We start from the raw sequence: 288,358 nt of genomic DNA on the forward strand, positions 1-288,358 counted from the left end.
ATCTAGAGGGCAGTATAGAGATCACTGTGCAGTGGTCTCTAAACGGCAGACCTCCAGCTGTTGCAAAACTACAAATTCCAGCATGCCCACACAGCAAACAGCTGTCTGGGCATGCTGGGAGTTGTAGTTTTGCAACATCTGGAGGGCTACAGTCTAGAGACCACTATAGTGGTCTCAGACTGTAGCCCTCTAGATGTTGCTAGGCAACTACTCACCGGCTTCCGTCGCATCCGAGAGCCGTCCACTTCTGCCGCACGCCGCCGCAGATCTCCGTCGCCGACCGCCGATCCCCGTCGCTCCGCTGCCTCCGGAGGGGTAAGTGGACTCCGGCGCCGCTCCTCTTCGTTTTCCCCGTTCTGCCCCGCCTATTGTGGGAGGGCAGGACGGGGAAAACGAAAGTAAACCCCTCCGCCCCAGATCTGCTATTGGTGGTCGCGTCTAGACCACCAATAGCAGAGATAGGAGGGGTGGCAACTCTGCCACCTCACTCCTATCGCTTTAGGGGGATCATGGGTGTCTTAGACACCCGCGATCCCCCTTCTATTCCGGGTCACCGGGTCACCATAGACCCGTAATGACCCGGAATCGGTGCAAATCGCAAGTGACCCCCCTGGGCATTTGCATGGGGTGCCTGCTGATAGATATCAGCAGTCACCCCGGCCCGGTCCCCGCCCGGCGCGCGGCGGGGGCCGAAATTCCCACGGGCGTATGGATACGCCCTTCGTCCTTAAGTACCAGGACGCAAGGGTGTATGCATACGCCCTTCGTCCCCAACAGGTTAAGCAGACATTTCAGTACAAAATCTGTCCAGAGGAAAAGATGCTAAGTTGCCCATAGCAACCAATCAGATCGCTTCTTTCATTTTTCAGAGGCTTTAAAAAAAAAAAAAAATGAAGCGATCTGATTGGTTGCTGTGGGCAACTCAGCAGCTTTTCCTCTGGACAGATTTTGATAAATCTTCCCAAGTGTGCCTCCAGCTGTTGCAAAACTGTAACTCCCAGCATGCCCGGACAGTGTGTCTTCAGCTGTTGCAAAACTACAACTCCCAGCATGCCCGAACAGTGTGTCTTCAGCTGTTGCAAAACTACAACTCCCAGCATGCCCGGACAGTGGGGGAGATTTATCAAATCCTGTCCAGAGGAAAAGTTGCTGAGTTGCCCATAGCAACCAATCCGATCGCTTCTTTTATTTTTGAAAAGGCGTCTGATAAATGATTGGTTGCTATGGGTAACTCAGCAACTTTTCCTCTGGACAGGATTTGATAAATCTCCCCCAAAGGTTGTCTGCGCATGCAGGGAGTTGTAGTTATGCAACAGCTGGAGACACACTGTTCGGAAAAACCGATGTGGCCAAATGTTAGCTCTAAGGCAATAGGGAATTGCAAAATGCAATACCCACTTGGCATTTTCTCCCATAGATGTATATGGAAAAAGAAAAAACACCATAAAAAATGCATCCACTGCATAGGTGATCACATGGGGCGCGGAGCGTGTGTTGTCTACAGGGGTCAAGTTCAGGGGAAAAAAAGTACAGGAACTCACCCAAGATTTCCACTGAAGGGCCGGTCCTGCAGAACTACTGCTAATGGGAATGGTGTTCATGCTGTGGAAAAAGTGCAGGAACTTAGTTCCCACGCGTTCCTGCAGGACTTGAGCCCTGTAGACGGAACGCGCTCTATTCATTTCTATGGGAGCGCTGATGTTGCCTGAGAGCTGTACTCTGGTCCTTCCGGCGCTCCCATAGGAATGAAAAGAGCGCGATCCGGGTGCAGCACGCTCCTCACTGAGCGCCGGGTCCTTTCCCCAGTGATCACGGAGGGCCCCAGTGATCGGACCCCCCATGATCAGCTACTTATCCCCTATCCTGCGGATAGGAAAGAACTTATTTTTCACCAGAGATCTCCTTTAATATTTTTATTTTTTTATTTAAGAATTTAAAAAAGGGGGTAGACACAGGAATAAGAAAAACTGCCAAAAAGGAGAAAAAAAGCCGCGACGCTCACACAAATGCGGAAACACCAGAAAAACAGGAAAAACGCAGGAAAATACAGAGGCAGTTTTTCTGACATTTTTATTGTCCCAAGAAAACAGACCAAAAAAACAAAACAAAAAAAAGCAGAAACCTGACACTACGGACTTAAAATAAAAAATGCGCCCCTTAATTTTTTTCTCCTCCATGGTAAATTTTTTTTTCCACAAAAATAATGCTCTATAAGTTTCCACTCGGTTACTGGCTTTTTTTTTTTTTTTTTATTACCTGAAATAAAAACGCCACAAAAAACTGCCCTGTTATTTTGCACTTCCGAAATGCAGTTTTTGTGAATGTTTTTTCTTTACAAAAATACTTTTTACATGCGGCAAATTTGGAAGATTACCTCTGAGTGTAGAAACTGCACAAAAAGGTTAAAATAAAATGAAAACCAAACAAAAATAAATGAATAAAAGCACAATGTAGCTCTGGCAGTTTCACATTTCTCTATTGACTCCCAGCCTTACACCTGTCCACAGTGTTTTTTACCTAAAAATAACTCCATGTGGTGACAATGTTATTTTTGGGAGGAGTTTTTTTTTTTTTTTACAAAAACTCCCTGTGCGTTTGCAGTCTGATGCCGTTTTTTCTGGCAGTTTTTCTTCCTGAAAAATTATATGTATGAGGTTGGGTTTTCACATAACTTTTGTCCAATGTTCTTATGACTTAAAAATATCATCACAAAAACCTGTTTCCTAATTTTTAAAATACTGGAGTTAAAAAAAAAAAAAAAAAAAGGGGGGGGGGCAGTTAGCTTTTCTTTGGTTGTTATATCCCTCGTGTTTTTTTTTTCTTATCATGTGATTTTATAACAAAATTTTAATTCCTTTTTTAAACAGGGATCAATTTATGTGTGCGGGCAGGGCGCTAAAAATGTAGCCGACAATAATAAAAATGTAGTGTGTGTGTGTGTGTTTTTCACTTTAAAAAAGATATATTTTTTTAGGTAGTACTACTACTCCCAGCATGGAACACACTGTTCCATGATGGGAGTAGTAGTACCTGTACTAATTGACAGATCGCCTCTGTCACTCCTGACACCCGCTGTGATCCTCCTGTATAATGTATAGATGCGGCGGCCGCTCTCTTATGGTCCCCTGCACTGACGTATACATACACATATTCCTATTTCCCACAGAGAGCTGTGATTGGCTGGAACCATCTGGCCAATCACAGCTCTCTGTGGGAAATATGAATAGGTGTATATATACGTGAGTGCAGGGGACCATAGAAGAGCGGCCGCATCTATACATTATACAGGAGGATCGCAACGGGTATCAGAAGTGACACCCGCTGCGATCTGTCTATTAGTACAGGTAGTACTACTCCCATCATGGAACAGTGTGTTCCATGCTGGGAGTAGTAGTACTACCTAAAAAAAAAAGTGATAAACATACACACACTACATTTTTATTATTGTCGGTTACATTTTTAGGTCCCCGCCCGCCCACATAAATTGATCGCTGTTTTAAAATTAATTAAAATTTTGTTACAATATAGTTACATTTCGTTAAACACAATTTTTTCCATCACTACTGTATCTTTTTTAATATTTTTATTTTAATGGTACCCTACGAAATGTCATTAAAAATGGTATCTCCATCACTTTTTTGGATCGATAAAGTCCAAAAAAGAATAAAAACCATCTGCAAAAACGCCAAAGTTAAAACTCACATGTCTTTTTCTTGGCTTTTTTTTTTTTTTACTCCCATAGACTTCTATGGGAGAAAAACACCACGATTTCAGGGGAAAAAACGCCATAGGCTCAACATACTGCGACTTTGCAAAACCGCCAAGGTGCTGTAAAACGCAAAAAAAGAGTGAAAAAACGCCAAAAGGATTAAAAAAAAATAAAGAAACCAGCCAAACTGAAAAACGCAAAGTGGAAAAAGAATTTAGCGATTTCTCATTGATTTACAGCTAACATCTGGCCGCAGCGTTTTTTGGGCAAAAAATCGCCATGCCACAGAATTGGTCCCCCCCCCCCCAAAAAAAAAGGCCCTGGTTGAGCGAGCTTTACCTCTGTAAACCAGCCAAAGTCCCAAGGTCAGATTTAACTGCCTCACAGTCAGAAAGTTCTGCCTGGAATTCTGGGGCAGGAGTCTGCGCCTTTTGTAGGGCAATTCATAATTTTGGCTCAACTACGCTCCATTTGATGCAAAAAACACAGCATGGCACATGCGGCTCTCCATCGGCTACCGGTGGGGAATACTGTATACACAGTACCTGTCACATTTCATAATACCCGGGACGGTAACTCTGATTGTAAAAAGCTATTCACCAATCAGAGCTCCTGTCTCCCGGCTGCGGGGATTATGAATGATGACAGCTGTATACAGGAGCCGGTGGGGAGCGCAGTGGAGCCACATGTGTTGCCCGCTTGTTAACTTAATAAATGCGTATCGCAGCGGGTGTCTGGAGAATGACCCGGTGCGAGCTGCCCCTCAGCCCCTGGATTATAACTCCCATCATGGACAGAGTCTGTCATTGATCGGAGTAGTAATCCTAAAAGTCCCACAAGAGTCCTGCAGCCAGGGGATGTGCAAGTGCAGTCCCTCAGCGCTGCGGTACTACAGCTACTCCCATCATGGGAAAGACTCTGTCCTGAGATGGGAGCAGTAGTCCAGGGGCAGAGGGACAGATCAAAAGGGGTCTCACTCCTGAGACCCCTGTGACCTTTACTGCTCCACCCCTAGTGATGATGTCATTAGGGGGCGGAGCTACACAGTCCAGGTCTGACTCTGTTCTCATTAAGCATTTGCATAATGGGAACAGATCCTTTCTGGCAGTGTGTTCCCAAACAGAGAGACTCCAGCTGTGGCTTAACTACAGCCCCCCATGATGGGAATTGTAGTTTAGCAACAATTGGAGGCTCCCTGTTTAGGAACACACTGCATTATGTGCCCTCTCCCCATAAATAAAAAACGTGTTTGCTTCCTCCTATTTTCAGTATCGGCCAGATACCAACCAAGCAGCAGCAGCCTGACGCTACCAGGGTGGGCGAGGACCATTGTTACTGTCCCTCCCCAGCCTAAATAACACCAGCCTGTTACCGCCTAGGCCCAGGAGCGCCATTTTTGATGCTCCAGGCATGTTGGTACTGGCTCTTCCTGGCACCCCTGTGGCTGTGGGTTCCGGGGTAATAGTTGGGGGTTAGCGCTAGCTGATTTTGGGCCTAACCCTAAGCCTTGGCTTAGTAATGGATTTCATCTACAAGACGGCTTCCACTACTAAGCTTGAAAATTCAATTATAAAAACACGACACATTGAAAAAATGTTTTTATTTAAAAATACACTCCCCCACAGCCCTCGTTAACCCTTTTATTGACATTAAAAACCGCTAGTCATCGTCGCAATCTACTGAATATGATGTAGTCCTCCGCATTCACGTATCTGAAATGAGAAGAAAAGTAAAAAAAAAAAAGGTTAGTGCGGTTATGGTGCTCTCCCCTGGGGTGTTCCTAAACAGGAAGCCTCCAATTGTTGACGTGTGTCTACTGTATCCTGTATATACAGTCGTCTATAGACAGCTGTATATACAGGATAGCGCCCAGAACTGCTCAGCAGCAGCGTTGGTTAACTCTTTCCTTGCTGGGCTCCTGTATACTATACATGGGTACACTATGCACCCCTGTATACTATACAGCCCACGGAGGTAAGTAGTGATGCTCTGCACCCTGTATATGCTATACATCACTCCTCACCTCCTTACACTCCGTGGCCCGGGCGCTCTGCATCCGACCCATGGAGTGGTACCTGAAGGCAGTGAAAAAAATGCCACAGGGTACAAAAATGACTGTTTCCAGACACCAGCAAAAATGCAAGAAAAACTGCCAAAACGCAGGAAAAAGCTGTGACAGTTTGGAATCCGAGCCTCAAAGCAATAGAACAAAATCCCTATATCCACTTTTCCTGTGAGGTATGGTAAACTTTATGGTAAAATTTAGACTAACCAAAACAATCTACAAAAAACTTCTCTACCTACAGCCACAGTTACAGATTTTGTTGCAGATGTGCCGCATTTCCCCATCAAAATCTGCAATGCTTTGGATTTGTTGCAGATTTAGGCTATATTTCCAAGCAGAATTTTGTGGGAATATTCTGCTCGTAAATTCAGCTGTATCAGAGTCCCATTGATTTCAATGGAATTCTGCTGCATTATGCACAAGGTGAAAATCCTGATCCCAGCGTCTGAGGAAACATTGAACCTGTTCAATGTTTGTGCGGATTCCGCTCGGAAATACATTGTCGTCTATGAGCGGTCCTAGTGCTGCTGATTCAAGTAAATTTGCAAAATATATATGCTGATATTTTCCCGCGGACATTGTGCATTTTCGGCTGTGTGAACATGGCTTTAACTTCCCCATTGAAGTCAGTGGCGTATATGCCACATGTGAACATACCCTTAACCCCTTAAGGACGCAGGACGTAAATGTACGTCCTGGTGAGGTGGTACTTAACGCACCAGGACGTACATTTACGTCCTGTGCATAACCGCGGGCATCGGAGCGATGCCCGTGTCATGCGCGGCTGATCCCGGCTGCTGATCGCAGCCAGGGACCCGCCTGCAATGGCCGACGCCCGCGATCTCGCGGGCGTCCGCCATTAACCCCTCAGGTGCCGGGATCAATACAGATCCCAGCATCTGCGGCAGTGCGCGGTTTGAATGAATGATCGGATCGCCCGCAGCGCTGCTGCGGGGATCCGATCATTCATAACGTCGCACGGAGGTCCCCTCTCCTTCCTCCGTCCGGCTCCCGGCATCTCCTGCTCTGGTCTGTGATCGAACAGACCAGAGCAGGAGATGACCGATAATACTGATCTGTTCTATGTCCTATTCATAGAACAGATCAGTATTAGCAATCATGGTATTGCTATGAATAGTCCCAATTCAAGTACCCAAGTACCCAATACCCAGTATTCAAGTGTAAAAAAAAATGTTAAAAAAATGTAAAAGTAAAAGTAAAAAAAAAGAAAAATCCCCTCCCCCAATAAAAAAAGTAAAACGTCCGTTTTTTCCTATTTTACCCCCAAAAAGCGTAAAATTTTTTTATAGACATATTTGGTATCGCCGCGTGCGTAAATGTCCGAACTATTAAAATAAAATGTTAATGATCCCGTACGGTGAACGGCGTGAACGAAAAAAAAAAATCTAAATTCCTACTTTTTTAATACATTTTATTTAAAAAAAATTATAAAAAATTAATTCAAAGTTTTTTATATGCAAATGTGGTAAAAAAAAAAAGTACAGATCATGGCGCAAAAAATTAGCCCCCATACCTCTGCTTATACGGAAAAATAAAAAAGTTAGAGGTCATCAAAATAAAGGGATTATAAACGTACTAATTTGGTTTAAAAGTTTGTGATTTTTTTTAAGCGCAACAATAATAGAAAAGTATGTAATAATGGGTATTATTTAATCGTATTGACCCTCAGAATAAAGAACACGTCATTTTTACCATAAATTGTACGGTGTGATAACAAAACCTTCCAAAATTAGCAAAATTGCATTTTTTGTTTTAATTTCCCCACAAAAATAGTGTTTTTTGGTTGCGCCATACATTTTATGATATAATGAGTGATGTCATTACAAAGGACAACTGGTCGCGCAAAAAACAAGCCCTCATACTAGTCTGTGGATGAAAATATAAAAGTGAATTTTAGAAGGCGAGGAGGAAAAAATGAAAACGTAAAAATTTAATTGTCTGAGTCCTTAAGGCCAAAATGGGCTGAGTTCTGAAGGGGTTAATAGAACCATACTCAGTGAACCCCTTAGTGTCTGGCATAGTTTGCAATGCTCACAGAAAGTGTAGTATTGTTCGTACTGCAGCAGCATTAAAGGGGTACTCCGTGAAAAAACATCTTATCCCCTATCCACAGGATAGCAGCGGGACCCCCGGGATCTCCGAGTCGGCAGCAACGGCGTCCAGAAAACGGAAGCTTGAAGCTTCCACGTTCGTGACGTCATGCCACGCCCCCTCCATTCATGTGTATGGGAGGGGTTGTGACGAATAGTACGTAGCCGTCACGCCTCCTCCAATAGACATGAATGGAGGGGGCGTGGTGGCTGTAGTTGCCAGTCATCCTCTACGGAGCGGAGTTCACGGATGACTGGGGTGCCGCGACGGAGATCACAGGGGACCCCCGTGATCAGAAATCTTATCCCCCTATTCTTTTAAAGGGGTACTCCGGTGGAAAACTTTTTTTTAATCAACTGGTGCCAGAAAGTTAAACAGATTTGTAAATTACTTCTATTAAAAAAATCTTAATCCTTCCAGTACTTATTAGCTGCTGAATACTACAGAGGAAATTCTTTTTGGAACACAGAGCTCTCTGCTGACATCATGACCACAGTGCTCTCTGCTGACATCACTGTCCATTTTAAGAACTGTCCAGAGTAGGAGAAAATCCCCATAGCAAACATATGCTGCTCTGGACAGTTCCTAAAATGGACAGAGATGTCAGCAGAGAGCAGTGTGCTCATTATGTCAGCAGAAAGCTCTGTGTTCCAAAAAGAAAAGAATTTCCTCTGTAGTATTCAGCAGCTAATAAATACTGGAAGGATTAAGATTTTTTAATAGAAGTCATTTACAAATCTGTTTAACTTTCTGGCACCAGTTTATTTAAAAAAAAAGTTTTCCACCGGAGTACCCCTTTAATAGGGGATAAGATGTTTTTCGGCGGAGTACCCCTTTAAGAAACCTAGAAGCTTGTCTCCATAAAAAAGACCCCATTGTCCATCTAGTCTGCCCTTTAATTACAGTGATCCCTCAACTTACAATGGCCTCAACATACAATAGTTTCAACATACAATGGTCTTTTCTGGACCATTGTAAGTTGAAACCAGACTCAACATACAATGCTACAGACAGTCCAGATCTGTGAAACGTGTCAATGGCTGGAAGAACTGACCAATCAGAGTAGGCATTCACTGGTAAAACCCCTATATTACTGAAGCGTATGCACTGACTGATGTCTGGTAGCACCCCCTACAGTACAGGGAGGTATTACATGTTCTGTACTCTTTACCTGTACCAGGGTTAGCTGCTCCTCTGGACACCAGGTGAGGGAGACTCCATGTTACTTTTTTAGGACACTGTGTACTGTACCCAAAGAAGCTCCTGTCCTCTACATAGACCAGTGTTTCCCAAGTACGGTGCCGCCAGCTGTTGCAAAACTACAACTCCCAGCATGCCCGGACAGCCGAAGGCTGTCCGGGCATGCTGGGAGTTGTAGTTTTGCAACAGCTGGGGGCTCCATGCTTGGGAAACACTGACTTAGACAGGGATTACAGCTCCCAGCAGATCTTTCCTACTTTTATATGTAAGGATTTGTTTTATCTATATTAGTTATCTACTTATTTTTCTTTAATCCTCACTTTTTCCTATTTTTTGATGACATTTTGGTGCCTTCAGAACCAATTACCAGGTTTCCATAGAGTTCAGGTCTCAACATACAATGGTTTCAACATACAATGGTCGTCCTGGAACCGATTAATATTGTAACTTGAGGGACCACTGTATTTGTATCTCAGGATAGTGAGTGATCCATTCACAGGACACAAGCCATCTGTACTGTAATCGCAGCGTCTGCCGGATTTAATATCAGATTTATTCCCATTCGTAGAGGAAGCAATAATAAAATTCAAGCTAAGGAATTGATCCAAAATTAAATGTATTAAAAATATATTAAAATGATATTTATAGCGCTTACAAACAAGATCTTCGCTTTATTACGTTCCTTCCCCCATTTCTATGGCAATGGGCTACAACAAGCTGGAAAATATCTCTGAAGACAAAGGCCCTGGATGATACAACTAAATGAAATAATAATAAAAAAAAAAAAAAAAAATATATATATATATATATATATATATATATATATATAAAAACCCTTGAATTTCATCATTTCATTCTGTAGAAAGAGGAACAGGAAGGATTTTGGAAAGATGTTTTCAATTAAAAATGTTTTCTCTTTTTTTTCCCTAATCCAGATGACCTTACTAAGCATAGTTTATCCAAATATAGAATAACAGAACAAACCACAATTTTCTCTGCCATTTCCAGTAAAACGAAAATGATATATTTGTTATACAAACCCAGTGTTGGGATTCAATGACTAATATAGAATTGAACGAGTTTTCTCAACTCTGTCGACACTCTTAGGCTGGGTTCACACCACGTTTTGTTAAATACGGTTCCCGTATACGGCTGGGAGGAGGGGGCGGGGCTTAATTGCGGCGCCCGCACTCAGCCGTATTCGGGAACCGTATTTAATGCAAGTCTATGAGCCGACCGGAGTGAACCGCAGCCTCCGGTCGGCTTCATTTTCGGCCGTATGCAGTTTCCCGACCGCAGGCAAAAACGTGGTCGACTGCGTTTTTGCCTACGGTCGGGAAACCGCATACGGCCGAAAACGAAGCCGACCGGAGGCTGCGGTTCACTCCGGTCGGCTCATAGACATGCATTAACTACGGTTCCCGAATACGGCTGAGTGCGGGCGCCGCGATTAAGCCTCGCCCCCTCCTCCAAACCGTATAACAAAACGTGGTGTGAACCCAGCCTTATCCTGGAAGCCTCTTAGAAGTGTCTGGTACCTGGTGTCTTGTCCACGTTGTGGCGGGCTATCCTCCCACTTTTTTTTTTAGGGTCTGCACAAACATAAGTACATTTGACTACATATGGTGGTTAGAACCAGAATAAGGTTGGTGGGGGCCATAGGACAAGATTTTTGGTGTGCCAGTTCCCTGCCTGACCCCTTATTACAGTACCACATGTAGGAGAAATAGGTGCTTATGTGCATGTACCACTTCTTTTAGGTGATTATATCAGTGCTTGTTAAACCAGTGTGCCTTTAGCTGTTGCAAAACTACAACTCCCAGTATGCCCGAACAGCCTTCGGCTGTCCGGGCATACTGGGAGTTGTAGTTTTGCAACAGCTGGAGTCAAACTGCTTGGGAAACACTGCCTTAGAGAAAGTTGGTCACAGGGCTTAAAGGGGTACTCCCATGGAAAACTTTTTCTTTTTTTAATCAACTGGTGCCAGAAAGTTAAACAGATTTGTTAGTTACTTCTATTAAAAAAATTCTTAATCCTTCCAGTACTTTTTAGGGGCTGTATACTACAGAGGAAATGTTTTTCTTTTTGAATTTCTCTTATGTCACGATCACAGTGCTCTCTGCTGACTTCTGCTGTCTATTTTAGGAACTGTCCAGAGCAGCATATGTTTGCTATGGGGATTTTTGTCCTGCTCTGGACAGTTCCTAAAATGAACAGCAGAGGGGGAGCGGCCACGCGGCAACTCGCACATCACAGCAGTGTGTCTGCTCGTAGCGGCGGATTGCCGCTGCGAGCAGGCACATCTGGAGGCACACTTTTGGGGTCTATCATCGGCGGATCCGCAGCATAAAATACTGCCCGTGTGAACAAGCCCTTAACATCCATTTCTAACATTTCTGCTACCACTGACTCCTCCCCCTGATGTCCCATACCATGAGCGGCAGAAAACACAAAGGACCATTCCTCTGTAAGTAACAGGATACAGTAAAGGTGTAATGTAAGTGTATGCATGTTTTTACTGTATTGTTGTGTATGACTGTGTATATACCTGTTGACATGTGTATCCTATATGTCTGTTAGCAGTGTATTCAATATATGTGCATTGTAAATTTGCATGTGTCCAGCATGTCTATATATATGTACAGTCTGGTATACACGTGTGTGTAGTGTAGGTATAAATTGTGTTTGTGTATATATATACAGTGTCTGTGTGTATATACACAATGTTCAAGGTTTTATGCCCATGCAAAGAAAAATCGTGAAAACCTTCAACACCCTCAGACGACTTGCTGGCCTGCTAGAGAAACAACCTGATCTTCAACTTGCTGCGCTACTTTTCAGGGTAAGTGGTCCGCATGGCTAAGAGGGTCCACCCCTGCAAAGTAGCGTGGCAGGTTGAATCTTGGGTCGTTCCCCCATCTGACCGAGGATGTTACATCACATCTTGAAGGGTGAATATCTTATCTCATGTTGTTGTGATTACATCTTACAGGAAGCAAAATAAAAGAGAAATAAGAAGAATTCTTCACAAGATGGTCCGTGACTGGTTTGTACAGCACAGTACATGTATTTGTCTGGATGCATGTTTTTTTTTTTTTTTTGTGTCTATGATTTTTTTTTTATCAAACACTACAAGCACTTTTGTATAAAAATAAACTCTATTTAAAAAAATGTATTATTTACAAAATATATATGTATATGTGAATAAAAATAAATATAAATATATAAAAACAAGAAAATATAAATAATTTAAAAAACTAAAAAATATCCACTGTTCCTGATGACTGCCATTTCTTATTTACATTCCGAACAGAGGATATTGACATCTGAAAATGTTTTTCTATCTTCTTATAGCCTTCTCCAGCTTTGTGAGCGTCAACTATTTTCAGTTTCAGATTTCTAGACAACTGCTTAGAAGAACCCATGGTGCTGATTGTTGGGGCAAGGTCAGATGAGTCTGGGCATTTAAAACCTTTGAGATTGACATCACCTGGTCTTCCCAAATGATGATTGAGAACAATCCATGACACTGGCAGGTCTCAGCTGTTATGATTTGGCAGGCGGGATGTGGATCCTCTGTGTCAGCGAGGGATTGGCGTGGACCGTGTCGGTGGACCGGTTCTAGGGTTGCTACTGGTATTCACCAGAGCCCGCCGCAAAGCGGGATGGTCTTGCTGCGTCGGTAGCATCCACCGGCAACGGCTCAACCTCGCTGACTGCTGAGAAGGCGTGGGACAGAAGGACCAGGCAGAGGCAAGGTCAGACGTAGCAGAAGGTCGGGGCAGGCGGCAAGGTTCGTAGTCAATGAGGATAGCAGAAGATCTGGAACACAGGCTTTGGACAACACTAACGCTTTCACTGGCACAAGACAACAAGATCCGGCAAGGAAGTGCAGGAGAAGTGAGGTATTATAGCCAGGGAGCAGGTGGAAGCTAATTAGACTGATTGGGCCAGGCACCAATCACTGGTGCACTGGCCCTTTAAATCTTAGAGAGCTGGCGCGCGCGTGCCCTAGAGAGCGGAGCCGCGCGTGCCAGAACATGACAGCCGGGGACCGGGACGGGTAAGTGGCTTGGGATGCGATTCGCGAGTGGGCTCATCCCGCTATGCGAATCGCATCCCCATCGTGAATGACAGTGCAGCGCTCCCGGTCAGCGGGTCTGACTCGGGCGCTGCAGAAAGGAGAACGCTGCGAGCACTCCGGGGAGGAGAAGGGACCCAGAGCGCTCGGCGTAACATCAGCTTTGCAACGGGGGCAGTGCATGCTATAAATTCTGCAGGGTGCCCAAACTTTTGCAGATGCCATCTTTTTGTTTTCTGTTATTTTGAAAGTGTAAATGATGGAAATAAAATCTAACTTTTGTTAACATATTATAAGAATGTCTAATCTGTAATTTGCTGCGTTACCCTGTCCGATACTGTCCGTGTCCAACCATCCGGCGTCTAATTTGGGACGCTGGATGATTGGAAACTGTCCCATTCAAATGGGATCAGTTCTAGCATCAGTTTCCCTCCAGTGCATGCCGGAGGGAAACTGTCCTGGACGCCTGATATATGTGAACCCAGCATAAGGGATCCACCATACATATAAGAGACATGTCACTTATTCAGCTAAAATTGACAAGAAACAGCACGTTTGAATGACAAAAGGCAGAAGTGAACCCAGCAGGAATGAGAAGTATTGGCTCTTGCTGCATATTTCCCATTCCTGGCTTTGGATCAAATAATTGCATCAAAAACTACAGGGCACATAATAATATGCACAATGTATCACCAGTGTGAGCAGGAACCAGTTATTAGAAAAAGCTTAAAGTCCAATGAAAAAATCTTTTATTTCCTGTTTAAGAAATTTATATAAATACATAAATCTGTATTAAATAAAAAAGCTTTGTTCTCTTACCTAAGTGGCTGTTCAGACTGGGACTTTTATCTATAAGGCTAGGTTCAGACTACGGAATTTCCGACAGAAATTCAGTCGTAAAATTTCCGTCAGAAATTCCGCTTGCTAAAATGTCTAGTGTAGTGAATGGTTTTCCGTTCACAAATTCACACTTCGGAATTTGTGAAGCGGAAAATCCGCTTAGTAAATCCGCTTAGAAATTTACGCCTGAAGAAAGGCGGTGCTCTTTCTTCAGGCGGAATTCCTTGCAGAACACATTGCAGTCTATGGGAGACTGCAGTGTCCGCGCGGTCCTAGAACTCAGAATCTCCGGGCGGAAATTTTCTGCCCGGAGATTCCGTAGTCTGAACCTAGCCTAACAAGTAATGAAGATGTGCAGCGTACAAGTGACCGTCATCAAATGGCCCCAGCTAGGAGGAACCACCGAACCACCTCTGACATCACATGTGTGATGTCACGTCCCCTCCCATAGACTTGCATAGCGGGGGGGAGTGACGTCACACGGGGGCGGAGTTGTGACGTCACGATACTCCGGCCCCGTGGTCGCCACCCGGCTGTTTGTGAGCTGGCACCGCGGCGTGCAGCTAAAACAGGTGGGTGGCGAATACAATATTGCGGAGGTCCCCAGCAGCGGGACCCCCGCGGTGAGACATCTTATCCCCCATCCTTTGGATAGGGGATAAGATGTCTCAGGACCGGAGTACCCCATTAAGGACATTGGATATAATTGTATGTCCTTGTTTGCTGGTACTTTACGCACCACAATGTACATTTAGGTTCTGTACATAAAGAGTGTTAAAAAACAAAAATAAACATATTTGGTATCAGCGCATGCATAAGTGTCTGAACAACTAAAATATAATGTTAACGGTCCCGTACAGTTAATGGCATAAACGTAAAAAACAATATAAAATTGTTGCAAAAATTTGAAACAAAAAGTGGTCAAAAAGTCACATATACTCAAACTTGGAACCAATAAAAACTCCAGATAACGGTGCCAAAAATTAGCCCTCATGCAGCTCTATATATGAAAAAATGAGAAAGTTATTGGCGGTACAGAATGCAGTACAGAATACAGTACAGAATACAGTACAGAATACAGTACGGAATACAGCGATTTTAAACATACTAATTATGTTTAAAAAGTTTCTTTGAAAGAAATATAACAATAGTAAAGTATGTAAACATGGTATAATTTTTATCATATTGACCCACAGGATAAAGAGAACATGTCAGTTTTACTGTAAAGTGTACAGCCTAAAAACAAAACCCTTAAAAATTAGCAAAATTGCGCTTTTCTTTTTAACCCCTTAATGACGCAGGACATATATTTACGTCTTGCGCCAGCTCCCAATATGTGAAGCGTGCTCAGGGGATGAGCGCCTTCATACCCGGCAGGTCCCGGTTGCTATCAGCAACCAGGACCCGTGGCTAATACCAGACATTGCCAATCGGGCTGGTGTCCGGTATTAACCCTTTAGACCCTGCGATCAAAGTTGAGTGCAGCGTCTAAAACGGGAGAAAACCGTTGCGGGCTTCTTACCTTGCTTCCTGCCGTCCGATCATCGCTCTGCTGCTCCATGCCTGAGATCCAGGCTAGAGCAGCAGAGCACCAATAACACTGATCAATGCTATGCTATGGCATAGCATTGATCAGTGTATTCAATCAGTGTAATGCATGTTATGGTCCCCTATGGGGGCTATAATATTTGCAAAAAAAAAAAAAAAAAAGTGTAAAAAATTGTTAATAAATGGGATTTAACCCCTTCCCTAATAAAAGTTTGAATTACCCCCCTTTCCCATTTAAAAAAATATGTAAATAAAAATAAACATATGTGATATCACCACGTGCATAAATGCCCCAACTATAAAAATATACCGTAACTTTAATTAGACTGCACGGTCAATGGTGTACACGTAAAAAAAATAAAATAAATAAATCCAAAGTCCAAATTTGCTTATTTTTGGTCACTTTGTATACCCTAAAAAAATGTATAAAAAGCGATCAAAAAGTCCCATCTAAACAAAAAGGGTACCGATAAAAACAGATCAAGGTGCAAAAAATTAGCCCCATACAACCCTGTATATGGAAAAATAAAAAAGTTATAGGGGTCAGAAGATGACAATTTTACACATACTAATTTTGGTGCATGTAGTTATAATTTTTTTTTTAAGTAGTAAAATGAAATAAAACCTATATAAATTAGGTATCCTTGTAACTGTATGGACATACAGAATAAATATAAGGTGTAATTTTTACAAAACGTGCACTGCGTAGAATCTAAAGCCCCCAAAAGTTACAAAATGGCATTGTTTTTTTTTCCAAATTTGCCCCACAAATATTTTTTTTTTCTGGTTTCACCGTAAATTTTGTGATGATGTGATTGATGTCATTATAAAGTACAATTAGTGGGGCAAAAAATAAGACCTTATGTTGGTCTGTAGGTGCAAAATTGAAGGCGTTATGATTTTTTGAAGGTGATGAGGAAAAATACGAAAATGCAAAAGTCCTTAAGGGGTTAATTTCCCCACAAAATATTATTTTTTTTGGTTGTACCATACATTTTAGGTTAAAAATTAAAGGTGTCATAACAAAATAGTTATGGTTTTTAAAAGGCGTGGAGGAAAAACTAAATGCAAAGATGAAAGTCTGTATCCTTAAAGAGTACCTGTTAACTGAAGAGACAAAAAGAGAGAGAGGAGCGTGATCCTAGTGTATTACCATAATATAATAATAAATAAATAATAAATAATAATAAAATTCTTCAAACGTGGCGCTTCACCCATAAAAGATTTTCTTTTTTTCAACATCAAAGGTATAAAGGATGGTGATGGCACTTTCAACGCTTTTTTTTTTTAGCTCTTACCGAGCTCTTCATCAAGATGTACTTAAAGAGTACCTGTCATCAAACCATATTTTCTAAATTAACTCAGAGTATATTCCCTACCTTCTCCTAACACCCCTCCTGCAATTTTTTGAGCTTTAAAAAGCTGTATATCATACCTTTCCCCTTGCACACATTGTGTGAGCTCCTGGCAAGAGAAAGTGGGCGTTCCCCAGCAGGCGCGACGTCACTGAAGCCTGCGAGACCTGTGCCCCCCCCCATGCCCCGCATGCACTTCCTGAATTTGGTCTTATGCCAGGCCGGGAGGAGACCAAACTAGCTGTTTGACTTGTGGCAGGGAACTGAACAGAGCCAACTTATATAGAGTGTACCTGGACCTTGTGGGTTGCATAAGGTGCATAGAAATCTTTTAATAAAGTTACTCACAAACTCGAAGATGTACTTCAATCCATCGTTTTTATTTCTTATTTCTCTTATTTCTAAAATACGGTACAAAACTTCATTCATAAATAGTGTCCGTGAAGAAAAATGAAAAATCGGCACTCACTGGTGTGGCTGCAGGGTCTTCTTTATTGAGACACACTCACATCAGGGGTGCAGAAGAGAGGGGTGGTGCGGGGACAAGTGGTGGCGACCGAGCTCTAGTTTCGCACACTTGGTGTGCTTTGTCCGGCCATAATGCTAAATCGCTCCTAATTAATCTCTCTCCTAAAGATTTACTGTTTTTAAAAACAAACATGGGAGACTCCTTAAACAAATTCCCATATTTTTGATCAGCTGTTAGTAATCTCCCGTATTTTTTAATAGTATGTTGAACCATCGTAGATCTCTTATCATAATCAACAACATAATTAATGTACATAATACCTTATTTTTTTGTTTTCTTATAGACCTTTGTTTATTTATCCTATAAGTTTCTCTCGTGTTACATAGTAACATAGCAACATAGTTCATAAGGTTGAAAAAAGATCATCAAGTTCTACCTATATCCCTAATGAGTCCCTACTGAGTTGATCCAGGGGAAGGCAAAAAACCCTCATACTAGAGGTAAAAATTCCTTCCTGACTCCAAATATGGCAACAGAATAAATCCCTGGATAAATGTTCTGTCCCTATAAATCTAGTATACATAACCAGCAATGTTTATTATTTGCCAAAAATGCATCCAGACCCCTTTTGAACTCTTTTACAGAGTTCACCATGACCAACTCCTCAGGCAGAGAATTCCACAGTCTCACTGCTCTTACAGTAAAGAACCCCCATCTGTGCTAGTGTAGAAACAGTCTTTCCTCTAAACGTAGAGGATGCCCCCTTGTTATAGATACAGTCCTGGGTATACGTATATACTCGATTATTAGCCATTCCAAATATAAGCCGAGACCCCTAATTTCACCCCAAAAACCCAGGAAAACCTATTGACTCCAGTATAAGCCCCGGGTGGGAAATACATCATCCCCCCCATCATCATTCCCCCCCCCCCCCGGTCATCATCCCGTCCTCCTCTGTCATCATCCCGACTCCCACTGTCATCATCCAGACCCCCCCCTCATCCCTCCTGTCACCATCCAGACTCCCCTCATCCCCCAATCATACAGACCCCCTGTCATCATCCATACCCCCCTCTCTTTTTCTCTACTCACCTCCCCAGTTGCAGCTCTATCGGTCCTTCCCTAGCAGCCGTCCAACATCGCTGCAGGGACTGTCCGACTTTTAGTGGGGAGGGTGAGCCGGGTCGGGCCATCCATCTTGACCGAGAGGTGACGTGTACATCCCTGCACGGTGGCGTCAATGCAGCGTCACTAGTCCAGGGCCGGCCTGGAGCGGAAAAGAGGGCCTCCTGGTCAAGATGGACGGCCCGGACCGGCTCACCCTCCCCACTGGAAGTCGGACGGTCCCTGCAGCATAGATGGGCGACGATGGACGGCCCAGCCCATCATCTCACCACCCCCACCGGTATGCCTGCGTTTTTTTTTTCATCACTCGAGTATAAGCTGAGGGGGATGTTTTCGGCACGGAAAATGGTGCTGAAAAACTCGGCTTATACTCGAGTATATACGGTAAATAAATCATGGGAGAGATCTCTGTACTGCCCCCTGATATATTTATACATAATTATTAGGTCTCCCCTAAGCCTTCTTTTTTCTAAATAAATAACCCTAATTATGACAATTTTTCTGGGTACTGTAGTCCTCCCATTCCCTGTATTACTCTGGTTGCCCGTCTTTGAACCCTCTCCAGCTCCACTATATCTTTCTTGTACACTGGTGCCCAGTACTGTACACAGTATTCGATGTGTGGTCTGACTAGTGATTTGTACAGCGGTAGAATTATTTCCTTGTTGTGGGCATCTATGCCCCTATTGATGCACCCCATGATTGTATTTGCCTTGGGAGCAGCTGCCCGACACTGGTCACTACAGCTAAATTTAAATTTAACTAAGACTCCTAAGTCCTTCTCCATGTCAGTCGTCCCAAGTGTTCTCCCATTTAATACATACCTTGTGCATTACCTTACATTTATCAGGGCTGAACCTCATTTGCCACTTCCCAGCCCAAAGCTCCAACCAATTTAGATCCATTTGTAACAGGGCACTGTCCTCTATTGTGTTATCTACTACACACAGTGCACTGTCCTCTATGGTGTTATCTACTATACACAGTGCACTGTCCTCTATTGTGTTGACCACTTTACAGAGTTTACTATCATCTGCAAAGATTGCTACTTTACTATTCAATCCCCTACAATGTCATTAATGAATATATTAAATAGAATAGGACCCAAGACTGACCCCTGTGGTACCCCACTAGTAACAGTCACCCACTCAGAATAAGTACCATTAATAACCACCCTCTGTTTCCTATCACTGAGCCAGTTACTTACCCACTTACACAAATTCTCCCACAGCCCCATCCTTCTCATTTTATTCACCAATCTTTTATATGTCACCGTATCAAATGCTTTGGAAAAATCCAGATATACAACATCCAGCGATTGCCCCATGTCCAGTCTGGAGCTCACCTCCTCATAAAAGCTGATCAGGTTAGTATGACAGGACCAATCCCTCATGCTGATATGGAGTCATACATTTATTTTTATCAAGATATTCCAAAATAGCATCTCTTAGAAAACCCTCAAACAATTTACATACAATGGAGGTTAAACTAACAGGTCTATATTTCCCAGGGTCACCTTTTGGCCCCTTTTTAAATATTGGCACCACATTTGCTATGCGCCACTCCTGGGGAACCGTTCCTGTCACTATAGAGTCTCTGAATATTAAAAATAGGGGTCTGTCTATTAAATTACTTAATTCCTTTAGAACACGGGGGTGAATGCCATCTGGACCTGGCGATTTGTCTATTTTGATTTTTTGTAGGTGGCACTGTACTTCTTCCTGGGTTAGACAGGTGACCTGTACTGTGGAGTTTACCTTATCTTGCTGTAGTTCACCTGGCATTTCATCTTCCTCGGTGAATACAGTGGAGAAGAATCTGTTTAATGTATTTGCTTTTTCCTGATCCCTGTCTATAATTTCTTTCCTATCATTTTTTAAAATGGCCAACACTTTAATTTTTTACCTTTTTGCTATTTAAATAGTTAAAGAACATTTTGGGGTTAGTTTTACTCTCTTTGGCAATGAGTCTTTCTGTCTCTGTACCTGTGTGTGACGCTTTTCTCACAATTCTTCTGTAATTTTCACCCCACTATTTATTTTTAACAACATACAAATGACTGTTGTCTCAGATTTTTCCCAGCTTGCAATGCAGCCGAGACCTGACTCACTAGTCAGCTGCTGACAGGGAGCCTGTCTGCTTCAATGGGTGGAGGGATCGCTTGGTGGTAGAGAGATCAACTGCAACTAATGCAACAGCTGTAGGCACCCTGATTGAAAACCACAGGTCTTTTGTTTCAATGGGTGGGGTGGCTGATGTGTGGGAGGGAGGGAAATGGAATTGTGGGATTTGTAGTCAAAAAAAGAAAAGTCAACCAGGAAATACAAGTTCACAAAAAGCTAGCCACAGTGTTATGATAATCTTATGACATAGCCATTTTTATACAGTGGTCCCTCAAGTTACAATATTAATTGGTTCCAGGACGACCATTGTATGTTGAAACCATCATATGTTGAGACCATAACTCTATGGAAACCTGGTAATTGGTTCTGAAGTCACCAAAATGTCATCCAAAAATAGGATAAAGTGAGGATTAAAGAAAAATAAGGCGATAACTAATATAGATAAAACAAGTCCTTTATATATAAAAGTAAGAAAGACCTGCTGGGAGCTGTAATCACTGTTCATGTAGAGGACAGGAGCTTCTTCAGGGTCCTGTACAGTATACGCAATGTCCTAAAAAAGTTACATGGAGCCGCCCTCATCTGGTGCCCAAAGGAACAGCTAACCCTGGGACAGGTAAAGAGTCATACAGAACATATAGTACATCCCTGTACTGTAGGGGGTGCTACCAGACACCAGTCAGTGCATGCACTTCAGTGATACAGGTGTTTCACCAGTAAAATGTCCATTCTGATTGGTCGGTTCTTCCAGCCATTGACATGTTTCACAGGTCTGGACTGTCTGTAGCATTGTATGTTGAGTCTGGTTTCAAGTTACAATGGTCCAGAAAAGACCATTGTATGTTGAAACTATTGTATGTTGAGGCCATTGTAAGTTGAGGGATCACTGCATACGCAAGTTTTATATACGCAAATGTGGTATCAATAAAAAGTACAGATCACGGCACAAAAAAATGAGCCCTCATATTGTTGCTTATACGGAAAAATGAAAACGTTATAGTTTGTCAAAATAGAGGAATTTTAAACGTGCTAATTTGGTTTAAAATTTTGAGATTTTTTTTTAAGTGGTGCAATAATAGAAAAGTATGTAATCATGGGTATCATTTTAATTGTATTGACTCACAGAATAAAGAAAACATGTCATTTTAACCGTAACATTGTTGGTGTGAAAACGAGACCTTCCAATATGAGCAAAATTGTTGTTTACATTTAAATTTCCTCAATAAAAAATAATTTTTTGGGTTCGCCGTACATTGTATGGTAAATGAGGGGTGTCATTACAAAGTACAATTGGTCATGCAAAAAACAAGCCCTCATATGGGTCTGTTGATGGAAATATAAAAGAGTTATGGATTTAAGAAAGCAAGGAGGAAAAAAACGAAAATGCAAAAATAAAATTGGCCTAGTCCTTAAAGGGGTACTCCCATGGAAAACTCTCTCTCTTTTTTTTTTTTTTTTTTTTTTTTTTTAAATCAACTGGTGCCAGAAAGTTAAACAGATTTGTAAATTACTTTTATTAAAAAATCTTAATCCTTCCAGTACTTATTAGCTGCTGAATACTACAGAGGAAATTATTTTCTTTTTGGAACACAGAGCTCTCTGCTGACATCATGACCACTGTGCTCTCTGCTGACATCTCTGTCCATTTTAGGAACTGTCCAGAGCAGCATATGTTTTCTATGGGGATTTTCTCCTACTCTGGACAGTTCTTAAAATGACAGAGATGTCAGCAGAGAGCACTGTGCTTGTGATGTCAGCAGAGAGCTCTGTGTTCCAAAAAGAAAAGAATTTCCTCTGTAGTATTCAGCAGCTAATAAGTACTGGATAGGATTAAGATTTTTTAATAAAAGTAATTTACAAATCTGTTTAACTTTCTGGAGCCAGTTGATAAAAAAAAAAAAAGTTTCCCACCGGAGTACCCCTTTAAAGGTGGGTAAATTGCACCAAATTGCACCTTTTTTGTAAATTTGGTGCAGTGAGTTTAAAAGCCACCCATGAAATGATTCACTCATATTAAATGTTCAAGTATTTAACCCTTACACGGCCAGCAATTCGCTCAGAATGCCACAGCTCAGAATGACGATGGCAGTGGGGTACTGGAGCAGGACACTGCAGCAGAAGTCTTCATGGAAGTGCTGAAGGTGAGGATTATTTTTATATATAAAAGACAAAAGGAAAATTTTCCCGCAACTGATGAAACACCTCCATATGTCCACTTAAGGCTAGGTTTCCACTTGTTTTTTTTTGGACAAAAACGCCAATAAAAACGCCCATTCTGCCACATGGTGTTTTTATTGTGAAAAAACGCTGCGGCCAGATGTTAGCTGCAAGTCAATAGGGAACTGCAAAATGCCAAATCCACTTGGCATTTTTCAGTTTGGTGTTTTTTTTTTTTTTTTATCCTTTTGGCATTTTTGGGCTCCTTGGCAGCTTTTTAAAAAGTCTTCTTGTTGAGACTTTGGCGTTTTTTCAGGAAAATCTTGGTGTTATCCTCCCATAGAAGTCTATGGGAGTGAAAAAAAACTCCAAGAAAAACGCCATGTGGGTTTTAACTTTGGCGTTTTTCAGCCGGTTTTTATTCACTTTTGGACTTTAACGATCAAAAAAAGTGATGGAGATACCTTTTTTATAAAAATTTCGTAGGGTACCATTAAGAAATAATAATAAAAAAGATACAGTAGTGATACAAAAAATTGTATTTAACGAAATGTATCTTTTTTTATCACAAAATTTTTATACATTTTTAAACAGGGATCAATTTATGTGGGCGGGTAGGGCACTAAAAATGTAGCCGACAATAATAAAAATGTAGTGTGTGCGTGTTTTTTACATTTTTTTTCAAATTTTTTTTCAAATTTTTTTAGAAATTCCACATCTGCCGGTGAGTTCACCGCCATCAATTCTCCTCCATGGCTGAGACAGGCGGCAGAGGCCTCCGACCAGCTGAAATCTTCCTTCAGGAGTCTACAGCATTGCTTATTATGTGGGATCCAGTCAGACTCGCACTGTGTGGGGTAATACTTCCAGTTCTCTTCTATACAGTCCAGAAATGCAGAGGGCAAATCTTTTATTAGTTCAGGCAGCCCTATAGCAGAATAATTGGGCTTGTAACAGTCCTACTTAAAGGGGTACTCCGGTGGAAATAGTATTTTTTTTTTTTTTTTTTAAATCAACTGGTGCCAGAAAGTTAAACAGATTTGTAAATTACTTCTATTTCAACATCTTAATCCTTCCAGAACTTATCAGCTGCTGTATGCTCCACAGGAAGTTGTGTAGTTATTTCCAGTCTGATCACAGTGCTCTCTGCTGACACCTCTGTCCATGTCAGGAGCTGCCCAGAGCAGGAGCAAATCCCCATAGCAAACCTATCTTAGACAGAAAATAAATTAAAAAAGAAAATAATTTCCTGTGGAGCATACAGCGGCTGATAAGTACTGGAAGGATTAAGATTTTTAAATAGAAGTAATTTACAAATCTGTACAGCAAAGGGAATGCAGAATATATGAACAGAGTACACTTTTTGAATCCTAGTATATACAGTGCTGACCAAAAAGAACTTAAAGGGTCATTTCACTTTTGGCAAAAAATATCTCAATGATCCCTGAGATAGCATTTTTTCCCAAATAAATTAAATGGACAATTGAAATCTGCATTTTGTGTTAACTTGGGTTATGTTTATGCAATATTAAAATAGGTTTGGTGATCTGAAACATTTAAATGGCACTGTGAGGATCAAAATACTTTTTTATATGTTGTACATCTTGGCAAAACATTAACCTTTCTATTATACTTCATAAGAAAATGTATCTCCATTTTATAAAAATCATGGCCTTTAAAAATAGACCACTAGGGGTCCCCATAATATCAAGAATAGGGACGTCCCGATAACATTTATTTTAAGACCGAGCACGAGTACAGATACCTTTTTTTTTTAAGTACTCACCGATACCAATGACCAATACTTTTTTTTAATGTCATGTGACAGTTTTTTTTTTAAATTTATTTATTTTTCTTTAGGCTGGAACTCCACTGAGGTTTTTTTTGCAAAAACGCCAATTTTCCCGCACAGCGTTTTTTCAGTGAAAAAACGCCGCGTCCAGATGTTAGCTGCAAGTCAATAATAAACTGCAAAATGCCAGATTCACTTGGCGATTTTCAGTTTGGCGTTTTTTTAATCCTTTTGGTGTTTTTCAGCAATTTCGGGCTCGGAGGCTGGATTTTCAAATCGCCTGCCAAAACCTAGTTTGGCGTTTTTTGCCCTGAAATCGTGGCGCTTTCATCCCATAGAAGTCTATGGGAGAGCAAAAACGCCAAGAAAAACGCCATGTTGGTTTTAAATTTTGCATTTTTGCAGGCGTTTTTATTCTTTTTTGGACTTTAGCGATCCCAAAAAAATATGGAGATACCTTTTTTATTAAAATTTCGTAGGGTACCATAAAAAATAATAATAAAAAAGATACAGTAGTAATGGAAAAAATTATTAATTTTTAAACAGGGATCAATTTATGTGAGCGGGTAAAGCGTTAAAAATGTAGCCGACAATAATAAAAATGTAGTGTATTTTTTAGGTAGTGCTACTACTCCCAGCATGGAACACACTGTTCAATGTTCCATGATGGGAATAGTAGTTACCTGTACTTATTGACAGATCGCCAGTTGCGATCCTCTTGTATAATGTATAGATGTGGCCAGCCGCTCTTCTCTGGTCCCCTGCACTGACATATATATGTATATATATATATATATATATATATATATATATATATATATATACACCTATTCATATTTCCCACAGAGAGCTGTGATTGGCCAGATGGTTCCAGCCAATCACAGCTCTCTGTGAGAAATCAGAATGTGTATATATATGGTGTGCAGGGGACCATAGGAGAGCACCGGCCGCTGCATCCATACATTATACCGGAGGATCACAGCGGGTGTCAGGAGTGATACTCGCAGTGATCTTTCCTTAACTACAAGTACTACTACTCCCAACATGGAGCACACTCTGCTCCATGCTGGGAGCTGTAGTACCTGCTTTAATAGACAGATCGCAGCAAGTGTAATTTCTGACACTCGCTGCGATCTGTCTATTAATGCTGGTACTACAGCTCCCAGCATGGAGCAGAGTGTGCTCCATGTTGGGAGTAGTAGTGCCTGCTAAAGGACACATCACAGCGGGTGTCACTACTGACACCCGCTGTGACCGTCCTGTCTATAGCAAAGATGCAGGGTGGCTGTATACATCGCTCGCATCCCTGCTCTGCACTATACTCCGGCCGGCCACTCATTCATTCATCTTTTCCTCAGAGCTGTGATTGGCTGAAACCATCCGGCCAATCACAGCTCTGGGCGGAAAATATGAATGGCCAGTGATGTGAATAGAGCAGAGATGTGAGCGCTGTATAGAGCCGCATCACTGCTATATTATGGATGATCGCATCGGGTGTCAGACTGACTCCTGGGGCGATATGTCTATAGTACAGGTACTACTTCACAGTCTTGTTCCATGCTGGGAGTAGTAGTACTACATGAAAAATGTGTAAAAAAGAGAAAAAAAAAGTTAAACACATACACACACTTTATAAAAAAAAATGTATTCAAACTTTGTTATAAAAATTAAACATTTAGTTAAATACATTATTACATCCCTACTGCATCCTTTTTTTTTTTTTTTGGTACCCAACTATTTTGTAAAAAAAACGCAAAAGGGGCCAAAAAAGGCAAACTCCACACAAAGGTAAAAATGCCAAAACGCAGGGAAAAACTGTGGCAGTTTTTCTGGCGTTTTTTCTGGCGTTTTTTCGGGCGTTTTTATGCCACAAAAATCGCAGGGCAAAAATCTCAGTGGAGTCCTAGCCTTAATGGGAAAAAGGGGTGTTTTTTTGTTTTTATAAATTTTTTATTTTATTTAAACTTTTTGGAAACGGAGATGATTAATTTTTTTTGGAGTTAATTCCCATTTATTATTATTATTTTTTACCACTTTTTTTTCATAATTTTTTTTGGTTCCCATAGGGGACTATAACATGCAATCTGTAAATTGCATACACTGATCCCGATCAGCATCCCTAAGCTAACCGGAAGTTAATCTCAGGACTTTTAGATGCCACAATCAACTTTAATTGCGGTGTCTAAAGGGTTAATCCGGGTCCCAGCTATGACGCGTGCTCAACTGTAAATTTATGCCCTGCGTCCTCTAGGAGTTGATCTCTGCGGAGATTGCATGCAGCCTACCGCACCTCCGTAATACCTACTGACGGGAGTGGGATTAGGTATTGGGGACATTTGCACGAGTACAAGTACTCGTACAAATATCTGGTGTCAGGACATCCCTAATCAAGAACATGATCCTGTCTTGCTGCAGCATCATCTTTGTCCCGGCTGAAGCACAGGCTGGGACAAAGTCAAATAAGTTAGTAAGGGCGGGACTAGTACTCCTTTATGCTCACTCTTGTCCTATCAGACTGCAGCATGAAAACAGAGAGGAGGGGGTTACAGAGTAGCCTACAGTGATTGGATGAAGAGACCCAGCAAAGCACAGTAGACTCAGGAAGGAAGTGAATGCATGGTGAGTGAGGGCGGGCTCAGTGCTTGCCTCGGACATGCCCTTTCCTGAGCAGTGGATATCAGAATGAGTGAGCAGCAGAACGGAGGGATTTGTGAGCCAAATACAGAAGCTAGACACATAGAAAAAAGACATGTAAAGCATCTGCATGACCTACTGAGTAAAATATATATTTGGTGCTTGCCTCGGACACGTGCCTTCCTGAGCGGTGGATGTCAGAATAAGCGAGCAACAGGACAGAGGGGTTTGTGAGCCAAATACAGAAGCTCTACACATAAATAACATGTAAAGAATCTGATGGTTACCTGGCATGATTGCAGGGAGCGTTAGCGTTAATCACTTTTCTGCGGTTTGCCTTAGACAAACTGTATGATAGAAAACCGCAGGGGGCCAGGTCTATGGGTAATTGGCTTCAGGCCTTTGCCGTACTGGGGTTGCATCAAGGGGCAGCAGCACTCTGAGCGATGTTCGTAGCTGTTTGTATACATGGACTCAGTGTATAGCACCTATAAGGCTCATGGGGGTAGTGCCTGGTGGAGCTATAATGAGGAGTTTAGGCTCTGGACTGCCTTGCAGATGGAGGTTGGTTGGGGGGGGCAGTGTCACTGATGTCTTCCTGAGGCTCATGATGGCGCAAAGGGCACCCCCTATCAGACAAGGGCCACTGGTTAGCTGGGTGCTTCAGGGACAGTGGCTCGGTGTCTGTTGGTTGTTAATTGAGGGGTATTGCAAGTTTCTCAGGTTGTGCAAATACAAGCATGAATGTTCTTCCTGCGGAGGGTCCTATGCCGGAGCAGTACCCTAATTGGGAGGACATAGTGGTTCTCTTTGATTTGTTTTTGATCTTTTTTTTCATCCCCTTTTTGTTGTCGGTTTCATCGGGGGGAATTTCGGGAAAATTTGAAATCGGCCAGGGCACGGCTTGAAGTCCTGGGAAGAAGGTGGCTCTGGGGAAGTTTGCTGGTCCTTTGATTAACCACCTTTTTCTAACTGGTTTCCCCTATTGGGGTGGTGCAGAAGAAGGAGCTGGGGAAATTTTGACACATCCATCACCTATCTTTCCCGAAGGGCTCTTCGGTGAATGATGGGATTCCCAGAGAGGATGCATCAGTGTCTTATGACTCCTTTGACAGGGCGGTAGCTATGGTTAGGGGGGCTAGGGAGTTTGCCCCGATGTTGAAATCTGACATTGAATCGGGTTTTCGGTTTATGCCGGTTAATCAAGAGTGTCACACCTGTTGGGCTGTCGGGTGGATGGTCAGTTCTGCCCATGGGTTTTTCAATATCCCATGAAGTGAAGTGGGTGGTGCGATATGTGGCGGGTTATTGTTCCATTATCCACTACTTGGACGACTTTTTGTTTGTTGCTTCTGCAGGGTCTTCATGGTGTCAGTTTCTGTTGGATACTTTTTGTTTTTTGATGGGTCGTTTTGGGGTTCCCTTGTACGCAGAAAAGAAGGAGGGTCCTTCCTCGGTCATTTCCTTTTTGGGTGTTAAAATTGATTTGGGGAAGATGGTTTTTCATTTCTTAGTGGAGAGTTTTTGTGTTGTCTGGAAGGCTACTTTGCAGCAGTTGCAGGTTTTTGGTCCTTGCCTGTAGGGTGATGCCAATGGGGCAGGTTCTTTCTCGCCGCTTGTCGCTGGCCAGCAAGGGAGCATTGCTGCCTGAGCATCACATTCGTATTTCCACCCAGATGCAGGCGGACTTGTTGGTTTGGTGCAAACTTTTGCGCCGCTACAATGGTCGTTCTTGTTGGCAGTTGGATGAGGTTGGGAATGCAGAGATTCAGCTGTTCAATGGATGCTGCTGGGTCCTTTGGGATTGGGGCCTTTTTTGGGAAAGCTTGGTGTGTGGAGGTGTGGCTGCAGGAGTTGCGGGATTCGGGTTTGTGTTGAAATCTTTGGTGGAAGTTTTTCCTATTGTTGCCGTTTAGTTGTGGGGTGATCGTCTTTGGGATAGGTGGCTGTGTTTCTAAAACGACAATTACAATATGGTTCATTGTATTAACGGTCTTTCTGTTTTAGGAGTTCCAACATCTGTATCTGGGGGCAGGGCCGGAGGGACTTCCATGCCCGCCGTTGTTATTGGCAGCTGTGAGCAACACTTGATGCCACTCATCGAATCCCCGTTGGTGGCTGGCACTTGGGCCGGAGATGGTAAGGCATAGAGGGAATGGCTGACTGTCGCTGGGGAGTTGCGGGTTGATGTGGACGATGATCTTCATCTGAAGACTACTGTCTCCTATTTGTGGAGATTCAACGGATTGACTGGTGGAGATCTGCCTGTTATGTGGGGTATGTTCGTCCCGAATGGTTGCTCTAACTTGTTTTTTGTTTCAGATGTTCCAGTGATGGCAGTGTGCTTTTTTGGGGCATTCATATATTCATCGAGTGACACAGAGAGCTGATTGCCAACCCAGTGGACAGTCTCTTGATTTTGCCAATATTGCGGTCCACTGTAGAGGCATTGGGGGCCTGAGGTGGTTTCGGGTTCTTACGGAGGTTATTGACATTGCTCAGTCTGTCCACTCACTGGTGGTGTCCACTCACAAGACGGACCTGGAGAGACTTTCAGTTTTCTTTTCGGAGGTGATCGGGGAATAGTCCGAAATTATTACTAGAGTGCAGTGGCAGGGGGCCAGGGATGCCGAGGCTATCGAGCAGTCTTGCCGTCTCATGAATTCCAGAATGTCGAGGATTGTGAAAGCGAGGGCTGGAGTGGTTGTTCGTCACAGGCAACTTGAAGGTGATAATCGGAGGCTCATGATTTTGATGGGGTCCATCTCAATGACATTGGGATTGACATTTTTCTCTCGGCCCTGCAGAATGTTATGGAGGAGGTGTTATTTATCCTAGATGGCGGTCGGAGCACCGTTTAGGTGATACACAGGCTCCTCAGTGGTGATGGAGAATAAGAGCCTGAGTTGTGAGAGGCTGAAGGCATAGATGCCAGTCGAGGACCCAGCGGCCGGTATACTGCATCAGCCGGAGAAAGAAGCAAGTCAACATGTGTTCCACGTTAAGGTCTTTGCAGTTGTTGGAACTTATTGTGTTTTGTATTTGTTAATAAACAAGCAGTGACCGACCATCCAGTCCAGTCCAGTTAAAGATAAATACTGTTGTCATGTGTTTATTCAGGCAATGGGAAGGTCAGTGCTATGAGAACACTGGGGAGGAAGTTATGAATTCTGTGCAGTCTGATGGTTACCTGGCCAATTAGGTATAGGTAACCCTGACTACATGGAGTGTTAAGGTTAATCAGACAGCAGGGAGTTAATATGGCCGCCCAGTGGGAGTTATCTGGGATGGACTGGGCTATTTGGGACGCCTATAGGTTATTTATCTCTCTCCTCTCCTATTCCCTCACTCATCTCCATACCGGCATGAGAGTGAAGTGTCCCACCCGTCCGCCCACCCGCTCTCCCCCTTTTTGTTTTTCTTGTATTTGTTTGTATGATTTTTGTTTTCCTGGCATGGCATCCTGTTGTGGGATGTTTTGCTTTTGTTATTATAACTATTACCACTTTATTCCTTATAGCTCCACCTCTAGTGCCAGGTATATAAATGCACTGATAACTCTTGGAAAAATATGGAGAAGACACAGGGCAGTGGTCTCCAAACTGTGGCCCTCCAACCATCTCAAAACTACAATTCCCAGCATTCCAGCAGCTGTCCAGGCATTCTGGGAGTTTTATTTTTGCAACATCTGGTGGGCCACAGTTTGGAGACCACTGACATAGAAGTCTGATGTCTCTTCCTATCCAACAGCTCCCCGGCCACAATGCCAAATCAGGAATGTTGGGAGTTGTAGTTTTGCTGTATTCTGTGGGCTGCATATTGTGGCATTATCTTGGCACTATATGGTGGTGGTACTATGTGGGTTGCATATGGTGGTATTATCTTTGCACTATATGGTGGTATTATGTGGGCTGCATAAGGTGGTATTATGGGGGCTGCATATGGTAGTATTGTCAGCACAATATTGTGGTATTATATAGGCTGTATATTTGCCAGTACTATCTTGGCCCTATATGGTGGTATTATGTGAACTGCATATGATAGAATTATCTTGCCACTATATGGTAGTATTACGTGGGCTGCATGTGGAGGTATTGTTGGCACTTTATTTTGGTATTATGTGGATTGCATATGGTGATATTATGTGGGCTTAAAGGGGTATTCCAGGCCAAAACTTTTTTTTTATATATCAACTGGCTCCGGAAAGTTAAACAGATTTGTAAATTACTTCTATTAAAAAATCTTAATCCTTCCAATAGTTATTAGCTTCTGAAGTTGAGTTGTTGTTTTCTGTCTAACTGCTCACTGATGACTCACGTCCCGGGAGCTGTGCAGTTCCTATGGGGATATTCTCCCATCATGCACAGCTCCCGGGACGTGACATCATCATTGAGCAGTTAGACAGAAAACTTCAGAAGCTAATAACTATTGGAAGGATTAAGATTTTTTAATAGAAGCAATTTACAAATCTGTTTAACTTACCGGAGCCAGTTTATATATATATATATATATATATATATATATATATATAAAAAAAAAGGTTTTGCCTGGAATACCCCTTTAAATGATGAAACCTGTGTAAAATTGTCGGGGGGGGGGGGGGGGGGGGGGGGCGGGGGACTTTTTAAAAATGAGGGCTTTGTTTTCTATAAAAAAACTGCCCCAGCATTTATAATAATAATAATTCTTTACTATATTGTTAGGGTACGTTCACACGTGCATATTTTCTGCAGCATATTACTGACTTACTAGCAGAAAAATTAACTACATAAAATACACAGCAAAATATGCACGTGTTAACGTACCCTTAGAATAAAGTTACAATGCTCACATGCTGTCAGTAATATAAAGAAGATAGTTATTTCATATACAGTATAGAGACAAGTTCATGTAAGTTGCACTCACCGATCTACCTCGGGAGTTGCGCAAAAGTGTAAGGCACCAAGATCCCGCACAGTAATCCGGTGAAAGGTAGTAATAGGGCAGACATGACGCTGCTGCCAGGGACCGCACCCCATGTACTGCCCGTCAGTGCTGCCAACTTAGTGCAAACTTGGAAGAACAAATCCAACCAGACAGAATGTAATAGATACAGCTGTTTCTCACACACGATGGCCGAGGTGGGAAGGTATACAAGAGTGGGGGCTGAGCTATAGGAACAGGAGGAGCTGGGATGGTTTATCCTGCTGACACATTGTTTATTACTGGTCTTATGTTATATGCTATATTTGTTTCCAGGGAAGCTGAGTAACAACGAATATATGACTCAAGGGATGGTCAATAAGATGTCCCAGACTCCGGAATTCAAAGTTTATCTAGTTAAGGCAGTGTTTTCCAACCAGGGTGCCTCCAGCTGTTGCAAAACTACAACTCCCAGCATGCCCGGACAGCCAAAGGCTGTCCAGGCATGCTGGGAGTTGTAGTTTTGCAACAGCTGGAGGCACCCTGGTTGGGAAAAACTGAGTTAATGAGACATCCCCTGCTCCTGTATTGCTAGGCAGGACTGATATTCAGGAGACTGAGAAAGCTCTAAAGCACTAAAATAATAATAATAATAATAACAATAATAATATCATTATAGTAATTAATATATTATATAATAATAATAATATTATCAATAATAATAAAAATTTATTATTGGTTATTATAATAATAATAATACGGTAATTAATATTATTATAATTATTATTATTATTATCATAAATATCTCCTTTTAGATGACAGGTCTCAGTATACTGAAGTAGGAATTTTGTATTAAAGGAGATATACATTGGAAAAAAAACGTATCCTCTATCCGCAAGATAGGGGATAAGTGTCTGATCGCGGGGATCCGATTGCTGGGACCCCCTGCGATCCCCTCTACGGGCTCCGGCTCTGCTCCTGTGATGATGCATCCTACCCAGCACGGAAGATGGTCGAAACATGGCACCTCCATTCATCCTTATGGGAGAGGCGGCGACATACGAACGCGGTGTCTCCGCCTCTCCCATAGAGATGAATGAAGGGGGCGTGTTTCGACCAGCTTCCGTGTTAGGTAGGACATGCACATAGGGACCAAGCCCCATAGGGGAGATCACAGGGGGTCCCAGCAGTCGGACCCCCGCAATCATACACTTATCCCCTATCCTGTGGACAGGGGATACATTTTTTCCGATGCATATCTCCTTTAGCTGAAACCATTTCTATTGCCTTGGGTCTATATCAAAAAGGAGCTCTGGTGCCATCTAGTTGCATAAACTATAATTCCTTCAACTTTTTTCTGTAAGTAATAGGGTATATTCACAATCATTGACAGGAAATCATTTTGGTCAGGAAATTTGGCAAATCTGTCATCTTCTGCTTGACGCAGAATTTGAAGAGGAAATCAGAAGTATGATAAGGAAATGTTGTGGAAAAGTTCAGCCACTTTGGGGTTTAATCCGCTCGAAAATACGTCCTCAATTCCTCATCATTTCAACTCTAAATTCAATTCGTCAGGAAAAAAATCAAAAACAAATCTGTTTAACTTTCTAGGACCAGTTGATTTAAAAAAAAATAAAAAAAAAAAATAAAAAAAGGTTTCCAGCAGAGTACCCATTTAATTAAAATTTATTTCAACTTGGCCACCTTTGTATTTCTTATAGCATTCCATGTCTGGTGTTGCAACACAAATGCTGCGTGTATTTTATAAAATTGGTGCATTTTATGACGCTTTATTGGGTTGTCTGTGGGCATAAATATTTCTATGTATTGTGGGGGGTGGTTTAAAAATAAAAAAAAATCATACTCACCTCCCCTGATCCCCCACATCTCCCGGCCCCCTGCTTCTGAGGGGAATTGTGTCTGTAGAAACTGTCGGCTTAGCCAATGATTGGCTCCAGTGGTTTCCCGGCTTAGTCAGTGATTGGCTGAGTGGGCAGTTCCATTTTTAATAAAAGTAAGGTGTGCAGTGAGAGCAAACATCCTATCACTGATGGGACTTTGTCCATGCTACCCAGCTTTCCCAGTCTCCTGAAAAGCTCCAAAATGACTACTTTACAAAACAGATATTTACTTCAGGAGACTGGCAAAGCTGGGTGGCTGGAAGTACACAGTTCATGGCCCACAGTACTCCCCAGCTTTCCCAGTCTCCTAAAGATATTACCTGTGTGCTAAAGCAGCCATATTGGAGACATGAAGAGAAGTAGAACGTAGTCACTTAGCTGCTGTATTTCCTGTAATGGTGTTCATTTAACTACAAAGTGACCCCCCGACCTACGATGGCCCCGACATACGATCATTTCAAGATACGATGGTCTCTCAGAGGCCATATTGAAGGCAGCATCAACATACAATGCTTTTGTATGTCGGGGCCATCACATAAACGGCTATCCGGCAGCGCAGACTGCTTCAGCTGCCACCGGATAGCCGTTTACGGTGCCCCGTGTGCTCCGGTGACGATCACTTACCTGTCCTCGGGGCTCCGGAGCGTCCTCTTCGGGACCCCTGCATCGTCGGCGCTCTCCTCCAACGTCATCACGTCGCTGCGCACGCCGTCCCATCATCCAATAGGAGCGGCGTGCGTAGCGACGTGATGGTGGTGACGGAGAGTGAGGATGCCGGTGAAGCAGAGGCCTTGCCAGAGCGTCGGAAACACCCCGGGGATGCGGCAACAGCGATGGGCGGTGACGAGCGGTGACGAGCGGTGACGGTCCGTAGCGGCGGGGACAGGTGAGTACAACTTCCTCTACCAGTGGTCTTCAACCTGCGGACCTCCAGATGTTGCAAAAATACAACTCCCAGCATGCCCGGACAGCCAACGGCTGTCCGGGCATGCTGGGTGTTGTAGTTTTGCAACATCTGGAGGTCCGCAGGTTGTAGACCACTGTCCTATACTTTACATTGCACTGATCCCTCAACATACCATGGTTTCAACAAACGATGGTCCATTTGGAACGGATTACCATCGTATGTTGAGACCACTGATATTCTTTAGCTGAGTATCCAGCGTTTCCCGGTATTCCTACCTAAACCTTGTGGGAGAGGAAAAGCAGCATGAGTATATATATATATATATATATATATATATATATATATATATATAAACTCATGTTCTATCTATATACTCATGTTTCATCTATATACTCATGTTTTATCTATATCTTTGTGCTAGCAGTGTGCTGCTGTATTCTTCTGTTGCTGTATATTTAGCCCAGCAGCCTGCACCTGTAAGCCAGGTCCATACAATAGGTTGGAATCAATAGTGCTGGCCAACTTATTCTTTGTCTGTATTACACATACAGGGGAGTGGCTACCTCCATGTTGGCTCCTGCACCCCACCCACCTCTATTAGGTGTATATAAGGTGCCTCGGATGTTTACGATCCTGCAATGCCTGCTGAACTGTTCACACAGAGTCATATTCATAGTGTAGGGTCCGTCCCAAAAGGAGGTCACCTTACCGTGGTGGGACGGTCCAAGCTATTTGGCTGCCAAATTTGCAAGCTAAGTACCTCACTGTTTCATAATTTCATATTTTCATTTATTGCACTACAGCTGTATAGATTTTCATGTTTTATCTATATACTCATGTTTCATCTATATACTCATGTTTCATCTATATACTCATGTTTCATCTATATACTCATGTTTCATCTATATACTCATGTTTCATCAATATACTCATGTTTTATCTATTCTTCTACCATAAGGTTTATGTAGGAAACTGGGCATATAAACAAAAAAAACACGCAATGCAAAAAAATACATATATATATTTTGTATTATTTATTTAAGGTGGACTGATCAACAAACCAATACAGAAACATTACAAAACAAAATCAATATTTTGACTACAAATGAGGTCCAGCCTCCAGTCAAAATGTACAAAATCTCACAAAATATCAAATTGTAACGCATCTACAGTAACTGATCCACTGATCACACTATGAAGAAAACACAGTAGTCAACATTGTACAACAGTAAGAAATGTCTAGCCGGGTACTCACCCCCAAACCAGCATTCGTACAATCCCCACTGATCCCTCCACATTATACAGGGATTGTTCATCTTGCAGGCAATAAAAAAAGGTGGTAGGTACAATATAAAGAACTGTCATATAAGAACAAGTATAAAAAAGCGTTGAACGGATTTGGACTTCTTTGTTTTTGTTCCTAAGAGGAACCATTTTGGGACCTGGTCTCTGAACCTTTGCTGTTTGTGTCAGATATATATATATATATATATATATATATATATATACACAGTATATCAATACATACATACATATATATATATATATTCGTAAAAATGTAGTGTCATGAAAACATAAAGTGTAGCTCCAACTATAAATTTTTATTTACAGGGACAAACTATAGAAAAATCTGAAGTGCATAACCTGGTAGTGACTGTATCCTTGATGAATCATTGTGTTATGCTTTATTTGATTTATTTATTGATATAGCGCACACAGATTCTGCAGTGCTGTACGCCCAAATTGGTTCCCTGTCCCCTTTGGGGCTCACAATCTAAATGTACCACCCACTTAGGCCTTAAATGAGGCAAAGTCAGTGTATGTGCTCTGCCTATATACGTTCTCCCATCTTATTAGGAAATGGGTTAATAATAGTATATATATATATATATATATATATATATATATACAGTGGTCCCTCAAGTTACAATATTAATTGGTTCCAGGACAACCATTGTATGTTGAAACTAGAGATGAGTGAACTTACAGTAAATTTGATTCGTCACGAACTTCTCGGCTCGGCAGTTGATGACTTATCCTGCATAAATTAGTTCAGCTTTCAGGTGCTCCGGTGGCTGGAAAAGGTGGATACATTCCTAGGAAAGAGTCTCCAGCCACCGGAGCACCTGAAAGCTGAACTAATTTATGCAGGATAAGTCATCAACTGCCGAGCCGAGAAGTTCGTGACAAATCAAATTTACTGTAAGTTCGCTCATCTCTAGTTGAAACCATTGTATGTTGAGACCAGAACTCTATGGAAACCTGGTAATTGGTTCTGAAGCCCCCCAAATGTCATCAAAAATAGGAAAAAGTGAGGATTAAAGATAAATAAGTAGATAACTAATATAGATAAAGCAAATCCTTATATATAAAAGTAAGAAAGATCTGCTGGGAGTTGTAAATCACTGTCTATTTCAGTGTTTCCCAACCAGGGTTCCTCCAGCTGTTGCAAAACTACAACTCCCAGCATGCCCGGACAGCCTTTGGCTGTCCGGGCATGCTGGGAGTTGTAGTTTTGCAACAGCTGGAGGCAACCTCTTTGGGATACACTGGTCTATGTAGAGGACAGAAGCTTCTTCATGGTCCTGTACAGAACACGCAATGTCCTAAAAAAAAAAAAGGAAAATGGAGCCACCCTCCTCTGATGCCCAAAGGAGAAGCTAACCCTGGTACAGGTAAAGAGTACAGAACATGTAATACCTCCCTGTACTGTAGGGGGCGCTACCAGACACCAGTCAGTGCATACACTTTAGGAATACACAAGTTTTACCGGTGAAATATCCATTCTGATTGGTCGGTTCTTCCAGCCATTGACACATTTTGCAGATTCCATAGCATTGTATGTTGAGTCTGGTTTCAAGTTACAATGGTCCAGAAAAGATCATTGTATGTTGAAACTATTGTATGTTGAGGCCATTGTAAGTTGAGGGATCACTGTATATCAATAGTTATTCATATACTTTATGGTTAAGGCCAGTTTCACACAGGCGTTTAATGGACAAAATTTTTGCATCCATATTATAGGCCCAGACACAAAAATATATCCAAACTACGCATTTGTGTGAAACCGGCCTGAAACTAAGTTAAAAAGGGAATTACATCCATCATCTGCAATACCAGGCACAGCCATGGCACAAGTGGTGCTGTTTGACCCAGATTTATCAATCTGTCTGAGACACATAAGCGGAGTCGTTTATCCATAGCAACCAATCACAGCTGAGCTGTGTGTGGTTGCTATGGGAAAATTTCTCTAGTTTTATGTCTTGGACAGATTGACAAACCTGAGCCTTTATCTTTATAGCAGCATAACAGAAACGGTGGGATTTATCAAACCCTGTGTGAAGAAGCTAACCCTGGTACAGGTAAAGAGTACAGAACATGTAATACCTCCCTGTACTGTAGGGGGTGCTACCAGACACCAGACACCAGTCAGTGCATACACTTCAGTAATACAGGTAAAGAGTACAGAACATGTAATACCTCCCTGTACTGTAGGGGGCGCTACCAGACACCAGTAACTGCATACACTTCAGTAATACAGGTAAAGAGTACAGAACATGTAATACCTCACTGTACTGTAGGGGGCGCTACCAGACACCAGTCAGTGCATACACTTTAGGAATACACAGGTTTGCTTTATCTTTATAGCAGCATAACATAAACGGTGGGACTTATCAAACCCTGTGTGAAGGAAGAGCGGTGCAGTTGCCCATAGCAACCAATCAGATCGCTTCTTTCATTTTTAAAAAGCTGATTGGTTGCTATGGGCAACCGCACTACTCTTCTCCTACACAGGTTTGGATAAATCTCTCCCAAAATGCAAAATTTCAGCCTAAATGTTAGCCATCAAGCGAAAGCGTGTTAAAGGAACCTGTTGTCATTTTTCATGCTGCCCAAACCACGATCAGGGGGGACCCCGGCAGCTTCTCGCCGCCCCATTGGCCTCGATTGATAGATCTCTTCCTGTTTATGTATAGAGAGAGAGAGAGAGATCTATCAAAATGGAGGCTGGTGGGACAGGCAGAAGTCAACGGAGACCACCTCATCGACTCATGTTTCAGGCAGCATAATAGTGGTGAGATGTCCCCTTGAGTCTGCAAAAATGTGCATGCTTTTCTCCAGAAACAGCGCCACCTTTATTTACTGGCTGTGTCTAGTATTGCAGCTTTACCAAATTCAACTGAACATTGATATGATTGATGCTGTCTAGTGTTTTTTTTTTTTAACCTTGATCAACCCCTAATCATTTTCAATTTCGTAAACTCCTTTGCATAATATAATTTTGAAATAAAATCGAGCACAGTTTTTTGACCAAGAAGCCAAGGAGTGGTATGGGTCAATATGACCAATAATCATTTTTGCAGATACCATTGGATCTTCACAAATGGTTATGTTTATATCTGCATTGTGGCTTCCGTGCATAACTTAGAATGAGGTCCATAGGGGAACAATCATGAGGTCCATTGGCTTATGGCAAGAATAGCACTGTATGTATATATACACTATATATAAATATATATATATATATATATATATATATATATATTGTGTGTGTGTGTATATATATATATATATATATATATATATACAGTATATATATCATTTATATGTAAGGAAAGCCTCACCCCCCTTACTGAAGGCATAATCCAACTCTGGTGGACCTATTGGAGTATTGCACATGACCCAGCCCCAGTCAAGGTCCGCTCAGAAATTCCTCCTACTAAGTTTTTTCTGCAACCATCAAGCCTGTTGTTCCACTAGTTATTCTAGAAAGGGGTACAGAGAACCCTTATATAAGCAGAACTATTCTTGCCTTTAAATCTGATGGAGGATCTGTACCAAACTTCCAATGGCAGTATAAAGCAGATGAAGACTCTGTCAAAGTCTGTACGGTAAAGTAAATAAGAAGCAGCTCTGTAGAGGGCACTATATGAGAGAACAATTATGTTATGTCTAACACGGACATGCTAGAAACCAGTGGTCGACAGACTGTAGCTCTTCGTCACTTGCAGAATGTCCTGACACCTGCAGGGTAGAGAACTACAGGTAGGAGAGATGTCCAGAATGCCAGTGTTACACTATGGTTTTCAGTAGTCCCTCTAGCATCTAGGTCTCCAAATTGTGGACCTCCAGCTGTTGCAAAACTACAACTCCCAGCATGCCCGGACAGCCAACGGCTGTCCGGGCATGCTGGGAGTTGTAGTTTTGCAACAGCTGGAGGTCCACAGTCTGGAGACGACTGCTCTAGGATATACACAGTGCATGGAGTGGGCCAGGGAGAAGGCGTCATCAGAAGAGCGCTCCATTGTTGTTTTGTTTGTAGGTGACGTTTTTGAATGTAGTAGTAGATCCTCTAAACAATGGGTTTGTGCCCTCCTGAAAGGAAAAAAAAAAAGACAAGGTTACATCATTACGGCGTCTTTTTTAAGACATCGTCAGTCGTCAGCCATAACTCAGCATCCGGCCTCCCCTCTAGGACCACTGGTCGTCAGCCGCAACTCGGTCCCCGTCAGGCAAAACAGCGTCCCCCTCCTCCCTCCGACCAATTCAGTAATACAGGTAAAGAGTACAGAACATGTAATACCTCCCTGTACTGTAGGGGGCGCTACCAGACATCAGTCAGTGCATGCACTTCAGTAATACAGGGGTTTTACCAGTGAATGCCCACTCTGATTGGTCAGATCTTCCGGCCATTGACACGTTTCACAGATCTGGACTGTCTATACATTGTATGTTTTGTCTGGTTTCAAGTTACAGAGATGCAGAAAAGTATGTTGAAACTATTGTATGTTGAGGCCATTGTAAGTTGAGGGATCATTGTATTTTGGTTTGTTATTTTTTCTTTTATTTTGGGAATACACTTTTTTCATTGTTTTTATGGAGGATTTTATATGGATCTAATAAATGTTAAAATGTTATGGCACCTCTGATTTTTCTACAATATGTTTGTAAATTAAGCCTGAGAGGTACTGTTATCTGGCGGATGTGCAGCCTTTATTTATACACATTTACTGCATGAAAGAGGTTTGTTACCCACAATGCAATATGTTTCTCAGCTCACAGGCCCTTTCCTCAGGCAGGTCAGAATAGGTTGGGGATGTTACAAATTTAAAGGGGTTATCCAGGAAAAAACTTTTTTTTAATATATCAACTGGCTCCAGAAAGTTAAACGGAATTGTAAATTACTTCTATTAAAAAATCTTAATCCTTTCAGTACTTATGAGCTGATGAAGTTGAGTTGTTCTTTTCTGTCTAAGTGCTCTCTGATGACACATGTCTCGGGAACCGCCAAACCGCAAATCCCCATAGCAAACCTCTTCTACTCTGTGCAGTTCCCGAGACAAGCAGAGATGTCAGCAGAGAGCACTGTTGCCAGACAGAAAACAACAACTCAACTTCAGCAGCTGATAATTATTGAAAGGATTAAGAGTTTTTTATAGAAATAATTTACAAATCTGTATAACTTTCTGGAGACAGTTGATATTCAAAAAAATTAGTTTTTTCCTGGAATACCCCTTTAACATCCTCACCCCTGTCAGGATCCGGATGGGTATACTGTGAGGATACTGGTGGTGGATCCTCTGTGTCAGTGATGACGTGGGCCGTACCAGGGGTACGGAGTCTAAGGGGTTACTGGTTTTCACCAGAGCCCGCCGCAAAGCAGGATGGACTTGCAGCGGCAGGTAACCCCCAGGTCGTTCCACCCGATAGCGACTCAACCCCAACTGACGGCTGAGACAGGCGCGGTACAAGGGATTAGGCAAGAGCAAGGTCGGACGTAGCAGAAGGTCAGGGCAGGCAGCAAGGATCGTAGTCAGGGGCAACGGCAGAGGGTCTGGAACACTGGCTTGGAACATACACAAGGAAACGCTTTCACTGGCACTGAGGCAACAAGATCCGGCAATGCTAGGAAGGGGAAGTGGGTTTTTATAATGAGGGCACAGGTGTGAGTACTGATTGGGCCAGGCGCACTGGCCCTTTAAATATCAGAGAGCCGGCGCGCGTGCCCTAGGGAGCAGGGCCGCGCGCGCCGGGACTGAGCCGACGGAGGATGGGACAGGTGAGGGCATTGGGGTGCGAGCCGTGAGCGGGCGTGTCCCGCTACGTGGGTCTCATCCCCGCCGGTGAGACTAATGCAGCGCTCCCGGTCAGCAGGCCTGACCAGGGCGCTGCATGGAGGTGAACGCCGCGAGCGCTCCGGGGAGGAGCAGGGACCCGGAGCGCTCGGCGTAACAGTACCCCCCCCCTTGGTTCTCCCCCTCTTTTTGGAGCCCAGGAACCTGTGAATGAGCTCCTTGTCGAGGATATTATCCTCGGGTTCCCAAGACCTTTCTTCGGGGCCACAATTCTTCCAATCTACGAGAATTTTTTTTTACCTCTGACCACTTTAGAAGCGAGGATTTCCTTTACAGCGAAGACATCAGAGGAGCCAAAGACAGGAGCTGGAGCAACAACCTTGGGGGAGAAACGGTTAAGAACGAGAGGTTTGAGAAGTGAAACATGAAAGGAGTTAGGAATACGGAGAGAAGGGGGAAGAAGAAGTTTGTAGGAGACAGGATTGATTTGACTCATGATTTTAAATGGTCCAAGGTAACGTGGTCCCAGCTTGTAGCTGGGAATGCGGAAGCGAATATACTTGGCAGAGAGCCACACTTTGTCCCCAGGAGCGAAGACAGGAGGAGTTCTTCTCTTCTTATCGGCCTGTCTCTTCATACGAGACGAGGCCAGTAGGACCGACTTTTGAGTCTCCTTCCAGATAATAGAGAAGTCCCGGGTAACTTCATCTACAGCAGGCAATCCAGAAGAAGTGGGAATGGGGAGGGGGGGCAGAGTGTGACGGCCGTACACCACAAAGAACGGGGATTTGGCGGAGGATTCAGAATTTTTGAAATTGTACGAGAATTCAGCCCAGGGTAGAAGGTCGACCCAATCGTCTTGGAGGGAGGAGACAAAATGTCGCAAATAGTCACTAAGAATCTGGTTAACTCTTTCTACTTGCCCATTGGATTGGGGGTGATAGGAGGACGAGAAATTGAATTTGATTTTTAATTGATTACAGAGAGCTCTCCAACATTTCGATACAAATTGAACGCCTCTATCCGAGACGATATGCGTGGGTAGCCCGTGAAGGCGAAAAATATGCATAAAAAATTGCTTCGCCAATTGTGGCGCAGAAGGAAGACCTGGAAGCGGGATGAAATGTGCCATTTTGGAGAAACGATCAACGACCACCCAGATGATGGTGTTGCCGTGAGATACAAGCAGATTTGGGACTACGGCTGCTCAGGAACCGGTAAAGGATGGAGGAGTCCAGCAGGCTTCTGGCGAGGGGTCTTATCCCGGGCGCAAACTGTACAGGCCCGAATTAAATCAGTGACATCACCCTCCAGGCCACCAATATAAACGAGAAATAAGCTGGATGGACTTCTTGATGCCAGCATGGCCAGCGAGGTGAGAGGAATGTCCCCATTTGAGGATCTTGAGGCGCTGGCGTGGAGGGACAAAGGTCTTTCCAGGAGGAGTTTGACCAATAGAAGCTGGAGCAGAGGAGACCAGGCACCCAGGAGGTACAATATGCTGTAGAGGGACTTCAGATTCGGTGGCATCAGAGGAACGTGAAAGGGCGTCAGCCCTGACGTTTTTGTCAGCAGGACGAAAGTGAATCTCGAAGTTAAAGCGGGCAAAAAACAACGACCACCTAGCCTGGCGAGGGTTCAGACGCTGGGCAGACTGGAGGTACGAGAGATTTTTGTGGTCAGTGTAAATGACAATGGGGTGTTTGGAACCCTCCAATAGATGCCTCCATTCTTCCAGTGCTAACTTGATGGCTAGGAGTTCACGATCACCAATGGAGTAATTTTTTTCTGCCGGAGAGAAGGTTTTAGAAAAGAAACCACAAGTAATATTACGTCCGGTAGAGTTTTTTTTGGAGAAGTACGGCTCCGGCTCCAACTGAGGAGGCGTCCACCTCCAGCAAGAAAGGTTTCGTTGGATCAGGTCTGGACAGCACTGGAGCAGAAGCGAAGGCAGTTTTGAGGCGGTTGATGGCCTCATCCGCTGGAGGAGGCCATGATTTATGGTTGGCATTCCTCCTAGTCAGGGCCACAATAGGGGACACAATGGTGGAAAAATGGGGAATAAACTGTCGGTAGTAGTTGGCAAATCCTAGGAAGCGTTGGATAGCACGGAGCCCCGAAGGGCGTGGCCAATCTAAAACCACTGACAGTTTGTCTGGTTCCATTTGAAGTCCCTGGCCAGAGACTAGGTAACCTAGGAAAGGGAGAGATTCACATTCAAAGATACATTTCTCCATTTTGGCATACAGGTGATTTTCGCGGAGTCTCTGGAGCACTAGGCGGACATGACGACGGTGTTCCTCTAGACTAGAGGAGAAAATCAGGATGTCATCCAGGTAAACCACAACACAGGTATATAACAAGTGCCGAAATATTTCATTAACGAAGTCCTGGAAGACTGCAGGAGCGTTGCAGAGCCCAAAGGGCATAACAAGATATTCGAAATGTCCGTCTCTGGTATTGAATGCGGTCTTCCACTCATCCCCTTTCCTGATGCGAATAAGATTATATGCGCCTCTTAAATCGAATTTAGTGAAAATATTGGCGCCACGAAGACGGTCAAAGAGTTCAGAGATCAAAGGCAGGGGATAGCGGTTTTTGATGGTGATTTTATTTAAACCGCGGTAGTCAATGCATGGCTGTAGGGAACCGTCTTTTTTAGAAACGAAGAAGAACCCCGCTCCAGCAGGGGATGAGGACTTTCGAATGAATCCCCTCTTTAGATTTTCCTGGATATAGTCAGACATGGCTTGAGTCTCTGGGGTGGACAGAGGGTAGATCCTGCCCCGGGGTGGAGTAGTACCAGGAAGGAGGTCAATAGGGCAGTCATAAGGCCTATGAGGTGGCAAAGTCTCTGCTTGTTTTTTACAGAAAACATCGGCAAAGTCCTGGTAGGCCTTGGGAAGACCTGGTATAGGTGGAGCCATAGAGGTTTGACTAATGGGAGCAGACGTGAGGCATTGTTTGAGACAAGAAGAACCCCAACTCTTGATCTCCCCGGTGGTCCAGTCAAGGGTAGGAGAATGATGTTGGAGCCATGGAAGACCGAGGAGGATTTCAGAGGTGCAGTTAGGTAGGACAAGAAATAAAATTTTTGATGCAGTCCAATGCACATTAGCAGGGGTTCTGTGCGGTAACACACAGTGCAGTCCAATTTTTCTCCATTGACTGAAGAGATGTAGAGTGGTCTGACGAGACTGGTCACTGGGATGTTGAACCTATTAACAAAAGTGGCCAAAATAAAATTTCCTGCAGAACCGGAGTCCAAGAAGGCCACAGCTGAGAAGGAGGAATTAGCAGAAGGAGAAATCCACACAGGCACAGTGAGACGTGGAGAAGCAGAATTCACACCTAGAGCTGTCTCACCTTTGTGAGGAATCGGAGTGCGTTTCTCCTGACGCGGAGGGCGGATAGGACAGTCTTTTAGGAAGTGTTCAGTACTAGCACAGTACAGGCATAGATTCTCGTTACAGCGGCGAGTCCTCTCTTGTAGGGTCAGGCGGGACCGATCCACTTGCATATCCTCCTCGGCAGAAGGCACTGGAACAGATTGCAGTGGACTTGAGAAGAGAGGAGCCGGGGAGAGAAATCGCCAGGTGCGAACAAGATCCTTCTCCTTTAGACAGTTCAGACAGGTTAGCAGGAATTTCTCGTGCGGCCAGTACATCCTTGATGTTGCTGGATAAGCCTTTCTTGAAGGTCACGCAGAGGGACTAATTGTTCCAGGATAATTTAGAGGCAAGGGTACAAAACTGGATGGCGTATTCGCCTACGGAAGAACTTCCTTGGACTAGGTTCAGCAAAGCAGTCTCGGCAGAGGAGGCCCGGGCTGGTTCCTCGAAGACACTACGAACTTCAGCGAAGAAGGACTGGACAGTGGCAGTGACAGTATCATTGCGGCCCCAGAGCGGTGTGGCCCATGACAGGGCCTTTCCAGACAGGAGACTAACCACGAAAGCCACCTTAGACCGTTCTGTGGGGAATTGGTCCGACATCATCTCCAAGTGTAGGGAACATTGAGACAGGAAACCACAACATAGTTTAGAGTCCCCATCAAATTTGTCGGGCAGGGACAGGCGGAGGCTGGGAGCGGCCACTCGCTGCGGAGGAGGTGCAGGAGCTGGCAGAGGAGATGGTTGCTGAAGCTGTAGCAGAAGTTGTTGCAGCATGACAGTCAGTTGGGTCAGCTGTTGTCCTTGTTGTGCTATCTGTTGAGATTCCTGGGTGACCACCGTGGTAAGGTCAGCGACAACTGGCAGCGGGACCTCAGTGGGATCCATGACCAGATCTACTGTCAGGATCCGGATGGGAATACTGTGAGGATATTGGTGGTGGATCCTCTGTGTCAGTGGGGTGATGACGTGGGCCGTACCAGGGGAACGGAGTCTAAGGGGTTACTGGTTTTCACCAGAGCCCGCCGCAAAACGGGATGGACTTGCAGAGGCAGGTAACCCCCAGGTCGTTCCACCCGATAGCGACTCAACCCCAACTGACGGCTGAGACAGGCGCGGTACAAGGGATTAGGCAAGAGCAAGGATCGTAGTCAGGGGCAACGGCAGAGGGTCTGGAACACTGGCTTGGAACACAGAAGGAAACGCTTTAACTGGCACTGAGGCCTTGGCGTTTCTGCTATGCTTTTAACCACCCATTTGGATTTCATTTTTATTATGATTAATACATTTTTGGACTTTTAATCAATATTTTTGTTGGGAGCTGGAATTGCATTTTAGTTTTTGAGGACATCCTCACCCCTAGTCCGACATGTCTGAGCCAATGGCCTAAGAGCGGAGAAACGCATTGCAATGTGAGTAAAAAACCACTTTTAACTAACTCTGAAGTTGGAGTCTGTCCTCTGTGAATCCCATTATTCTTTGGAGGATTGCCATATTGTTTGTGATAGTATAACAGGCACATATACTGTATATATCCATTAAATATAACAATCAATAAAAATATAGCGGTTCATTTTAGGTAGATGAGCAGTCTCTAAGGTCACTCAACAGTCTCTTAAAATTTAAACAAGCAAATGCAACACGAAATCTTTTAACCAGATACAGGTGTTCACACCTTACACACAGTTGTGTGTCTATAGCTCATACCCTGGTCTATGTGTCTCCATGGTAACAGACTACAAACACACCCTGTGTAGTCTGCATGCACAGAAGAAGACTGGAGGGTGGAGCAGACAAGATTATCTGGCTATGGAGACTGTTACTGTATATGGTGGATAGAGGGCTGTCACTCTGTATGCGTGCACGTGTTTGTCTCTCTGTATACGGGGCTGACACGGTATATAAGTGGATATCACTTTTTATACAGGCGTGTGGTCTCTGTACTGTTTATAGGGAGCAGTTTCTATACTTGTGGAAATCAATATAAATTGTTGCATTTGGCTGCAGGAATTATGGGGGCACTGTAAATGGAGTTGTTGTGGGGCACTGTATAAAGGGGTGTTGTGTGGGCACTGTATATGGGGATGTTGTGGGGCATTGTATATGGGAATGTTGTGGGGGGGGCACTGTATATTGTGGTGTTCATAGTGTTGGAGGTGTGGTGGCCCAGTACGGGAGGTGTTACCCTGTACTCTTGCTGTCCTGTCAGGCAGCCTCCCTACAGTGTCCCCTGGGCCCCCTGCATCTGTCCCCCCATGTAAATATGTTTGTATACCATGTAATGTGTTCAGAAAGCGTTGTCACTTTAAGACTGTTTACCATGTGACTTGTCATGTGATTGTTACCCAGTAGGTACCAGTGACCAGGTGATCCCAGGGGTGACCTATGGGCTCCCTGCTAGTCTCCCCCATATAAGCCCTGGGTGGTGCTAGCTCTCTCTCTTTCCTTACAAGTCTTTTCTGAGGTCAAGTTGAGTCCTAGAGAGAGTTCAGAATCATAGGAGCCTCAAGTCCAGTCTGCAGCCACAAGCAGCTACAAGTAACCACAGTCTTAGTATTGTCAGAAAAAGGCAGAGAAGGAGCGCTCCATAGTGTAATATCGCCAGTAATGACAAATGCCAAATGTGAACGAGCGCTTACCATAAAATGTTGTGCAACGGCCAGCACAACATGGAGAGGAGTATATATCAATAGCCCACTGCTGCCAGTCCACAAATAACCAGAAATAACCACAATCCACCTCCAAAAATTGAATTTCAGGCGCTGAGGGACCAGATAGTAGTATAAGCAAATAGCTTTATTCCCAGCATGCAAAACGTTTCGCACATCTGCACTTCATCAGGCAACATGCCTGATGAAGCGCAGATGTGCGAAACGCATTGCATGCTGGGAATAAAGCTATTTGCTTATACTACTATCTGGTCCCTCAGTGCCTGAAGTTCAATTTTTGGAGGTGGATTGTGGTTATTTCAGTATTGTCAGTCATCAGTCAGTGACACCGAAAAATAACTTTCTTATATGTAGGCTCCAAAATAGGTATAATTAAATTAAAAAGGGGTTCACCAAAGCACAACAATAATAATGCAACCTAAAGGTGTGAGAACCACACCGGAAAAACGTGAAACCCCAAACAGAATAAATAGTGTAAAATAAAATTAATTATGTAATAAAATGAGATATAAAGTTAAAAAATATATTTTTATTACATTGTTTAAAAATTTGAATACAGAATCAATTCATATATGGGTATAAGTTAAAAAAGAATAAAAACAAAGTGGGTACTGGAGTATCAGTTGCACAGGACTTTCCACCCCAGTACCCACCTTGTTTTTTATTCTTTTTTAACTTATACCCATATATGAATTGATTCTGTATTCAAATTTTTAAACAATGTAATAAAAATATATTTTTTAACTTTATATCTCAGTTTATTACATAATTAATTTTATTTTACACTATTTATTCTGTTTGGGGTTTCACGTTTTTTCCGGTGTGTGGTTCGCACACCTTTTAGGTTGCAGTCATCAGTCAATCAGTCACAGTCACCATTTGTCAAGTCAATGTGGCCTGCATTAAATTGACCATATCTACTACAAGTCCCAGCAAGCCCTACAAGTCCCAGCTGTTGAATACTACAGAGGAAATTATTTTCTTTTTGGAACACAGTGCTCTCTGCTGACATCACAAACACAGTGCTCTCTGCTGACATCTCTGTCCATTTTAAGAACTGTCCAGAGTAGGAGAAAATCCCAAACATATGCTGCTCTGGACAGTTCCTAACATGGACAGAGATGTCAGCAGAGAGCACTGTGGTCATGATGTCAGCAGAGAGCTCTGTGTTCCAAAAAGAAAAGAATTTCCTCTGTAGTATTCAGCAGCTAATAAGTACTGGAAGGATTAAGATTTTTTTAATAGAAGTCATTTACAAATCTGTTTAACTTTCTGACACCAGTTGATAAAAAAAAAAAAATAAAGGTTTTCCACCGGAGTACCCCTTTAAAGTCTCTGAGTCACTGGTCATCTCCGAGGGCCTGGCTGAACTGTATAGATTTTACCAACTGTCTACCCTCAGTGAAGATACCGTTATCCGTATCTTGGCGTCGTAGTCATTATTGCCCTCGTGCCTAGCCCATAATCCAGCGGTATACCTTCGGGTGGTATTGAGGATAAACCAAGCCCTGGCGTCACGAATACAAGGGGTAAATGCCATCTGCCCTCATCACACCCCGCTACCACATATATCTATATCTATCTATCCATCTATATATATATATATATATATATATATATATATATATATATATATATATATAGCTCTACCCAGTATATAGTTAGGATTCTGATATATGTATACATACCGCCCAATTAGCCTTTGCCCTCTCCGCTTCAAACTTAGCAACTTCTTTCCGGTCGTGATACGACACCAACAATTTCCATATACACAGTAAAACTATACCGATCAGTGCAATAGCGATTGAGACCCCAACGAGGATCATCGGGATGTTTGGTGGGGTCGGACAATCTAAAAAAAAGAAAAAGGAGAACACAACATTAAAATGATCAAAATCTGTTGTCATTATAGAATATATAAGGTACGCTATCTTCGGTGTCAACCAATATTGCCTTGTTTCCCAAACAATGTGCCTCCAGCTGCTACAAAACTACAACTCCCAGCATGCCTGGACAGCCAACGGCTGTCCGGGCATGCTGGGAGTTGTAGTTTTGCAACAGCTGGAGGCACACTGGTTGGGAAATACTGCTATGGGGCTCTGTATTTGTCCAGTTACATTGCATAACTAGTAGGTTTGTCATGTCATGATACAATAGGTTTATTCTTTTTATTTAAAACCCCGATCCCCACCACAATTAATATTCTTCCTCTAGAATTCCCCGTCTGACTCTTGTTCCTCCATCAGCATCTTTCTCTATGAAGACCTGACTGTGACTCAACATTGATCAGCACTCACCGCACTCATTTGCAGCAAGAATGGGGTCAGCTCTGTATGTGTGAACAGGGAAATCCCAGTAATAACCTCTCTGGGGTTTCCAGCTCACCCATAAGTGTGGTTCCAGCTACATGAATATTACATTGCATTCTATCAAAGGCCATTCACCAGAGGGTTAATTGAAGAGAGTTTATTAAAAAAAAGGTCACTGGAGCCCATTGATGTCACTCGTGATGATGACATCCAGTCTCAAAGGGGGTTGTCCAGCGATATAAACAAGCTGTGTATGGTGTCAAAAAGTATAATAAAGCAACTTACTAATATAGTGTTATTAGCCATAGCGGAAAGATCTTTCCAAACAGCTGTGCTCTCTCCCTTGTAAGCTGTGACGTCACGTACCTGTCACCAAACTAAACTTTTAATATATTGTTCCAAAAGTAATTTTAAGACACCTTGCTATTTACTTGCTGTTTAAAATTCTCAACCTTTATATGTTTTTTATGTAATTGAAAATATGGCCACTAGGTGGCTCTGCTCTGTTCCCTGCCGCAAGTCAAACAGTTAGTTTGGTCTCCTCCTGGCCTGGCAGGAGACCAAACTCAGGAAGTGGATGCGGTGCATGGTGGGGCATGGTGAGGCACAGCTCTCAAAGGCTTCAGTGATATGACGCCTGCTGGGGAACGCCTACTTTCTCCTACCGGGAGCTCACACAATGTGAGCAAGGGGAAAGGTATAATACAGAGGTTTATAAAGCTCGGAAACATTTTTTAAGGGCAGGAGGGGTATTAGGAGTAGTTAGGGAGTATAATCTGAGTTAATTTAGAAAATATTGTTTGATGACAGGTACTCTTTAACCTCTACAGGACCCATGACGTAACGTTACGTCCCGACACCCTGGGTCCGCCGGGCGGGGATCGGACCGGGATGCCTGCTGAAATCATTCAGCAGGTATCCCGTGCAAATGCCCAGGGGGGTCATTAGACCCCCCCATGTCCCCCCGGAATATAAGGGGGATCGCGGTTGTCCAAGACACCCACGATCCCCCTGAAGAGATAGGAGTGAGGTGGCAGGGGTGCCACCCCTCCTATCCCTGCTATTGGTGGTCTAGACACGACCACCAATAGCAGATCGGGGGCGGTGGGGTTAACTTTCCTTTTCACCATTCTTCCCACCCACAAAAGATGGGGCAGAACGGGGAAACGAAGGGGATCGGCGCCGGAGTCCACTTACCATGCGGGCGAGGCTGCGGGCGACGATCGGCGTCGGAGATCGGCGGGCGGCGATGTCGTGCAGCTGGCTCCCGGGATCCGACGGAAGACGGTAAGTTGCCTAGCAACATCTGGAGGGCTACAGTCTTAGACCACTATACAGTGGTCTCTATACTACTCCAGATGTTGCAAAACTACAACTCCCAGCATGCCCAGACAGCTGTTTGGGCATGCTGGGATTTGTAGTTTTGCAACAGCTGGAGGGCTACAGTTTGAGACCACTATAGGGTCTCTCTGAACTATAGCCCTCCAGATCTTGCAAAACTACAACTCTTAGCATGCCCACACAACTGTTTGCTGTCTGGGCATGCTGGGATTTGTAGTTTTTCAGCATCTGGAGGGCCACAGTTTGCAGTGGTCTCTATACTGTAGCTCTCCAGATGTTACAAAACTGCAAATCCCAGCATGCTGGGAGTTGTAGTTGCGATCCCTCCAGCTGTTGCATAACTACATCTCCCAGTATGCCCTTTGGTGATCAGTACATGCTGGGAGTTGTAGTTTTGCAACAGCTGGAGGCACACTGGTTGGAAAATATTGAGTTAGATAACAGAACCTAACTGAAGGTTTTCCAACCAGTGTGCCTCCAGCTGTTGCAAAAGTACAACTCCCAGCATGCACGGTCTGTCAGTACATGCTGGGAGTTGTAGTTTTGAAACTGCTGGAGGTTTGCCCCCCCTCATGTGAATGTACAGGGTACATTCACACGGGCGGGTTTACAGTAAGTTTTCTGCTTCAAGTATGAGCTGCGGCAAATTTTTCGCTGCAGCGCAACTCCTAGCAGGGAACTCACTGTAAACCTCCGCCAGTGTGAATGTACCCTAAAAACACTACACTACACTAACACATAATAAAGGGTAAAACACAACATATACACCCCTTACACTGTCCCCCCCAATGAAAATTAAAAACGTCTTGTACGGCAGTGTTTCCAAAAAACGGAGCCTCCAGCTGTTGCAAAACAACAACTCCCAGCATTTCTGGACAGCCACTGACTGTCCAGGCATGCTGGGAGTTTAGCAACAGCTGGAGGCACCCTGTTTGGGAATCACTGGCATAGAATACCCCTATGTCCACCCCTATGCAATCCCTAATTTAGTTCTCAAATGCGCATGGCGCTCTCTCACTTCAGAGCCCTGTTGTATTTCAAGGAAACAGTTTAGGGCCACATATGGGGTATTTCTGTACTCGGGAGAAATTGCACTACAAATTTGGGGGGCTTTTTCTCCTTTTACCCCTTATGAAAAGGAAAAGTTGGGGTCTACACCAGCCTGTGTAAAAAAAAAAATTTTTTACACTAACATGCTGGTGTTGCCCTTTACTTTTTATTTTCACAAGAGGTAAAAGGAAAAAAAGACCCCCAAAATTTGTAACACAATTTCTCCTGAGTACGGAACTACCCCATATGTGGGCGTAAAATGCTCTGCGGACGCACAACAAGGCTCAGGAGTGAGAGCGCACCATGTACATTTGAAGCCTAAATTGGTGATTTGCACAGGGGTGGCTGATTTTACAGCGGTTCTGACATAAACACAAAAAAAAAAAATACCCACATGTGACCCCATTTTGGAAACTACACCCCTCATGGAATGTAACAAGGGGTATAGTGAGCCTTAACACCCCACAGGTGTTTGACAAATTTTCGTTAAAGTTGGATGGGAAAATGAAAAAAAATTATTTTTTTCACTAAAATGCTGGTGTTACCCTAAATTTTTCATTTTCACAAGGGAAAATAGAAAAAGCCCCCAAAAATTTGTAACCCCATTTCTTCTGAGTAAGAACATACCCCATATGTGGAGGTAAAGTGCTCTGCGGGCGAACTACAATGCTCAGAAGAGAAGGAGCGCCATTGGAATTTTGAAGAGAAAATGTGTCCGGAATTGAAGGCCATGTGTGTTTACAAAGCCCTCATAGTGCCAGAACAATGGACCCCTCCCAACATGTGACCCCATTTTGGAAACTACACCCCTCACGTAATGTAATAACCGGTACAGAGAGTATTTACGCCACACAGCTGTCTGACAGATTTTTGGAACAGTGGTCTGTGAAAATGAAAAATTTTATTTTTCATTTGCTCAGCCCACTGTTCCAAAGATCTGTCAAATGCCAGTGGGGTGTAAATGCTCACTGCACCCCTTATTAAATTCTGTGAGGGGTGTAGTTTCCAAAATGGGGTCACATGTGGGGGGGGGGGGTCCACTGTTCCGGCACCACGAGGGGCTTTGTGAACGCACATGGCCCCTGACTTCCATTCCAAAAAATTCACTCTTCAAAAGCTCAATGGCGCTCCTCTTCTTCTGAGCATTGTAGTTCGACCGCAGAGCACTTGACGTCCACACATGGGGTATTTCCATACTCAGAAGAAATGGGGTTACAAATTTTGGGTGTCATTTTCTCCTATTACCCCTTGTAAAAATAAAAAATTTGGGGAAAAACCAGCATTTTAGTGAAATTTTTTTTTTTTTTAATTTACACATCCAAATTTAACAAAAAGTCGTGAAATACCTGTGAGGTGTTAAGGCTCACTGTACCCCTTGTTACATTCCGTGAGGGGTGTAGTTTCCAAAATAGTATGCCATGTGGGTATTTTTGCTGTTCTGGCACCATAGGGGCTTCCTAAATGTGACATGCCCCCCAAAAACCATTTCAGCAATATTTGCTTTCCAAAAGCCAAATGTGACTCCCTCTCTTCTGAGCATTGTAGTTCGCCAGCAGATCATTTTACATCCTAACATGGGGTATTTCCATACTCAGAAGAGATGGGGTTACAAATTTTGGGGGGCATTTCTCCCATTACCCTTTATAAAAATGGTAAATTTGGGGGAAAAACTGCACTTTAGTGAAAACATTTTTTTTTTCAGTTATACATCCGACTTTAACGAAAAGTCATCAAACACCTGTGGGGTATTAAGGTTTCCAAAATGGTATGCCATGTGGGGGGGGGGGGGGGTTCTGCTGTTCTGGCACCATAGGGGCTTCCTAAATGTGACATGCCCCCCAAAAACCATTTCAGAAAAATTCCCTCTCCAAAATTCCACTGTCGCTCCTTCCCTTCTGAGCCCTCTACTGCGCCCGCCGAACACCTGACATACACATATGAGGTATTTCCTTACTCGAAAGAAATTGAGTTACAAATTTTGAGAGGATTTATCTCCTTTTACCCTTTGTAAAAATTCAAAAACTGGGTCTACAAGAACATGGGAGTGTATAAAATTAAGATTTTGAATTTTCTCCTTCACTTTGCTGCTATTCCTGTGAAACACCTAAAGGGTTAACACACTTACTCAATGTAATTTTGAATACTTTGAGGGGTGCAGTTTTTATAATGGCGTCATTTGTGGGGTATTTCTAATAAGAAAGCCCTTCAAATCCACTTCAAGACTGAACTGATCCCTGAAAAATTCTGATTTTGAAAATTTTGCGAAAAATTGGAAAATTGCTGCTGAACTTTGAAGCCCTCTGATTTCTTCCAAAAGTAAAGACATGTCAACTTTATGATGCAAAAATAGAAATATTGTATTTGTGAATCAATATATAATTTATTTGGAATGTCTATTTTCCTTACAAGCAGAGAGCTTCATAGATAGAAAAATGCTAAATTTTACATTTTTTCATCAAATTTGGGAATTTTTCACCAAGAAATGATGCAAGTATCGACAAAATTTTACCACTAACATAAAGTAGAATATGTCACAAAAAACAATCTCGGAATCAGAATGAAGGGTGAAAGCATCCCAGAGTTATTAATGCTTAAAGTGAAAGTGGTCAGATGTGCAAAAAACACTCTGGTCCCACAGTGAAAAATGGCCTAGTCCTTAACGGGTTGAAGGGGTAATCCGGTGGAAAGAAAATTTGAAATCAGCTGGTGCCAGAAAGTTATACAGATTTGTAAGTTACTATTTAAAAAAAAAAAAAATATCTTAATCCTTCCAGGATTTATCAGCTGTTGTATGCTCCAGAGGAAGTTGTGTAGTTCTTTCCAGTCTGACCACAGTGCTCTCTGCTGCCACCTCTGTCAATGTCAGGAACTGTCTGGAATAGGAGAAAATCTCCATAGCAAACCTCTCCTGCTCTGGACAGTTCCTGACACGGACAGAGGTATCAGCAGAGAGCACTATGGTAAGACTGGAAAGAACTACACAACTTCCTCTGTGCATACAGCACAGCAGCTGATAAGTACTGTAACATTTTTAAATAAAAGCAATTTACAAAAGTAAAAAAAATTTCCCCACCAGAGTAAAGCAAAGCAGTCTGTTTCCCTACTCCTTGCAGCATGGGACAAAACCAGTGATGTAAAGGGGGAGCTGGTATTACTGCTTATTACATTGATTTATGGGTTCCCAGATTAGAATGGGTTCATTCCTTGTCCTAATGCAGTGTTAACCAAACAGTGGATTTTAGAAAATCACAGCAAAATATAAAAAATGCAGTGTGTGAACACATCCTCATGGGAAGTGTATATCTACTATGTATCTTGACCCCAAAGACTTAGCAGATAGGGCTAGGAGGGATCTAGAAGCTAGCAGGAGGGATCTGTTAGGTGATGATGTCATCCTGTGGTTCACAGGAAGTCAGAAACAGAACTGACATTCTGTTCTGACACATTAAAGGGGTGGTCTGGTGAAAACCAGTCTTATTTCAGTAGTCGGACCTCCCAGCAATCTCCTAAATTGGACCAAGCTCTTTGAGAGGAACGAGTGATGCCAGACAGCGCGCACTTCATTCTTTTCTTTGGGAGCATTCAAGGAAGCTCATTTGGTGCTCCCATAGGGAGCTGGGTCCCATTCAGGAGATCACGGAGGGTCCCAGCAGTTGGCTGAGGGACAGATAACAGAGGGTTGTAGTTAATGCAGAATATTCAGAGCAAGGTCTTGTGACCAGTGGGGATCTCAGGGATCTGTACTGGGACCAATTTTGTTTAATATCTTCATCAGTGATATTGCAGAAGGTCTCGATGGTTTGGTATTGGTCTTTTTGCTGATGACACAAAGATATGTAACATGGTTGATGTTCCTGGAGGGATTAGCCAAAATAATTTATGTAAAATTGAAAAATGTGGATAAGTACAATGTAATGTACCTGGGGCGTAAAAAACCTCGGGCAGAATATAGAATATGTGAAACAGTTCTAACCTCAGTATCTGAGGAAAGGGATTTAGGGGTCATTATTTCAGGGGACTTAAAGGTAGGCAGACAATGTCATAGAGCAGCAGGAAATGCTAGCTGAATGCTTGGATGTATAGAGAGAGGTATTAGCAGTAGAGGGAAGTGCTCATGGGTGTATATGGAGAGATATTAGCAGTAGAGAGGGAAGTGCTCATGGGTGTATAAGGAGAGGTATAAGCAGTAGAGAGGGAAGTGCTCATGGGTGTAAAGGGAGAGCTATTAACAGTAGAGAGGGAAGTGCTCATGGGTGTAAAGGGAGAGGTATTAACAGAGAGGGAAGTGCTCACATCTGTATAGGGAGAGGTATTATCAGTAGAGAGGGAAGTGCTCATGTGTGTATAGGAAGAGGTACAGTGGGGATAAAAAGTTTGGGCACCCCAGGTAAAAAATTTTATTAATGTGCATAAAGAAGCCAAGGAAAGATGGAAAAATTTCCAAAAGGCATCAAATTACACATTAGACATTATTATAATATGTTAACAAAAGTTAGATTTTATTTCCATCATTTACACTTTCAAAATAACAGAAAACAAAAAATAAATGGCGTCTGCAAAAGTTTGGGCACCCTGCAGAATTTATAGCATGCACTGCCCCCTTTGCAAAGCTGAGACCTGCCAGTGTCATGGATTGTTCTCAATCATCATCTGGGAAGACCAGGTGATGTCAATCTCAAAGGTTTTAAATGCCCAGACTCATCTGACCTTGCCCCAACAATCAGCACCATGGGTTCTTCTAAGCAGTTGTCTAGAAATCTAAAACTGAAAATAGTTGACGCTCACAAAGCTGGAGAAGGCTATAAGAAGATAGCAAAACGTTTTCAGATGTCAATATCCTCTGTTCGGAATGTAATTAAGAAATGGCAGTCATCAGGAACAGTGGAAGTTAAAGCAAGATCTGGAAGACCAAGAAAAATATCAGACAGAACAGCTCGCAGGATTGTGAGAAAAACAATTCAAAACCCATGTTTGACGGGACAATCCCTCCAGAAAGATCTGGCAGACACTGGAGTTGTGGTACACTATTCCACTATAAAGAGATACTTGTACAAATATGGGGGGAGATTTATCAAAACCTGTGCAAAGGAATAGTTGACCAGTTGCCCATAGCAACCAATCAGATTGCTTCTTTTATTTTTCAGAGGCCTTTTCAAAAATGAAAGAAGCAAGCTGATTTTCTCTCTGCACATGTTTTGACAAATCTCCCCCTTGGTCTTCATCGAAGAGTCATCAGAAGAAAACCTCTTCTACGTCCTCACCACAAAAATCAGCGTTTGAACTTTGCAAATGAACATATAGACAAGCCTGATGCATTTTGGAATCAAGTTCTGCGGACCGATGAGGTTAAAATTGAACTTTTTGGCCGGAATGAGCAAAGGTACGTTTGGAAAAGAAGGAGAACAGAATTTAATGAAAAGAACCTCTGTCCAGCTGTTAAGCATGGGAGTGGATCAATCATGCTTTGGGGTTGTATTGCAGCCAGTGGCACAGGGAACATCTCACAAGTAGAAGGAAAAATGGATTCAAAAAAATGTCAGCAAATTTTGGATGCTAACTTGATGCCATCTGTGAAAAAGCTAAAGTTAACGAGGGGATGGCTTCTACAAATGGATAATGATCCTAAACACACCTCCAAATCCACGGGGGGATTACACCAAGAGGCTTAAACTGAAGGTTTTGCCATGGCCTTCACAATCTCCTGACCTCAACATAATTGAAAATCTATGGATAGACCTTAAAAGAGCAGTGAGTGACAGACAGCCCAGAAATATCAAAGAACTGGAAGACTTTTGTAAGGAAGAATGGGCAAAGATACCTCAAACAAGAATTGAAAGACTCTTGGCTGGCTACAAAAAGCATTTACAAGCTGTGATACTTGCCAAAGGGGGCAGTACAAGATATTAACTCTGCAGGGTGCCCAAACTTTTGCAGATGTCATTTTTTTGTTGTCTGTTATTTTTAAAGTGTAAATGATGGAAATAAAATCTAACTTTTGTTGACATATAATAAGAATGTCTAATCTGTAATTTGATGCCTTTTGGAGATTTTTCCATCTTTCCTTGGCTTCTTTATGCACATTAATAAATTTTTTTTACCTGGGGTGCCCAAACTTTTGATCCCCACTGTATAAGCAATAGAGAGTAAAGTGCTCATAGGTATATAAGGAGAGGTATTAGCAGTAATGAGGGAAGTGCTCATGGGTGTATAGGGAGAGGTATTTGCAGTATAGAGGGAAGTGCTCATAGGTATAAAGGGAGAAGTATTAGCAGTAGAAAGAGGGAAGTTCTCATGGGTGTATAGGGAGGGTTAGTAGCAGTAGAGAGTGAAGTGCTCATGGGTGTACAGGGAGAGGTATTAGCAGTAGAAAGGGAAGTGCTCATGGGTGTATAAGGAGAGGTAATAGCAGTAGAAAGAGTGAAGTGCACATGGGTGTATAGGGAGAGGTGTTAGCAGTAGAGAGGGAAGTGCTCATGGGTGTATAAGGAGAAGTATTAGCAGTAGAAAGAGGGGAGTGCTCATGGGTGTATAGGAAGAGGCATTAGCAGTAGAGAGGTAAGTGCTACTGGGTCTAAAGGTAGAGGGAATTGCAGTAGAGAGGGAAGTGCTGTTGCAAACACTACTCTCCAACTATACTAACTACTCTCTAAATACTACTAACTCTCATCAAGCAGTTTAGTGTTCTACAGCTGTTACACAACCACAGCTCTCACCCTGTCCTGATAGACTTAGTCTAAAAGTTGTAATTATACAACAGCTAGAGAGCCAGACACTGGGAAAAACAGTTTGAGAGTAATTTATAAAATGACCACTAGATGTCACTAGTCACTAGTTTAGCAATAACCTTCTGTAGTGCAGGCTTGGCAAAGGACACAAAATGCAATAGAACAAGTTTGTTGACATTACACTAAAATAGGCAAAACATTATTTTTTTTACTCTCTGTAAAATTGTTAAAAAATTGTTAATAAATAAACAGTTATATAGATTTAAAAAAAAGGTGAAACAAAAAAATATATTAATACAGTTAAATAATGACATTCTGCAAATCTCATACTGGATGCATGATGGGATGACATCTCCACTGTCTAGGTCAGTGTTTCCCAACCAGGGTGTCTCCAGCTGTTGCCAAACTACAAATCCCAGCATGCCCAGACAGCCGTTGGCTGTCTGGGCATGCTGGGAGTTGTAGTTTTGCACTGGTCTAGCTCAGTATAGCAGTAATTGTAACCTCAATGATATGTCGGGAACGTTTCAGGTTAACGTCCTGTTAACAATAAGACATGTTGATGTATTTCTGATCCGGCTTTGCTTTTCAACAGTAATTGAGATGAAATACTTTAGCAGGGCTCCAATGGGAAGTATAACCTGAGAATAATAAGCAACTCTAAAAAGCAACGGCGAGAAAAAAAATATCCATTTAATGGCCGCGGCATGGTTCTACAGGGATATAAGAAATGGTTGTACAACATTCCATAAGCTCAAAGGGTCTCATTTCGGAGCTGTAGGAATTGATCAATGCGCCATATGACACCTTCGCTTTAAAAGACAGCTGGGGAATGCTGACAAATGAACAGACTGATGATTTCTCCTGGGATTCGGTGTCAAACAATGCCGGGGAAAAGGACTGAGATTTAGAGAAATACATTTCCAAAGTGTTCTCCGAGACAAATGCTGCTACGGCGGGGTGACCGATTAACATCAGATGTATTAAGGGGCAGCCATAAGGATGATGACGTCATATGAGGTGTCACCTATGGGTGTATAATATGGAGTGATATGGAACTATTACCATGGGTGGTCGAGTGGATGATGATGACTGGACACATAATTATTTATAATACAAATAATGTGTATAATTATAATGAATAATAATAATACTACATTTTATTATTCATCATGATAATAATTACGGTATAATATAATAATAATATGTATTATTATAATTATTATTATTATAATTGATTTTACTGTTATTGATATAGTATTGAGATAGACAGATTTTACTGAGCTGTCCACTCAAATTGGTCCCACTCACCATTGGGAATCACAATTTAAAGGGGTACTCTGCCCCTAGACATCTTATCCCCTATCCAAAGGATAGGGGATGAGATGTCCGATCGCAGGGGTCCTGCTGCTGGGACCCCCACGATCTTTCCTGCAGCACCCCCTGTCATCTGCTGCATGGAGCGTGCCTGATGACGGGTGATACAGGGGCGGAGTATCATCCCCCAGTAATGCTCCGCCCTGCCCCCTCAATACAAGTCTATGGGAGTGGGCATGACAGCATGAGGGGGCGGGGTCGGGATGTAACGATACTCCGGCCCCTGTATTGCCCGTCATCAGGCTCAGAGCGAACTTTGCTCTCTGTAGCAGGTGACACGGGGTCCTGCAGGAGAGATTGCGGGGGTCCCCAGTGGCAGGACCCCCGGGATCAGACATCTTATCCCCTATTCTTGGGATAGGGCATAAGATGTCTAGGGGCAGAGTACCCCTTTAAGTTCACTATCAGTATCTTTTGGCATGTGAGAGGATACTGGAGTACCCATGCAAACACAGGGAGAAAATACAAACTCCAAAATATATATAGATTCAAAGAGCATACAAAAAATTCAGATATGTATTTAATAAATTGTAGTTAGCGGTAAAAGGTTTATCCAGGATTAGAAAAAAACGAAACTTTTTTGTTCCAAAAACAGAGCCACACCTGTCCACGGGTTGTGAGTAGTTTTGCAACTCAGCTACATTGGCTTTAACAGGACTAAGCTGCAATGCCACACACAAACTGAGGACAAGAGTGGCGCTGTTTCTGAAAGAAAACTGAAAATTGACAATCTACCATCTGAGCTGCTTGTTGAGCCAGGCTGCCCATAGGATGGAACTGCTACTCAGTGTTGACTGTAACAATCATTAAAAGGGTTATCCAGTTATTAAAAAGATATCCCCTTTCCTCAGGATAGGAAATAAGGATCTGATCTTGGAAGGTCTGACCGCTGGGGTCCCCCACAATCTCCAAAACAGTCACCACTCTCCCAGCTAAGAGCTCCAGCCCTCATCTTCTGAAACGGCCCACCCAGCCCATCACCAGCTGAGGGGGGACACTACTACTCTCAGTTATTGGCGCGACGGGCTGTCACTGCTGGGACCAGTTTGTGTCAGAGGACGGGGGTCAGAGCGCTAAATGGGGATAGGGGATATGTTTTTAGTTACCTGATAACCCTTTTGAAAAAGGCTTGCATTGTACAAGTCCGATAGCACCTCCATACACTCAATGTCAACGAGGCATCTATACTGGCACAGAATAACATGCCAGATGTGGAGTCTATGTTAGCCGGATGAGAAGTCTATGTTGGTCAGATGAGAAGTTTTTGTTGGCCCTCACATCATGTTTCTACACTCCAACAGACGGATCCAGCAGTAGAATTTCAATACTGCCTGCTGTACCTGTGCCGAACCCCGTTCATTTCAATCAGTCATTCAACAGTCATTTTCCGACTGTATTAAGTTTTTGGACTGGACTAAGAACTACAGTAGACCATGGTTTTCAGTCCGGTCTGAAAAACAGATACGGTTGGAAAATGATCCAACTGGAGTCACAAGTAGACTCTGGTTGGGATAAAGTAAAGTGGTACAGAACAGTTCCGGTAGGGATACAGCAGCTGACGGTTCTGACATCCTCCCGCTGGACCGGCTGGCAGAGAGTGAAATCGTCACGTTCCTGCACAGTTCCATGTGATACAGTCATCTGTATGAGCCTCAAGTGAGAAAGACTTTACTGTGTAGAATGGTATGTTCTGTATGTTTATGTTTTAGTGATAGTATTTGACTTAAATTTTTTTTATGCTGTATATCCATATAGACTTATTAATGAATAGGCCTGATAAAAACCTATTTCGGTTCTCCGTGTCAGCAACAAATGAGACAAGATCTATATCCTAAATGCTCGTATTGTGTTTGCCGACTATTTTGTTAGGCAGAAACCATTTGTCACATTTCTCCCCTCCTTACATTAAAATTCCCTGACAGACAATATTAAATGCCTACCATTTTGGCGTATGTTATAAATGACTTTCTTTCCTTCCTCATCCGTCGCCATCCTAAATGTAATAGTACATTCATTTTCACCTTGCATGGTGCAGAAAATAGATTTATCCTCTGAGAAATCTGAAGGGAAGAGAAGAGAAAAGAGACAGGACAAATAAAATGCATGACATCAAAACATCGGCCTTGATGGATTGTCATGTCACGACAAGCTCGCCAATGGTGAGACAGGAGGCTGCAGATGAAATTGCCGGAGAACATTCAATATTGTCTTCCTGGGTTAGAGGGAGAAATTTCAGGCCAGCTTAGATTATTCTTGTCTAAGTATATCCAGCATATGTCAGTCACCATTGGCCATGTAATGTACTCAACAGTGAGAAAATGGTTCCCCCATTTAAAGAACTGTGGCTGTGGGCCTGGTGAGGGGCTAGACGCACATAATGGCTTCTCTTTTGTTGAAAGGAAACAGTGTGTTCTCTATTACTTTTGAGTTACCTGGAGACACTGAAGTACAGACAGACACTCTTCTATGGAAGTGCTGTGATACCCCAAGGGCGGCCTCTTACTATGCATGGCTTGGCGTACATTGTCACAACAGTTGGAATCAGTTAAGTTAAGAAAACAAGGAATGTCGGCTCAGCGTAATATGACTCGCTTGAAGAAATAAGTTATTTGTGGTTAAGTCCTCGCTGTGTAACGTGCTAGTCCCTGTATGGTGGCAGCTGGACATCGATGGAATCCTAAATGGGATAAGGACAGAACCTCACCTACAATATCACCTCCATCTAGATACTAATATATGGAAAATACTTGGTAGCTACAGTGTTACCCATGATGCTACGTATTTAACTATGTATGCTAGTTCATATAGGCCAGTGTTTATTACCAGTGTTCCTCCAGTGGTTCTGGAGCTTTTGGACACAGCTGGAGGCACACTATGGGTCGGTACATAAAACGCACTCACCCAGTATTATGCCAAAGAAGGGTATCTTTTATTCCAGGAGTTGCATGGAATACAGAAGTCAAGGTCGGGAAGGGGGAAGAGAAAGAACTCGGCCGAGCTCGGCTAAGCTCTTTCTCTTCCCTCTTCCCGACCTTGACTTCTGTATTCCATGCAACTCCTGGAATAAAAGATACCCTTCTTTGGCATAATACTGGGTGAGTGCGTTTTATGTACCTTCTAATTGTTGAAATCAGTCATTCTATATGTTCCATGTAAGCACAACCCCGATACCCTTGCCGCACCGCCCGTCCATCTGTACCAGTCCACCTTCAGTGCTTAACAGGACCATCAGATTACACTACAGTGCCGGCTCTCTATCTATTTGCTGTCTACACTATGGGTCAAGGTCACCGGCAGATCCGCAAAATAAAAAACACCGTGGATCCGTTACGTGTGACCCTACCCTTGAGAGGTATTCCAGGATTTTTTTTTCTTTGAGCCTATGATGCCAAGTTATAATACAGTAACCCCCCGACCTACGATGGCCCCGACATATGATAAAATCGACATACGATGGCCTCTCAGAGGCCATTGCATGTCGATGTCAGCATCGACATACGATGCTTTTATATGTCGGGGCCATCGCATTAACTGCTATCCGACAGCGCAAAATGCTTAAGCTGCTGTCGGATAGCAGTTTAAGCATCCCTGGCAGGTTCGCTTACCTATTCCCGCTGCTCCGGGTCCACTTCGCGATCCTCCGGTGTCTTGCGCATCTTCTCCAGGGTCCGGGCCTCACTTTCCGGCGTCGTTATTACTTCACTACGCACGCCGCGCCGGCGCAGCAGCATAATAACTTCACCAGAAAGCGAGGCCCGGACCCTGCAGAAGATGCGGAAGAAGCCGGAGGATCGCGAAGAAGACACCGGAGCAGCGGGACAGCATCGGTAGCCCCTGGCACAGCATCGGGAGCGGTGAGGACCTGGTCCGGAGCGACGGGGACAGGTGAGTACAGCTTCCTATACTTTACATTGCATGGATCCCTCAACATACGATGGATTCGACAAACGATGGGTCGTTTGGAACGAATTACCCTCGTATGTTGAGGGACCACTGTACTGTGTAATATGGTTCTATTACCTCTGTGCGCCGCTCTGTCCCATTTTTATTCACATCCGGAAGTGCTGTAGTGCAAGTCTTTTTATTTTACTGTTGTCTCTGACCTTTCCCAGAATTCCATGCTGCCAGAAACAATGTCATAAGTCACATGGTCTCCAGGGGGCATGGCTATGCTGTAGTGGGTGGGTGGATATCATGATGGAAGAGATTTATTAATGCTCCACTCCACCCACCCACTGCAGGATAGCCATGGCCCCTGGACATCATGTGACTAATGACATATTGGCCCTCATTTACTATTGCAAACCCGACATGTTTTGTCGGGTTGTGCGCCAGATTCTGGCACATTGCGCCAGAAATTCTGTTTGCGCCATAATTTGCACCAGAATTGATAAAACCCGACTAACTCTCCATTTTGCTAAGAAAATCCGAAAAAGGGGTGTGACCGCTGGGGAAAGGGGGCATGGTCACCGAAAAGGGGAGTGTTCCCGACATATTCACAAAACCCCAACATATTTAAGGTTTCCACAGAAAATGTGGTGGATTTGAGCTGAGGAAAACCCCACAGATCAGAGCAGGTGTAAAAAAAAGCAAAATGTAGGGAAAGTTGAAAATGTCGGGAAACCTTAGTATACTGTGGAAAATAAATTTTAGGGAATTAAAACCCAAAAAGAAACCTACACAACACTCTTAGTAAATCAGGGCCATTGGGGGAGATTTATCAAAAGCTGTGCAAAGGAAAAGTTGTCCAGTTGCCCATAGCAACCAATCAGATCGCTTCTTTCATTTTGCACAGGCCTTGTTAAAAATGAAAGAAGCGATCTGATTGGTTGTCATGGGCAACTGGACAACTTTTCCTCTGGACAGGTTTTGATATATCTCCCCCATTGTCTCTGGCCACATGGAATGCTGGAAAGATCAGAGACAACAGTAAAATAAAAAGATTTGCACTATAGAGGTAGCAGTCGCTCCGGGGCCCTGGAACTAAGGGGGCCCCAAAGCACATCTGCCCCATTAGAGACCAGTAATATAATTGGCGTATGGGGCCTTGTTGCATATTTTGCAAAGGGGCCTAGAAGCTACAAGCTACGCCTCTGCTACCGGGTGCATTAAAACGGGACAAAACAGCGTACGGAATTAATAGAAGCAAATGACACTGTATTATAACAAGTGCTGACAAAAAAAAATCCTGGCGCACCCCTTTAATCATTGTATTGTGGAGTTTACTAGGAAATTGTGTGGCTCTGTTTTTTAAAGGGATATTCCAGGAAAAAACTTTTTTTTAATATCAACTGGCTCCAGAAAGTTAAACAGATTTGTAAATCACTTCTATTAAAAAATCTTAATCCTTTCAATAATTTTCAGCTGCTGAAGTTGAGTTGTTGTTTTCTGTCTGGCAACAGTGCTCTCTGCTGACATCTCTGCTTGTCTCGGGAACTGCACAGAGTAGAAGAGGTTTGCTATGGGGATTTGCTTCTGGGAGGTTCCCGAGACACGTGTCACCGGAGAACACTTAGACAGAAAAGAACAGCTCAACTTCAGCAGCTCATAAGTACTGAAAGGATTAAGATTTTTTAATAGAAGTAATTTACAAATATGTTGAACTTTCTGGAGACAGTTGATATATATTTATATATATATATATATATATATATCTCAAGTTTTTTCCTGGATAACCCTTTTAAGCACCGTATGCCTATTATTTCTGAACTGTATAGCGATGAGGGGGCACTGTATAGGAAGATTATTTTGGAAACTGTATTTAGCAAACACTTGGCACGGTTATTGGGCATTATGATTAGGCACTGTATGGTATGGTTATTTGGGGAGAGTATGGCAGCATATAGGGAGAAAATTTACCAAAACCTGTGTAGAGGAAGAGTGGTACAGTTGCCCATAGCAACCAATCAGATTGCTTCTTTCCTTTTTTGAAAAGGGCTCTGAAAAATGAAAGGAGCAATCTGATTGGTTGCTATGGGCAACTGCACCGCTCTTCCTTTACACAGGTTTTGATAAATGGTCCCATGGTCCCTACACCAGTGTTTCCTAACCAGTGTGCCTCCAGCTGTTGCAAAACTACAACTTCCAGCATGCCCGGACAGCCGTTGGCTGTCCGGGCATGCTGAAAGTTGTAGTTTTGCAACAGCTGGAGGCACACTGGTTAGGAAACACTGCCCTACACTCTTCATTCCCTTATGATAGTGACTAGTGCAGGATTGTGAATTTTATTTATACGTTTCCCGGTGGACCATCAGATAGGAAGACGTCATAAGCTTAAACATTTCAGGGAATTGTTCACACACGCCCATCGTACGCAATTATAGGCTTACTTTCTGGATTCCCAGGTCCGTCCTCCTTGCTGACTGTAGCATCCATCAGGTTACATGTCTCTGCACATACTCCCAGTTGCTGCTCTTCGGAAAACAGATGGCATTCAACACAGGGCCTGCAGAAAGTAACGCACACAGTCCATTCATCTCCGCCTGTCAACCAGCGCCATAAAACGCCAATATACACAAAAAGTCAAAAGTTCTCCTGTGCGCATATGATATTCATTGTCCTAAAAAATAGCCTGATAAACTCCCCCCCCCCCTTCCCCCACCTCTTGTCTCCCATCTCTCTCCGTCCTTCCATATGTTTTCTAGACAGTCCTGCAGGCTACATAACTCAGACGTTCCCGTATAATTAATGGCGCTTTAGTCATCGTACCTGAATCTCATGCATAGTAATTTTTTTTATTTTTCGGAGAACTAAGATGTCACGTCTTGACTTGTGACCTTGGCCTTGTCAATGCCTGAAGGCTCCGAATTCATCGGAGATGTTTTCAACTCAACACGTTCATGAAAAGATCTGGTATATTGGACAGCCCTGGGAATACGTTGAGTGCGTTCACTGACAGGACCTTCGCTTCAGGTTCTCATACACGGGGAGGGGACTATAAAACTCCACATAGCGGCAGTGTTATTTCTTCACATGCATTCCTGTGGTTATACAAAGTGCATGAACTACGTTCTACCGAGCTCCACCGCCATTGACCTAATAGGAGCCATTGGGGGATACGTCTAGAGTTTTACCAATAAAATCCTTTCTGAATGTAGGCTCAAATGATAATGTGTTGTAAGGGGTTAAAAAAAAGAAAAGCCCAATATATATGTGCACCAAAATATAACCCCCAAAAGAATAATGAAAGATAAATTTGATGAAAAATATGTATTTTTTTATTAATAAAAAAGTATGTATAAGAATAGTGCTAGAATACCCACAAAAAAAACTGAATATAAATTGTTATGAATATATATCTCCAATTAATAAAAGCTTGATAAAGCCTCTCCTGGCGAAACATGTCTGAGGTTTGGTGTGGGGCTTGGGTGAGTCCTGGGCACTGTATGAATCTGTTGCTGCTATATATTTAGGCTTCTTTCACACTACCGTTATGTTCCTGCAATCTGACACCCGTTATTTAGCAATAACGGGTCTTGAAAAAAATGGATGAAGTAACTGAATACAAAGGATGATAACTGATGGCCAATTTTGATGGAAAATCAACATTCTGTCAAAATAACGGACATGTGACATCACCCATTATAATCCATTATGTTATGCCCGTTATTTTATTTCCATGTGACTTCCTGGTTGTGATGCTGTACTGAGCATACTCAGTAGCAATAACGGATCATAATGGAACATAAAATTAACAAACATCCGTCACCCATACACTTCAATGTTAAATTTTAATGTCCGTCATTCCACCGTTATTTTTGTGTATGCACCGTCTTTTGTGCCGTAAAAAATAACGGACGATAGTCACAACGGGACCTAACTGATGCTAAAGGATGGTCAAAAAATCCCATTGACATGAGTGAGGTCTTTTGACGCCCGTTTTCAGGACTATCTGACAGTAGTTCATAATGGAGGTTTTTACAGGAGGATAACGGTAGTGTGAAAGGGGCCTTTATTGTGTTTTGTTTTCTACTATTTATACTTTTTTTCATATGTTTATACTCCCATTTATATGGCGTTTGTGCACTTTAATATTAATTATATATATATATGCACTGTACACTTTGTGATTGAGTCACATGATTTGGCATGATTTCCACTTTCTTAGATTTTTTATATGTAGCAGCTATCCTTTTCAGACATACAGAGATCTACTATGACAGGATTTTCACCCCATTATCCATTTGGGGTTTTACCCATTTTTTATTAGTTTGAGATATATATATATAGATATATATATATATATATATATATATATATATATATATATATAATGTGTGTATGCATATCAATTTATATTCTGTTTTTTGTGTGTATTCGAGATAGATGAAATCACAAAATCTCGAATCCCATTGTTAGAATACAAAATTTCCAATTTCTGGTTGTTAATATCCAAGGACAGTCCCGGATTTTACACATCTGTCTAGGCGATGATGTATTGGTCTTCGTGAGTTGCAGACAATTTGCTTTTGCATTTGCATCTTAAATTCAATTCCTATTTATCTACGTCAAATGTATCCAACAATGTAGATCACTGGTGACAGCAAAAATAAAATTACATTTTGGGGAACCTGCCAAACAAGTCTTCATAGACTACTATGGCCCAGATGTATCAAACTGTGAGAGAAAAAATTTACCATAAGGGCCTATATAAAAAATATAATATTATAGGCCCAGATTTATCAAACTGTGTGAGAGAAAAAATGGTGAAGATTTTCCCACAGCGACCAATCACAGCTCAGCTAACGAGCTCTGGTAAAGTGAAGCCTGAGCTGTGATTGGTCGCTGTGGGAAAATCTCCACCATTTTTTCTCTCACACAGTTTGATAAATCTGGGCCTATAATATTATATTTTTTCTATAGGCCCTTACAGGGGCGGACACAGACAGCAGAGGGCCCCTGTGCAAAGAATGTGCCTGGCCCCCCCCCCCCCCCCCCACAGCACTGTGCCCCCTCATGTACCTAGACCCCAGCGGAGGGCCTCCACTTGCCCTGCGCGTGTAGTGTCGCCACTTGCCTTGTCCACCACAGGTGGATGGAACGGCTCCTGAGGTGGGCTCCAGGTGGCCCCTGTCCCTCTCAGTGTGCGGCCCAGTGAGTACTCCCCCAGGTCAGCCTGACCCGTATCTAGCTGGGAGGCAGAGGGCAGTGCTCCCCTTTACATTCGCACCCCTGGACTTAGCACGACACCCCTTGGCACCCCCTTATCCTTAATGATAGAAGTGACTTACAGGCAGGGCCAGACTGGGACCAAAAATAGGCCCAGGCATTTTAAAATAAACAGACCATTTTTATGGTGGGGGTCTGACTCATGGGACCCCCACCAATCACCTTGGTTCAAGTGGCTCCCGAGATGTTGGAAAGCTGCAACTCCCATCATGTCTGAAGTGACTGCAGCTGATGGGACAGTCAGGAGACTACACAATGATATCAGTGACTACAGTTCTGATGGGACAGTTAGGAAAATACACAATATCACTGACCTGAGTGACGTCTTCTCTGTTGTCTTTACTTTTCTTCTTCATCTGGTCCAGACACCAGGATTTCTTCCATCTTCTCTGCAGAGTCTGACACCTGGACATCATTGGTTCCTTAATTTGTCAGTAGATCCTCATCCTCTGTATGATGACAATAATCATTATAACCTTGCCAAATACTGTACCCCTGAATATAATACTGCCAACCACTGTACCCCCTGAATACTGCCAACCACTGTACCCCTGAATATAATACTGCCAACCACTGTACCCCTGAATATAATACTGCCAACCACTGTACCCCTGAATACTGCCAACCACTGTACCCCTGAATATAATACTGTCAACCACTGTACCCCCTGAATACTGCCAACCACTGTACCCCTGAATATAATACTGCCAACCACTGTACCCCCTGAATACTGCCAACCACTGTACCCCTGAATATAATACTGCCAACCACTGTACCCCCTGAATACTGCCAACCACTGTACCCCTGAATATAATACAGCCAACCACTGTACCCCCTGAATACTGCCAGCCACTGTAACCCCTGAATATAATACTGCCAACCACTGTACCCCTGAATATAATACTGCCAACCACTGTAACCCCTGAATACTGCCAACCACTGTAACCCCTGAATACTGCCAACCACTGTACCCCTGAATATAATACTGCCAACCACTGTACCCCCTGAATATAATACTGCCAACCACTGTACCCCTGAATATAATACTGCCAACCACTGTACCCCTGAATACTGCCAACCACTGTACCCCCTGAATACTGCCAGCCACTGTACCCCTGAATATAATACTGCCAACCACTGTACCCCCTGAATATAATACTGCCAACCACTGTACCGCTGAATATACTACCAACCACTGTACCCCTGAATATAATACTACCAACCACTGTACCCCTGAATATAATACTGCCAACCACTGTACTCCTGAATATAATACTGCCAACCACTGTACCCCCTGAATACTGCCAACCACTGTACCCCTGAATATAATACTGATAACCACTGTACCCCTGAATATAATACTGATAACCACTGTACCCCTGAATATAATACTGATAACCACTGTACCCCTGAATATAATACTGCCAACCACTGTACCCCTGAATATAATACTGCCAACCACTGTACTCCCTAAATACTGCCAACCACTGTACCCCTGAATATAATACTGCCAACCACTGTACCCCTGAATATAATACTGCCAACCACTGTACTCTATCAATATAATACTGCCAACCACGATACACCACTGAATCACCCCATACACTCCATCCTCAGTCTCCTCATCACCCCATACACCCCACGCACCCCATCCTCAGTCTCATCCCCCCATACACCCCACACAACCCATTCTCAGTCTAATCATCACCCCACGCACCCCATCCTCAGTCTCATCACCCCATACACCCCACACAACCCATCCTCAGTCTCCTCATCACCCCATACACCCCACACAACCCATCCTCGGTCTCCTCATCACCCCATACACCCCATGCACTCCATCTTCAGTCTCCTCATCACCCCATGCACTCCATCCTCAGTCTCCTCATCACCCCATACACCCCACGCACTCCATCCTCAGTCTCCTCATCACCCCACGCACTCCATCCTCAGTCTCCTCATCACCCCACGCACTCCATCCTCAGTCTCCTCATCACCCCATGCACTCCATCCTCAGTCTCCTCATCACCCCATGCACTCCATCTTCAGTCTCCTCATCACCCCATACACCCCACGCACCCCATCCTCAGTCTCCTCATAACCCCATGCACTCCATCCTCAGTCTCCTCTTCACCCCACGCACTCCATCCTCAGTCTCCTCATCACCCCATACACCCCACGCACCCCATCCTCAGTCTCCTCATCACCCCATACACCCCACGCACTCTATCCTCAGTCTCCTCATCACCCCATACACCCCACGCACTCCATCCTCAGTCTCCTCATCACCCCATGCACTCCATCCTCAGTCTCCTCATCACCCCATGCACTCCATCCTCAGTCTCCTCATCACCCCATACACCCCACACAACCCATCCTCGGTCTCCTCATCACCCCATACACCCCATCTTCAGTCTCCTCATCACCCCATACACCCCACGCACCCCATCCTCAGTCCCCTCATCACCCCATACACCCCACGCACTCCATCCTCAGTCTCCTCATCACCCCACGCACTCCATCCTCAGTCTCCTCCTCACCCCATGCACTCCATCTTCAGTCTCCTCATCACCCCATGCACTCCATCCTCAGTCTCCTCATCACCCCATACACCCCCACGCACTCCATCCTCAGTCTCCTCATCACCCCACGCACTCCATCCTCAGTCTCCTCATCACCCCACGCACTCCATCCTCAGTCTCCTCATCACCCCATGCACTCCATCCTCAGTCTCCTCATCACCCCATGCACTCCATCTTCAGTCTCCTCATCACCCCATACACCCCACGCACCCCATCCTCAGTCTCCTCATCACCCCATGCACTCCATCCTCAGTCTCCTCATCACCCCACGCACTCCATCCTCAGTCTCCTCATCACCCCATACACCCCACGCACCCCATCCTCAGTCTCCTCATCACCCCATACACCCCACGCACTCTATCCTCAGTCTCCTCATCACCCCATACACCCCACGCACTCCATCCTCAGTCTCCTCATCACCCCATGCACTCCATCCTCAGTCTCCTCATCACCCCATGCACTCCATCCTCAGTCTCCTCATCACCCCATACACCCCACACAACCCATCCTCGGTCTCCTCATCACCCCATACACCCCATCTTCAGTCTCCTCATCACCCCATACACCCCACGCACCCCATCCTCAGTCCCCTCATCACCCCATACACCCCACGCACTCCATCCTCAGTCTCCTCATCACCCCACGCACTCCATCCTCAGTCTCCTCCTCACCCCATGCACTCCATCTTCAGTCTCCTCATCACCCCATGCACTCCATCCTCAGTCTCCTCATCACCCCATACACCCCCACGCACTCCATCCTCAGTCTCCTCATCACCCCACGCACTCCATCCTCAGTCTCCTCATCACCCCACGCACTCCATCCTCAGTCTCCTCATCACCCCATGCACTCCATCCTCAGTCTCCTCATCACCCCATGCACTCCATCTTCAGTCTCCTCATCACCCCATACACCCCACGCACCCCATCCTCAGTCTCCTCATCACCCCATGCACTCCATCCTCAGTCTCCTCATCACCCCACGCACTCCATCCTCAGTCTCCTCATCACCCCATACACCCCACGCACCCCATCCTCAGTCTCCTCATCACCCCATACACCCCACGCACTCTATCCTCAGTCTCCTCATCACCCCATACACCCCACGCACTCCATCCTCAGTCTCCTCATCACCCCATGCACTCCATCCTCAGTCTCCTCATCACCCCATACTCCCCATGCACTCCATCCTCAGTCTCCTCATCACCTCATACTCCCCATGCACTCCATCCTCAGTCTCCTCATCACCCCATACACCCCATGCACTCCATCCTCAGTCTCCTCATCACCTCATACTCCCCATGCACTCCATCCTCAGTCTCCTCATCACCCCATACTCCCCATGCACTCCATCCTCAGTCTCCTCATCACCCCATACTCCCCATGCACTCCATCCTCAGTCTCCTCATCACCTCATACACCCCACGCACTCCATCCTCAGTCTCCTCCTCACCCCATGCACTCCATCTTCAGTCTCCTCATCACCCCATGCACTCCATCCTCAGTCTCCTCATCACCTCATATACCTTAAGCACCTCATCAGTATTACACAGCTGACACCCCCCCAGTCCTTCTCATCAACATTAAACCCCCTAATCACTACACCCCTGACCCCCCCCTCTGGTCCTCCTTATCAACACTACGCTCTCCCAGACCCCCAATCCTTCTTATCATTACACCACCAACCTCTTCAACACCCCTCCTGTCCCCTTTATCATCATTACAATCCCCTCCCCCCACCGCCCTGCACCCGACCGTTGCTCTCCTCACCTTATCTGTTCAGTGATGCGGCTGTGAGGCGGGAGGGTTTGCTGCTCCTGTCGCTTCTGCCGGGGTCAGAGGCCATGACACGTGACATCAGGGGCTTGGAACAGACGTGCGTGCCTGCACGGGGCACGTCTGTTCCCATCAGCCCCTGGCCTGTCCTCTCGCCCGGCCGAGGTAAATTACTGCTGTCAGCGGCAGGTCCGGGACCTGTTGCTGCAGCATAGAGTATGAAGTACTGGCAGGGGGCCCTGCAGGGGCCCAGACTGTGAGGCCCAGGCTGTGACCTGGGCTACTAGGGGGGCCCCCTAACACGCTGGGCCCCTGTGCAGCCGAACCGGCTGAACAAGTGATATGTCCGCCCCTGGGCCCTTATGGTTAATTTCAGTGGTCTCCAAACTGCGGACCTCCTGATTTTGCAAAAAGACAACTCCGGGCATTCTGGGAGCTGTCATTTTGCAACATTTAGGGGCCTACAGTTTGGAGAGCACTGCATTAGACCATGCCCAAGGGCATGCTGGGAGTTGGCATTTGGCAACAGCTGGAGGTTTACAGTTTGGAGTCCACCTGGGCATAGGAACAGCATACAGCGGTCCTTCACGTTACAATATTAAAGGGGTACTCTTGCCAAATTTTTTATTTCTCCTATATGCCATTAAAATAATTGATTAAAATTTACCTTCTGTAGCTCCCCTGGTACCTGGCACAATGCGTCACACTGCGTTTATCTAAACACCGGCCGCAGCGATGTCCCTACTCAGCTGGTGATAGGCTGATCGGCAGTGTGGTGTAACGGGCCCAGGCTCATCTTTCTTCCTGATTTTGGGGCCCATTACATCGCACTTTGACTGGCGAAGCAGGACATCGCTGCAGCTGGTGTTTAGATGAACGCAGTGTTGCGTGTTGGCCCCAAAACCAGGAAGAAGACCGGAACCAGAGGACGGGAGACTGATATCGGCGGCACTGGGGGAATGGCGGAAAGTAAGTTAAAGTTTATTATTTTAATATTGGCAGCCAGGGCATAGTGGAAAAATAAAAGATTTGGGTGGAGAACCCCTTAAATTGGTACAGTACCGCACTATACTGTAGGGAGGTGCTACTAGGCATAAAATCAGTGCATGCAATTTAATAACATAGGATCTTTACCAGGGACTTTGATTAATCGGATTCACTGTGGTCCAGGAAAGACCATTGTATGTTAAAATATTGTAACCTGAGGCCATTATAAGTTGAGGGATCACTGTACATACAAATGCATTTTTTTTTTGCAAATATAATACATTAAAGGGGTACTCCACTGGAAAACATTTTTTTTTTAAATCAACTGGTGCCAGAAAGTTAAACAGATTTGTAGGTTACTTCTATTAAAAAATCTTAATCCTTCCAGTACTTATGAGCTGCTGTTATGATCCAAAGGAAGTTCTTTTCTTTTTGAAATTTCCTTTCTGTCTGACCACAGTGCTCTCTGCTGACACCTCTGTCCATTTTAGGAACTTTCCAGAGCAGGAGCAAATCCCCATAGCAAACCTCTCCTGCTCTGGACAGTTCCTAAAATGGACAGAGGTGTCAGCAGAGAGCACTGTGGTCAGACAGAAAAGAAAGTCAAAAAGAAAAGAACTTCCTGTGGAACATACAGCAGCTGATAAGTACTGGAAGGATTAAAATTTTTTAATGCAAGTAATTTACAAATCTGTTTACCTTTCTGGCACCAGTTGATTTAAAATAAAATGTTTTCCAGTGGAGTACCCCTTTAAGCAGTGTTTTCCAACCAGGGTGCCGCTAGCCGTTGCAAAACTACAACTCCCAGCATGCCTGGACAGCCGAAGGCTGTCCGGGCATGCTGGGAGTTGTAGTTTTGCAACAGCCGGAGGCAGCCTGGTTGGGAAACAGCCAAAGGCTGAAAGAAAAATAGTGGTTTATCTGTAGATGAAATTTACCTCTAAAATAATAAATTAAAAGATTAATCTTTTACCTTTGGGAGCTGCAGGGGTCCCCACAGGTCGGGCACTTTTCACAGGTATCTCCAGATACCCCCGGGCTGTTACAGATGCATCGGCCACATTCACATCGACCTCTCCCGCTGCATAGGGTTCCCGTTTCGGAGATGCAGGAGTCGATACTTGTTGTGCAGTTGCAGTATTGTCCGGTCCAGCCGCTTTGACAGATGCATTCTCCACAATCACAGATACCATGACCTATACCATAATAATACAATAAGAAGATTCATTGTTTTACCATTACTAGTACTAGTATTAGTTCCAGAGCCAGTGACTCCACAACTATAATGCCCAACAATCCTTCCCTGCCCATAACTGATATGTGACTCTGGATGGGAGCTGTAATGGCGGCTTCAGTCGTTGTCCTTCTTAGGGTGCGTTCACACTGAGGAATAGGAGAGGAATCCTCGCATAAAAATTCAGCCGTGGAATTTACCTTTTTTTTCCGCGCGGAATTTGCACGAAAATCATGCAGAATTAACGTGGAATTCTGCACAGATTTTCCGTGCGGAGTATAGAAGGAAACAGTTGTTTTTTTATTTATTTTTTGCTGGACTACAACCACCACTTGGAATTTCCCTTTTTATTTATTTATTTATTTTCGTGCGGAATTTCTGCGCGAATTCCATGCGGAAACTATTTCAAGCTGAATTTTTTTTTACCATTGACTTCAATGGACTTCTGCTCGCATATTCCGCAAGAAGAATGAACATGTTCTTTCTTCTAGCATAACGGAATTCCGCCGTGGAATCATGCAAGCGGAATTTACGCAGTGTGAACAGTGCAGAGTAAAATACATTGTAGTCAATGGCAAAGCAGATGTTAATTATTTCTAAGCGGAGAATTCAAGAGAAATTACTTGACTAAATCCCTCTTGAATTACTCAGTGTGAACGCACCCTTAGAATTGTAAAAATATAGCATAGCCGACCTACAAATACAAGACTTTTTTTTAGGCAAAAAAGTTTTTGAAAAGAGTTTTACCATTTAGACCTTGGGGTACCAAAACTAAAATGCAAACTGTGATGACCAGAAGAATAATCCTCTTCTTGATATTGGAAGAGAGGTGGCCATGTACAATGGGGCGGGGGGGGGGGGGGGGAGGGGGATCATTGGTTTTACATAGTTGTTTAGGTGGTAAGAAGGCGAACATTTACTCATTTAACAAACTGTATTGAATGTAGTGCGGCATGGTTAGCTTTTTGCAGTGGTCGGGGATTTACCAACTGCGACTTTTAGAAAACTGTAATGGTTAAAAAAAAATGGTTAATGGGAATTGATCAAGGTAACACCTCTTTCATCTGTACTAAAACTAGGTTTGACATAACCTTTTTGCAATTTTTTACAGGAAGGAACAGAAAGCTTTTTAAAATCAACTATACATTTATTTTTGACAGATCTGTTTATATAAATTTGTAAACATTTTTGAAGCATACCTGTCACCAAACCAAATTTTTTATTATTGTTCCTTATGTTATTATAAGCCACTTTGCTATTTTCTTGCTGTTAAAATTCTCACCTGGAATATGCTGTTCAGTTTTGGGCACCTGTCCATAAAAGGGACACTGTGGAGCTGGAGAGGGTGCAGAGACGCGCAACTAAACTAATATGGGGCATGGAACATCTTAGCTATGAGGAGCGATTAAAGGAGTTACAATTGTTTAGTCTTGAGAAGAGACGTTTAAGGGGGGATATGATAAACGTATATAAGTATATTAATGGCCCATACAAAAAATATGGAGAAAAACTGTTCCAGGTTAAACCCCCCAAAGGACGAGGGGGCACTCCCTCCGTCTGGAGAAGAAAAAGTTTAGTCTCAAGGGGCGACACGCCTTCTTTACCATGAGAACAGTGAATTTATGGAACAGTCTACCTCAGGAACTGGTCATAGCAGGAAAAATTAACAGCTTTAAAACAGTATTCGATACATTCCTGGAACAAAGTAACATTAATGCTTATGAAGAAATATAAAATCTCATCCCTTCCCCAATTTCACGCCACACCCCTACCCTTCAATTCCCTGGTTGAACTTGATGGACGTATGTCTTTTTTCGACCGTACTAACTATGTAACTATGTAACCTTTATATGTTTTTAATGTGATTGAAAAATGGTCACTGGGTGGAGACCAAACAGTTAGTTTGGTCTCCACCCAGACTTGCAGAAGTCCAAACTCAGGAAGTGGATGCGGTGCATGATGGGGCATGGCGAGGCACAGCTCTCACAGGCTTCAGTGACATCACATCTGCTGGGGAACGCCCACTTTCTCCTGCCGGGAGCTCACACAATGTGAGCAAGGGGAAAGGTATGATACAGAGGTTTATAAAGCTCGTAATTTTTTTTTAAGGGCAGGAAGGGTGTTAGGAGTAGTTAGGGAATATAATCTGAGTTAGTTTAGAAAATATGGTTTGATGACAGGTACTCTTTAATCTTTTTTTTATTTTCTGTTAAAGCGTTACTATTGTTTCGGTTGGTGGCAGGATACGGGTGAAACTAACACCGTTATCTCGTTTCTCTAGGCTAGCGAACTGCCTAATGTTCCATCTTTGAAGTCCCATAAACTTTGAATGGAACTTCCGGGATGTAACATCAGGCAGTCCGTCTGATTATGTGAGTTTCGGCGTTAGTCTTAGGCAACAGGATAGAACTTTTAGTTTCACGCATATTCTGTCGCTGGCCAAAATGATAGCAACGCTTTAAAGTCAATTACCTTGATTTAATTTTTTTTACCTTATTTGTTAGATATATTGATAGTGAACTGAAAAAATATATAGGGAAGTAAAAAGAACCAGGATAGAAATGGATAAAAAAAAAAAAAGGTTAATATAACGTAAAATTATATTTAATTTGAATTAATAATATAATTATTTATATAGACAACCCCTTCTATGCCCTATTAGGTCATCATAGACATCATAAAGCGGGGTCTCTCTGCTGGACCCAGTCCAACCATGTCTTCAGTGATCGACCATGGATATTCCTGAAACCAGAACCCCAGCAATTGCAGCTTAGGCTTCTTTCACAATACAAAATTACTCAGTTTTAAAGATCCGTACGAAATTCCGTCTGAAAATCAGCTGCTTACGGCAGTTACAAAATCCTATACGCCCGTTAGAAAATCCCATTATAGTCTATAGGATTTTTCTAATAGCCGTTTTAACCCGTTATAGCCCGTTATTAATAACGGCCGTCATTTTGTGACGGAAGATAGTAAACCCATTCTGCTCTGGACAGTTCCTGACATGGACAGAGGTGTCAGCAGAGAGCACTGTGGGCAGACAGAAAGGAAATTCAAAAAGAAAAGAACTTCCTCTGTAGCATATAGCAGATGATAACTACTGGAAGGATTAAAGGTGTTCTCCAGTGCTTAGACATCTTATCCCCTATCCATTCGGCCCCCCGTTTGTTATCAGTCCCCGGAGCGTGTTCGCTCCGGGTCTGATTACCGGCGACCACAGGGCCGGCGGCGTGTGACGTCACGCCTCCACCCCCGTGTGACGTCACGCCTCCGCCCCCGTGTAACGTCACGCTCCGCCCCCGTGTAACGTCACGCTCCGCCCCTCAATGCAAGCCTATGGGAGGGGGCGTGACAGCTCTGGGGACTGATTACAAACGGGGTGCCATGTGCAAGATCATGGGCGGGACTCCTTCGATCAGTCATCTTATCCCCTATCCTTTGGATAGGGGATAAGATGTCTAACCACCGGAGAACCCCTTTAAGATTTTTAAATGGAAGTAGTTTACACCTTTTTTTTTTTTTTTTACTGGAGTACCGCTTTAACTATTGTACTTTTTGTCATATTTTTGATCTTTTATATTTTTAACAAGACATTTCTTTTAGTGCCTAAAATTTACCTCCACAAATAAGTCCTCCGTGCCTCACACATGAAAAGTCATCACATTCACAACGAAGTCCGTAAACCCGTCCGTAGACTGAGGGATTACAAATACATTGTCCACAGAAGCACTCCCCCCGTCCAGAACAGGTATCCAGTTCTTTACACGCGCTGTTGTTCAGCGATGCTTCGTCACATTCACATTGAGTTCCTAAAAATCCCGGTTTACAAACACAGACGCCACATTCTAAAGAGCCGCTTCCCTCGCTGCACTCCGCGCTCTCCGCTTCAGCCTCAGCCTTACAGGAACAGGAACATTCAGGCTGAATTTCAATCTCCAGGCTGTCTTGCAGACCAACGGGCCGTATTGTGATATGCCTTGCTTGGGTATCACAGGAGGTTGAGCTCACATTTACATTGAAAGAAACCTGTAGGTATACACAATACAGGACAGGAGCTTGGTCTTATTCATCAAAGCACATTCTCTATAAGTGGTTCAAATAAGAAACACAAAATACAACTATTGCTATACATAGACCACTTACAGGAGCTCACTGTATAGAATATTTATACAGCTTGCAATGTACAGTGATCCCTCAACTTACAATGGCCTCAACATACAATAGTTTCAACATACAATAGTCTTTTCTGGACCATTGTAACTTGAAACCAGACTCAACATACAATGCTATGGGATCTGCGAAACATGTCAATGGCTGGAAGAACCGACCAATCAGAATGGATATTTCACTGGTAAAACCTGTGTATTCCTAAAGTGCATGCACTGACTGGTGTCTGGTAGCGCTCCCTACAGTACAGTGAGGTATTACATGTTCTGTACTACTCTTTACCTGTATTACTGAAGTGCATGCACTGACTGGTGTCTGGTAGCGCCCCCTACAGTACAGGGAGGTATTACATGTTCTGTACTCTTTACCTGTATTACTGAAGTGCATGCACTGACTGGTGCCTGGTAGTGCCCCCTACAGTACAGGGAGGTATTACATGTTCTGTACTCTTTACCTGTATTTCTGAAGTGCATGCAGTTACTGGTGTCTGGTAGCGCTCCCTACAGTACAGGGAGGTATTACATGTTCTGTACTACTCTTTATCTGTATTACTGAAGTGCATGCACTGACTGGTGTCTGGTAGTGCCCCCTACAGTACAGGGAGGTATTACATGTTCTGTTCTCTTTACCTGTATTACTGAAATGCATGCACTGATTGGTGTCTGGTAGCGCCCCCTACAGTACAGGGAGGTATTACATGTTCTGTACTCTCTTCCTGTATTACTGAAGTGCATGCACTGACTGGTGTCTGGTAGCGCCCCCTACAGTACAGGGAGGTATTACATGTTCTGTACTCTTTACCTGTGCCAGGGTTAGCTGCTCCTTTGGACACCAGGTGAGGGCGGTTCCATTTTCCTTTTTTTAGGACATTGCGGGTTCTGTACAGGACCCTGAAGAAGCTTTTGTCCTCTACATAGACCAGTGTTTCCAAAAGAGGGTGTCTCCAGCTGTTGCAAAACTACAACTCCCAGCATGCCCGGACAGCCAAAGGCTGTCCAGGCATGCTGGGAGTTGTAGTTTTGCAACATCTGGAGGCGCCCTGGTTGGGAAACACTGAAATAGACACTGTAAGAATTTGCTTTATCTATATTAGTTATCTACTTATTTGTCTTTAATTTTACTTTTTCCTATTATTGGATGACATTTTGGTAGCTTCAGAACCAATTACCGGGTTTCAATAGAGTTCTGGTCTCAACATACGATGGTTTCAACATACAATGGTCGTTCTGGAACCAATTAATATTGTAATTTGAGGGACTACTGTACTCAGTTGGGAGCTTCAAACATTTGTAGAGCTCCCCCTAGTGGCAGGTGCAGGTAGAGAAAAGCACTGTTGTCACGCCCCCTCCCATAGACTTGCATTGAGGGTGCGTGGCCCTCATGTTATCAGGGGGCGTGGCTGTGATGTCACGAGCCTCCTGCCCCGCATCGCCAGTCATCCGGCACGGAGCGAAGTTCACTCCGTGCACCAGTTGACTTGGGTGCCGCAGCCGAGATTGCGGGGGTCCCCAGCGGCGGGACCCCTGCGATCAGACATATTTTCCCCTATCCTTTTTATAGGGGATAAGATGTCTAGGGGCGGAGTACCCCTTTAAAGCTCTTTAAATGGGCAGATATTGACTTTTAGTAAAGTTACCTTCTATAGTTGGCATTAGAGCCTTTTTTTTTTCTCTTGGAGCAGAGCTTTTTTGCATATTGAATCCCTGTCCCATGCACTGCTCCTTCAGGTCCTGCACTAGTCATACATAGCAGGCTTTACCCAGCTGTATCTTCAGATCAGTGGGGGTCTCAGCAATGAGACCCCAACTGATCCAAACTTTTGACGTGTCTGCGTAACATGTGAAAAGTTTCTTTTAATGACAGTAATTTTTTAAAACTGCATGTATTTGGAAGTGGCTCTCATGATGTGTTGCCCAGAGTTATGATTGAAAACTGATAAATATCTATTACTGCATTGCAGACCCATTAATTCTATTAAACTCTCTGTTTTTATTTCTAAATTGTTGTTGCACTTACCCTGTCTCCGACCTTGATTCTCTGGCACTTTTTACTATTCGGGGTGACTGTGTTGTTGTTACAGTTTGCAGTGAAGAAAAGGTTAAGTCCATCGGTGTCTCCTGACACTTCAAGCTCAATTTCCGACCTCAGTTCCTAAGCAAAGAGATTGTGATTCAGCAATATTACAGTGAAACATTAACATTTAGCTATTATCTGCCAAAAGGTCAGCAGTTTCTTATGGCCCCTTGTGAATGTGTATGTGAGTCCCAAGGCTTAATCGTGGCTAGAAAAGTATTACGGCTATAAAAATTTACAAAAAGTAAGATGCGAGTTGATATCTGTAATCTATCTATCTATCTATCTATCTATCTATCTCCTATCTATCTATCTGTCTATCTATCTAATATCTATCTATCTATGTATCTGTCTATCTGTCTATCTCATATCTATCTATGTATCTATCTATCTGTCTATCTCATATCTATCTATGTATCTATCTCATATCTACGAATCTCATATCTATCTATCTATCTATCTATCTCCTATCTATCTATCTTTCTATCTATCTAATATCTATCTATCTATGTATCTAGATAAGCAAATACGATGCAGCACTCCACAAGTAGCAAAGAAGGTGGTTTTATTCCATCATGTGCATAGACAACGTTTCACCAGTCTCACACTGGCTTTTTCAAGTGTGAGACTGGTGAAACGTTGTCTATGCACATGATGGAATAAAACCACCTTCTTTGCTACCTGTGGAGTGCTGCATCGTATTTGCTTATCTGGATTAAGGAACCGGAGGACCCAGGTTCCAGATATGCGGGCACCCCGAATCTCTTTTTTACTCTGGATTTTGGTTGTGCCGTTTTTATTTGCATTGTATCTATGTATCTATCTATCTGTCTATCTCATATCTATCTATGTATCTATCTCATATCTACGAATCTCATATCTATCTATCTATCTTTCTATCTATCTCATATCTATCTTTCTATATCATATCTATCTGTCTATCTCATATCTATCTATCTATCTATCTATCTACTATCTATCTCATATCTATCTATCTCATATCTATCTATCTATCTCATATTTATCTATCTATCTCATATCTATTTATCTATCTATCTCATATCTATCTATCTATCTAACCAAAGAATAAGTTGGCCAGCACTATTTGATTCCAAACTATTGTATAGACCTGGCTTACAGGTGCAGGCTGCTGGGCTAAATATACAGCAACAGGAGAATACAGCAGCACACTGCTAGCACAAAGATATAGATAAAACATGAGTATATAGATAAAACATGAGTATATAGAACATGAAAAGCTATACAGCTGTAATGCAATAAATGAAAATATGAAACTATGAAATTATGAGGTACTTAGCTTGCGAATTTGGCGGCCAAATAGCGTGGACCGTCCCACCACGGTAAGGTGACCTCATTCTGGGATGGACCCTACACTATGAATATGACTCTGTGTGAACAGTTCAGCAGGCATTGCAGGATCTGAAACATCCAAGGCACCTTATATACACCTAATAGAGGTGGGTAGGGTGCAAGAGTCAACATGGAGGTAGCCACTCCCCCGTATGTGTAATACAACCAAAGAATAAGTTGGCCAGCACTATTGATTCCAAACTATTATATGGACCTGGCTTACAGGTGCAGGCTGCTGGGCTAAATATACAGCAACAAGAATACAGCAGCACACTGCTAGCACAAAGATATAGATGAAAGATGAGTATATAGATAAAACATGAGTATATAGATAGAACATGAAAAGCTATACAGCTGTAGTGCAATAAATGAAAATATGAAACTATGAAATTATTAGATACTTAGCTTGCGAATTTGGCGGCCAAATAGCGTGGACCGTCCCACCACGGTAAGGTGACCTCATTCTGTGTGCTGGCCAACTTATTCTTTGGTTGTATTACACATACGGGGGAGTGGCTACCTCCATGTTGGCTCTTGCACCCCACCCACCTCTATCAGGTGTATATAAGGTGCCTTGGATGTTTCAGATCCTGCAATGCCTGCTGAACTGTTCACACAGAGGCATTTTCACAGTGTAGGGTCCGTCCCAAAATGAGGTCACCTTACCGTGGTGGGACGGTCCACGCTATTTGGCTGCCAAATTCGCAAGCTAAGTACCTCATAATTTCATAGTTTCATATTTTCATTTATTGCATTACAGCTGTATAGCTTTTCATGTTCTATCTATATACTCATGTTTCATCTATATACTCATGTTTTATCTACCGTATATCTTTGTGCTTGCAGTGTGCTGCTGTATTCTCCTGTTGCTATCTATCTATCTATCTCATATCTATCTATCTATCTATCTCATATCTATCTATCTATCTATCTCATATCTATCTATCTCATATCTATCTATCTATCTATCGTTTGTCCCCTCTCATGCCTATGTCTGTTTTTCTGCGTCACTTTCTTGGGCACACAGGTGAATTACAGTATCTGCTTGTTTTGCAAAAAATCATAATAATTTTGCTTTCTGGGACACAAGAGTCAATTGATCAGGAAGTAATCCAAACCAAAATCTCCAAACTACAGCTAAAATGTTATCTTAATTACAAAATTGTCATAAAACTCCATCACATAAAAATATAATATTCTAAACACAATTCAAGAATCATAACAATGTATAACTGTAGGGATCTCACAATCAGAGATCCTCCTAAGGGTCAAACCCACTAACTCCCGACGCGTTTCCCCGTGTATGAAATAGTATTATGGCTCATCAGGGGATTTGACAGCGTATACAGTGGAGAAACTAGGTGTACCTACACAGATTATTCCATCTCATAGATACACATTACATAAAACAGTAACAGACAAAGACAGATTGTTAATAAACGGCAAAACATTGCTATGCAAAGCAGTGCAGATATTTTTCTGGCACTGGATAGATGCCGCTAACCTGGATCGGAGATGGTAGTGGTCACTGACGGTGTCTAATAGCAGTGGAGGTGTCACTTTTCTATCACGGTGGCTGATTGATGTTATACTGGTATGTTTGCTGACAGGGCGGCATATGTTTATTATAGATTTGGTTGTACTTAAAGGAAAAAACTTTTTTTTATATATCAACTGGCTCAAGAAAGTTAAACAGATTGGTAAATTACATCTATTAAAAAATCTTAATACTTTCAGTACTTATGAGCTTCTGAAGTTAAGGTTGTTCTTTTCTGTCTAAGTGCTCTCTGATGACACCTGTCTCGGGAACCGCCCAGTTTAGAAGAGGTTTGCTATGGGGATTTGCTTCTAAACTGGGCGGTTCCCGAGACACGTGTCATCAGAGAGCACTTAGACAGAAAAGAACAACTTTAACTTCAGAAGCTCATAAGTACTGAAAGGATTAAGATTTTTTAATAGAAGTAATTTACAAATCTGTTTAAGTTTCTGGAGCCAGTTGATATATATAAAAAAGTTTTTTTTCTTGGATAACTCCTTTAAGTACAACCAACAAGGCAACATTTGTGCTATGGTGGCATTCCCTGGCTTTATCTTTTGTCCAGGACAGCTATGGGTAAGAATGAGATATATCTGAATGGAGCACATAGGAATAGTGAGATCCAATGTACAGGGGCTATTTTTAGCATATTATTTGCTGTCTGTAGGTCCTGGAAGGATTCCTCTAGGTTATCTATCCATAATATCGGTGGATTTTATCCATAACATCGGTGGATTTTATCCAGAAAAGGCTATGAAGTTCATTAGGATCCTCTAGTACAGTGGTCTTCAACCTGCGGACCTCCAGATGTTGCAAAACTACAACTCCCAGCATGCCCTGACAGCCAACGGCTGTCCGGGCATGCTGGAAGTTGTAGTTTTGCAACATCTGTGTTACGCCGAGCGCTCCGGCTCCTCCTCCGGAGCGCTCGCGGCGTCTTCTGCCCTGCAGCGCTCCGGTCGGCGGCGCTGACCGGAGACGCTGCTCTGTTGTGCCCGCTCGCGGATTGCATCCCGTCCCACTCACCTGTTCCGATCTCCTGTTTGGTCCCGGTGCGCGCGGCCCCGCTCTCTAGGGCGCGCGCGCGCCGGGGCTCTCAGATTTAAAGGGCCAGCGCACCGCTAATTGGTGCCTGGCCCAATCACCCTAATTAGCTTCCATCTGCTCCATGTATATAAAAACCCACTTCCCCTTCCTGTCCTTGCCGGATCTTGTTGCCTTGTGCCCTGAGAAAGCGTTTAGTGTGTTCCCAAGCCTGTGTACCCAGACCCTCTGCCGTTGCCCCTGACTACGAACCATTGCTGCCTGCCCTGACCTTCTGCTACGCCTGACCTTGCTCTTGCCTTGTCCCTGTGTACCGCGCCTGTCTCAGCTGTCAGTTGGGGTTGAGTCGCTATCGGGTGGAACGACCTGGGGGTTACCTGCCGCTGCAAGTCCATCTCGCTTTGCGGCGGGCTCTGGTGAAAGCCAATAACCCCTTAGATTCCGTTCCTCTGGTACGGCCCACGTCATCACCCCACTGACATAGAGGATCCACCTCCAGTGTCCTCGCTGCATACCAGTCCGGATCCTGACAATCTGGAGGTCCACAGGTTGAAGACCACTGCTCTAGTAGGTTCTGAATAACATTTTATTACCTTCATCTCACTTATCTTTATGTCGACCTGTCTTATTATTCTAGTGAAGTGCCGCAGGTTTGCCATATACAGAGACTATGCTTTGTGTGTACTTGGTGACTGGGGAGTATAACATCTGCAGGTAAATCATTTTTCCTTTATCTGATGTATAATATTTTCTAACATAGAGATAGCTGTGAGGAGATCTATACGTTTTGTCTTTGTATATCTAGAGTATATCTACGGACATTCCCTCACTACGTCTATCTATGAGATTAATTTATGCAACAGCTATATCTGCATCTTTACTACTTTACATGATAGATCAGAAGATTGTTCCAGTCTATTTGTTTCCAATAGTATAATATTTGTTTTATTGTATTGTTTGTCTATTTCCTTTTGCTTTTGCTATAGGAATGAGGATCTCAATATGAAGATATCTATGAAGTCTTCTATATACAGTACAGACCAATAGTTTGGATACACCTTCTCATTCAGAGTTTTCTTTATTTTCATGACTATGAATATTGTAGATTCACACTGAAGGCATCAAAACTATGAATTACCACATGTGGAATTATAGACATAACAAAAAAGTGTGAAACAACTGAAAATCTGTCATATTCTAGGTTCTTCAAAGTAGCCACCTCTTGCTTTGATTACTGCTTTGCAAACTCTTTGCATTCTCTTGTTGAGCTTCAAGAGGTAGTCACCTGAAATGGTTTTCACTTCACATGTGTGCTGGTGTGGTGGAGGAGGTGTGATGGTGTGTGTGTGTGTGTGTGTGTGGGGGGGGGGGGGGGCTTTTCTGGTGACACGGTTGGGGATTTGTTCAAAATGAATGGCATACTGAACCAGCATGTCTACCACAGCATCTTGCAGCGGCTGATATTCCTTCCAGTTTGCATTTAGTTGGACCATCATTTATTTTTCAACAGGACAATGACCCCAAACACCTCCAGGCTGTGTAAGGGCTATTTGACCAAGAAGGAGAGTGATGGGGTGCTGCGCCAGATGACGTGGCCTCCACAGTCACCGGTCCTGAACCCAATTGAGATGGTTTGGGGTGAGCTGGACCACAGAGTGAAGGCAAAAAGGGCCAACAAGTGCTAAGCATCTCTGGGAACTCCTTCAAGACTGTTGGAAGACCATTTCAGGTGACTACCTCTTGAAGCTCATCAAGAGAAAAAGTGTGCAAAGCAGTAATCAAAGCAAAAGGAAGAACCTAGAATATGACATATTTTCACACTTTTTTGTTATGTATATAATTCCACATGTGTTAATTCATAGTTCTGATGCCTTCAGTGTGAATCTACAATTTTCATAGTCATGAAAATAAAGAAAACTCTGAATGAGAAGGTAGGTCCAAACTGTTGGTCTGTACTGTACCTCTGAGGAAAACTGCACCCCAAAAAATATCTGCACTGCTTTGCATAGCAATGTTTTGCCGTTTATTAACAATCTGTCTTTGCCTGTTGCTGTTTTATGTAATGTGTATCTATGAGATGGAATAATCTGTGTAGGTACACCTAGTTTCTCCACTGTATACACTGTCAAATCCCCTGATGAGCCGTAATACTATTTGATATACGGGGAAAACGCGTCGGCAGTTTGTAGGATTGACCCTTAGGAGGATCTCTGATTGTGAGATCCCCACAGTTATACATTGTTACTGATTCTTGTATTGTATTCAGAATATTATATTTGTATGTGATGGGGTTTTATGACAAGTTTGTAATAAAGATTACATTTTAGCTGTAGTTTGGAGATTTTAGTTTGGATAAATTTGCTAATCTAGACATTACGGTTCATGACCTTCAGTGATAGGGGTGATCAGGAAGTAATGAGATTATACATGCTTAATATTCCACAGGACTGCGGTGAATGTATTCATTGCATTCCCGTCATTGCCGACCCCAGGGACTCAAATGCAAACACACAGGCACTCAGTAAGTCTGCATCATCATTTTCACAGTCATCACTGGTGATGCACATCAACACACGTCTAATGGTGCAAGTAACAACCTACTAGAAGATGTAGCAGTCATTACACTGCACCTGTTTCCTTCATATTTTTGAGTGTGTAAGCTGCAGTTCACTGATGGCTGCTATAATACCATTAGACTGGAGGGAACTATGGGTGCACACAGTCCTCAGTGTGGAAACATTTGCAATTGTTCTACATTTGTGGTTTTTGCATACCACCTATATGTTACTTTACGCCAATGGATATCAGGTTTCACGAAGCGTATATGTCATTCAAGGAAAGCCGAGTGAGATGTATGAAATCCAGAAATGATTAAATCCCTGTTGAGACTTAGTTTGCTAGGGACTTTTGGTAAAACCTGTCATCGAGCCTGGATTTTATGGGTTGAGAGGCAGGTTTGGTAGTGGAGCCTTTTATCCACTTCCTGGGACACTCCAGGTTTCCAGACTAGCCGAGATCAACACAGGTGCTGAAGACAGCTCATCACTGGGTTTTAAAGTTTTAACCACTTCAGGACGCCGGGCGTATGCATACGCCCTGCATCCCGAGTCCTTAAGGACGTGGGGCGTATGCATACGCCCGTGGGAATTCTGGTCCCCGCCGCTAGCCGGTTGGGGACCGGACCGGGATGCCTACTGAAATCATTCAGCAGGCATCCCGGCACATCGCTGAGGGGGTCCTGAGACCCCGCCATGTCGGCGATCGCAGAAAATCGCATGTCAATTCAGAAATGCGATTTTATGCTATTCCGGGCTGATTGGGTCTCTGGTGACCCTATCTCCCGGAAAATAGGGATGATCGGAGCTGTCAGTGACACCCCCGATCATCCTGAGGGATAGGAGCAAGGTCGCAGTGCTGCGATCTCCTACTATCCCCTGCCATTGGTCAGAACTGATTCTGACCAATGGCAGCGCAGGACAGTGGGTTGACCTGGAGGAGAAGATGGGTGGGGATCGCAGATTGTCGCTGGAGAGAGGCACAGGTAGGGAAACAACGTGGGGGGGGGGGGTTTAAGGAAGGGGGCAGTAAGCAATATTTACTAATTCCCTTCCTAGTGGGTATCAAACTGCAACTCCCAGTCTGGACATGCTGGGAGTTGTAGTTTTGGAACATCTGGAGGGTCACAGTTTGGAGACCACTGTTACAGTGGTACCCAAACGGTAGCACTCCAGATGTTGCCAAACTACAACTCTCAGCATGCCAAGACTGCCCAGGCATGCTGGGAGTTGCAGTTCTGTAACATCTGTCCCTTCAGATTTTGCAATTTTCATGACATTTTTGAAAATTGCTGCTCTACTTTGAAGTCCTCTAATTTTTTCAAAAAGCAAAAATATGTCCATTTTATGATGCCAACACAAGGTGGATATATTGTATTTGTGAAGAAAAATAAAATGTATTTGGAATATCCATTTTCCTTACAAGTAGAGAGCTTCAAAGTTAGAAAAATGCAAAATTTTCAAAATTTTCATGACATTTTGGGATTTTTCACCAAAAAAGGATCCAAGTAACACCGAAAATTTACCACCAAAATAAAGTAGAATATGTCACGAAAAAACAATCTCAGAATCAGAATATTCGGTAAAAGAGTTTTCGAGTTATTAATTCAGAAAGCGACGGTGGTCAGAATTGCGAAAAAGGGCTCAGTCCTTAAGGTGAAAAAGGGCTGCGTCCTTAAGGGGTTAAAATTAGGTGAGTGTCAGTCTTGCAGAGGCAGTAGGAAACATGTACCACTGATGAAAATTTGGCTACTTAGGTTTGTTGTCTCAAAAGAGGACATAATAATCTGGTGAGTTACACATTTGTTGACTGTTGTGGTGAGTGGCTGGTAGTAAGCCACCTGTACAGACAGGGAAGAGACTTGTATAGTTATCACTAGGCAAACCGGATTTATTTTTTTGTTTATGCCTCAGTGTCAAGGGTGTTTTTTTTTTATTGAACAATAAAGACAGGAAAATCCCTGTTTTAATGTTAATCCTGTGTCACTCTCTGAATACTATTTTGTCACAATTTGACTAGTTCTACAGAGCTAATCTCATAATCTGAGCTACCCCAGGGCTTTTCTTCTGTGAGTGGGGAACGTATCCCTCTGGAGAGAAGTCCTCACCACTGGACAGGAGTACTTCTAATGGATGGCTTAAAACTCAGTGTGAACCTGGCCTAAATTAATACTTGATGCATATGCATGGGCACTTTCATGTCTTGAACCTTTACATACTGTAGCCACTTTTATGGCTGATTCATAGGAATAGGGTGCCGGGTATAATTATACTGGACACATATATTTGGATCTTTTTGGTGCCTGGCATATTCTTGTAGGCAATACTGTTGCACGCTATGAGTTGCATGTACTGAATATACTTGGGAGGTATGCAGATCACCCTTACCTCCCATTTAAACATTAAACAACACATCATGGGGGAGATTTATCAAAACCTGTGTAAAGGAAGAGTGGGGCAGTTGCCCATAGCAACCAATCAGATCGCTTCTTTCATTTTCCACAGGCCTCTAAGGAGGCCTGTGGAAAATGAAAGAAGCGATCTGATTGGTTGCTATGGGCAACTGCACCACTCTTCCTCTACACAGGTTTTGATAAATCTCCCTCCATGTGTAGAAGAATATTCACGCCTACTTATTTCCTTGGTTTCATCCACTTTATTTCCGATTTGTGAAGTTTCACTCATTCAAGTTAAGCCTTGTCACATTCCACAAGACAATTCGGTAGAATTATATTGAACAAAGCTTAATGTATACAACTTATTCCTCTCATATACAAGAGAAGAATGTCATGGTGGGAAATTCCTGGTACAGAGGGAAAACTTTCTACATACTAGACTACATAGAAAATAGGGTTGTTTTCTTTTGGAAACATCTGTAATGAAGGAATTCCAGTCAAGTTTCAGCATGTGACTTGGTAGATTACTCAGAATGCAGAGCCCCAAGACATAGAAACCACTAAAGTTTATAGTTATCTCCAGCACATCGACAAAATAACCAAGTCATGGCCTCTGAGCGTCATAAAATGAATTATGAGGACTTATTACCAACATGCCATATATATTTAGTGGACACTTTACTAGGTCAGCTGTGCACCTGCTCGGTCATACACGAAGCCGCTCAATGCAGGAAGGATTGAGGACATGATCAAGAGTTATTGTTTAGCCCATGCACCAAAATAGAGAAGGAATGTGATTGTGCAGTCATTGATCTGTTGTCAGTGGGTAGCGGTAGCCATGGCTGAAATAATGGGTAGATAGGTCAACCATCTTATGCACTAATGGGGGGGGGATTGGGGGATTTATATGTAAAAAACAACAAAAAAACAAAACCTGACACTCTACCATTAGATGGTGAAAAGATGAGGGATAAAGATGGCGAAGGTCTGCAAGATCCCCGATAATAACCTACATTGGCCAATACACATTGGAAAATTACTGAAACACTTGCCTTGTTTTCAGTATTTTCTTGTACAACATATTCTCTGTTTATAAAGTATTCCCATGCAACACATAAAAACTTTCAATCAGTCCTAAAATAGGTAACAATTAGGGATGAGCAAATCGAATCTGACTAATCTAAATTTGTTATGAATATCATGAAAACTTCGATTTAAAACAAATCCGAATATAACCGCGATGCGATAAAACAAAACGCCTCATTTACCTCCATTTAGTGCGGTCCAGGCTCCAGGGCATCTAAAATGGCGGATCCACGTGTGTGGACATGGGGCAGGGAACTCTGGGAAGGGCAGAAGGCTGGTAGGCAGGATGACCCTTAATCACATGCAGCATGCAGACTATCAGCAGCCAGCCAGCCCTGTGATGTCACAGCCCTATATACACGGCAGCCATCTTGCAGCCAGCCATTTCAGCATTTTAGTTCAGAGAGAACAGAGAGAGAGAGAGAGAGAGAGAGAGCAGTGTGCGTGCTGCACAGAAAAAATAGCTTTACAGCAGTGATTCACCACACAAGCACTGACATGGAAGGGAGAGAGAGAGAAAGTACACTATTGGGTGTACTACACAGCGACTCTGTACTGCTGCACTGGGGTGTACAACAACTCTAAAGCGTATAGGGGCCAGTTAGGCTGAGCACTAAAAGCCACTGTCACCTGCTATTAGTGCATAATAATAATGTACTGGGCTGTACTACACAGTGAGTCTGTACAGCTACAGTGGGATGTACAACAACTCTAAAGCTAATAGGGGCCAGTCAGAGTGAGCACTGTTAGCCATAGTCACCTGCTATCGGTGCATAATAATACTGTACTGGGCTGAACTACACAGCGACTCTGTGCTGCAGAACTAGTGTGTACTACAACTCTAAAGCTAATAGGGGCCAGTTATGGCACTGAGCACTAAAAGTCATAGTCACCTGAATTTAGTGCCTAATACAGGTTGCGTAGTGGAGCGTATTGTCCTCTCATATGGGTAACCTGTGTGTACATAGGTGGTTTACATTTGTTTTTCCTGTTAAGCTAATTTGGGCCTAGTTACTGAGGCAGGTCAGCCAAAGCTACACACTTGTTTTTGTAGCATAATACAGTTTTAAGAGGAGCATATTGTCCTCCTCTCATAAGTGTAAACTGTATGTACACCTACGTGGTGTATAATTTTGTTCCTGTTAAAGTCATAAGGGCCTGGTCACTCTGAAAGGCCAGCCAAAACCACACACCTGCTTTTGTAGCCAAATACAGTTTTAAGCGTAGTGGAGCGTATTGTCCTCCTCTCATAAGTGTAACATATACGCACTCAGCTGGCATATTTGTATGCCAGGCATAGAAGTGCCAGGACACGCACAGAGGAGTGGCAGAGGTCGCAGCAGACTAGGGGCGAGTGGCAGTAGGAGTCACAGCGAGAGGCCTGAGCTCCCGGTATCAGCTAGCAGTCATGTCTCGACCAGCAACCCATCTGCCGTCATTGATTGGTTAACTCGGTCATCCACTTCATCACAAGTGACATCTGACACCCCTCAGACACAACCCTCAGTTGGCATGGCCCGGGAGCAGTCCCTGTCCTTCAATTGCCTCTGTCCTATGCTGTTCCCTCCCCCACAGAAGTATTGTATGCTGTGGGTTCAGCTCCACTATTTAGTGAGGACAATCTACTAGTGGACAGTCAGCATCTACTGCCCAGCCAAGAAGTGGAGGAGACATCTGCCGCTTCCTCTGCTAGGCGAGCAAGTAGTGATAAGGAGAGTGGTGTGGGAGGTGGTGTTGTGAGCGTTCAGGCTCCTGAACCAGACACTGTTGGGAAACCTGAGGAGGACATCAGTGACGTGCAGACACAACTCGATGATGATGAAACCATTTGCACTTGGGAGCCAGGTGCAGAAGGGGCTTCATCATCATCAGGAGAGGAGGATTGCAGGTTGACCGTGAGGCAGCAGCTGAGCCAGCAAGGTGGTAGCATGGTTGGGAGTCAGCATGGTGGCAGAAGTGGGAAGTCTGGAGTTAAATGTGCCCCGGGTAGACCACCTGCTTTGCGGCAACCTACCTTCCCAGGAGGTAGTGGAACGGGTTCCTGGAGTCGGCAGCAGTAGCAGTAAATCAGTGAGAACTGTTGGGGGGGAAAATCAGCTACTTGGCGGTGTGGCTGTTTTTCATCAAACATCCGGAGGATGTTAACCTGGCCACATGCAAGATGTGTTGGCACCAGGTAAAGCGTGGCCAGGGTCCCAATGTTGGCACTACTCCCTGTTTTAGCCAGAAAAGGCTCCACCACCTCAGCCGAAGGGAGCTGTCTGTCATACCCATCTTCTGTCGGTCCAGATGCTCCAGCTCCTCCTACTTCGAGTCAGTCATTCCGCCAGCAATCCATTGGCGAAGCCATGTCCATGAGACAACAGTATGCGCCCACTCATCCAATGGCGCAGAAGCTGAATGTGCTCCTGTCCAAGTTGCTGGTGCTGCAGTCCCTCCACTTTAAAGTGGTGGACTCTGCACCTTTCAGAGAACTGATGTCTTGTGCCGAGCCGAGGTGGAGAGTCCCAAGCCATAATTTCTTTCCAAAAAAGGCAGTACCAGCCCTGCACAATTATGTGGAACAGAAGGTGGCCCAGTCCTTGAGCCTGTCTGTGTGCAGGAGCGCCGACGTGTGGAGCTGTAACTACGGTCAGGGACAATACATGTCCTTTACGGCCCACTGGGTGAATGTGGTTCCTGCACAGCCACAACAGCAACTTGGACAGGTCACGCCGATTCTGCCTCCACGCTCTCAGGCCATTGGTCCTTTGACATTGTGTGACTCCGCCTCCTCATCCTCCACCTTGTCCTCAGCCTCCACTGCCCAGACAAGTCTCAGTGCCCCTCCAGCATACCATGTGTGAAGGGCACGGTGGTGTTACGCTGTTCTTCAAATGGTTTGCCTTGGCGAATGGAGTCACACAGGGGAGGAACTGCAAAAAGTGATCCATCAAGAAATCAAATCATGGCTTACTGAAATGGGAACCATGGTGACCGACAAAGGGAAGAACATCTTTGCATGCACTTCATAAGTTGGATTGACTATACGAACAGAGAAAAGCCATTAACGATTTATTGATGATCCAAGTGGATAGGGGGACTCCCCTGTATAACTTCAATGTTAACCAGTGGCAGCTCATACGTGACACCTGCCGTTTGCTCAGGCCCTTTGAGGATGCCACATTATTAGTCAGTCGCCAGGATTACGGGATGAACAATGTCATTCCACTGCTTCATTTCCTACAACAGATGGTGGAAACAATGGCTGGTCAGGGCACTGGAGATGTGCCACCTACATCTCACGGACACATGAGCCCTGTGGGGGCTGAATTGGAAGAGGAGGAGGTGGGGGAGGGGGACAATAGAGCACAGGCAAGGTTTCATGAAATGGGTGGTTTTTATAGCTATCTGACAGAAGAGGAGGATCGGGAGCAGCCTGTGGAGCTACAGGGGGATGAGGAAGACGAGACAGAGGACCCAGACACACCGTGGCCATGTGGTCTCGTCATGCTGCTAGCACATTAAATAAAACTTTTTATGTTAATCTATTTGAAACCTTCAATTTAAATTTAAAAAAATATCTTTAATCTTTTCAATTGTGAGGCCCTATGGTCTTGTCAGGCTGCTGCCACCTCCAGGCTGGGTCATTCTCCCACTACATGGTCTCCTCATGCTGCTGCCACCTCCAGGCTGTGTCATTCTGCCACCATATGGTCTCCTCATGCTGTTGGCACATTAAATTAAACTTTTAAAATGTTAATCTACTTAAAATCTTCAATTACATTTTTAAAAATTAAATATTTTCAATTGTGAGCTGCTGCCATCTCTAGGCTCTGCCATTTGATCTCCTTGATATATTGGCTTTTGTGGTCATACAGTATTAGTTCAAAGTAAACGTGTTGGGCACCTGGGATATTAAACTAATCTAATCAAAATCTTCCATTTAAATAAAAAAAATCTCTTCAATCTTTTCAATTGTGAGGCCCTATGGTCGTCGTCATATATTACCTGTGGAATTACCACAAGAATCCAAACATGAAACAGGTTGGAGTGATAACAATGAACCATAACTGATTAAATAAAACACTCGAAGTTTCTGAGAGGCAGGGGCTCGAACAGGTGGTAGCTCGCCTCGCGGCGGACTGCCAGCTCAATTTTAAGATACAAGTACAATCTTTTTCACTGCAGCAACTTATACCAGTATGCACCCACTTATCCAACGACTCAGAAGCTGAATGTGCTCCTGTCCAAGTTGCTGGGGCTGCAGTCCCTCCTTTTTGAAGTGTACACTCAGTCATGAGCATGGGGTGTGCTGAGAGGGAGAGGCTGGGACAGGCGGTAGCTGGCCTCGAGGTGGACCTCCAGCTCGATATTAAGATACAAGTACGAGCTTTTTCACTGCAGAAACGTATACACTATTGGAGCTGGAATTACCGGGGTTGCTGGCACCAGACATGCCCTGCAATGGGTCCTCAATAGAGATGAATGAATCAAATCGGATGAATCGAGTTTTTAAAAAATTCCCTCCTCTAGTCGTTGTTATATATTACCTATGGAATTACCACAATAATCCAATGAAACAGGTTGGAGTGATAACAATGAACCATAACTGATTATATGAAACATTTGCAGTTTCACAGTCAGGGGGTGGGGGAGGATGCGGGGTGTTGCTGAGAGGCAGGGGCTGGAACAGGTGGTAGCTCGCCTTGTGGCTGACCGCCAGCTCGATGCTCACCAGAATGGGTCATCAAAATAATTTTGAACATTTTCTAAAAATTTAAATTTAATTAAATTAAATAAAAATTGAATTAAGAAATCTCGTTAATCACTTCAATTGTGATGCCATATGGTCTTCCAACCCATCCAGACGCTATGCGTCAGTGATTCTAGTAGCAACACCTGTTATCTACATGTCATACTGAATAACAGTATTATTTCACTGACCCAGCACACTCCTTATGCATGTTACGGCAAGGCAAAGTGTTCTACACCCCTATTGAGGCTCTCTGTAGCCCAGAAATAGCCATTTTTAATAGTGATTCGCTGAGAATGAATTCGGATGAAACCAAATTTTTTCGGAACATTCGGCGAATCGGCCAAATTGAATTTTTTTTTAAATTTGCTCATCTCTAGTAACAATGTCAGAAAAGGCTTTCACAGGAATTTATATTGATGGCCTACTCTAAGATTAGAGCAGCACAATATCCAGTGATCATCATTAGAGATGAGCGAACTTCCAGTAATTCGATTCGTCATGAACTTCTCGGCTCGGCGTTTGCTGACTTTAGCCTGCATAAATGAATTCAGCTTTCAGGTGCTCCGGCAGGCTGGAAAAGGTGGATACAGCCCTAGGAGAGAGTCTCCTAGGACTGTATCCACCTTTCCAGACCACCGGAGCACCTGAAAGCTGAACTAATTTATGCAGGTTAAAGTCAGTAATTGCCGAGCCGAGAAGTTGGTGACAAATCGAATTACTGGAAGTTCGCTCATCTCTAATCATCATAAGGACCCCTGCTACCAAAACATATTGTCCAAAAAATAGGCACATTCACATAATTCTGAAATATGAAGCATGTCTACTGTGATAACCTGTGAAGATGGGACACTGACTGTACATGCACATACTGGCATAGGCCCCATGACTTTACGGTCATGAAATAGATTAGTGTCCTTATCACACACCTTTTTACAGTTTCCTGATACTCCTTTGATCCCTGAGATATAAGAGTTTATAGTTTGTCTGACAATTCAGGGAATCAATCAGATGGGCGTGGACTAAATTTTAATGATGGGAGTGACCATCAGGGGATGGGCAGAATTATACATTCAGGCGGTGTGAAAGTTGTATATTCCAAATCAATACCCCCCCCCCCCCCCCCCCGACTGCATAATCCCTCCTATTACCTGATTGGTCACTTGACAAAAAAAAAATAAAATCAAGAGACTTTGTCAGAACCCGTGGGGTTAAACGGTTCTGACAGCTCTCTCTGTTTTGTTTTGGGCTTTGCCCAGCTGTCTGGACTGGTCAGCTGACCTTGATGTGAGCACCTGGTCTGGGCCTATATAAGCTGGCAGTCTACTCCCAATCCTTGCCTGCTATAGAGCTCTATGTACTCCTAGCTAGCATTTATATTGTATCTGTTATATCTGGCATTTTGACCTCTTGGCTCCACTCTCTAACTCTTCTCCTGGCTTTGCGAATTGGCTTATTTGTAACCTCTTGGTATCGACTCGGACTGTGGACAGTGACTTATTGTGTGTATGTTTAGTTATTTTCCTGATAATCTGAGTGATTCCATTCTGTGTCCCGACCTCCGTCTGCATTATAGTTTATTACTTTGACTGGACTGCCCTCACTTATTGTAAGTAGGGACCGTCACCGTGGTTACGGGCCCGCTACCTAGGGCAGGTACGTAATTAGGCAGGGATAGGGGGAGAGGGCGAGAATAGTGTGCACTCCTTCCCTGCCCAGATGTGACAGACAGCAACAAACTCCAGGAAGTTATGTACAGCCATTGTCCCCAGAGACTAGGTAATAATGGAGGAGCTATATACAAAGCCTCATTTGTGCATAGTGTTACTCTCTGACACAATATTGTTCTTCCGGTGCGCAGCTGAGCTATCAATAACTCATTAAGGCAGTGATAATGATATGACTTTGCTCATCTTGTCCGAGTCTGTACAGTAAAGCTGACAAGTGACCTGCAGAAAACAGGAGACAGCAAATTGTGGCTGCTCTAGTCTAAAAACTACAATATTTCAAGATTTTTTTTATGTTGTTAATCAAATAAAAAGAATAAAAATTAAAAATGTTTGCAATAAAATCTGATTTAAATAATATGTAATTTATTTGTATTTTTATAATAAAATCATACTCTTCTAAATCATAATTTTGTTGTTATTGAGTCGCATAAAATCTCTCTGTGATGTTATCAAAGTTCACGGAGAGTTCTTAGAAAGCCTTTATATTATAACATATATATCTGAGACATAAACTACTGCTGCATCACACATACAAGCTCTTCACAGCTCCCATCATCCCTATGTAGCCTTTCATCTTAATACATGGAAATGTTTTCATTACGTGCTGTGTCAATCACTGGCAAAACAAATACCATTTTTTATCTCACCAAAGAAAACACATATAGAGGAGTAATTACTATACATCAAACGTTCTGCTAACTTTGATAACATCACAGGCCACATTTATGATGGAACATCTCAGGAAAGCCAAGGAAGAATCATACCCTTCATACAAAGTCTCAACATTGCTAACCAACATTATTCTTATCCTGGGCAGATATTTTTAGACATCTTGCCAACCATATTAATTTAAGGTGTAAAGCACTTTGGGCAATTAATTTAGAGGAATCTTTCAGCTATTTATTAAGCTCACAGCTCCAGGTATGAGCAGATAGCCGATAGGGTATAAAACAAATGATAACTGTCTATTAGCTGATGGCTGCTTGCACAGTTATAAAACAATGTTTTTCTTGTGAGTTCAAGAGTTGCGGATTTAGGGATAAGCTACAACATGCATGTCTCCTCCCTTCCCCACACCTCCCTGCTTGGCTATAAGTACTGAGCCTTGTACATTAATCATGCAGAGAAGGGAGGAGTGGGGGAGGGAGGAGGCATGCATGCTGCAGCTCAGCCTGGCCGCAGCAAACAGCTAAGAGACAGGTGTCATTTGTAAACATCATCACAGTAGCAGACTACCACCTCCCACATTACCACTTGATCAGCAAGAGAAGAATGTAACAAAAGAATAGATCTTAATGGAGCTGGTCCCGATGTAGCAAAGTCCTAGTAAGCCAGCAGTAGTTTATTTGTGCTAAAATAAACTAACTTTTGCTAGATGACTAGGACTTTGGCCCTCATTTACTAAGAGTGGAGTGTCGGTTTGTGTTTATTTTTTGTGTTTTCAACCTTTTTTTCACTTGGTATTTACTAATCTGTGGCACTTTTCTTGATATTTGTAGTCGCAGGGTTTTCTGTCGCAGGCAGGTTTATTTCTGTCGCTGGGTTTCTTCTGCTAAAGTACAGATGTGGAAGGTGGGAATCCCAGCAGGGGTTTCCTTGACCTTCCAGTGAATATACGACTTTGGCACTTGAGCGCTACATCGGCGTGGTGACACAGGAGTCGGGTATAGATTCGTAATTGCTTTTTATTGAAAATCATATAAAGTGGCAATACATGGTAGGACTACGCGTTTCTGAGGGGCTCCCTCCTTCCTCAGGTCCGAGTTAGTGTGTGGATACAGTACTTTATATATACATATTTCCATGAATACATTAACCCATTAAACATTAGAAGTTTGCCGGGTCTGAATGCCATTGGAGGCTGAGTATGACATCAGCCTTCAGGGTCTATTGGTGGTGTATAGGAATGAATAGGCTAGATCTATAACATTGTGATTTTTTTGCCCCCTGAAATCAATGGGCCCATTGTGGTCTATGGAGATCTTGTGGCAACAGAGTAGAAAGCTAAACAGCAGGGTCCTGGTAGTAATGTGGATGGGAAACCCTGGTGTAGGTTCCATTCCTGGGTTGATATACAGTGTTGGGATTATTCTTTAATTAGGCTATACATGATTTTTTGAACCATGGGAACTAGGTAAATTGGATACCACACATTACTTCATGTTTCAATTAACCTAGTCGCCCATTTATGGAATCCAATTTAGGCTGGGTTCACATCACGTTTTCTCCCATACGAGAGCGCATACGGCAGGGGGGAGCTAAAACCTCACGCTCCCGTATGCCTTTCTATGCGCTCCCGTATGTAATTAATTTCAATGAGCCGGCCTGAGTGAAAAACGTTTGGTCCGGTCGGCTCATTTTTGCACCGTATGCGCTTTTACAACCGGACCTAAAACCGTGGTTGACCACAGTTTTAGGTCCGGGGAAAAAGCACATACGGCACAAAAATGAGCCGACCGGACCGAACGTTTCACTTCGGCCGGCTCATTGAAATTAATTACATACGGGAGCGCATAGAAGGGCACGCGGGAGCGTGAGGTTTTAGCTCCCCCCTGCTGTATGCGCACCCGTATGGGAGAAAATGTGATGTGAACCCAGCCTTACCTAGTTCCCACGGTTCAAACACTTTCTTAACTGTTAATTGACCCATATATGTCTATCCTAATTAAAGTATAATCCCAACACTGTATATCAACCCAGGAATTGAACCCACACCAGGGTCTCCCATCCCCATTGCTACCAGGACCCTGCTGCTCAGCTTCCTAACACATTTGTCACAAGATCTCCATAGACCACAATGGGCCCATTGATTATAACGGGCCCATTGATTATAACGGGCCCATTGATGATTATAACTGGCCCATTGATTTCAATGGGCAAAAAAATCACAATGTTATAGATCTAGCCCATTCATTCCTATACACCACCAATAGACCCTGGAGGCTGACGTCATACTCAGCCTCCAATGTCATTCATACCCGGCAAACTTCAAATGTTTAATGGGTTAATGTATTCATGGAAATATGTATATATAAATTACTGTATCCACACACTGTAACTCGGACCTGAGGAAGGAGGGAGACACATATAGATAGATGTAATTTTAAAGGGGTACTCCACTGGAAAAAAAAAAAATTAAATCAACTGGTGGCAGAAAGTTAAACAGATTTGTAAATTACTTCTATTAAAAAATCTTAATCCTTCCAGTACTTATCAGTTGCTGTTATGATCCACAGCAAGTTCTTTTCTTTTTGCATTTCCTTTCTGCCTGACCACAGGGCTCTCTGCTGACACCTCTGTCCATTTTAGGAACTGTCCAGAGCAAGATAAGTTTGCTATGGGGATTTGCTCCTACACTGGACAGTTCCTAAAATGGACAGAGGTGTCAGCAGAGAGAACTGTGGTCAAACAGAAAGGAAATTAAAAAAGAAAAGAACTTCCTGTGGATCATAACAGCAGCTGATAAGTACTGGAAGGATTAAGATTTTTTTAATAGAAGTAATTTACAAATCTGTTTAACCTTCTGTCATCAATCGATTAAAAAAAAATGTTTTCCAGTGGAGTACCCCTTTAAAAACTTATCATGGTGATACAATGAGTCCCTTATTTTCTTCAGCATCAGTCAAAAAAAAAAAAAATTCCCCGATTAGCCTTACTACATCTATGACTGCAGAAGTTCAAGAAATAGTCATTATGCTTGGATTTTACTTGGAAAATGTACTTCTTTTGTGTTATCTGCAGGTTGTTATATTCACGCTGTTTTTTGTTTCTTTTTATTATACCAAATCTGAATTTGTTTTAGCACTTAAACAATAATGCAGGAGTCGTTCAGTGCTTCAAACATCGAGCGGGAGCGTGCCGGGAGAACGCCGTGACCCACCCTCACTACATGTGTCATCATGGCTCACTACACAAATATTTTGAAAATTAAGTTGCTTGTACTTTTCCTTCTCAGGTTTATACAATTTAGAAAAAAATGTCAATATAAAAGATGGGAAAGGTTGAGATTTATCAAAACCTGTGGAGAGGCAAAGTTGCCCGGTTGCCCATAGCAACCAATCAGATTGTTTCTTTCATTTTTAACAAGGCCTCTGCAAAATGAAAGAAGCGACCTGATTGGTTGCTATGGGCAACTGGGCAACAGTTCCTCTGCACAGGTTTTGATAAATCTCCCCCTTAGTATATTACCGTATTGTTAGGCTATGTTTACATCGCCTTGACCCAGTACCTTGGACAGCGATGTATCGAAAAGGTATATAGCGCCATACTGACAGCAAGTCCATTGTGTTTAATGGATTGAACAGAGTCAACTAGTAACTTCTGTGGAAGATCAGCTTCATAGAGCCAGGAAAATAATGGCAAAAACCACAGTCATAAAACAGGGACACAATTCATGTGTAAACAAAATTCATTGTTCAGTTATGAAACAAATACAACTTTTACATTCAGGAATAAACACAAAATAAATCCTACTTGTCCAGCGCTGTACATAAATTGTCTTTCTCTATAAAGGTGGCTTACTACCAGCCACCCAACATAACACTCCACAATTGTGCTACTCACACAGGTCCCAAACCCCTTTTTAAGTCTGCAGTCTTTTGGATTACAACTCCCATCAAAGGCTCAGGTTCCACTCAGTTTGCATACTGATCCACACCATCTTTTTAGCCAGTAACAAGCTGTCTTCAGCACCTGTGCTGCTTTGGGTTGGTCTGAAAAACTTGTAGTGGCCCAGGAAGCAGGATGAAAATCCCCACTGCTAAACCTGCCTTTCGTCCCATTCTCCTGGATGAGATGTAGGCTTTCTGAAACCTGGTATACACCTACGACAGGTACCTCGGGGAAATATAGCAATCCCCGACAAGTTACATTCCGGCCATTTCTTGAATGTAAAAACTTATTTTTGTTGGACTTAAGAGTGTGGTCTGCTGTACTAGAGGATGCATCACTGAAATGCTATACACATTAGCTTTTTAGGACTATAGGAAGGACAATTTAATACCTATAATTTTTATTTACCATACCGTATCTCCATGCACCATCAAATGCCATAATATACCTGTAACCACCCCTAAACTCCATAATTTTGTATGGAGCTATGTGAATTGGAGTTGCAGGGATTCTTTGGTCACCATACATATAGCCTTCTGCTACATACACAAGGCCTTATTTCCCAGTGATTGACTCCCAGTTACGCTGGTTGCCACTAGATCCAGTTGACAACTCTATGGACAAACACATCCCTAACAGCTTAGCTCAGCTCCTTTTTTTGCAATGCTCCGGGCTGCACTGCATTTTGGTAGAGTTACTTTTTTTTATCGTACATCAAATCCCTGTACAGCACCTGGTATAAATGCTGTGCTGTACATAATACAAATCACCAGAGAAATTGCTGCAGAAACAGGGAATGCTGGGAGTTTTGACCTCAGCAGAAAGTAGAATTTTTAATGCAGTCCTGGGTGAATTTTATCAGGGACCTAATGTGTGTTCAGATGTTCAGGTTTTAATTGCAAATATTGAGTACAAATAAAGGAACATAAATTGAGATCATAAAGGAAAGACTGAGACTTACTTCTCTTTCTAACTCAATTTCTGGCTTTGTATTCAACATTTGCAAATAAAAACTTTATAATAGGATAATTCATTTGAATGGGAGCCTCCCCCGGGAGAAAGTTCCTGAAACACACGTTGGGGTTTAGCATGGCACCATATTGGAGCAGTCATGGGTTAGCCTAAGGCTGTCTGGGCATGCTGGGAATTGTATTTTTGCAACAGCTGGAGGCACCCTGGTTGGGAAACACTTCTCTGGAGGAGAGAAAAGAGCTCCCTGGATCTCTGCTTAGAAAGTGCCAGTGATTGCATATGATTTAGCATACTATGATAGTTTTATTTAGGGAACTATACTGTACCTATAGGGAAGGGGGGAGAGGGGGGGCTCTGCATATACTGTACCTATAGGGAAGGGGGGCTCTGCATATACTGTACCTATAGGGAAGGGGGGGGAGAGGGGGGGGGGCTCTGCATATACTGTACCTATAGGGAAGAGGGGGAGAGGAGGGGTACTCTGCATATGCTGTACCTATAGGGAAGGGGGGAGAGGGTGGTGCTCTGCATATACCTATAGGGAAGGGGGGGAGGGGGGGTGCTCTGCATATACCTATGGGGATGGGAGGGAGAGGTGGGGTGCTCTGAATATACCTATAGGGAAGGGGGGAGAGGGGGGTGCTCTGCATATACCTATAGGGAAGGGGGGAGAGGGGGTGCTCTGCATATACCTATAGGGAAGGGGGGTGCTCTGCATATACCTATGGGGAAGGGAGGAAGAGGGGGGGTGCTCTGCATATACCTATAGGGAAGGAAGGGAGAGGGGGTGCTCTGCATATACCTATAGGGAAGGGGGGAGAGGGGGGGTGCTCTGCATATACCTATAGGGAAGGAAGGGAGAGGGGGTGCTCTGCATATACCTATAGGGAAGGGGGGAGAGGGGGGTGCTCTGCATATACCTATAGGGAAGGGGGGAGGGGGGGTGCTCTGCATATACCTATGGGGATGGGAGGGAGAGGTGGGGTGCTCTGAATATACCTATAGGGAAGGGGGGGGAGAGGGGGGTGCTCTGCATATACCTATAGGGAAGGAAGGGAGAGGGGGGGTGCTCTGCATATACCTATAGGGAAGGGAGGGAGAGGGGGGTGCTCTACATATACCTATGGGAAAGGAAGGGAGAGGGGGGTGTAGCTCTGCATATACCTATGGGGAAGGGGGGTGTAGCTCTGCATGAACCTATAGGAAAGAAGGGGGGTGTAGCTCTGCACATACCTATGGGAAAGAGGGGGGGTGTAACTCTGCATATACCTATGGGAAAGAGGGGGGGAGTGTAACTCTGCATATACCTATGGGAAAGAGGGGGGTGTAGCTCTGCATATACCTATGGGAAAGAGGGGGTTGTAACTCTGCATATACCTATGGTAAAGAGGGGGGGTGTAACTCTGCATATACCTATGGGAAAGAGGGGGGGGTGTAGCGTAGCTCTGCATATACCTATGGGAAAGAGGGGGGGGATGTAACTCTGCATATACCTATGGGAAAGAGGGGGTTACCTGGCTACCAACCTACCTGCCCTTTTACTGTGCAGGACACCAAGGAGGGCATTATTACAGTTTGTGGGCCTATAGATGGAAAGATTGTGTAGAGGAGGGCACTGAATATATGCAGAGTCTGACATGTTTTTCCTGCAGATGTTAAGAGATCCACATGGCGGTCTTATCCGGACGGAGAAGAAAAGGAAAGAGGACGCCGCTGATCAGAAAATACGTAATTGTGAGTCCCAAAATGTAACTGTAATCACTTATATGGTGTACACATCCTGTATACAGCTGATACCGCCATATGGTCCTGTATATAATCACTTATATTGTATACAGATCCTTTATAGTATACTGGTCGCTGTATAGTGGTTTTATTCAGTACAGTATGGCGGTATTATCCAATTATTGTGTGGTGGTATATATTTACTCCTTGTATACCAGTATTATTGGTCATGGAAATTTACCTACGTTAAAGTGTTTCTTACATATATAAATTTTAATTTATTGTGTGTGGGATTTGGGTGGAATAGGAGTGTGGCAGAAGATTGACGAGCTGCAGAGCCTAGCAGGGGCCCTTGCCTTTTTTTTGGTCCGGGGCCCCCGAGTGTTGTCAGTCCGCCCCTGGGGGGAGGGAGGGGGTGTAATTAAGGTGTGTGTGTGTGTGGGGGGGGGGGGGGGGGGGTGCCAAACAAAGGGTCCGCCCTGGGTGCCAAATGCTCTAGGTATGCCCCTGGGTCTAGCAGATAAATTTGACCTAATTTGGAAGAAGTGGATAAATAGAAGTTGAGGGGGACTTTGGAGTGTGTTTTTACTTTTCCTTTTTTTTTTTTTTTTTTCCTCTCTATTTTTATTTTGTGTAAGCCTGTTACAGATAGTTAGGTGGGAATCTAACTATGAAAATTAATATGTTGGATGACTATGTCTATTGAAATGTAATCATCTAAAATTATGTATGGATATAGTAAAAGAAAATAAAAAGTATTAAAAAAAAAAGATTTATATGGTAGATTATCAGAATCCTACTACATCAAGATGTAAGAACGTAAAAGAAAAAAAACAGACTCAAAGCTTTGCGGACATAAATAAATGTATTTTACAATTCCAATGCAAATGATAAACTAATTTAAAACCCCTGCCTTAGGTTCCCCACTGCAGTCTTTTAGTAAATTGCTAAGAAATTAAGAATGTATTTCTTAATATTGTAGTTTTTTTTTCCCCCTAGTTCTATTCCAGGATCCTGGTGGTCTACAACTAAAGTAATTTAAAGAAGTCCTCTATATACAACTCCCAACTTGTTTTTTGCTTTTTCTCCATCACCCTATCTTTGAGGACTCACTTCTTGTTCTGCTACATTACAGCCAACAGCCAACTTCTGGTGGTACCTGAGGAACGGGCCATGTGTCTTACAATAACTGGTATGCACCCATGATCCCATTTGGAGGATGAGTCTTTTTAAAGGAGTAGTCCAGTGGTGACCCAGTGGTGAACAACTTATCCCCTATCCTAAGGATAGGGGATAAGTTTGAGATCGCGGGGGGTCCGACCGCTGGGGCCCCCTGCGATCTCCTGTACGGAGCCCCGACAGCCCGCGGGAAGGAGGCGTGTCGACCTCCGCACGAAGCGGCAGCCGACATGCCCCCTCAATACAACTCTATGGCAGAGCTGAAGCGATGCCTTCGGCAATCTCCGGCTCTGCCATAGAGATGTATTGAGGGGGCGTGTCGGCCGCCGCTTCGTGCAGGGGTCGGCACCCGCTATCTGGCTGGAGAGCCTGGCCCCCGTACAGAGAGATCGCAGGAGGCCCCAGCGGTCGGACACCCCGGCGATCTCAAATGTATCCCCTATCCTTGGGATAGGGGATAAGTTTTTCACCACTGGACTACCCCTTTAAGTACTCTTCTACGTGGTTAACACCGGGAGGCACTGCTACTATTGCTGAATATTCTCCCCATGCCCAACAATACTGTGAATGCACGGCTACTTGTTTGTTGGCAAAACCAAGTGACTTCTGCCATCGGGTCGAAGCATAACGGTAATGTGAACTTAGCCTTATTTGATAGATTATGGAAGTTCTACTGCATAAAGTTGAAAGAACTAAAAGAAAAAGAACTGATTCAAAGCTTTGTGCCCATTAATAAAACCTCTCTCCCAATTCCGAGGCACCCAAATGATAAACTAAGATAGAGCCCCTGCCCGAGGTTCCCCAGTGCTGAGTGCATTACAACAAACTGCAGTCCTTCAGCAAATTGCTACGAAATTAAGAATATATTTCTTAATATTGGAGTTCTTTTCCTAGTTCTATTGCAGGATCCCGGGGCTCTACAACTAAAGTAATTTAATGAACTCTTCCTAAACCAACTCCTGTGGCTCTGACGCTTGCTATTGGAGCGAGCGCTCTGCGGCCTAATGTCCTTTCTTCGTTTTTCAGAAGTGACTTTTCTTTGCATTGCTAAATTAAATTTCCCCTCTCCCCAGCTTCATACTGACTTAACAGCATTATAATAGTCTTAGTCATGGCCAGCTTTATTTTGTAAGTCTGGGCCATTAACCAGCTGCTGCAGATAAAATACTGTGTCATATTATACAGCCATTAATGTCAAATGTGATTACATAGCCAGGATAGGAAGGAGAGCGGGCTGGTGGCTAATGCAAGCCTCTAAAGCACAAGGCTTGAGTTCATTACTAACGCTGCATGATTCAACATATCTATATTGGTTTTGCCACTGTAGCACTTAAACAGAAAAGCGATTTGTATCATCAGGATCCACATGAAACCAAATAGTCCAGTAATGGAGTTTTTAACCCAGTTTGCGCCAAAGTGATGAGCATAGCAATGCCTAGGATAAGGGAAATGGCCTTCATACCTTAAGTAGAAAGAGCTACATTTGTCTTGTATTATCCCATTATATCTTGTCATCTATCCTTTTCGATAACATTTATAGCTTATGTTAGTCCTGCCGAAGCACTTATGCGACACGGAAAGCGCTGAATCCCATTATAAGTGTGTATTCACATGCTGGGCGTGATGCGAAAAAATGATATATAATCCGCTAAGCCTTTAAAAAAGGGGTTGCAATCATTTTAGGTTCAATTAAGGCATGATCAAGTGTTAGGACCCTCATCGTAAAGCAAGCATACCTATAGATTTCATTAAAGAGGCACTCTGGAGAAGTAAAAAAAAAAAGCAACTGGTGCTAGAAAGGTATACTGATTTGTAAATTACTTCTATTTAAAAATCTTTATCCTTGCAGTACTTATCCGCTGCTGTATGCTCCAGAGGAAGTTGTGTAGTTCTTTCCAGTCTGACCACAGTGCTCTCTGCTGACACCTCTGTTTTTGTCAGGAACTGTCCAGAGTAGGAGCAATTCCCCATAGAAAAGCTCTCCTGCTCTGGACAGTTCCTGACATGGACAGAGATGTCAGCAGAGAGCACTGTGGTCAGACAGAAAATAACTACACAACTTCCTCTGGAGCAAACAGCAGCTGATAAGTACTGCAAGAATTAAGATTTCTAGAGAGAAGTAATTTACAAATCTGTTTAACTTTCTGGCACCAGCTGATTTAAAATACCTTTTTTTTCTGTGGAGTACCTTTTAATGATTATAAAACAATTATTCCAGAGAAACTAAACATGCTCTGATGTGTTATCCTTGGATCTTAACGGTAACAACCCTACTGATCAAACAGCAGTCCAAAGGCCAACTGAACAAAAACGGGTGGAGACTATCTGCCATGATGTCTCCCATACACTGCACACAAAGAAGATGGGATTCTGCTCTTCTATGTATTTTTAGTACACCCTTAGATGCAGCAGCAGCATGGAGAGCATGATAGAACAGCAGTGAACAGTTTAAGCTGTGAATCAAGCCCTGGGATGTATCTGTTACTTACTTTGAACTCTTGTGTAGTCTCTCTGCAGATTCTTTCTTGTCTGCCTCTGCTCCAGGAACTCACTCTCCCTATAAACTCCCCCCTCATCCCTCTCCTCTTCATAGACTTATCTGGACATCGTGTAACCTGGCAGTCAGTGAGCTGCTAGTTTATCATGTAAACACTGTACAGAATTTAGCAAATTTTTAGAGTTAATTAAAGTTTAGCAGGGGCATAAGAAAGAAACTTTCTCTGATAAGATATAAAGTTTTCATTCACTTGTACAATCTATGCAAATATGGTGGTGATCATTTCTCACTCCTTTTAATTAACTGATGGCAGCGGGGCTTGCAACATAACAGTAGGAAAACACAGTAAACACAGAAAATGGGGTTACACATAGACCCATGGTGACCACATTGTTCAGACACCTTAAGAAAGTTCTGAAGATGAGTGCCATACTTTAGCAACCATGGATACTAAATACATTTACAAAATCACAACTTTTCATATCGGTAAAAAATAATATCCAAATATAATGTAATATAATATAAATTCTTACTTTGTATGCCGACAAAATCAACTGTAATACGTTTCCTGAATCTTTGTTCAGAAGACCTACAGTAGCTCCAGGTATGAGTTTAGCATATTTCTGCAATAAACAAGGAAAATATTATATATATTACTGTATGTCTGTTCTGAAGTGCACATTGTGAACTTTCTTTAAGTAATATTCTGTAGCTTCAGCATGGGTAGGGGAGTGTCTGACAGCTCGGTATAGAAGATGTTGTACACTACTGACATTGACTTTCAACAGGTTGATCAGCTATCCACCACACTAACGGCACTCACCCTTAATCAACTATTTATATACAATAAAAGTGAATTCACATACGCAAAGGGCCCTTTTACACTGGCTGAAGGGCGTAGGATAATGAGCGCCCTTTTTATACAGGCAGATTATGGGGAATTAGCATACCTAGGAATACACATTTACTTGATAATCAACCCATGTAAAGGGGCCTTTAAGCCCTATAAGATTAGGGAAGGGATTATGGGGACCGGCTATGAGGACGGGCTATGAGGAGGGGATATAAAGATGGGATATGAGTTTCGGGATATGAGGAGGGGATATACGGACGGGGTGAGAGGACGGGATATAAGGACAGGATATCGGGTTGTGCCATGAGGACAGGATATGGAGTTGGGATATAAGGATGGTATATGAGAACAGGATATCAGGTTGGGATATAAGGAACAGGATATGAGGACAGGATATGAGGTTGGGTTATATTAGGATGGAATATAAGGCCAGGATGTAAGGACAGGATATGGGGTCAGGATATGAGGACAGGATGTGGGGTTTGGATATGAGGATGGTATATGAGGACGGGATATGAGGACGGGATATGAGGACAGGATATGAGGACGGGATATGAGGACGGGATATGAGGACAGCATATGAGGTCGGGATATGAGGACAAGATATGAGGACAGGATATAAGGTCGGGATATGAGGACAAGATATGAGGACGGGATATGAGGACAGGAAATGAGGACAGTATATGAGGACAGGATATGAGGTCGGGATATGAGGACGAGATATGAGGACAGGATATGAGGTCGGAATATGAGGACAAGATATGAGGACGGGATATGAGGACGAGATATGAGGTCGGGATATGAGGACAGGATATGAGGTAGGGATATGAGGATGAGATATGAGGTCGGGATATGAGGATGAGATATGAGGTCGGAATATGAGGACACAATATTAGATTGGGATATGAGGACAGAATATTAGATTGGGATATGAGGCTGAGATATGAGGTCGGAATATGAGGACAGAATATTAGATTGGGATATGAGGACAGAATATTAGATTGGGATATGAGGACAGGATATTAGATTGGGATATGAGGACAGGATATGAGGTCGGAATATGAGGACAAGATATGAGGACGGGATATGAGGACGAGATATGAGGTCGGGATATGAGGACAGGATATGTGGTAGGGATATGAGGATGAGATATGAGGTCGGAATATGAGGACAGAATATTAGATTGGGATATGAGGCTGAGAGCATCATTGTTACTTCTCCCACAAGGTTTAGGCAGAAAAGCTGGTCAACGCCGAGTACTCTGCTAGTATCTGATAAAGTTCTAAACTGAAGCCAAACTAAGCTTTAGACATGTTCACACCGTAAATTACTTTGTTTTTTCATCTATTGTTTTTAGGTTGTTGTTGTTTTTTTTTTTTTTTTGCTACAAAGCAAAATAAGTTCATTTTTTATGGCTTAGTGGTCACATAACTGGACTTTCCTTTTACTACTACTGTTGTACTTTGTACTATTGTTCTGCGCTGGTGTCTGAATAAATACCTGAGAATTTCCTCTGCCAACATTCCTTGAATACTATCGCAGCTGCATTGTTACTGTTTGACTTGGAGCCCTGCCACATCCAACGTACTATGAAAATACAAATATTTCTTAATATTTAAATACATATCATCTTCCCGAGCTGTCAGCTGTAGGGATAGATGTATATACAATGTATCAGCTTTCTATTTCAGAACTCCGCTTTGATAAAGCTCCTTACAATCTGGCAAATATAATCACATGTTTGTTTCAGCGACGCTGTGGATACTGAGCGGGAGACGCTTCAACAAATCTGGACTGTAAAAATATTTCAGTATTTTATCATCCCAGTGCTACGATGTATATTAATTATTAGATATTACTGTGGCATCTTTACTAGTAAAGTTCTTAGACTAGTAAGTCATATTGCATACTGCAACAGGAGGGTAAGTGACCTCCTCCCCTATTTTAACTCATTGGACCCCCACGATCTCACTGCAGGGGTCCGATGGGCACCCTGATCCCACAGGTACCTTTCCTTAAGCCTTTAGATGCTGTCATGATGGCATCGAAGGGTCAATGGAGGACATCTGCATGATCACTGCTGATAACAAGCGGCACCGGCAGTCTACGAAGCGAGTGCAGCTTCAGCATTTGTTTCATAAACGGTAAGCGTGCCGCAGCACACATGCAGATTGCATGTCCTCTAGGGGTTAAAGTTGTTGCACATATGTGGATAAAAAATCTAAAGGAAATATTTTATGTTAAATATTTTTTTAAAAGGGGTACTCCCATTTCAGCTTGCCATTCTATCCATAGAATAGGGCATAACACACGGATTAGGGGGATCCTACCGCTAAAAAGAGTGCACCGCACCACAGAAGAATTTGGGGGCCCCATAGAGCAGTTTTTCCCAACCAGGATGCCTCCAGCTGTAGCAAAACTACAACTCCCAGCATGCCCAGACAGCCATTATATAAGAACAATTATGTCCCTGTTCTTGGGATCAGTGGTCGGACCCCACCGATCAGCTTGTTATCTGCCTATCCTACATTATTCTTGTTTTATTTTTTTATTTTTTTTTATTCTTTCTTTGTTTTCCCATCACTATGCTGGCATGCTTCTGCATGTCAGCATATTGTGCTTGTACCTAGAAATATGCACTGGCTCAGTGGGATTTCTATACAGTCAGACTGTGTGTAAGACAAAAGGAATTCCTCCCTTTTAAATGTTATGCTTGATTGCAGCACTGAAGAGGTTAAAGGGGTACTACGCCCCTAGACATCTTATTCCCTATACAAAGGATAGGGGATAAGATGTATGATCGTAAGGGTCCCGCCGCTGGATCTCGGCTGTGGCACCACAGACATCCGATGCACAGAGCGAAGTTTGCTCTGTGCCGGATCACTGGCGATGCGGGGTGGAGGCTCGTGACATCATGGTCATGGAGGGGGCGTGGGCGTGATGTCAAGCGTGTTCGGCGCTGCTCCCGACTCTCCAAACGAATGCTGGGTGCAGCAGGGAGATCGAGGGGGTCCCCAGCGACGGGACCCCCACAATCAGACATCTTATCTCCTATCCTTTTCGGAATGGAATAAGTATTCCGAAAATGACCTATTGTTTAAATCAAATTGTAATGTTAAATAACTTTTTTTATTTATTGTTTTAAAATAATCTTTTGTTTTTTCCCCCTAATTTGCCATTTTACTACTTATTTGATATAAAATAATCCTGAAATCCTGCGGTTTTGATTCAAGGCTTAATAAGCTGATTCTTCCTGTTTTGTAGAGAAAACTTTTCAGCAGTCTCCTACTTATCACAGACAGGATTACAATGAAAGGTGACACCAGTATACAGATGACACTGGATCCACCACCATTCACAATAGGTGACGGTCACAACTACCCTCTTCCCCCCCCCCCCCCCACCCTTTCACTAAGACCTCTGCATAGGTCCCAGACTATACTTTGCCTTTCTGTACAATATCAATGTACAAAAAATGTTGTGGAAAAAGAAATGTCAATCAGAAAACAGAAACAGATTTGAAAAAAAAAAACATGTTTCATTATCTGCTTCTTTTCAGTAAATAAAATACTTAGTTGAACAACTTTTAAGGCCCATTCACACAACAAAATCTCTGCCTGGAGATATTCTGGGCAGAGATTCCATCTGGAGCGGGCGCAGACAAAACAAGCAGGCGATAGGACCGCACGGAAATGCGCTGTCTCAATAGATGACAATGCATTTTAGAGCGGATCCCGCCAAAAGAATAGACGCGTTCATACTTTCGATGGAGTCTGGGGTCAGGAATTTCCCCAACGGAAACTCCATAGTGCGAATGGTGCAGCAGGATCCCATTGAAAACAATGGGAGGCTGCTTCACTGTATTCTCCAAGCGGAATTCCACTCAATAAAATACGTAGTGTCCCTTAGGATCTCAGTATTCTCTGATCTCAGCCGTGGTGGTAGAAGCAGGACATGCAATAAAATTATTGTTTGTCGATTTTCTTTTCCTAGAAATTTCTAAATAAAAGGAGGGCATGGCTCCTCGCGGAGAAAATGTTGTGGGGCAAAAAAGTATTTAGTTAGCCACAAATTGTTCTCCCACTTAAAAAGATGAGAGGCCTGTAATTTTCATCATAGGTATACCTCAACTACGAGAGACAGAATGGAAAAAAAAAATCTATAAAATCACATTGTCTGATTTTAAAAGAATTAGCAAATTATGGTGGAAAATAAGTATTTGGTCAATAAATAAATAAAAACTCACCTCGTCTTGTTTGGAGGAGAAAGAATGCTGAGTTGCATCCAAAGAACACCATATCTACTGTGAAGCATGGGGGTGGAAACAACATGCTTTGGGGCTGTTTTTCTGCTAAAAGAATAGAACGACTGATCTGTGTAAAGGAAAAAATGAATGGGGCCATGTATTGTGAGATTTTGAGTGAAAATCTCCTTCCATCAGCAAGGGCATTGAAGATGAAACGTGGCTGGGTCTTTCAGCATGACAATGATCCCAAACACACCGGGAAACGAAAAGTGAATTTGTAAGAAGCATTTCAAGGTCCTGGAGTGGCCTAGCCAGTCTCCAGATCTCAACCCCATAGAAAACCTTTGGACGAGTTGAAAGTCCGTGTTGCCCAGCAACAGCCCCAAAACATCACTGCTCTAGAGGAGATCTGAATGGAGAAATGGGCCAAAATACCAGCAACAGTGTGTGAAAACCTTGTGAAGACTTACAGAAAACGTTTGACAAAGCGTATATAACAAAGTATTGAGATGAACTTTTGTTATTGACCAAATACTTATTTTCCGCCATAATTTGAATAAATTCTTTAAAAATCAGACAATGTGATTTTATGGATTTTTTTCTCATTCTGTCTCTCATAGTTGAGGTATACCTATGATGAAAATTACAGGCCTCTCTCATCTTTTTAAGTGGGAGAACTTGCACAATTGGTGGCTGACTAAATACTTTTTTGCCCCACTGTAATTTCTCAGTTTCATATTTGCATTTAAGATATAAGCTGATTTTACTGGAGTCCCTGGGAATCAACTGTACTCTTTGCGCTCATTCACACTACATATTTGCCAAGCTCAACTCCGCTATGAAGCTTTGCTGTGGAAGATACGGTGCAGCAGCCTCCCATTGCTTCCAATGTGATTCTGCTGCACTATTCACACTACAAAGTTTCCATGGTGGACATTCTGCAGCAAAAATTCCAGAACTCAGACTCAGCGGAAAGAATGAACATATTACTTATTTAGGTGGAATGCGCTCGGAAATGCATTAGAGTATACGGAAACGGTGCTTTTTTGTGCGGTCCTAGAGCTTGTTCAGCCAGCGCCCGCTGCAGATGAAAAGTCTTCAACCCCCCTGCAGTGCCCCCACAGGGGAAATGAAGCATTACATACTTCCCATTGAAATTATTTGCCTGACTGTCTAATGCAGGAATATTTTGGTCCTCCCGAACAAAACATGATCTTTGTAGCTTATCTCTGGTCTGACTAAAAGAGTCCTGAAAGGTAGACCTCTGGTAACTCAAATTTTCCTAATACACTTTTAGAAAAATTGGATTTTTAAAGCAAAAACCCTTTTAAATTAAAGGGGTTATCAAGGATAGGAAAAAAAGAGCTTACTTATTTCAAAAACCGCGCCCCGTCTTTCTCCAGCTTGGGTGTGGTTCTGCAGTTCAGTTTCATTGAAGTGAATGGAGCCAAGTTGTAATGCCACACCCAACCTGGAGACAGGCTTGGAGCTGTTTTTTTTAAAGAAATGAGCTCTGTTTTTCTATTCCTGAATAACCCTTTTAAACTCTATCATAAGAAAGATCGGCTCCAAACCAAGATTTGTAAAGGGGTACTCTGCCCCTAGACATCTTATCCCCTATCCAAAAGATGGGGGATAAGATGTCTGATCGCACGGGGACCCCTGCGATCTTGGCTGCGGTACCCCAGACATCCGGTGCACGGAGCGAACTTCACTCCGTGCGGGATGACTGCCAATACGGGGGGCGGAGGCTCGTGACATCACGGTCGCAAGCCTCCTAATGCCCCTTCAATTTATGTCTATGGGAGGGGGTGTGACTTGCATTGAGAGGGCGTGGCCGTGACATCACGAGCCGATGGTGTACCCCTTTAAGAAAACGCTCAAGAATCTTCTAAGATTTCTCTCAATGACAGATGAAACAGCAACAGATGTAAAATACGATAAAATTTTCTTTGCCGGTTGCCAAGTATGTGACATATCAAACATTAACCATATTTTTCTGATTATTGTTTCACATACTGTAAAATAAATTGAACTTGACATCTCATACTCAGATCACATCTGCTCCATGGCTGCTCTTCCATATGTCATTCAAGGTGTGTTAGGAGAGGGGGGGACACAGAATTGTTTTTTCTGCACAAGGAAATGGAAAGTTCTTATATTTGTTATTGTTTTGATGATGAATTCTACAATGAACCATATTTTCTAATTGGAAAATGTCTGTAAAAATAATTCACATACACTTTGTATATTTGTGCTATATAGCACAATTTTTCTTATTAGGTAGACTAGACTAATTAGGTAGACTAGAAAATATTGTCTTAGTAAGCAAATTTACCATGGAAGATTTATTACCGCATATACTCGAGTATACGGTAAGTCGAGTTTTTCAGCACGATTTTTTGTGCTGAAAAAGTCCCCCTCGGCTTATACTCGAGTGAACTCTCCGCCTGTCAATCCCTTCTTAGTGGTCTTCAACCTGCGGACCTCCAGATGTTGCAAAACTATAACTCCCAGCATGCCCGGACAGCCATCGGCTGTCCGGGCATGCTGGGAGTTGTAGTTTTGAAACCTCTGGAGGTCCGCAGGTTGAAGACCACTGCGGCCTTCATCATCATTCAGACCCCCCCTTTAGTTTTCTACTCACCTCCCCTCGGTGGGAAGGAAGGGTGAGTTGGTCCGGGCCATCTATGCTGCAGGGACCATCCGGTGGGGAGGGTTAGTCATTCTGGGTTGTCCATTTTCACCCGGGGGGCCCTCTTCTCCGCGCTCCGAGCCTGGCCCCAGACTAGTGACGTTGCCTTGACGGCAATGCAGAGGGACGCGCATTAACGTCCCTGTGCGTCGCTGTCAAGACAACGTCACTAGTCCGGGGCCGGGCCCGGAGCGCCGAAAAAAGGCCCCCCCGGGCATGCTGTGAGTTGTAGTTTTGCAACATCTGGAGGTCCGCAGGTTGAAGACCACTGATGAAGAGATTGACAGGTGGTGATGATGAAGGGGGGGATGATGATGGGGGGGGGGGATGATGACGGGGGGGGGGGGTGATGTATTTTCCACCCTAGGCTTATAGTCGAGTCAATAACTTTTCGTGGGTTTTGGGTGTGAAATTAGGGGCCTCGGCTTATATTCAGGTCGGCTTATACTCGAGTATATACGGTAATACTGTATCATTGTATGAGGTGTGGGCCAGTCTCTAAACACATGTAATGGGCAGATGAATCAACCTGGTGTGGACCATTTCCTGGCAATAAAAGCTGTTTTCTTTATTATTTTCTTGTCCAGCATTTGGTTACTTACTACCATCATCAAATTTTGTGGTTTTCTTAATCCTTCCAGTACTTATGAGATGCTGTATGCTCCAGAGGAAGTTGTGTAGTTCTTTCCAGCCTGACCACAGTGTTCTCTGCTGCCACCTCTTTGCATGTCAGGAACTGTCCAGAGCAGCAGTAAATCCCTACAGCAAACCTATCCTGCTCTGGACAGTTCCTGACACGGACAGAGGTGTAAGCAGAGAGCACTGTGGTCAGACTGGTCAGGTGGAAAGACCCACACAACTCCTACTAGAGCGTACAGCAGCTGATAAGTACTGGATTAAGATTTTGAGATAGAAGTAATTTCCAAATATGTATAACTTTTTGGCAACAGTGTATGTTAACATATGTTGATTTTGGGTACCTACCCCAACTCCACACAGCTGTATTATATCTCTACTTTGTACAGAGCCATAATAGAGCACCCATAGAAGTGCATAGGACCTTACTGAATCTGTGCACCTATGGAGAAATATAAAGGTTCCACACATGCCAAGAATATCTCCAACATGGCACCATACTATGGCCCGTAGAGTACAATGTATTCCGTCTGATGCAGTACAGTCCCCCACCCTGCGTGTGCATTAGACCTGAATGTAAAATAAGACTTATGTTCGGTTGACTATGAGGCTTTAGATTGTTTGTATTTTTGCTTTTCCTTCGTTCTACACAACACGAGCGGCTTTACTGATTACCGAGCACAGGAAATATTGCTCATTATATTCTCATTTCGGTTTAGACCCAGCTTATCCCAGGGAAAAACACCATTAATCAAAGGCTAATGCAATTCTCCATATTAAATCACGGTGTAGGCTAGATGCACCAGAGCGGCACACGGAGCACAACAACCAGAGATATTCCCGCAGAATGTATAATGGACACTTTACAAAATCTGGGTTAGTTATCATTAGAATGAAAGCTCATTCTGGAATCTGGAACCTCTCTGTGTGTTATGTGACTATTTAAAAATCTGTTCCAATAAAATATTTTGTAATTTATGAAACACCAAATTTTTGCACCCTTTATAATGGTAAGATCACTTCAAAACATACTGGAAGGGACAATACATAAAGAGGAACAAATATGGGGCTGGTGCTACAGAAGACTTGTCATACATACAATGGGCCTCATTTTCTAAGCTGAAACCGACCAGTTTTTGTCTGGTTAATTTGGCGCAGAGTGTCTGAGACATGTCTGAGATAGTCTGCGACAGTGGGCGCCTGGAAAATCTGACAGAAAGGGGCATGATCTGTCGCAAAGGGGGGGGGGGTGATCGGCCTGAATTCACAGAAAATCCTGTGGATAAATGGCTGGAAATATCCACCTAAAAAGAGCTGGTCATAAAATGTTCCCCACTTTTCCCAATAGTAAATACAGAGGAATCCTGCAAGTCTGAAACATTTCCCACTAGTAAAAACCTGACACTCTAATGAGGCCCAATATGTGTCAGCCAGACCAGACAATTTTGGCAGGATCTGCTGACCATCTTATGGGGAGGGAAGGATTGGGCATGTTGTATTTCAACTGCCTGATCTGTTTGTTCTCAGGGAGATAAGTCACCACCAGAGGGGACCGTATTATACAACATACACACCCCCTGACTGTGTAATCCCGCCCAACTCCTATTATTTAAACTAAGTCCCACCCATCTGACTCATTACCTGACTTGTCAGACAAACTTTGAACCCACATATCTTGGGATCTGAAAGGTGTATCAATAAACTGTAAAATGTGTGTGATCAGGGCACTATGTGTGATCAGGGCACTATGTGTGATCGGGGCACTATGTGTGACCGGGGCACTATGTGTGATCGGGGCACTATGTGTGATCGGGGCACTATGTGTGATCGGGGCACTATGTGTGATCGCGGCACCATGTGTGATCGGGGCACTATGTGTGATCGGGGCACTATGTGTGATCGGGCACTATGTGTGATCGGGGCACTATGTGTGATCGGGGCACTATGTGTGATCGGGGCACTATGTGTGATCGGGGCACTATGTGTGATCGGGCACTATGTGTGATCGGGGCACTATGTGTGATCGGGGCACTATGTGTGATCGGGGCACTATGTGTGATCGGGGCACTATGTGTGATCAGTGTGCCCTAAGCTATAGTATGGTAAAGCATTTTCTTTTCTTTTTTTTGGGGGGGGGGGGGGGGGGGGGGTTTGACCACAGGTCCTCTTGATTGGAATTCTCCATAGAAACCTAATACTTTGTGATGCCCGAATTATCAAGGGACTTATTAAGGGAGTTAATGCCTGAAATATCAAGGGACTGTGACATACAATGTCATCAAGTCTTTTTCTCTTACCTGGTAGAGTGGGACTTGTTTTTCAGTAACAGCGAAAATGAGCAGAATATTATTCTCCACCAACTTCTCTATCAGCTGGCCAAGTGTCGGGTATTCCTGGAAGAAGCAAATAGCAAGATGTCCTCGGTCACTGTTTATATAGATAGGAAAGTCCTCAGACCACTTCTTTGAGCTTCTCTGGTTTGTTCAGTAGTTTCCCCATTCCTATTAGTTTCTCATATAAAGTACATTAGAGCTTTAGGGCCTCATACACATCACAGAAGAGTTGTTTAAACCCGCTGTGTTGTGTGGAACAGGCCGAATCTCTAATGTATATGGGGGTCTCCTGATTCTCCCATGGCAGATGAGGTAGGGGAAAAAAAAGGATCAGGAATGTTTAATTTCAACTGCCTGATCCTTTTATTCTCAGGGAGAAGTCTTACAATGAACACTAAGCCGAGTGTTCATCGTGTTTATGGGGGGGATCAGGAGAGAGCTGTTGGCAAACACACATTTGAGAGCATTATGTGGTGGCCCAGTACAGGAGATGTTTCCCCGTTCCCTTGCTGTCCTGTCAGGCAGCCTCCTTCAGTGTCCCCAGGGCCCCTGTTTCCCCCCTGTACATATGTTCTGCAGTGTATTGTATTATAAAATGTGTTGTATCCTTAAGAGTTATACCATGTGATATGTCATGTGATTGTTACCCAGGAGGTACCAGTGACCAGGTGATCCCAAGAGTGACCTATGGGCTCCCTGCTAGTCTCCCCCATATAAGCCCTGGGTGGAGCTTCTCTCTCTTCTGCTGAGGTCCAGTGCAGTCACCTAGTGTGTGTGTCCAGAGTGTTGGAGACCTCAAAGTCCAGTCCTGCAGCCACCATCAATTCAAGTAAGATAAAGTCACAGCTTTAGGAGTCAAGTCAAGGTCTTAAGGTCTCGGAGTCACTGGTCACCCCCTTGGGCCCTGGCTGAACTGTATAGACTTTACCATCTGTCTACCCTCAGTAAAGCTATCATTGTCCATAACTTGGCTTTGGAGTAATGCCCCCGTGCCTAGCCCAGGATCCAGTGGTATACCTTCGGGTGGTTATAGGGTAAACCATGCCCTGGTGTCACGAATACAAGGGGTTAATGTCATCTGCCCCTATGGTAACAACATCTGCCCTCTTCACACCCCGCTACCACAATTTAAAACATAAACAACCATGTTACTACAATGATGTAAAGTGGTCTTCAAACTCTTTTCTTATTACCCTGGGGGAGTAAATCTGTAGTTTACCTGGACAGTGGACATGTAGTATTCATTGCTGCTGTCTAGGTGGCACTGACAATCATTTGGAATCACAATCCCTGCCAATTTGCTGTCCATGCCGTAATGAGAATCTGCATCAGTCACAAATACCAGCAAATGCATTGATCCGTTCCTCCATCCGATACGTTCCTAAGATGGAATAAAGTATCCACAAGAAAAAGAAAAGAATTATGTGATGGAGCCTCCCAAACTGTCTTCAACTCAAAAAGAAGTAAAGATAAAAGGTTGGGGGTCATAGTACTTATCAAATGTAAAAGGTGTGCCCAGTAAGCAATGTATAGGTGTGCCCAGTGAGCAATGTATAGGTGTGCCCAGTGAGCAATGTATAGGTGTGCCCAGTAAGCAATGTATAGGTGTGGCCAGTAAGCAATGTATAGGTGTGCCCAGTGAGCAATGTATAGGTGTGCCCAGTAAGCAATGTATAAGTGTGCCCAGTGAGCAATGTATAGGTGTGGCCAGTAAGCAATGTATAGGTGTGCCCAGTAAGCAATATATAGGTGTGCCCAGTAAGCAATATATAGGAGTGCCCAGTAAGCAATATATAGGTGTGCCCAGTAAGCAATGTATAGGTGTGCCCAGTAAGCAATGTATAGGTGTGCCCAGTAAGCAATGTATAGGTGTGCCCAGTAAGCAATGTATAGGTGTGGCCAGTAAGCAATGTATAGGTGTGCCCAGTAAGCAATATATAGGTGTGCCCAGTAAGCAATGTATAGGTGTGCCCAGTAAGCAATGTATAGGTGTGGCCAGTAAGCAATGTATAGGTGTGCCCAGTAAGCAATATATAGGTGTGCCCAGTAAGCAATATATAGGTGTGCCCAGTAAGCAATGTATAGGTGTGCCCAGTAAGCAATGTATAGGTGTACCCAGTAAGCAATATATAGGTGTGCCCAGTAAGCAATGTATAGGTGTGCCCAGTAAGTAGTGTGTAGGTGTGCCCAGTAAGCAATGTATAGGTGTGCGCAGTAATTTTTGTGGAAACACCTTCACCCATTAAATACTTGTTTGTTTTCACCCTTTCTTTTGGGGGGCACTCCATCTCAAACACACCCCACCAACCAAAGCTCTGAAGCCAGGTTAGCATGTCTATATCCATAGAGAAAGGTAACGCAATCTCAGGTTACTGAAAGAGTGCTTCTAGTATAATACCCATAAGCTAGTGTACCAACTTAAGACCATTATAATGAGTGCTCTCCCAGCAACCCATGGTTGCATTTTTATTTTCTGATATGCCAGGAAAGGGACAGAATTTGACCTACTACCATCTATAAGTGAAACTCCGACCAAACGTTATTAGAGGTAACAGACCAAGTGTGTGCATTTAGCATATTAACCTATTAAGGCTCTGTATAGTATAGGCATGCATTGTTCATTGACTCCAATTGTATTAAAAAAAACGAAAAAAAAAGTATATTACCCTGTATAGGTTGTTTCTTTGTTTTGTTTTTGTTTTGCTGGATGCCTGTGCATTGAAAAGCCACTGACACCACTTTTCCAATACATAAAAAAAACAACAGATATTGATGTATACCAGTCTATCGAAGACCAAAAGGTCAATGGGTAAATGGAGCCCTATGGATATTGTTGACTTAAAGGCCAACAGATTTTCCTGGCATTTAGGCAAACATAGTGTTCAAGAGCAGTGTGAACAGAGCCTTAGACTACATGAACAAAGGCGTTGTGCTCCGACCTGTGGATGGATTCGATGGGCCCCATTGACTTTGAATGGGGTCGGTCGGGTTTCTGCTTGGGTTTTGTTGTTTCAAAGGAGTTGAGCGGAGAAAAAATTAGGACATGAAGAATTTTTTCTCTGCTCAACTCCCGTAATTTGAATGGAGTTTGCTAGCGGTGCCTTTATGCACTGGTCACCTCCTCTACCCCCTGATTGACAGCTAGGCTGCACTATAATCTCTGCCTCTACCCTGTAATATAGCAGCTGAGGGAAACGCCCAGTGGACTCCAAATCCTAATTTGCATAACTTTTTATAGAGAGATACTTCAGCGCTGAAGAGGTTAATGAACAAATGAGATATGTATTTATGAATTCGGGGTCAAAAGCCCTATACAGCTTTGCCCTTACTTCATAAAATCCTGCTGACAGGTCCACTTTCATCCTAAAAAAAATGCTGTTTTCTATGCAGAATTAGGTAAAAATGTCAGCAATTTTTCCTGCCATTTGTTCAATTTTTTAGATTTTTTTTTTTGCATGTATTGACATTTTTTTTGCATGTTTTGTACATATGAAATGTATTTTCAAATGATTTTTTTTAAATACAAAAACAGCCCAAAAATAAGTGAAAAAAGAAACTCTGACAAGCGGCTAAGGTGTAAGCAGCTAAAAAAAAAGCCTCAAACCTAATTTTGTAGCTGTAGAATTGTACTGAATAGGAATTACCAAATCTTTCTCCATTCAGAACAATAGAACTTCATATTAGAAAGAAACCCTGTTTTTGAAAATTTTTCATCCTTAAAATGGCCATTTTGCAGCTCGAAAAAAACAAAAAACAATATACTGTTTGTGACTGGCTTGAATTGGTATTTTTTGCAAGTTTTTTGGGCCTATTACATTCCATAAAAACAGTTGGTTTACCCTTGTAGCAAAAAAACAAACAAAAAAAAGCGTGTTAAAATATCGACTCAAAAACAGACCAAAGAGCAGAAAAAATTGCTGATATTTTCAGCCATGTTCTAAATGAAAAACGCATTATTTTTTTTTAGGTTGAAAATATAGTTCATAAACCCTGGTGATGGTAAGTGCCATGTACTATACCCCACAGAGGAGCGCTCCTACAGTATATCTACATAAGACTGCTGTTCTGTCATGAACACTGGTTCAGTAAGTAGTCAATATAATAAAAAGCGACTTACCTTGCAAACTGCTGCCTGCATAATGGCATCAAACCCTCCTTCGGGTGTATCGATATTTGCCGATATTCTTTGTTTTTGCACAATGTTGTTAAAATTGACCGTATTGTGAGTCAGCGATAAGACGTGTTTATATCCAAAGGTGGGTAGGCAGTCCACGGATTCCCTGCTGTAAAAGAGAAAAATTAATTATAAGGCCGGGTCACAAGTTTCGATTGCTTTGACAGGGATATTAAAGCGTGCATCCATATTTTCAGCGCCACGCGATGATCAGCTCAAGCCTGGGGAGACACAAGCCACCCTGGGTGGTAAAGTTGCTGAGGCAACCGTATGGCGCCCAGCAAGTTCCATAAATGAATCCTTTTCTGATGAACGGAACTCGTGCACAGAACTTGCTGGAATTTGTACGGTTGCCTTAGCAATTGTACTGCTCGCCATTGCCTGTGTCCCCCTATGCTGGCGCTGAAGATCATGCAGGCCTAAAACTATTGATGTATACTTTAAAGAGTACCTTTCATCAAAAAATGTTATGATGTTGTGATAGCCTGGGGGAGTAGGGTATATGGGGTGTAGCTGTGCCGTGACTAAAGGGTGTCTGGTTAATCCTTTCTATTCGTGACGCCAGGGTGAGGGCTCCTCTGTAATGCTTGTCCTACCGCTACCCTTCCCAAGAGCGATAGGGAGGTATAGAATAATTGAATGTCCACAATCGGAGAGTTTGCTGAAAACAGTCGGAACTTTACTGTAGATTTTATGCAAGCTTCATAACCGGAACAGTCTCTATACATGCAAAGTCTCTCAAAGATTAAAAGCGTTTTAGAGTCCGTAGACTGATATGCGCTGTTCCACTGGATTTAGGGGATTTAGTTTCGGTCCAGTAGTCCCGCTAGCTTTAGCGGGGATTAGTTTAGAACTCACGGTTTAGTTTAGGCTGAGGCCGGTAGGTTTTCTGGCGTGTCTTTGAAAGTTGCGCAGATCCGTCCTGCTAGTCCGGCAGCCATGAGAGCAGCAACCCAAGAGAGCGATAATTGGCTACAGCTCCTTATAAGGGCAGGGGCTAGACTATAGCTAATTGGTCCAATACTTCTGTCAATCAACTTTACATAGAGTTATGGGTAAACATGTGACCCAAGGACCTCCAAAGGTTCTCCAACATACCATAGAGGAATTAACATAGTCACATGACTGAAGGTCCTGAGACGCTAACAAGGTAAGCATACTATACCTTATATTAAATCTACACATTATTGAATATGTACACATAAACATTACAAAATTAGAAAAGAAGAGAGGCGACTAGGGGCTGTCCCACCTGGGGGACCCTACCTGAGCGTAGTAACTCTGACTTTGGGGACCACCATACAGGGTACGGTATGCAATACGGTACCGGGACACCACAATATGTTACAGCTCATTGTATATAGAACAACTTTCTAATAGGATTTTTTTTTTTAAATGCTTCCTTTTAGGTGTATTTTAATTTTTTAAATGTGGCCACTAGGGGTCTCCATAGGAGTCCCTGGCCGCAAGCTTTTGCATTGATTTCGGACTCACACAGGCCTGGCATTGAGTCCGAAATCGCAGAGCACTGGCTGAGCACCTGACGAGCTCAGCGCAGCTCCCCGTCTATCGATCAGATACCCCGCAGGGCTCTGTACACTGAGGACAAGCAGGGCTCTGTACACTGAGGACAGGCAGGGCTCTGTACACTGAGGACAAGCAGAGCTCTGTACACTGAGGACAAGCAGGGCTCTGTACACTGACGCCAAGCAGGGCCCTGTACAGTGAGGACAAGCAGGGCCCTGTACACTGAGGACAAGCAGGGCTCTGTACACTGAGGACAAGCAGGGCTCTGTACACTGAGGACAAGCAGGGCTCTGTACACTGAGGACAAGCAGGGCTCTGTACACTGAGGACAAGCAGGGCTCTCTACACTGAGGACAAGCAGGGCTCTGTACACTGAGGACAAGCAGGGCTCTGTACACTGAGGACAAGCAGGGCTCTGTACACTGAGGACAAGCAGGGCTCTGTACACTGAGGACAAGCAGGGCTCTGTACACTGACGCAAAGCAGGGCCCTGTACACTGAGGACAAGCAGGGCTCTGTACACGGAGGACAAGCAGGGCTCTGTACACTGAGGACAAGCAGGGCTCTGTACACTGAGGACAAGCGGGGCTCTGTACACTGAGGACAAGCAGGGCTCTCTACACTGAGGACAAGCAGGGCTCTGTGCACTGAGGACAAGCAGAGCTCTGTGCACTGAGGACAAGCAGGGCTCTGTGTGCTAAGGACAAGTAGGGCTCTGTACACTGAGGACAAGCAGGGCTCTGTGCACAGAGGACAAGCAGGGCTCTGTACACTGAGGACAAGCAGGGCTCTGTACACTGAGGACAAGCAGGGCTCTGTACACTGAGGACAAGCAGGGCTCTGTACACTGAGGACAAGCAGGGCTCTGTACACTGAGAATAAGCAGGGCTCTGTGCAGTGAGGTCAAGCAGGGCTCTGTACAGTGAGGACAAGCAGGGCTTTGTACACTGAGAACAAGCAGGGCTCTGTGCACTGAGGACAAGCAGGTCTCTGCAAAGCGGGCTCACTCGCACTCGTCTTCTAAAGCCCCAAAAAATTACAGTAAGCGAGAGCTAATGTTCACATGGGCATATAAGTTTGGACATTAGTGTTTCACAAATAGGGACAGAGGAAGGAGGGCCTCCCCCTTCCTCCCTCGCACACAGCAGAAGGACTGAGCAGCCATAGTGAGGGGGGAAGAGGTATTTATCATTTTTGAGTAGAAATAAGGACAGGGATAGTGATAGTGAGTGTCAGGGACAGATGGGGGGGGGGAGATTAGGGAGAGTTTAGTTGATGACAGGTACTCTTTAAGTCCTATTACTAGGTGCTGCTGTACAAGTGTGGTGACCCGGTACCGTATTGCATAGTTACTGTACCTAGTGTAGAGGTCCCCAAAGTCAGAGTAACTACGCTCAGGTAGGGTCCCTCAGGTGGGACAGCCCCTAGTCGCCTCTTCTTAAGTCTAATTCTTTAATGTTAATAATCTTATATATTTAATAATGTATATCTAATACAATGTATAGTACTTACCTTGTTTAGCGTCGCAGGACCTTTGGTCATGTGACCATGTTAATAACCTCTATGGTATGTTGGAGGACCTTAGGAGGTCCTTGGGTCACGTGTTACCCACAGATCTTTGTAATGGCGATTGACATCAGTAATGGACCAATTAGCACTAGTCCAGCCCCTGCCCATATAAGGGAGCTGTAGCCAATTATCGCTCTCTTGGGTTGCATCTGCTCGTGGATGCCGGACTAGCAGGACGGATCTGCGCAACTTTCAAAGACACGCTAGGCCTCAATACCTAACGGCCTCAGCAGAACTAAAACCGTGAGTTCTAAATTACCCCCGCTAATGCTAGCGTGACTACTGGACCGCAACTAATCCCCTAAATCCAGTGGAACAGCGCATGATTCTTAAAGACTCTAACTTGCTAAAGTCCCAACCTTTGTCAATCTCCAAAGGAAGCAGTTGTATGACTGTAGAGACTGTTCAGTTTATGAAGCTTACAGAAAACCTTCAGTAAAAGTTATACCTGTTTCAGAAAACTCTCCAGTTGTGGACATTCTATTATTATCTACCTCCCTATCGCTCTTGGGAAGGGTGGCGGTAGGACAAGCATTACTGAGGAGCCCTCACCCTGGCGTCACGAATAGCAAGGGTTAACAAGCACCCTTTAATTACCGCACAGCTACACTCCCCATACCCTACACCCCCGGGCTATCACACATCTTTTATCTTTATTATTTTTTGCCAATAAATGATCCTGTTGAGGATCTTTATCACCACCTGGACTTCATCATTGCTTCCTCCACTACCTGGATTACAGCATTACCACTCCTAATAGTCGCAGTGCCGGTCTCAAGGGTTCTTTTTGCCGCACTTTCTACTCACATTTCTACAGGACGACTTGGGTCGACTCCTGCAACCCACTGGCTTGACAGCGTCTCTAGGATTGATGGTACCCCATGTTGTTGGGGTTATATGCCTATTACTACCGTCTTGAGGTGAACGGCCATCTATAAGTCCCGTGGGGTCATCCCCATATTCCCCCCACCTCCTATACATATATATTGGGGTAATACACGAGGCGCAGCCCGTTGGTCTTTCTCTTTTATACAGAGGCTATCACACAAGATGACATATATCATAACGAGGTATGATAGAAAAAGGCTGTCTATACATAAAATGGACTATTTTCACTTCTGATTTAAAGTTTACCAGTCAGACCCCACAAAAAAAAAACTGTTAAAAAAAAACTGTAAAAATTACTCAGTACCTCATCCTGATCATGTTCATGTAATTTTTATGTCTCTACCACTGATATATCATATTTTTATGTCTCTACCACTGATATTGCATATGAACACTGTCTTTTCCTTCTTGTCAAAGGGAGGGTCATGTCCCTCTCTTGCCTACACTGTGATAAATCCTCCCCTTCTCTCACTCTGCTGACTCACTGCTCTGGGGGTGAGCCTGGCAGTCCTGCTCTTTAACCCTTTCTTCTCTGGATTTCGGAGTTGAAGTTTTGCAACATCTGGAGGGCCACAGTATGAGACCACTGCATTACAGTGATGAGAACATTACTGCACTTACTGCAAAATACTACAATAATGAATAAATGATTAAAATGATGATGACTACAATGTAAAGTAAACTATTATATCTGTAATTTATATTCCATATGGAAAGTACATTGAGGTCAAGATTTATCAAAACCTGCGCAGAGGAAAAGGTACCCAGTTGCCCATACCAACCAATCAGATTACGGCTTTCATTTTTAAAAGGGCCTGTGCAAAATGAAAGAAGCAATCTGATTGGTTGCTATAGGCAACTGGGCACCTTTTCCCTCTGCACAGGTTTGGATAAATCTCCTCCTAAGGGTGAGATTTGTCAAAACCTGTCCGGAGGAAAAGTTGCTGAGTTGCCCATAGCAACCAATCAGATCGCTTCTTTCATTTTTGAAAAGGAATCTGGATAATAAAAGAAGCGATCTGATTGGTTACTATGGGCAACTCTTCTTTTGGACAGGTTTTGATAAATCTCTATGGGGGAGATTTATCAAAACCTGTCCAGAGGAAAAGTTGCTGAGTTGACATTAGCTTCTTTCATTTTTAACAAGGCCTCTGCAAAATGAAAGTAGTGATCTGATTGGTTGCTATGGGCAACTGGGCAACTTTTCCTTTGCACAGGTTTTGATAAATTTCCCCCTAAGTGTCTATTTACAGGAAATAAAGTTGTGTCATTTTGGCACTGGATGTTGTCTTCATTTTGTCACGGTGCGATAAGTCACGGATTAGTAACACGTTACACGTTACTACAATTCAACACAGTCAGCAGTTATAGGAACATTATGAGTAAGGCTGAGTAAGTTCTTACTGGCAGGGGTTCTTAATATACTCAGGAACAGTTTTTATATACGGAGAGACCGGCTTTTCTACAAATGTCCCAAATCCCAGTCGGAAGTTACTAGTCAGATTGGACATTTCCTTAGAAAGCGTAGATCCGAGTTGTTGTATGGTCCTCAGATCATCACTCATGGAGGCTGAGAGGTCCATTAAGTAATATAAGTCTACTGGGTAATCTTCGCTTTGACGGATATCAACTTGAAATGTAACTGGGTTCCCTGGAGGAATTAATGGACAGAGAGTTAGAATAATAGCTTTCAATAGTATCTATACTGGTGCTGGGTTTCAATAATGATGGAATAATGCTTTTTAATACGGTATAAATGTGTCCAGATGTTTTTGCATATTTGTTCTTCATCCCTTCTCTATAAAGCTGTTCTATGCCGAATTAAGTTATTGGATGATAAATTCATTGAAATGCACTCAGAAAAGTTATTATTTCTACCTGTGAACCCTCTTAAAGGGGTACTCTGTTGCTAGACATCTTATCCCCTATACAAAGAATAGGGGATAAGATGTCTGATCGAGGGGTCAGGCCGCTGGGACACCCCGCGATCTCTGTGCAGACACCTGCCGTTCTGTCACGCCCCCTCCCATAAAAAATGAATATCAAACCCCTCCCATAGACATGAATGGAGGGGGTGTACTATGACATCTCGAGGTGGCGTGGCGTGATGTCGGGACCACAGCTTCCCGAACCTATAATGTTCAGAACGCTGGGTGTCTGCATGGAGGTCGCGGAGGTCCCAGCGGCTGGACACCCGCAAGCAGACATCTTATCTTCTATTCTTTGGATATGGGCTAAGATGTCTAGCAATGGAGTACCCCTTTAAGGACGCAGATATTACTCATTTTTGCACTTTTGTTATTCCTCCTAGCCTTCTGCCATAACGCTTTCTTTTTGTCACCTACAGACCCATATGACGGCTTGTTTTTTGCGCCACCAATTGTACTTTGTAACGACATCCCCTATCTTACCACCAAATCGTCTGACCCCTATAATACTTTTATTTTATTTTTTGTATAGGGGGCTGTTTGAGGGCAAATTTTTTTGTACTGTGGTCTGTAGTTTTTATCGGTACCCTTTTTGTTTTATGGGGCTTTTTGATCGCTTTTTATACATTTTTTGTTTGATATATGAAGTGAACAAAAATCATTATTTTATTATTGACCGCGCAGTTTAATTAATGTTATATTTTATTAGTTCAGACATTTTCGCACATGTAAATATCACACAGGTTTATGCTTCTTTTTGTTTACATTATTTCATTTGAAAAATGGGAAAGGGGAGGTGATTCAAACTTTTATTGCATTGATCACTGTTGCTCAGTGTTATCAACGCTCCATTACTACAGGCTGCTGAGGCTGCCTGCACCATTGGAGCACCGATCAGATGGGACGTCCTCTTAGCTGATCGGGACCCTGCGCTTTCGTAGTAGTGGTCCTGATTAGCTCACTTTGAATTTGAAGGGGTACTCCGGCGCTAAACATCTTATCCCCTATCAAAAGGATAAGATGTTAGATTGTGGGGATCCTGCCGCTGGGGAACCCTGCAATCTCTTCTGCAGCACCCGCGTTTTTCAGCTGCACAGAGCAAGGATCGCTCTGTGGCTGATGATGAGGGGTGCAGGGGACAGAGTATCATGAAGACACAGCTCCACTAGACGTCTCCTCTAGATGTCACGCCCCGCCCCCTCAATGCAAGTCTATGGGAGGGGCGTGGCAGCCGTCACGCACCTCTGTGCAGCTGAAAAACAGGGGTGCTGCAGGAGAGATTGCGGGGGTTCCCAGCGGCGGGATACCCGCGGTCTAACATCTTATCCCTTATCCTTTTGATAGGGGATAAGATGTTTAGTGCCGGAGCACCCCTTTAATTTCAGACATCAGCCGGATTGACAATGCTTGGTATTAGCTGTGAGTCCTGGCTGCTGATAGCAGCCGGATCCCACCAGCTATTAAGTGCACTCAGCTCCCAAGTGTACTTCAAACAGTGGGCGCAGGGTGTAAATTTATGCCCTGTGTCCTTAAGGGATTAAACTAAATCTCTTTGTAAGCGAAGAGGACAGGCACACTCACCGGTGGGGTAGCTAAGGGGGTAAGAAGGTAGCGGTGATAAAAGCCCAGCTTCTTATGTAATACAAAAGGAGAGGAGTGCTTCCTTGTGTGGAATCCAATTACAGAGCACTGTTCACATGTAGTGGTCAAAATGCACTAACCTGATGCGGTTGTGCATATGTCAGGCACAACGCTTACAAGAGTGTGTATTGATGAGAGCGATCAGCTGCAGTGGCTTCCCACGTGTATACTTGCCAACGTGAAGACAATGGAGAATGGAGGAGAAGGAAGTTGGAAGCTGACTTCGCGCTGCTGATATTCAAACCAAAAGGACTGGACGGTAATTGTTGATGGGAAGTACATTTATTAATAACACAAAACGCGTTTCTGGTTGTGATCTACCCTTTCATCAGGCGTGATATCATATGAAGAGAATTAGGATTTAAATATACACATAAGAAGACACGTCATTACCGGAAATGATGTATCGCCCCATAAGAATTCATACATTAAATTACACATAGCAGCACCAAAATACAGAAAATTAATCCAAAATAAGTATGAATAAAATGTCCAAAAAACATATTATAAGACATAAATATCTCATAGCCCCTGAAGACGTGGTTGGTACCATGAAACATGCAGGGGAGACATATTGTTGGGGTTTTATGTCAGCTTTGGTCCCTTTATAAAACGTACTGCAGACATTAAATACATCTATTGTTACTCCACATAGGAGAACCAAAATGTATGATTATAGGGACTGTGCTGGTGTTTTTAATACACTTTTTTGGACCTTTTTAACTACAATAAATAAAAGTTAAATTTTAATACTTGCACTAACAATAATAGAGGGGGAATTCTTTTAGGGTTTTATACCCCGCCACCTTTTGGTGATTGGGGTTTGGTTATTTGTTGTATATTAACTCCTCCCCACTCTGGGCGTTTTTGGTATCGAGTTTATAGACAGGCACTATCATTTTTTTTAAATAAATCTCAAGGTCAAGAAATACAATGGATGTGTTGGAAATACATGGAGTGAAAGCCAATCCCCAATCATTAATATTCAATTCTTTCACAAATTCCAAAGCATCATGCTGGGTTCCTTTCCATAGTATAAACAGATCATAGATGAATCTTCAATAACTAATATTTGGGGATGTTTAATGTGAAGGGACTCAAAATGCCCCATGTACAAATTTGCATAACTAGGGGCAAATTGAGTCCCCATCGCATAGCCTCTCATCTGACGAAATATATGACTGTTAAATGAAAAGATGTTATGACGTAAGATGAATAAAATAGAATTCATCAAAAATTCACTCTGTATTTATATCACTGTCCGATTCCAAAAAAATTCTTGTTGCAATAATCCCTTGTTCTTCCATAATATTAGAGTACAATGCACTCACATCTAAAGATAAAAATAAATATTCTTGTTTAGTAAAATCTGGCAGTCAAATCTGTAGTTTCCTTCCCTAATAAGCTGAGTAGAATCATTTAAAAAAGATGGTAAAACACATACATGGGATACAATATGGGATTCTAAAGCTGATTATATAAAATTAGTACATTCAAAAAAATAATCTCCAAAGGGATCTGTCTCCAAAATTTGATAATAATCAGGATCTGATCAAATTTGCATGGCCTCATGGATATAATCAGACCTATTTAGTATCACTGTACCGCCTCCTATGTCGTCTGCCCTAATAATTATCTCATCATTATTTTTAAGACTAAAAAGACCCTTTCTTTCTAATTTGGAAAGGTTGTCAATTTGTTCCATGATCAGGTTTTCACCTAAGTCACGAAATTATTTGCAGGCAAGAGAATGGAAAATCTCCTAAAAATTGCCTCTATGGTCAAGAGGATAAAAAAATTAGATTTCTTTCGGACATCTACATGTTTCATCACAGTGGGGGAATCAATAATCTCTGGATCGGGAGACAAGGTGCCAACATCAAGGTAGTGACACCTTTTTTCTTCTGCGCTATTGAAAAATACCTGGTGAGCGACAGTTTACGGGTATATTCATTTAGATCAAGAAATACCTGAAAAGGATCTGGGGGAGAGGAAGGACAAAATGATAGTCCTTTTGATAGGATGGATATTTCATTCTCCTAGATAAATTGAATATTTTTACTTTCTGGTTGGGTTGCTTGTCAATTTTGGTTCTTTGCTTATTTGCCCCACCCCTGCATCCCTGTGGTCTATTTTTCTTTTTACATTTTTTGTTGTTCTTGCTGTTGATTGTGAATTTTTTGTGTGAAGGTAACACTGCCATGTTCCGCAATTGTTTTTTCATGGGAAAGTAATGTGCAATTGTTTTGGACTCAGTATCGGTAATATTGAAGTTACATTGTTCAGAACTGAACAGTCTAAACAAGACACATTGACCAAAGAGTCATCAGAGGTTAAAGAACTAACAGTGTCATTCACATGGCTTAATCCTACATCAATAACCGTAGTAATGGAATTGTTCAGTTCATCAGTGTAATCTAATGCTGAATCATGTACAGTGAAAATAGAATCATCAGACACCGATGTTTCCATAGAACATGTAGTCTGTAATAATGGATCTGATTCATACTTATTTATATGTTAGCTTAATTTTCTGTATTTTGGTGCTGTTGTGTGTAATTTAATGTATGAATTCTTATGGGGCGATACCTCATTTCCGGTAATGATGTGTCTTCTTATGTGTGTATTTAAATCCTTATTCTCTTCATATGATATCACGCCTGATGAAAGGGTAGATCACGCCCAGAAACGTGTTGCGTGATATTAATAAATGTACCTTCTATCAACAATTACCGTCCAGTCCTTTTGGTCTCAATATCAGCAGCGCAAAGTCAGCTTCCAACTTCCTTCTCCTCCATTCTCCATCAGCTTCTTATGTGGACTCCAAAAGTCACTATGCTACCTAAGAGAAATGCACTGAAAAATGTGCCGAGGCTTATCCGTAGCACACCAAGTAACTCAGGGGCGTAGTCAAGGGAAAGGGGTGGAGCTGTGCATATTATTGGTGCCTCCTTGGGGGTAGGCATCAGCCATTTATTCTGTCTTGATTACAGTATTTATGTGCTGGGAAAATTATTGCCCTGGTGTAGGAAATTGTGGCTACAACTAACTAATAGCTTACCTGGCCTGAGTTTAAGAACAAGCTTCTGAGGGGAGATCTGTGTCACATGATCACTGGTTTTCTGAGCTCCTTCGGTAAGGGGATTCTTTTTCTTGGTTTCTACCGTAGATACAGGAAATTCAATATGGTTGGTTGGGCATCCTTTAGATAGCAGCACTTCAGGGGTATCACAACGGGCTGAAACTCCCAAAGGATCTGTAAAATTCTATAGAAAAGTACAAACAAACCAATATACAAATTTAAAAATCTGTGATGTACATTGCTTACAAAATATAATGTCCAAGCTGTATTAGCACCTATAGTATTATGTAATGATAACTAGAGTTATCCGTACACATGCAATAGCCGGCCGCTATCTATGAAGCCAGCAATTGGCTGAGCAGGCATTTATTATGTATTAAGACAGAGGACAGGAAGCGCTCAGCAGAAAGGAACGGCACTGATGGAGGGACTCATCAGTGAGCGCATTTTTCAAAATGCTTTTACCCTACCTTGTACATGTAGAGAGATCTGTCAATTACGGAATAGGACCCACCCGGTCCTACTCAGTAAGATTGATAGCTCTCTACATGCACACGGCTCACATGACTACTTAGCCCAGCAATACATGAATAAATAACAAATTATCCTGAAACTATATTAGCTCCTCCTATTCTATAACATTATCCCTACAGATTGGATTGCAATTTAAATGTGACCGGTTCCCTTTATGGGGGTACTCCAGTGTTGGAAAACTTATTCTCTCTACACAGGATAGGGGATAAGTGTCTGATGATAAGGGGTCTAAGACCTCCTGCGATCTCCAGAATGGCCCTTGAATCTCCCTGTGCATGGGACGTGGGGTCGACTCGCCTTCATCACAGGGGCGGATCCCGGGGGGGCAACAGGGCAATTGATCCCCCCCCCCCCCGAGGGCCCTCCCTGCCACTATTCCAAGTGCTGAGATTTTCTATGTTGACATTCCCCTATGCTAAGAAAAGCCTGATAGTGCCCCTCCCGAGATCCGCCACTGCTCACCATGTATTCTTTAAGAAAGCACCAGAGACAGCCGAGTACAACACTCGTGTATCTTTGGTGCTTCCATAGAGAATGCATTAAGGGAAGTTTTTGACCATGCACTGCATGTACAGGGAGATTGGGCCCCTATTCAGGAGATCATGGGATCCGTGATCAAACACTTATCCCCTATAAGTTTTCAAATGCTGGAGTTTCCTTTTAAACTCAATGAACTCACTTTGTCATACTTTTTGCCAGTATCCCAATGTATGCTGCAGTACATTGCTATTCCTACATGTACTGGCAGTGTACATTAAGCATTACATAAAATGGGGCTTTACTGTATATACATTCTTCAGTTGGTATAATACATCACGCATCAGTTCTATCTCCCAAAAAAGGAATGAGGGTCATTTAGCGATTTTTGACATTTGTGGTTCAATATTACTTACTTAGTATTTTCATATGGATATTAGAAGCAAGTATGATAACTGTGCTGAGCTCCCACCAACCACAACAAAACACCAATATATCTGGTTCATACCCAAAAATGCTAGTGAAAGCCTCTCCTCAATGATCATAAGCTGTAATGCTCATATCCTACATAGCCATAGGGAATCCCAACCCTTCATATCTCATTTCCCAGCAGTACGAGGAGATGGTAAGATCCTGCATAGATGAGGTCTGGACATCTCGGGGGCACTCCTCCTCGACTTCCGCCCAGACTATAATATTGATTCATTTTCCATTTATCTCTAAAGCAATCTCCACATCTAATTCTGTTGTATTAGATGAATGATGTTTTTTACCGAAGCAGGAAGTGAAGCTCAGTGAGTGCCCTTAAATGGCTCAATGAATTCCTCCCACTGTTCTGTCTGATCTGAAAATATTCACTGTAAGATGCTGTAACAAGAGACTCACGGCGTATGACTTGTGTGAATATAATAATATGACCTGTGTGAATAAAAGACAATACAGCAAAAAAAAAAAAAAAAAAACTATTTCCTATGAGTGTCAATACCTTGAAAAATCCATGTATGGAGGGAAATAAGGTACGGTGGACCCAGGTAACAATAATATCCTGAGCCTTCGATTGTATCTAGTAATCACTTCATTTATAAAGTAGAATTATAGGGATGTCCCCATTTTTTCAAGACAGAGTACACATACTTATCAATAACCAATGCTTTTGTTAAAGTCATGTAACAGCAGAATTGCCTCTAGACTTTGTAAAGTGTTAAGGGAAAGTCAGGCCCTCACTGACACTCATAATTAAGATATGCCCCCAGTTAGGGAATCCCCCCTATTAAGTAGAAGCCCCCAGAAGATAGGTAATCCCCTCTTAGGTAGGAACCCCCAGTAGGTTAAGAATGCCCATTATGAGGTAGAAGCCCCCAGGAGATAGGTAATCCCCTATTAGGTAGAAGCCCCCAGTAGGTAGAGAATCTCCCTATGAGGTAGAAGCCCCCAGTAGGTAAAGAATTCCCTGATGAGTTAGAAGCCCCCAGAAGATAGGTAATCCCCTCTTAGGTAGGAGCCCCCAGTAGGTTAAGAATCCCCATTATGAGGTAGAAGCCCCCAGAAGATAGGTAATCCCCTATTAGGTAGAAGCCCACAGTAGATAGAGAATCTCCCTATGAGGTAGAAGCCCACAGTAGGTAAAGAATCCCCCGATGAGGTAGAAGCCCCTACTATGTAGGTAGGGAATCCCCCCTATTGGGTAGTCGTACCCAGAAGATAGTTCTAACATGACCACAAGAAGGGCCCATCGACTCTGAAACTATGAGAGGAAAAAATGTTTCCTGCAGTATTTAATCTCACCCTTGGACTTTTTGCCAATTTTACTACTCTTTTAAACTGAAATTCAAATAGACTAAAAAGGGTTGTCCGGCTAAAACTAACTAACCAACTATCCACGGGATAGGGGACAAGCAGCTGATTGCGGGGGTAAAACCGCTGGGACCACCTGCGATCTTTGGAATGGGACCCAGGCTCTAAGTGAGGAGCACGTGCATTAGACAGAATGCTCTCCAGTCTTTCTATTGGAGCACTGAATAGATGCGAGTACAGCACTCTGACATCTCTGGCGCTCCGATTGAAATGAATGGAGCGCTTGCCGTCTACCATACTTGCTCCTCATTGAGAGCCCAGGTCCTGTTGCAGAGATCGTGGGGGGTCCCAGCAGTCGGACCCCCCACGATTAGCTACTTATACCCTATCCCATGTATATGGGATAAGTTAGTTTTAGCTTGACAGCCCCATTTAAATATACTTTTGCCATTTGATCAACACAACATGCATAGTACTTAGTGCCTAGTACTGAAAGTACATAATAACTTTTATTGTGACAAACAATAAAGAAAGCAAAAACGTTGAATGCATAAGTATTTACGGTACCCCCCCCCCCCATCCTCCCTGACTAATAATTGTCCTGTGAACAGATTCTCCCATCTCAGCTATTGATCTTTACAGCTCCTCCTGAGTTACCTGGGCCTCTTGGTTGTTTCTCTGATTATTTTTTTCCTTGCCTGTCTTGTCAGTTTGGATGGACGGCCTTGTTTTGGTAGACTTGCGGTTGTGCCATACTTTTTCCATTTTTTGATGTTGGATTTTATGGTGCTCTGTGAGATGTTCAAAGCTTGGGATATAACCTAACACGGCTTGGTACTTCTTCACAACTTTATCCCTGTTCTGTTTGGTTAGCTCCTTGATCTTCATGCTTCTGTTTGTTCAGTAATGCTCCCTAACAAACTCTGAGGCCTCCACAGAGCAGGTGTGTTTGTGAAAAGATTACATTGCAGACAGGTGGATCCTATTTATTAATTATGTGACTTGCAAATGGGACTTGTGAAGGTTATTTGTTGCACCAGATCCATTTAGGAGTTTAATAAAGGGAGTGAATACATATGCACTTAATCCTTTTTAGATTTTTATTTGTAAATAATTTTGAAATCCATGTAATACTCCCGCCCACTTTCAAATGATGAACTAATTAATCTGTGACAAAATGCAAGGCACTGTATTTCCAGAAACCAGGAAGGAAAAAGACCCAAAATGCGCAGATAACACACCCCATTTCTGACTCCACTCCCATCTAATACACATCTACAGCTGCCTCCGCAACCATTGTGATTTGTTTTCAAAATGATATGGACCCTTTAAGAGAACTTTGTTCACTCATGACCATATAGCGTGTTACAACACATTCGGCGGTAAACAAAGCTTATTAAAGGCTGTAGATGGCGGTTTATCCTGCTGCATATACGAAGAGTCTGCAAAAATAAAAATACCTAGGACAGCTGCAAAGAAAGCTGACGGAAACAAGAAGGCCGCGCCTGAAGCCTTTCATGGCAAAACATAATATAAAATGTACAATTCTTGTCATGCTACAACGGTTTACAGATTTACCTTCTGAGAACACCATGCACAGTGTGGTCCTAACTTCAGGCAGTCTTCACAAGTCATTGTACTTCCCAGAGAACAAGAGCCTGAATAAGAGACAAGCAAAAATAAAAGGTGTTTGTGAAATGGAAGAAGTTTGATGAGGAAACTTTTGGTTGGTTACAAAAATATAAAATAGATTTTAGGTTTAGTTTAAAGGTAAACTCCAATACTTAAAGGGGTACTCGCCTGGAAAACATTTTTTTTTTTTTTTTAATCAACCGGTGCCAGAAAGTTAAACAGATTTGTAAATTCCAGTACTTATCAGCTGCTGTATGCTACAGAGGAAGTTGTTTTCTTTTTGAATTTCTTTTCTGTCTGACCACAGTGCTCTCTGCTGACACCTCTGTCCATTTTAGGAACTGTCCAGAGTTGGAGCAAATCCCCATAGAAAACCTATCCTGCTCTGGACAGTTCCTAAAATGGACAGAGGTGTCAGCAGAGAGCACTGTGGTCGGACTGAAAGGAAATTCAAAAAGAAAAGAACATCCTGTGGAGCATACAGCAGCTGATAAGTACTGGAAGGATTAAGATCTTTAAATAGAAGTAATTTACAAATCTGTTTATCTTTCTGGCATCAGTTGATTTAAAAAAATTTTTTTCCAGGGGAGTACCCCTTTAACAACTTATCCCCTATCCCGTGGACAGGGGATAAGCTGTTATATATCAGAGTTTGTCTTTAAAGGGGTACTCCAGTGGAAAATAAGTGGAAAACAAATGTTTTCAAATCAACTGGTGACAGAAAGTTATACAGATTTGTAAATGATTTCTATTTAAAAATCTTTAGCCTTCCTGTACTTATAAGCTGCTGTATGCTCCGGATGAAGTTGTGTATAGGCTTTCCCAATCAGACCAAAGATCTCTCTGCTGCCACCTATGTCTGTGTCAGGTATTGTCCAGAGTAGAAGCAAACCCCCTTAGCAAACCTCTCCTGCTCTGGGCAGTTCCTGACACGGACAGAGGTGGCAACAGAGAGCACTATGGTCAGACTGAAAAGAACTACACAACATCCTCTGGAGCATACAGCAGCTGATAAGTACTGGAAGGATTCAGGCTTTTCAATAAAAGTAATTTACAAATCTGCATAACTTTTTGGCACTAGTTAATTTGAAAACATTTATTTCCACCGGAGTCCCCCTTTTTTTTTTTATTTAAAAAGAGAAAAAACTAGACCTACCTCCTGCCACTCCCCCAATGCCTCCAGTATTGCTGCCCTGCCTCTGCTGCAGGTCTCTTTGCTGGTGCCGGCACCTGGGGCCCAATAGACTAACATTATGAGTCTGTCTTGGTCTCTAGACGCAGAGCTGGGAGAGAATGCGCCAAGTGCACAATCACTTGAACACTCAGACCCTGACTAATCTTTGAGATATGTCTCTTGTTGCCCAAATCAGCCAATCAGAGCTCAGCTTTTATTTTTTATTTTTTTTACTATTGTGTATAAATGAAAGCTGAGCACTGATGGATATGGGCAGTAATATTTCTCAGTCCCTAGTCTTAGTTGTTCATTAGCTATGACTTCTATAGTAAACTGATACTATTCAGAGCGCACAAATGTTTATTCGTTTCCCTTGTCCTAACGTGACAGTGTGATTATTGTCATGAAAAATACACATTTACTTCCTTTACATGGACAAAAAAACAATCTACATGTAAATCCAGGTTAGTTTGGAAGTTCCCAGTATCTGTATTGTTTTTCACATGGCAGAGCTGGAAATGTATAAAGTTCTTCCTGTTTTTGGGAAAATAGTCTATTTAAAGGAGTACTCCCGTGGAAAACTTTTTTTTTTTTTTTTATCAACTGGTGCCAGAAAGTTAAACAGATTTGTAAATCACTTCTATTAAAAAATCTTAATCCTTCCAGTACTTTTTAGGGGCCGTATACTAAAGAGAAATCAAAAAAGAAATGCATTTCCTCTCATGTCATGACCACAGTGCTCTCTGCTGACCTCTGCTGTCCATTTTAGGAACTGTCCAGAGCAGGAGAAAATCCCCATAGCAAACATATGTTGCTCTGGACAGTTCCTAAAATGGACAGCAGAGGTCAGCAGAGAGCACTGTGGTCATGACATGAGAGGAAATGCATTTCTTTTTTGGATTTCCTTTTAGTATACAGCCCCTAAAAAGTACAGGAAGGATTAAGATTTTTTAATAGATTTACAGATCTGTTTAACTTTCTGGCACCAGTTGATTTAGTAAAAAAATTTTTTTCCATGGGAGTACCCCTTTGGGTAGCTCCCACCGTCCTATTTTTTTTTCTGTCCCTGCCTATTGCCAATCTATCCCTAACCCCCTCCCTGCTTTTAATTTTTCTTTTTATTATATTAAAAATAACTTTTTGTTTGCCTGGTAGTGTGCTCACTACCAGGCAGACTTCCCCAGCAGGCACCACGTCACTGATGCCTGCTGGGGACAACACTTCCGCCCTTAGTTTATCTACACATGGTGCCTCCAGCTGTTTCACCACTACAACTCCCAGCTTGCCCTGACATCTATTGGCTGTCAGGGCATGCTGGGAGTTGTAGTAGTGAAACAGCTGGAGGCACCCTGTGTAGATAAGCCATAAAAGTTAGTGCCATGCGGCGCTACGGCGCTAGCCCGTTCCCTCCGGCAAACCCCCATACCCCGTTCCCTCCATCACAACCCCCCGCGCATATCCCGCTCCCTCCATCACAACCCCCCCACCCCGCATACCCCATTCCCTCCGTTCTGATACCTGCAGAGTCCGGCAGCGGGCATGCAGGGACAGCGGCGACGACGACATGCACGGCAGGAGTGGCCTCCCAGCCAGTGGCCGGGGAGCCAATGCGCTTGCTCCCGCCTGTCTGATTGACAGGCAGGGAGCGAGAGCAGCCTAAATTAAAAAGGACTGATTGCCAGGCCAAAATCAGTCCTTTTTCAGGCGTGACGTCACGCCAGGCTGCAGCTGGCCACTAGGAGGGTGACCCCTAGTGGCCGGTTTTTATACGTAAATTTCACCCTGATAATAAAAAAAAAAAATAATGACAATATATTAGAGATATGTTGTAGTACATAAGTACTACAAGATATCAAAAAATAAAGTTGTGACAGTGCCCATTTAAGGAAAGGCATTTAAAGGAGTATTATGGTGCAGGAACATGTATCCTCTATCCATAGGATAGGGGATAAGTGTCTGATTGCTGTGACCCCCCCATGATCTCCAACACTGCACCCTGGTTGTCCCCAGGACCAGAGTGCATTAACCCCCGCCGACATGCCCCCTCCATGTATCTCTACGAGAGAGCCTGAGATACCCATATATCAAGGAGGTGTCCTCTAAGTCTAAAGGAAAGAAGGTTTCTACAACAGCAGAGATAGGGATTCTTTACTGTAAGAGCAGAGAGACTATTGAACTCTCTTCCGGAGGAGGAGGTCATGGTGAACTTAAAAGAGATCAGGAGGGGCCTGGATACATTTCTGAAGAGTAATAACATTTCAGGTTATGGATAATAGATTTATAGGGACAGAATATTGTACCAGGGATTTATTCTGATGCCATATTTGGAGACAGGAATGAAAGTATGAAGGGTTTTTTTTGCCTTTCTCTGGCAACACAGTGGGGACATAGGTTGAATGTGATGATTTTTTTTTTTTTAACCTTATGAACAATGTAACTGTGCTTGTTCCAAGAGCTATGTAGTAAGTGAATGCCTGGAATTCAAGGAGCCTCAGGAGTCCAAATGTGTTAACCCATTGGATATGCTGAGTCTCACTTAAAGGGGTACTCCAGCGAAAAACATCTTATCACCTGTCCAAAGGATAGGGCATAAGATGTCTCATTACAGGGGTTCCGTCGCTAGGGACCTCCACGATCTCTGGGCAGGCAGCAGCGGTGCCTGGAACACGGAAGCTTGGAGCTTCCATGTTCGTGACTAGAGATAAGCGAATGTAGGAAAAATTTGATTGGGCCGACTTGCAGAATTTTCCCCCCAAATTTGGTTTGGTCCTAATTTATTTGCGCCAAATCTCTATTAAAAAGTCTATTTCTGGCCTACAGAAAGCCTCAATTGAGGTGTAGAACACTTTGCCTTGCTGTAACACGCATAGGGTGTGTGCTGGGTTAGTGAAATAATACATGCAGATTAGAGGTGTTGCTATTAGAATCACTGTCGCAAAGTGGCTGGAGGTGACATCAGTATGAGGAGACCATATAGTGGCTGAATGACACAGCCTGGAGGGGACATCAGTATGAGGAGACCATATAGTGGCTGAATGACACAGCCTGGAGGTTGCGGCAGCATGATGAGACCATATAGTGCCTGAATGACACAGCGTGGAAGTGGCAGCAGCATGAGGAGACCATATAGTGGCTGAATGACACACCGTGGAGGTGGTGGAAGCAAGAGGAGACCATATAGTGCCTGAATGACACAGCGTGGAGGTGGCGGCAGCATGAGGAGACCATATAGTGGCTGAATGACCCAGCCTGGAGGTGGCAACAGCCTAACGAGACCATAGGGCCTCACAATTGAAAAGATTAAAGATATTTTTTAATATTTAAATTGAAGATTTCAAATACATGTTTTATTTAATGTGTCAGCAGCATGAAGAGACCACATGGCGGTACAGTGACACAGCCTGGAGGTGGCGGAAGCATGAGGAGACCACATAGTGGCTGAATGGCACAGCCTGGAGTTGGCGGCAATAAGAAGAGACCATATAGTGGCTGAATGACACAGCCTGGAGGTGAAGGAATCATGATGAGCCATATAGTGGCTGGATGGCACAGCCTGGAGTTGGTGGCAGCAAGAGGAGACCATATAGTGGCTGAATGACACAGCCTGTAGTTGGCATCAGCATAAGGAGACCATATAGTGGCTGAATGACACAGCCTGGATTTGGCGGCAGCAAGAGGAGACCTTATAGTGGCTGAATGACACAGCCTGAAGTTGGCTGAAGCATGAGGAGACCATATAGTGACTGAATGACACAGTCTGGAGGTGGTGGCAGCATGAGGAGACATAATATAGTGGCTGAATGACACAGCCTGGAGTTGGCAGCAGCATGAGGAGACCCTATAGTGGCATAATTACACAGCCTAGAGGTGTCGGAAGCATGAGGAGAACATATAGAGGCAGAATGAGACAGCCTGGAGGTGGCAGCAGCATGGGGAGAACATATGGTGGCAAAATTAGACAGCCTAGAGGTGGCAGCAGCATGAGGAGAACATATGGTGGCAGTATGAGACAGCCAGGAGCTGACATCAGCATGAGGAAAACATATGGTGGCAAAATGAGACAGCCTGGAGGGGGCATCAGCAGCATCAGCAGTCCTGAAAGTGACCCGGTGACAGTTGGTGGCAATACCAGTACCCGGTGATGAAATTGGGTGAAAAGAGGAGAACTTGGCATCAGATGTGTGGTATCAGGCTGGTGGCAAGTTCAAAATAGTAGCTGAGGTGGAGAAATGTCTGTAACTGGGGAGCAGCGCCTTAATTATGTTTTGCACTATCCATATTTGTAAAGTGTTGATGTGGTGGAAATCCTGGCTGATCCATGCCTGATTCATCTCGACAAAGGTCAGTCTCTCCACATTTTTGGTGTACAGACGAGTTCTCCTTGGGATGACTATGGCCCCCGTCGCACTAAACACCCACTCTGACGGCACACTACTGGCCGGGCAGGACAGCTTTTCCAGGGCAAACTAAACTAGTTGCGGCCACAAATCAAGTTTGGCTGTACAGAAGTACAGCGGATCTTCAAGGTGTGTTGGCATGGTCATGTCAAGGTATGCCACCACCTGTTGGTTCGGGTCCTGCTCCAGGTCTACCTGCTGCTGATGAGTTGCTTCACTAAGCAGGTGAAGAAAGCTACTCATCTGCCACTGTAGACTCAGGCTGCTGCTGGTGGACCTGGTACTGCTCCTGCCACCCCACCCCTTCCCAACAGCCATGGCAGTGGAAAGTGAGCGCAGAGGGCCCCCAGAGTCAGACCTGCGAGAGGATGGACAATAATGCAGATAGGCAACTAACTACGTAGGATCTCTCTGTAGTAGGTCAGTTTGTCCTCCCTCTCAGTGGGTGTAAAAAAGGCCCCCATTTTGTGCTGGTAGCAAGGGTCCAATAAGGTAGAGAGACAGAATTCATCCCACTGCCGAATGGCGACAATTCTGCAGTCACTACACAAGCAATTAAATATGCATCATGCCATTTGTGCAAGTGACGGAGGGGCTCCCTGCCTTCATCTCCACTGCATACTGCCACGGTGTGTCTGGATCCTCTGTCTCGGCTTCCTTATAAACCTCTGGCTGCTCCTCCTCTCCTGTCAGATTACAAGAAAAAATGCCCTTTTGGCGAAACCTAAACTGTGCTCCACTGTGCCCCTCCAGTTAAGCCCCCACAGGGCTCATGTGGCCGTGAGATGTGGGCACCATGTCTCCAGTGCCCTGACCAGCCATCGTTTCTAACACGTGTTGTATGAAATTAAGCAGTGGAATTCTGGTGACTGACTAATAATGTGGCTTCCTCAAAGGGCCTGAGCAAACAGCAGGTGTCAACTATGAGCTGCCACTGGTTCACATTGAAGTTACACAGGGGAGTTCCCCTATCCGCTTGGATCATCAAGAAATCGGTGATGGCTTTTCTCTGTTCATATAGTCGGTCCAACATATGGAGGGTGGAATTCCAACGCGTGGCAACGTTGCAAATCAGACTATGTTGAGGGATACCGTTCTGACGCTGCAGCTCAAGGAGGGTGTGCTTTGTGGTGTACGAGTGGCTGAAGTGCATGCAAAGTTTCCTTCCCATTGTTAGGATGTCTTGCAAATGGGTGGAACACTTCAGGAACTGCTTGAGAGCCAGATTGAACACGTGTGCCATGCAGGGCGCATGGCTCAGCCTTCCTTGTTGCAGTACAGACAAGATGTTCTTCCCATTGTCAGTCACCATGGTTACCATTTCCAGTTTTCGTGGAGTAAGCCATGCTCCAATTTCTTTATGAATCACTTTAAGCAGTTCCTCCCCTGTGTGACTCTTTTCGCCAAGGCAAACCATGTGAAGAACAGCGTGACACCGCTGTGCCCTGCACACATGGTATGCTGGAGGGGCACTGAGACTTGTCTGGGCAGTGGAGGCTGAGGATACGGTGGAGGATGATGCGGCAGAGTCGCACACTGTCACAAGACCAACGGCCTGAGAGGAGGAGGAGGAGGAAGCAGCATGACCTGTCCAAGTTGGTGTTGTGGCTGTGCAGGAACCACATTCACCAAGTGGGCCGTAAAGGACATGTATTGTCCTTGACCATAGTTACAGCTCCAGACGTCGACGCTGCCGTGCACTTTGGTACACACCGACAGGCTCAGGGACTGGCCCACCTTCTCTTCCACAAAATTGTGCAGGGTTGGTACTGCCTTCTTCGCAAAGAAATGATGGCTTGGCACTCTCCACCTCGGCTCGGCACAAGTCATCAGTTCTCTGAAAGGTGCAGAGTCCACCACTTGAAAAGGGAGGGACTGCAGCACCAGCAACTTGGACAGGAGCACATTCAGCTTCTGCGTCATTGGATGACGAGATCGTAGATCGTCCTCACTAAATAGTGGAGCTTAACCCACAGCATAAGATACTTCTGTGGGGAGGGAATAGCATAGGACAGAGGCAATTGGAGGACAGGGACTGCTCCCGGGCCATGTCAACTGAGGGTTGTGTCCGAGGAACCCACCGACTGTTGACTGGGGGTATCAGATGTCACTTGTGAGGAAGTGGATGACCGTGTTAGGCTGGGTTCTCACTACGTTTTCTACGTTTTACGCATACGGCGCAAAAATGAAATGAATGACATATGGGAGCGCATACGAAGGCATACGGGAGTGCGAGGTTTTAGCTCCCCCTGCCGTATGCGCTCCCGTATGGGAGAAAACGTAGTGTGAACCCAGCCTTAACCAATCGATGACAGCAGATGGGTTGCTTGTCGAGACAAGACCGTTAGCTGATACGGGGAGTTCAGGCCTCTTGCTGCGACTCCTGCTGCCACTCACCCCTAGTCTGCTGCGACCTCTGCCGGCACCTGATGTTTTAGGCCTCTGCCACTCCTCTGTGCACGTCCTGGCACTTCTCTGCCTGACATAATTAGTGCGTATATGAAGGGAGTACATTACGCTTCACTATGCTTAAAACAGTATTTGTCTACAACATTAGCTGGTGTTTACTTTTGGCTGGCCTTTCACAGTAACTAGGCCCTTGGGACTTTAACAGAAACAAAATGGTACACCACTTAGATGTAGGTATAGGGTATGCACTTATGAGGCGAGTACAATGCGCGCCACTACACTTAAAACAGTATTTGTCTACAACACCAGCAGGTGTGTACTTTTGGCTGTCCTTTCACAGTATCTAGGCCCTTAAGACTTTAACAGGAACAAAATAATACACCACTTAGATGTACATACGTGGTATGCACTTATGAGGGGAGTACAATGCACTTCAGTATGCTTAAAACAGTATTTGTCTAGAACAGCGGCAGGTGTGTACTTTTGCCTTGCCTTTCACAGTAACTAGGCCCTTAAGACTTTAACAGGAACAGAATGGTACACCACCTATGCACCAGGGCCGTCTTTAATATTGATTAAAGCAATTTTTTTTGCCCCCCCCCTGCCTGACCGACACACACGTTCACACTGCGGAATCTCCGTCAGGCGGCCGCTGCCGAAGGTAGGACTGCGGGGCACTGTGCCTTCACCATTGACAGCTATGCAGTACGCACGGAATTCCGCACAAAAAATTAACATGTTCTTTCTTTGCGCAGAACAATTTCAGTTGCGGAATTGTCAGCTGCAGAAATTCTGCAGTGTGAACGGGTATCACGGAAGACCCATTCACACTGATGATAATGTTTACAGCTCGGAATTCTACTCACGAAATTCCGCAGTGTGAACATACCCTAACAGACATACACTACAGACACACACTACAGACAGATACACTTACAGACACATTCACCTGGCCGTCCGTGGTTTCTTCTTTCCTGCGGCAGCCAGGACTGACGTGTGACATTGCTGACGTCCTCCTGCTCGGGTCTGCGGAGGAACATCACTTGCGCGACTTCCCCAGTCAGTCCTGGCTGCCAGGGCTGGTGCAAGGATTTCTGCCACCTTAGGCAAAACCTTGCCATACAGTGACTGAATAACAACGCCATACCAGAAAAGAACAATACCCCATATGGTGACTTAATAACACTGCCATACCAGAACAATACGGCCATACTTTGACTAACACTGCAACAACACACATCTATACACACACATACATACATATCTATGACCCCCCTCCCATGCAGGATATATTTCTCACATGCATGGTGTATATATATATATATATATATATATATATATATATATACATACTGTATATACTGTATATATCAGCGTTCCCCAACCAGGGTGCCTCCAGCTGTTGCAAAACTACAACTCCCAGCATGCCCAATTGCAGTTTCACAACAGCTGGAGGCACCCTGGGAAACACTGGTGTAATTGTGTGTATATATCAGCGTTTTCCAACCAGGGTGCCTCCAGCTGTTGCAAAACTGCAATTGGGCATGCTGGGAGTTGTAGTTTTGCAACAGATGGAGGCACCCTGGTTGGGGAACGCTGATATATATATACATTAGTGTTTCCCAGGGTGCCTCCAGCTGTTGCAACTCCCAACATCCAGAGGCAACCTGGGAAACACTGGTGTATAATATTATATATATATATATATATATATACAGAATCAATTCCCACCCAACCCCTCACATACAGGGCCGCTTACAGGCACTTACAGGGAGTGCCAGTGGCTCTGTCTTCCATGAGCACCGAAGACAGTAGCAGTAGCAGGACGGAACGGTAGGGAGGCGGCAGGACGGTGTTTCTTGTGCACTGACAAAACACAGTGCACTTTCTATCTCAATCTCTCTCCCTTCCCTATCAGTGCTTATAGGGTGAATTTGGGCTTGAGCTGAATCATTGCTGTTCTGTGCAACACACTGCCTTCTGTCTCTCTCTGTAATAGAAGAATAGAAAGGCTGTCCAGGCATGCTGGGAGTTGTAGTTTTGCAGCATCTGGAGGCACCCTGGTTGGGAAACACTGGGCTAGTATACCCCAGCGGCGGGACATAAGATATTTTTTGCCAAAGTACCCCTTTAAAATGGACAATATAGTGAAAGACAATAGAACAATAGGTTTGAGATTGTAGAAGTACAAGAAGATAATTTTATATTATTTTTTATGGCTCTATATGGGGAATGTATGGTACAATTATTTATCAACTAGGTAGCATTATTGTTAAAGGGTACCTCTCATCAAAAAATCTTTTGATATATTATAGATTAATGTATGCAGAATAACTTTACCATTGCATGTTATAAAAAAAATATGCTTCTTTCTATTTAATTTTCCACTTTGAAGAAATGACCACTAGGGGTCTCCCTACCAGTCCTGGCAGCAAGCATTTCAGACTCATGCTGGAGTCCTAAACACTACGAGCTGCCAGTCTGCTTTGTTCACAAAGGAGAACACTCAGAGCTGCCAGCCTGCTTTGTTCACAGCCTGTTTGGCTGTGAACAAAGCAGGCTGGCAGCTCTGAGTGTTTAGGACTCCAGCATGAGTCAGAAATTCTTGCTGACAGGACTGATTGGGAAAAATACAATAGAAAGAAGCATATTCTTCATTAACATGCTATTGGAAAGTTATTCAACATTCATTAATCTAAAATATATCAAAAGTTTATTTGATGAGAGGTACCCTTTAAATCACTGCAAGGCACTATTACATGATCACCTTACAGCTCTATTAGATGGGCACTATTTGGCATTGTTATTTACTCCCTGTTGTATGACCACTTGATGGTTTTATTATTTGGACACATTATGACACTATTATATGACCACTGCTCGGCACTATTATTTACTCCCTGTATGGCGCTGTTATATGATCGCTACATTGCTCTATTATGTGCGCACTGTAAGATGCCATATACTCTTAATATATGACAATATTGCTTGAGGGCTTTATGGGGATCCTATAACATAAATATTTGGGGACTGTACAGCAATACTATTTGTGCAGTAAATAGCACAAGTATGAGGGCACACATTTCTATTATCAAACATTACAAATATCCCGGGGTTTTAAGTTTCATCTTCATCCAAAAAATTGTATATGTATCCGTTACTCTAGTTTCTTTACCAATTTTGCGGCCACAAATAATCCCCTAGAACAATATACAGTCATGGTTCACTCATGTTATACAGAGGTTACAACATCGGTGGAATGCAAGTATGTAAACAATGCTTTGCCTGGGGTTACCTCCCAATTTGCTAAAACAGCAATTCTGCATATTGCACACTATTAGTTATTACTAAATTCTTCAGAAAACAAGTGACTGCAAAATTAGGGACTACACGTATCCTTATTACTTAGTTACATAGTACGGTTGATGTCCATCAGGTCCAACCAAGGATGAGAAGGGAAAGGGGTATGGGTAAATAAAGCATGAACCTTTTTTTCGGGACACTGGAGAAGTGCACAGAACAATGACAGTTACAAGTGACAGTTACAAATTTGCTACATTGTATCAATATTGATTCAAAGATGATCATGTTTGTAAACACCGGTCAAAACAGACATGTATCAGTGCTGGGACTGCATTATAGAGAATTTGCAATCCTATGCAAGACACCCTCAGCTCTGCTACCTGTGAATTCAATACCTTAAAGGGGTACTCCGGTGGAAAACTTATTTTTTTTTTCTTCTTAAATCAACTGGTGCCAGATAGTTAAACAGAGTTGTAAATTACTTCTATTAACCCCTTAAGGACCGGGGTTTTTTCCGTTTTTGCATTTTCGTTTTTTGCTCCTGGCCTTTAAAAAATCATAACTCTTTCAATTTTGCACCTAAAAATCCATATGATGTCTTATTTTTTGCGCCACCCATTCTACTTTGTAATGACGTCAGTCATTTTGCCCAAAAATCTACGGTGAAACAGGAAAAAAAATCATTGTGCGACAAAATTGAAAAAAAAAAACGCTGTTTTGTAACTTTTGGGGGCTTCCGTTTCTACATAGTACATTTTTCTGTAAAAATGACACCTGATATTTATTCTGTAGGTCCATACAATTAAAATGATACCCTACTTATATAGGTTTGATTTTGTTGGACTTCTGGAAAAAATCATAACTACATGCAGGAAAATTTATACGTTTAACCCCTTAAGGACTCAGCCCATTTTGGCCTTAAGGACTCAGACAATTAAATTTTTACGTTTTCATTTTTTCCTCCTCGCCTTCTAAAAATCATAACTCTTTTATATTTTCATCCACAGACTAGTATGAGGGCTTATTTTTTGCGCGACCAGTTGTCCTTTGTAATGACATCACTCATTATATCATAAAATGTATGGCGCAACCAAAAAACACTATTTTTGTGGGGAAATTAAAACGAAAAACGCAATTTTGCTAATTTTGGAAGGTTTTGTTTTCACGCCGTACAATTTATGGTAAAAATGACGTGTGTTCTTTATTCTTAGGGTCAATACGATTAAAATGATACCCATTATTATATACTTTTATATTATTGTTGCGCTTAAAAGAAATCACAAACTTTTTAACCAAATTAGTACGTTTATAATCCCTTTATTTTGATGACCTCTAACTTTTTTATTTTTCCGTATAAGTGGCGGTATGGGGGCTCATTTTTTGCGCCATGATCTGTACTTTTTTTTGATACCACATTTGCATATAAAAAACTTTTAATACACTTTTTATAATTTTTTTTAAATAAAATGTATTAAAAAAGTCGGAATTTTGGACTTTTTAAATTTTTTTTCGTTCACGCCGTTCACCGTACGGGATCATTAACATTTTATTTTAATAGTTCGGACATTTACGCACGCGGCGATACCAAATTTGTCTATAAAAAATGTTTTTTACGCTTTTTGGGGGTAAAATAGGAAAAAACGGACGTTTTACTTTTTTATTGGGGGAGGGGATTTTTCACTTTTTTTTTAACTTTAACTTTTACATTTTTTTACATTTTTTTTTTACACTTGAATAGTCCCCATAGAGGACTATTCATGGCAATACCATGATTGCTAATACTGATCTGTTCTATGTATAGGACATAGAACAGATCAGTATTATCGGTCATCTCCTGCTCTGGTCTGCTCGATCACAGACCAGAGCAGGAGACGCCGGGAGCCGCACGGAGGAAGGAGAGGGGACCTCCTTGCGGCGTTATGAATGATCGAATCCCCGCAGCAGCGCTGCGGGCGATCCGATCGTTCATTTAAATCGCGAACTCCCGCAGATGCCGGGATCTGTATTGATCCCGGCACCTGAGGGGTTAATGGCGGACGCCCGCGAGATCGCGGGCGTCGGCCATTGCCGGCGGGTCCCTGGCTGCGATCAGCAGCCGGGATCAGCCGCACATGACACGGGCATCGCTCCGATGCCCGCGGTTATGCTTAGGACGTAAATGTACGTCCTGGTGCGTTAAGTACCACCTCACCAGGACGTACATTTACGTCCTGCGTCCTTAAGGGGTTAAAATTGTCATCTTCTGACCCCTACAACTTTTTATTTTTCCGTGTATGGGGCGGTATGAGGACTCATTTTTTGTGCCGTGATCTGAAGTTTTTAACGGTACTATTTTTGCATTGATCGGACTTTTTGATCGCTTTTTATTCATTTTTAAATTATATAAAAAGTGACCAAAAATGCACTATTTTGGACTTTGGAATTTTTTTGCGCACACGCCATTGACCGAGCGGTTTAATTAATGATATATTTTTATAATTCGGACATTTCCGCACGCGGTGATACCATATATTTTTATTTTTATTTACACTGTGTTTTTTTTTATTGGAAAAGGGGGGTGATTCAAACTTTTAATAGGGGAGGGGTTAAATGATCTTTATTCACTTTTTTTTTTCCACTTTTTTTTTTGCAATGTTATTGGTCCCATAGGGACCTATAACACTGCACACACTGATCATTGTTATCCCATAGGGACCTATAACACTGCACACACTGATCATTGTTATCCCATAGGGACCTATAACACTGCACACACTGATCTTCATCATTGATCACTGGTTTCTCATAAGAAACCAGTGATCAACGATTCTGCCGCATGACTGCTCATGCCTGGATCTCAGACACTGAGCAGTCATTCCGCGATCGGACAGCGAGGAGGCAGGTAGGGGCCCTCCCGCTGTCCTGTCAGCTGTTCGGGATGCCGCGATTAGCCGCGGCTATCCCGAACAGCCCGACTGAGCTAGCCGGGAACTTTCACTTTTAGCCGTGCGGCTCAGCTCTGAGCGCGCGGCTAAAGGGTTAATAGCGCGCGTCGCCGCGATCGGCGCTGTGCGCTATTAGAGGCGGGTCCCGGCTTCACTATGACGCCGCGCCCGCCGTGATATGATTACTGTGTAACCCCGCGTTATATCAGAAGAGCAGGACCAAGGACGTACCGGTACGTCCTTGGTCCTTAAGGGGTTAAAAAAAATCATAATTCTTCCAGTACTTTTCAGTAGCTGTATACTACAGGCTTTTCTTTTTGGATTTCTCTTTTGTCACGACCACAGTGCTCTCCGCTGACCTCTGCTGTCTATTTTAGGAACTGTCCAGAGCAGGAGAAAATCCCCATAGCAAACATATGCTGCTCTGGACAGTTCCTGACATGGACAGCAGAAGTCAGCAGAGTGCACTGTGGTCGTGACAGAAGAGAAAACCAAAATGAAAAGCATTTTATCTGTAGTACACAGCTACTAAAAAGTACTGGAAGGATTAAGATTTTTTTAATAGAAGTCATTTACAAATCTAAGAAAATTGAAAATACAAATCATCACCTCAAGGCTAATAATACCAGGCAACCTGATACATGATATTAATGTAAAAATGGGCTAATTTTATGATGAACATTTGGTCACATTTAGAAAACTTTTTTACATTAAAGGGGTTATCCAGGCCAAAACTTTTTTTTATATATCAGCTGGCTTCGGAAAGTTAAACAGATTTGTAGATTACTTCTATTAAAAAATCTTAATCCTTCCAATAGTTATTAGCTTCTGAAGTTTTCTGTCTAACTGCTCTCTGATAACTTACGCCCCGGGATCTGTGCAGTTCCTATGGGGATATTTTCCCATCATGCACAGCTCCCGGGACGTGACATCATCAATGAGCCGTTAGACAGAAAACTTCAGAAGCTAATAACTATTGGAAGGATTAAGATTTTTTAATAAAAGTAATTTACAAATCTGTTTAACTTTCCGGAGCCAGTTGATATATATATATATATATATATATATATATATATATATATATATATATATTGCCTGTAATACCCCTTTAACATCATGTATCAGGTTGCCTGGTATTAGCCTTGAGGTGATGATTTATATTTAATATTTTCTTATATTTATGTCACACCTAGGTGTAGGTGTATAATCATTATACCTCGGCTAATAAATTGTGAGCTGCACATATTCGTTTTTTAATTTACAAATCTGTTTAGCTTAAAAAATAAAATAAAAAAGTTTTCCACGGGAATACCCCTTTAAAGGCAGTGGTCTCAAACGGTGGCCCTCCAGATGTTGCAAAACTTCAACTCCCAGCATGCCCGGACAGCCGTTGGCTGTCCGGGCATGCTGGGAGTTGGAGTTTTGCAACATCTGGAGGGCCACCGTTTGAGACCACTGCCTTTAAGCGACAGCACATCCCCTTAATAATTAACCCTCCATCTTACCTTGTACATGAGTTTTTCCATGCAGAAAGAAAGCTAAGAGCCAAATCAATTCTATCCCCATTCGTTTTTACTTCAGGCTGGGTAAATAAATAAAAAACAAACAAACAAACGTTAAAAATAATTAAAATAAATAAGATTATTGCAGTTGTTTCTTTTGTTGCCAAGAGAAAGTATCAATGGTTAGCTACATTGTATCACTTACATTCCCTGTATTGGAAAATAAGGTGTTCAAGAAAGTAGGTTGAGAGTGAGCTAAGAATGTAGGTTGACAAGGAATGAAACTTTCCGAACAGGTACAAACACCTTTCAACTTGGCCGTAACCACTTCCTTGTTTTCCTTATAAGGAATCCAGGTAAGACTAACCTAAAGAAGGTGGGGACGCTCGGCCAGGTAAAAAAAAAAAAGGACACTTCCCATGGTCCTAAAGACGACATGTGTTTCCTCAACCTGCCTCTTGGCACCGTCTTAAGGGTACAGCTCACATTTCAACCGGCAGAGTCAACACTTTCATCTGCACAAATGCAGGAATGCAGTTTTTTTTTTTTTTTTGTGCCGTGGTAACATAGTCTCTTAAAGGGGTACTCCGGTGAAAACCTTTTTTCTTTTAAATCAACTGGTGGCAGAAAGTTAAACATATTTGTAAATTACTTCTATTAAAAAAATCTTAATCCTTCCAGTACTTATTAGCTGCTGAATGCTACAGAGGAAATTCCTTTCTTTTTGGAACACTGATGACATCACGAGCACAGTGCTCTCTGCTGACATCTCTGTCCATTTTAGCAACCGTGCATAGCAGATGTATGCTAAGGGCAGCATGGTGGCTCAGTGGTTAGCACTGCTGCCTTGCAGTGCTGGGGACTTGGGTTCAAATCCCACTAAGGACAACAATAAATAAAGCATTATTATTATTATTGTAATAACGTCAGCAGAGAGAACTGTGCTCGTGATGTCATCAGAGAGCATTCCAAAAAGAAGAGAATTTCCTCTGTAGTATTCAGCAGCTAATAAGTACAGGAAGGATTGAGATTTTTTAATAGAAGTCATTTACAAATATGTTTAACTTTCTGCCACCAGTTGATTTAAAAGAAAAAAAGGTTTTCACCGGAGTACCCCTTTAAGTGCTGAACTTCATCTCCGGGCCGCAAGGATAGACGAGGACTTCAAGTGGAGACGAGGGGGTTAAAAGAGAGGAGCTCATTAAGCTCGCAGCACATGCCGAACCCTACCCCGAGCCGACGAAGGATATTATTATTTTTTATTTCCAGCCCTGAGCAGCCATGCACATGAAACTATTATCATTGCTTCCGTGCGTGCCAGATTTAATAAACCCAACATGCGATGCAGATCAATTTAATTCTGCGCCAGCCGAGGAGAATATGTTTGTAAACAGATACGCCAAAAGAAGATTATCGGAATATTTACCGTTATTCTTTATTCGGCGGAGGTGCCAGGTATAGATGCCTTTCTAAATCGTGGATGGCACCGTGCCTGGTGTTAATAGGATATACATCTCGCTCTCTCAGGACACGGCCTGAATACATAAGGATCAGCTTAATACCCCGAGCACAGGAGATTCCGAAAAAGTTACTGAAAGTCCAAGGCTCATCCTGCTGCTTGGCAAAAGACAATGTCTATCCAGCCCAATGAGTCGTACCATAATAGAAAGCTCGGTTCGCCTTCATGGGTAGACGTAAAGCGAAATAGCTGAGCAGTCAACTGTTAGGGGCGATAAATGTATATCTCTTAAAGGGTAACTCTCATTAAAATAAATTTAAATTTTTAATTTTTTTTTTTACCACGCCTTATGGTAAATAAAAAATATTTCTAATATACTTTGGCTTAAAAAAAGAAAGTTTTCTATGTTTTATTTGTACTTAAAAAAAGCTCAAGAGCACATTTTCCCCCATCTTATACACAGACTTAGGACAGAGGTCCAAACACAGGAAGTGCAGCCTGGAGTGCTGGGGGGGGGGGGGGGGAAGGGGGGGGGGACTGTCCAGCCTTTCTGGCACCAGTTGATTTAAAATTTTTTTTTTTTTTTCCAGTGGAGTACCCCTTTAATAGATGATGGTGGGCAAACCTGGTTCCCAATATGGTGCCCTTTTTTTTTCAAGCATTTCAAGCAAGTGTAAATGTTCATCAGTATTTTCCACACAGTGTCGCAAAACTACAACACCCAGCATGCTGGGAGTTGTAGTTTTGCATCAGCTGGAGTTTTCTATGTTTTTCTTTGTGCTTAAAAAAAGCTCAAGAGCACATTTTCCCCCATCTTATACACAGACTTAGGACTGAGGTCCAAACACAGGAAGTGCAGCCTGGAGTGCTGAGGGGGGTGTGTCCAGCCTCATCCAATCATAACTCCTTTCACACTTAACTGCCATATGCTGTTGGTTGGACACACCCCCCCTCAGCACTCCAGGCTGCACTTCCTGTGTTTGGGCTTCGGTCCTAAGTCTGTGTATAAGATGGGGGGAAATGTGCTCTTGAGCTTTTTTAAGCAGAAATAAAACTTCATTTTTTTTAAACAAAGTATATTACAAATATTTTTCATTTACCATAAGCAGTGTAATAGCAAAAATTTGTTTTAATGAGAGTTACCCTTTAACGTGATTTTTATTGTTTTTTTTCCCCAAAGGTTTGAACAAAAGGAACATTTCAAAAATGAACTTGGAATGTAATGTAGAACGAATAAATATGTATTCGTCCATGAAAAGACGATGTTATTAATAATGCATGTGTTGTAATAATGTTGCATTATATATAAACGTATGATCATTTATGTCATAACATCATTTAGCCTAAAGATACTAAATGTTTAACCTAAAAATTACTAACATTAATTCGTAGAAGCAAATCCCCAGAGCAAACTTCTCCTGCTCTGGACAGTTCCTAAAATGGACAGAGGTGTCAGCAGAGAGCACTGAGGTCAGACAGAAAGGAAATTCAAAAAGAAAATAGCTTCCTCTGTAGTAGACAGCAGCTGATAAGTACTGGAAGGATTAAGATTTTTTTTTTTTTTTTTTTTTAAATAGAAGTAATTTACAAATCTGTTTAACTTTCTGGCACCAGTTGATTTAAAAAAAAATTCCCAGTGGAGTACCCCTTTAATAGATGATGGTGGGCAAACCTGGTTCCCAATATGGTGCCCTTTTTTCAAGCAAGTGTAAATGTTCATCAGTATTTTCCACACAGTGTTGTAAAACTACAACACCCAGCATGCCCGGACAGCCTTCGGCTGTCCGGGCATGCTGGGAGTTGTAGTTTTGCATCAGCTGGAGTTACATGCCTTGAAGGGGTTATTCCAAGAATTAAAGTTATCACCTATCCTCAGTCCCAGAGATCAGATCCCCAACATTCACAACAATGGAAGTCCTTGTTCCCCAGAGGTAAAGATCTGAACATTGGGACCCCCACCGATCACAAGAACAGGGGTCCCTAGTTTTCAAGTACATGGAGCAGCAGTGTGTGTGTTCATCCTAGAAGATTGCTGTTCTCAGCTTTGTTCGGGAACCCTACAGAGAATGAATAGAACGGTGGTTGATCATGCACACTGCCGCTACAGTCACTTGGAGATTAGGGACCTCTGTTCTTGTGATCAGTGGGGGTCCCAGTGTTCAGACCCCCCCTCCCCCTGGATAGTTGATAACTTTAATGGAAACCTGCCAGAGTGTCCCAGTACCTTATACTAGAGATGGAGGTGTAGACGCAGCAACTTTTAGCCAGGATGGTGGTGACTAGTGATGAGCAGCATTTGAATTTGAATTTGCGATATTTCATGAATATATTGACGATTATTCGTCCTATGTTTGCGAAATTCGCATATTCCCTATGTTCATTCACTTAAAATTTGCATAAAATTTCCATAAAAATTTGCATGTGAAAAAACCCCATAAAAAACAGACCCACGTGATAGACCCATGTGATAGACCCCTATTCGCATGAAAAATTTGCATAAAAATTTGCATGTGAACCCCCCCCCCCCCCCCCAAAAAAAAAAAATAAATAAATGAACATTCGTCATTACGAATATATAGCACTATATTCTAAATATTCGCGAAATCACGAAGTGGCGATATTCGCACAAAAAATTAGCATTTCAAATATTTAGTGTGTCCCAAGAGGGTTTTTTTTTTTCTCGGAATTTCAATCAAACAAGTGAAACTTTATTCATATTGGAGTGAAAAGTTAAAAACGTATATGTTTTTCTCTTAAAAACGGATGCAACCGGACATAATTTTTCAAAACACTATACAGTTTAAAAATGCATACAGTTTACTTTTTTCCATACGGTTCCATACGTTTTTTTGCCATACTGATTGAAAATAGTCAAAAGGATGCAGCACTCTGATGAAGGAGGATGCTGCTTCCGAAACGCGTCATAGCCTTATTACTTGCTCCATTTAAATATATTAATACAGGATATGTAATAGGGCAAGGAATGAAGGTAAAAGGATATAATAAGGGGTTTAGAGGCTATGATCATTGGCCTGTATGTGACCCAGATATTGCCGATGGCAGCCCTGGATGTTATCAGAGTTAGATTGCGACACTTTCACGAAGGGAGAGGCTGCTCCCAAATTACATCAGTGCCTTATTGCTAGCTCCTAATGCAGAGTCATATGTGGTGGGAAGCAAGGAGAGCGGGTGCTCAATAAAGCTTTTCTGGAACCGAATTCTTGACTAAAGTTATTTTTTTTTTTTTTTTTTTTCATAAAAGTCAATAAAACACTTTAGGTTCATATATACTGAATAATACAAAACCCTCAAGATTTCTTTTTAAAGGGCCAGTTTACTTCCTTTGGATCATCCTTTTTGGTTATAAATGATATTCAGACTTCCTGAGGCTGTTGGAACCCTCAGTAATCAGCTGCGATCTGTAGAAGAACCAAGTACCAAATGTGCAACCCCCCTGCAGCGCCTCTACAGGAAAAATGGTGCATTGCACAGATCAATAGGAAAAATGTGATATTAGGATTGAACGCAACTTGCAATTTTTTTTTCTTTTTTTTTGTTAGACAAGATTACATTCAAATAATAAGTTATAAAGCAATTCTTTATACTTATTATTATTATTAATAATAATAACCCCAACAACATTAATAATAATAACAATAATAATATTGATAATAATATTTATAATTAGAGATGAGCGAACTTACAGTAAATTTGATTAGTAATATTATTATTATTCATAATTATTAATAATATCAATATTTGTAATAATATTATTATTTTTATTTATATTATTAATAGAAATGAGCAAACTTACAGTAAATTCAATTCGTCACGAACTTCTCGGCTCGGCAGTTGATGACTTATCCTGCATAAATTAGTTCAGCTTTCAGGTGCTCTGGTGGGCTGGAAAAGGTGGATACAGTCCTAGGAAAGAGTCTCCTAGGACTGTATCCACCTTTTCCAGCCCACGGGAACACCTGAAAGCTGAACTAATTTATGCAGGATAAGTCATCAACTGCCGAGCCGAGAAGTTTGTGACGAATCGAATTTACTGTAAGTTCGCTTATTTCTATTAATAATATCAATAATAATAATAATATTATTATTACAAATATTGATATTATTAATAATTATGAATAATAATACTAATAATAATAATATTGATAATAATACTAATAATATCAATAATAATATTACTACAAATATTGATATTATTAATAATCATGAATAATAATAATATTACTAATAATAATAATATTGATAATAATACTAATAATATTAATCATATCAATAATAATATTACTACAAATATTGATATTATTAATAATTATTAATATTACTACTACTAATAATAATAATATTATTGTTGTTCATATTATTATTTATTTATATATATATTACTTTGCGTATTACTATGAGGGCTTTCTGGACTTTTATTCTCTACTGTTCATCATTGTTTGTGAGAATGACCCCCCCCCCCCCTACCTTACTCTTTAAGACTCATTTGCATATCTGCATCCTTGTCCTTTCCCTCCTCCCATCTCAGTGTTTCCCAACCAGTGTGCCTCCAGCTGTTGCAAAACTACAACTCCAAGCATGCCCGGACAGCCGTTGGCTGTCCGGGCATGCTTGGAGTTGTAGTTTTGCAACAGCTGGAGGCACACTGGTTGGGAAACACTGTCCCAATCCCATCTCTATTATTTGCAGTGCACACGGTATTTATTTTACTTGTTTATTGCTTTTTCTGGTTTATGGCATAATATCCTTCCCCTATTCCTATTTTTTATATTATATTTTATACTGTTGTTGTATATGTTTTGATTTTCTCCATCTTTTCTCTAAGACAGATTGGAGAAATGAACGACCGTACCTATTATCTCATCGAGACAAGTTCGTTCTCACTTGAGATGACCGCTCACTTTTTTGTTGTCAGCCGATAAACCGTAAACTAGCGGAGATGAAACAGACTGTCACATTGTGAAACCTTTTAGGCTGATGGTAATGATATAAAGATGAAAGGCTAATGGTTTTCTCCAGCATGCGAGATGAGATGCGGTTACCTTTTCACTCGTTTCCCACCAGCGAGACGTTGCTAGAAAGTCACAATTTTAGAGCGAGCGTGTACAAAACACATAAGGGGAATATCCAGGAATCGAAAACCCAGAGCTAATTTATATTTCTCCAAAAAAACAGCGCCCCCCACCTGTCCTCAGGTCACGTGTGGTATTACAACATGCCTCCATTCACTTCAATTGAACTGAGATGCAATACCTCGCGCAACCTGAGGACAGGTGTGGTGGGCTAGAGATGAGCGAACTTACAGTAAATTCGATTCGTCACGAACTTCTCGGCTCGGCAGTTGATGAAATTAGTTCAGCTTTCAGGTGCTCCGGTGGGCTGGAAAAGGTGGATACATTCCTAGGAAAGAGTCTCCTAGGACTGTATCCACCTTTTCCAGTCCACGGGAGCACCTGAAAGCTGAACTAATTTATGCAGGAAAAGTCATCAACTGCCGAGCCGAGAAGTTCGTGACGAATCGAATTTTCTGTAAGTTCGCTCATCTCTAGTGGTGGCGTTTCTGGAAAAAATCAGCTTTGTTCTTGTAACCCTGGATAATTCCTTTAAATTTGGTAGATCTCCATGATTCCTCTGTAAGATGTGGATCATATGATTTAGTACACGTGTGACTTATTACCTGATTATCTTTGTTTTCTTACTGGTAGTTTAGTTGCTTTAGTTGTGGTTTATAATTACTGTAATGGAAATTGGCACGTTCTTTGTGTGAGCATATGATGGGTTTAAAGGGGTACTCCAGTGAAAAACGATTTTTTTTCATTTCATCTAGCTCCAGAAAGTTAAGCAGATTTGTGAATTACTTCTATAAAAAAAAAAATCTTAATCCTTCCAGTACTTATCAGCTGCTGAAGTTGAGTTTTTTATATTTTTATTTTTTTTGTCTGACAACAGTGCTCTCTGCTGACATCTCTGTCAATCTCGGGAACTGTCCGAAGCATTAGAGGTTTGCTATGGGGATTTGTTCCTGCTCTGGACAGTTTCTGAGACAGACAGAGGTGTCAGCAGAGAGCACTGTTGTCAGACAAAAAAAAAAGAACAACTCAACTTCAGCAGCTGATAAGTACTGGAAGGATTAATATTTTTTAATTGAAATAATTTACAAATCGGTAAAACTTTCTGGCACCAGTTAATTTAAAGTACCTCTTTGAGCTCCACTGAGAATTCAGGGAAGAATAGATTTTCCTTCAAATCTGTGGCAAAATCCTTGTCGACTGAACAACAAACTCCATGTGACTTTTGTTTTTTTTGCCTTGAAATTAAAAAGGTACTCCCGTGGAAAACTTTTTTTTTTAAATCAACTGGTGCCAGAAAGTTAAACAGATTTGTAAATCACTTCTATTAAAAAATCTTAATCCTTCCAGTACTTTTTAGGGGCTGTATACTAAAGAGAAATCCAAAAAATAAAATGCATTTCCTCTGATGTCATGACCACAGTGCTCTCTGCTGACCTCTGCTGTCCATTTCATGAACTGCCCAGAGCAGGAGAAAATCCCCATAGCAAACATATGCTGCTCTGGACAGTTCCTAAAATGGACAGCAGAGGTCAGCAGAGAGCACAGTGGTCATGACATCAGAGGAAATGCATTTCTTTTTTGGATTTCTCTTTAGTATGCAGCCTCTAAAAAGTGCTGGAAGGATTAAGATTTTTTAATAGAAGTGATTTATAAATCTGTTTAACTTTCTGGCACCAGTTGATTTAAAAAAAAAAAGCTTTCCACGGGAGTACCCCTTTAACTTTTTTGAAATTCATTCATTTTTTTTAAATTGTTTTATTTATTTTTACGTTATAACAAGGTAACATAAACCCTGCATCCTAAGATCCCACCCACCCCCAATCCCCCAGCACTGATTTTCGTAGGGATTTCCCTCTTTGCATTGCGCGCTGGGTGGTCACATACCTGCACATATACATCATGTATAGAGCTCTCCTGCTTATTACCATAATGCTTAAAATTCTTCATTGATGAGTTAAACAGACAAGAAATTCACGGTGTTAATATTTGCACTGAGTGTGTAAAGATTAACCCCCGCAGTGTCACGGTAATGTACACGGCACGTGGAGAGAGTCTCATACTGCATCTGACTAGTGGCTACATGTCAGATGACTCAATACACTGTACAACACAGATAAGGTAAGAAGTCGGAGGTTATATAGGAGACACTGATAGATGAGGAAGCTTTAGGATGGCTCTGATCACTGCCATAATACCTTGAGTCACGGTTTATCATGGGAAAAGGTTTGAAACTTCCATGAAAATAAAAATATTCTATGTGCAGAAGGGGTGAGAAGGGGTTTTTCATGCAAAAATATTACTATTTGTAGATACCTCCCAATGCATTGAAAAATCAAGCACAGCATACTTACTAGGGATTGACCGATTATGTGTATGGCCGATATTATCGGCCGATAATCACGATTTTGGGCATTATCGGTATCGGCAATTACCTTGCCGATAAGCCGATAATGCCCCGCACCGCCCCCACCACACCGTGACCGCCACCCCCCGACCCGCCATACCGCACCCCCGACCCACCGCACCGCGTCGCACCCCCCACCGTGGTGCTGGGCGGTATACCGGTATGGATTTTTGCCCATACCGCTATACCGGTCGGGCCCCTCCCCCACCCTCCGAGTCAAAAAAATGTAACTTACCCGTAATGGGGGTGGTCCGGGCCATCCATCCTTCCTTCCAGTAGTGTCCGGGGGCGTTCCGGGTGGAGGGTGAGCCGGCGGTCATCTTCTCCACTCCGGGCAGGGTCCGGCCTAGTACACTGCATAGATGCCGCTACGCCGTGACGTCAGGTGCGTCGCTGCGCACGGGCGTCACTGCGCAGCGGCGTCTATTCAGCGTACTAGGCCGGAGCCTGCCCGGAGTGGAGAAGATGACCGCCGGAGAAGAAGTACAGCCCGGACCGGTTCACTCTTCACCCGGAATGCCCCCGGACACTACTGGAAGGGAGGATGGATGGCCCGGACCACCCTGACAGGCAGGGAGAGAGAAGCGGGTGGCGGCGGCGGCGGCCTATGGCCCCGCAAAAGCCACTGCAGATCATTGATTTATAGCGCCCGCTTTAAATCAATGATCTGCAGCGGTGTCGCAGGGGGTTAAATAGCCGATAACTTATACCGAAATATCGGTAAAAGTTATCGGCTATCGGCCCTAACCTGCACCGATTATCTGTATCGGCCCTAAAAAAACGATATCGGTCGATCCCTAATACTTACCTTCCCTGCTGCTGTCAGTTCTTATGGTCCCCACTGGTCTCCACTTATTCCTCCTTATTAACCCTTGTGCCCATTCAGCCAATCATTTGGCACAAGCGAGTGGAAAGGAAACATTATCAAAAGGAGGAACAAGGGAAAAGCAGTAGAGACTAGAAGAATGAGTATGCTGTCTTTTATTTTTGAATGCACATGGAGGTATATACAGAAAGAAAAATGTAGCTGGTCCTCACCCAGTTTGCAGGAACCAATAGTTAAAATGACAGCCGGTTCCCAAACCAGTGAGAAGAGCAATCTGCAATATACAGTGATCCCTCAACTTACAATGGCCTCAACATACAATAGTTTCAACATACAATGGTCTTTTCTGGACCATTGTAACTTGAAACCGGAGTCAACATACAATGCTATGAAATCTGTCAATGGCTGGAAGAACGGACATTTCACTGATAAAACCCCTGTATTCCTAAAGTCCATGCACTGACTGGTGTCTGGTAGCGCCCCCTACAGTACAGAGAGGTACTAAATGTTCTGTACTCTTTACCTGTGCCAGGGTTACCTGATCCTTTGGACACCAGGTGAGGGCGGCTCCATGTTACTTTTTTAGGACATTGCGGGTTCTGTACAGGACCCTGAAGAAGCTTCTGTCCTCTACATAGACCAGTGTTTCCCAAAGAGGGTGCCTCCAGCTGTTGCAAAACTACAACTCCCAGCATGCCCGGACAGCCGAAGGCTGTCCGGGCATGCTAGGAGTTGTAGTTTTACAACAGCTGCAGGCACCCTCTTTTGGAAACACTGAAATAGACAGTGATTTACAGCTCCCAGCAGATCTGTATTACTTTTATATGTAAGGATTTGCTTTATCTCTATTAGTTATCTACTTATTTTTCTTTAATCCTCACTTTTTCCTATTTTTGGATGACATTTTGGTGGCTTCAGAACCAATTACCAGGTTTCCATAGAGTTCTGGTCTCAACATACGATGGTTTCAACATACAATGGTCGTCCTGGAACCAATTAATATTTTAACTTGAGGGACCACTGTAAAGGGTTGGCATACAGCAGTGCTTCCCAACCAGTGTGCCTCCAGCTGTTGCAAAACCACAACTCCCAGCATGCCCGGACAGATTCCATCTCCAGTTGGCGCCACCAAAATATGTCGACACAAGGACCGAACAGACATGCTCCATTACCATTGACAGCAATGCAGTCTGTTTATTCTTTTGGTGGAGTCCGACATTTTTACGTACCCAGTATGAACATAGCCATACTGTGCTTTTCTATACAGAATGAAGGTATACAAACATATACTAGCTCAAATGGAGTTCAAAAGAACACTTTTGGCCTCTGTCCAGTGAATGGAAATTCTGCAAGACCAACCCAGCAGGGGACCAATGAATATGTTTGTTGCATACACTGGGAACTTTCCCAACATTTACGCCATCATAGGGCTTAAAGGGGTACTCCACCCCTAGACATCTTATCCCCTATCCAAAGGATAGGGGATAAGATTTCTGATCACGGGGGTCCCACCGCTGGAGACCCCAGCGATCTTCCTGCAGCACCCCGCAATTGTTTAGTAGGGTGCAGCGCCGGAGGCTCGTGACGTCACGGTCGCACCCCGCTCGTGATGTTACGACCGTCACGCCTCCTCCCATAGACTTGCATTAAGGGGGGCATGGCTGTGACGTCACGAGCCTCTGCAATGCATTGCCAGTCATCCGGCACGGACTCCCATGATCTGTCATCTTATCCCCTATCCTTTGGATAGGGGATAAGATGTTTAGGGGCCGAGTACCCCTTTAAACACCGTGTGATCAGAGGCATACTGGTGGTTTCCGCTGTGACCAAAGGTCCCTAACCTAGAGGTACGATGAGAATGTGTCGAGACTACAGTCTCAATACAGTGTAACTAATGCTAAGTCACATGTACAATCTGTAACCACATCTGCCAGAACTTTACTAAACATTAGTTTCTTCACATTGCCAAACAAAAACATCTGAATGAGTGAGGTCAAGTTTACTTTGCTAAACACAACACCTACAAAAGGGCCTAGAATTTTTGTATTTATACGCTTTATTGTGTTTATTACACAGACAGACAGACAGACAAAAAATACGCAACATAGGTAAAAAAGGAGGTCAGAGGAAAGACAGGTAGTACCTTGGTAGCATGGATTGCATTTTATACATGGAGATTTGTCAAGGATAGTCAGGAGTGTTGGTAAAAAAGTTATGGTGACAGGGGGATGCAAGGGATTCTTGTGAATTTGTGACGCCAGGGCACCGTTAGCCTATACATGGTCCGAGGTGGAGACGGCTTCTCCTGGTCCAGGCACAAGGTGTAAGAAACACACCGACGCTGGGTTACGGATACCTGTCTTTTACTAAGGCAGGTGTAGATGGTACAACACACAGTGCGGAGCAGAGTAGAAGGGATGCAGTGTAACTGTTACGCCGAGCGCTCCGGGTTCCCGCTCCTCCCCGGAGCGCTCGCTTCACCTCCTCCGCTGCAGCGCCCCGGTCACGTCCTCTGACCCGGGGCGCTGCGATCCTGCTGCTAGCCGGGATGCGATTCGCGATGCGGGTAGCGCCCGCTCGCGATGCGCACCCCGGCTCTCCTACCTGACTCGCTCCCCGTCTGTTCTGTCCCGGCGCGCGCGGCCCCGCTCCCTAGGGCGCGCGCGCGCCGGGTCTCTGCGATTTAAAGGGCCACTGCGCCGCTGATTGGCGCAGTGGTTCCAATTAGAGTTATCACCTGTGCACTCCCTATATTACCTCACTTCCCTTGCACTCCCTTGCCGGATCTTGTTGCCTTAGTGCCAGTGAAAGCGTTCCTTGTGTGTCCCTTGCCAGTGTTTCCAGACCTTCTGCCGTTGCCCCTGACTACGATCCTTGCTGCCTGCCCCGACCTTCTGCTACGTCCGACCTTGCTTCTGCCTACTCCCTTGTACCGCGCCTATCTTCAGCAGCCAGAGAGGTGAGCCGTTGCTAGTGGATACGACCTGGTCACTACCGCCGCAGCAAGACCATCCCGCTTTGCGGCGGGCTCTGGTGAAAACCAGTAGTGGCTTAGAACCGGTCCACTAGCACGGTCCACGCCAATCCCTCTCTGGCACAGAGGGTCCACTACCTGCCAGCCGGCATCGTGACAGTAGATCCGGCCATGGATCCCGCTGAAGTTCCTCTGCCAGTTGTCGCTGACCTCACCACGGTGGTCGCCCAGCAGTCACAACAGATTGCGCAACAAGGCCAACAGCTGTCTCAACTGACCGTTATGCTACAACAGTTGCTACCACAGCTTCAGCAGTCATCTCCTCCGCCAGCTCCTGCACCTCCTCCGCAGCGAGTGGCCGCTCCTGGGATACGCTTATCCTTGCCGGATAAGTTTGATGGGGACTCTAAGTTTTGCCGTGGCTTCCTTTCCCAATGTTCCCTGCATCTGGAGATGATGTCGGACCTGTTTCCCACTGAAAGGTCTAAGGTGGCTTTCGTAGTCAGTCTTCTGTCCGGAAAAGCCCTGTCATGGGCCACACCGCTCTGGGACCGCAATGACCCCGTCACTGCCTCAGTACACTCCTTCTTCTCGGAAATCCGAAGTGTCTTTGAGGAACCTGCCCGAGCCTCTTCTGCTGAGACTGCCCTGTTGAACCTGGTCCAGGGTAATTCTTCCGTTGGCGAGTATGCCGTACAATTCCGTACACTTGCTTCAGAATTGTCCTGGAATAATGAGGCCCTCTGCGCGACCTTCAAAAAAGGCCTATCCAGCAACATTAAAGATGTTCTGGCCGCACGAGAAATTCCTGCTAATCTACATGAACTTATTCACCTAGCCACTCGCATTGACATGCGTTTTTCTGAAAGGCGTCAGGAACTCCGCCAAGATATGGACTCTGTTCGCACGAGGTGTTTCGTCTCCTCGGCTCCTCTCTCCTCTGGTCCCCTGCAATCTGTTCCTGTGCCTCCCGCCGTGGAGGCTATGCAGGTCGACCGGTCTCGCCTGACACCTCAAGAGAGGACACGACGCCGTATGGAGAACCTCTGCCTGTACTGTGCTAGTACCGAACACTTCCTGAGGGATTGTCCTATCCGTCCTCCCCGCCTGGAAAGACGTACGCTGACTCCGCACAAAGGTGAGACAGTCCTTGATGTCTACTCTGCTTCTCCACGTCTTACTGTGCCTGTGCGGATGTCTGCTTCTGCCTTCTCCTTCTCTACAGTGGCCTTCTTGGACTCTGGTTCTGCAGGAAATTTTATTTTGGCCTCTCTCGTCAACAGGTTCAACATCCCTGTGACCAGTCTCGCCAGACCCCTCTACATCAATTGTGTAAATAATGAAAGATTGGACTGTACCATACGTTTCCGCACGGAGCCCCTTCTTATGAGCATCGGATCTCATCATGAGAGGATTGAACTTTTGGTCCTCCCCAATTGCACCTCGGAGATTCTCCTTGGACTTCCCTGGCTTCAACTTCATTCCCCAACCCTGGATTGGTCCACTGGGGAGATCAAGAGTTGGGGGTCCTCTTGTTCCAAGAACTGTCTAAAACCGGTTCCCAGTAACCCTTGCCGTAACTCTGTGGTTCCTCCAGTAACCGGTCTCCCCAAGGCCTATATGGACTTCGCGGATGTTTTCTGCAAAAAACAAGCTGAGACTCTACCTCCTCACAGGCCTTATGATTGCCCTATCGACCTCCTCCCGGGTACTACTCCACCCCGGGGCAGAATTTATCCTCTCTCTGCCCCAGAGACTCTTGCCATGTCCGAATACGTCCAGGAGAATCTAAAAAGGGGCTTTATCCGTAAATCCTCCTCTCCTGCCGGAGCCGGATTTTTCTTTGTCTCCAAAAAAGATGGCTCCCTACGTCCTTGCATTGACTACCGCGGTCTTAATAAAATCACGGTTAAGAACCGCTACCCCTTACCCCTCATCTCTGAACTCTTTGATCGCCTCCAAGGTGCCCACATCTTCACTAAATTGGACTTAAGAGGCGCCTATAACCTCATCCGCATCAGAGAGGGGGACGAGTGGAAAACGGCATTTAACACCAGAGATGGACACTTTGAGTATCTGGTCATGCCCTTTGGACTGTGCAATGCCCCTGCCGTCTTCCAAGACTTTGTCAATGAAATTTTTCGTGATCTATTATACTCCTGTGTTGTGGTATATCTGGACGATATCCTAATTTTTTCTGCCAATCTAGAGGAACACCGCCGGCATGTCCGTATGGTTCTTCAGAGACTTCGTGACAACCAACTCTATGCCAAAATTGAGAAATGTCTGTTTGAATGCCAATCTCTTCCTTTTCTAGGATATTTGGTCTCTGGCCAGGGACTACAGATGGATCCAGACAAACTCTCTGCCGTCTTAAATTGGCCACGCCCCTCCGGACTCCGTGCTATCCAACGCTTTTTGGGGTTCGCCAATTATTACAGGCAATTTATTCCACATTTTTCTACCATTGTGGCTCCTATCGTGGCTTTAACCAAGAAAAATGCTGATCCCAAGTCCTGGCCTCCTCAAGCAGAAGACTCCTTTAAACAACTCAAGTCTGCCTTTTCTTCGGCTCCCGTGCTCTCCAGACCTGACCCTTCCAAACCCTTCCTATTGGAGGTTGATGCCTCCTCAGTAGGAGCTGGAGCTGTTCTTCTACAAAAAAATCCTTCCGGGCATGCTGTCACTTGTGGTTTTTTCTCTAGGACCTTCTCTCCAGCGGAGAGGAACTACTCCATCGGGGATCGAGAACTTCTAGCCATTAAATTAGCACTTGAGGAATGGAGGCATCTGCTGGAGGGATCAAGATTTCCTGTTATTATCTACACCGACCACAAGAACCTCTCCTACCTCCAGTCGGCCCAACGGCTGAATCCTCGCCAGGCCCGGTGGTCTCTGTTCTTTGCCCGATTTAATTTTGAGATTCACTTTCGTCCTGCCGATAAGAACATTAGAGCCGATGCTCTCTCTCGTTCCTCGGATGCCTCAGAAGTTGATCTCCCTCCGCAACACATCATTCCACCTGACTGCCTGATCTCCACTTCTCCTGCCTCCATCAGACAGACTCCTCCAGGAAAGACCTTTGTTTCTCCACGCCAACGCCTCGGAATCCTCAAATGGGGTCACTCCTCCCATCTCGCAGGTCATGCGGGCATCAAGAAATCTGTGCAACTCATCTCCCGCTTCTATTGGTGGCCAACTCTGGAGACGGATGTTGGGGACTTTGTGCGAGCCTGCACTATCTGTGCCCGGGATAAGACTCCTCGCCAGAAGCCCGCTGGTTTTCTTCATCCTCTGCCTGTCCCCGAACAGCCTTGGTCTCTGATTGGTATGGATTTTATTACTGATTTACCCCCTTCCCGTGGCAACACCGTTATTTGGGTGGTCGTTGATCGATTCTCCAAAATGGCACATTTCATTCCTCTTCCTGGTCTTCCTTCTGCGCCTCAGTTGGCTAAACAATTTTTTGTACACATTTTTCGTCTTCACGGGTTGCCTACGCAGATTGTCTCGGATAGAGGGGTCCAATTCGTGTCTAAATTCTGGAGAGCTCTCTGTAAACAACTCAAGATTAAATTAAATTTTTCCTCTGCATATCATCCCCAGTCCAATGGACAAGTAGAAAGAATTAACCAGATCCTGGGTGATTATTTGCGACATTTTGTTTCCTCCCGCCAGGATGACTGGGCAGATCTCCTTCCATGGGCCGAATTCTCGTATAACTTCAGGGTCTCTGAATCCTCCTCCAAATCCCCATTTTTCGTGGTGTACGGCCGTCACCCTCTTCCCCCCCTCCCTACCCCCTTGCCCTCTGGTCTGCCCGCTGTGGATGAAATTTCTCGTGACCTTTCCATTATATGGAGAGAGACCCAAAATTCTCTCTTACAGGCTTCTTCACGCATGAAGAGGTTCGCGGATAAGAAAAGAAGAGCTCCCCCCGTTTTTTCCCCTGGAGACAAGGTATGGCTCTCCGCTAAATATGTCCGCTTCCGTGTCCCTAGCTACAAGTTGGGACCACGCTATCTTGGTCCTTTCAAAATTCTGTGTCAAATTAATCCTGTCTCTTATAAACTTCTTCTTCCTCCTTCTCTTCGTATCCCTAATGCCTTTCACGTCTCTCTTCTCAAACCACTCATCCTCAACCGTTTTTCTCCCAAATCTGTTCCTCCCACTCCTGTTTCCGGCTCCTCGGACGTCTTCTCGGTCAAGGAGATTTTGGCTGCCAAAAAGGTCAGAGGAAAAAATTTTTTTTTAGTAGACTGGGAGGGTTGTGGTCCTGAAGAGAGATCCTGGGAACCTGAGGACAACATCCTTGACAAAAGTCTGCTCCTCAGGTTCTCAGGCCCCAAGAAGAGGGGGAGACCCAAGGGGGGGGGTACTGTTACGCCGAGCGCTCCGGGTTCCCGCTCCTCCCCGGAGCGCTCGCTTCACCTCCTCCGCTGCAGCGCCCCGGTCACGTCCTCTGACCCGGGGCGCTGCGATCCTGCTGCTAGCCGGGATGCGATTCGCGATGCGGGTAGCGCCCGCTCGCGATGCGCACCCCGGCTCTCCTACCTGACTCGCTCCCCGTCTGTTCTGTCCCGGCGCGCGCGGCCCCGCTCCCTAGGGCGCGCGCGCGCCGGGTCTCTGCGATTTAAAGGGCCACTGCGCCGCTGATTGGCGCAGTGGTTCCAATTAGAGTTATCACCTGTGCACTCCCTATATTACCTCACTTCCCTTGCACTCCCTTGCCGGATCTTGTTGCCTTAGTGCCAGTGAAAGCGTTCCTTGTGTGTCCCTTGCCAGTGTTTCCAGACCTTCTGCCGTTGCCCCTGACTACGATCCTTGCTGCCTGCCCCGACCTTCTGCTACGTCCGACCTTGCTTCTGCCTACTCCCTTGTACCGCGCCTATCTTCAGCAGCCAGAGAGGTGAGCCGTTGCTAGTGGATACGACCTGGTCACTACCGCCGCAGCAAGACCATCCCGCTTTGCGGCGGGCTCTGGTGAAAACCAGTAGTGGCTTAGAACCGGTCCACTAGCACGGTCCACGCCAATCCCTCTCTGGCACAGAGGGTCCACTACCTGCCAGCCGGCATCGTGACAGTAACCCTTGAGAGCCCTGTTGCCTTGCTGGGACTTATGGTGCGTTTCACCCACTTGAATTATACAGACTTGAGACTTGAAAATATCCCACGTTGACTAGAGTTCTGACAAGGTCCAATTACTAACACCATCAGGGTTTGACTCATCACCGTACAAGGAACGCTTCCAGAATGGTGGGGCTGACTTGAGAAGATATTTTCCTTGGGCTTCATTCTGGATTCACCACACACAACTTCCACCTCCTTTCCACACTGAACTCAGACTAGAACAGAACTCTGGGCTCAACTCTAATAAACAAACTATTTAGTGTATATGTAAACAAATCGCTGTTACTGATGATCTAATCCTCATAAAGTGCACAAGTATATAAACAACAAAACCCCGTTAGACTCTAATAACGTCACTTCAAGATCAAATATGGGATTATCTAAAATCACAAGTAGTCAAACATAGATCTGAACCTGAAAATATAACATAGTACTAAACATGTAGATGTATTTATGTGTAATTATATATTCTGAAGAAAGACTCTTCCTCTGGATCCTTAGACTACGATTCAGAGCGGAATCTAGCGGAAAAATTCTAGTGCAGCAGAGTCCCATTGTTTTCAATAGAATTCTGCCGCACCGCGCATTGTTGAATTTACATGGTGGAAACATCTGCCGTGGAAATTTCGATTCCAGCCTTCCCAAAAGAATTGACATGTCAATCATTTCAGGGCAATTTGCTTAAAAATGCATTGCCATCTTTGGAGACTGCAGATTTCTGAGCGGTCCTAGTGTCACCAGCTTGTCATCCCCTATTTTGTGGATAAAATATAACTTCTGAGTTGGAATTACCCCTTTAATTCATATGAATAAATTGAAGATGTTATATATGTGGTGGCCCAGTACAGGAGATGTTGCCCCGTACCCTTGCTGTCCTGTCAGGCAGCCTCCTTCAATGTCCCCAGGGCCCCTTGCACCTGTTTCCCCCCTGTACATATGTTCTGCAGTGTATTGTATTATAAAATGTTTTGTATCTTTAAAAGTCATGTCATGTGATTGTTACCCAGGAGGTATCAGTGACCAGGTGATCCCAAGAGTGACCTATGGGCTCCCTGCTAGTCTCCCCCATATAAGCCCTGGGTGGAGCTTCTCTCTCTTCTGCTGAGGTCCAGTGCAGTCTTGTCTAGTGTGTGTGTCCAGAGTGTTGGAGACCTCAAAGTCCAGTCCTGCAGCCACCATCAATTCAAGTAAGATAAAGTCACAGCTTTATGAGTCAAGTCAGTCCCTGTCATCTGTCAAGTCAGCATGGTCTGCATTCAATTGTCCAGTCCTACTACAAGTCCCAGCAAGCCCTTAAGGTATCTGCAGCATTGGTCACCTCCTTGGGCCCTGGCTGAACTGTATAGACTTTACCAACTGTCTATCCTCAGTAAAGCTACCGTTATCCGTAACTTGGCATCTGAGTCTTTATTGCCCCTGTGCCTAGCCCAGGATCCAGCAGTATACCTTCGGGTGTTTTTAGGCTAAACCATGCCCTGGCGTCACGAACACCCCTAGAGTAACAACAACTGCCCTCATCACACCCCGCTACCACATATACATATATCTACATATATACTTCAATGGGACTTGATAGATAAAAGTTGCATGTGTTGCACATATAACAAATAACTGTTTATTTTTTTTAAACTGCAACCAATTAAATTTCTTTGGCCATAAAGAGTATATTAATACAGATGATAACTAAAGAGGCCCAGCCACATCCAACTCAGTCACATGATCTACATTTCAGAGGGATCATAGCACTCCTTTTCCTAATATTTTTATTCATCTCTAGATTATGGATTTTGTGAGTTCTGCGTGATTTTTTTTTTTATATATTTGATTTTCCTTGCATATCTAGAGCAGATAGACACTTTTACCTACAGAGACTTGTAGGGAAGAGGCTACATGGGATTAAAAGGGGACTACAGAGGAAAGAAAAATGTTTTCAAATCAACTAGTGCCAGGAATCTTAATCCTTCCAGTACTTATCAGCTGCTCTATGCTCCAGAGGAAGTTGTGCAGTCTTTTCTTGTCTAACCACAGTTCTCTCTGCTGCCATCTCTGTCTTTGTCAGGAACTGTCCAGAGCAGGAGAGGTTTGCTATTGGGTTTTTCTCCTGCTTTGGACAGTTCCTTACACGGACAGAGGTGGCAGCAGAGAGCACTGTGGTCAGACTGGAATTAACAACACAACTTCCTCTGGAGCATACAGCACCTGATAAGTACTGGAAGGATTAAGATTTTTAAATAAAAGTCATTTACAAATCTGTATAAATTTCTGGCACCTGTTGATTAGGAAAAAAAAAAGTTTCCTCCAGAGTACCCCTTAAACCCATTAAGGACCAGGCCAATTTTCATTTTTGCACTTTAGTTTTTCCTCCTAAAAATCACACTAAAAAACACTTTCAATTTTGCACCTACAGACCCATATAGAGGCTTTGTTGTGCCACCAATTGTACTTTTTAATGACATTAATCATTTCATTACAAAATCTACAGCGAAACCCAAAAAATATATTTATGGGGTGAAATTGAAAATAAAAACGCCATTTTGTAACCTTTGGGGGCTTCCGTTTCTACGCACTATACTTCTCAGTAAACATGACACCTCATCTTTATTCTGTAGGTCCATACGGTTACAAGGATACCCAATTTATGGGTTTTATTTTATACATGAACCAAAATTAGTATGTTTAAAATTGTCACCTTCTGACCCCTCTAACTATTTTTTCGTATACGGGGCAATATGAGGGCTCATTTTTTGCACCATGATCTGTAGTTTTTGCTTTGATTGAACTTTTTGATCGCTTTTTATAAAAAATGTTATTGTATATGAAGTGACCAAAAAATGTTTTTTTACGTGTACGCCATCAACCGTGCAGTTTACCACATATAATTATGTTTATTTTTTATTACATTATTTAATTAAAAAAAATGGGAAAAAGGGGGTGATTTTAACTTTTATTAACTCTTTTTTTCTACACTTTTTACTATTTTTAGTCCCCATAGGCTAGCAATTGCATACACTGTTCAATGCTGGGTTTTGGCTCAGCATTGATCAGTGTTGTCAGTGTGCTCCAGCCTGCTGAGGCTTCCTGGAGTATCAGAGGACCGATCGGATGGCGAGGAGGCAGGGAAGGCCCCTTCTGCCGTCCACTCAGCTGATGGGGACTCACGATTTCGCCATGATGTCCCGATCAGCTCCGCAGAGGTAACCGGCACCGTTAACTCACGCATTTAGTCGCAGGTGGGGAGTTTGATTGGGGCGGTACACCTGTCAAACCATAACGCAGGTGTCCTAAGGCGAGCTTAGGGAGGACAGAAACCTCCCGTGGAGCAGAAGGGCAATCAACTTTGATCGCAGTGTCTAATGGGTTAATAACGGGCATCAGCCCGATTGGCGATGTCCAGCATTAACCGTGGGTCCTGGTTGCTGATACCCACTGGGTATGAAGCGTGCTCAGCTCGTTAGCATGCTTCAAACTCCGATTAGGAGACCAGGGTGTACAGGTACGCCCTAGGTCCTTAAGTACCAAGACTCAAGGGTATACTTGTACACCCTTAGTCCTTAACGGGTTAAGTGCCATTAGCACTTGATCATAGGCAGGCCTGTTTTTTGGTTGAGTGCTGAAAATTTATTTCTGTTAGTATGGAGGTTACAACAGGGGAGATTTATCAAACCTTGGGTGGAGAAAGAGTAGTTCAGTTGCCCATAGCAACCAATCAGATCGCTCCTTTGATTTTTCAGAGGCCTTTTTAAAAATCAAAGAAGCGATCTGATTGGTTGCTATGGGCAACTACACCACTTTTCCTCTACGCAGGTCTCGATTAATCTCCCCCAATGTTCCTACGTCAGTACTGAGCTTCCAGAGCAGAGGCCAGGAACTGTTGTCATGGGGACACTGGGACAGATCAATGGCCGCCTTCAAGCATATCTTGAGCAGTTTTGTGCCGTTTACAAGTTCTAAAATTCCTCCCTATTGCGGGAACTGGCTGTGCACATAACCTAGTTCCTCTATACTTGGGTACAGTGCACACTTTTAAATCCAGGACATAAATTTCTTTAACATTTTCATAAAAGAAAGTTGCAGGAAGTTACAGAGGTCAAATTTTGGGACGGCCGATGGTTCCAGCTGAGGAATTCTATGCCGCGAAATCTGTTTATCAAGCCGGAGCATCCAATATTGTCTGCATTATAAATGGTGTTTACACAGATGTTTGGTTAAAAGACCCAAAAAAAGCACATAACAGATGTGTGGTAACAGCGCTGTCACATTGAAAATACTTATTTAGTGTTTACATTTCATCCTAAAGGCCACCCTAAACTTTAATTCAGTGTCTCCCAACCGGGGTGCCTCCAGCTGTTGCAAAACTACAACTCCCAGCATGCTGGGAGTTGTAGTTTTGCAACAGCTGGAGGCACCCTGCTTTGGAAACACTGCTTTACATAGTCAAAGGCTGTAATGGTAAAATTGAATGATGTTTATGAATGAAGCGAACCAAAGCAATTGGCCAATACTAAGTATAGATCAGAAAATTATATTGGTGAATATGGGTATATAGGGATCTGTTCACATAGGCACTTTTGGTCCTTTTCGAGCTTTGGCAAATGGGGACTTCTTCTTTCCAGTCTGACCACAGTGCTCTCTGCTGCCACCTCTGTCTGTATCAGGAACTGTCCAGAGCAGGAACAAATCCCCGTACCAACCTCTCCTGCTCTGGACAGTTCCTGACATGGACAGAGGTGTCAGCAGAGAGCACTGGGGTCAGACTGGAAAGAACTATACAACTTCCTGTGGAGCATACAGCAGCTGATAAGTACTGGAAGGATTAAGCTTTTAAAATAGAAGTAATGTACAAATCTGTATACATTTCTGACACCACTGGAGTACCCCTTTAAGGTTTTTACAGTGAAGCTAACTTTAATAGGAGGCGCTAGAGAGCAAGGTTTTGTTTTGTGTCTTTTTGCTTTGTTTGCATGTTTTCATTTATTTTTATGTTTTGTTTCGTTTTTTTTGTCAACTAGCCAAGTGCTTTGTATACACTTACACTACTAACCAGTCTTTGTATGTAGTGGTTACTAATTTATAGAATAATTCTCGTTTTCTTAAAGAGTCTTGAAAAACCAGGCTGATGCTGTCAGGGCATGGCTCTGTTAAAGGGTACCTCTCATCAAATAAACTTTTGATATATTTTAGATTAATGAATGTTGAATAACTTTCCAATAGCATGTTAATGAAAAATATGCTTCTTTCTATTGTATTTTTCCCGATCAGTCCTGTCAGCAAGCATTTCTGACTCATGCTGGAGTCCTAAACACTCAGAGCTGCCAGCCTGCTTTGTTCACAGCCAAACAGGCTGTGAACAAAGCAGGCTGGCAGCTCTGAGTGTTCTCCTTTGTGAACAAAGCAGACTGGCAGCTCGTAGTGTTTAGGACTCCAGCATGAGTCTGAAATGCTTGCTGCCAGGACTGGTAGGGAGACCCCTAGTGGTCATTTCTTCAAAGTGGAAAATTAAATAGAAAGAAGCATATTTTTTAATAACATGCAATTGTAAAGTTATTCTGCATTCATTATCTATAATACATCAAAAGTTTTTTTTTTGATGAGAGGTACCCTTTAAGAATGAAAGCCGCCGGTAGTGGAGTAATAGAGGGGTAATGGTCCAAATATAAAATGACTGCACTTTTCTTGTGGAATTTTTCATTCACATAAGTCTTTTCTGTATAAAAGGACTTAATAATTCTATATGGACACAAGGTTAAGGTTCTGATACAATATTGGGTCCTTATTACTCAAAGACTCAAAGGTCCAATAGAAAACAACCCAGTTTAAAGGGGGAGATTTATCAAAACCTGTCCAGAGGAAAAGTCAACCAGTTGCCCATAGCAACCAATCAGATCGCTTCTTTCGTTTTTAACAAGGCCTCTGTAAAGTGAAAGAAGCGATCTGATTGGTTTCTATGGGCAACTCGGCAACTTTTCCTCTGCACAGGTTTTGATAAATCTCCCTCACTGTCTTCTTAGGAACTGATTACTTACTGTCAGGCTATGTTCAGACTACGGAATATCCGCACGGAGAGACATTCCGTGCACTGCGGGGCGCCAGAATAATCTGCCGGTGCTAGGACCGCAGGGGAATGCGCCGTCTGAACGTGTTCATTCTTTGTGCAGACACTGAAATCAAAATTTTTGTGCTGGAAACATCTGGCACGGAAATTCCATTGTGTGCACAGTGCACCGTTGAATTCAATGGTACTCTGCTGCAGCAGAATTCTGCTTGGAAATTCTGACGTGTAGCCTTAGGGTTTTTCTAATGGAATAATTCACATATCAGCTATTAGGCTTCATAGATCCTGATATTTCCAGTGTCCGGTACGGGATCAAGGATGAGCCCTGATGGGCCAAAGGTGCCCCAATTCCCATGTTCCATGTTGACAGGATTTATGAAAACTGTTCTTTTTAAGCAATTCCTAGTAATGTCTATTGGAGTTGCACACAACACTTGGCTGTTTTCGGGACTACATCTGCTGTAACCGGGCCCGGACCATGATTCTAGAGAGGAAGTACCTGCATATTTATGGAATAACCTGTGTATATGTCATAAATGTTTGAAATGGGAATACCTGTTTAAAAAACAATTACCTTAAGAGTAATGAATCTGAATGGATTTCATTCTGCATTTGACACAGAAGGGTTAAAGGAAAACGTTCACCCTGGTCACCACACTAAACCCAATACACCGGGTTATAATGCTGGTGAACAGGAGTCAGCGATGCGGGGTTGCTGACTAACATACGTGTCTGCAGCCTGTAACGGTGTCCCTCAGAAGGTCCGCTTCTTTCTTCAGTGAATTGCACACAGGAGGTAGTTGAATTTGCATATTCATAGGCACCAGTCACGTGAGCATTCAGTAGGTGCAAGCACTCACGTGACCAGCGCCTTTGGATACAGTGGTCCCTCAACTTACAATGGCCTCAACATACAATAGTTTCAACATACAATGGTCTTTTCTGGATCATCGTAAGTTGAAACCAGACTCAACATACAATGTACAGACAGTCCAGATCTGTGAAACGTGTCAATGGCTGGAAGAACTGACCAATCAGAATAGGCATTTTACTGGTAAAACATCTGTATTACTGAAGTGTATGCACTGACTGGTGTCTGGTAGCGCCCTCTACAGTACAGGGAGGTATTACATGTTCTGTACTCTTTACCTGTGCCAGGGTTAGCTGCTCCTTTGGACACCAGGTGGGGGCAGCTCCATTACTTTTTTAGGACACTGTGTACTGTACAGGACCCTGAAGAAGCTCCTGTCCTCTACATAGGCCAGTGTTTCTCAAGCAGGGTGCCCCCAGCTGTTGCAAAACTACAACTCCCAGCATGCCCGGACAGCCTTTGGCTGTCCGGGCATGCTGGGAGTTGTAGTTTTGCAACAGCTGGAGGCTCCCTGCTTGGGAAACACTGACATAGACAGTGATTTACAGCTCCCAGCAGATCTTATTACTTTTATATGTAAGGATTTGCTCTATCTGTATTAGTTATCTACTTATTTGTCTTTAATCCTCACTTTTTCCCATTTTTGGATGACATTTTGGTGGCTTCAGAACCAATTACCAGGTTTCCATAGAGTTATAGTCTCAACATGCAATGGTTTCAACATACAATGGTTGTCCTGGAACCGATTAATATTGTAACTTGAGGGACCACTGTATTCAAATTCACCCGGCGGACCCGCCTCCTGTCCGCAATTCACTAAAGAAAGAAGTGGACCTTCAGAGGGACATCCCTCCGGGCTGCAGGTACGTATGTTAGTCAGAGACCCTGCATCGGTCTCCTTTTCACCCACACTATAACCCAGAGTATTGGGTTTAGTGTGGTGAACGGGATAACCGTTTTCCTTTAAAAGGGTATTCCGGTGAAAAACTATATTTTTTTTTCAAATTAACTGGCTCCAGAAAGTTAAACAGATTTGTAAAAAAAACTTCTATAAAAAAAAAATCTTAATCCTTCCAGTACTTATCAGCTGCTGAAGTTGAGTTGTTCTTTTCTGTCTCACCACAGTCCTCTCTGCTGACACTTCTGTCTGTCTCAGGAACTGTCCAGAGCAGGAGAGGTTTGCTATGGGGATTTGCTCCTACTCTGGACAGTTCCTGAAACAGACAGAGGTGTCAGCAAAGAGCACTGTTGTCAGACAGAAAAGAACAATTCAACTTCAGCAGCTGATAAGTACTGGAAGGATTAAGATTTTTTAATAGAAGTAATTTACAAATCTGTTTAACTTTCTGGAGCCAGTTGATATGAAAAAAAAGGGTTTTTCACTGGAATACCCCTTTAAGCAAGGTTATTATAGGTTAATGCTATAAAAATATAATATTTTGGAATAATGAGTTTATATGTGAGGTTACTATTTGCTTCTGAGGGATCTATGGACCTACCCTAGGTGAGAACTGGCATTACAATGACCCCCCGACCTACGATGGCCCCGACATACGATAATTTCAACATGCGATGGCCTCTCAGAGGCAGCATCAACATACAATGCTTTTGTATGTCGGGGCCATCGCAAAAACGGCTATCCGGCAGCGCAGACTGCTTCAGCCACCACCAGATAGCCGTTTACGGTGCCCCGTGTGCTGCAGTGACGATCACTTACCTGTCCTCGGGGCTCCGGCGCGTCATCTTCGGGATCCCTGCATCGTCGGCGCTCTCCATCGTCGTCATCACGTCGCTGCGCACGCCGTCCCGTCATCAAATAGGAGCGACGTGCGTGCGTAGTGACGTGATGGCGGCGACAAAGAGTGAGGATGCCGGGGAAGCAGAGGCCTTGCCGGAGCGTCGGGGACACCCCGGGGACGCGGCGACAGCGATGGAGGGCGACACACAGGGCAGCGGTGATGAGCGGTGACGGTCCGGAGCGGTGGGGACAGGTTAGTGCAACTTCCTATACTAGTGGTCTTCAACCTGCGGACCTCCAGATGTTGTAAAACTACAACTCCCAGCATGCCCGGACAGCCGTTGGCTGTCCGTGCATGCTGGGTGTTGTAGTTTTGCAACATCTGGAGGTCCGCGGGTTGTAGACCACTGTCCTATACTTTATTGCACTGATCCCTCAACATACGATGGTTTCAACAAACGATAGTCCATTTGGAACGGATTACCATCGTATGTTGAGGGACCACTGTATATCTTTCTTATGGCATCTGGCACAGAATGCGGAGCGTTTATACACATTTCAGTCATATAAGTCATCATTTGGCTGGATACACGCACTGGGATGACTATGTCGAGCTGACACACGTTACCATTGTGCTGTAAGGCATCAGTGACTAAATCGCACACATCTCACTCTACATGTCGACAAGAAAGGAGTGGAATGGACATGTGTCAGCTGTTCTCAGGACCACGCTCACACACCATGTCAGATCTTACATTTTAGAGCAGACAGACTTAGGCCCCTTTCACACTATAAAAATACTTCCATTATGAACGCCCGTAATAAAAAGCCTGGAAATCGGCAGTTATACGGCCGGTACAAAATCACTAACGGCCGTTAGGAAATCCCATTATAGTCTATGGGATTTTTCTAATAGCCGTCTTAACCTGTTATTAATAACGGGCGATAACGGGTTAAAACGGCTATTAGAAAAATCCCATAGAATATAATGCGATTTTCTAACGGCCGTTAGTGATTTTGTACCGGCCGTATAACTGCCGATTTCCAGGCTTTTTATAAAAGGGAAGTATTTTTATAGTGTGAAAGGGGCCTTATTTTTTATGGTAAAACCTGGAGACACAAGACAAGTACCTATCTAAATCTAATTTACATGAGAAGTTGAGTAACTTTCTAAATACATTACTTTACTTATGTTGTACTGATCTTGAATTACAGCCTTTACGATGCTGCAGAGCTGCATTCACTACTCTGCGGACACACTCCGAACAGACTAGATAAGCTTTTATTATACAGTGAAAGTGTAAATCACCCAGGTAAGCTCTGTAGAGACTCAGTACTGGGGGAGATTTATCAAAACCTGTGCAGAGGAAACGTTGCTGAGTTGCCCATAGCAACCAATCAGATCGCTTCTTTCATTTTTAACAAGGCCTCTGAAAAATTAAAGAAGCGATCTGATTGGTTTCTATGGGCAGCTAGGCAACTTTTCCTCTGCACAGGTTTTGATAAATCTCCCCCCACTGAGCATGCAGAGTATTCTAGAAGATTCCAGCTATAGAAGCCTTTAGAATTATGAATGTAGCTCTGGACTGCAAGGGTGCATGCACACCACGTTTTCACTCTACGGCTGCCGGATCCGGCTGGGGGAGGGGAAAACGTGCGCTCCCGAACCCCAGTTGGACCAACGCCCTAATCCATTGACTTTAATGAGCCGACCGGGGTCACCGTTTTACTCCGGTTGGCTCATTTTTGACCCGTATCCGGTTTTCTAATCCGGTCCGGTCAGAAAACCGGATACGGGTAAAAAAATTAGCCAACCGGAGTAAAACGGTGACTCCGGTCGGCTCATTAATGTCAATGGATTAGGGCGTCGGTCCGGGAGGGGGTACGGGAGCGCATGGATTGCCACTCCCCCAGCCGGATCCGGCACCGTAGAGTGGAAACGTGGTATGCCTGCACCCTAATACAGGCTATATGTTATGCATGGAAGGACTGGCCCTGCCACATCGTCTACCCTGTCTGTGTTAGTTTACGGTGGAGTAATGGTCAATGGGTTTTTGTTGTGCTCGGTTTTAGGTTATGCCTTAGGGTCTATTCACACGGCGGAATTTCAGCCTCAATGTCTTGCCCAGTCTGTCTATGTGGGTTTTAGCATTTTATTTTTGGTTTTTCTAGTTATGATTTTTTTTATTGAGTTTTCTGGTCCTGTTGTTGTTAGATACTGTATTTTCTTTCATCTGTTTTGCTCTGTTGTGTTTGTTGTTTGCACTTTATTTAAGTCACCCTTGGACAACTGTTACTTCTATCAACCACTGACACAACCACCCTAATGGACGGTTAGTTGATCTTTCCTCACTTTTGACATTTCATATGAGCTTGAATTTCCTTTGCAATTGCTGAGCCCATTGTCTTAATATTCTGCCCTACCGTAACTCCCAGGGGTATCTAAATAGACAGAGCCATTGTTCGATCTGAATTTATTCGTGGCGAATCATTATTAAAAATAGCTATTTCCAGGCTACAGAGAGCCTCAATAGGGGTGTAGAACACTTTGCCATGTCGAAACACGCATATGGAGTGTGCTGTGTTAGTGAAATAATACTGTTATTCAGTATGACATGCAGATAACAGGCATTGCTATTAGAAACACTGACGCAGAGCGTCTGGATGTGGCAGCAGGGTCGGGAGACCATATGTGTTACGCCGAGCGCTCCGGGTCCCCGCTCCTCCCCGGAGCGCTCGCTACACTCTCCTCACTGCAGCGCTCCGGTCAGATCCACTGACCCGGGGCGCTGCGATACCGCCTCCAGCCGGGATGCGATTCGCGATGCGGGTAGCGCCCGCTCGCGATGCGCACCACGGCTCCCGTACCTGACTCGCTCCCCGTCGGTCCTGTCCCGGCGCGCGCGGCCCCGCTCCTTAGGGCGCGCGCGCGCCGGGTCTTTGCGATTTAAAGGGCCACTGCGCCGCTGATTGGCGCAGTGGTTCCAATTAGTCTGATCACCTGTGCACTTCCCTATATCACCTCACTTCCCCTGCACTTCCTTGCCGGATCTTGTTGCCATCGTGCCAGTGAAAGCGTTTCCTTGTGTGTTCCTAGCCTGTGTTCCAGACCTCCTGCCGTTGCCCCTGACTACGATCCTTGCTGCCTGCCCCGACCTTCTGCTACGTCCGACCTTGCTTCTGTCTACTCCCTTGTACCGCGCCTATCTTCAGCAGCCAGAGAGGTGAGCCGTTGCTAGTGGATACGACCTGGTCACTACCGCCGCAGCAAGACCATCCCGCTTTGCGGCGGGCTCTGGTGAAAACCAGTAGTGACTTAGAACCGGTCCACTAGCACGGTCCTCGCCATCCCTCTCTGGCACAGAGGATCCACCTCCTGCCAGCCGGCATCGTGACAGTAGATCCGGCCATGGATCCCGCTGAAGTTCCTCTGCCAGTTGTCGCTGACCTCACCACGGTGGTCGCCCAGCAGTCACAACAGATAGCGCAACAAGGCCAACAGCTGTCTCAACTGACCGTTATGCTACAGCAGTTACTACCACAGCTTCAGCAATCATCTCCTCCGCCAGCTCCTGCACCTCCTCCGCAGCGAGTGGCCGCTTCTGGTTTACGCCTATCCTTGCCGGATAAATTTGATGGGGACTCTAAGTTTTGCCGTGGCTTTCTTTCCCAATGCTCCCTGCACTTGGAGATGATGTCGGTCCAGTTTCCCACTGTAAGGTCTAAGGTGGCTTTCGTAGTCAGCCTTCTGTCTGGAAAAGCCCTGTCTTGGGCCACACCGCTCTGGGACCGCAATGACCCCGTCACTGCCTCTGTACACTCCTTCTTCTCGGAAATCCGAAGTGTCTTTGAGGAACCTGCCCGAGCCTCTTCTGCTGAGACTGCCCTGTTGAACCTGGTCCAGGGTAATTCTTCCGTTGGCGAGTATGCCGTACAATTCCGTACTCTTGCTTCAGAATTATCCTGGAATAATGAGGCCCTCTGCGCGACCTTTAAAAAAGGCCTATCCAGCAACATTAAAGATGTTCTGGCCGCACGAGAAATCCCTGCTAATCTACATGAACTCATTCACCTAGCCACTCGCATTGACATGCGTTTTTCCGAAAGGCGTCAGGAGCTCCGCCAGGATATGGACTCTGTTCGCACGAGGCGTTTCTTCTCCTCGGCTCCTCTCTCCTCTGGTCCCCTGCAATCCGTTCCTGTGCCTCCCGCCGTGGAGGCTATGCAGGTCGACCGGTCTCGCCTGACACCTCAAGAGAGGACACGACGCCGCATGGAGAACCTCTGCCTGTACTGTGCTAGTACCGAACACTTCCTGAAGGATTGTCCTATCCGTCCTCCCCGCCTGGAAAGACGTACGCTGACTCCGCACAAAGGTGAGACAGTCCTTGATGTCTACTCTGCTTCTCCACGTCTTACTGTGCCTGTGCGGATGTCTGCCTCTGCCTTCTCCTTCTCTACTATGGCCTTCTTGGACTCCGGATCTGCAGGAAATTTTATTTTGGCCTCTCTCGTCAACAGGTTCAACATCCCAGTGACCAGTCTCGCCAGACCCCTCTACATCAATTGTGTAAACAATGAAAGATTGGACTGTACCATACGTTTCCGCACGAAGCCCCTTCTAATGTGCATCGGATCTCACCACGAGAGGATTGAACTTTTGGTCCTCCCCAATTGCACTTCTGAAATTCTCCTTGGACTTCCCTGGCTTCAACTTCATTCCCCAACCCTGGATTGGTCCACTGGGGAGATCAAGAGTTGGGGGCCCTCTTGTTCCAAGGACTGCCTAAAACCGGTTCCCAGTAACCCTTGCCGTGACTCTGTGGTTCCTCCTGTAACCGGTCTCCCTAAGGCCTATATGGACTTTGCGGATGTTTTTTGCAAAAAACAAGCTGAGACTCTACCTCCTCACAGGCCTTATGATTGTCCTATCGACCTCCTCCCGGGCACTACTCCACCTCGGGGCAGAATTTATCCTCTATCCGCCCCAGAGACTCTTGCCATGTCTGAATACGTCCAGGAAAATTTAAAAAAGGGCTTTATCCGTAAATCCTCCTCTCCTGCCGGAGCCGGATTTTTCTTTGTGTCCAAAAAAGATGGCTCCCTACGTCCTTGCATTGACTACCGCGGTCTTAATAAAATCACGGTTAAGAACCGCTACCCCCTACCCCTCATCTCTGAACTCTTTGATCGCCTCCAAGGTGCCCACATCTTTACCAAACTGGACTTAAGAGGTGCTTATAATCTCATCCGCATCAGAGAGGGGGATGAGTGGAAAACGGCATTTAACACCAGAGATGGACACTTTGAGTATCTGGTCATGCCCTTTGGCCTGTGCAACGCCCCTGCCGTCTTCCAAGACTTTGTTAATGAAATTTTTCGTGATCTTTTATACTCCTGTGTTGTTGTATATCTGGACGATATCCTGATTTTTTCTGCCAATCTAGAAGAACACCGCCAGCATGTCCGTATGGTTCTTCAGAGACTTCATGACAATCAACTCTATGCCAAAATAGAGAAATGTCTGTTTGAATGCCAATCTCTTCCTTTCCTAGGATACTTGGTCTCTGGCCAGGGACTACAAATGGATCCAGACAAACTCTCTGCCGTCTTTGGGGTTCGCCAATTATTACAGGCAATTTATTCCACATTTTTCTACCGTTGTGGCTCCTATCGTGGCTTTAACCAAAAAAAATGCCGATCCCAAGTCTTGGCCTCCTCAAGCGGAAGACGCCTTTAAACGGCTCAAGTCTGCCTTTTCTTCGGCTCCCGTGCTCTCCAGACCTGACCCTTCCAAACCCTTCCTATTGGAGGTTGATGCCTCCTCAGTGGGAGCTGGAGCTGTCCTTCTACAAAAAAATTCTTCCGGGCATGCTGTTACTTGTGGTTTTTTTTCTAGGACCTTCTCTCCGGCGGAGAGGAACTACTCCATCGGGGATCGAGAGCTTCTAGCCATTAAATTAGCACTTGAGGAATGGAGGCATCTGCTGGAGGGATCAAGATTTCCAGTTATTATTTACACCGATCACAAGAACCTCTCCTACCTCCAGTCTGCCCAACGGCTGAATCCTCGCCAGGCCAGGTGGTCTCTGTTCTTTGCCCGATTTAATTTTGAAATTCACTTTCGGCCTGCCGATAAGAACATTAGGGCCGATGCTCTCTCTCGTTCCTCGGATGCTTCTGAAGTTGAACTCTCTCCGCAACACATCATTCCTCCTGACTGCCTGATTTCCACTTCTCCAGCCTCCATCAGGCAAACTCCTCCAGGAAAGACCTTTGTTTCTCCACGCCAACGCCTCAGAATCCTCAAATGGGGTCACTCCTCCCATCTCGCAGGTCATGCGGGCATCAAGAAATCTGTGCAACTCATCTCTCGCTTCTATTGGTGGCCGACTCTGGAGACGGATGTTGTGGACTTTGTGCGAGCCTGCACTATCTGTGCCCGGGATAAGACTCCTCGCCAGAAGCCCGCTGGTTTTCTTCATCCTCTGCCTGTCCCCGAACAGCCTTGGTCTCTGATTGGTATGGATTTTATTACTGATTTACCCCCTTCCCGTGGCAACACTGTTATTTGGGTGGTCGTTGATCGATTCTCCAAAATGGCACATTTCATCCCTCTTCCTGGTCTTCCTTCAGCGCCTCAGTTGGCTAAACAATTTTTTGTACACATTTTTCGTCTTCACGGGTTGCCTACGCAGATCGTCTCGGATAGAGGCGTCCAATTCGTGTCTAAATTCTGGAGGGCCCTCTGTAAACAACTCAAGATTAAATTAAATTTTTCTTCTGCATATCATCCTCAATACAATGGACAAGTAGAAAGAGTTAACCAGTTCTTGGGTGATTATTTACGACATTTTGTTTCCTCCCGCCAGGATGACTGGGCAGATCTTCTTCCATGGGCCGAATTCTCGTATAACTTCAGAGTCTCTGAATCTTCCTCCAAATCCCCATTTTTCGTGGTGTACGGCCGTCACCCTCTTCCCCCCCTCCCTACCCCGTTGCCCTCTGGTCTGCCCGCTGTGGATGAAATTTCTCGTGACCTTTCCATCATATGGAGAGAGACCCAAAATTCTCTCTTACAGGCTTCATCACGCATGAAGAAGTTCGCGGATAAGAAAAGAAGAGCTCCTCCCATTTTTTCCCCTGGAGACAAGGTATGGCTCTCCGCTAAATATGTCCGCTTCCGTGTCCCTAGCTACAAGTTGGGACCACGCTATCTTGGTCCTTTCAAAATTTTGTGCCAGATTAATCCTGTCTCTTACAAACTTCTTCTTCCTCCTTCTCTTCGTATTCCTAATGCCTTTCACGTTTCTCTTCTTAAACCACTTATCATCAACCGTTTCTCTCCCAAATCTGTTCCTCCCACTCCTGTTTCCGGCTCCTCGGACATCTTCTCCGTCAAAGAAATTCTGGCATCCAAAAAGGTCAGAGGGAAAACCTTTTTTTTAGTGGATTGGGAGGGTTGTGGTCCAGAAGAGAGATCCTGGGAACCTGAGGACAATATCCTAGACAAAAGTCTGCTCCTCAGGTTCTCAGGCTCTAAGAAGAGGGGGAGACCCAAGGGGGGGGGTACTGTTACGCCGAGCGCTCCGGGTCCCCGCTCCTCCCCGGAGCGCTCGCTACACTCTCCTCACTGCAGCGCTCCGGTCAGATCCACTGACCCGGGGCGCTGCGATACCGCCTCCAGCCGGGATGCGATTCGCGATGCGGGTAGCGCCCGCTCGCGATGCGCACCCCGGCTCCCGTACCTGACTCGCTCCCCGTCGGTCCTGTCCCGGCGCGCGCGGCCCCGCTCCTTAGGGCGCGCGCGCGCCGGGTCTTTGCGATTTAAAGGGCCACTGCGCCGCTGATTGGCGCAGTGGTTCCAATTAGTCTGATCACCTGTGCACTTCCCTATATCACCTCACTTCCCCTGCACTTCCTTGCCGGATCTTGTTGCCATCGTGCCAGTGAAAGCGTTTCCTTGTGTGTTCCTAGCCTGTGTTCCAGACCTCCTGCCGTTGCCCCTGACTACGATCCTTGCTGCCTGCCCCGACCTTCTGCTACGTCCGACCTTGCTTCTGTCTACTCCCTTGTACCGCGCCTATCTTCAGCAGCCAGAGAGGTGAGCCGTTGCTAGTGGATACGACCTGGTCACTACCGCCGCAGCAAGACCATCCCGCTTTGCGGCGGGCTCTGGTGAAAACCAGTAGTGACTTAGAACCGGTCCACTAGCACGGTCCTCGCCATCCCTCTCTGGCACAGAGGATCCACCTCCTGCCAGCCGGCATCGTGACAATATGGCATCCCAATTGAAGTGATTAATGAGATTTCTTAATTAAATTTTTATTTAATAAAAAAAAAATTTTTTACATTTTTTAAAATCCCTTTTTGAGGACCCAATCTGGTGAGCATTGAGCTGGCGGTCTGCCACGAGGCGAGCTACCACCTGTTCCAGCCCCTGTCTCTCAGCGCCCCCTGAGTGTCCACTTCAAAAACAGGGACTGCAGCCCCAGCAACTTCTTGTCCTTCTAAAGGACACCATATAGGTGTACGTACAGTTTACAGTTATGAGAGGTGGATAATACGCTCCCTTAAAACTGTTTTAGGCTACAAAAACAAGTGTTTAGCTTTGGCTCACCTTTCACAGTAAGTAGGCCCAAATTAGTTTAACAGGAAAATATATTAAGTACACCACGTAGGTGTACATACAGTTAACACTTATGAGAGGAGGACTATACGCTCTGCTTCAAACTGTGTAAGGCTACAAAAACAAGTGTGTGGCTTTGGCTGGCCTTTCACAGTAACCAGGCCCAAATTTGTTTAACAGGAAAAAAACGTACACCACATAGGTGTATGTACAGTTTACACTTATGAGAGGTGGAAAATACGCTCACTTAAAACTGTATTAGGCTACAAAAACAAATGTGTAGCTTTGGCTGGCCTTTCACAGTAAGTAGGCCCAAATAAGTTTGACAGGAAAGAAGAAAATAAATGTACACCACCTGTGTATGCACAGGTTACACTTATGAGAAGACAATACGTTCTGCTATGCAACCTGTATTAGGCACTAAAATCAGGTGACTGACTTTTCGTGCTCACCCTAACTGGCTCCTATTAGCTTTAGAGATGTAGTACACACTAGTGCTGAAACACAGAGTTGCTGTGTAGTAGAGCCCAGTACAGTATTATTATGCACTAATAGAAGATGACAATGGCTTTCAGTGCTCAGCCTAACTGGCCCTTATTAGCTCTAGGTGTTGTTGTACACCCCACCCACTGCAGCAGTACAGAGCCGCTGTGTAGTACAGCCCAGTACAGTATTATTATGCACTAATAGCAGGTGACAATGGCTTTTAGTACTTAGCCTAACTGGCCCCTATAAGCTTTAGAGTTGTTGTACACCCCAGTACAGCAGTACAGAGTCGCTGTGTAGTACACCCAAGAGTGTACTTTCTTTCTCTCTCTCTCTTCCCTGTCAATGCTTCTCTGCAGTGATTTGGGCTTATGGTGAATCGCTGCTGTAAAGCTGTTTTTCTGTGCAACACACACACTGCTCTCTCTCTCTAAAATAAAACACTCTCTCTGACATAAAACGCGGAAATGGCTGGCCACAAGATGGGTGCCAATAATATATAGGGCTGTGACATCACAGGGCTGGCTGCTGATGCAATTCAGGGTCATCCCGCCTACCCTGTCTTCCCAGAGTTCCTTGCCCCATGTCCTCACATGTAGATCCACCATTTTAGATGCCCTGGAGCCTGGACCACACTAAATGGAGTTTAATTAAGCGATTCATTTCATGGAATCACGGCGAAATTCGTATTTGTTACGGATCAAATTTTTTCTGAAATTCGTAACAAATTCGGATTCATCATATTCAATTCGCTCTTCCCTATCCATGGACAAATCGCATATGCATAAATTATGGGGGGGGGGGAATTTACCAAGACTATCCACTCACCATCTTTGGTAAAAAGTCCGGCTGTGTATGACATTTTTGCCAGCTCTGAGCTAGTCTAGATTTCAGCCACAACATACACCAGATCTCTAGTATGTTGTATATTTTAGTAAATGTGGCATGTGATTAGGCTATGCCCCTTTATTCTTAACCCCACACACTTGTTTAAACCTGCGTTGATGGAATTAAAAGGGCAAAAAGTTACACAATTTTGCCAAACTGAGTGCTTTTGCAAAAATGTGCCACTTTTTCTTCCAAATCACTGGCACGTGGCCTTTATAAATTCCCTCTTGTGCTTATAGTTCACATAGTAAAATTACTGATTCAGGTCACAGTGGATTGGACTTATTTTTGGACGGTTCCACGTACTCCTGTATATGATGCCCTGGACTCGGTTACTTACGGTAATTATATTCCTCACACTCTCTTATGCCGAGAATGTTGACCGTATTGATTTTCATAATGCTTGCTTTTTGCTGGGCGGCCGCCTATTGTAGCCATGTCCTCTCCATGTGGATTCGAGGAGCCTTCACTGCCTTCACCTTACTTTTTCACTGCTAAACTGCTAAAGAGACAATCAATGGATCTGACCACAACATTAGGAGTGGAGAATGTGAGAAATGGTTGCTGCAAACCATCAGTCTTCTAAAACACTTCAGGGAAATGGCGTCCCAGCTCATGAATAAATATGCTGCTAAAGAGCAGTCTACCTGTCTGAGCCTCATCTATAACTTCCCCCCCCGCTTCATTACAGTCCCATATCTCTCTGTCAGAGTCAATGACTATGGAGGTCTGGCTGCTTTTAGTGTTTTGTCGGTCTGAATTGTTGGCTTTGTGGGAATATCGGAAGGTGCAAAATTAGCAGGAGGGTTCAAAGGAGTTTGTCAAGTTTGTCTTGAAAACTGCTTTTATTTTTGCCATCAGATAAACTTGGATGTTTATTCATGTATCTATGTCAGATTTAAAGGGGAGCTCCAAAACTTTTAAAGAAGTAGATGAGATGTATGGCTGCCTAATGGCAGAATCAGCACTTCTCTTGTCTACAGTCTATGGGGGAGATTTATCAAAACCTGTGCAAAGGAAAAGTTGCACAGTTGCCCAGTTGCCCAGTTGCCCAGTTGCCCATAGCAACAAATTAGATAGCTTCTTTCACTTTGCAGAGGCCTTTTTAAAATTGAAAGAAGCGATCTGATTGGTTGCTATGGGTAACTGGGCAACTTTTCCTCTGGACAGGATTTGATAAATCTCCCCCTATGTTTGTGGGGTGAAAGCTGTTTTTTTGTTCAAATAACAGGGTTCTGTGAATCAGGAGAAGCTGGATCCCCAAACCCAGTTGTCTGTATTCAATAGTAACCGCATCCGTAGGACGCTTTTACAATTCAATTCTTAGTGGCCGGCGGTGAACCCCTGCAGGACTTAGGCAACGTAATGACGTACTCATGCTGCCTACATCCGTATCCTGGCTAACAGAGGTTAGAGCAGCACCAAGCATGGTCTGTGCAGGAGCAGGTGTGGGGTAGGTAAGTATATTATGTACAATTGGGACCCAGTATATGGATTAAAGGGGTATTCTGGCCATAGACATTTTATCCCCTATCCAAAGGATAGGGGATAAGATGTCTGAGCGCGCGGGGGGGCTCACCGCTGGGACCCCCCGCGATCTCCGCGCAGCACCTGGAACAGGAGACGTGACGTCACGCCACGCCATTCATGTCTTTGGGAGGGGGTGTGACAGCACGCAATGCCTCCTCCCATAGACATGATTGGAGGGGTGTGGCATGACATCACTAGGGGGTGGGGCGTGATGTCACAGCTTCAGTCCTGGAAACACAGAGGTTTCCAAGACTGGAGCAGCAGCCCAGCATAGAATGTGGGTGCTGCATGGTGAGCCACGCCCCCTCATGATGTCGCGCCATGTCCCCTCCATTCATGTCTATGGGGGGGCGTGACGTGCTTCAATGCCCCCTCCCCTAGACATGAATGGATGGGGCGTGGCATGACATCACTTCTCCAGTCCTGGAAACACAGAGGTTTCCGAGATTGGAGATGCAGGGGCTTCATGGCGATTGCAGGGGGGCCCCCGTGATCAGACATCTTATCACCTATCCTTTGGATAGGAGACAAGATGTACATGACCAAAATAACAGGGATGTGGGTGTGCAGTATTTGGATAGTCCAGTTGTTATTTTTTTTTTATGCTGGCATTCTGGACAGGTAAAGAATAAACAAAGTTTCCTCATGGAGCACTCCTATAGGGCCCAGAAGGCAAGTGAAAAGAAGGGGTTAATATTATTATTATTATCATCATCATCAACAACAACAACGTAAATGTGATGTTTAATAAAGATATATGATAGGTAAATTAACCCTAACCTACCCCCTTACATGAAGGATGGGGTTTTTGTCTTAAAGGGGTAGTCCAGTGGTAAAAAACGTATCCCCTATCCTAAGGATAGGGGAGAAGTTTGAGATCGCGGGGGGTCCGACCACTGGGGCCCCCTGCGATCTCTCTTTATGGGGGCCAGGCTCTCCGGCCAGATAGCGGGTGTCGACCTCCACACGAAGCGGCGGCCGACACGCCCCCTCAATACGCAGAGTCGGAGATTGCCGAAGGCAGCGCTTCGGCTCTGCCATAGAGTTGTATTGAGGGGGCGTGTCGGCCGCCGCTTCGTGCGGAGATCGACACGCCCCCTTCCCACGGGCTGTCGGGGCTCCGTACAGGAGATCGCAGGGGGCCCCAGCGGTCGGACCCCCCGCGATCTCAAACTTATCCCCTATCTTTAGGATAGGGGATAAGTTGTTCACCACTGAGTCACCACTGGACTACTCCTTTAAGTCCCATGAAAGTATGTAGGACTTCCAGTACCTTACTACTCTGCATCTCTTGGTGAGTACATCAGTCTGGCCACACCCCTCCAGCATGCCATAACCCATCTCACAAAGCCACACCCATCATTTAAGCCACACCCCTTTTATTTTCTACCCTTTTTGTGCTTTAGTCCAGCAAGTCATGCAAGTCATGCCCACTTCCACAAAACCACGCCTCCAAGTATTTTCTTCTATGTTGCTTTTCCTTCCCAACAAGGATGAAGTAGGAAAAACCGGGCAACTGCGGGTACTCAGCTAGTATATATATATAAAACTCAACGTGTGTATGTGTGTAAGCGTGTGTGTGTGTGTATGCGTGTGTGTATGTGTGTGTGTATATATATGTATGTATGTGTGTATGTATGTATGTATGTGTGTATGTATGTGTGTATGTTCCAGCATCACTTCCAAACGGCTAAAGATATTAACATGAAACTTGGCACACGTGTTACTTATATGTCAACAACAAACATAGGATAGGTAATTTAACCCTTACCCACCCCCATTTGCCAGGGGCGGGGATTTTATTTAAAGTCCCATAAAAGTCTAGGGGAAATATATGTTACTGCATTACTTCCATGGAGATATTTCGATAATACTTGGTCACATGTTACTTATATGTCCACTTAAAATATAAGATGGTTAATTTAACCCTTAACTACCCCCATTTGTGAGGGTCGGGGTTTTTGTTTAAAGTCCCATGCAAATCAATGGGGAAATGTATGTTCCCACATAACTTCCGTACGGCTGGAGATATTTCAATACCTGGTACACATATTACTTATATGTCAAATAAAAAGATTTGATAGTTAAATTAACCCTTACCTACATCCTTGTATAAAAGATGGGTTTTTGTTTCAAGTCCCATGCAAGTATATGGGACTTCCAGTACCTTACTTCACAAGCTCCGCTCTGCATCTCCTGGTGTCAATGTGTCAATCCGGCTTGCAAGCCACACCCATCTCACAAATACATGCCCACATTTTAAGCCACACCCCTTTTATTCTCTACCCTTTTTGTGCATCGGTCTGACTTGCAAATCACGCCCAGTCCCACAAAGCCATGCCCCCTTCTATTTTCAGCTTACAATATCTTCATCAAATCAGTCCCATCTGAGGACAGGATATGAGGATGGGACATAAGGACGGGATATGAGGATGGGATATAAGGACGGGAAATGAGGTCAAGATAGGAGGACGGGAAATGAGGTCAAGATGGGAGGTTGGGATATGAGGATGGCATATGAGGTTGAGATATGAGGACGGAATATGAGGACGGGATAGGAGGTCGGGATAGGAGGTCGAGATATGAGGATGGGATATGAGGTCGGGATATGAGGTCGAGATAGGAGGACAGGATAGGAGGTCAGGATAGGAGGTCGGGATAGGAGGTAGAGATATGATGACTGGATATGAGGGTGGGATATGAGGACGGGATATGAGGTTGAGATATGAGGATGAGATATGGGGTTGGGATATTACAACAATAAATGAGGACGGGATATGAAGTCAAAAGCTTCCTTCTTTGTTGATTTTCCTTCCCAACTAGGATCAGGAAGGTAAAACCGGGCAATGCCGGGTACTCAGCTAGTATAATGATACAATCAATGTAGTCAGGGTTGAAATCAGAAATATCTGGGCCCCCTAAGACAAATAGTCATTGCCCTAAAATTCTCTGTATTCTACTCCATTATGTACGATTGTTGGGGAACAATAAAACAATGTTAATTCCATACTATATGTATTGGGTCCAGGGGAAAAACAGGATAAAGTGGAAATCTATTATGTTAACTATCAATATGTAATTTATTATGTTATCTATTAAGTTAACTATTATATATGTAATCTATTATGCTATGTATCATTAAACCTTGTAGCTCTTGTGCAATGACTGGTGGGTGAGTTTTTACCCCTTATTTGCCTGGGCCCCTGACAGCTCCTGCACTGCCCTGATTGGGGCCCTTAATGTAATATGGTATGCCTATTAAACACGAGTCCATTGATGCATTTCCACCTTCTATTTCCGTGAACCTCCATTATCATAAATATCCCTGAGAATCTTCGCTTTATAACAGGGTCTTTGAAGGCTTTAGAGCCGTACATAGACATGACTGACAGGTCCGCAGAGATAAGCGAGAGCTCCGGTTAATGCATTGTGTTTCATATGACTACAGGATATGTCAGGAATATTGAAAAACCCTTCTAAAAAGTTTCCTTTGTGTTAAGGTTTGGGGATAGAAGTAGTCTCAGGCACTTGGCGACAGTACTGATGAAACAGATGAAGCAGATGAAATGTCCGTCATTGTTTTTTTAAATACATTTTAAAACCTTAAAAGAGGTTTTATGTTGGTATCAGGGGGAAAAACAGCGAATAACACAGGTATCATCCAGCCACACAATAAGTGCATAGAGCTATATACTGTAATATAGGAGGCCTCATCATCTGCTCATCACTAGTGTTGAGCGGCATAGGCCATATTCGAATTCGCGAATATTCGCGAATATATGGACGAATATTCGTCATATATTCGCGAATATTCGCATACTCGTTATATTCTCGTTTTATTTTCGCATATGCGAAAATTAGCGTATGCGAAAATTTACATATGTGAATATTAGCATATACAAAATTAGCATACGCGAAAATTCACATATGCGAAAATTAACATGTGTGAATATTAGTATACACAAAATTAGCATACGTGAAAATTCGCATATGCGAAAATTAACATATGTGAATATTAGCATACACAAAATTAGCATACGCGAAAATTCGCATATGCTAAAATTAGAATATGCGATTTTTCGCACGCCAGTCTCACACAGTAGTATTACAGCCTTCTTTACACCACACAAGCTGGAAGCAGAGAGGGGTGATCACTGTGATGTGTACTGTGAAAAAAACAAAAACAAAAAAACGAATATTCGTAATTACGAATATATAGCGCTATATTTGCGAAATTTGCAAATTCGCGAATATGCGATATTCACGAATAATATTCGAATTGCGAATATTCGTGAGCAACACTACTCATCACAGAGGTGGAGGCATGTTATGTCTATCAGGGTATTTTAACTCCTTTAAATCATAGCAATTTGTGGCAACAACATTTTAGTTCTTAGAATATTTTTTTTTAAGGGGTTCTCCAGTGGAAAACTTTTTTTTTAACCAACTGGTGCCAAAAAGTTAAACAGATTTGTAAATTACATCTATTTAAAAATCTTAATCCTTTCAGTACTTATCAGCTGCTGTATGCTCCAGAGGAAGTTGTGTAGTTCTTTTCAGTCTGATCACAGTGCTCTCTGTCCATGTCAGGAACTGTCCAGAGCAGGAGAGGTTTGATATGGGAATTTGTTCCTGGTCTGGACAGTTCCTAATATGAACCGAGGTGTCAGCAGAGAGCACTGTGGTCAGACTGGAAAGAACAGCACAACTTCCTCTGGAGCATACAGCAGCTGATAAGTACTGGAAGGCTACATTTTTTTTTATATAGAAGTCATTTACAAATCTGTTTGTCTGTCTGGCACCAGTAGATTCAAAACATTTTTTTTCCCCTCCAGAGTACCCCTTTAATCCCCACCTCCCAAGAGCCATAACAATTGTACTTTTCTGTTGCCATAGCTGTATTGAGATTTGTTTTTGTGGGATACATTTTTATAGTACCACTGTACAAAAAAATGTTAAATTTTTAGATGGAATAAAATAAAAAAATCCGACAAAACAAAATAAATCTATTTTTGGTGCAAAACAACAAAACACTATTTTGTAACTTTTTTTGTGTCATGATCTTTATTTTGTATCAGTACCATTTTATTTTCGTTGGAACTTTTTGATGTATATCTCTTAATTTTTTTCTGGCTTATGAAGTGACGTAAAATGGTGTTGAAGGAACACTAAGGGCTTGTTCACAAAGAGGAATTTCTTAAAAATTCAGCTTGGAAATTCTGTTTTCAATGAGATTCTGCTGCACATGCAGATTGTCTGTGGCAGAAACATTTCTATCTAACACAGGTCAGTGAAACATGCAAAATGTGCGGGCAGATAACCATTCGGCGTATCTAGTTTGCCCAATATTCTGAATGCTATGAATAGTCCCTATCTTATATAAAGGATAGCCTTATACCTATCCCTATCTTATATAAAGGATAGCCTTATACCTATCCCTATCTTATATGAAGGATAGCCTTATGCTTATCTCTATCTTATATGAAGGATAGCCTTATACTTATCCCTATCTTATATAAAGGATAGCCTTATGCCTATCCCTATCTTATATGAAGTATAGCCTTATGCCTATCCCTATCTTATATGAAGGATAGCCTTATACCTATCCCTATCTTATATAAAGGATAGCCTTATACCTATCCCTATCTTATATGAAGGATAGCCTTATACCTATCCCTATCTTATATAAAGGATAGCCTTATACCTATCCCTATCTTATATGAAGGATAGCCTTATACCTATCCCTATCTTATATGAAGTATAGCCTTATGCCTATCCCTATCTTATATGAAGGATAGCCTTATACCTATCCCTATCTTATATAAAGGATAGCCTTATACCTATCCCTATCTTATATAAAGGATAGCCTTATACCTATCCCTATCTTATATGAAGGATAGCCTTATGCCTATCTCTATCTTATATGAAGGATAGCCTTATACTTATCCCTATCTTATATAAAGGATAGCCTTATACCTATCCCTATCTTATATAAAGTATAGACTTATGCCTATCCCTATCTTATATGAAGGATAACCTTATGCCTATCCCTATCTTATATGAAGAATAGCCTTATACCTATCTTATATGAAGGGTAGCCTTATACCTATCCCTATCTTATATAAAGTATAGACTTATGCCTATCCCTATCTTATATGAAGGGTAGCCTTATAACTATCCCTATCTTATATGAAGGATAGCCTTATACCTATCCCTATCTTATATAAAGTATAGACTTATGCCTATCCCTATCTTATATGAAGGATAACCTTATGCCTATCCCTATCTTATATGAAGGATAGCCTTATACCTATCCCTATCTTATATGAAGAATAGCCTTATACCTATCCCTATCTTATATGAAGAATAGCCTTATACCTATCCCTATCTTATATATAGGATAGTCTTATACCTATCCCTATCTTATATGAAGGATAGCCTTATACCTATCCCTATCTTATATATAGGATAGTCTTATACCTATCCCTATCTTATATGAAGGATAGCCTTATGCCTATCCCTATCTTATATGAAGGATAGCCTTATACCTATCTCTATCTTATATGAAGGATAGCCTTATACCTATCCCTATCTTATATGAAGGATAGCCTTATACCTATCCCTATCTTATATATAGGATAGTCTTATACCTATCCCTATCTTATATGAAGGATAGCCTTATACCTATCCCTATCTTATATGAAGAATAGCCTTATACCTATCCCTATCTTATATATAGGATAGTCTTATACCTATCCCTATCTTATATGAAGGATAGCCTTATACCTATCCCTATCTTATATGAAGAATAGCCTTATACCTATCCCTATCTTATATATAGGATAGTCTTATACCTATCCCTATCTTATATGAAGGATAGCCTTATGCCTATCCCTATCTTATATGAATGATAGCCTTATGCCTATCTCTATCCTATATGAAGGATAGCCTTATGCCTATGCCTATTTTATATGAAGGATAGCCTTATGCCCATCCCTATCTTATATGAAGGATAGCCTTATGCCTATTCCTATCTTATATGAAGTATAGCCTTATGCCTATCCCTATCTTATATGAAGGATAGCCTTATGCCTATCTCTATCTTATATGAAGGATAGCCTTATGCCTATTTTATATGAAGGATAGCCTTATGCCTATCCCTATCTTATATGAAGGATAGCCTTATGCCTATCCCTATCTTATATAAAGGATAGCCTTATGCCTATTCCTATCTTATATGAAGTATAGCCTTATGCCTATCCCTATCTTATATGAAGGATAGCCTTATGCCTATCTCTATCTTATATGAAGGATAGCCTTATGCCTATGCCTATTTTATATGAAGGATAGCCTTATGCCTATCTCTATCTTATATGAAGGATAGCCTTATGCCTATGCCTATTTTATATGAAGGATAGCCTTGTCTATCCCATGTATGCTTAATCTCCATCGCTGTATATGCAGCTACCACTTCTGCAGGAAGTCTATTCCATGCATCCACTAATTTCACGGAAAAATGCGCAATATATTTAGCATAATACATTATAATCCCTAATTTTCCCAACTCAGACTCAGGGAGGAAGAAAATGCACGGAGAGTGAGGGCGGGCTCGGTGCTTACCTGGGACATGCCCCTTCCTGAGCAGTGGTTGTCAGAATAAATGAGCAGCAGAACAGAAGGATTTGAGCGCTAAACACAGAAGCTAGACACATAAAAAAAAAGACATGTAAAGCATCAGTATGACCTGGTGAGTAACATATAGAAGCATTTTTGTTTTTTTCTGTGACAAGTACACTTGAAAGGGCGAGAAAGAAAAAAGCAAAAGTGCAAAAAATGAAAAATGTCCTTATGGGGTTAAATCTTTCCTCCCAGCCAGGATTATAACTTGCACACTTGGAATAATGATACAAATAATAATAATAATTATAAATGCTAATAATAATAATTATTATTATGTGTATTATTATTATTATTATTATTATTACTAGAGATGAGCGAACTTACAGTAAATTCGATTCGTCACAAACTTCTCGGCTCGGCGGTCCCTGACTTTTCCTGCGTAAATTAGTTCAGCCTTCAGGTGCTCCGGTGGGCTGGAAAAGGTGGATACATTCCTAGGAAAGAGTCTCCTAGGACTGTATCCACCTTTTCCAGTCCATCGGAGCACCTGAAAGCTGAACTAATTTATGCAGGAAAAGTCAACTGCCGAGCCGAGAAGTTTGTGACGAATCGAATTTACTGTAAGTTCGTTCATCTCTAATTATTATCATTATTATTAATAATTATTATTATTTATAATTATTATAATTATTATTTACAATAATAATTATGATTATTATTATTATAAATAATAACAATAATAATTCTACATAATTATTATTTATAATAATAATAATACAAATAATAATAATAATCATAAAATAATAATGCAAATAATAATGATAATAAATATTCCCCCTTATTTGCATTGTTTTCTGTCATAGTCCAGGATATCCTTCTCACTGTGGACAGTTATGGGGTACCATATCCTCCAATAATTTCCCCCTTTATCTGATCGGAGGCGGGGGTCTACATTCAGGTAAACATGTAACCATCCATTCAGCCTTCAGATTAATGGGAGTGTTTAGTCTGTGAGTCACTGTCTACCTGAGGATCTAGGTGGGTGGATGCCCGGAGTTTCATGTGTACTTGTTTAATCCAAGTCTTGCTCTTGTAGACGTCTTTATTTGAATAGCGTATCTTGGCACTGATATTGTCTTTTTTACAATTTCCTCAAGAACTAGACCAGACGTCACCGTTCATGTTTGAGCCATAAGGTTGCTCATTGGTACGACAAATGCATTTGTCATATCTTCTGCAAATACAGTGTAATGTAATTGTGTTTATGATCTACTGCCCAGGTGGAAGGCAGCGCACAGTGTTTTCCAAACAGTGTGTCTCCAGCTGTTGCAAAACTACAACTCCCAGCATGCCCGGACAGCCGAAGGCTGTCCGGGCATGCTGGGAGTTGTAGTTTTGCAACAGCTGGAGACACACTGTTTGGAAAACACTGTTGTAGTGGCTCTAAATTTAAACCTGTTGACAGGTTTTGTAGGTGAAGTGTATAGATATGACAACTGACACTATACAACTATATATAGGGGTCTACACCTATATATGGGGGCACAGAGGGGGCCTACAACTATATATGGGGGCACAGTATAGGCCTACAATTTTATATATGGGGAACAGAGGAGGCCCACAACTATATATGGGGAACAGTATAGGCCCACAACCCTATATGGGGGCACAGTGTAGGCCTACAACTATATATGGGGGCACAGAGGAGGCCTACAACTATATATGGGGGCACAGTATAGGCCTACAGCTATATATGGGGGCACAGAGGAGGCCTACAACTCTATATGGGTGCACAGAGGGGGCCTACAACTCTATATGGAGACACAGAGGGGGCCTTCAACTCTATATGGGGGCACAGTGGGGCCTACAACTGTATATGGGGGCACAGAGGGGGCCTACAACTATATATGGGGCACAGAGGGGGCCTACAACTATATATGAGGGCACAGTATAGGCCTTCAACTATATATGGGGCACAGAGGGGGCGTTTTACAATAAAGGGGGTAAGGAGGGGTCATTGTTTTGGAGAAAGGAGCCTAAAATGTTTGACTGGCAGGTTCTTTGGAGAGGTTCCTGGGACAGGAGAATGCATCATGGAGGTTTAGGACAATTAGTGAAGAAAAGGAAAAATGTACGACTCCGATCAGAGAAGACGACACCTGTGAGTCACTAAATGTAACTGTAATTACTTATATGGTCTGCGGGACCTGCATACAGCTGGTATCTACCTCTAAATCGTCACTGTATGGGAGAATATTGCCAATTTTTTAGGGCGATTTTGTGTCACTAATGGGTGTCATGTTTTTTTTTTTTTTTTTAATGAAAATTCTGGTCACCCTGTGCAAGAGGCACAAAGGGGTCATTATTACTCAGTGAGGGGAGAAAAGAGGATTTTCTTTTTACATTGTAGGGGGCACAAAGGTTGGTATTATTACATTGTGAAGCATTATTACACTGTGTGAGGCATAACCTGGGGCTATTACTAATAGGCAGCACTAACAAGATCACTTTACTAGTATATGTGGGCACTATGACTGTATAAAGAGCAGAAGGTGACACCATTAGGCTAGAGCTACATGGAGACTTTGCCTGTGACATGGGTAGTTCGGCAATGATCCCCATGCCTGCCAAGTGGGCGGAGCAAAGGGGCATTGCCTCTCCTGCCCACCGAATTTACTATAATAAATGCCGGTTAGCAGGCTAGCGACAAATCCAGTGTGATAGAGTTTGCTTAAGACCAACATACAGAGGCAAACGGACCGGCCGGTCCCTTCGGAGGTGGTCTGCGGGCTCGGCTGGGTAAAGGGTCTGCCGGCGCCGCTGCTACAGGGGATTCCTGACACTTGTTCTGGATCCCCAGGCAAGTGAGCGCAGCTTTCATCTATATGCGCGGCTCTTGCTCATGCATCTACCTGCAGACTACTCACCCTCCAAGTGCGAAAATACAAAAATTATGAAGCGAGTGCAAACTACAGAATAAAAGCGCAATTTTTTAAAATAAAAATCACTTAAAACACGCCACAAAATGAAAACAATGATAAATGCCATAAAATATTCCTTTTGTTTTTTTATAAAATTTTGCCCAGTTTTTCTTATGGAGTATAAATAGCTTCCGGACTGTTGTCACTTTTGTCTCCTGATTCCACTTTGAGCATTTGCTGAGCTCGGGTAATTCCACCAAAATAAGTTTGAGCAGATCTAGTGGCTGCAGCTGTTCACTTTGTGTTATTTTAGATAATTCCGTGTGTAATTTCTGGGGGTTCGTGAGGGTATGAACTGCTGAAGGGATACAGGCGGCTCCTGGATTATTAAATACTTGTCTTACAGATAATGCGCTGAAGTGTTACAAACCAAAGTAGTATTATTATTGTACAAGTTGTTCATTTGCTAATTAAGGCTGAATTCAGGCACAGCAGATTAAGGGTCTATTCACACTTCTTAAGCCCCTTTCACACTGCTGTTATGACCCGGTGGTGCGACGGCCATCAGGACCGCCGGGGAGAATAGCGGGAGAAAACATAGTGGTCGCCCGACCCCATCGGGACCCGTTGCCCATTGCGCCCTGTCAAAATGACGGCCATCAAACTCCCAAAAAAAAAAAGAGAGTTTGAAGGCCATAATTGTGTGTATGGTAGTGTGAATGTATTGGTATTGAATTGATAATGTGACTGCAGCCTTAAAGGGGTACTCCGGTGGAAAACACATTTTTAAAATCTACTGGTGCCACAAAGTTAAACAGATTTGTAAATTACTTCTATTTAAAAATCTTAATCCTTCCAGTACTAATCAGCTGCTGTATGCTCCACAGGAAGTTGTATTTCTTTCTGGAGTTCTTTTCTGTCTGACCACAGTGCTCTCTGCTGACACCTCTGTCCGTTTCAGTAACTGTCCAGAGCAGGAGAGGTTTGCTTTGGGGATTTGCTCCTGCTCTGGACAGTTCCTGACACGGACAGAGGTGTCAGCAGAGATCACTGTGGTCAGACTGGAAAGAACAACACAACTTCCTCTGTAGTATACAGCAGCTGATAAGTACTGGAAGGATTAAGATTTTTAAATAGAAGTAATTTAAAAATCTGTTTAACTTTCTGGCACCAGTTGATAAAAAATAATAATAATTATACTCCTTTCATTTCCAATTGGGGAATTCCGCCTCGAATTAAAGCCCATAGACTTCCATAGACTTCCCATTCACAGGATAAACCTCGACCCTTGATAAAGCCAGTTGCGGCCAGCGAAATGTTGGGGGTGTGCCATTATATGGCGTTTTAACAAGCAATTTAAGGAGCAAGAGCTAATAATAACCACAATTAATGGATTGGAGGCATTAATTTGGCTCAGGAGAGGAGGAAGGAATTAGGTCCATTCAATCCCAGTACCACAATAGGAAAATATATTCCATATCACTTGCTCTCAAACTGTGTTTTTAAAACACATAATTTCTATAATTTCTCACCAATGTTAAGAGTTTTAATAAAGGAATAATAAAGATATATGTTTTAATATTAGGGGGTTCCCAAGTTTTGGGAAATTAGTCCCATGAGGGCATAAGCCTTAATGGGAAATTGTACATATTCTGGATATAAAAAGGTGAAACCACCCAGTTTTTGATGCAGAAGCTTCTTCATGGTTTCATTGCTGTACGTTGCCTGTGTGATCATTCCCTTTTGTGATATCACCATATCAAATGTATCTAAATGTATCTACTAAAGAGCAACAAATTGTGAGTTACTATTTACTAACAGTATGCGAACAGATGTTCTAGTGACAATTGATTGGAAACTTGAGGGTCATCAATCATTTATTTATGGGGAGCAAACGTCTCGGCTCTCATCCCAGAATCCTCTAGTATATGTTCCTAATGTATGCATTCATATTTATATAAGGATGATGATCAGTACAGGAGCTAATCTGACAAGTATCATGTATACGCTGGCTGTGTTACCATCAGTCATGTCTGTACACCCACCAGTTGTCTCCCACCCTGCTTCCCTGTTCTGAATTCCTATTAACATTCTCATCCTCTTAAGTCTTCATTAATAAGAGTGGGCGGCATAGCTAGAATCCCTGGCAGAAGCTGAACACATACTTGGTGACAGTGTCCTTTTTTGTTTTGTTAATACAACTTAATTATCATCTATTGCATATCATATTATCTATCGATCTATGTAATTATCTACATATCTATCTATCTATCCATATCTCTCTATCTATCTATCTCATATCTATCTATCATCTCTCTCATATCTATCTATCTATATATGCACAAGCAGGAGAATACAGCAGCACACTGTGCGCACAAAGATACAGATAAAACATGAAATGCTATATTGCTATAGTGAAAAATTTAGGTGCTTTGCTCACCATTTGGCCAAATAGTGTGTACCATCCCACCACGATAAGGTGACCTCATTGCAATGGACCCTACACTATGAACAGCCTCTGAGCTGGCCAAATGGTAAGCCAAGTACCTCTGTTCACTATAGCAATATAGCATTTCATATTTCATCTATAGCTTTGTGCTAGCAGTGTGCTGCTGTATTCTCCTGCTTGTGTATATTTAGCCTATGCCGGGTCCATGCAGTAGTGGTGTATCAGTATGTGCTGGCCAACTTATCCTTTTTTTGTATAGTACATATGGGGGGGAGTGGCTACCTCCATGTTGGCTCCTGCACCCCACCGATTTTATAAGGTGCTGGATGTTCCAGATCTTACAAGCCTGGTAACTGACTACTCAGAGGCTGTTCATAGTGTAGGGTCCATCCCAATGAGGTCACCTTATCGTGGTGAGATGGTACATGCTATTTGGCCAAATGGTAAGCTAAGTACCTCATTTTTCACTATAGCAATATAGCATTTCATGTTTCATCTATATCTTTGTGCTAACAGTGTGCTGCTGTATTTTCCTGCTTGTATATTTTTAGCCTAGCAGCGTGCACCGGTATGCCGGGTCCATGCAAAAGTGGTGTATCAGTATGTGCTGGCCAACTTATACTTTTTTTTATCTATTTATCAATCTATCTATCTATCTCTCTCATATCTATCTATCTATCTCATATATATATGTTTCCTATCTATTTATTTCATATCTATCTACCTATCTCATATCTATCTATCTATCTATCTATCTCACCAACTATGAATTATTGTAATACTATTCCTAAGAGCATCTGTCAGTATGTGGGTGGTAGTGATACATCTCTGATCAGATGAAAAAACTCTACATTTGCTCATGAAAGTATAACTAATGCCTTCTAAGTGTGCACAGTATAACGTCCCTTGTCAGAGCAGCAGTGTGTGCTCCAGAGCAGCTCTTCCTTCTCTATCTGAGAACAGAATGCTGCAACCATTGTCAGGGCTAATATAGTCATATAGTCACCTGCCTGCATAACAATCCATATAGACTATTCCATGCTTTCTCCCCCAATCCTTCTCCCAGTCCTGAGTATTATACTGTCACCTACATATACTTTTAATAGCACTAAAGGGTAAGAAACTTCCACACCAGGGGTCTCAAACTCCGGCCTGAGGGCCATTTGTGGCCCGCAGAACGAAAGTTTGTGGCCCGCACCAGGGATGTGTGATTTGTAGTGCCCGACGCCCAGGACATGCAGTTCCGGGCGCCAGGCAGATGGTCTCTTCAGACATTTAGCCCTGCTTCGGGCAAGCAGCGCTAAATGCTGGAAGGCTTTACTTACCCCGCCCTCCTCCTCCCAGTCTCCGGTTGGCCGGCCGGAGACGTCCCTCCTGTGACGTCCCTCCGCAGACCCGCACAGGAGGACGTCAGTGATGTCACTCGTCAGGCCGCCGCCGGAGAGAAGCGCAGGACAGGTAGGTGTGTCTATGTGTGTGTGCATGTGTGGGTGTCTGTGTGTGTGTGTGTGAGAGTCGGGGGGGGGGGGGGGAACAACAATGCTACTTAATGTAGGGAACTTGCTACTACCTAATGTGGGGAACCTGCTACTACCTAATGTGGGGAACCTGCTACTACCTAATGTGGGGAACCTGCTACTACCTAATGTGGGGAAACTGCTTCTACCTAATGTGGGGAACCTGCTATTATCTAATGTGGGGAACCTGCTTCTACCTAATGTGGGGAACCTGCTACTACCTAATGTGGGGAACCTGCTACTACCTAGTGTGGGGAACCTGCTACTACTTAATGTGGGGAACCTGCTACTACCTAATGTGGGGAACCTGCTACTACCTAATGTGGGGAACCTGCTTATACCTAATGTGGGGAAACTGATACTACCTAATGTGGGAAACCTGCTACTACCTAATGTGGGGAACCTACTTCTACCTAATGTGGGGAAACTGCTACTACCTAATGTGGGGAAACTGCTATTACCTAATGTGGGGAACATGCTACTACCTAATGTGGGGAACATGCTACCAACTAATGTGGGGAACCTGCTACCACCTAATGTGGGGAACCTGCTACCATCTAATGTGGGGAACCTGCTACCACCTAATGTGGGGAACCTGCTACCACCTAATGTGGGGAACCTGCTACTACCTAATGTGGGGAGCCTGCTACTACCTAATGTGGGGAACCTGCTACTACCTAATGTGGGGAAACTGCTACTACCTAATGTGGGGAAACTGCTTCTACCTAATGTGGGGAACCTGCTTCTACCTAATGTGGGGAACCTGCTTCTACCTAATGTGGGGAACCTGCTACTACCTAATGTGGGGAACCTGCTACTACCTAATGTGGGGAAACTGCTTCTACCTAATGTGGGGAACCTGCTACTACCTAATGTTGGGAACCTGCTTCTACCTAATGTGGGGAACCTGCTACTACCTAATGTGGGGAACCTGCAACTACCTAATGTGGGGAACCTGCTACTACCTAATGTGGGGAACCTGCTTCTACCTAATGTGGGGAACCTGCTACTGCCTAATGTGGGGAACCTGCTACTACCTAATGTGGGGAACCTACTACTACCTAATGTGGGGAGGCTGCTACTACCTAATGTGGGGAACCTGTTACTACCTAATGTATGGAACCTGCTACTACCTAATGTGGGGAACCTGCTTCTACCTAATGTGGGGAACCTGCTACTACCTAATGTGGGGAACCTGCTACTACCTAATGTGGGGAACCTGCTACTACCTAATGTGGGGAACCTGCTTCTACCTAATGTGGGGAGGCTGCTTCTACCTAATGTGGGGAACCCGCTACTACCTAATGTGGGGAACCCGCTACTACCTAATGTGGGGAACCTGCTACTACTTAATGTGGGGAACCTGCTACTACCTAATGTGGGGAACCTGCTACTACCTAATGTGGGGAACCTGCTACTACCTAATCTGGGGAAACTGCTTCTACCTAATGTGGGGAGGCTGCTACTACCTAATGTGGGGAAACTGCTACTACCTAATGTGGGGAAACTGCTACTACCTAATGTGGGGAGCCTGCTACTACCTAATGTGGGTAGCCTGCTTCTACCTAATGTGGGGAAACTGCTACTACCTAATGTGGGGAAACTGCTACTACCTAATGTGGGGAAACTGCTATTACCTAATGTGGGGAACATGCTACTACCTAATGTGGGGAACATGCTACCAACTAATGTGGGGAACCTGCTACCACCTAATGTGGGGAACCTGCTACCATCTAATGTGGGGAACCTGCTACCACCTAATGTGGGGAGCCTGCTACTACCTAATGTGGGGAAACCGTAATACCTAATGTGGGGAACCTGCTGTCTACCAAATGTTGGGAACCTGCTGCCTACCTAATGTGGGGAACCCCCAGAAGTAGCACCCCCATTGTGGTGTCCCGGTACCATATTGCATCCAGTACCTAGTGTAGAGGTCCCCAAAGTCAGAGTAACTACGTTCAGGTAGGGTTCCTCAGGTGGGACAGCCCCTAGTCACCTCTCCTTAAGTATAACTTTAATGTTAATAAATGTCTATAGTTAATAATTATATCTATCTTTTATAGTAAAGTATAGTACTTGCCTTGTTCAGCGTCGCAGGACCTTCGGTCATGTGACCATGCTAGTAACCTCTATGGTATGTTGCAGTACCTTAGGAGGTCCTTGGGTCACGTGTTACCCAGCATTCTCTGTAATGGTGATTGACATCCGTATGGACCAATTAGCGTTAGTCCAGCCCCTGCCCATATAAGGGAGCTGCATCCAATTATCGCTCTCTTGGGTTGCTGCTCTCGTGGATGCCGGACTAACAGGACGGTGTGCTACGCAACTTTCAAAGACACGCTAGGCCTCAAAACCTACGGCCTCAGCAGAACCAATACCGTGAGTTCGAATCTAAATTCCTGCTAATACTAGCGTGACTACTGGACCGCAACAATTCCCCTAAATCAGTGGAACAGCGCAATAAAGTTAAAGACTCTTAATGCTAAAGTTCCAACCATTGTCCATCTCCAAAAGGAAGCTGTTGTTAGGATAAGAGACTGTTATGTTAATGAAGTGTACAGAAAATCTTCAGTAAAAGTTAACGCTGTTTACAGAAGCTTTGCAGTTGTGGACAATCCATTATTATTATTTGCCTCAAACATATTATCATCTACCTCCCTATCGTTCCTGGGAAGGGCGGCGGTAGGAGAAGGTTTATTGAGGAGCCCTCACCCTGGCGTCATGAATAGCAAGGGGTAACAAACACCCTTTAATACCCGCACAGCTACACTCCCCATACCCTACACCCCTCAGGCTATCACACCATCATCCATCAGCTCATGCTATTACCACACAGGAATAGGGGGAATGGGGGGGGGGGGTTGCTGGTGGATGATGGGGGTGTTGCTGGTGGACGATGAGGGGAGCATGATGGGGGCATTATATGTGAGGGGCGCATGATGGGGTCATTGTATGTGAGGGGCGCATGATGGGGTCATTATATGTGAGGGGCGCATGACGGGGGCATTATATGTGAGGGGCGCATGACGGGGGCATTATATGTGAGGGGCGCATGATGGGGGCATTATATGAAAGGGACGCATGCAGCCCAGCCTCACCCAGCTGCTACCTCCAGTGGCCCCCGGATAATTTAATTTTGAGACCCCTGTTCTACACTGATGTAAGAACACCCACATGAGAGCCCACAGGAGCTCTGTTATATTAGTGCAATCTCTTTCTTTATAGCAGTGTCTCCAAAAATGTGGACCTCCAGCTGCAAAACTACAACTCCCAGCATGTCCGGACAGACGATTAGAGTTGTAGTTTTAGAACAGCTGGAGGCCCACAGTCTGGAGACCACTGCTTTATGGTCTCTATTTGTTTCCAGGAATAAAGTGGCTATAAAATATGCAAAGAAAAGTGTTACATAATAAATAAAGCATTCCAATACTGCAGTGTTTCCCAACCAGAGTGCCTCCAGCTTTTGCAAAACTACAACTCCCAGCATTCCCGGACAGCCAACGGCTGTCCGGGCATGCTGGGAGTTGTAGTTTTGCAACAGCTGGAGGCACTCTGGTTGGGAAACACTGTAATACTGAAAGGGATGCAAAACATTCTAAACAAATAACCGGTCACAGGTGCGTAGATAATGTAGTTGCTTATCAGCCATTATACGCCATTATTTATTGGCAATATTCATTGACTTTCATCTGGTAAAGTCATTCCACATGAGCGGCAGCAGGAACAGATCCAGGAGCGCTCTGATAACATTCCCAGTCAGGTCTCCTTCTATCTCACTAGACATCAGGGTGACTGCAGAGTCTATCAATCTACGGCTCACACAAAGACAAGTCACTCTCTGAGCTCCGATGGATCAGGTTCCTGTTCACACTGTTGATAAACAATATAGTGAAGTATCACTTGTAGCGTAGGTGCTAAGTACGATGTTCAGCAACAGGTGTGAGTGCATGAAATCCGCCTTCATCCATGGATGACCTAACCAAGGCTGTGCCGCAGCAGCTGCTACAGGGGAATCTCTATAATCTGGGGATTACATATTCTCACGTCTCATAGTTTGGGTTTAGTTAACTGTCTGCTTTCTGATATATGTGTAGATTCTATCCATCTATCTATCTATCTATCTCATATCTATCTATCTATCTATCTATCTCATCATGTCTATCTATCTCATATCTATCTATCTATCATCTATCTATCTCATATCTATCTCGTATTTATCTATCATCTATCTATCTCATATCTATCTCATATCTATCATCTATCTATCTCATATCTATCTATCTATCTCATATCTATCTATCTCATATCTATCTATCATCTATCTATCTCATATCTATCTATCTATCTATCTATCTAATATCTATTTTATAGCTATCTAAAACAATTGTCAGCAGCACACTCTAGGAGTGGAGTTCCACTGAAGTTACTAAAGTACAGGTGGAAGCAGAGAGAAAAATGATGAGATCTATACAATCCCTGTAGTATATAAAACTAGAAAAAATCATATTGATCTATCTATTTCATATTTATCTATCTATCATTCTATCTATCTATCTATCTATCTCATATCCATCTATCTCATATCTATGTATCTCATATCTATCTCATATCTATCTCATATTTATCTATCTATCTCATATCTATCTCTCATATCTATCTCATATCTATCTATCTATCTCATATATATCTATCTATCTCATATCCATCTATCTCATATCTATCTATCTCATATCAATCTATCTATCTTCTATCAATCTATCTCATATCTATCTATCTATCTATCTATCTCATATCTATCTATCTATCTCATATCTATCTCATATCTATCTATCTCATATCTATCTATCTCATATCTATCTAATTATCTATCTATCTATCCATCTTCTTATCCAACCCATAACTTTCATAGGACCCAAGTGTCGTCCATCTGTCCAGAAACTGCTAAATTTCCTGCACATGGATCCCCCTGCCAAGGTAAGGTCAAGTCATCGTCTAAGGGCACTTTGGGGACAATAGCATATGTCTGACGGGCCTGATAGCCAATTGGATTAGGGTGTGGGAATCCTCAGTGCCACATTCATCTCTGTGTCTGGGGCCCCTCTGCCTGATGCTCTCAAGTAGTGGCCATCCAGACTAACACCCGATGAAACATAGGTGAGGGACCTTCCAAGTTTCCACCCATTACCTCTATAAAGACCCTGGTGGTAAGCACAACTAAATGGAACCCCATCAGTGAGAACCCAGCTTGTGTCTGTCGTGTCCCCCTAATTGGTCCGCAACTTTTGGCATCCAGCTAGTTCCTGTCGGTCACCTTCCATCGTCTCCAATCATCCCTAGTCATCTCCTTTCATCCTATGTCTGGTGTCACACCAGTCAGTGTAAAGTCCTCGGTCAAGTCAGTCCAGATTGTCTCCACAAGTACTACAAATCCCAGCATTTGTCTGACTGCCGGGAACCCCCCCCCCCCCCCCACGCGCGATCTCCCGTATGGCACCCCACTCTCCTCATAAATGGAGGCTTGTTGACCATGGCCCAAAGTGGCGGCCGACACTCCACCTCTATTGAAGAGCTGGAGATAGAGCTTTTAGGGGGAAGTCTCAGCGGTCGGACCCCCACGATCTGACACTTATCCCCTATCTGATATTTATCCCCTATAAGTTTTAGACTCTGGACTACCTCTTTAAAAGTGGTTATCCAAAATGCCGATACCGATGACTGCTTCAACTGGAGTTGTGGTAAGTAAACCTTGTCTGCAGGACTACCACCACCAACATCCCTGTACTCCTAGCGTCACAAACTCTCCACCAGTCATTAAGCATGCTAGTAAGGCTGACATGTATGTCAGTGTTCCCAACCCGGGGGCCTCCAGCTGTTGCAAAACAACAACTCCCAGCATGCCCGGACAGCCAACGGCTGTCCGGGCATGCTGGGAGTTGTAGTTTTGCAACAGCTGGAGGATCACTGTTTAGGAATAAATGTCAGATAGGGGATAAGTGTCAGATCGTGGGGGTCCGAACGTGGGGACCATCTGGTGAGCCTGAACACTGTATCTCCGGCTCTCCTATGGAGATGCATGGAGGGAGAGTGTCGGCTGCCACTTTGTGCCATGGTTGACAAGCCTCCATTTATGAGGAGAGCAGGGTGCCAACGGCTGTCTGGGCATGCCGGGAGTTGTAGTTTTGCAACAGCTGGAGGAGCACTGGCTAGGTAACACTGAATTATACATATAACTTAATGGTCGCCATCATGGCTACCGGGAGACCTCTGTGTCATCTGGCACAGGCCGCCGTAATATCATGATGTAGTCTCTGGGGTTTTCCATAGGGCAGCAGTTCTAGCTACTAAGTAATCCTATAAAAGAACAATGAAATGACAGCTCTATCCACATGTGATGCATAAATGTGTCAGACCACAGAGTATTACACACAAACCCTCGCTGCCAAATGTTAAATCCAGAAAATACCTGGCAGGAGAGGGAGTAAAATGTTTTCCAGGATTAATCCGTGCATTGCGCCAGAGGTTTGCTAAAAAGCACCTGACCACATCAAATAGTGATCTGTGGGGGCTACAAACGTTCCCACATGAGTCTGCATGAGTCATTAAGTGCGGCACCGCATGGGGTCCCCGCCTGCACATCACCCTCACCGTACACCAGGCATTCCCACACCGACACGTTCCGCGGAGACGAAGAACAGAGCGCTCTATAAAATAAACCCCACTGACATGAAAAGGTTAAAGTCCTAAAACAAGTGCAAGGATAAAGGTACTAAAGAGGCGGCCTCAACGGGGTGTTCCCTTCTCTGTAGTTTAAGGGGTACTCCACTGGAAAACATTTCTTTTTTAAATCAACTGGTGCCAGAAAGTTAAACAGATTTGTAAATTACTTCTATTTAAAAATCGTAATCCTTCCAGTACTTATTAGCTGCTGTATAGTACAGAGGAAGTTCTTTTTTTTTTTTTCCTTTCTGTCTGACCACAGTGCTCTCTGCTGACACCTTTGTCCGTGTCAGGAACTGTCCAGAGTAGGAGCAAATGCCCATAGAAAACCTCTCCTGCTATGGACATTTTCTGACATGGACAGAGTTGTCAGCAGAGAGCACTGTGCTCAGACAGAAAAGAATTACACAACTTCCTGTGGATCATAGCAGCAGTTGATAAGTACTGGAAGGGTTAAGAATTTTAAATAGAAGTATTTTACAAATCTGTATAACTTTCTGGTACCAGTTGATTTAAAAAAAAATGTTTTCCAGTGCAGTACCCCTTTAAACAGATTTGTAAATTACTTCTATTAAAAAATCTTTATTCTTGTAGTTAAGATTTTTTTTAATAAAAGTAATTTCCAAATCTGTTTAACTTACTGGAGCCATATGATATGAAAAAAAAATTGTTTTCCACCGAAATACCCCTTTAAACTCGTTGTTCACGTCACGTTAAAGGGGTACTTTAACCTCAGGTAAATAAAAATGCTGCAGAAGCACATAGCATTGCTAACTTATTTGCCCCCAGTTCTCAAATCACCAGTTTTGGAGGTCATAGTCCTGCACTTCCTGGTTGACCAGTTGCTCAGCACTACAATTCCCAGAACGCATCATTTCCCCTCAGCTCTGCAACACAGTTTTCGCATTGCACTTCTGCCAGTTCCCTGTTGAACAACTTGTTTCACAGCAGACTATTGCACAGTCTGTGAGGTTGCAGCACCTTCTCCTCATTCCCTGTCTGCTCCTCAGTCATCACAAGACAACATACTGTAAACGGAGCTCATTCTTTCTTAATAAAGATATATAAATATATGTATAGCCATATACATAGAAGCCTGGCCACCTCTTCTAGAAGGGAATGGTGGTGTGCAACCTAGGCAATAATTGCACCGACAAAAAAGAAAAGGAAAATCTATAAGAAATCGTCATTTGATATGGATATTCTGTTCTGGATTTTGGAAGCGTAATTTGGATTTTCCACTGTGGCAGCATTTATGCTATTTATGGTAACACCCTTTAAAGGGGTACTCCACTGCCCCAGCATTCGGAACATTTTGTTTCACACACTGGGTGCAGGCTGCAGGAGCTGTGAGGTCACGACCACACCCCTAATGATGTCACGCCATGCCCCCTCAATGCAAGTCTATGGGAGGGGTGTGGCAGCAGCCTCTACGCTCCCTCCCATAGATTTGCATTGAGGGGACGTGGTGTGACATCATTAGGGGCGTGGTCGTGACCTCACAGCCCCCCGCAGCCCGCACCCGGCGTGTGGAACAAAATGTTCCAAACGCTGGAGCAGTGGAGTGCCCCTTTAAGTACAAGGCACTGTAGTTCCAACCTGACGCTCTCCATCTGCTGCAAAACTCCAATATTGGTTTCCATTATGTGTCTTTCCAGCTTATGTAAAACTACAACTCCCAGCATGCTTTATAATGCTTAGTGCAGGGACTTAGGGGGACTGAGACATGATAAGATGTAACATATATATATATATATATATATATATATATATATGGCGTCTCAAGATAATATGAGACGCCATATATATGGCTTCCAACGCAATTCCCCCCACCCCCACTCCACCCCCTTAAACAGAACGGGGGAAGTTATATTGCGAGAATATTATCTTGAGACTCCTACTCTAAATATATATATATGTGTTACATCTTATCATGTCTGTTTATGGGTGAACATACCATAAGAAAGTATCTATTTATTTGTATGGGGGTCCTGTAGACAATGGGGGCCACCACCAATGAATTACATTGCTAACATTGTACTGGTGGAATGGCAAACCCAGGGAATGTATGGGAACAAAGTTCCTGCACTTTTTGGACAGCAGGAAGACTATGCTATTAGCAGGAGTCCTGCAGGACCGGCCCTTTAGAGATGCAAGCTGTGGGGATCAGGGGCATGGAACTGTAATGTGTCAATATCAACTGTATGTGCATCATAAAAACATGAATACAGTTCAAATCAGTGATGAAGCAATGGGTCTCGTCCTGTCACTACACTTTTAGACCGTAGACCGCTGTATTCCTGCAGCCTATAAGAAGTCGGGAGCCACACAGGACATCACTCATCGATTGTGCTTCTGCCAGAATAAAAGAGGGGAAAAAAGTCTCAGCTGGAAGGTTATCTTTTGTTTTTTTGGTTGGAAATCTTCAGTGTCATGTAGGGCAGGGAATAGTGTGTCCCTGAGCTCAACCAGAACCCCTTCTTGCATATCCACCCTAAATAGCGGATTCACAACAGGTCGACCATCTCTTTGCTGAAATAAGTGCAGGAGTGTCAAAAGTCAAAACAATAAACAGATCTGTACAAAGTTCAGGGAAACCAGGTCGTAATATGAAGGGTTACAGGCAACAACTAAAAGACAGACAGGGAATATTCAAACAAATGTAAAATTGGAGTCAAAAGGCCTGGTCTTTACCAGAGAGAGCAATGCAGTACTGATACAAGAGAATGGTCAGGAGACAAAGGCCAAGGGTCAAATATACACAGTACAGGGGCAAGACAAGAGCAAGTGCTGATAAAGACAAACAAACACAAGCAATGAATAGCAGGTTCACTGGAGATTTTATGCACCTGAGGAAGGTGTGGGCACAGAGAGCTGATGTGATAGGCTCCAATTAGGTGAATTAAAGGGGTACGCCCCCTCCCATAGACTTGCATTGAGGGGGTGTGGTGTGATGTCACAAGGGGCATGGCCGTGATGTCATGACCCCCGCAGTGTAACACTCACGTTTCTGAAGACAGGAACCCCGGTGGATGTGGATCCGCTGGACCTGTGTGGCAGATGACTCGGACCATACCAGGGAGCGGAGTATAAGGTGCCACTGGTTTTCACCATAGCCCACCGCAAAGTGGGATGGACTTGCTGTGGCAGGCGGCACCCAGGTCGCTACCCCTGGCACGGCTCGACCACACAGGCGGCTGAGGAGATGTGAGGCACAGGAGGCATAAGGCAACTTGTAGTCTGGATAGCAGAAGGTCAGGGCAGGCGACACATTAGCGTAGTCAAAGCGAAGCAGGAGTTCAGTAGGCAGGCGGCTGAGGAGCAAGGTCAAGTCACAAGAGCAAGAGATCTGATACACGGCAAGGCAATACAATGGAACGCTTTCTCAAAGGCACAAGTCAACAAAGATCCCTCAGGGAACTGAGTAGGGTGAAGGAATTCATAAATGAGCCACAGGTGGATTACACTAATGAGCGTACTGGCCCTTTAAATCTTAAAGGGGTACTCCCGTGGAAAACTTTTTTTTTAAATCAACTAGTGCCAGAAAGTTAAACAGATTTGTAAATCACTTCTATTAAAAAATCTTAATCCTTTCAGTACTTTTTAGGGGCTGTATACTAAAGAGAAATCCAAAAAGAAATGCATTTCCTGTGATGTCCTGACCACAGTGCTCTCTGCTGACCTCTGCTGTCCATTTTAGGAACTGTCCAGAGAAGCATATGTTTGCTATGGGGATTTTCTTCTTCTCTGGACAGTTCATGAAATGGACAGCAGAGGTCAGCAGAGAACACTGTGGTCAGGACATCAAAGGAAATGCATTTCTTTTTGGATTTCTCTTTAGTATACAGCCCCTAAAAAGTACTGGAAGGATTAAGATTTTTTAATTTCTGGCACCAGTTGATTAAAAAAAAAAAAGTTTTCCAAGGGAGTACCTCTTTAAAGCTCCGGCGTGTGCGCACCCTAGGGGACATGCACGCCGGAGCAGAAAGGCAGAGGCAGGGGCAGGAGAAGCACCCGGAGAGTGACGGACTGGGGTTCACATGCGGTGGCGTCCCGCGATGCGAGTCCCAGCACCGTTGGCAGTAGAAGGTAAGGGGACCATGTGCTCACGGCCAGCGCATAATGTAACATGGCCAGCGCATAATGTAACATGGCCAGCGCATAATGTAACACGCAGCCTGCACCCAGCATTTGGAACAAAATGTTCCAAACGCTGGGGCAGGGGGAGTATCCCTTTAAGAGTAAGGAGCCCAGATACACAGGGGTGCACCGCAGTCTGTGTCCAACTTTCCATTTTTAGAGGAAATGGGGAAAGAGGCAGAAGAAATATTGAAATAAAGGAACACTAGGAATAATTAATGCTCCTTTCATCTACTCGTTTTCCCATGGAAATTACCTATGCCCCTGTGCATGCATGGATTAAAGTGCGAGATGTTTTTGGCAATAAGAGGCTCTTGATGAAAGCTCCGAACAGGAGTAGGAGTTATCATGAGTCAACTAGAAGAAAGTGGAACATCCGATGACTAGGTAGACATGCTGAAGCATAAAGGCTTCTCCCGGGCTCCTGGGAAGAGTAGCCACTCACTAACACCACTTGCTTATGATGAGTAACTGAACACCTGTTGTGGCTGAAGAGGTGATGAGAGAAGGACCCAATTATACACCCATGGGCACTGATTTACAACAGTCCTGACATGCTCCATAGACTGCGTACTCCCACATTATAGGAGGTTTTTGAAGTTACAGCCAGGAGATTAGAGGAAGATATAGCAAGGAAAGTATATAGGAATGAGTAATGACTACAGTCCCATGAAGAATTACATATTAGTGCATAAAAAGAAAGAAAGCTCCAAAGCAAAGAGCAGAATTCACACTTTTATAGTGCCAGATATTGTGTCACCCTGGACAGAAGAGCCTGGTGTTCAACAAGACCCCTGGGGCCATTTTCCTTGTTTGTTAAAGGTGATCTCAGCATCAAATGTTATCCCCTATGCCCAGGGATAGGGAATAACTAAGTGATCATTGAGAATCCCCATCAATCCCAAGAACAAAAGTCAATAGTTCCCAGAATAAAAAGAGTGTCAATGCTCCATTCATGATCTGAAGCCCCAAAGAGAATAAATAGAGTTCTGGCCGCCCTTGTGCGCTGCCAATCCATTCATTTACAAGATATTTCACCTATGTTCTTGAGATCTGTGGGGGATCCAGTGGTCAGACCCTATGCCGTAGATGTTTGATAACTATTCATGTTAAGGATGGCCCTATAGAGAAAGGTCCTACACAGGTTGTCACACCTGAAACCAACATGGCATGGGGTCAACCAGGGCTAGACCCTTTTTTCTGATGGGCTCCTTGGAACCAGAGGAATCACATGTATGCCTATGATTACATATTGTGAGGTCTGACCATCACCATGGCCTACTGGTGGCTATAAGCATCCGTGTTATGGAAAATATCCCATCCTTGAATTGTTCATAATGATGATTGGAACATGAATAAGAATATAGAGATGGTCAAGATTGGTTACACTAGTATTAACCTGTTAAATCATCCTATATTGACCTGTACAAGTCATGCTAAACATAAATAGGAAACACAATGGTAACGTTGCTGAAGATGAAGCCACATTCTAACTATACACTTACACCAACTACTCAAAGTGCAACCACTTTTACCGCCCATGATCAACTATAGGTTTCTCTGATCATGGAGGAGGCCAAAGTCCATGAATCCCATGTAATAATGGGAATATTCCCATAGCCTATGTATGTAAGAGAGGGGCCTCCAATAATGTATACCCAGCTATAGATTACATGGGTCCTAAATATCACAAAAAGAATTTGTATGCCTTAGAAGTTACGCATAAGCCCGACACAATGAAGGCTTCACCAACAAGGGGCTAGTGTAGCCAGATGTATAAAAATAGCTATGAATTAGCATATATAATAGGATATGGAATAATGGATTATATGGATTAATAGATTAAAAAGAATGATTAATGGCATAAGTAGGAGATTTCTCCTGTTACTGGATGACATATAACAAACAGATGACATCACAGCCAATATCATTTCTAATGTAGACAATTCCATGGAAATAGACCCGATAGGGTCTATTTCCATGGAATTGTCTACATTAGAAATAAATTATAGTACACTTGGGGCCCCTGAGACTCTTCAGAGCTGTTGACTAAGGAGCATTGTGTTCCTTGAACTCAAACTATTTGTCTTCTTTCTCATTAATTCTACATGTGTTGTTCTGTTGTTAATGCCATGATTAAGGGCTAATGCCCAAAACGCGTAGGCTGTTGTCCTGTATCCTGCATCCAGATTTTATGCCTAAATAAACCTAAAAGCATCGGACACCGTGTGCTGGACTTTCCTGTTTGAATTCACTGGGCGGGTGCGCTAACCGCCAGTTCGGGCACAGGTGGAGTTGCTGGAGATTTGGAGCTGTCTGCACCTATCCTCTACTACTGTGTTGTTCTGTAGGTAAGTTCCAACTGGTCCTATATTACACGAGAAAGAGACAAGGCCACAAAGAACAGTGTTGCCACTTAGTTCTCCTAGCTAAGTCTTCTTATAGTAAATAAATATTCATATACCACAATGACGTGTTTCGAGGTGCCTCTCCCTTCATCAGATCATCATGGTATATATGAGTTAAAGGGGTATTCTGGGTTTATATATCTTATCCCCTATCCTTCGGATAGGGGATAAGATGTATAAACCCAGAATACCCCTTTAAGATTCAATTCGTAGAACTCAGTGGCAGCACCATTCTATAGAGCCTTTTTTTTCTTTCCATACATCTCTGTTGATTGGAAGGGGCTTCCTGTTGCCGACTTCAGGTTGGTAACATCCTGGCCATAATTTCTACCCCAAATGTGGGTGGTATTCCTGTTTTTTCAGGTGAGGCTCCAATACCTAGGGTTACGGATCTAGGGGGGGACCCTGTGCATGTTAACAGTATCACATAAGGTACTGCCCTCCGGTTTTTACTCATTTCTAGTCAGCACATTAGTTGTCCTTTCTTATTAACAGGGTGTAGATGCTGCCATATGGGAAATGCAACAGGGATTATAAGATCTTGGCAAGGTGCAATGCATAATGAATAATATGGTGCAGGCTCAGGAGCTTAGCCTGCTCCATATGTATCAGGTGCCAGTTGTTTTAAACAGCTGACACCCACCTGGATGGCCAACACCAGAGATAACTCTAATCTCTGGTGTTTTAAAGGGGTACTCTGGTGGAAAACAAATCAGCTGGAGCCAGAAAGTTATAAAGATTTGTAAATTACTTCAATTAAGAAATCTTAATACTTCCAGTACTTAGTTGTACTGGTTTATGGTCTGCTGACACCTCTGTCTGTGTCAGGAACTGTCCAGAGCAGGAGCGAATCCCCATAGTAAACCTATCCTGCTCTGGACAGTGCCTGTCCTCAACACAATCGTAGGGTACCAAAGGGTAGTGAGGATTCCCCGGCCTGCCATCCTGGTATAAACATTACTTTTCTGCATGACCCCATTCACCTCATAATACCACCACATTCACAGTCTAGAACACATCAGGTGAAACTATTTGGTTGGAACCATTGACTGTATAAAACATGTTGCCTAATACAGAGCAGGAAAAAAAAAATATTTCTAAGAAAAGCCTACAAACTTGGATTTGTATCAGGTATTGGTCATCTTTGTTGAGTCATATCTGGTTAGTAACCTCATAAGGAAAACTTTGCCATAGACTAGTGTTCCCCAATCAGTGTGTCTCCAGCTGATGCAAAATATATAGTTTTGCAACAGCTAGAGGAACACTGTTTGGGAAACCCTGCCCTATGCTATACATCATACCACATGCTACACTAACATTCCTGTATACATTATAAAACAAAGTCAAACAGTAAAGCATTTGGCGGTCCGGACATCCTGCGAGTTGTAGTGCAGCAACAGCTGGTGGGCTGCAGTTTGGAAACTTAGGCTTTAGACTCTCCCTGAATTAAAAAATTGCACACTATTGATATCAGATGTTATATCAGATGTTTCAACCTTGGACATTTGTCTCCCCTTCCAGAACTTTAAAATAAAACCTTTAAAACTGAGAACTGGTATTAAACGGATTATCAAAACATATGCTTTCTTCCAGAAACAGAGCCACTCTTGCCCTCAGTTTGTGTGTGGTATTGCAACTCAAGTTTTACTGAAGCAAAAGGAAATGAGCTGTAATACCAAACACAACCTGAGGACAGGTGTGGCGCTGTTTTTGGAACTTGGCCTTTGTAGTCTTGGATGACATCATTAAGATAAATTACCTTACTGTAGCCTTGAACTGGAAGTGCTAACCATTATTATCCATTTTTGAGACTAAGGGGGTAGGTTGTCACCTGATCACCCAGGGTGACTACAAGTCCGCATAGCCTCCTCCTCACTCTTTAAATCTTGTATGTGTTACACTAGTAATGACAGACAAGGATTATTACTTAAGGGAAGACACTGGGGAACACCCATATGATGCAACAGGGTAACTAAGGATGCATACACTTCCTCAATGAAAGGAGCAGTCAGTCGCAAAATAGCTAAAACACCATGATAAGACATGCAAAATATAGCATTTTTATTGGGCTTCCTGGAGTAGAGCACATGTAATAATACCGCCAAATATGTTATATTACTCGCAGAGAAATAATAATGCGCTAATAATTCACATACAAAGGAAATTTGCTAGGAGCAAAAGATGCAAAGGTAAACAAGTTGTTGTTATTATTTATAAATACTATTGTAAAAGTTACATTGTATATGTCAAGAATAAGTTACATTGTATATGTCAAGAGAGTAAAATACACAAATGACAGTCGTATAGTATCAGTCTGCAATTAACTCTGCATCACATTCACCGCACTTGCGTTTGCGTTATGTATTTTAATAATATATTTATTTTTTTATATTTTATATAAATAAATAATAATTAATATTACTATTAATAATAATAATAAATGACAATAGTATACATTAAAAAAAGAACAGCATCAGTCTTCAGTTTACTCTGTATCACATTCATTCTGCTTGGCGGTGGTGTTTTGTATTTCAATAACATATTTTTTTATTTAATATAAATAATAATATTATTATTAATAATAATAATGATTGTGATGATAATGAAGAAAATAACAATACATATTATTATTATTAATAATAATAATAATTATTATTATTAATATTATTATAAAATAATAAATGACAATAATATAAATAAATAAAAAAGATCAGTATCAGTCTGCAGTTTACTCTGTATCGCATTCATTGTACTTGTGTTTGTGTTTTGTATTTCAATAACATATTTTTTTTATTTGATATAAATAATAATAATTATTATTAATAATAATAATAATAATAATAATAATGATGATGATGATGGTGAGGATGAAGAAATAACAATACATATTATTATTATTATTAATAATAATAATAATAATAATAATAATTATTATTATTAATATTATTATAAAATAAAATAATAAATAACAATAATATAAATAAATAAAAAAGAACAGTATCAGTCTGCAGTTTACTCTGTATCGCATTCATTGTACTTGTGTTTGTGTTTTGTATTTCAATAACATATTTTTTTTATTTGATATAAATAATAATAATTATTATTAATAATAATAATAATAATAATGATGATGATGATGGTGAGGATGAAGAAATAACAATACATATTATTATTAATAATAATAATAATAATAATAATAATTATTATTATTATTAATATTATTATAAAATAAAATAATAAATAACAATAATATAAATAAATAAAAAAAGAACAGTATCAGTCTGCAGTTTACTCTGTATCGCATTTATTGTACTTGCGTTTGTGTTTTGTATTTCAATAACATTATTTTATGTAATATAAATAATAAAATGTATTATTATTATTATTAATAAAAATAATGATGATGAAAATAACAATATATTATTATAATTATTAATAATAATAATTATTATAAAATAAAAAATAACAATAATATAAATAAAAAAAGAATCTGTATCGCATTCATCATACTTGCGTTTGTGTTATGTATTAATATATTTATTTTTATATTTTATATAAATACATAATAATAACAATAATAATAATAATAAGATAATAATAATAAAAATAATAACAAAAAATAATAATACAATAATAATAATAATAATACAATAATAATAATAATAATAATAATAATAATAAAAACAATATAAATAAAAAAAAATCAAGAAAAAGGAGATGTCTTATGAATAAGTTTACTCAAAACATCCGCCTGTGGAAAATACCCCCAACATCAGTAGTACAGTGGAATAAACCGACTTACCTTCAAGTTGTCGAATATCAGAAAAGGCGCAAATTCTGCCGAGTCTCCATCCTGGTCTTTTTTTTCCACGGCGTGTACGTAATCTATTATCCAACCTTGATGCCAGCAGATTATTCGCGCTCAGCTACTAAGAGTCGAGATAAAACCAGATTAATTTTAATTCACTTCTGAGCGATTTTGTGCTAAAACACATCATTTACAAGCCTGCGGGGATCAAGTGAATCAGGAAAGGCATTGCTCAGTACCAGGCCAAGTGCACGGTTAAAATTAGACTTAAAAAAAATGTGAGTAGAGTAGAAACCACCGACTGACAAATGGCAAAGTTATGTCAAATCCCACTTTGTATTGTGAAGTTATGTGTTCTGGACTCCTCCTGTGAGCTCCCTTATCTCCCTCCCCCCATGGTCAGGGCAGGAGATTTGGCTTCAGGAATATGGAAAAAGGTTTATTTATAACCTAGATCTCAAAACTCTGGACCCCCAGCTGTTGCCAAACTACAACTCCCAGCATGCCCGGACAGCCGTTGGCTGTCCGGGCATGCTGGGAGTTGTAGTTTTGCAACAGCAGGGGGTCTATAGTTCAGAGACCACTGATTTATAACAGAAGCATTGAGAGCAACCATTGTCAAATAACAGGCCCAGGGAGATACATTATAGCCACATACAAATGTATGGTTGATGTATTATGGTTCTAACAACTTAGAGGTCACATGGAGCCATAACGCGGCCGTGACCATGAACTTACCAAGCAGTAGTCCACTTGTGAACATCATTCATCTACGAAAAAAAACCTACAGTGCACGACCTTATAAGATAAACTAAGGCTAGAGTTACATATAGTCGGAATCCGGTCAAATTGGGCGAAACATGCCACAACTGATGCCAAAAAGCGCATCCGTTGGCATCAGTTTTGCACCATCCGGCGTCCATTGTTTGTGATCAGCGGACGGGGGGAAGCAGCAAAGGAAGCCTGACAATCACTCCTCAGGTAGCTGTCGGTGGAGGACGGCCAGAAGGGCAGAATTATATTGATAGGTACACTTTAAGTATAACTTTACTTATTCAGTGAACTTGAGATCTATCTACCTAATATCTGTCTATCTATCTCATATCTATCTACCTAATATATATATCTATCTCATATCTACCTAATATCTATCTATTTATCTCATATCTACCTAATATCTATCTATCTATCTATCTATCTCATATCTATCTATCTATCTAGTAGTCCAAAGAGAAACAGCACTCCCTTGAGCTCAATATCCGTGGGTGCACGCAGAACCAGACCTTGGTCAGGGGTCCCAATTCACAGAAAGTTCGTATAAATCCGCAGCACACAGGTCCAATATGGTGAAAAAGAAAAAACTTTATTCCATCATGTGAATGTCATACAGTGACGTTTCTGCTGGCTCTCCCAGCCTTTCTCAAGCTTGAGAAAGGCTGGGAGAGCCAGCAGAAACGTCACTGTATGACATTCACATGATGGAATAAAGTTTTTTCTTTTTCACCATAATGGACCTGTGTGCTGCAGATTTATATGAACTTTCTATCTATCTATCTATCTATAAAATGGATAAAGGCAGCACACCACGATGGTATAATCCAAAAAATCGTGAATTTATTCCATGATGTAAAAAACAACGTTTCGGCGATCTCTCACCGCCATTTTCAAGTGCATACAAGTGATTCAGAGGGGTTTAAATACACACTTCCCCAATTAATGACATCATCACACATTAGCATAATCAGTGACATCACAATCAAAACAAAATATAAACAAAGTATAAAAACCGTGATATACAGTCATATATAGTATAATAACTATACATAATATTCCTAGTGCTCTAAACATGCATTTGGCACGTTATTATATGTGTCGATCTACCAACACACTTCTATGGATCGACATAAAAAAGTGTAGCATAAGTGTCAACAGTGACAGTGTACAGGTGTATAAGGTTAAAAACATTAATTGTCATGGTGCCAACCACGCCACTGACCTCGTGTGCGCCGCCATTGTCCGCAACCCCGGAGCCCCAGCTAACATTGCCGGATGTAGACTTCCGGGTAAGGAGAATATTAACCAATAGCAGTGTGGCGTCATGGTTGCTAGGCTCCAACAGGAGGAGTCCAGCAAGAGTGTATTGTAATATAGAGCCAATCAATGGCACTCTATTGCGCATGTACGTAAGTTGTTTGAAGCTGCGGGCGCCATTTTAGAAAAGGTAAATATAGAAGTGCCGATACTGGCAAACTAATATATGGCCGGTTCAGTTGTTCTAACTTATATAGTGAACATAGGAACTAGGTTACATTAGGTAACTCCCAATAAACCCCTACATACATACAATTATCACTTGCAATGGTACAGTCACGGGGCCGGAACACAGCAGTCTCCCCATTGATTTGTGTACCTGGCTGTGTATCAAAGGATACAATTAAGTACCCCCTGTACCACAGTCCTCCTGATCCACTGGGAGTAAGTCCCTCCCCCTATGGTCCATAGAGTCTCTTACCAGGACACTATTGTTATATGGGAGACAGTGTTCCCAGGCTCCCTATCATCCACATGCCACTCATTGGGGTATCTGTAAGTGATGTGAGGGAGTACCTCTAATGTGAATGATGTTAAGATGAAAATAGAATTTTTACGAATTTATATGGAACCATGGCACCACACTATATTGACATCAATATCTCCAATCAAAAAAAGAAATAAACACTTATATACTACAGAAAAAAGATTATTTATAAAAATACATATATAGAAGACTGCGGACCCAGGCGCAATATTTGGCTATTCAGTGATCTTGTGGCACCATGACATAATCTTGAAAATCTAAAAAAGAGGAAAGAAAGAATTAATAATAAATAATAGATATTCGTATACGTTATCACTTGTACATATTTATAGCAACCTGGACACCGTCAACATAAAGTGGCTATGCCCCATGGTGCAGCAATCCCTCATCAAACCATTTTTGGGGAGACCACAAATTCGACATTTAAACCATTTGGTTTGAGTGAGTTTAATTCAAAGATCCATCGCAATTCTCTTTTTTGTAGGATGGTGACCCTATCCCCACCTCTCTTGAGTGGCGGGATGTGGTCTACCACCATACATTTTAGATCACGTTCAGAGTGGCCTGCATCCAAAAAGTGCTTGGATACCGGAAGGTCAATCCTTTTTTTTCTAATTGTATACCGGTGCTGGTTGAGTCTAGTTTTAAATTCACATTTTGTCTCCCCTATATATATAAGGTTGCAGGGGCACCACAAAATGTAAACTACAAATTCACTATCACATGTTAAGTAATGTTTAATAGGGAATGTCTTCCCCGTTTTGGGGTGTACAAACTTCTCCCCTTTCTGAATATATTTGCAATTTATGCATCTCCGACAGGGAAAGCATCCCTTGGATTGCACAGTAAGAAATTTTTGCGGACCTAATCCTGATTTCGCTACATCAGCTTTTACCAGGCGGTCCCTTAAGTTTCTAGCCCTCCGATAAGACATCAATGGAACGTTTTGTAGCTCAGGTATATTAGGGTAACCCCCGCTTATAAGATGCCAGTGTTTTTTTATTTTTTGGGCAATCATCCCCGAGACCTCGTTATACGTAGAGATGAACGGGATCCGGGATGTCTGATCCTTATTCTTCCTAGGCTGTCTCAAGCCCTGTCTCTCCTCCTGTAATTTCTGTTTTTGTTGTTCTACTATCTCTATGGGGTAACCTCTAGAGATAAACTGAGATGTCATTTTATCCAAGGCCTTGTCTAACTTTTCCTCCGTATCTACAATCCTATTTGCACGTAAGAATTGACTATAGGGTAATGATTTAATCATTGCCCTAGGGTGACATGAGTCAAATTTCAACAAGGTATTGCAGTCAGTAGGTTTGCAAAATAGGTCTGTTGATAATCTATCGTTCTCCACTAAAATTTCCGTATCCAAAAATTGTATTTTGTGTCTAGAATGAGATAAAGTAAATTGTAAATTACTATCTATACTATTCAAATACAATTGAAAATCCATAAGGTCACTTTCTGCACCCTTCCAAATCAAAAAAATATCATCTATGTAGCGCCACCACCCCAGGATCTTCCTGGAGTGGTGGGCTACATAAATGTGTGTCTCCTCAAAATCCGCCATCACTATGTTGGCATACGTGGGCGCCATGTTGCTGCCCATGGCAGTCCCACGCAGCTGCACATAGTATTTCTCATCAAAAAGGAAATAATTATTCTGTAGTACAAACATAAGCAGTGTTATAACAAAAGATACTTGCTGGGGATCAAAATTGGCATTCATCAGACATTTTCTGACCGCCTCTACACCCCGTTCATGCTGAATTGAAGTGTAGAGGCTAACAATATCAAAGCTGGCTATAATTACATCAGGTGGAAGGACTACAGAGGAAATCTTAGATAGAAAATCACTTGTATCTCTAAGATATGACTTAGTATTTATTGCAAATGATCTTAACACTTTGTCCAGAAAGATGGATACATTGCTGGACAAAGAACCCTTGCCAGATACAATAGGCCTGCCAGGTGGATTCTGCAGGCACTTATGTATCTTTGGCAGAAGATATAAAAGAGGCGTAATTGGATGCTGTACAAGTAAAAATTCACTTAATTTTCTATCAATCAGACCCTGTTCGTATGCGTTATTAATAATCACTTGTAGAGACCTTTCCATTTCCTTCCTAGGATCTCTAGGTAACATCTTGTATACATTCTGGTCATTCAATTGTCTATAAGCCTCTCTCAAATATGTGCTCCTGTCCATGACCACAACCCCACCACCCTTATCCGCTGGCTTGACGATGAGGTTGTGGTCATGGACAAGTTCTTGAATGGCAGTAAGTTCCCCATGGGTAAGATTAGGATGTTTAAGTTGTGTTTGTACTTGTCTAATTTGAGTAAGATCCCTTCTGACACAATCAGCAAATGTGGTTAATGCATGTGATTCCACCAATGGTTGGAAATCACTGGACATCTGTAATTGTAATTTTTTAAACTCAAAACCAATATTGCTGGGTGTGTCGGTTATCACTGATTCCTGTACAACCTGTTGGGAAAACCAAATTTTCAGCTTAATTTTTCGCAAAAACTGTACCAAATCCAACTCTAGTTGGAACCAATCATTGAATTGATTAGGACAAAAATTAAGGCCCTTGGATAACGGGGAAGACATTCCCTATTAAACATTACTTAACATGTGATAGTGAATTTGTAGTTTACATTTTGTGGTGCCCCTGCAACCTTATATATATAGGGGAGACAAAATGTGAATTTAAAACTAGACTCAACCAGCACCGGTATACAATTAAAAAAAAAGGATTGACCTTCCGGTATCCAAGCACTTTTTGGATGCAGGCCACTCTGAACGTGATCTAAAATGTATGGTGGTAGACCACATCCCGCCACTCAAGAGAGGTGGGGATAGGGTCACCATCCTACAAAAAAGAGAATTGCGATGGATCTTTGAATTAAACTCACTCAAACCAAATGGTTTAAATGTCGAATTTGTGGTCTCCCCAAAAATGGTTTGATGAGGGATTGCTGCACCATGGGGCATAGCCACTTTATGTTGACGGTGTCCAGGTTGCTATAAATATGTACAAGTGATAACGTATACGAATATCTATTATTTATTATTAATTCTTTCTTTCCTCTTTTTTAGATTTTCAAGATTATGTCATGGTGCCACAAGATCACTGAATAGCCAAATATTGCGCCTGGGTCCGCAGTCTTCTATATATGTATTTTTATAAATAATCTTTTTTCTGTAGTATATAAGTGTTTATTTCTTTTTTTGATTGGAGATATTGATGTCAATATAGTGTGGTGCCATGGTTCCATATAAATTCGTAAAAATTCTATTTTCATCTTAACATCATTCACATTAGAGGTACTCCCTCACATCACTTACAGATACCCCAATGAGTGGCATGTGGATGATAGGGAGCCTGGGAACACTGTCTCCCATATAACAATAGTGTCCTGGTAAGAGACTCTATGGACCATAGGGGGAGGGACTTACTCCCAGTGGATCAGGAGGACTGTGGTACAGGGGGTACTTAATTGTATCCTTTGATACACAGCCAGGTACACAAATCAATGGGGAGACTGCTGTGTTCCGGCCCCGTGACTGTACCATTGCAAGTGATAATTGTATGTATGTAGGGGTTTATTGGGAGTTACCTAATGTAACCTAGTTCCTATGTTCACTATATAAGTTAGAACAACTGAACCGGCCATATATTAGTTTGCCAGTATCGGCACTTCTATATTTACCTTTTCTAAAATGGCGCCCGCAGCTTCAAACAACTTACGTACATGCGCAATAGAGTGCCATTGATTGGCTCTATATTACAATACACTCTTGCTGGACTCCTCCTGTTGGAGCCTAGCAACCATGACGCCACACTGCTATTGGTTAATATTCTCCTTACCCGGAAGTCTACATCCGGCAATGTTAGCTGGGGCTCCGGGGTTGCGGACAATGGCGGCGCACACGAGGTCAGTGGCGTGGTTGGCACCATGACAATTAATGTTTTTAACCTTATACACCTGTACACTGTCACTGTTGACACTTATGCTACACTTTTTTATGTCGATCCATAGAAGTGTGTTGGTAGATCGACACATATAATAACGTGCCAAATGCATGTTTAGAGCACTAGGAATATTATGTATAGTTATTATACTATATATGACTGTATATCACGGTTTTTATACTTTGTTTATATTTTGTTTTGATTGTGATGTCACTGATTATGCTAATGTGTGATGATGTCATTAATTGGGGAAGTGTGTATTTAAACCCCTCTGAATCACTTGTATGCACTTGAAAATGGCGGTGAGAGATCGCCGAAACGTTGTTTTTTACATCATGGAATAAATTCACGATTTTTTGGATTATACCATCGTGGTGTGCTGCCTTTATCCATTTTATATCTAGTAAGAACCGGAGCACCGAGGTTCAACAGGCTTGCACCCATTTCACTATTCTGGATGTGCTGCTTTTTATGAATTTTCTACATAGTGGTGAACAAGCGTGCACTCTCAAGTTAACATGGAAGTTACCAATAGCAACCAACCCGGTATGTCATCTCATTACAACTCCAATGATGTTTTTTCTTATACCAACCTGGACGCTGATCGCATCTTGGGGAGTTTGCCAGTGGATGCAGCTTTCCTTCATAATCCCTCAAGCACAGACCTTCGTAGAATGTACGAAATGGAGACCAAGAGACTACTCAGCCTAGAATTGCATATTACAACAATGAGTGAGTACTATCGTAATCGTAGGATACCTAGAGGCATGAGAAGCCAACCTCGTGCCAATTCCTTCACAAATGATATGGATTATAGATCACGCTTTGAAGCTATCTCGAATAAATATGCTTTGGACTTAATCCTATTGAATATTGAATTTCTTCAGCGAGATTTGGGAGTGGCACAGAATAAAGTACTAGAACTTGAGAACTCTATAAAACAAAATTTAATTAAAGAGGATCAAGAAAAATTATTTGATAAACAAAAGACCTTTCTTTCCAATCAGCGAACCCTAATAGAGGAGACGAAACGTAGAAAGTGGTTCCGGGACAGTCAAGACTACAGTGGAGGCAGAGTATATATGTGGGATAGCATCACAGCCGCTGGGAGACGAGCATCTAAAAAAGGCAACATAGAGATTGATGGAAATGAAACGTCTGATTTTCCAAAGAAGAGTGGACATAAAATCAAGGAACAAGCTACACCATCATCTTTTTTAGGGGCACATGCCTCCCCGAGAGACGGAGAAGGGGAGGCCGGAAACACTCCCGCCAGCGCAAAAGACAGACCACAGAGGAATACAAGGTACCAAGGCCAAACACCAACTATACAGAAGAAGAAATGAACTCTTTAGATGCACGAACTGTGGTAAATATTTCCTCCTGTTCTTTATCGAATGATCAATTATTATTATTATCCAAGGGCCTTAATTTTTGTCCTAATCAATTCAATGATTGGTTCCAACTAGAGTTGGATTTGGTACAGTTTTTGCGAAAAATTAAGCTGAAAATTTGGTTTTCCCAACAGGTTGTACAGGAATCAGTGATAACCGACACACCCAGCAATATTGGTTTTGAGTTTAAAAAATTACAATTACAGATGTCCAGTGATTTCCAACCATTGGTGGAATCACATGCATTAACCACATTTGCTGATTGTGTCAGAAGGGATCTTACTCAAATTAGACAAGTACAAACACAACTTAAACATCCTAATCTTACCCATGGGGAACTTACTGCCATTCAAGAACTTGTCCATGACCACAACCTCATCGTCAAGCCAGCGGATAAGGGTGGTGGGGTTGTGGTCATGGACAGGAGCACATATTTGAGAGAGGCTTATAGACAATTGAATGACCAGAATGTATACAAGATGTTACCTAGAGATCCTAGGAAGGAAATGGAAAGGTCTCTACAAGTGATTATTAATAACGCATACGAACAGGGTCTGATTGATAGAAAATTAAGTGAATTTTTACTTGTACAGCATCCAATTACGCCTCTTTTATATCTTCTGCCAAAGATACATAAGTGCCTGCAGAATCCACCTGGCAGGCCTATTGTATCTGGCAAGGGTTCTTTGTCCAGCAATGTATCCATCTTTCTGGACAAAGTGTTAAGATCATTTGCAATAAATACTAAGTCATATCTTAGAGATACAAGTGATTTTCTATCTAAGATTTCCTCTGTAGTCCTTCCACCTGATGTAATTATAGCCAGCTTTGATATTGTTAGCCTCTACACTTCAATTCAGCATGAACGGGGTGTAGAGGCGGTCAGAAAATGTCTGATGAATGCCAATTTTGATCCCCAGCAAGTATCTTTTGTTATAACACTGCTTATGTTTGTACTACAGAATAATTATTTCCTTTTTGATGAGAAATACTATGTGCAGCTGCGTGGGACTGCCATGGGCAGCAACATGGCGCCCACGTATGCCAACATAGTGATGGCGGATTTTGAGGAGACACACATTTATGTAGCCCACCACTCCAGGAAGATCCTGGGGTGGTGGCGCTACATAGATGATATTTTTTTGATTTGGAAGGGTGCAGAAAGTGACCTTATGGATTTTCAATTGTATTTGAATAGTATAGATAGTAATTTACAATTTACTTTATCTCATTCTAGACACAAAATACAATTTTTGGATACGGAAATTTTAGTGGAGAACGATAGATTATCAACAGACCTATTTTGCAAACCTACTGACTGCAATACCTTGTTGAAATTTGACTCATGTCACCCTAGGGCAATGATTAAATCATTACCCTATAGTCAATTCTTACGTGCAAATAGGATTGTAGATACGGAGGAAAAGTTAGACAAGGCCTTGGATAAAATGACATCTCAGTTTATCTCTAGAGGTTACCCCATAGAGATAGTAGAACAACAAAAACAGAAATTACAGGAGGAGAGACAGGGCTTGAGACAGCCTAGGAAGAAAAAGGATCAGACATCCCGGATCCCGTTCATCTCTACGTATAACGAGGTCTCGGGGATGATTGCCCAAAAAATAAAAAAACACTGGCATCTTATAAGCGGGGGTTACCCTAATATACCTGAGCTACAAAACGTTCCATTGATGTCTTATCGGAGGGCTAGAAACTTAAGGGACCGCCTGGTAAAAGCTGATGTAGCGAAATCAGGATTAGGTCCGCAAAAATTTCTTACTGTGCAATCCAAGGGATGCTTTCCCTGTCGGAGATGCATAAATTGCAAATATATTCAGAAAGGGGAGAAGTTTGTACACCCCAAAACGGGGAAGACATTCCCTATTAAACATTACTTAACATGTGATAGTGAATTTGTAGTTTACATTTTGTGGTGCCCCTGCAACCTTATATATATAGGGGAGACAAAATGTGAATTTAAAACTAGACTCAACCAGCACCGGTATACAATTAGAAAAAAAAGGATTGACCTTCCGGTATCCAAGCACTTTTTGGATGCAGGCCACTCTGAACGTGATCTAAAATGTATGGTGGTAGACCACATCCCGCCACTCAAGAGAGGTGGGGATAGGGTCACCATCCTACAAAAAAGAGAATTGCGATGGATCTTTGAATTAAACTCACTCAAACCAAATGGTTTAAATGTCGAATTTGTGGTCTCCCCAAAAATGGTTTGATGAGGGATTGCTGCACCATGGGGCATAGCCACTTTATGTTGACGGTGTCCAGGTTGCTATAAATATGTACAAGTGATAACGTATACGAATATCTATTATTTATTATTAATTCTTTCTTTCCTCTTTTTTAGATTTTCAAGATTATGTCATGGTGCCACAAGATCACTGAATAGCCAAATATTGCGCCTGGGTCCGCAGTCTTCTATATATGTATTTTTATAAATAATCTTTTTTCTGTAGTATATAAGTGTTTATTTCTTTTTTTGATTGGAGATATTGATGTCAATATAGTGTGGTGCCATGGTTCCATATAAATTCGTAAAAATTCTATTTTCATCTTAACATCATTCACATTAGAGGTACTCCCTCACATCACTTACAGATACCCCAATGAGTGGCATGTGGATGATAGGGAGCCTGGGAACACTGTCTCCCATATAACAATAGTGTCCTGGTAAGAGACTCTATGGACCATAGGGGGAGGGACTTACTCCCAGTGGATCAGGAGTACTGTGGTACAGGGGGTACTTAATTGTATCCTTTGATACACAGCCAGGTACACAAATCAATGGGGAGACTGCTGTGTTCCGGCCCCGTGACTGTACCATTGCAAGTGATAATTGTATGTATGTAGGGGTTTATTGGGAGTTACCTAATGTAACCTAGTTCCTATGTTCACTATATAAGTTAGAACAACTGAACCGGCCATATATTAGTTTGCCAGTATCGGCACTTCTATATTTACCTTTTCTAAAATGGCGCCCGCAGCTTCAAACAACTTACGTACATGCGCAATAGAGTGCCATTGATTGGCTCTATATTACAATACACTCTTGCTGGACTCCTCCTGTTGGAGCCTAGCAACCATGACGCCACACTGCTATTGGTTAATATTCTCCTTACCCGGAAGTCTACATCCGGCAATGTTAGCTGGGGCTCCGGGGTTGCGGACAATGGCGGCGCACACGAGGTCAGTGGCGTGGTTGGCACCATGACAATTAATGTTTTTAACCTTATACACCTGTACACTGTCACTGTTGACACTTATGCTACACTTTTTTATGTCGATCCATAGAAGTGTGTTGGTAGATCGACACATATAATAACGTGCCAAATGCATGTTTAGAGCACTAGGAATATTATGTATAGTTATTATACTATATATGACTGTATATCACGGTTTTTATACTTTGTTTATATTTTGTTTTGATTGTGATGTCACTGATTATGCTAATGTGTGATGATGTCATTAATTGGGGAAGTGTGTATTTAAACCCCTCTGAATCACTTGTATGCACTTGAAAATGGCGGTGAGAGATCGCCGAAACGTTGTTTTTTACATCATGGAATAAATTCACGATTTTTTGGATTATACCATCGTGGTGTGCTGCCTTTATCCATTTTATATCTAGTAAGAACCGGAGCACCGAGGTTCAACAGGCTTGCACCCATTTCACTATTCTGGATGTGCTGCTTTTTATGAATTTTCTATCTATCTATCTATCTATCTCATATCTATCTACCTAATATATATCTGTCTCATATCTACCTAATATCTATCTATCTATATATCTCATATCTATCTATCTCATATCTATCTACCTAATATATCTATCTATCTCATATCTACCTAATATCCATCTATCTATCTATCTCATATCTATCTATCTATCTCATATCTATCTACCTAATATATCTATCTATCTCATATCTATCTATCTATCTATCTATCTCATATCTATCTACCAAATATATATGTATCTCCTGTCTACCTAATATCTCTCTATCCATCTATCTATCTATCTATCTATCTATCTATATCTATCTCATATCTATGTATCTATCTATCTGATATCTATCTACCTGATATCTATCTATCTAATATCTACCTATCTCATATCTACCTAATATCTATCTATCTATCTCATATCTATCTATCTATATATCTATCTCATATCTATCTACCTAATATATATCTACCTCATATCTACCTGATATCTATCTATCTCATATCTATCTATCTATCTCATATCTATCTACCAAATATATATCTATCTCATGTCTACCTAATATCTATCTATCTATCTCATATCAATCTCATGTCTATCTATATCTAGAAGCTGAAAAGATCCCTGCAGCACTCCAACGTAGTAAAAAGTGGATAGTGTTTATTGGATCAAGCAACACATGACAACGTTTCAGCTGCTACAATGCCGCCTTTCTCAGTACATAGTGCAATACAATTTATATGGTCAAGGAAGTGATGTCATCAGTTAATTAGACATAGGAGTATAATTTGCATATGGACCATAACAAAAGATTAACACAAGTTATACAGTGATCATATAGAGAACATAAGGATCAGAGTAGTCGAAATAATCATGTCCAATGTGCACAACTTCAATAATGTGCAAGTGAATGTAAAATACATTACTGTACAGTGATAAAGATATTAAAAGAATTTACAGAGGCGGGGACGAGGGCGGGCTCTGCATACCGGTGTAAACATGATATGGCAGCGGGGGCAGCATGGTGTATAGGCGCCACACGCTGACCCGAAGCAGCAGGGATGCATTGTGTGCCTGGAATGCGCGAATGGACGTGCGGTAGATGCGCACAGGCACACATCAGAGATGTGCGTCACGTGGACATTTTAAATCGGGGCAAAGAGTGAAGGACAAGGTGCGCATGTGTCTAGATTAACGCAACGCGCACGGATGTTATGAAGTAGTACCGGCCATATTTAAGAAGGTATAATGCCAGGAAGCGAATAAATGTAAGAGATGATTTTATGGGCAGCACGTATAGTGGGCAGAACTGAATAGGTAATGCCTACTCTTAAAGGTCCTCACCTATGCAACACAGTTATACATCGGACACAATAATTACATTAACCCCTCAGGTCCTCATTCCCTGTTCTGGAGACATCTCCAGAGGGATAGTAGTGGTACATCAGTATATATCTCCAGCACTGGAGAGCAAGCCAGGGACCAACTTAGGGACCAGCTCATAGGGGGAGGGGTTAAGCAGACCCCATATGCAATGTGTCCAAATCCACACGCTTCACATACACTGGACTTGTGACCAAAAGAAGGGGGGAAAAAGGGGAAGAAATATTGCAGATGTACACTGATGGCCGATATAATAATATAGCAACAGGTAGAATTTTCCAGGTAAGTTGTCATCCCGCTGGGTATAAATGGGGTATTTTTGCATGCATGGACCATCCATTCCGCTCTGTAAGAAAAAAGTGAATAATACAATTACAAAAATTAAATACTATAAATACAAGAGGGAATTATTTACAATATACAAAAAGAGGATTGGCACTAAAAGTACAATTTTTCATCATACTGACACGGGTACAGACAATCTACAAAATCCCAAGTGCGGATAATACATACATACCGGTTGTTTCACCAACATAGAAAAGTTTGCAAGGACACATTAGAATGTATGATTTTGTATGTTTTACCAGTTCTTGGGTGTGTAAAACTCGGGCCTTAAAGCATCCTAGGGCAATTAATGCAAGGGGAATGAACGGCAGCAGGGGAATGAACGCCTGCTTTTTACCGTAAGATAGCGTTGCCCTTCACCAGTTTTGATGGAAACGTCAGTTTTAACAAGCTTATCCCTAAGGTTGGTAGCGCGTTTATAGGAGAGGAGAGGTGGTTGTTGAAATTCTCGGATATGTGGATATGACTGTTGAATGATGTGCCAATGGTGATTAATAACTCGAGAGATCTGGGAGGATTGATCATTAAAGGTGGACACAAATGCAATGCGGTTGTGAGAAGCTTTTTTAGTCTTCTCATGAATTAACTTATTACGATGCTTTGTGAGTACACTTGATTTACATTTTGTAACTAGCTTTTTAGGGTATCCTCTAGCCACAAAATTATCAGCCATTTTGTTTAAGGTGGGAATGATCATAGATTCCTTACTAACAATTCACCTAGCGCGGAGCATTTGACTGTAGGGCAATGATTTAATCATAGGGCGAGGATGTCTGCCCATGTAATGTAGCGTAGAGTTACAATCAGTGGGCTTTGTAAACAAATTAGTGGTAAGTTTACCATTATCAATAGATATCAGAGTGTCAGGAAATTGGATAGACGTCGTGGATTCATTTAGCGTGAATTGGATGGAAGAACACATGTCATTAAGAAAGGTGTGGAAGTCATGTAACTCATCACTGGAGCCTCCCCAGAGGAGAAAGATGTCATCGATGTAGTGCCACCACCCCAGCACATGGCTGGAGTGGTGGGCTACATAGACATGGGACTCCTCCAGGGACGCAACAAAAATGTTCATGTATGTTGGGGCCACATTTGTCCCCATGGCGGTTCCAGAGATTTGGGAATAGAATACATTATTGAATGTAAAATAATTGTTAGGATGTACATAATCCAATAGTGAAATAATGAATGATGTTTCAGTAGGAGAAAAATCAAGAGAAATTGCATTTTGTACTGCTTGTAAACCTAGGTCGTGAGGAATGGAAGTATAGAATGAAACAATATCAAATGTTGCCAGTATGACACTACCAGAAGCATCAATGGTCTTCAATTTGGTCAAAAAAATCTGTGGTGTCAAGTAGGAAAGATTTTGTCTGGGTGGCATAAGGTTGTAATAGTTGGTCTAGGAAGATGGATGCATGGCTGGTAATAGAGTCCCGTCCGGAGACGATCGGTCTCCCAGGGGGATCTATTAATGACTTGTGGATTTTGGGTAATAAATATAAAACCGGAGTCTTAGGGTTGAGGTTGATCAGTAATTGAATCATCCAGAGCCTTCTTGAGAATGGTATCAAGGTGGCTTTCGATTTGACTTTTGGGGTCATGTGGCAACATTTGATACGTGAGTCTGTCACTAAGCTGGCGTAGGGCTTCCTGAATATATTTGCTCCTATCCATAATCACAATCCCTCCACCCTTGTCCGCGGATTTCACTATGAGATTGTGACTATGGATCAATTTGTTCCGTGCTTGTAATTGTGGTCAAGTAAGGCTGTGGTGTGAAAACTGGCGTGAAGAATTCGTTCTGAGTGTTTGTATGTCTTGGTGTACAAGCTGGCAAAGGGTGTCAATAACACAAGAATCAACATTAGGGTGAAAATGACTAATTTTAGGCGAATTAAAGTCAGTAAACCTCAATCTAGGGGAAGGTGAGGCTGACAGTGTGGGCGGTGTCGGCAAGTTAGTACGTGCCGGATCCGCGAACCACACTTTGAGCTTGAGCTTCCGAAATAAATTGTGTAAGTCAATTTCAAGATTAAACCAATTCACATGACTAGCTGGACAAAAATTGAGTCCTTTAGATAAAAGTTCCATTTGATCACTAGATAAAGTAATGGCAGAAATATTTACCACTGTTTGTTTTGTCTCCGGGTTGTGGTTTTCAGAGAGCCCGACTTGTTCTCTCATCCTCTTGTTTTTGCCGCCCCGCCGGCAGTACAAAATGCCATTTCTCTTGATTTTTCTCCTACTGAAACATCATTCCTTATTTCACTATTGGATTTCGTACTGGTAAATGTACAAAATCAAACATTATCTCACTTGTTCATCTACTTACGTGGTGTACATTCTAATGTGTTCTTGAAATCTTTTATATGTTGAAGAAACAACCGGTGAATTCCGAGTTAGATTCAACCAACACAGATACACTGTACGGAAAAAACGACTCGATCTCCCGGTTTCAAAACACTGCACAGAAGCTGGCCATAGTGAAAATGATCTTAAATGTATTCTTGTGGATCATATTCCCCCTCTAAAAAGATGAGGTGACCGCCATGCAGCCTTGATGCGTTGGGAGTTGCAGTGGATTTTTGACCTACAAACTTTGCGCCCCCAGGTCCTTAATGCTGAATTTGTGATTCCACATAATATTTAGTGCATGTATTATCCGCACTTGGGACTTTCTGTAGATTGTCTGTACCCGTGTCAGTATGGAAAATTGTACTTTTAGTGCCAATCCTCTTTTTGTATATTTTAAATAATTCCCTCTTGTATTTATAGTATTTAATTTTTGTAATTATATTGTTCACTTTTTTCTTACAGAGGGGAATGGACGGTCCATGCATGCAAAAATACCCCATTTATACCCAGCGGGATGACAACTTACCTGGAAAATTCTACCTGTTGCTATATTATTATATCGACCATCAGTGTGCATCTGCAATATTTCTTCCCCTTTTTTCCCCCTTCTTTTTGTCACAGGTCCAGTATATGGGAAGCGTGTGGATTTGGACACATTGCATATGGGGTCTGCTCAACCCCTCCCCCTATGAGCTGGTCCCTAAGTTGGTCCCTGGCTTGCTCTGCAGTGCTGGAGATATAGACCAATGTACCACTACTATCCCTCTTGAGATGTCTCCAGAACAGGGAATGAGGACCCGAGGGGTTAATGTAATTATTGTGTCCGATGTATAACTGTGTTGCATAAGTGAGGACCTTTAAGACACGTTTGTGCATTTGGACGTATGCATATTTCATAGCGATCTTCGGCACTACCGCGGATAGTGCAGGAGATCGGTGTCGGGACCCGGCTGTTAATCACAGCTGGAGTCCCACCGCAGCTGCTGGAGCCGCGATCGCGCCGTACCGGCAGCATTAACACCCTAGATGCCGTGATCAATCCTGATCACGGCATATATGGTGTTGACAAGGGGAGCGCTCCCCCCCCCTGTTCTGCAACGGCTTTGCCGCGATACGATCGTGGGTCGCCATTGGTTGCTACGGCAGCAGGAGGTCAGATCATGAACTCCTGTATGCCTGCTACGGAAGCCTGTGAGATCCAGCCAGAGGCAGGATCACACAGGCTGTAGTGTGTGCAGCTCATCAGGTCATACTGTGCTGAAGTACAAATGTATTGCAGCATAGTATGACCTGTAAAAAGTGTAAAAAATTAAATAAAAAGTTCTTCAATAAAAATATGAAGTGTAAAAATAAAAAATAAAAATGCCCCTTTCCCAATGCCCCTTTCCAAATGCCCTGTATTATCACCAAAAAAGATCAGAAACACAAATCATATACATAACAGGTATTGCCACATCCGTAATGACTTGTACTATAAAACTATAATGTAAATTATCCTGCACGGTGAACGCCATAAAAAAAAAAACATTTAAAAAAAGGGCAAAATTTGCCAATTTTGGTACAAAAAGGTAGCACGTAGCACAAAAATGATACCAATGAAAAGCACAGCTCATCCCGCAAATAATAAGCCCTTACACAATGGCGTCGGACGAAAAATAAAAAGTTACGGCTGTTGGAAAATGAATGGCAGAAAGAGAATTTTGTTCAGAAAAGGAAAAAAGAACATAGAAAGCTATATAAAATTTGGATCGCCATAATCGTACTGACCCACAGAATAAATATAACATCACTTTTACCGCACAGTGTACACCATAATTTTTTTTTTAAACACCAGAAATTTTCCCGTTTTTCACAATATTTTGAGGTTTTTCACAAAAAATGCTGCATGTGTCAACAAAAATGCACCAGTTATATAAAGTACAATATGTCACAAAAAAACAATCTCAGAATCGCTCTGCTCAGAAAAAGCCTTCTAAAGTTATTACCATTTAAAGAGATACCGTATATACTCGAGTATAAGCCGACCCGAGTATAAGCCGAGACCCCTAATTTCAACCCAAAATCCCAGGAAAAGTTATTGACTCGAGTATAAGCCTAGGGTGGGAAATACCTCATCCCCCCCTGTCATCATCCAGACCCGTCATTAACATCCTCATCATCATCCCCTTGTCATCATCCCACACATCCCCCCTTCATCATCCCCTTGTCATCATCCCACACATCCCCCCTTCATCATCCCCTTGTCATCATCCCACACATCCCCTTATCATCCCACACATCCCCCCTTCATCATCCCCTTGTCATCATCCCACACATCCCCCCTTCATCATCCCCTTGTCATCATCCCACACATCCCCTTATCCCACACATCCCCCCTTCATCATCCCCTTGTCATCATCCCACACATCCCCTTATCCCACACATCCCCCCTTCATCATCCCCTTGTCATCATCCCACACATCCCCTTGTCATCATCCCACACATCCCCTTGTCATCATCCCACACATCCCCCCTTCATCATCCCCTTGTCATCATCCCACACATCCCCTTATCATCCCACACATCCCCCCTTCATCATCCCCTTGTAATCATCCCACACCCCCCCCCCCTTCATCATCCCCACCCCCCTTCATCATCCCCACCCCCCCCCCCCCCCTTCATCATCCTCTTCTCATCATTCGCCCTCAGTGGTCTTCAACCTGCGGACCTCCAGAGGTTTCAAAACTACAACTCCCAGCAAGCCCGGGCAGCCATCGGCTGTCCGGGCTTGCTGGGAGTTGTAGTTTTGAAACCTCCGGAGGTCCGCAGGTTGAAGACCACTGCGGCCTTCAACATGCGGACCTCCAGAGGTTTCAAAACTACAACTCCCAGCAAGCCCGGGCAGCCATCGGCTGTCCGGGCTTGCTGGGAGTTGTAGTTTTGAAACCTCCGGAGGTCCGCAGGTTGAAGACCACTGCGGCCTTCAACATCATCCAGCCCCCTCTCACCCCCTTTAGTTCTGAGTACTCACCTCCGCTCGGCGCTGGTCCGGTCCTGCAGGGCTGTTCGGTAAGGAGGTGGTCCGGTGAGGAGGTGGTCCGGGCTGCTATCTTCACCGGGGGCGCCTCTTCTCCGCGCTTCCGGCCCGGAATAGAGCCGTTGCCTAGACAACGACGCATCTGCGTCGTTGTCAAGGCAACGTGACTATTCTGAGGCCGGGCCCGAAGCGCTTAGAAGAGGCCTCCCCGGTGAAGATAGCAGCCCGGACCACCTCCTCACCGGACCACCTCCTTACCGAACAGCCCTGCAGGACCGGACCAGCGCCGAGCGGAGGTGAGTACTCAGAACTAAAGGGGGTGAGAGGGGCTGGATGATGTTGAAGGCCGCAGTGGTCTTCAACCTGCGGACCTCCGGAGGTTTCAAAACTACAACTCCCAGCAAGCCCGGACAGCCGATGGCTGCCCTGGCTTGCTGGGAGTTGTAGTTTTGAAACCTCTGGAGGTCCGCATGTTGAAGACCACTGCGGGTGGGGGAGTTCACTCGAGTATAAGCCGAGGGGGGTGTTTTCAGCACGAAAAATCGTGCTGAAAAACTCGGCTTATACTCGAGTATATACGGTACATATCAAATAAAAAAAAAAAAGAGCCTGGTCATTGAGGTAAAAAATAGGTCCGTCCTTAAGGGGTTAATATGTGTGCCTGCGCGCATCTACCGCACGTCCATTCGCGCATTCCAGGCACACAATGCATCCCTGCTGCTTCGGGTCAGCGTGTGGCGCCTATACACCATGCTGCCCCCGCTGCCATATCATGTTTACACCGGTATGCAGAGCCCGCCCTCGTCCCCGCCTCTGTAAATTCTTTTAATATCTTTATCACTGTACAGTAATGTATTTTACATTCACTTGCACATTATTGAAGTTGTGCACATTGGACATGATTATTTCGGCTACTCTGATCCTTATGTTCTCTATATGATCACTGTATAACTTGTGTTAATCTTTTGTTATGGTCCATATGCAAATTATACTCCTATGTCTAATTAACTGATGACATCACTTCCTTGACCATATAAATTGTATTGCACTATGTACTGAGAAAGGCGGCATTGTAGCAGCTGAAACGTTGTCATGTGTTGCTTGATGGAATAAACACTATCCACTTTTTACTACGTTGGAGTGCTGCAGGGATCTTTTCCAGCTTCTGTCTATTTTGGAAACCTGTAACCTAGGAATTCCACTCTGATCTGCACCCACCTTCATTGGACATTTTTTGGAGTGCTGCTACCTTCTTTCTCTCTTATATCTAAATCTATATCTATCTATCTATCTCATATCTATCTATCTATCTATCTCATATCTATCTATCTATCTCATATCTATCTATCTATCTATCTCATATCTATCTATCTATCTATCTATCTCATATCTATCTATCTCATATCTATCTATCTATCTATCCATCTATCTCATATCTATCTATCTATCTATCTCATATCTATCTATCTATCTATCTCATATCTATCTATCTATCTCATATCTATCTATCTATCTATCTCATATCTATCTATCTCATATCTATATATCTCCTATCTATCTATCTCATATCCATCTATCTATCTATCTATCTATCTCATATCTATCTATCTCATATCTATCTATCTATCTATCTATCTATCTCATATCTATCTATCTCATATCTATCTATCTATCTATCTATCTATCTATCTATCTATCATCTATCCAACACAGAGGTCCAGCAGCACACCAGGGAATTGGCAAACAAGGTGTTTTTTTTTATTATCCCATGTTCAGATACAATGTTTCAGCAGTATCTCACTGCTTTTCTCATGCATGATAGTGAGATACTGCTGAAATGTTGTATCTGAACATGGGATAATAAAAAACACCTTGTTTGCCAATTCCCTGGTGTGCTGCTGGACCTCTGTGTTGGATATCCTTATACAGTCTGCGACTGGGACTGTTTTAACCAGCCTGCACCCTTTAACTGCAATTTACTTTGTCTGTGCTGCCTCAAAACCTCTTTGCTACTATCTATCCATATTATCTATCTACACAAGCAGTTGTAAGCAGCACTACCCACAGTGAATAGATGCAAGGAGGGTGCCAGCGGTGCAGACTCGGTCCCAGTCTACCCAGGCAATGCATACACAGAAAATCTGCAGCACTCCAAAGGATAAATGAAACATGATTTATTATCCCATGCAACAAAAAGGTGATACAACGTTTCATCGGTCTCTCACCGGCTTTCTCAAGCAACTTGAGAAAGCCGGTGAGAGACCGGTGAAACGTTGTATCACCTTTTTGTTGCATGGGATAATAAATCACGTTTAATTTATCCCTTGGAGTGCTGCGGATTTCCTGTGTATGTATCTATCTATCTATCTATCTATCTCATATCTATCTATCTCATATCTATCTATCTCATATCTATCTATCTATCTATCTCATATCTATCTCATATCATATCTATCTCATATCTATCTATCTACCTCATATGGCTTGATAATGATGGTGTGAGACCATCGAAATGTCGCTACACATTTGGGATGAATAAATAACTTCACTTTTTTACACCATCTTTGAGTACCACTGCATCTTCCTTGGAATACGTTTGGAGGATCCTGGACCGGGACCCTAGCAAGGAGGCACCTATTCACACTACTAGGAGTGCTGCTTTCTTCCTTGACATACCTCATATCTATCTATCTCATATCTATCTATCTCATATCTATCTCTTTCATATGTATCTCATATCTATCTATCTATCTCATATCTATCTATCTATCTCATATCTGTCTATCTCATATCTATCTATCTCATATCTATCTATCTCATATCTATCTCTTTCATATGTATCTCATATCTATCTATCTATCTCATATCTATCTATCTATCTCATATCTGTCTATCTCATATCTATCTATCTCATATCTATCTATCTCATATCTATCTCTTTCATATGTATCTCATATCTATCTATCTATCTCATATCTATCTATCTATCTCATATCTGTCTATCTCATATCTATCTATCTCATATCTATCTATTTATCTCATGTCTGTCTATCTCATATCTATATGTCTATCTATTATTTCTTTCTTTCATCATTTATTATCTATCTCTTTCCTATGTATCATCTTTCTCCAATCTATCTGTTCTATCTATCTCCTATCTATCTATCTATCTATCTATCTATCTATCTCATATCTATCTATCTACCTCACATCTACCTATCTCATATGTATATATCTCATATCTATCTATCTCATATGTATCTCATATCTATCTAATATCTATCTATCTCATATAGTGTTGCTCGCGAATATTCGCAATGTAAATTTTAATCTCGAATATCGCATATTCGCAAATTCGCGAATATTGCGAATATAACACTTACGAATATTCGTTTTGTTTTTTTCATAGTACACATCACAGTGATCACTGATCATCCCTCTCTGCTTCCAGCTTGTGTGGTCTAAAGAAGGCTCTAATACTACTGTGTGAGACCGGCACGCGAATATTCGCATTTGTGAATATTCACGAATATTGAGCTCTCCCTTCTTTAGGGAACTCATGGGCTAGTGCAGTGATCCCCAAACTGTGGCCCTCCAGATGTTACAAAACTACAATTCCCAGCATGCCTGGACAGCCGTTGGCTGTCCAGGCATGCTGGGAGTTGTAGTTTTGCAACATCTGGAGGGCCACAGTTTGAGGACCACTGGGCTAGTGCATTAACTCTGTGATATTTTGCCCATTGAAACCCATTGAAACCCATTGAAACCCATTGAAACCCATTGAAACCCATTGAAACCCATTGAAACCCATAGGCCCAATGTGGTCTATGGGGATCTCATGGTATGTAAAGCTATAAGATAAGCAGGAGGGTCTTGGCAGTACAGCGGATGGGAGACCCTGGTTGTTGGGTCAAGTCCTGGGGTGGGACAGTGTTGTGGTTAAACTTTACTTTCCTGGAAAAGCTGCTGAGTTGCCCATAGCAACCAATCAGATCGCTTCTTTAATTTTTTCACAAGGCCTCTGCAAAATGAAAGAAGTGATCTGATTGGTTGCTATGGGCAACTCAGCAGCTTTTCCAGGAAAGTAACATTTAACCACAACACTGTAACACTCCATCCCACCCCAGGACTCGAACCACCACCAGTGTCTCCCATCCACTGTACTGCCAACACCCTCCTGCTTATCTTACAGGTTTACATTCCGCAAGATCCCCATAGACCACACCAGGTAAACATTTGCATTAATGTGCATAAAGAAGCCAAGGAAAGATGGAAAAATCTCCAAAAGGCATCAAATTACAGATTAGACATTCTTATAATATGTCAACAAAAGTTAGATTTTATTTCCATCATTTACACTTTCAAAATAACAGAAAACAAAAAAAATGGTGTCTGCAAAAGTTTGGGCACCCTGCAGTGTTAATATCTTGTACTGCCCCCTTTGGCAAGTATCACAGCTTGTAAACGCTTTTTGTAGCCAGCCAAGAGTCTTTCAATTCCTGTTTGAAGTATCTTTGACCTTTCTTCCTTACAAAAGTCTTCCAGTTCTTTGAGATTTCTGAGCTGTCTGTCACGCACTGCTCTTTTAAGATCGATCCATAGATTTTCAATTATGTTGAGGTCAGGAGATTGTGAAGGTCATGGCTAAACCTTCAGTTTACGCCTCGTGATGTAATCCCACATGGATTTCGAGGTGTGTTTAGGATCATTATCCATGTATAGAAGCCATCCTCTCTTTAACTTCAGCTTTTTCACAGATGGCATCAAGTTAGCATCCAAAATTTGGTGACATTTTATTGAATCCATTTTTCCTTCTACTCATGAGATGTTCCCTTTGCCAATGGCTGCAATACAACCCCAAAGCATGATTGATCCACCCCCATGCTTAACAGTTGGACAGAGGTTCTTTTTATTAAATTCTGTTCCCCTTCTTCTCCAAAAATACCTTTGCTCATTCCGGCAAAAAGTTCAATTTTAACCTCATCGGTCCACAGAACTTGTTTCCAAAATGCATCAGGCCTGTCTATATGTTCATTTGCAAAGTTCAAATGCAGACTTTTGTGGTGAGGATGTAGAAGAGGTTTTTTTCTGATGACTCTTCCATGAAGACCATATTTGTACAAGTATCTCTTTATAGTGGAATAGTGTACCACAACTCCAGTGTCTGCCAGATCTTTCTGGAGGGATTGTGCAGTCAAATGTGGGTTTTGAATTGTTTTTCTCACAATCCTGCGAGCTGTTCTGTCTGATATTTTTCTTGGTCTTCCAGATCTTGCCTTAACTTCCACTGTTCCTGATGCCATTTCTTAATTACATTCCGAACAGAGGATATTGACATCTGAAAACATTTTGCTATCTTCTTATAGCCTTCTCCAGCTTTGTGAGTATCAACTATTTTCAGTTTCAGATTTCTAGACAACTGCTTAGAAGAACCCATGGTGCTGATTGTTGGGGCAAGGTCAGATGAGTCTGGGCATTTAAAACCTTTGAGACTGACATCACCTGGTCTTCCCAGATGATGATTGAGAACAATCCATGACACTGGCAGGTCTCAGCTTTGCAAAGGGGGCAGTGCATGCTATAAATTCTGCAGGGTGCCCAAACTTTTGCAGATGCCATTTTTTTGTTTTCTGTTATTTTGAAAGTGTAAATGATGGAAATAAAATCTCACTTTTGTTGACTTATTATAAGAATGTGTAATCTGTAATTTGATGCCTTTTGGAAATTTTTCTATTTTTCCTTGGCTTCTTTATGCACATTAAAGGAAATCTGTCATCAGAATCACCCGCACTAAACCTGTTACACAGGCTTGTAGTGCGGGTGATCCTGATTAAAACGCTTCTTACCTGGTTAAAAATGGTTCAGCGGTTCTTCAGATATCTATATCTTTAGTTTTCTGTTATTCCCTGGCTTGGGACTCAGTGGGAGGAGTTATCATCTGGGACTCGGCCACACGCCATTCTAGCTGGGCGGAGCTGCCGCCCGGCTCATGAATATTCATGAACTTATCCTCGTAATCTAACTCCTTTTTCTAGGTCTGGTGGGGAGGACCGCGCATGAGGATAAGGTCATGAATATTCATGAGGCGGGTGGCTGCTCCGCCCAGCTAGAATGACGTGTGGCCGAGTCCCAGATGATAACTCCTCCCACTGAGTCCCAAGCCAGGGAATAACAGAAAACTAAAAATATAGATATCTGAAGAACCGCTGAACCATTTTTAACCAGGTAAGAAGCGTTTTAATCAGGATCACCCGCACTACAAGCCTGTGTAACACGTTTAGTGCGGGTGATTCTGATGAAAGATTTCCTTTAATACAAATTTTTACCTGGGGTGCCCAAACTTTTGATCCCCACTGTATCTATCTCATATCTATCTATATAATATCTATCTCATATCTATCTATCTATCTCATATCTATCTACCTATCTATCTCATATCTATCTATCTATCTATCTATCTCATATCTATCTACCTATCTATCTCATATCTATCTATCTATCTCATATCTATCTACCTATCTATCTCATATCTATCTATCTCATATCTATCTATCTCATATCTATCTATCTATCTATCTATCTATCTCATATCTATCTATCTCATATCTATCTACCTATCTATCTCATATCTATCTATCTCATATCTATCTATCTCATATCTATCTATCTATCTATCTCATATCTATCTATCTATCTCATATCTATCTATCTCATATCTATCTATCTATCTCATATCTATCTATCTCATATCGATCTCATATCTATCTATATATCTACCTATCTATCTATCTATATATCTACCGCTTGACAAAGGCTGCACTGGCAGCAGAAACGTTGCTAACTTGTATTACCATGGAATAAACCACTGTTTACACTTTTGAACCTTCCGTGTGCTGCGGCATCCTTCTTAGATGTCTGAATTGCCTTGACCGGGGCTCCACTCGCTGCTTGCACCGCTATCACAACATTGTGGGACGTGCTGCTCTATTTCTCCTGTGCTGTATATATCTACCTATCTATCTCATATCTATCTATCTGTGGTAACGGGGTTTGATGAGGGCAGATGTTGTTACCCTAGGAGCAGATGGCATTAACCTCTTGTATTCGTGACGCCAGGGTGTGGTTTATCCTCGATACCACCCGACGGTATACCTCTGGATCCTGGGCTAGGCACGGGGCAATAATGACTCCGACACCAAGTTACGGATAACGGTAGCTTTACTGAGGGTAGACAGATTGTAAAGTCTATACAGTTCAGCCAGGGCCCAAGGAGGTGACCAGTGACGCAGAGACCTTAGGGGCTTGCTGGAACTTGTAGTAGATATGGTCAATTTAATGCAGGCCACGCTGACTTGACAAATGATGACTGTGACTGACTTGACTTGACTGATGACTGACAATACTGAGACTGTGGTTACTTGTAGCTGCTTATGGCTGCAGACTGGACTTGAGGCCTCCTATGACTCTGGACACTCTCTAGGACTCCATAGGTCACCCCTGGGATCACCTGGTCACTGGTACCTCCTGGGTAACAATCACATGACCAATCACATGGTAAACAGTCTTAAAGTGACAACGCTTTCTGAACACATTACATGGTATAATACATTTGAAACATATTTATATGGGGGGGGGGGGGGGGACAGATGCAAGGGGCCCAGGGGACACTGTATGGAGGCTGCCTGACAGGCCAGCAAGAGTATGGGGTAACACCTCCCATACTGGGCCACCACATATCTATCTATCTATCTCATATCTATCTTATATATATATCTATCAATCTATCTCATATCTATTTAATATCTATCTACCGTATATACTCGAGTATAAGCCGAGTTTTTCAGCATGATTTTTCGTGCTGAAAACACCCCCCTCGGCTTATACTCGAGTGAACTCCCCCACCCGCAGTGGTCTTCAACATGCGGACCTCCAGAGGTTTCAAAACTACAACTCCCAGCAAGCCAGGGCAGCCATCGGCTGTCCGGGCTTGCTGGGAGTTGTAGTTTTGAAACCTCCGGAGGTCCGCAGGTTGAAGACCACTGCGGCCTTCAACATCATCCAGCCCCTCTCACCCCCTTTAGTTCTGAGTACTCACCTCCGCTCGGCGCTGGTCCGGTCCTGCAGGGCTGTTCGGTAAGGAGGTGGTCCGGTGAGGAGGTGGTCCGGGCTGCTATCTTCACCGGGGAGGCCTCTTCTAAGCGCTTCGGGCCCGGCCTCAGAATAGTCACGTTGCCTTGACAACGACGCAGATGCGTCGTTGTCTAGGCAACGGCTCTATTCCGGGCCGGAAGCGCGGAGAAGAGGCGCCCCCGGTGAAGATAGCAGCCCGGACCACCTCCTCACCGGACCACCTCCTTACCGAACAGCCCTGCAGGACCGGACCAGCGCCGAGCGGAGGTGAGTACTCAGAACTAAAGGGGGTGAGAGGGGGCTGGATGATGTTGAAGGCCGCAGTGGTCTTCAACCTGCGGACCTCCGGAGGTTTCAAAACTACAACTCCCAGCAAGCCCGGACAGCCGATGGCTGCCCGGGCTTGCTGGGAGTTGTAGTTTTGAAACCTCTGGAGGTCCGCATGTTGAAGGCCGCAGTGGTCTTCAACCTGCGGACCTCCGGAGGTTTCAAAACTACAACTCCCAGCAAGCCCGGACAGCCGATGGCTGCCCGGGCTTGCTGGGAGTTGTAGTTTTGAAACCTCTGGAGGTCCGCAGGTTGAAGACCACTGAGGGCGAATGATGAGAAGAGGATGATGAAGGGGGGGGGGGGGGGTGTGGGGATGATGAAGGGGGGTGGGGATGATGAAGGGGGGGGGGGTGTGGGATGATTACAAGGGGATGATGAAGGGGGGATGTGTGGGATGATAAGGGGATGTGTGGGATGATGACAAGGGGATGATGAAGGGGGGATGTGTGGGATGATAAGGGGATGTGTGGGATGATGACAAGGGGATGTGTGGGATGATGACAAGGGGATGTGTGGGATGATGACAAGGGGATGATGAAGGGGGGATGTGTGGGATAAGGGGATGTGTGGGATGATGACAAGGGGATGATGAAGGGGGGATGTGTGGGATAAGGGGATGTGTGGGATGATGACAAGGGGATGATGAAGGGGGATGTGTGGGATGATGACAAGGGGATGATGAAGGGGGGATGTGTGGGATGATAAGGGGATGTGTGGGATGATGACAAGGGGATGATGAAGGGGGGATGTGTGGGATGATGACAAGGGGATGATGAAGGGGGGATGTGTGGGATGATGACAAGGGGATGATGATGAGGATGTTAATGACGGGTCTGGATGATGACAGGGGGGGATGAGGTATTTCCCACCCTAGGCTTATACTCGAGTCAATAACTTTTCCTGGGATTTTGGGTTGAAATTAGGGGTCTCGGCTTATACTCGGGTCGGCTTATACTCGAGTATATACGGTATCTCATATCTATATATCTATCTATCTTATATCTATCTCATATCTATCTATCTTATATCTATCTCATATATATCTATCAATCTATCTCCCAGTTACCTATCTATCTATCTCATATCTATCTATCTATCTCATATCTATCTATTTCATATCTATCTATATATCTATATATTTATCTATCTATCTCATATTGATCTATCTATCTAAATGAGGATAAGTTGGCCAGCACATCCTGATACCGAAACTACTGCATGGACCTGGCATACAGGTGCACGCTGCAAAGATACAGATAAAACATGAAATGCTATATTGCTACAATGCAAAAAATGCTAAAATGAGGTACTTAGCTCACAATTTGGCAGCCAAATAGTTTGGACCATCCCACCACGATAAGGTGACCTCATTGGGACAATTGGGACATTGTAGCAATATAGCATTTCATGTTTTATCTGTATCTTTGTGCTAGCAGTGTGCTGCTTTATTCTCCTGTTTATGTATATTCAGCCTAGCAGCGTGCACCTGTATGCCAGGTCCATGCAGTAGTTTCGGTATCAGTATGTGCTGGCCAACTTATCCTTATTTGTGTTATACATATGGGGGAGTAGCTACCTCCATGTTGGCTCCTGCACCCCACCCATCTCTATCACGTGCTGTATAAGGTGCTGGATGTTTCAAACCTTGCAAGCCTGTTAAACTGATTGCACAGAGACATATTCACAGTGTAGGGTCCGTCCCAATGAGGTCACCTTATCGTGGTGGGATGGTCCAAACTATTTGGCCGCCAAATTGTGAGCTAAGTACCTCATTTTTTGCATTGTAACAATATAGCATTTAATGTTTTATCTGTATCTTTGTGCTAGCAGTGTGCTGCTGTATTCTCCTGTTTATTTATTTATATCTATCTATCTCATATCTATCAATCGATCTATCTCATATCTATCTCCTATCTATCTCATATCTATCTATCTATCTATCTATCTATCTATCTCATATCTATATATCTATTTCATATTTATCTCCCTGCCATCTATTTATTCTCATTATCAGTCTAGGAGGAAATGAACCTCCGGTAACCTGGCGGGGTTATGTTGTGTAATGTTTGGCAGTATTATACAGGTAATGGATTTGTCAGGTTTTCGGATTTACCTGTGCTGGTTGTGGGAAATCCCCGTGACTTCCTGCTGGATGTATAATCTCCGATGAGCTGGCTCACATAATGGGATTTGCATTTGTCAGGGAAGAACACACTAAATCTTTTTTATTCCTGCCAGATTAGGAACGAGCAATAAACAGCAACAACAATGAGAAATTCTGAGGAACAAGTCACAGGAAACCACCAGCTACTAAATCATCTATTATCCAGGTTACATCACAGGGGCCAGCAATGAGAACACTGTGTATGTATATATATATAGATTTACATGTATGTGTACAGTATATCCAGAAAACATCAAGCATGCAAACAATGCTGACATTCTCCATGTATGTCAGTGTTCCCAACTAGGGTGCCTCCAGCTGTTGCAAAACTATAACTCCCAGCATGCCTGGACAACAAACAGCTGTCCAGGCATGCTGAGAGTTGTAGTTTTGCAACAGCTGGAGGGAGGCATCTTGGTTTGGAAACACTAATATATGGACAGCCTCAGGGGAAATGTATAACTACTATATATCCTGATTCCATGGATATAGCAGCAACAGTATACAGATAGAGCTGGAAGGGGGTGTATATGTACTATAGAAAAAATCCAAGTGTAGTCACAGCACCGGTAAAAAATCCATTTATTTAGAAATCCATTAAAATTTGGGAGATACAAAAAGTGCAACTAGCATGCTGGAGGTCGAAACCTCCCCCTCTAGAGGGGGAGGTTTCGACCTCCAGCATGCTGGTTGCACTTTTTGTATCTTCCGAATTTTAATGGATTTCTAAATAAATGGATTTTTTACTGATGCTGTGACTACACTTGGATTTTTTCTGTTCTGGAGACAGTGAAGGAGGACTGATTGCACGAGCACGGAGAAGGTGAGCACTTTCCATATTTTTGTATCCTTGTATATCTAGTATACTGTATAAACAAAAAGGAGAAAAAGCAGCACACCATAAAGATCAGCCAGAGGTGGGTGCAACTCAGTGGGAGACCCCAGTCACGGATCTCCAGACATTAAGTAAAGAGAAGAACACAGCAGCACTCCAAAGTATAATAAAAAATCTTGTGAAGATATTTATTCCATCATAGATGCAAAGGCCCCAACGTTTATGTGTCCCACCACTTCAGCCATGTGCTGGGGTGGTGGAGATACATAGATGATGTATTCCTCATTTGGAGCGGTTCCGGCGATTCTCTTCTTGATTTCCACAATTTTCTCAATTCTATCTGCACCCATATTCAGTTTACACTTAATTAACATTCTTTTGTTCAATTCCTTGACCCTCTTGTTTCGGTCAAAAACACTCAATTAACAACCAGTCTATTTAACAAACCGACAGACTGCAACTCTTTACTACACTACACTAGTAGACATCCACTTCCGATGGTTAAATCTCTGCCACGGAGCCAAATGCTCCGTACTAGGCGCATTGTTAGCAATGAGACAGATGCCTCTGGCACTTAAGATAAGATGACTCCCAATTTCACCCAAAGAGGGTATCCACGTTCATTAGTTGCATGTTGCAAAGAGGAAGCACTGGCCACCGATAGGAGATCATTGATACATAATTCCTCTACTACGGAGAAACGTGTGGCCTTAGCGTCACAATTCAATGACCAGCCCACAGCTATTGCAGGCATAATAAAACAACACTGGCAATCATTACACCAAGCATTTCCTGACATCCCTGAGTTTGGCCTACCACCGCTAATGTCTTACAAACGCGCCCCCAATTTACGTGATAAATTGGTGAAGGCTGACTGTTCTATCAAAACTCCTTCTGGTCAAAAGTACTTAAAGGGGTTGTGCGCTGCCCTGCAGTTCGGAGCTCCGCTCACAGCGTCCGGAAGTTCATTACCCCGAACGCTGTTGGCTTCCGTGTTCGCAGCCGCCGGGCGTGACGTCTTACCCACCCCCTCGTGACGTCACGCCCGCCCCCTCTACCAAAGTCTATGGGAAGGGGGCGTGACAGCGGTCGCGCCCCCTTCCCATAGACTTTCGTTGAGGGGGCGGGCAAGACGTCACGAAGGGGCCGGGCATGACGTCACGCCCGGCGGCTGCGAACACGGAAGCCCGCACACAGCGTTCGGAGTAATGAACTTCCGGACGCTGTGAGCGGAGCTCCGAACTGCAGGGCAGCGCACAACCCCTTTAACGGTTAAAAGTAGGGGTTGTTTTCCCTGTTGCCCTTGCATTAAAGGGGTACTCCCATGGAAGACTTTTTTATTTTTGTAAATCAACTGGTGCCAGAAAGTTAAACAGATTTGTAAATCACTTCTATTAAAAAAAATATATAATCCTTCCAGTACTTTTTAGGGGCTGTATACTAAAGAGAAATCCAAAAAAAAAATGCATTTCCTCCGATGTCATGACCACAGTGCTGACCTCTGCTGTCCATTTCAGGAACTGCAGAGGTATAGGAGAAAAAAGCTGCGATGGCGCTCCCAAGGAAGTAACCCAAGTCGTGGGTATTGATGCAAAATAATTTATTCTAACAGCATAAGAAATCAAAGAAAATAATAAATAAATATAAAGAAGGTCTTGCTTTATATTTATTTATTTCTTATTTTCTTTGATTTCTTATGCTGTTAGAATAAATTATTTTGCATCAATACCCACGACTTGGGTTACTTCCTTGGGAGCGCCATCACAGCTTTTTTCTCCTATACCTCTGCATTACTCTATGGACTCTCCTCTTGGCTCCGTCCTCACGCTGCTGGCCTGCATACCAAGCAACCATCACCGGCAAGGAACACGCTACCCCCACCTGGGTACCCACCTACACCGGCTAAAGACCTACACCACACCCAGCGCTACCTCCACTTTTTTCCTCCATTTATTGCATTTCCGGAACTGTCCAGAGCTGGAGAAAATCCCCATAGCAAACATATGTTGCTCTGGACAGTGCCTTAAATGGACAGCAGAGGTCAGCACTGTGGTCATGATGTCAGAGGAAATGCATTTCTTTTTTGGATTTCTCTTTAGTATACAGCCCCTAAAAAGTACTGGAAGGATTAAGAATTTTTAATAAAATTGATTTACAAATCTGTTTAACTTTCTGGCACCAGTTGATATAAAAAAAAAAAAGTTTTCCATGGTAGTACCCATTTAACTGTTCTCAAATGAATAAGGGTTCCTCTTTTACACATCCAGTTACCGGCAAGGTATATAAAATTAAACATTATTTGACATGCACTTCCAGTTATGTTGAATATATTCTTTCCTGTCCGTGCAAATTATTGTATGTGGGAGAGACCACAAGTGAGTTTCGTGTACGGTTTAACCAACACTGAATGTGGCCACTCAACTGGATTTAAAGGGGTATTCCAGGACAAAACTTTTTTTTATATATATATCAACTGGCTCCAGAAAGTTAAACAGATTTGTAAATTACTTCTATTAAAAAATCTTAATCCTTTCAGTACTTATGAGCTTCTGAAGTTAAGGTTGTTCTTTTCTGTCTAAGTGCTCTCTGATGACACCTTTCTCGGGAAACTCCCAGTTTAGAAGAGGTTTGCTATGGGGAATTGCTTCTAAACTGGGCGGTTCCCGAGACACGTGTCATCAGAGAGGATTTAGACAGAAAAGAACAACCTTAATTTCAGAAGCTCATAAGTACTGAAAGGATTAAGATTTTTTAATAGAAGTAATTTACAAATTTGTTTAACTTTCTGGAGCCAGTTGATATATGAAAAAATAAGATTTCTGGAGCCAGTTGATATTCCTCAAATAAGATTTACTATTGTGGACCATATTCCACGAGCTAAAAGAGGTGGGAATCGCGCCGCAGCATTACACCGGTGTGAACTGCAGTGGATTTTCAACCTCCAGACACTGAAACCGAATGGTCTAAATGTTGAATTTCCCATCATTAATATTGTGTAATTTTGTCCGTCCTCCACACGCCAGATACTGTAGATTATCCATCCTGTTGTGCGAGATCTTTATTTTGTTACTTATATTTATTGTATTTTGTTTGTCTTTTTCAGAGACGACAAGACGGACCCCTCATGAATTTCTACATATTTTGCTTTTCTTGTATCTATACAAGGACCGGCCGGAATGACACGTTGGACATATTTGTAGGCAGAATATTGTAGTTATTGATTCATTCCCTGTTTAAATAAATTTATATTGGTGAAATCTATCTATGCATTCTCTTAGCTGGTTGCCGTTGGTAACGGGTCTTTATGTGTGGGTGTATGAGTGGGTGACACTTCTGGCTGGGGCCAATTATGGGTGTTTCTGGTATGCTCTGGTGGGTACTACCACTTAGCCACCAGTTTGTCATACCCTGGGACGGTATCCCTAGGTTACGGCTATACTCCCCTAGGGGGTTCCACATGTTGTGTCTTGTTTGTTTGCTTTTGCCTACGATGACCCACCTGTGCCACACTGCCCCCTATGTGTAATCCAGCTTCATGCTCTGATATACTCTTTATTTGCCTTTTACATACTATTTAGCTTCATTGCCCTAATATGTTATTTAGTTATGTCAAATCTGCACCAGGTTATACTGTTTACATATAATTTTGCCCCTTTATGCTCCAATATGTTATGTTTTTAGTCTAATCATATTTGTATTTCATACCCTTACTTCAATTGCCCACAAGTGCCATTATATGCCGTATGCGCAGTCTTTTTTTCATGTGTGCCAATACTCAATATGTTTGCGCAACGCTTTTTCGCATACATGCGCATGCGTGAACATCGGTACTTCCAGCCGAGCCTCTGTTTACATCCGGACGCGCCGGCGTGTGCGCGCGTCTATTATTGTCAGGATTCGGCAGGCTGGAGGTGGATCCTCTGTGTCAGAGAGGGATTGGCGTGGACCGTACCGGTGGACCGGTTCTAAGTTGCTACTGGTATTCACCAGAGCCCGCCACAAAGCGGGATGGTCTTGCCGCGGCGGTAGCAACCAGGTCATATCCACCGGTAACGGCTCAACCTCTCTGACTGCTGAGACAGGCGCGGTACAGAAGGACAAGGCAGAGGCAAGGTCGGACATAGCAGAAGGTCAGAGCAGGCAGCAAGGGTCGTAGTCAGGGGCAACAGCAGACGGTCTGGAACACAGGCTTGGGACATACACAAACCGCTTACAATGGCAACAAGATCCGGCAATGCAGGGAAGGGGAAGTGATGTTATAAAGGCGTGGAGCAGGTGGGAGCTAATTACAGTGATTGGGCCAGGCACCAATCAGTGTTGCACTGGCCCTTTAAATATTAGAGAGCGGAGCCGCGCGTGCCAGGACGTGACAGCCGGGGACCGGGACAGGTAAGTAGCTTGGGATGCGGCAGTGTCAGTGCAGCGCTCCCGGTCAGCGGGTCTGACCGGGGCGCTGCAGAGAGGAGAACGCCGCAAGCGCTCCGGGAAGGAGCAGGGACCCGGAGCGCTCGGCATAACAATTATGATTATCCACCATATTTATACCTCCACGTGTACACTGTGTAAATTGCTTGAGAAAGGCTGCATGTTAGCAGCTGAAACGTGGCCTTCAGCATCTATGATGGAATAAATATCTTCAAAAGATTTTTTATTATATTTTGGAGTGCTGCAGTGTTCTGGTCTTTACTATACTGTATGTCCAGATCTCATAGAGATAGCAGAGATATACAGATAGAGCTAAAGAGAAGGTTATAACTACTTTATATCCTGATCCCATATAGATAGCAGCAGCAGCAGTATACAGATAGAGCTAAAGAGAAGGTTATAACTACTTTATATCCTGATCCCATATAGATAGCAGCAGCAGCAGTATACAGATAGAGCTGGAGGGGAGGTGTAAGACTACTATATATGCTGATCCCATATAGATAGCTGCAGCAGTATACAGATATAGCTGGAGGGGAGGTGTATAACTACTATATACAGGACGACCATTGTATGTTGAAACCATCGTATGTTGAGACCAGAACTCTATGGAAACCTGGTAATTGGTTCTGAAGCCACCAAAATGTCATCCAAAAATAGGTAAAAGTGAGGATTAAAGATAAATAAGTAGATAATAATATAGATAAAGCAAATCTTTACATATAAAAGTAAGAAAGATGTGCTGGGAGCTGTAATCACTGTCTATTTCAGTGCTTCCCAAAGAGGGTGCCTCCAGCTGTTGCAAAACTACAACTCCCAGCATGCCCGGACAGCCTTCGGCTGTCCGGGCATGCTGGAAGTTGTAGCTTTGCAACAGCTGGAGGCACCCTCTTTGGGAAACACTGGTCCATGTAGAGGACAGAAGCTTCTTCAGGGTCCCGTACAGAAAACGCAATGTACTAAAAATTGTAAAATGGAGCCGCCCTCACCTGATGTCCAAAGGAGCAGCTAACCCTGGCACAGGTAGAGAGAACAGAACATGTAATACCTCCCTGTACTGTAGGGGGCGCTACCAGACACCAGTCAGTGCATGCACTTTAGGTTTACAGGTGTTTTACCAGTTAAATTCCCATTCTGATTGGTCGGTTCTTCCAGCCATTGACACGTTTCGCAAATTCCATTGCATTGTATGTTGAGTCTGGTTTCAAGTTACAATGGTCCAGAAAAGACCATTGTATGTTGAAACTATTGTATGTTGAGGCCATTGTAAGTTGAGGGATCACTGTATATATATATCCTGACACCATAGAGATAGCAGCAGTATACAGAGAGCTGGGAGGGGAGGTGTATAACTACTATATATCCTGATCCCATAGAGATAGCAGCATCAGCAGTATACAGATAGAGCTGGAAACATCAGGAGTCTAGGAATTGCCAGGAGGGATCTATTTTTACAAGAAATCAGCTGATCCAGGACTGACCACTTTCTCTGACCCATTAAGCTCTGTGATTTTTATGTGGGTCAAGCTTGTAACTACATGACCCAGTTACAGTATTGAAATGCATAGATGTAGCTATGCTGGAATGAAACAAAATAGCGCTGTAGGATTAGTGACGGTAAGTGTGCTTGATGTGGGGGAAAAAAACAATTTTTTTTTTATATGCAACTTAAAAAATAAAGTTATTACACAACTCCACTCAATGGGTGGCGTACAATCCACATGACAAAAACGTGCAGCTGACAAAATTGCAACAATTTCACACAATGATTTAGTTTGCGCAATTGAAACTGACCTAAAGTAAAAAACGCAAGGGGTAAAAATGTTACAAATAATATGTCCGCCCCCCCCCCCCCCCCCCATTGTTCTTTGTATCTCTCCATCAGTGTTTCCCAACCAGGGTGCCTCCAGCTGTTGCAAAACTACAACTCCCACCATGCCCGGACAGCCAAAGGCTGTGCTGGGAGTTGTAGTTTTGCAACAGCTGGAGGCACCCTGGCTGGGAAACACTGCTCTATATAGTAAATTTTGTTCTAGATTAATTGTTTTAAATAAATATATATATATATATATATATATATATATATATATAGACAAAGGATAAGTTAGCCAGCACTATTGATTCCAAACTATTATATAGACCTGGCTTACAGGTGCAGGCTGCTGGGCTAAATATACAGCAACAAGAATACAGCAGCAGACTGCTAGCACAAAGATATAGATAAAACATGAGTATATAGATAAAACATGAGTATATAGATAAAACATGAAAAGCTATACAGCTATGGTGCAATAAATGGAAATATAAAATTATGAAGTTATGATATATATATATATATATATATATATATCCCTACTGAGGGTGTGTGGCCAATATATCTGGTTACTCTGTAATGTCCCGGTGTTATGATTAATAGCATTATATATCATGTGAACCCGTACAGGACAGGATGAATGTGCCGCGTTTCAGATGTCCGTGGACACTTCAAATGAACACGAGAACAGCTGAACAAAAGGGACCGAAATACCCGTCATGTCTGGGGAAATCCTCTCATGTGAACTGATGTATAGGTCCGATATAGGTCAAACATCAAAGTGCAATAGGACATTAGAACCTCACATACAAGTACAATAGGATTATCTGAGGTGACAAAGTGATCAACATCTGAGAATATTTGTAGCATACAATTTATATATATATATATATATATATATATATATATATATATATATATATATATATATATATATAACGGGATGAGTATTTAACTCAGGGCGAGTTCACCACTCTTGGTGTGACGGAGCTTTCAAGGACCACTAAGCACTCCGCGGGCATTCTGGGTATATATATATATATATATATATTTTTTTTTTTTTTTAATGTACCAAAAAGTTGAATCAAATAGTCTTGACCTGTAACACTGTGAATAGTGGCCCTTCCTCCAAAATGGAAATATAGGGGGAAATTTATCAAAAACCTGTCCAGAGGAAAAGTTGCTGCGTTTCCCATAGCAGCCAATCTGATTACTACTTCATTTTTGATAATGGCCTCTAAAAAATGGAAGAAGCAATCTGGTTGCTATGGGCAACTGCACCACGCTTTCTTTACACAGGTTTTGATAAATCTCCATTGTTTCCAGTTACTGACAGCAAACAGAGATGTTGAAAGTGGCAAAAAATTCAAACAAAGTGAAAGTTGTGCAATTTTTTATAATACAATTTTAAAGGGTTATTCCAAGTTAAAAGAACTTATCTCCCGGGATAGGGACTAAGGGGGAGATTTATCAAATCCTGTTCAGAGGAAAAGTTGCTGGGTTGCCCATAGCAACCAATCAGATCACTTCTTTCATTTTGCCCAGGCCCTTTTAAAAATGAAAGAAGCGATCTGATTGGTTGCTATGGGCGACTCAGCAACTTTTCCTCTGGACAGGTTTCGATAAATCTCCCCCATAGTCCCCTTGGTTGTCCTGTCCCCTTTATGTTCCTCAGGTCGCATCTGTCCAAGGATTACAAAAGGAATTTCTGAAGTTATCAGTGAAACAGGTGCCCGGGATGAACCGCGCTGTACAATTCGCATAGGGTAAGTTCATGTAGCGCACAGAAATTTCAGAAGGGCACAAATAAAAAATAAAAATTAATAAAACATATTCTTTAAATAGGCACTGTCATATGAACAAGCTATGCATAGATCAGTACGAGGGAATATAAGAAATTTCGTAATATAACTTATTAGACAAAAATGCTCCTTCTACCCCCCCCCCCACGCTTTCACTTGGCGTATACGCAGCATATTTCCCGCTGCGCAAAATCTGCAGCAGCGGGAAATACACTGTGTATCCCTCGCTCACCATACACACAAGGCTTTCCGGCAGCAGCCCTATGTGTGCAGTGAGTTTTGGAGGCGGAGCCGCACGTCACAGTCACGCCGGCGCACGGTCCCGCCTCCAAAACTCACTGCACACACAGGGCTGCCGCCGGAAAGTCTCGTGTGTATGGTGAGCGAGGGATACGCAGCGTATTGGATAGGGGATAAAATGTTTTCCGGCAGAGTACCCCTTTAAATCCCCCCACACTCACATCTTCTATCTATCTACCTGGTAATGGGCGGAGCATTATACGGCGGCGGGGGCGCGACATCACAATGCTCCGGCCCCCGTGATCGCCAGTAATCAGACCCGGAGCGAATGTGCACCGGGGACTGATTATAACAGAGTGCAGCGTGCAAGATCAAGGGGGTCCCCAGCGGCGGGACCCCCTTGATCAGGCATCTTATCCCCTATCCTTTGGATAAGGGATAAGATGTCTTAGCACCGGAGTACCCCTTTAAAGGGGTACTCCACCCCGAGACATCTTATCCCCTATCCAAAGGATAGGGGATAAGATGTCAGATCGCTGGGGACCCCGGGGATCGCTGCTGCAGCACCCCGCTATCATTACTGCGCAGAACGAGTTCGCTCTGAACGTAATGACGGGCGATACAGGGGCCGGAGCATCGTTACGTCACGGATCCGCCCCTCGTGACGTCACGGCCTGCCCCCGTCAATACAAGTCTATGGGAGGGGGCGTGACGACGCACGATGCTCCGGCCCCTGTATCGCCCGTCATTACGCACAGAGCGAACTCACTCTGTGCAGTAATGATGGCGGGGTGCCGCAGCGGCGATCCCCGGGATCCCCAGCAGCGGGGGATAAGATGCCAGGGGCGGAGTACCCCTTTAATGACTATCCAGAAATCTACGAATGGTTGATATCCCTGAGTGGGGAGCTGTGGTATTCCGTCTATGAAGTGAAATACAATAGTATCATTGTTAGGGATGAGTACATGTAACATGTTAAGTATCACAACCACGTTTTTACATAGTGTAATAAAATGTTATCATGTCTAAGGGTTAAGTCCTCTTATTGGTAAAGAGTTTTATATCTGTGCAGAGTGTTAAAGTATAACTACCATCTCAGGTGACTTTTCATGATGAGCTGCCCTGTGTATATATGAGGAGCAGCACTATTTCTGTCCATTATATAACTTGTATATGGCATATTTAGCAGATTTCTGCTCTGCAGGCTTCATCTATAATTTGCAGCTCTCCCAAATCTGTCAGGCAGAACTCCTTAAAGGGGTACTCCGGTGGAAAACATTTGGTGCCAGAAAGTTAACCAAATATGTAAATTACTTTTATTTAAAAATCTTAATCCTTCCAGTACTTATCAGCTGCTATTTACTCCACAGGATTTTTGGATTTCCTTTCTGTCTGACCACAATCTCTGCTGACACCTCTGTCCATGTCAGGAACTGTCCAGAGCAGGAGAGGTTTGCTATGGGGATTACTCTGGACAGTGCATGCACTGATTGGTGTCTGGAAGCGCCCCATACAGTACAGGGAGGTATTACATGTTCTGTACTACTCTTTACCTTTATTACTGAAGTGCATGCACTGACTGGTGCCTGGTAGTGCCCCCTACAGTACTGGGAGGTATTACATGTTCTGTACTACTCTTTACCAGTATTACTGAAGTGTATGCACTGACTGGTGTCTGGTAGCGCCTCCTGCAGTACAGGGAGGTATTACATGTTCTGTACTACTCTTTACCTGTATTACTGAAGTGCATGCACTGACTGGTGTCTGGTAGCACCCTCTACAGTACAGGGAGGTATTACATGTTCTGTACTCTTTACCTGTATTACTGAAGTGCATGCACTGACTGGTGTCTGGTAGCACCCCCTACAGTACAGGGAGGTATTACATGTTCTGTACTCTTTACCTGTATTACTGAAGTGCATGCACTGACTGGTGTCTGGTAGTGCCCCCTACAGTACAGGGAGGTATTACATGTTCTGTATTCTTTACCTGTATTACTGAAGTGCATGCACTGACTGGTGTCTGATAGCGCCCCCTACAGTACAGGGAGGTATAACATGTTCTGTACTACTCTTTACCCGTATTACTGAAGTGCATGCACTGACTGGCTGTCTGGTAGCGCCCCCCTACAGTACAGGGAGGTATTACATGTTCTATACTACTCTTTACCTATATTACTGAAGTGCATGCACTGACTGGTGTCTGTCAGCGCCCCCTACAGTACAGGGAGGTATTACATGTTCTGTTCCTGTATTACTGGAGTGCATGCACTGACTGGTGTCTGGTAGCGCCCCCTACAGTACAGGAAGGTATTACATGTTCTGTGCTACTCTTTACCTGTATTACTGAAGTACATGCACTGACTGGTGTCTGGTAGCACCCTCTACAGTACAGGGAGGTATTACATGTTCTGTGCTACTCTTTACCTGTATTACTGAAGTACATGCACTGACTGGTGTCTGGTAGCGCCCCCTACAGTACAGGGAGGTATTACATGTTCTGTTCCTGTATTACTGGAGTGCATGCACTGACTGGTGTCTGGTAGCGCCCCCTACAGTACAGGAAGGTATTACATGTTCTGTGCTACTCTTTACCTGTATTACTGAAGTACATGCACTGACTGGTGTCTGGTAGCACCCTCTACAGTACAGGGAGGTACTACATGTTCTGTGCTACTCTTTACCTGTATTACTGAAGTACATGCACTGACTGGTGTCTGGTAGCGCCCCCTACAGTACAGGGAGGTATTACATGTTCTGTACTCTTTACCTGTATTACTGAAGTTCATGCACTGACTGATGTCTGGTAGCGCCCCCTACAGTACAGGGAGGTATTACATGTTCTGTACTCTTTACCTGTATTACTGAAGTTCATGCACTGAACGGTGTCTGGTAGCGCCTCCTACAGTACAGGGAGGTATTACATATTCAGCCACTGGCTTGACACCACTGCGGCCGGTGATTGGCTGGAAAGGTAAAGGTCCTACAAGATGAATAATGAAGAGAGCAGGGACCGGCGCGCACGGAGGGGAACGGCATCTGCAGGGACCGGGAGTAGGTGAGCAGAAGATTTTTTTTATTTTCCTCCCGGTGGCCTTTTATACTTAGCTCAGTGTTTTTCTACCAGGGTGCCTCCAGCTGTTGTGAAACTACTACTCCCAGCATGCCTGGACAGCCTTTGGCTGGTCGGGCATGCTGAGAGTTGTAGTTTTGCAACAACTGGAGGCCCCCTGGTAGGGAAACACTGACTTTTAGTATTTGTCTTTACCTGCTCTGGCCGGCCCCCGCCACGGGAGCCGACCCGAGCATATAATCGCATGTTTCCCCGGGGGCGGTATCGCTATATCGCAAAAAGCAAAAATCGCAATTCGATTACTTTTGCGATATATCGTGCAGCCCGGCCGGCAATTCTACCCCGAGCGTAACTCGGGGCTACCGCTCCTGGCAGGGAAAATTAACCCCGAGTCACGCTCAGGATAACCGCTAAGAAGGTTAACGACCAGGCTCTTTTTTATTTATTTTTTTATTTGACATGTGTCTCTTTAAATGTTAATAACTTTAGAACACTTTTTCTGAGCAGAGCGATTCTGAGATTTTTGTGCATTTTTGTTGACACGTGAAGCATTTTTTGTGGAAAACTCATAAATATTGTGAAAAACTGGAACATTTCTGGCATATTTTTATTTTATAATTTTTTTATGGTGTACACTGTGCGGTAAAAGTGATGTTATATTTATTGTGTGGGTTAGTACGATTATGGCGATACCTATTTTATGTTATTTTTCCCTTTTTTTTTTTTTAGCAAAATTTTTTTTCCCTTTTTTGTGTTCTCATGTTCCTACAGCCATAACTTTTTTATTTTCCGTCTGACGCAATTGAGTCAGGGCTTATTTTTTGTGGGACAAGCTGTACTTTTTATTGGTATCATTTTTGAGGTACAGTACAGACCAAAAGTTTGGACACACCTTCTCATTCAGAGTTATCTTTATTTTCATGACTATGAATATTGTAGATTCACACTGAAGGCATCAAAACTATGAATTAAGACGTGGAATTATATACATAACAAAAACGTGTGAAACAACTGAAAATATGTCATATTCTAGGTTCTAGCCACCTTTTGCTTTGATTACTGCTTTGCACACTCTTGGCATTCTCTTGATGAGCTTCAAGTTGTAGTCACCTGAAATGGTCTTCCAACAGTCTTGAAGGAGTTCCCAGAGATGCTTAGCACTTGTTGGCCCTTTTTGCCTTCACTCTGCGGTCCAGCTCACCCCAAACCATCTCGATCGGGTTCAGGTCCTGTGACTGTGGAGGTCAGGTCATCTGGCGCAGCACCCCATCACTCTCCTTCTTGGTCAAATAGCCCTTACACAGCCTGGAGGAGTGTTTGGGGTCATTGTCCTGTTGAAAAATAAATGATGGTCCAGCTAAAGGCAAACCGGATGGAATAGCAGCCGCTGCAAGATGCTGTGGTAGCTATGCTGGTTCAGTATGCCTTCAATTTTGAATTAATCCCCAACAGTGTAACCAGCAAAGCACCCCCACACCATCACACCTCCTCCTCCACACCAACACACCTGTGAAGTGAAAACCATTTCAGGTGACTACCTCTTGAAGCTCAACAAGAGAATGCCAAGAGCGTGCAAAGCAGGAATCAAAGCAAAAGGAAGAACCTAGAATATGACATATTTTCAGTTGTTTCACACTTTTTTGTTATGTCTATAATTCCACATGTGTTAATTCATAGTTTTGATGCCTTCAGTGTGAATCTACAATTTTCATAGTCATGAAAATAAAGAAAAGAAGGTGTGTCCAAACTTTTGGTCTGTACTGTACATGCTACCTTTTGATCTTTTTTATTCTGCTATTTGTACCAAAATTGGTGAATTTTGCATTTTTTTTTTTTTACGGCATTCACCGTGTGTTATAATTTACATTATAGCTTTATAGTACATATCATTACGGACTTGGCAATACCTAGTATGTATATTATTTGTGTTTTTTTGTTTTTGTTTACGATAATAAAGGGGCTTTTGTTGGGAGAGGGGCATTTCTTTTTTTCTTTCTTTTTTTTACACTTCATACTTTTACTGAAGAACCTTTTATTATTAGTTTTTTTTTTCACTTTTTACAGGTTATACTATGCTGCAATACATTTGTACTACAGCACAGTATGACCTGAAGAGCTGCACACAGTACAGCCTGTGCGATCCAGCTTCTGGCTGGATCTCACAGGCTTCCGTAGCAGGCAGACAGGAGGCCATCAGCTGACCTCCTGCTGCCATAGCAACCAATGGCAACCTGCGATCATTTTGCAGCACTACCGTGGGTGAACGGGGTAGCACCCTCCCCCTGTCAACACCATAGATGATGTGATCAGGATTGATCACGGCATCTATGGGGTTAATGCTGCCGGGACCTGCATGATCGCGGCCCTGGCAGCTGCGGTGCGTCCCCAGCTGTGATTGACAGCCGGGTCCCACTGGCGATCTCGTGAGCTGCCCGCAGCAGAGCAGGAGATCACGTGGACATATTCATATGTCCCAGCGCGAACGTGTCGGGTGCTGGGACGTACAGTGTGGCAAAAAAGTATTTAGTCAGCCACCAAATGTGCAAGTTCTTCCACTTAAAAAGATGAGAGGCCTGTAATTTTCATCATAGGTATACCTCAACTATGAGAGACAGAATGAGAAAAATAAATCCAAAAAATCACATTGTCTGATTTTTAAAGAATGTATTTGCAAATTGTGGTGGAAAATAAGTATTTGGTCAATAACAAAAGTTCATCTCAATACTTTGTTATATACCCTTTGTTGTTGGTATTTTGGCCCATTCCTCCATGCAGATCTCCTCTAGAGCAGTGATGTTTTGGGGCTGTCGCTGGGCAACACGGACTTTCAACTCCCTCCAAAGGTTTTCTGTGGGGTTGAGATCTGGAGACTGGCTAGGCCACTCCAGAACCTTGAAATGCTTCTTACAAAGTCACTCCTTCATTGCCCGGGCGGTGAGTTTGGGATTATTTTCATGCTGAAAGACCCAGCCACGTTTCATCTTCAATGCCCTTGCTGATAGAGGGAGGTTTTCACTCAAAATCTCATGATACATGGCCCCATTCATTCTTTCCTTTACACAGATTGTCCGAGTCCCTTGGCAGAAAAACAGCCCCAAAGCATGATGTTTCCTCCCCCATGCTTCACAGTAGGTATGGTTGTCTTTGGATGGAAGTTGAGTTTTTACCAAAAGTTCTACTTTGGTTTCATCTGACCATATGACATTCTCCCAATCCTTTTCTGAATCATCCAAATGCTCTCTAGCAAACTTCAGACGGGCCCGGACATGTACTGGCTTAAGCAGGGGGACATGTCTGGCACTGCATGATTTGAGTCCCTGGCAGCGTAGTGTTTTACTGATGGTAGCCTTTGTTACTTTGGTCCCAGCACTCTGCAGGTCACTCACTAGGTCCCCCTGTGGGGTTCTGGGATTTTTGCTCACTGTTCTTGTGATCACTTTGACACCACGGGGTGAGATCTTGCGTGGAGCTCCAGATCTTGTTTCTGGTGTCCTTAGACAGCTCTTTGGTCTTGGCCATAGTGGAGTTTGGAGTGTGACTGTTTGAGGTTGTGGACAGGTGTCTTTTATACTGATAACAAGTTCAAACAGGGGCCATTAATACAGGTAACGAGTGGAGGACAGAGGAGACTCTTAAAGAAGAAGTTACAGGTCTGTGAGAGACAGAAATCTTGCTTGTTTGTAGGTGACCAAATACTTATTTTCCTCATAATTTGCAAATAAATTCTTTAAAAATCAGACAATGTGATTTTATGGATGTTTTTTCTCATTATGTCTCTCATAGCCTCTCTCATCTTTTAAGTGGGAGAACTTGCCCCAATGTGTGTACTGTACAGGACCCTGAAGAAGCTCCTGTCCTCTGCATAGACAGTGATTACAGCTCCCAGCAGATCTTTCTTACTTTTATATGGAAGGATTTGCTTTATCTGTATTAGTTATCTCCTTATTTTTCTTTAATCCTCACTTTTTCCTATTTTTGGATGACGTTTTGGGGGTCTTCAGAACCAATTACCAGGTTCCCATAGAGTTATGGTCTCAACATACAATGGTTTCACCATACAATGGTTGTCCTGGAACCGATTAATATTGTAACTTGAGGGACCTCTGTATATGTAAGTGATTGCAATATTCGATAGAGCAGGAAACTAGGTATTACCCATGATGTCTCAGCTATGACTAGAGTTATCATTGAAATTGTTTTCTTATGAAAGGGGTACTCCGCTGCTCAGTGTTTGGAACAAACTGTTCCAAGGCTGGAGCCGGGGGCTCGTGACATCTTAGCGCAGCCCCCTCATGACATCATGCCCCCTCAATGCAAGTCTATGGGAGGGGGCGTGACAGCTGTCACGCCCCCTCCCATAGACTTGCATTGAGGGGGCGTGATGTCATGATGGGGCGAGGCTATAACATCACGAGCTCCTGGCGCCGGCTCCAGCATTCGGAACAGTTTGTTCCAAACGCTGAGCAGCGGAGTACCCCTTTAAGTTGTATCAAGAACTAACAGCATTACGCTGACATATATTGTATTATCAGAAGTGTCAAGAGCTGAGGAGAAACATGAACGTGTTATTGACTTAAATGTTGATTTTTATAGAGTCAAACAATTATAAAGCCACCACCAAGGATGTATGTATAACCCTTATCTCCTTTATGGAGATTACTATGTACCATTAAAATAAAACACCATTTTGTAAATGATGGAGGCTTCCGTTTCTACGCAGAGCGCTTTTTTTTTTTTTTTTTTAAATGACACCATATCTTTATTATGTAGGTCCCTATGATTACAACTATACCCAAATTATATAGGTTTTATCTTGTTTTACTTATTTAAAAAAAAAAAAACGATAACTTTTTCTTATCTTATTAAAAATTGTCCTCTTCTGACCCCTATAGCCTTTTTATTTTTCCGTACACAGGGATGTGGGCTCATTTTTTGTGCCGTGACCTCTAGTTTTTATCGGTGCCATATTTGTTTCCTATCTGTGTCCGGAACCATCCAGAGTAGAAACAAATCCCCATAGCAAACCTCTCCTGCCTTGGACAGTTTCTCACACGGACAGAGGTGTCAGCAGAGAGCACTGTGGTCAGAGTGGAAAGAACTACACAACTTCCTCTGGAGCATATAGCAACTGATAAGTACTGGAAGGATTAAGATTTTTTTTACAGTAATTTACAAATCTGTGTAACTTTTTGGCACCAGTTGAATTGGAAAAAAAAAAAAAATAGTTTTCTATCACCAAGGGCCTTCTGGGACCATGGACTTTACATCTATGGCACAGCTCCTCTCCTTTTACATTTGTAGTGACTTTCAAGGTAGCCCTCAGGGTTCTACAGTCCAATCCAGATAGTGTGACGTCTCATCTGCTAATCAAGTGGGGCCATAGGTTCCATTTAATCCTTCCCCTACCACCATGTCTGCCCAGGGGGTCACTGCAAATTTACTGTATAGCCATGTAGTGTGATTATTAATGATACACACAAATAACTATATATATCTATCTATCTATATATATATATATATATATATATATATATATATATACACACACACACACATATACTTGCAATTTAGTGAAGTCCCCTCTATCAAATATTAAGGAATATTAAGGAATATGAAGACTGTACACGTCCAATGGCCACAATATTCAGTATGGAACGTTCCTCCTTCTTAATGTTTATTGCACTCACACTTTTATTGTGTCACATTAAACTTTATTTTCGAATCCTAAAAGTAACTGAGTAAAGTCTTTTAGTGACACCCAAATCCGCTGGTATTTTGGGCGCCGCTCATGGGAGCACCTGTCAGGTCATGTGTCCAGAGGTTAAATCAGAAAGTCTCTTGCAGCCCCCAGTGGCTGAAATGGGTCATTACTACTACACCACCTGCCCTCGATGTACTAAACGCTGGATGTGTATATTCGTTTGATCCACGATATTGTAGTGTCTGTGCTGCTCAAAGATGAAAAAGATTCTCACGGATTGCTTTATTTAAAAAAAAATGTATTTGCACATTGAGTTTTTGTTGAATATATGTTTGCGACCTTGGCAAAGAAAAAAAATGCTAACATTTTGAAAAATTAAACACAAACATGGAAGAAACAGGCAAATAAGTTTTTGTCACATTGTTATCAAGTCTATAATGAAACTAGACACTTCACAAGTGAATATTCTAAGGTATATGATCTATAGAGAAATATGGGCAATACTTTTTGGGATGATTCAATTTTTAGACGATTGCAAAACTACAACTCCTAGCATGGCCGGACAGCCGTAGGCTGTCTGGGCATGCTGGGAGTTGTAGTTTTGCCACAGCTGGAGGCACCGTGGTTGGAAAACACTGCAGCTGGGATTTCCCCCAAAACAGAATTGAATAACAAAGTATGTAAAAATAAATAAACATGAATAAAAAAAGATTTAATGATATATATATATAAAATAAATTAAATAATAATAATAATAAAACATATATCATTATCAAAAATGATATCTGTATATTTTTTTTAGTCTTTAGGTCAGTGGTTCCAAACTTAAGACTCAAAAAAACCACATGCTGCTTGTGACCTGCTGTAATGTGGCTCACCATAGGAGTATTTAGTTCTGACATATATATATATATATATATATATATATATATATATATATATACTAGCTGAGTACTCGGCGTTGCCCGTTTTTTTTTTCCTAATCCTTGTTGGGGAGGAAAATAAACAAAGGAGGAAGCTTTTGACTTCATATCCCGTCCTCCTATCCCGTCCTCCTTTCCCGTCCTCCTATCCCGTCCTCATATCACGACCTCCTATCCCATCCCCCTATCTCGACCTCCTATCTCGACCTCCTATACCGTCCTCCTATCCCGGTCCTCCTATTCCGACCATCCCGTCCTCCTATCTTGACCTCTCATCCCGTCCTCCTATCCCGACCCGTAATATGTGTACCAGGTATTAAAATATCTCCAGCCGTACGGAAGTTATGTGGGAACATACATTTCCCATTGATTTGCATGGGACTTTAAACAAAACCCCCAACCCTCACAAATGGGGGAAGTTAAGGGTTAAATTAACTATCCTATATTTTAAGTGGACATATAAGTAACATGTGACCAAGTATTATCGAAATATCTCCAGCCGTTTGGAAGTTATGCAGTAATATATATTTCCCATTGACTTGTATAGGACTTTAAACATAAACCCCGCCCCTGGAAATGGGGGTGAGTAAGGGTTAAATCACCTATCCTATGTTTGTTGTTGAGATATAAGTAACATGTGTGCCAAGTTTCATGTTAATATCTAGTGTTGCTCGCGAATATTCGCAATTCGAATATTATTCGCGAATATCGCATATTCGCGAATTCGCGAATATAGCGCTATATATTCGTAATTACGAATATTCGTTTTGTTTTTTTTCACAGTACACATCACAGTGATCATCCCTCTCTGCTTCCAGCTTGTGTGGTGTAAAGAAGGCTCTAATAATACTGTATGAGACTGGCGTGCAAACATTCGCATATGCTAATTTTTGCATATGCGAATTTTCGCGTATGTTAATTTTGTATATGCTAATTTTCACATATGTTAATTTTCGCATACGCGAATATTCGCATATGCGAAAATAAAACGAGAATATAAAGAATGTGCGAATATTCGCGAATATATGACGAATATTCGTCCATATATTCGCGAATATTCGCGAATTCGAATATGGCCTATGCCGCTCAACACTATTAATATCTTTAGCCATTTGGACGTGATGCTGGAACATACACACATACACATACATACACACACACGTTGAGTTTTATATATATATAGATAGACTAGCTGAGTACTCGGCGTTGCCCGGTTTTTCCTTCCTAATCCTTGTTGGGGAGGGAAATAAACAAAGGAGGAAGCTTTTGACTTCATATCCCGACCTCCTATCCCGTTCTCCTATCCAGTCCTCCTATCTCGACCTCCTTTCCCCGACCTCCTATCTCGACCTCCTTTCCCGTCCTCCTATCTCGACCTCCTATCCCGGTCCTCCTAACTCGACCTCCTATCCCGACCATCCCGTCCTCCTATCTTGACCTCTCATCCCGTCCTCATATTTCAATACCTGGTCACATATTACAGGTCTGAATATCTCCAGCCGTACGGAAGTTATGTGGGAACATACATTTCCCATTGATTTGCATGGGACTTTCAACAAAACCCCCAACCCTCACAAATGGGGGTAGTTAAGGGTTAAATTTACTATCCTATATTTTAAGAGGACATATAAGTAACATTTGACCAAGTATTATCGAAATATCTCCAGCCGTTTGGAAGTTATGCAGTAACATATATTTCCCATTGACTTGTATGGGACTTTAAACATAAACCCCGCCCCTGGCAAATGGGGGTGAGTTCCATGTCCAGGTGTGTGTTATTCCCTCATTATCCCAATTACAATGAGCAGATAAAAGGTCCAGAGTTCATTTCAAGTGTACTATTTGCATTTGGAATCTGTTGCTGTCAACTCTCAAGATGAGATCCAAAGAGCTGTCACTATCAGTGAAACAAGCCATCATTAGGCTGAAAAAAACAAAAACAAACCCATCAGAATGATAGCCAAAACATTAGGCGTGGCCAAAACAACAGTTTGGAACATTCTTAAAAAGAAGGAACGCATCGGGGAGCTCAGCAACACCAAAATACCCGGAAGACCAAGGAACACAACTGTGGTGGATGAGCAGAGAATTCTTTCCCTGGTGAAGAAAACCCCTTCACAACGGTTGTCCAGATGAAGAACACCCTCCAGGAGGTAGGTGTATGTGTGTGTCAGAGTCATCAAGAGAAGACGTCACCAGAGTGAATACAGAGGGTTCACCACAAGATGGAAACCATTGGGGAGCCTAAAAACAGGAAGGCCAGATTAGAGTTTGCCAAACGACATCTAAAAAATCCTTCACAGTTCTGGAACAACATCCTATGGACAGATGAGACCAAGATCAACTTGTACCAGAGGGAAGAGAAGAGTCTGGAGAAGGAAAGGAACATGATCCTAAGCATACACCTCATCAGTGAACATGGTGGTGGTAGTGTCATGGCATAGTGGGCATGTATGGTGCCAATGGAACTGCTTCTCTTCTATTTATTGATCATGTGACTGCTGACAAAAGCTGCAGGATGAATTCTGAAGTGTTTCGGGCAGTATTATCTGCTCATATTCAGCAAAATGCTTCAGAACTCATTGGACGGCGCTTCACAGAGCAGATGGACAATGACCCAAAGCAAACGGCAAAAGAACCAAAGAGTTAAGGACCTGGGGTTTTTCCACGTTAGTTTTTTCCTCCTTACCTTAAAAAATCATAACTCTTTCAATTTTGCACCTAAAAATCCATATGATTGCTTATTTTTTGCGCAACCAATTCTACTTTGTAATGAAGTCAGTCATTTTACCCAAAAATCTACGACCAAATGGAAAAAAAAAATCAGTGTGCGACAAAATTGAAGAAAAACATAATTTTGTAACTTTTGGGGGCTTCCGTTTCTACGCAGTACATTTTTCGGTAAAAATGACACCTAATATTTATTCTGTAGGTCCATACTATTAAAATGATACCCTACTTATATAGATTCGATTTGATTTGTACATCTGGAAAAAAAACCATAACTACATGCAGGAAAATTTATACGTTTAAAATTGTCATCTTCTGACCCCTATAACTTTTTTATTTTTCCACGTATGCGGCGGTATGAGGGCTCATTTTTTGCACCATGATCTGAAGTTTTTATCGGTTTTTGTATTGATTTGACTTTTTGGTCGCTTTTTATTCATTTTTTCATGATATAAAAAGTGACCAAAAATACGCTATTTTGGACTGTTGAATTTTTTTGCCCGTACGCCATTGACTGTGCGGTTTAATTAACGATATATTTTTATAATTCGGACATTTCAGCACGCGGCGATACCACATATTTATTTTTATTTACACCGTTTTTTTTTTTTTTTTTTATGGGAAAAGGGGGGTGATTAACTTTTTTTTTTTGCAATGTTATAGCCCTATAACCCTGCACAAACTGATCTTTTACATTGATCATTGTTCTCCCATAGGATCAATTATTCTGCCGCTTGACTGCTCATGCCTGGATCTCAGGCACAGAGCAGTCATTCGGTGATTGGACATGCAGGAAGTAGGTAGGGCCCAGCCGTGTGTCCTCCAGCTGTTCGGGACCGCTGCAGCAAAATCGCAGCATCCCGAACAGCCCACTGAGCTAGCCGGGGGTAGTTTACTTTCACTTTAGATGCGGCAATCAACTTTGAACACCGCGTCTAAAGGGTTAATAGCGATCAGTGCCGCGCACTATTAGCCACACGTTTAACAATGGCCAGGCCCGACCCGCTATGACGCAGGGCCACAGCGTGGCCCCCCATTATAGAAAGGGAGCGGACTCAGGGCATACAGGTACTCCCGGGGTCCTTAAGGGGTAAAAGTGGTACTCCGGTGGAAAACTTTTTTTTCTTTTTCTTACATGTACATGTACATTTCTTACATGTACATGATATGTACATTTCTTCTAGTAAAAAAAAAAAATCTTAATCCTTCCAGTACTTATTTGCAGCTGTATACTACAGATGAAATTGTTTTCTTTTTGGATTTTTTTTCAGTCTGACCCCAGTGCTCTCTGAAGACATCTCTGTCCATGTCAGAAACTGTGCAGAGCAGGAGAAAATCCCCATAGCAAACATATGCTGCTCTGGACAGTTCCTAAAATGGACAGAGGTGTCAGCAGAGAGCATGTGGTCATGACAGAAAAGAAATCCAAAAAGAAAAGAATTTCCTCTGTAGTATACAGCCACTAATAGGTACAGGAAGGATTAAGAATGTTTAATAGAAGGAATTTACAAATCTAAATTTACAAATTAACTTTCTGGCACCAGTTGATAAAAAAAAAAAAAGTTTTCTACCGGAGTACCAAGTATAGTAAGGGAAAGAAGTGGAATGTTATGCAATGGCCAAGTCATCACCGGACCTGAATCCGATTGAGCATTTCACTTGCTGAATAAAAAACTGAAGGGAAAATGCTCCAAGAACCAGAAGGAACTGAAGAGAGTTGCAGTAGAGGCGGCAGAGCATCACCAGGGATGAAACCAGCAATGTCTGCTGATGTCTATGCGTTCCAGACTTCAGGCTGTAATTGGCTGCAAAGGATTTGCAACCAAAGTATTAAAAGGTGAAAGTTTGATTATTCCGTCCCATTACTTTTGGTCCCTTAACAAGTGGGAGGCACATATGCAAACTGTTGTAATTCCTACACCGTTCACCTGATTTGGATGTAAATACCCTCCAATTAAAGCTGACAGTCTGCAGTTAATGCACATCTTGTTCATTTCATTTCAAACCCATTGTGGTGGTGTATAGAGCCAAAAATATTAGAATTGTGTCGATGTTCCAATATTTATGGACCTGACTGTATATAAATTTTTATTGCTTTGTTATTTCTCCAAAAATGTAATGTTTTGCCTTTCTTCAAACTGAATCTTGCCACCCTCCAGAATAGAACATCTCACAGGGTACGGTACCAAAAGTTGAAGATCTCCACAATAGAACCTGCATTCTAAACTATAATATATCATTGTTATTTTTATTTTTGTGTAGTATCTTTCAGACTAGTCCACTTTTGGTTTATTTTGGTGGACACTACAGCATTGGTCACCATTTCCTCCAATCCAGCAGAATGAATATGGACAACACTTTGCATATTATTTTCTTTCTTCTGTTAAGATTACCCAGATCAACAGAGGAGATGCAGGTTAGACTTGTGGAAAAAAAAAATAATAAAAAAAAAAAGGGGGAAAAGGGTAGTGTCCATTTATTGAAAAAAAAAAACAAAAAAAATAATACCCATTCAAAATATTATAACCAATTCTCTTCTGATATTTTAGCTCCTTTCTCTTATCTTCTATGTAGGTATTCCATGTCAATGTTGAAGCACATGCAGCCCCTAAATGGTCATAGCCTATGGGATTCCTTATATGTTCTATATAATATCATTTACCATAAATGACTTCTTACCCTGGAAAAAAAAGACACAAAGTCTTGGCCACCAGATGTTTCACTTCCTTTATAACTGCTGTGGACTGCCTATTAGTGGAATTCAGAAGCAGCAGAGAGAAGCCAGGGCAGGACACAGGAAAAGGGGTGGGGCTTAGCTTGTGTTATGTGCAGAGAGACCGAAAGCCCAAACTGTGTGCCTCCTCCCGGATGATGATGCATCCAGAGCACAGTGAAGAGTCGGACACTTGGTGTGTCATGCTGGGTGCAGCCTCAAGTGTCGGATGTTTGCAGCACTTTAGACTCCTTCCCTTAACGTAAGTGTAAGAATGATTACACAGTCATTATTGGGTCTGACTGTCAAACAAGGCTTTTCCAGGCTCCTGAATTGCACATCTGCTTAGCACAGCAAGCACATAGCCAGTTGGCCACCCTTACTAGCCCTGGCCCCATTACAAGGACTAATATATAAGTTCTAAAGAGTGCTTCTGAATTGCATATTTGCTTATAGTGCTCTCATTTTAAGCATAGGCTCCCTTTACAACTCAAAATAGTCCCTGTAAATTACTAGCAGAAATGTTGGTTACAGTACTAAGCAGCTGTACCATTTAGGGGCCTGGAATATCTGGGGATAGGGCTGAAGGGGTACTCCTGTGGAAAACTTTTTTTTTTTTTTAAATCAACTGGTTCCAGAAAGTTAAACAGATTTGTACATTTCTTCTGGTAAAAAATCTTAATCCTACAGACGAAATTCTTTTCTTTTTGGATTTCTTTTCAAGCTGACCACACTGCTCTCTGCTGACACCTCTGTCCATGTCAGGAACTGTCCAGAGCAGGAGAAAATCCACATACCAAACATATGCTGCTCTGGACAGTTCCTAAAATGGACAGAGGTGTCAGCAGAGAGCACTGTGGTCGTGACGTAAAAGAAATCCAAAAACAAAAGAATTTCCTCTGTAGTATACAGCCACTAAAAGTACTGGAAGGATTAAGAAATTTTAATAGAAGTAATATACAAATCTTTTTAACTGTCTGGCATCAGTACTTCCACCGGAGTAACTCTATCACTTTATAACTAGACAGAAGGCACCTTTTAGAATATTTTTGGGAACTGGCAGGATTGGACACAAATGTAATGGGAAAAAAAGGGAAGTGGAACACAGGTTGTGGGAGCAGGCAGCAATGGTCACAAATTTATTGGGAGCTGGATTAAGAAAACAGTCCCGCATAGGGCTCTACTGTGCCTGAAAAGCAAAATAAAGGCTTTTCTCTTAACCCATAAATGTTCTGTACATCTGTCCTTTGTGCAAATACTTATGTTCTTACTATGTTCACAGTGTTGACTCTCGAATGTTCCCTCTCCCTTTAGCTTGTCCTCAGTAGGAGCAGCAGTTCACTGCTTTTGAGATGCAACCCCTTCCTTGCTGTGATCTTTCTGCTGTTTAATCTGTTTGGATCCCATAGCAATTTGCAAACCCAGTGAATCAGTAACCACCTATTCCTCCCACATTCCATGTATATTAGTGTACTCTAAATCATGCTTCAGCATAGTGCTAGACTGTTCACTTTCTACAGCATTTGGTTATGGCCACAAAAGTAAAGGAAATGAAGTCCAGGTGTGAGTACTGCTGGCAAACAGCCCAGTTCTGGTTCTGCTGCCTGAAACTGAAAGGATGAGAAATAGATGTGCAATGTTTAGAATAGTCACCACCCATTTGGCCCAGGCATTTTTAATTAGCAGGAGACTGCATATGGGTTTCCTCCCAGTATTCTCCCAACCCTCTGGCAGGGAGCACATGGTAGGTGTTCACACTGGTGTGGTGCTCGGTGGCGGCCATTGTTGCTGTGATGCTTTGTCTGTTGGGTGGTGTGGCCCGGAGCCGGGGGCTTGGTCGGGTGGCAGTGGGGCTGTCTGGCCACTGGGTCATTCCCCCTGTCGGCATGGTGTCACGGAGGCAGTGGTTGCCGCCCGGCCCTGTGCCAGTGTTAGGTTAGGGACCCACTCTGACTAGGTGGTCTTGACGTGGCGAGTGGGCTTGCACTTTTGATCAAAATGTATAATAACAACCTGTTCGTTTTTGAAATTATGCTGAGAAGCAAGTAGATCAAAATACAAATAGTGGATGTGAGGCTGTGTTTCTGTTTCTTTATTTTTGTTTTATGTTCATAATAGTGCTTTGGTACTTAAAAGGATTGTCCCCAACTCTGTATAGTATTCTGGGCTAGGCCCCTTTAACATCTTGTAAGGGAAATGTGCTCTCATATATATTTCTAGATCAATAGCAGCATTGGGGCACAGCTCATGAGATCCAGTAAATATTCCCTTTAATATCCTTAGGGAATGTTTTTCTCTCTTTTCTTTTGACTTAAAGGGGTACTCCGCCCCTAGATATCTTATCCTCTATCCCAAGGATGGGGGATAAGATGTCTGATCGCGGGGGTCCCGCAGCTGGGACCCCCCGCAATCTCTGCTGCAGCACCACAGTCATCAGGTGAACGGAGAGAGCTTTGCTCCGTGCCTGATGACTAGTCATGCGGCGCTGACGTCACGCCCTCCCTCTCAATGCAAGTCTATGGGAGGGGGAGTGACTGCCACCACGCTCCCTCCTATAGACTTGCATTGATGGGGTATTGCCATGACGCCACAAGGGGCGTGGCCGTGACGTCACGAGCCTCCGATGCAGCAGCCAGGGGGTTCTAAACGAATGCCGGGTGCTGCAGGATGATCGCGGTGCAAAGCAATCAGACATCTTATCCCCTATCCTTTGGATAGGGCATAAGATGTCTAGGGGCGGAGTACCCCTTTAAGACAGTGGAGGGGACCCCCCCTTATATGATGGTTAAGTGACTCTGCCTGTAACCTTCCATACATTATAAATCGATAACCCATTTGCTTTATAATTACATACAGATTTATTTTCCATTTATATGTATTTCCGTTTCAAGGTCTATTTAAAGGATGGATGTTCAGGCACAGAGTCTGTAAAGGCGAGGAATAATTTTCGATTTCTGAAAATAAACAAAAACGGACTCCTTTTTTTCTTTTGGATCTTTTTTATTCAAAAGTTTTCAAAAGAAACAAAACCAGAAAAAAAGCTAACAATCTAATCAAATTTACAGTTCAAAAATTTTATTTTGGCGTTTAACAATAACTACAGAGTTGTCTTGAACCGGACAAATAAGTTACCACTGGCAAGTTTGTGGCACTAGTAAAACAAAAATAAAAAATTAACTCTCTTGATCATATAGATATCTCTATGAAAATCTTTTTTCAATCTGTACAAAAGGTCTTTCTTCATAAATTAATTTTTTTTATAATTTAATGGCTGTCTACTATGTGATGTTTAACTGATTTTTTATTTTTTTTTATGTACAGAGGTTATGTTTTTTTTTTTATGTTCCAAATCTTACCAAGACACAAAGTATGGCACCTTGTTCAGACACCTGCAGCACTGTTTAATTCTCCTCAAATCGGTCGTGTAGGATGGGACTACTTTATAATATTGCAAATCGTGAAAAAAATCCAAAACAAACCCCAAAATTTAGAAGACGACAGAATTTAGATTGCTGCATGTCTGAACGTTCATTCTTGACTGCTTTAGGGGCCGATTTAACAAGACCCCCCACCTAAAGCAGAAAAGGTGTTTTATTGTAGCAATTTTTTTTAACCAGGGAGCTTTGAACCAATTATACCACAACTTTATTTATTTATTTTTTTAATTCCTCTGCAAAAAATAAAATTAAGAAAAGAAAAAAGAACACAATACACCTTGTGAATATGTATTTTTTTTTTTTTTAAACTAAAATCTAAACTCAGAGCAGCAATTACTTTTGAAACTATGAAATGTCTCCACTGGCTAAACTCAAATACATGCAGTTTTAATACTAAAAAAAAAAAAAATACTTAAAAAAATAGTAAAAAGAAAAAAAAAAAAAGAAAAAAAAATCATAAAAATTAAAACGAAAAAATAAAAACAAAAGAAAAAAATGTCCTTAAAACTGCTTAAGCCCTAGCTCCAGCTAGGAGGATTTGGTCAGTGGAAACAGGCAGTGCCAGCAACCTGTCCCAATAAAAAAAAGGAAATAAAGTTTTGAGGTAGATAACTGATCACACTGCTGACCAGGCAAGTACACAGTTTTGGAAGACAACATAATTTTTTTTCCTTTACATATGCTATTAGAATAAAACCATAAAAGCCATAATATAAGCAGTGATTGATCTAACGTGTTACTAAAAATGGTGTATATAAGTATATAATAAATGTATATATACACACAAATATATATATATTTAGCATATAATTAAAATGCAGTATTTGGCCAATCGGAAATTTCATAGTTTCAAAAACTGTTTTTTGTATTTTTTTTATTACATTTTTTATCTTTACAATTAATACTTGTAGTGATGACGTGAAGTGTGGCACTGCTTGGATCCAAGTCTTCCTTCATGCTTTTAGATTTTTTTTTTTTTATATTGTGTCCATACATCTACTAAAACTATTAAAAAAAATGCAAATGTACAAAAAAAGGCACATTCTCCTAACAGCAAACTGGTCCGGCAAAAACAAAGAGTACAGAAAAAAAATTTCATGCTGAGAATAATCTGGAAGATTGGTTACTGGCTCTTTGTTCTTTGGTAAAGTTACCTTTAAAAGTGCCAAGTCTTTTTTTTATTTTTTTTTATTTTGTTTTTTTTATTTTCACCTAATAAGAGAGCGAGTACCCAATGCACTGACGATTCCGCTTATATCTCAGCCTTTTTTTTATTTTTTTTACTTTTAAAGTCCTTTAGCTTTTTGCCATGATGCTGTAACAGCACTTTTTTGTTTGCTTGGTTTGAGCACAATCAACTATCTAAAGCACTATCATTACTTGTATAAAGAAAAGAAATAAAAAAAGCGAAAAAGGAAAAACATTTTTTTTTTTTTTTTTTTTTTTAACACATTCACTGACAAATCCCATAACCCCCATTTTCCTATATTCTACTGACACTAAAACATTAAGTTATCTGGAAAAAAAAAACCACAAAAAAAAAAGCAAAAAAGTTTTTACATTGCATCTTACAGCAGATTTCCTAAAATCGCTTAGACTACCAGAGCAAATGATCGGCATAAGGCCTTACAAACAACTGATTCTATTAAAACATCCCAGTCAGAAAATGTGTTTCACACAAAACATCATCCCTCCTCCCCGCCCTCCCGCTTCTTTTCCACTAACATACATTACATGAAAAAAAATTAAAAACATCTACTACACATTAAAAAGCCAATTTTTTTCAGCAATTTTTATTGACTACCTTTTAAAAGCCCTATGCTGCTGTTTTACAAGGCATAGTTGACCAGCTTACTTGGTCAAAAGCAATCTACACTTTTTTTTATTTTGTAAACTTTTTTTTTTATAATTTTTTTTTTTTTTTTTTTTACATTTTTTTTCTATTAATTACGAGGAGGAAAAAAAAGCTACAGCATTAAAAGTTTTTAAGGCAAATTGGAATTCATTGAAAAAAGATAAGACACTTCACGCTATGAGAAAAAATTACAAGGAGTCAGAACGGACAGCAACTGCAACACGGCACTAAGAGCAACACTCACACGGCAAGCACAGAGGCGTCACCATAGACGCCTTTTTATTGTAACCAATTTCAAAATAAAAAATTTCAGAAACCAGGAATATTGAATTTTGTCATGACCTGCTTTACTGGTTTCTTGCCAGTAAAATAGTTAACCTTCGGAAAGAAATAAAAAAATAAAACTAAAAAAAAAATATATATATATCATCCTTAAAAGTTAAAAACAGAAAAATCTCATCAAAAAGTTTAAAAAAAGAGAAGAAAATAAAATAAAACAAAATTTTTCTGTCATGCACATGTATTCAAGGAAATGGCCACCTGTGCATATCCAGATATAAACTCATAGTCTGTCTTTTTTTTGTTTCTTTTTTTCTTATGTTACTCGATAAAAAATCTTATAATAAAATAAACCTGTTCAGGGGAACAGCCACTAGATGAATTGAAGGTTTTTTTTTTTTTTTTTTTTTGATGCACCTCATAGAACTTATAGCAAAAATAGTTCGAGTTGATTTCATTATAAATAACGATTTTTTTTCCCCAAGAACCTGTGCAAAACTGTCAATTCATAAAGCTTGAATGTTCAGAAAGATCTGTGATTGTTTCAGCATCTGAACCTCATTTCCCCCAATCAAGGTCATCATTCCATCTGCAAGAGAAAGAGAAGACGTCACTTAGATAATACCAAGAATTACATATTCTATATATACCCCAATAGGACAGGTCGTACAGGCAAAAGTTTAAATCTATCGGACTAAGGCCAGTTTGCATTTTACAGCTTGCAGAGAGAGGGATCCCGGAAGTGAATGTCTCCTCTTCACTGAGCAGCAGGAGCCAGCTGCTCAGTGAAGAGGAGACGTTCTCATCCTGGATTCCTCTGCATGCTTCACAATTCTATCACTGGACTTAAAGGGGTACTCCACCCCTAGACATCTTATCCCCTATCCAAAGGATAGGAGATAGGATGTCTGATGGCGGGGGTCCTGCCGCTGGGGATCCCCACATTCTACCATGCGGCATCCACCTGTAACGGCTTCCGGAATCGCTGGAGGCCCTCAGGCTAATACCATCCCGACCACAAGAACAGAAGATCGTGACGTCACGACTCCGCCCCCTCAATGCAAGTTTATGGGAGGGGGCGTGAAAGCTGTGGTCAGACCCACAACTTCCTGTTGAGCATACAGCAGCTGATAAGTACTGGAAGGATTAAGCTTTTTTTAATAGAAGTAATTTACAAAACTTTCTGGATTTTTTTCCAGTGGAATACCCCTTTAAGTAAGTTTTAAATGGAGACCATATTCCAATTCTCCTGGGATTGGTTGTTTAAGATAGTTCTATGATGAATCGTCATATCTTATATCTGGGGAGCAATTATCAAAGCGAAACTGAGGCACATACGTGGCTTGGCCATACATGGACACTTTACCGGGCTTGGCCACACCTTCAGGACCCTTGTGTGTTTGGGGTCATCCTATCACAATGACTGCTGGTTAAACTGGCTTTTATGTGACCTATTTAGCAATGGCCATAATTTTGAATAATAAAACACCATCATAAATTTATGAGAACTTTACACATTACTCTCATAGTTTCTTTGGAGGTCACGTTAACATGGTCATGACATAGTTAGGGTGGGTCCACACCGCCATTTTGCTATACGGTTTCATAAAAGAAAAAACGTATGCAACCGTACCCATAGACTTCACATTCAAAACTGTATGCTCCATAATGTATACAGTTGGCTCAGTTTTTCAAACCATACGTTTTTTTTTACTTTTTTTTTTCCGGATAGAAAACCGTGGCCTACCAAGGTATTTGGTCCGGGTGAAAAACTGTATTAAACCGTATACGTTTTTTTTTTTTTAACATGGAAGTCAATGGCAACTGTACAGAACTGTATGTGCGTACGGTTCCATCAGGTTTTCACCATACGTTTTTTGACTTTGCACAGTTTTTTTTCTTGGAATTTCAATCAAACAAGTGAAACTTTATCCATAATGGAGTGAAAAGTTAAAAACTTATACGTTTTTTTCCTTAAAAAAACGGATGCAAGCGGACATCATTTTTCAAACTGTATACGGTTTTCAACCGTATACAGATAATTTGTACGCACGTTTTGATACAGTTTAGTCAGGTTTTGAGGAATCAGTTTTTTTTCATCAAAAACCTGATACAGAAACTGTATTGCAAAAACATGGTGTGAACCCAGCCTTAAAGGGGTATTCCTGCCTTATACATCTTATCCCCTATCCAAAGCCCCCTCTCACAGACATTAATGGAGGGGGCATGGCGTGATGTCACGAGGGAGGCGTAGCAGTGACATCACATCTCGGAGGCAGCGCCCGGCACAGAATGCCAGGGGCTGTACAGAGATCGTGGGGGGACCCGCAGCGGGAGCCCCACAATCAGACATCTTATCCCCTATCCTTTAGATAGGGGATAAGATGAATAAGGCTGGAATAACCCTTTAATTTATTTCATGGCTGCAGCATCCAAGCAGAAGCTACTTTGGTCACATTAGAATCTTATGATGACATAAAGCAGTGTTTCCCAACCAGGGTGCTTCCAGCTGTTGCAAAACTACAACTCCCAGCATGCCCGGACAGCCAACGGCTGTCCGGGCATGCTGGGAGTTGCAGTTTTGCAACAGCTGGAGGCACCCTGGTTGGGAAACACTGATCTAAAGTATGGAAGTATGGTTCAGCAGTAACGCGTGGGACCCAGGTGTTGCAACCATTAAAAATGCTAAAATGCGGTATAGGTAAAATCAGTCTAAAACAGGCCATTGATGGAAAGATATCCAAAAAAAGAAAAACATTTTTCATTGGTGCCATAACAGGGTCACAAACAGATCAAATATTTTCTATGATGCAATAGCTCATGTCTGTAGAACATTTTGGGCGATCGAAGTGTGAACGATCGGCATAACAACTAACAAATGATCAGAATTGATTGTTTTTGCTTCAAAAGAGGCAATGCTTATATTTGCCAACCAAAAAGTTAGTCATATTTAGAGATGAGCAAATTTACAGTAAGTTCGATTCGTCACGAACTTCTCGGCTCGGCAGTTGATGACTTTTCCTGCATAAATTAGTTCAGCTTTCAGGTGCTCCGGTGGGCTGGAAAAGGTGGATACATTGCTAGGAAAGAGTCTCCTAGGACTGTATCCACCTTTTCCAGCCCACCGGAGCACCTGAAAGCTGAACTAATTTATGCAGGAAAAGTCATCAACTGCCGAGCCGAGAAGTTCGTGACGAATCGAATTTACTGCAAGTTCGCTCATCTCTAGTCATATTGTTAAGGATTATTGTTACGTATATATTACTTCATTAAGTGACTAGAGGACTACGTAATAGTACATAAGTGTAAAAAAAATATATATATATTAAAAATAAATAAATCTAACGTTTCCAGTTGTTAATGGGTTAATAATATTTGTTTTTTTAACTTTCTTCACTATGCTGAAAGCAAAGAATTGCATCCCCCACAGTGACAAAGCTGTCGCC

At 42.9% G+C, this 288,358-nt stretch overlaps 2 protein-coding genes and 1 long non-coding RNA gene across 16 annotated transcripts in view; 1 reads left to right on the top strand and 2 right to left on the bottom strand.

Annotated features, from left to right (window-relative positions):
• Positions 1-39,530: 39,530 nt before the first annotated feature.
• ITGB6 (integrin subunit beta 6) lies at positions 39,531-202,851 on the bottom strand. Of its 2 annotated transcripts, XM_056533687.1 has the most exons (17): positions 202,725-202,851; positions 201,699-201,780; positions 156,005-156,081; positions 140,239-140,318; positions 135,835-136,039; positions 130,609-130,855; positions 125,164-125,329; positions 122,266-122,427; positions 121,011-121,106; positions 110,817-110,906; positions 82,789-82,923; positions 80,223-80,631; positions 76,345-76,567; positions 67,189-67,304; positions 62,800-62,919; positions 49,746-49,909; positions 40,143-40,296 (listed from the first exon to the last, which is right to left on the bottom strand). In XM_056533687.1, exons 3-17 carry the CDS (start codon positions 156,063-156,065, stop codon positions 40,210-40,212), a joined length of 2,361 nt encoding a protein of 786 aa, XP_056389662.1. In that variant the 5' UTR covers positions 156,066-156,081; positions 201,699-201,780; positions 202,725-202,851; the 3' UTR covers positions 40,143-40,209. The 2 variants fall into 2 exon arrangements, 1 of the variants encoding a protein (XP_056389662.1); XR_008846878.1 differs by lacking the exons at positions 135,835-136,039; positions 140,239-140,318; positions 156,005-156,081; positions 201,699-201,780; positions 202,725-202,851 and adding an exon at positions 39,531-40,047 and having other exon boundaries at positions 40,158-40,296; positions 130,609-130,914.
• Positions 202,852-249,696: 46,845 nt separating this feature from the next.
• LOC130285487 (uncharacterized) lies at positions 249,697-259,133 on the top strand. Its single transcript, XR_008847347.1, has 3 exons — positions 249,697-249,843; positions 255,162-255,287; positions 259,026-259,133. It is a non-coding gene; the product is annotated as an uncharacterized LOC130285487 (long non-coding RNA).
• Positions 259,134-282,338: 23,205 nt separating this feature from the next.
• Positions 282,339-288,358, bottom strand: part of RBMS1 (RNA binding motif single stranded interacting protein 1) — a 442,165-nt gene continuing 436,145 nt past the window's right edge. For all 13 annotated transcript variants that reach the window (XM_056533368.1, XM_056533363.1, XM_056533374.1 and 10 more), the window contains one exon: positions 282,339-285,501. In XM_056533368.1, coding sequence (XP_056389343.1) covers positions 285,471-285,501 — 31 coding nt within the window. In that variant the 3' untranslated portion in view covers positions 282,339-285,470. The remainder of the gene's footprint in view (positions 285,502-288,358) is intronic.

The sequence above is a fragment of the Hyla sarda genome, chromosome 8 (genome assembly GCF_029499605.1).
Source record: "Hyla sarda isolate aHylSar1 chromosome 8, aHylSar1.hap1, whole genome shotgun sequence".
Lineage (NCBI taxonomy): Eukaryota > Metazoa > Chordata > Amphibia > Anura > Hylidae > Hyla > Hyla sarda.

Bases quoted from the DNA above. Each gene is read 5' to 3' on its own strand.
- ITGB6 (XM_056533687.1), bottom strand. From the start codon at position 156,065: ATGGGGATAGAATTGATTTGGCTCTTAGCTTTCTTTCTGCATGGAAAA. The intron at 122,428-125,163 runs GTAAGTCGCTTT...ATTCCATCTTAG, and splicing joins TGCAGGCAGCAGTTTGCAAG to GAACGTATCGGATGGAGGAA. The intron at 121,107-122,265 runs GTAAACTACAGA...TGCTTCTTCCAG, and splicing joins ACTACATGTCCACTGTCCAG to GAATACCCGACACTTGGCCA.